The sequence below is a fragment of the Callionymus lyra genome, chromosome 13 (genome assembly GCF_982586985.1).
Source record: "Callionymus lyra chromosome 13, fCalLyr1.hap1.1, whole genome shotgun sequence".
Classification (NCBI taxonomy): domain Eukaryota; kingdom Metazoa; phylum Chordata; class Actinopteri; order Syngnathiformes; family Callionymidae; genus Callionymus; species Callionymus lyra.
Window position 1 is genome coordinate 14,247,573 of NC_141830.1, and position 241,872 is coordinate 14,489,444.

Sequence of the window (241,872 nt, forward strand, 5' to 3'; positions counted from 1 at the left end):
ACCAGTGTCAGCTGCGCCCACACACACACACACACACGTACTTTCCACGAGTACACATATGGGCAGTTGAGAGAATGCATGTTTTGACTGTAACGTGCCACTTTTGCACATGCACGAGGGGGCGTTAGGTCCTGGTCCAGTGCACAGACTTCTGTTGTTTATGTTGATTTGTTCTGTGATTCACACGAGCAGCCGCGACCTGAATGTTGTTTCATTCGTAAGAGCAGATTATTCTGTCTTTACCAACCAGAAAACGAAGTAAGTAAGTAAGTAATGGTTATTTGTAAAGCGCCTTTCTAGACCAGGGTCACAAAGAACTTTAACAATCAAAAACAATAAACAGTTAAATATATACTTTTAAAGGCCAAGACACATAAGACAAACACAGGAGTCCCAAAAAATTTGGAAAAAGCCTGAACAAATAAAATCCGGAAGCGTGTGCGTGGAACCATCAGTAGATTCTGATCCACAGACCTCAGAGCCTGAGCTGGGGTGTAAGGTTGGATCAGATCACTGATGTAAGGAGGAGCCTGACCATGAATAGATCTGAAAGTAAGAACTAAGGATCAGGGAAATGTGAGTTCTTCTACTAGAGCTTTGTATTAACTGCAGGCGAGACACGTTCTTGTTTAGACACGAAAATAAAATGTTACAATAGTCTTAACAAGAAGACACAAACGCATGGATTACAAGCTCCAGATCGTGTCCCAGATAGAGATTTTTCTCAGTTGAAGGAAACAGTTTCTGGTCGGTTTTATGCATTGTCGTACTAGAGACATGTCTTTGTCAAATACAACACCCACAAGCAAGATGGATTCCATTTGATACATGTATCATATATTTATTAAAAGAAAAATGTTTTACTGTCATTAAGTTGTCCTCACTGTCATGTTAGAAATGCAATCACAATATTCTTGTTTTCCAAAGTAAATTCGTTAAATCACCTCAGAACGATTAGCACTCTTGCCAACTAGCTAGGTTGCCAAGTATAGCATTACATTTCCTTTACTTAGTATTGAAAAACTAAATTCTCTGTTAAGCATTACAGGTGGTTATTTTACACCAGTTATTTATTGATTTGTTTTCATGTGAATAAGTAGAATAAAACAACGAGTTTAGGATTGTATCATAATCTTGCACATTTCGATTCATAATGATTTTATTAGAAACACAATATTAGTTGGAATTTTTCTCTTAATTGAACTTTAAAATGTTTCAATATAAACAGAACAGTAGGGATAGGTACCAATACTAAAAGTAGTGACCAGACAGAAAAACAACATATATTTGTGCCGTATTTAGTTTTTTGTCACATTTTTCTTCTATTTGGATTATTATTATAGCTCCATTTTCCCAAAGGCACCTTCCTAAGTGATCAATAAACTATGATGTTTCTATCTTCCTAAATCTAAACAACACCAATCCATAAGTGAAAGTAATTTCTAGCCTCAAATTGACACTTAATCAAACTGGGATTCTTCCTGACTCCCAGCAAGATCGTCTGTTTGATTACAACTTAAAGAAAATATAGATACTGCATTCCTGTGTGGAGTTGATATGTTCCCCCTGTGGTTGCGTTGGTAACTACAGGCTCTTTGATCTCCTTGTACGTTCTGTATTTCTGCTCTTGACAGGGTGTCTTTCCTCCTTTGATTTAACAGGGATACAGTAGGGAATACTCACAGCATTCTCATCAATAGTGGGAATACATGCTCTCTGAAGCTATTTTTAAACTGATTTTTCCTTTTGAAATAAATAACGTTTTTCATGGATATTCTTCAGCTCTACTCCAAGACTGGTTGACTTTGTCCTATTACTCTATTACTTAAGACCAAATAATAATCTTTAATATTAAAATGGAGGTCAGTCCGTCTGATCCTAATTGCTCAAGTAGACTCTTATTCGTGGACGTTTTTTTTTTCTTGTTTTATTTTGGTGACCCGTCCTGTCTGATGACCTTCATTGTCTGCACCTGGTGTGATTACCCATGACTTTAACACCTGGTCCTAAACTCCTCCCCCTTTTGTCTGTATGTCGTTTACAGGTTTTTGTCCATGACCGTCTTCAATTTTAAACTTTTCAGTTTATGGAATATTCCAAGCGCTCTTTGCAAGTGACATCTCTTGTTTTTTTTTTACCTGGAATCACCAGCATCCTTGGTTTCTATCATTTTCTAACTTTATGTGTTGGTGCATGTTTTTTAATTAAAATAAAATGGTCTTTAAACTAATTCTAGTGTCTTGTGCATGTGTGTGATTTGGAGGGAAGTTAAAACTAAATGACGATCATTTCAGCTCCTGATGGTAAATGTTGGACCGATAATGTACGTGTTCACCCAAAATTCCAATTTTAACTATTTTTGTACTCGCCAAAGATTAAGGATTGTTTTCAGAGTAATTGGTTCTTTTTAGTGGACACCTATAGCAGATCCAGCAGAGCTATATCATTTTCCCATAAGGAATGAATGGGACGAGGTCAAAGAAAGTTGCAAACATCTCCTGCTCTAGCTTACATTCACGTAGAAAAACCATTCAAACTTTAAAATGTAAATAAAAGTCCAAATTATCAATGTGGGATTTGACTCCTTTGTAGCCTTCATAGTTTTTTCGTCACAGGGAAAGGCGCACAGCCCACTCTTGCGACTTCCTGGTAGGGAACTGTCTAGTTTAGAGTTGTAAAATGAAAATATGTCCATTTTTAACGTAGCGTCTGGAGCTCAGTCGTCTTGAAGAAAAACACTTTAAAACATCCAAATAGCTCCATACTACTCGTCTGTAACGTCCATCTTGTATTGAAGCCTCGAAAATTAGGTGTCATGAAACAAATTGGTGTATTTAAGTTCCTCATGCAATACAAGATGGACGTTACTAAGATGAAGACAACTGAGCTCCAGTCGCTACATTAAAATGGATAAACATTGTTGTCTGTAACTCTAAAGAGGAACAGATTACTCTGAAAATAATCCCAACCCTTAGTCGACATGAGAGTGAGTAGAAAATTAGAGTTTATTTTTTCATGCACAGGCAACGCTGGGTAGTTCAGCTCGTAATTATAAATAAAATGACGTTTCAAGAGATTGATTGTTCGCATGAACGAGCCACACAAATGAAATGTGGTTATTGTAACTCCATGTGTCTTCACGCCTGATTGATCGCAGTGCGACTCATTAGCTGGATAACTTATGTAACCTTTGTTGTCCATCTGCTCCGGCGCCGTCCAACCTCTTCTGCTCGCGACTCAGGCTGCAGTCTGAGCGGCGTGACCGTGAAGGTGAAGACAGTCGAGCCAAGAAGCTTACGAGGTGCAGAGTCTCGGATCGATTGCCGATCGATCGTCTCTCGCGCCGACGAGAGCTTCATCGCCGCGAACCTATCAGTGTCTCTACTCACTCCCCATCTATCCATACTTCAATGATCAGATTAGGTGGGCGACCAGAAAGACCCCCCCCCCCCCCAGCCTGTCAGATCCCAGGATTTTTTTTTTTTTTATTGCAATTCCATTCAATAAGAATGTAGAGAAAATGAGAGATGGTGAGTCATGGATCCTTTAGAGGTCAACAACTTTCTTTCTCCTTAATGAGTATTCTGCTGAAAACTAGGTTTGACTTTCACAGAACAAATTGACAAAAAAATAAGACAATTTCACAATTAATGGACGGCATTTTTTATCGTATATCAAAACAAATCTATCTAAATACTAACGAGCGGATCCATGATGTGATCTTGTTGAAGATGGTGTAGGTGATGCTGAGGATGCCATTGAAGCGTCTCGCCAAAAAAGAACTCAAATCACAAGTGCTGGTCCGTTCATTTTGATCAGGATTAAGACGGACTGATATTTGAAGCGAAACGAGAGGCAGATTTTACTGCTGAGTCACCATCGCCGTCCCTCCCCCACGTCCTCCCCCTCCGCACCGCCTGGCTTCATCTCTCACCCATGTCCTCCTTTCCCTCACGCACCAAAAACCAACACTAGCTTCACTACTCTTTCGCCGTCCATCAGCACCTCGCGGGGCCTCCTTCCCTCTCGTGTCCTCCTGATACGTTTCGCATCTCTTTGTTCCTTTTTTTTGGTTTTTCTGCTCCGTCACTCTTTCCCAGCTTCACCCTCTCCTCCTCCCTCGCGTTCACACCTTCTCTGTGAAGTTTAATTAAGAGTGAAATCAGCCGGAGAGGCTGGTAATGCTGTGGCCGAGCTTCTTCTTCTAGTGTTTTACTTTCTGACCATCAGAGAGCAGACGAGCACTTGATACCCCCCCACCCTGACACCCCAGCACGCCTTCTGGCAAATACCAAACTGACTTCAAAGACTGAGAGTTAAATATTCTATTTAATCACCAGTGAAAGCGAAAATATAGCAAGTTTGACTTGCAACTCACAAATCAACATTAAACTAAACCAACGAAAAACCCTTCGGCTGTTTTTTATGTTTGGAGAGTGAATCTAAAGCAATTATTTCACCTAATTCCCTTCCTTGTTACGTCAGTGTTATTGCCATCATGTTATATATATATAAATATATATATCTATATATAATGTTTAGATATATATTAATCATTACAATTAGAAAAGCATAAAATCACATTTTAGATAAGTTATTTCTAAAATACATAATACTTAAAACATTAATATTATATTTAATATGTGTTTAGTTTTTAGAAGAGATACTTAAGATGAATCCATAAGAAAATGTAGGGTAAAAAAAAATTGATCAAGAGAAAATGTTTAATAATGATGAGCGTGTCATCATTATTATCAACTTGGATAACAAAGACATTATAAGAACTTTATTATTTATTATTTTTAGACATTATTAGAACTTGGATAACAAAGACTGCCGGAACATAAAAAAGGGTTTACAATTTTTCTAAATTTTCTTGAATAGAATTGAATATACATTTTATAAAATATAAATCTTTAAAGAACTGCAAACAAAAGAACTAAGTCAAATGTTTAAATTAACTTCAATTTGGAATTAAATATAATTAACAAAAAAATCAAGAAGGTTATTTAAAAATAAACTTATGTTATGTACATATGTCCTAAACATATGTATAGTCTATAGATTTGCTCTGACCTTATAAGAGGCCCTGGTTCTGCTCTCTGTCCAGGCGTTATTAGGAGCCATTTGTTTATCTCTGTGTGTTTTGGGAGGAAATTGGAGGGAGCCCACACAAACCGGAAGAGAGGAGGCAGCACGTCAGACTGCAAATATTAATCTATGACGTTCAATTATAAATTGTGTTCTAGTCTAGTTCAGGGGTAAGGAATTATAAATCCTAAGGGCCCGCCTTAGAAACTGTAACACTTGTCAGGGGCCATGGAAACCAAAGCAAAGAAGGGAGAACAATAAGGTACAACAACAATAAGGACAACAAAGAATAAAATAAATCAAATAACTTGTATATTAATAAACTAAAATTGTAATTTCAATGTATATTAGGCTCCACTGCCTTGGTGCTTGGTTTTGTTATTTTGTGTGTTATCTTATTTCATTAATTTATTCTGTACTGACACCACAAAAGAAAACCCTGTTCTGTTTATACTGGCAATACAAGTTTTGGATTCTGATATTATTTCATTTTATCTACTCTATGGAAATAGACCTGTCAACATGATCCCAAATCTTTATTGATTAATCTATTTTTTTAAGAAAAAATACAATTAAAAGAGAGTCTTGAATCCAAACTTTTCTAATTTATAAAAAGGGGGGAAAAAGTCTTGTGTTGAGTGAGGTATCAGGAATGTTTTCATAGCGTCAGTTCAGTAACTCAGACCTCATGAGGGCTACATTAATGGACCACTTATGGACCCCTGTTTGCACTGTGACCATGTCTGATCTAGTCCATTGTGAGTTCACCGTAAAGGTCTTTTATTTGATAGAATGCTTTTCAACCTGGGAACTTAACTCTTTTCTATTTCCTACCAACCCAGCCAAGATCATTGACTCATTTCCTAAACATCTAAAAAATATGAGCGAGCAGTCGTGCAGAGATTGATGAACCTTTACATGTTCTCACTGACGGTCCCTTCCTGCTCACACACCTCCCCCCCTCGGGCTCTCCTCTTTAAATGGATTTTTCATGCAAAGTTATCACGATCATTAATTTAGCAGGTTCGCTTCAGAGCAATTGAAGACACATTTGTTACGGCGCCGGGGAAGGGAAGCGAGGGAGAGAGGACGTTCCCACGCCGCCTCCTCCGAGGTCACGTATGAACTGTTGGATGAATATAACAATGTGTCTAGTGCTGTGTCTCAAATCGCATACTTCTCTTAGTATACTAGAAGTTAGTATGCATCAGGATAGTGTACATACTAACTAGTATGCAAATCTTCCACAGATAGTATGTCTCAAATCAAACACTGCGTCTACGCACTAACAGGAATTAAGGTGAAAGCTTCTTCTTCTACTACTATTTAACAATGGTTTCAACCAGCTGTTTGAACTCTATCGACACCTGCTGGCAGCACGTTTTGCAAGATGGGAAAAAGAACTAAAGAAAAAATATGAGAATCGAAATATTTGCGAGATATTTAAGCTGATATCAGCACGAAGACGTGTTATACTCCTGCTGCTGAAAACGCACCTGTAAGTATATGAATATTATTATTATTATTATATATATATATATGCATATATATATGACGTAACTTCCATTTAAAACGTCATTGGATGGAACCGTTTAGTAAACGGGTAGTTTAGTGTCCATCGAACCATACTCAGTTTTCTGGGCGTTTTAGTACGTCAATTTAGTGTGAATAATCGCACACTAAGAATTGAGACGCACTTACGCACTAAAAATACTAACTTTGAGTACGCTAGTATGCGATTTGAGACACAGTACAGGTTTCAAAGTTGGCTTCTATATCAATGTGGATGAATTGACAAAACACTCAGAAGAAGATATTGAAAAAATAAAATACATTTTCAAAACCCTTTTAATTAATACAAGTAAATATTTTTGCTCTAGCTTTGATGTACACTGTACATTTAAAAAAATGTTAGGCTTCTGTTTGTTAACGTAAATATATGCGACACATACTAATGTTTTTTAAGTATACGTTTAAATAGTCATTAAGTTTGACTTACAGAAAACCTAGAGCAAAGCAGGGCGACCACATTTTAGATTGTACAGTTAATTTGTTTTATTAGACGAACACTAACGCTTCCAAAACAACCAGCATCATCATCACTTTTGCTGCAGAGCTCCATCCTAATAATGTACACTCACTAGTGAAATATGCTCATTCATGCAAACAATTGACAGAAAGAAAACAAACATTGTTTATATCCAAAGTCCAGACTCCTCAACACTCCCTCTCTTTCCACACTGACAGATATCTATTAAAAGCCCAGTGCTGACGTCAAAAGTGGCCGCCATCTTTGAGGAGAACTGCACTGCTTCCCCCCATTGATGAAGAAGTGAGGAGCGCAGTGCCTTTGCAGCATCACTGGGAGAGAGAGAGAACAGAGAGAGAGACAGAGAAAGAGAGAGGCGGCGAGAGCTGGAGACATTTCCTCCCAAACTGACGGCAGGAGGACCACAACAGGCTCAGGTAAGACCAGGACCGTCTTTTTCCGGGAACTGCGCATTATATTATTATTATAGTCTTGATCGATTGATCCTTTTTTTTAACAGGTTCTTGTTAAGAATACTTGCGCTTTAGTGAAGATACAATCGTTTTTTTGTTGTGTGTGTGAGAGAAAGAAGGTGTTTGGAAATGACGCTCCTGAAGGGATGGATGAGATGTTGCGCTATAATGCGCATGTTGAATGTGGGCGTTCACTGCGCCTGAGCACCTTGAAGAGACGCTGGAGGTGAAACATGTTCTCGTCCAGCATCTGTTCGCAGACGCTTCGTTTTGCAAGATCAAGATAATCGACAGGAAAAGAGGGAGAAAAAAAATCTGACGCAAAAAAAAATCGAGATCGGATCGTAAAACTGCGCCACAGTGAAGTTGGTAAACATCAGGACGACACCCGTGAACGCATCATTTGTGCGCCTTTTTTTAAATGACTCAGATATATGGATGTGAAGCACAAAAGGCTCCACTATAGTTGCGTGGGTGGACCGGTGGAAACCCGCACTGTGACTCCCCCAAAACCCCCTCCCACCCTTCTAAACGTCCCCCCGACACGACCCCCGCTTGATCGATCAAAGATGGCGGTATTGATCAGGTGACGAAAGCGATCGCGATGAGAAATGTTATATATATATTTTTTAACTTTTTTGGCCAATAGTCATTTATCCAATTAATTTAATTACATTTCAGCAGCTAGTTTAATAATACGTTAAAATGTTCCTTTTTTAAAAATAATATATCTTTAGGCGAAATAAAACAAAAACTGCTTTGTTTGATTGAAGAGTATATTTGTTTGTGGTCATAGTGTTCGAATCGTTCCCTATTGTGTTTTTTTCGATGAATAATTAATGTCACGATTTGTTTTCTGCAAAAGAAAATAAATATTCAAGATTCAAAGCGTTTATTGTCATAGGTACTACGTACCATGAAATTCTTACTTTGTACCCCCAACAAAAGTGCACAGTAAAAATAATCATATATATATCTATATATATACATACATATATAAATAACTATATATACATTATATACATATTAAAGTGAAAACCGTTACTTTAACTCATCAGATTGATAATCAGAGAAACCAATCATTCCACTTTTTTTTACTTGTAAATAGAGGTAAATTTAAATGTTTTAAATGTATCACATTGGTACAAAGTTATTAAAACATGCGACATGAGGACAGAAAACTATTGAATATTCAGGTCGGCAGATGAACTTGACCTCATCAGACACGTTTACCATCTTCATCAATGCATGAATAATACGTCTAGAACGGTCAACTGGGGTTCGACTCCCAATCCGAGCCTGAACTCAAGTCTAGTACGAAGATCTACAGCAGTGAGGCGAGAAACATTCACCATCCATCGTATGGTTGGCGACTGAAGAAGTCGTACCTGGGGCTGATTCTGCAGCGACTGTGACGCAGACGAATATCGAGGCGTTCGTTTTCAAGGGAAGCACACGTGTCACGATCACCACCTCCTGATTGTGGCTCGATAATTTGATGTTACTATGTCGCACATATATTCAACACACTGCATTTCTGCTGCTCGTGTGGATGGATGGAGACACTTGGCTCGATCGGAGGTGTTGACGGCGTCAGGCCCACAGCTTCCTGCCACCGCGGTGACTCACGGCCACGTCACCCTGCGGGGCGATTGTTTCTGAGAAACACCCCGGTTACTCTTCCACCCACTTCATTGTACAGTCCTGGGTCTGAGCCAGAGCCTATATCTGATCGATGCTGGAGACTTGTGCGCAGTGCACGTCTCAATGCAGGTTCGAGTCCACGCAGCTGCTGCTCTGACGCCACCTGAGTCGACTCAATGGTTGTCTTTGTTACGATCGAACCTCACAGCATGGAGAGGAAGTTCTCCCAAAACTCTCAAGTCATCTTGTCATGTATTCCAACAGTTGATTGTTGGATTTGAAGTTCTGATAAACAAGAGGGATGTGTGACCTTCTTGAAGATGTTGTTTTTAATGGGATCTAGTAAAATCATGTTGACGGATCAGTTGTATATCATTGGTTCTGTTTTATATATATTGTATATATGTTTTTATGTATTCAGATATTATAACTATAATAGTCCTTTACACGTCAGGAAAGGCTCTTCATGTTCCTGGGAAACACTTTTGGCTCCATATCAAAGATAGTAGCTCATAAATGAGTCTTTAAATCAAATGAATTGGCTTCCATTAGTCCATGCATGGAACAGCAGTATCACGTTGATGCCAGGTTGAGATTAGATAAACATGCAGGCATTTACTTTTCATTTTAGAGTTTTAAGAGCAGAGGCTTAAATCTGACTCTTCTGACAATGCAAGTTAAGTTACAACACCTTGTTATTAATGCATTATTATGCCGTTTAAGGCAGTCTAGATGGGCAGAAGAAGGTTGCCGGTTTGCTTCCAGGTTGGGAGGGATCCCACTTGTGACCTTTATGAGTTTTTATGCTCTCTGTGTTGCGTGGGTTTACTCCGGGAACTCCGGTTTCCTCCCACAGTCCAAAAACATAAAGAGGTTGATTGGGAACTTGTACTTGGGGAAAATGTCCCTAGGTATGAGTGTGTGTGTGAATGGTTGTATGTCTTTGTCAGCGACCTGTCCAGGGTGTCCCCTGCCTCTCACCCGTATAATCTGGGATAGACTCCAGCCCCCCCTGGGACTCCATAAGGGATTGAATGTTAAAGTGAATGAATGAATAACTTTAGACAAAATTGTATAAAAGCACTTTATTTACATTGGGTTTTTTTCAACTTTATATGAACAGAAATACAATCAAAAAGACAAATGGAAAGAAGGAACAGGGAGTTATAAAATGAGGGCAACATTATTACAGTGGAAGGGCTGCATCTGGGGCCCAGAACTTGTCTGGTTTAAAGATAATCTAAGGCAGATTGATGTTGAATGAGGTTAGAAATATTCAAAGATGAAGTTCACTTCAATATCATGACCCCTGAAAATCTGTGTTTGTAGTTCCACCTCCAACATACGTTGATAAAGAAGTCTCTCACCGTGTGTCGCCGGTTCCTCACCTTTACTCCAACTACAGCTGCGAGCCTCAGAGGTCAGAAGCCAATGATGCCTTCAGGAAACCATACGTCCCAATCGATTGAAACGAGGCCATGGATGTGTTACGCGGGTGTTTGAGGACACGTTTACATCATGTTGTTGTGTGTTGTTGTAAAGTCAAACACACAAGGTTGAAAGTGAGAGGGGCTCATGTGCTTCTCCTTGTTACACAAACTCTGGATTCTTGTCAAACGTGAGTCCATAGTATTGAGCCAGAGTCACATTTTCAACTCGTTCATTAGTCGGTTTAGCCTTCTCTGCCATCTGTCCTCTCCTCCTCTCTCTCCCTTCTAACTGGGTCAGAACACAACTTTGATTAAGCAAATTTAGACGACCAAGAGGAAAGAAGGGAAACGGTTAAACACGCGGGCGGATTAAATACAATTTATGATAGACAAACATTGGCTTTGAGGCGTTTTTTTCCTGCATGTCATCAGTTTAAATGATGGATCTTGAAGCTAGAATATGAAGCTCAGAAGATGGCGCATAGATGAGGATTAGCACCCATTATTTTTTCCCAATCAACCTCGCCCGAAGACACTGGGATAGCCCCAGTAGCCCCATATGGGAATAAGCGGTAGAAAATGGATGGTTGGATAATTTTTTTCAATGTTCTCTTTAAAGAATTGTTGTCAATGAAAAAAAACGAATAAGAAAAAATACACACAAATAAAATATATATATATATATAATATAAAATATATCGCTAAACTTCTCCCCTGCGAGGACACATTTCTAAGAGAAAAAATGTTTCTTGAGTGAGGGGACAAGAGTGGGAGCTGAAGCTAATAACTCTGCTGAAGAAAGAGCTGAGCCAAGAGAAGTATCTGTGATGAGTTTCCCCGCTGGAGGCCGAGGCAGGATTGAGTGTTGGAGGCTGATGAAGACCGGGATGGTGCAGGTCCTCAGAGAGGTGCATTTGATGAGTGTTACATGCAGGTGGATTGTTTTCCTCCACAGCAGCAGACGCAAGATGAGACAAGAAATGATCCTTTTTCTTCTTCAAAAACCCGCCTCCACCGAACTGAAGCTTCCATTTCCTGGATAAAAGCATGCGTTGGACGTTTTATCCCTGCTTCAGCGAAGCTTAAAGGCGGCAATTAATCTGCCCGGGTCAACATGAATGAGAACCCCCCCTCGCTCTCTAGATCACGGCACATTGTGCGCTCAGGTGAACGACGTCCGTCATGTGCCAACAAGCCAGAGCGTGGACCCCCGAGATAGTCTCGATCCACGGGGCAGGAGTCTGTTGTCGCTGGGTAATTTATGGTGCTGCAGTGCAGCTGACGGAGGCCGTCGCCGCACGTTTGCTTCTGAGAGGGAAATATTCGGTGGTTTTCTGTACCGTGAGATTCGTCACGTATCACACTTGCACACGTGTGGCTCTACAACATGGCGAGGTCCGCGTGTGTGTATCAGCGCGTCTGGTGTGATTCATTATGTATCATCCATCTGTTCGCAGCCGCCAACCAAAATATTTGCTACTGTGCTGCGATATGAACGCTTTTGTTTTTCATCACCCCACGATGCTGTTTCATGATTGAATTAAACCATCATCTGAGACGCTTTACCGTCTCTAGTCTACATTATTATGACAAATGTTGTGTTGTTTGTGTGCGAGAAATTATAATTTAAACTTATTTGGTTCTATGTATGGTACGTTTGTTAACATTCTAGCATTATTGTCATTATTTTATATATTTAGAAATAATGTTTTCCGTCCTGTTGATTTTCTTTTTATTGTCAATCCATTATATCTTCTTTAAATTAGCAAAAGTAAATGTAATCTCCTAACATTTGGTATCATTTATTCATTCGCTGTTTCTATCAGCGGGGTCTCGAGGGTCAGTCCCTCACAGAACTCAGTAGAGTACAGGAACAATTTATAGAATTCTAAATCAATCAATCAATTAAATCTACTGCTAATGATTTTCAAATCCATGCAAACAAGGGGAGAACATTCACTTTATTTTCCTGCAACCTTTTCTGCAATTTTATTATTAATTAAATGTTATTTATTTAGTTTACTTTATCTTACTGGTAAACTTTATTATTAGCAACAACTCACTTTAAATGTATATATTTAAAAAGATTGTTTAAATGATGTAATCCCCACCATGATTTCCACGACAACATTTTGTTGTATTAAACCATATTACAATACTTAAGGTTTTTTGTCTTTCACACGTATAATAAAGTAAGTTTACTGTATAATAAAATATTTAGAGACGGTGTGATTAAGTTATGTGTTTTCTGGTATGGCATAATTGCTTTTTAATGATGTTGTTGTTTTTATGAGCGCTCTAATGTTTAAATGCTCCTGTGTGACTCCATCCGTTGTGTATTCGAGTGCGACTCAATTTCAGACATCGAGCAGTTGGGATTAGCAATGAACCTCTGGGATCATCGGCTGCTCTCCCCGTATTCACAATTACTTTCTACATGACGGACAGACGGAGGCATTATTGTTTGACGAGCTAAAACGTTGATTCTTTAGTTGTTCTTGAAGGGCTTTCTTTCTGAAAGACTGTTCAATTATGCATTACCTGACTTTATATACCACTTATCTGAATATAAATAATGGAAAAAACAAGGATAAAGCATGTTAATATGATATAAAGGATCTTTATTTGGAAATGGCTTCCCAATCAAATGTTTAGGGTGTTTAAAAAAAAAAAAAGAAATCTGAGAAATCTGTTTATTGACAGTAATTTAAAAAAAAAAAAAAAAAAAAAACAGGATTTTCTTTTTGTGTTCTTGTCGAAACCATAATTTATCTCAATGTATATCATAAAAAGAAAAAAATGGTTAAAACATGTCAATATGATCCATTCAAAATGTTTGTTTTGATGAGAAATAGTTTATTGCCAATGAAATAGCCTTGAAAATTAGAACATGTTTTACAGGAAGAACCGATACAATTTAAATTAAGAGTTAATGCTCATGTGTCGATCTGTCTACCTTTGTCCAGGTCTGTTTCTGTCGACAAAATAGTAGCATTAGTTTCAAGCTCAGTCTGTAACTACAACATCAGGACCACCATTTGTGCTAACTGATGGAAAATCGAGATTAGTCTTCTGCATATGCACTTTTGATGCAACCTTTCCAGTGTGTCCCCGGCAGACTTCGCTTTGCTGCGATGACAAACAGGTGATGAAAGCCAGTTTGATCTCATATACATCCACTCTGTGACCTGAGACAAAAGCTGCATTTGTTGATGTGAATTCAACATCTGAGCTCATCCATCCATCTCCCCCTGCAGCCAAAGCACACCCCCCCATCCCCCCCGACATGTCTGGCCTCTCAGCTGTCACATCCATGCAGCCACACAGTGGTTCGTAACAGCAGCGCGGGCGTAAACGCTGCTCGCGGCGCTCCTGTAGGTGTTACGATGATGAAGCATCCAGGGAGAGAGCAGAGGTGACCGTGAGCGCTGAAGGGCGTTGGCCCCTGTTTATACAGCATGCGTATGAATCGTCCTTCAACACAACACAGGTTGTTGTGTTTTTTTTAGGATGATTTACCGTAGAAAACCTTGCTTTTGTGTTGTCTACATATATAATGGTCTTGAAGGAGGCAGCCTAAGAGGAAGCATCAGCTCTCACCCTCCTGGTCTCTATCGCTCAGAGTGGACACACAGATCATCTTGTGGTTCTTCCTGACATGTGGCAGCCACACTTAGAGACTTAAGAGTCAGCCTGGATGTGGTTTTGGGGGGAGCGTGAATATGACTAGTGAGCAAATTAGATTTCACATGGTGGTGGTTCATGTCGTGGGGGCAGCAGCCACTGGAGCACAGAGGCCGCCAGTTGCCTCTATAGCTGCATCAAAATATTATATTTTAATATTTATTTTAATGTTTATGTTCTAGCAACAGTCTTCCACTTATGAAATTGAAACCATATTCTTAGAATTAGAAATAAGACGCCTGAACAAACTATTCTCCTCTTAAAATGTCTTTTTTTTTTAATACCAGAAGTTGCCGAAAGTTCAGTCGACTTATGATTTCCATTAATATGATACATTACACAAAACGGTTGACCAATGAAAGAAGACTTATAAATATCACATGATTAAAGCAAAAATGGCAAACAAAACAGAGAAAAATGTTATACCTATTCGTTTGTTGTTTTTCAGTTTCTCCCTAAAACGTAAGCTGAGTCGTAAACGTAAACGTCATCCCAGCTTTTTCTGTTTATCTGCTCATATTCCCCCTTCGTGTCTTGATCCATACTCCCCTCAGGGGTGAACAAGATCAATAAAGAACAATGTGATGGTTTGTAATGGTGGCTGGTGACGTTTGAGTTTCGTCGTCCTCACAGCTAACTGGGACGTGCTCTGAGTTAAACAATGAGGTGAGGTTTAGTTGATTTGAATGTTCAGAGTTGAAGATTATAAATGTATCCTGAAACCTCATAAGCTGTTTCCTTAACATTTTATTTATAATTTCAGAAAATCTAGCAAGTCTAGCTAGCCTGTATAGCTAGCTAGCTAGTATAGGACATGTATTTACCACTAGCTTAAATGCTACATTGAAACATCCAGTTGCTACAACAATGCGGGTCATTTCACCTAAAAGCGTACAATATAAAATGCTAATTTCCAAATGTTACCATCAGTATGTAAGTAAGTAAGTAATTTATATTTGTAGAGCGGTTTTCCAGACCAGGGTCACAAAGCAGATAAACGATAAAAACAATACACAATAAAATATATGCTTAAAAGATCAAGACGACACCGAGACAAACACAGGAGTCTCAGAAAATCATGGAACAACCTGTATGAATAAAAATGTAAAACAGATTTCATAAAAGTATCTGCGTAATTGTTCGTAGTCCTAGATTAGCAGTATCTTTCATGTCCCTTGTTGTGCTTGGAACATTTGGTTTAAAGATCTAGAAATTGCACGTATGTCAACGTCAAAATGAGTCTTAAGCTAAAGCTCTAAACTGACCGACAAGTGGTTATTTGATTTCCTTAAGTTTCTGCACTGAAGAAATCTGTTTTGAGACGAGAACAAGCTCATCTCATGAAAGACGTTTTGATGGACATTTGTTAAAATATGCAGTTTGAGCTGGTTTTCATCGAGACAAACGTTATCTGCGTTGTTGTTGATGTTATGTTCTGTCAGTATCAGTTTGGAGCTAAATGGTTTGCGTGAGATAGCTTGGCTAAGGGAGAAGTGAATCACTGAATCTGATGTTATTTTTAGAAACATGTAGAATATATTTGGTTTGTAAAAGATTTTTAATGAGGAAACTTTAATAAAGCATTTGTTTGAATGTGGAGACAAACTAGAGTCCACATTTAAGAATATACATGTTTTTGTTGTATGGCCAGATGTACTTGCTCACTACAACTACTCAAACAAAAAGTCTCTCCTTGGAACGAAAGTATTTTACTTGAACCAAATACTCAATGGTACTTATTAAGCCAGCAATGCTACAACTATTACTTAATCAATGGATGCATACAGTCAATGCTTTTAGAGTAACTTTAAGTATAAAATGTCGTCATCCTCTTATGTTGAGAGATCTCGACTCCATCCTCAGTCTGTGAACACTGGATGATTGTTAAGGTAATAAAAAAATAAAAATAAAAAGACATGAAATGTTCTCCACATGCATGTCAAAGTGCATCAGTGAATACATCATTAGTTAAGGAAAATATTCTAGTTCTTTTAGTACAAAAGTAGTTTTTACTACCAAAGTTCAAGATTTTATTTTATTCATCTCATTTCATTTTATCATTTATTTTTATTTGATCCATTCTACTCTGAACTGTGGAGAGCACACAAAAGTTAATAGGGAAGAATAAATCAAGATTGACTGAGTACAAACAGTGTTTCACAGAGGAGTGGGACAATGGTTACTATTGTAGCAGCCTTTTGGTTGAATACTTACATTGTACTCTACATTAGAAATAGCATAAGAAGTGCGACGGTTAGTTGTTTAAAAGTACACAGTGGGTGTAAAGCAGTACTGCCTTGCATTATTTACCTCTTATCAAAGGATGGGGTCTTGGGGGGTTGCAAGTAGTCACAGGCGTTCTTCTGCCCAGATCTAGCTCTTCTAGATAGACACAGAGGTATTATCAGACCAGGTTAGAGACTCAGCCTCTCCACAGTGACAGGGAAACGATAGACCAGCTCTTCACGCTCTCAATAATTGTCTTATACAGGAAGCCAAACATTTCCGTTGTGTCAGTTATGGACGGGGAAAGTGTTTCGCTGTATTCTGATAATGGCTTTAAACTGAGCGATAACCGTCCGGCTCACATACATCACATCGCACTTTTAAATGAAATCTACCGTTAATCATAGAGGAGCCGTCGCATCGGGTCGGCATCGTAAAAGTTCTCCTGCATGTGGAGGCAGGTTTATGGGTTCAGTGCAGGGGCTGATGCAGATTTTAATAAGTCAGGACGTGAGTCCTCGCCTTCCAGCTTGGCTGTTGTATTCTTTTATTGCCTCCCTGTTGACTCTGGGTCAAAAGGTCTCCTTGGTTACTGTTTCCTGCCGCTACTGTCAACACGGGTGTTGCCCGCCATGAGGAGGTGGTGGACAATTCAGAGGGAAAAGGAGATCGTCGCTGCAGAAGCAGATAAATCAAGGTGTGTTTGTTTATACCAGACAATGATGACGGATGGGTTTTCATAGATGTTTATTTCACGTGCCGGTGACGCGTCTTTGAAGCAACATACAGTAGAAGTCTAGGAAAATAATCGAAGAATAGAGCTTTATATCGGCTTTAGCAGCAAACATTGAATCATCATTCAACCTCCAGACACATTCATGTCCTCGGAGGGGGGCGGGGGGGCTGCAATTCACGGGTGACAGAGCAGCACATAACTCAAAGGTCATCGTTTGAGTCGCTGGAACGCAATATCCTCCTGGTCATTCAAATCTGTCTCGGCACGCTCAATTACTGCAAAATGGCCTGTTTTCTCTGCAGTAGTGCAACAATGCATTATCCCTCACCTCACATCACAGCCTTTAGATGTGAGCTGCTCTGATGGAGTTATATTTTGATTCGATAACAAGTCAAACACTGTGATTTACTGAAAGTGATGGTATCGTGCAAGAACCTTCACCTATCTCTGCTTCCAGTTTTGTAACTAGTCATCATGACAAGCTGCAAATACAAAGGTTATGAAAGAAAAAGGCTTCTTTTGAACATCTTTAGTAACTGTCTTTCTTTATCAACTCTTCTTGGAAGTATTAATGTTACACAGTTAAAATCACAGTAGAAAATAAAACATACCTTGATGCAATGATTCATGTGTCAAAGATGAGATGATTTCATGTTTTTCCAATTTACCATCTGGATCTATGATCCATCACTTTCAGAGCAACAGAAATCCAGAGATGATCCATCATAAAAAACATCAGGAAATATAAACTTGAATAAAGTAAACAACAAGAACTATTTTGGAGGGACGGCTGCAGGACTACAGAGTGAATCTTTGATTTCATAATCTCTCGTAAATCAGGAATAAGGTTTTTTTCTGGGGACATTGAAGAGTAATTGAGATTATTTTATAATCCACATTGGTCAAACACAAGGAAAAGTGTTGGCGTAAACGGTGACCCCATTATAATAATACCTGCATTAAGTTGACTTCTTGAAGCACATTCACAACAGAGGCTGCGTCAGAAGAAATGTCCCAGAAGTGTTTTAATGCCGAGGTCAGCTTCCTTGCAAAACGTGGAGCTGTTAATTGAGAAATAAAGTAGAAGGTCACGGCGGCCTGGAAGTATTAATTGATGGGGTTTGGTTACATAAACGACAGGGCCGGGCTGGATCTGCCTTCAGTGGCTTAGGAGTGGCGAGATGAAGCACTGCACCGTCTACATCCAGATTTATGTAACATGGCCGACGCTGTAGAAAAAAGACACAGAGCGAGAGTTGAAGGATGTTCATCACACTGATAGAGCTAAGAAAACCTCAAAATAATTCTTGCAGTAATGTTATTAAGTGCTTCATGGTTTGTGTTAATGTGCTTGTGTCATGTTGGTCTTTACAAGTTCGATCTGTGTGTGTGTGTGTGTGTGTGTGTGTGTGTGTGTGTGTGTGTGTGTGTGTGTGTGTGGGGGGGTGTGTGTGTGTGTGTGATGAAGCCTTACTAGTCAGAATCATTAGACAATACTATGACTTCTTGTGCAAAAGTACAGAGAAAAACTGAATAGTCACTTGACTTGATGTCCCTGAATGCATCGTTTTGAATAAAGAATTCAACGGTGAAGTCGTCCACTTAACCTGTAGTATCTGCTGAAGCATGGACTTCAAATTCAATAGTTGTATGTGGTGTCTACTGTCAGCGTTCTTCTGTCTTTTATGTAATAACTCAAAAGAAGAAACAACTTTTCAGCAAAATGTGGCTGATTTTCCAAATAACCATCTGGATCCACCAATTATTTGAAGATTCAACACTTCAAAGCTTGTGACATTATTCATATGCTTAGAAAAAGTATCAAATGATATCCAAGAAACAAATGTAGTGCAGTAATATTGGGTAATAATTAAACAAAATTAAAATCACAATATGTATTTAATTGTCAGTCTAAGCAGTCTTTCTGTGTTTTTCTAGTTATTGATTTATTTGAAGATCTATACCTTAAATTAAAATGTTTTTTTTAAAACACAATACAAAAGCCTTTTTACCTAAAATAATGAAGACCACCATGGACATGTGGTTTCTTGCACCACCTGTTTCTAGGAGGGAAAGAAAATGCACAAAAAAAACTTTTATAACATAACATTTATCAATATTGAAAACGTATTATATAGAATAGCACAATATGTTTAGGGTCTTAGAAATTTGATATTATTATAAGTATATATATTTTAAGTCCTGTTTATACATGTTGTATACAACATTTGAAATGTATTTAATTTTAAATGGTATTACGTAGCTCCTTAAGAACTCATAATCCAAGCATGTTTAGTAGGAACATTGTTTTTATAATAAGATGATTTATTACTCATGAGGTCAACATTGCAAAATGAATCATTTATAGGAAAATATAACAGAAAAAATACTTAATATCCCTGTTGAATGTTAATAAATGTTGACAGAATAATCGTGTTTATATTAATTAAAACATACATAACACCATAGGCTCTCACAGCTCCTTGGTCACACCTCAGAGTGTGACACATCACTTCTACACAACATGTCGGTGCTTCACATTCTCTTATCCTCGCTGACTTGATGCCTGTTTGAGTGAGTCAACTTGCTGAAGGCCTGACGATGACTGTGTGACGGATGTATTTGAAAAGATAAAGAGGAACTTAAATGAGCAAGTGGTGATGAAGCGACCGGTAGACAGCGTCGTGTGAGAGGATCTTTCTCAAATGTTTGATCTCCACGTCTCTCTCTTGCAGCTCATCCTCTAGGATCTTTTCTTCCCTGTTGGAGAGCATCTCCACCCCCCACATCCAGCAGCCATGGCAGATGACGCGGACATGCGCAATGAGCTGTCAGACATGCAGCAACGTGCCGACCAGCTGGCCGACGAGGTGAGACACATTGCACGTCGCGTATGTTGGGAACGGGCTGGTAAACAACCGCACACGTGTGTGTGTGTGTTACACAAGAGTCGACGCTTGTTCGTGAATAAATGAGCCTTTTTTATGTTCAAAACAAATCAAATGAGTCAGTGAAACACATTTGAGAGCTTTTCTGCATATAATTATTTATTTTTATTTCATCTTGTGATAGCTTTACATAGATTTCTATTAACATTCAATCATATCAAATTTTCTATGGATTTCATACAGCAGTGAAGAGATTGAAAAGTGCAAAAATAATAAAACGAGTTTCTTCTTATTTCGTATCCTTTTCACCGTTTAATTCTTTACTTGCGGTTATTAATGTTGTTGTTACAGTTCAATGATGCTTCTGTGTATGAAGGACGATAAATGACACAAGTATAAATAAATACATAAATGTATAAATACACAACTAAATGTATAAATAAATGTCAATATGTCAAAATGAGTAAATAACGGATTTTATTTTTGTTGAAGAACCATGCAAGCTTTCCTGTATATACATACATTTATTTATAGATTTTGGTGGTGTCGAAATAAATAAAAGACGAAATGTATAAATACATAAATAGATAAAAGACTAAATGTATAAATACATAAATAAATACATGTTGAAATACATAAATAATTAAATGTAAAAATAAATAAAAGACACAATATATAAATACATGAAAAAATTAAAGACAAAATGTATAAATATATAAATAAATACATGATGAAATGTTTAAATAATGAAATGTCAAAATAAATAAAAGTCAAAATGTATAAATATATATATTATATATATTATATATACATTATATATATAAATATATGTGAATATATGTAATTTATCGTCCTTCATATCTAAGCGACTCAAAGATAATAAAATCTTCTTCTCTGAAAGTTGGTGAAATTATGCTAAGTCGGCAGTTGCAGCTTGAAGTAGTTCTTCAATGCTTCAGCTAATCCTGTTATATAAAATAAAAGTGACAAGAAAACTTTCTAGTTGCTCACTTATTCTCATCATCAAAGTCAACTTTGGGATTTACTTGCATGTATTTGTCTAGAGAAGACATGTTTAGTTTGTTGGAACTTTGATGTAACACACTTTGTCCTCGTCCATGAAGGTCACAGTTGGTAAATAAATCCAATACATGTAGCTTTGAATAAATCCCCAAACATGGGGAAAGGCGGGAGGTTTAACAAAGTCTTGTGACGAACTGTACGCTGGAGAGGAAAACAAATGTGATAAGATGGACGACTACAGAAACACAAGAGGCACTACAGCAAGACAAATTATGTTACAACGAGATTGTGCATTAAAACCCATTTAAACTTGCTGAATTTATTATTATTAGTGTATTTTCCCACGTGATGTGTGAGACGTTTAGTTGATTTATATAATCCCAAAGATGAAAGGAGAAAGTGACAGTTTCTTCTCTTGTGTGACATGGTTAAGAATTAATCATTATATGATATACAACATATACATGTTTGTTAGTCATGTATTCATAATTCATTTTAAATGTATTACCTACATTTGTATACAGATGCGATATAGCGTAACAAAACTAATGTTTTTTCCAAAACCAGTAAAACCTTACAATGGCAATTTTAACACATTTTAATGTATTTAATTTAAATACATGATATATATTATGCATTAACAATATAGTTCTGAACTAAACACACAGCAAAGGTGGGCGATTCGAGAGACAATATTAACTATTTGGACTTGTTTTCCACGGGATTTCAGTTTTTTGACTCAGTGAGCCCCGAGCACATCAGCCCTCCGCTCACACATGTGACTCACGCTGCCACGGACCAGCAGAATATTAAACGCACACATGTGCTCACGCACAAAATGCACAAAATGGCGGCAACGGCGGCAGAACAACGGTCGGAGAGAGGGAGTGTTAGTGAAACGCGGCAAAGAAAAGGACTTTGAGATTCTCTTTGAGTCGTCTTGATTAAAGTCCTCCCCTCGACCATCGGACCCCTCGGCTCGCTGGATCACAGGGAGCTCAGCTGGAGAAGCTGTGTCATTGTGAGAAGGACGAGATATCACCGAGTGACGTCCACGAGCGCCTCGAGCCGCAAGCTGTGCCGCTCCTGCTGAATACTAACCAGCAGCTAATGACGAACACAGTTGTTAGGAGTCACTAGATATATTTAGTTTGTTGGTTGGTTTTAGTTTCTGGATTAAAAGAAGCTTTAATATATATATTTTGAATCAAAATGTATTTGTAAGGAAAATACATCTAAAGATAAATATAATCAAGAGTTATTAAACAATTTGTTAATCAATTTGACATGCATTTTATTATAAGATATTTGGACATGTGAAAAAAGGCTAAATAAATCTCATAAAATGTGTTAAGTAGAAGTGTGAAAATGGAAATATAATATAAAGGGGACATGTATTTATTTTGTGAAAAAGGAACAACTAAAAATTATAGTAAAAAATAACCCAAATAAAGATTGTAAAAAGAGAAGTTGACTTCCACATTCAAATATAAATGGAAATGGAAATGTATCACAAGATAACAAAAGAAGTGCCATTAAAATTGCATTTAGGTGTAATAACAAAAAGGTATTTTAGGGAATTTATGTAAAGATGTAATAATAATAATAGCAAGTGTCTCTCTAATGAGAGCCCTGTAGGTACCTGGAAAAGGGCAATTTCTGACATCGTCTTCATTATTTCAAGAGTGTTTTCTAAGTTAAATTTGCACCTGTCATTAGAATCTCAAATCATGTCGTGGTGAAACTAACAGTGTTTTTTTATCTTCCACAGTCACTGGAGAGCACTCGTCGTATGCTGCAGCTGGTAGAAGAGGTAAGACCGAGGCTTGTCAGACCTTCATTATTGTGTCACATTGTTTTATTGCTTGTTGTTTCATCACCGCTTGTTTGTTGATGATTTTATCAGGGTAACATTTAGAAAATCACAGAAACTTAAGTTAAATCTCTTAATATTTAGGAGCGACAGATGCACAATAGAAAAAAGAGAGCTTAGCTACAAATATAAATAATCATATAACAATACTCACAACCTAAAAATTGCTGTACATCCTGGCAGTAAGCATGAGGGATGGTACCACTGGTTCTGAAATAGCCAGAAAGAAAACTCCCTAAAAGGCTATAGCAATGCAAACATGCTAAAAGAAAAAAGGAAAAAAGGTCAAAAGTTATAGAAACTTTGGTTTAACTTATGACTCATAAACCATTGTTCTGGGCGCCTTTAAAGCACTGTTTCAAAAGAACTTGTTCTGCTTTGATAACTGAAAAATGTTAAATGCTTTTGCATCTCTCGAACTGGACCTGTATCTATTCTTGTTTGGAATGTCTTGGCATGATGGTGGAGTTTTGAAAACCTGGTAAAGTCTCTTAAGGAGAGAGCGACGGCTCCGTTGTTAGCTTCCTTTCATCTCGATTCCACGTAGCCAGTAGTATAGCGGTGATTTCAAACTGACAAGAAAATACGTCTACAACTCGCCAATAGAGAAGAGTGGCCTGCACAGGACGAGGAAACACGTGGATGCTGATAGACATCTATAACTTGAAAGCAGCGTAAATAGCATCTGAACTGCTTGTGGTTTTCATCAGCTTCAGATCTTAGTCAGTAAAAGGATTATTTAAAGAAAATATGGCTGACAGGACTTAAGCTATCTGTAGTCATTTGTGGGATCATGTTTTGATTATTCCCTGGAGCTTCCCCAGGGCCACATTCTGCCTGCCGGGAGTTCTCCTGCATGAAGGTTTTGCTGAATTACAGAATAATTTATAAACCCGGATGGCCAAATTGCTCCCCTCTCAGCTCTCAGCATCGATGCGGATTTCCTCCCGAAGTGCTGAGCGGGCAGGACGTGCGAGAGAGAGAGAGAGAGAGAGAGAGAGAGAGAGAGTGTGTGACGCTTTGCATGCCAGATTAGGAGTGTGTATTCTCACTCTCGCTATAATCTCATTTATTCCCGTCATGCCGAGCCAGGTGCCACTTCCAGCGTCGGCTTCGCTTCCCCATCGTCACAGGCCCGAACCCAACGTGTGGGTGACCAGTGATTGCAGTGGTCAGTGGGCAGCACCACGATAGACGAGGGGATTCATGATGTCATCTTGACACGCCTGCTCCACCTCAGTGTTCTGACCTTAATGGGACTTTGCTGTCAGCGTTTAATTTGTTGATCTCCTGTGAGCTGGTTCCACATTTCCTGCCCCAATGACCTTTGACCCGTCCGGTCGATACCAGCCTGCATGCTGATGTTGTGGGGAAATACATTTTTTTTAAAAAGTGTCAGGATCAAGGAGAGCGAAACCGAAGGCGATGAATGAGAAGCCTCAGAAACATTGAAATAATATTCACGCTCTAAACATATGATATATGATAGTTTATTACTGGCCTTGGATCATTTATTGTTCTCAAAGTCAGAGGTTGGCATTACTCCTTCAGTCCAGTGTCTGGCACGGAAACATCTTTACTCACACATGCAGTGATGAAAATATCATAATATGTTATATGTAGTGAAGTAAATTTGATAAACATACAATCTATTTCTAATCTTTCATTCTTTAAATCATGCTATTGTACACTATAATATTTATATTCTTCTTATCTTTATGTTTTAAATCAAGATATTTTACGCTATAATATATATTTTCTTCTTATTTTTATATTTTAAATCAACAATTATTTTGTGTTTGTTTCTTTAAATCATGCTATTGTACACCATAATATATCTTTTTCTTATTATCTTTATGTTTTCAATCAAGATATTTTATGCTATAATATATATTTTTTTCTTATCTTTGTATTTTAAATCAACAATTATTATGTGTTTGTTTCTTTAAATCATGCTATTGTACACTATAATATATATTTCTTCTTATCTTTATGTTTTAAATCAAGATATTTTACACTATAATATATATTTTCTTCTTATTTTTATATTTCAAATCAACAGTTATTATGTGTTTGTTTCTTTAAATCATGCTATTGTAAACTATAATATATATTTCTTCTTATCTTTATGTTTTAAATCAAGATATTTTACACTATAATATATATTTTCTTCTTATCTTTATATTTTTAAGCAACAATTATTATGTGTTTGTTTCTTTAAATCAAACTATTGTACACTGTGTTATATTTTTCAATTCAATTCAATTTTAAGTGTCTTATCATAACAAAGTTATCTCAAGACACTTTACAGTTGAGTTTCTTCTTATCTTTATATTATAAATCAACAAGAAACATGTGTTAGTCTCTTTAAATCAAGGTATTGTACACTACAGTATTTTTTGTTCCCAAAGCTCTGATGAGTCTGTACCTCATTACTGACCTCTATTTCCTTGTGTGCCCCCCCTCCTCCTCGGGGAACAGAGCAAAGATGCTGGCATCAGGACTCTGGTCATGCTGGACGAACAGGGAGGTAAGTCTACGTGACCCGAATAGAATCATGTTGCATTAAAGGTGATTGAAGACACAGAGCTATCGATACTAACCTACAGAACATCAGCACCAGTATTTAACCCTATTACACATTACGAGTGTCCATGTTTTTTTCATACGCTTTTTTTTTTCTCTGTGAAAGCTTTTTTTTTTTTTCTCCTTCTTCACTTTCTTCCACTTCAGTTGAACTTAAGCTTGAATTTGCCTTAAACTTCACCTTCTTCTCCTTTTCGGCTGATTTTGCATTTTCACTTACATTACTGCTTTTGTTTTATTTGCACAATGTTTGTTTGTTTTGTTTTTGTCACAAGATTACAGTGAAGAAAGTGGACGGTCATTAATACCATTTTCAAAACAAGCAAAACTTGTTGTCAAGTATGGATATATTCACATGGACAGAATGATTTCATTATAACAAAATCATATTTATTTGTACTATTTTTGTTATTAATTCACTGATATAGATTTAAATAATGACGATTTCAATGTGTTAACGTTGATATAATTATTTTTAGTATTAGTATTAGTAATAGTATTACTATTAATAGTAAGTCCATTTTGGCCCTCTAACAAGCAATTACAATTGCTTTTTAAATAACTTTTTTTTAATTGATTAATTGTTGTACAATTACAAGATTGTACAAGATGCTGACAGGCTCAAGGCCCCCTTTTCGCAGTGGTCAGTAGCTATCATCTTTTAGCGGGGTCTACACTTAAAGGCCAATAAGTGTTTTACAGAGAAGACTTGCTCTAGATTCTAAATAAAAGCTTTTTGAGAGTTTCAAAAGCACAAGGTCAGTGAACGCATCACGGAATTATAATTGTGCTGAAAAGTGAAATTCATTTGGAAAGATTTTAATGACTTCTGTTAAGAGCAGAATAGAAATGTATTACATTTTTGTCTTTGATTCTCTGGTCAGTGCTGTCCATGTAAATGTATCCAAGTGTTTAAAAGAGGTTAGAAAGGGTAGTTTTAACCACATGCTGGAGTTGCTTGTCGACCCACACAGATCTGGGATCAGTCTGTGACTCGTCATGAATTGGTCAAATCCAAACGATTGATTTTTAGCTGGTGAAGACAGATGTTCAGCCTGATCATTCTGGGCTTTGTAAAATCCCTGGTTGTGTTGTTATCGAGGTTGCAGGCTAAATTACATGGCCTTCAGCGGCACCAGGGTGTTCTGGGGATCCTGGGCTATTGGCTGGAGGACATTTAAAGAAGATCTTCTAGCTGAGCCGTAATTGGAGAACCAGTCTCACCCCTCAAGGGAACCGGTTCTCTTCATCCGACCATCAATTTGTTCACTTGTCAATAGTTTTCACTGCTGCTGTAGGGTCAACACAACCTAACCAATCGCTCAAGGTCAAGCCTGTTGACCTCTGATCTTCATCAAGTTGAAAATATTGGCTGCGTTTTTATGAACCAGGGATTTTACAAACGACAAGTCGATGACTCCATTTTTAACCGTTTCTCACTCTTTCATGCTCTTCCTGTGCTTCACACGACCAGGATTATAATTTTGGACGATATGAGAAAAATCCCACTTTAACCTCACACAAGTTAAACAGAGAATTCAAACGAATGTTGTCATCGATATAAGATTTTTATTTTTTTAAAGAAAAGAAAATCACGTAAAAATAAGTTGCACAGTAATCGTAAACGATGGTAGGGTTGATCAATTAATATATTTTTTAACTATAAATGTATTCTAGTCCTTTATTTTGGCGTCTATTTCACCATTAATATACACCATTATAGTTACAGTATACTTTAAACAATATGCTTGTGTTATAGTCCATTAATTCCTTTGTCAAAATTGAGTTAAATCTGTTACTGAGGAAAAAATAATAGTAATAATCAAAGCCAAGAAGTACTTTCAGATGAATAATGGGATGGAAAATTAATTTAAAATCCCTACGATAACAAGAAAATGAAGAAGCTCAAGACTATTAAAGAAATGAATGCTTCATGCTATAGAAATAATCGTCTTTAAGTTACATTTAAATTCTTAATATAACAAGAAAATGAAGAAAAAAAACAGTTGGCAAGCTATTTATTTCTATTACAATTGTGATGAACATGAATACGTTTTCTGCATCAATTAAAATTAACCATCAACTAATGGCTAAACATGTTGAAGCAATGCTAATGCTAAGCTAACATATTAACAACAAATTCAAGAGCAGAAATGCAGTTTATTTACCTCCTAAATTACATTTTTGGTCTGAAACGTATCTTTGTTGATGGATCAATGAAATTCATTCCACTACTGTCATCCCTTTGTCCCGACCAGAGCAACTCGATCGTGTCGAGGATGGCATGAACCATATCAACCAAGACATGAAGGAAGCCGAGAAAAATTTAAAAGATTTAGGGAAATGCTGTGGGCTTTTCATATGTCCATGTAACAAGTAGGTACTGACAACGTGCCTCCAAGGTTCCTACATATGTGGTGGCGTCCAGTTTTTCCTCTTTTTTTTTTTCTTTTTTTTTCGTTTCGGTTTTGGTTGAGTTTTCTCTTGTCACAGTGTCTGAAGTTGTTGTCTTCTCTCCTTTGTCCTCTCTTTATCTTTCTCTCTTCTCGTGCTCCGTGGTGGGGGATAAATGACTTTGTTTAATCAGAGCAACTGGAGCGCATCGAGGAGGGAATGGACCAAATCAATAAGGACATGAAGGATGCAGAAAAGAATTTGAACGATCTAGGGAAATTCTGTGGTCTTTGCTCCTGTCCATGTAACAAGTAGGTGCTGCTTGCCTGCCTGCCTGCCTGCCATTACTAAAAGATACAAATCGCTATCTGAGAAACAAACAAAAAAAAATGATGAACTGAGGAGGAAGTGACATCAGCTTACAGTCCGCTCTGCTCCAGGGTTAAATGCTCTTTTCCACATTCCCTAAAAAAGAACAGAGGAAGATGAATTAGCTCAACTTACAAACCATATTAGCTGAACGTTAGCGTGGTTAGAATAGCTACATGTTCAACAGTATCACATTTCAAATTACGTTTAATTTTCAAATGCTATAAATACATGCTTTGGGACATATCCTTTAAAAGTACCACTGACATTGAGTGTTTAGTTTTGTAAATATTATTTAAAAAAGATGCCTATATTAGCAGAGTTAGCCTAGTTTAGGAACAGTTTAGCCCATTAAAACACACACCGTAATTTAATGTTTACAAATGAGCTTATATAACAAGAAAAAGTAGGTACATTTAATTTGTTTATATTTGTATATAATTATATATATATATATTATTGTATGATTTAGTGCATTACAAATCTTCATACTTATGTCAGAGGAATAAGAGGAAAAGCTTTGACACTAGCATATGGTCCGTGTACACCATTCGACTTTTATTTTGAAAACAACAAAAAAGAAGGAAAATCAACCAGTCTATAAAAATAACTTTAAACATATTTAAAGTGTGTTTTTTCTGTATGATTCATATAAAGTATTTTTAAACATACTTAGATTTAATTTGCTGTTAATTTAATTTATGGTCAGTCTTTATTTAATCCAAGAATATATCTATCGTCTTTTAAAAATCAACTTCATCCCATAAGATTTTATGTTATTTCCTTATATTATAAAAAGAAAAAGGCAAAACCACATGGTTTTAAATGTCTTTATTCGTTAATGTTAATGTTAAACAGGTTAATCCCTGTTTTCAGAATAGGGTTGAATGGATGCCGTGTACACCGACCGCAATCGCTCTGTTCATCTTCTAGCAGCTCTTCTTCTACTCCAGCTCTCACTCCCACCAACACACTCCCGAATAATCAATGCTTTAATTCTTCAGAATTAACTTCTAAGGCACTGAAAGAGCAGGGCTTGAGCTTCTGGATCATCTTGGTACTCAGATCATGTCAATATTTGGACTTCTGCTGGACATTCGAGTGATCTCGGTCCCAAAATGCCTCTGGTCACTTCTCCTCTGCATGACCTCTACCGCCACTACGCCGCTCTAACATCCAGTAGACGCTCACCTCTGCAGGCGACCAGAGATTTTTGATTTTGTTTGACCCCCCTTTCTTGAGAATTAACCCCCTTTAACCACCGTCATCTTAGACTGAGACGCCAGTGACATGATGGCGAGCATGACCCTTGGAATGCTCATGCATGCATGACAGTGCAACTCATTAACGGCGATGCTACACATGACGACGCTCGGATCATGATGCTGCTGTTAACAACCTTGCTGTGGTCCTGATGATTTCTATGTGGAACTTTTTTCATGTCGGAATGTCTCTGGAAATACTGCGAGCCTCATCAAATACTACGTTCACGTGACACATGGAGGGAAAATATTCTGTGTTAATTTTTTAATTAATTATTTTACAACTATGATGAAACACCTGATTTGTCTTGGGGAAGAAAAGTACCATTTTAAATGAAAACTTTTTATTTCATTTTATTTTATAGAGTCCCCTGAAATATACTGTACCTTATATAGAATGTCAATATCCCAGAGATTTTATCTTCAGGAATTATACATAATACAAGTTAATTAGGACAGAAAATCTTTCCTTTGTTTCTATTAAAAATTGCATAACAATTTAAATGATTATTGCTTGAGCAAAAAGAGCAAACAAACTTTAAACTAAGTGATAAAACTGTTATTTGATGAATTCCTTAAACTTCCTTGTTTTTTGTTTCTTTTTTTTATTATTAATACATATTATGTTTGGTTATATCTTGTGTTTTTTCTTTTTACACAGCATTGATCATTTTAAAAAAAAGTCTGTCGAAGATATTTCAACTTTAAAAAATACAAATATAAAAGAAAGAAACTAAAAAAGGAAAACAAACAAATAATTCAATATTACAATTAACTGTTCAAAACAGTGTTCAAAAACAATTCAGTTAAAATATTTTGTAATCACAGTTAAAAACTCGCTAAGAAAAGACTTTCAACAAATAAAGTATTTGTTATAGAAACTGCCAATCAGGTAAAATCTTTATTTTTTTAATGTGACACCTCAAACAAAGCGCTGTGTAAACAATCATTGTTTTGTTAAACAATTCTTTAAACCAGTTGCTTGTTAATAGAACCTTTTACGAGAAGGTTTTAAGATGAGACAATATAAAGACATTCAAAAAAAACATTTTTCATTCAAAAGCTATTGAACGTTAAAGTACCACGAATGAGAAGTGAGGATTAGAAGTGACAGTCCTTTGACGACATGAGCTCTACAAAGGCTGCATGGTTCTCAGCAGCTCACGGCTGCTTTGTTTACTCCCCTGGTTGGTGCTGCAGCTTTTCTGCAGTGCCGCCTCTCCTGCAGAGCTCTGCTCACTGCATCTCAACCAAGCTAAGCGCCGGCTCCCGCAGGGAATTCTCCCTCATGTAGGTCAGCCACATCAGATAGCGACATGGGAGCCTGCTGGGAGGTTAACCCACAGTATAGATACATATATATATAAATATAAATAAACATTTGATGGGAAGGTGTCTCCTGTAGAAGTCTGCGCCTCCAAATGCTGCTGCTGCTGCTTTTGTTAATCTTGTCTCTGCGCTGCAGCTTGTCAGATCAATTCTTTATTCTTAAACCCAGCGGACAATGGCTGCCTGTGTCCTGCTGATAGAGAGTTTGATTGACGTTTATGAACCAACAACTCATTGAGGTTTACACATTAAAGTGATCTCTTGAGCAAACTGAAGAATGACCATGACACACATATAGGTACGAGTAGTTCTGTGTGGTACCACCATCATTTTCCACAACATACATGTTGAAATTTAAATCAATGATTTCAATCACACCCCCTTTGTTTATTCTAAGAGTCCCTTGGAGGTGGAGACTTTTGGGATTAATGAGGCGTAATGACAAACCTTGATATTATAGTAGATGTGATGAGTACAATAGAGGTCCAAGATCTATTTAAGACACTCTTAAATCAACACATTAGTTTACCTTTAAGGAGGGTCACTTATGATGATTTAAAAAATGTTGGGTTCTACCTGATATGTAAAATATAAGAAAACTTACATATGAATTTACAAAACATATCCAGGAAGCCTAAATTACATCCAAGTTTTAAATTAAACCTGTTATATACTTAATTTAGCACCAAAATAATTTATATTCAGTAATATCATGTTTGTTTGGCAAAGAAGCAGCTGGAATTAAATGTAAAGAAAAATGGACAAACTGTTCTTGTTTCAGATAGATTCAAGTGTAAGGATTAAAGTTACAATATCCTTAACCCTTGTGTTATGTCAGGGTCAAGGTGACCCAAAAGCCCGAAAACAAATGTTTGTGGTATCCCTTGTGTTGTCTCTGGGTCAAGGTGAACGACCTTAACAACTGCACATGAATTTCTGGAAGCCAAGGAGGTAGTTGACCTTGACCCAGAGACAACTTAAAGGTTTACTCTGATGGCCAATAATCTAATCTAATAAGACACTTATGATCAGCAACAATGTTTGTTAAGTTTGTATCATGCCGAACAACCTCCTGTGAACTAATCGTTTTATGAACATTAACAATTAAAGCAGCTATACACAAGATTGGAACTATGAGCTCCCTCCACTGTTGGAACAGAATAATCGCATTGTCATGAAAACCGAAGTGTCTCCAGCCCCGCTGCCAAAGTCCAAATGAGCATTTGTTTAAACTAACAAAAGAAGAGATAGAACTTGTGTCCCTTTTCTTCCCCAAGAAGTTTCAAAATATCCTCTCCTTACTTCAGCCATGATAGCAATAAATTAAACTGCCGCCTCCGAAATATAAAATAAAACAACACTGTAACACATAGAGTTGAGCGTTAGCTTAGCTTGAAATTCATTTGAGGAAAACATGGCTGTGTCCCAAATCGCGCATTTCTGCACTTACACTTGAGTGCACAAGTGCGTCCCAATGAGCAGTGTGCAAAAATGTAGTGTGCAGTGAGCACTAAATTGGTGCACTCAAATGGTCAGGAGATTAAGTGTGGATCGTAGATGAAGCTAATCGAAAGCTACGTCACTGACGACACGACTTTGTAGCGGATACCGGCGTAAATGTCTCGAGAAAACACTCATTTTACCACAAAACAAGACATTCTACAACAACACAAGAATAATAACACAATGAAAGAACTTAATAAATTGTTTCAATTGGCAAAAGTTCTGTCAATTCTCAGCCATAGTGTTCCAACTTCCAGTTGCAGTCAGCGTTAAAAAGTAGTAGAAGAAGAAGCTGTCGAGTCATTTCTTGTAAGTGTGTAGCGACAGTGTTTGATTTCAGACAGTACGAGCGCTATCTTAATGTGTACATTAAACCAGTGCACTCAGAGAAGTGCGTGATTTGGGACACAGCACATGACTTTGGGCGACTAAACCGGCCATGGCTGTTCGCTTTAAGATTTCTTTTTTGTTTGGAACAACAAAGCGGAAACATTATTCGGAATAGATTTCAGAATATCTTTGAACTAATAGGATGATGTCGCAAGATGACTTATGCTGTGTCTCAAATTGCATACTTGCGTACTCAAAGTTAGTATTTTTATTGCGTAAGTGCGTCTCAATTCTTAGTATGCGAAATTTAGTGCGCCATGCACACTAAATTGGAATACTAAAACACAGCCAAAACTGAGTATGGTTCGATTGACACTATCTACCCTAAACGGCCGCCATCTTAGTGACAGGTGTATTTTCAGCCAGTAGTAGAAGGATGACACGTCTTCGCTGCTGATACCAGCTTAAATATCTCGCGAATATTTCGATCCTCATATTTTTTCTTTATTTCTTCTTCCAAACTTGCAAAACGTGCTGCCAGCAGGTGTCGCTAGTGTTCCTACAGCTGGTTGCAATCATTGTTAAATAGAAGTAGAAGAAGAAGCTGTCGCGTCATTTCCAGTTAGTGCGTAGCGGCAGTGTTTGATTTGAGACATACTATCTGTTGAGAATTTGCGTACTAGTTAGTACGTACACTATCCTGATGCATACTAACTTCTAGTATACTAATAGAAGTGCGCGATTTGAGACACAGCACATGACTTTGGGCAACTAAACCGCCATGGCTGTTTGCTTTAAGATTCCTTTTGTTTAGAACAACAAAGCGGAAACATTATTCAAAATAGATCACAGAATATTTTTGAACTAATAGGATGATGTCGCAAGATGACTTAGTTCATATGCAATGCTCTCTTTCATGTTGAATTCTAGTGGAAAACATGCTAACGGTGTGTTTTCAAACAGCAGCTAAGCGCCCAGCACTGCCATGGAAACAGAAATAGGACAAAACGAACTATAAATAAAAAAAATAGGTAGGGGTATGAAGAACTCTTTCAAGGGGAGTGTGTGTTTACCACACTGGTGTGTCAGCAGAGACGGGAGAGAAACCTCGCCTCAGTCCATTTCTAATAATAACAGCAGAGTAGGAGGCTGAGCCATCACAGTGTCTCTCTTCAAGGTTACCCACCGTTGTTGTCCGGGTGTGGATCAGTGACGCTCCTGGAGGTGGTTAGACTTTTCCATTGTCTTACACCTGCATAAACAGACATGTTTCCCTTCCTAGAGAAGAGACGTTTAATAGACGCGCTCTGTTAACATACGGTGTTAGCGCAGCTGTCTTTGCGCATCAGCCGAGCGTCAGGAACCTCTGAACGTGTGATCTTCTCGGCTGATGTCGTTGTTTCTGGGGGAGAGGGGCTCCACGCTAGTTGTTTTTTTTAACTAGCTCTCTTGACTTCTTGCTTTTTTCTTTACTTTTATTCCTTTGCAGTTTGTTCTCCACACTATTCGTCCTCCTAACAATGTCCTGTTGTCGTCCGTCTGCCTCTTCTCTGTTCTCTGTTACTCAAGTGTGGGAGTGGGTTCACTCACCAGCGTTTAGAAGGACTGTTCTGTTGACATGCATGCCTCAGAGATGTCGCACACACAGCTTGCCTGACTCTATATGTTATATACCTAGACGATATAACATGTTTAGCGCAGATCCAAGCCTAGTCCACACCTGCTACGCTTTTGCTTGACTGACTCCAGCTCCCACTCGAACTCGTGACCACGTGCTGGATGCATGACCGACACCACCTCAGGTGCCGGGCTGGACGTGGGTCACAGGAGGTCGGCCTGGTGGAGGTGGATGACGGAGAGCTTTGGGGGAAACCGATGAATAACTGTTGTCCCAACCGTCACTGCCGGCGGACAGGATGAAGAGCGGAGCCAGCAAGGCTTGGGGGAACAACCAGGACGGCGTGGTGGCGAGCCAGCCCGCCCGCGTGGTGGACGAGCGCGAACAGATGGCCATCAGCGGAGGCTTCATCCGCAGGTACGTCTGGAACTTCAAAGGATGATTGAGGATGTGGCGTGGACTGGACTAGTGCACTTGGAAACTCTTCCCCTTTTTAAATCCCTCCTGGTAAAAGACACAAGTTAACCCAACACTTGTTGTAAACATCAGGAAGTTCACTGCATTTGGTCGGATATAAAAGAAAGACATTATAGATAAGGAGTCCCATTGAAACAGTTTTCAAAAGACAAACGTCCATGATTTTCTTGTGTATCCTCTCTTATACCCTCATGTGTCAAAGTCAAGGCCCCATTTGCAAATTCTTCCCTTCACTTCATTTTGTTTTGCCACCAGATCATTAATAAGGATCATAGATGTGAACATTTAAACTTCCAATAAGAACAAAACTGATGTCGAAAGAGTGTTTGTTGAAGGAGATAAGTTTTGTTTGGTCTGCCATAGACGGCTGAAATATTTTGGCTTGGTGTGATTGACATATTTGCTGTATATCATGACTCCTTGGGTAGTAAATAGAAAACAATAGTGGGCAACTCCATATTTTCAGGGGCCACCTTTTATATAGTGGCTCTTGTGAGGGACCACCAAGCAAAAGAAAAGGTCAAGTCATAAGATTAAGCTCAATGTGCTAAAAATAACGATTGTATTTTAAAAAAAATCTGATATAAAAGCAATTTTTTCTGTTTTTCATTTGTTGTAAAGGGCAATAAAGACTTAAGCAAAGAAGAGTCAAAAGCGGAGGACAAACATGCTTAAATTTAAACTTCATTGTCATATTTAGAGATTATATGAATAAATATAAATTAAATCCTTAATTCCTATGTGATCTATAACTCACAAGGTTCAGATATAAAGAGAGGGGGATGACAAAGAGTTGGGATCCATAAAGAAAGATGGATAAAACGTTATTGATCCCTCTGGAGTCCTCCTTCGGGAAATTGTTTAAATATAATATATATTTAGATTTTTAATATATATTTAGATTTTTTAATACTTCTAAGGAACATTTGCAGTTAATTGCAGTTTTTCGTGGGCTGTTAATCTCTAAACGTCTTTTGTAAATAAAAATGCTGGTTGAATTATACAAGGACGAGCGAGGGGTTGGTGCGAGCCGATTGAAGCGCCCTCGAGGGTTGTTAATAATAAGATGGTGGACGAGCTCTGACATAAGCAGCTTATTCGACAACTCCATTTTACATTTGCTTTCCCAGCTCTGAAGGTCACAAACACCAGAGGAAACGCTAAATTAAGTGGAAATTGAGGAACAAGTGATGAAGGTTAATAGATTGATGTGCTCTTGTGTTGCACGGATCATTTTATCACCAGCTCATTTTAATGAGAATATTTTCTTAGACAACATTCCTTCCTGCTGTGGCGTCACTGTGATGGACGGATGAGTCTGACCTCAACACCTTGGTTCCCTGTAATCTGGGAATTGATTATCAGCTGATAGATGTTCTCAGGCGACTAGGAAATCACCTCTGGAAAATTTTATTTCAAAAGACTAGAATGTTGTTGTGAAAAAACAGACATGTCATTTTCATCATAAATAAAGACATTTTAATTTTAATTTAACAAATCAATTCAAGAAAAACACATTTTTAAATGATATATGTATGGTAAAATAGATTTAAGAAAGTTATAAGACCACTTCAACATGAAATGATAATATTCTTCCGGTTGTTTAATTGAAATGTTTCTTTTCATTATTTTTCTATCATTTTAATTAAATCCCTAATTTATAATTTATCTGAATATTGTTTGATTTAAGAAGTGTCCTGTTGTGGTTCAATGAGAATATCATATTTTATGTGTGTGTGTGTGCAGGGTAACAGACGACGCCAGAGAAAATGAGATGGATGAGAACCTTGAGCAGGTCGGTGGAATCATTGGAAACCTGCGCCACATGGCCCTGGACATGGGCAACGAAATCGACACCCAGAACCGCCAGATCGACAGGATCATGGAGAAGGTGATCACACATGTTACACATGCCGGGTTTTCCTCTTCCAGCTCTTAGAATACTTTGTCACCCTTCCATTGCTTTGGCAACCCATCTAGTTCTCCATTAACTGATCTAGCTATCCATCAATTGCTCACCATCAACCCATCTAGTTCTCCATTAACTGATCTAGCTATCCATCAATTGCTAACCATCAACCCTTCTAGTTGTGTATCAACTGATCTAGCTACCTATCAATCGGTAACCCTTAACCTATCTAGTTGCCCATCAAACAAGCTAGCTATCCATCAATTTATAACCATCAACCCATCTAGCTACCCCTCAATTGCTAACCATCAACCCCATCTAGTAAACCATCAACGGAGCTAGCTATCCATCAATTGCTAACCATCAACCTAAATGATGTAGCTAACCATCAGTTGATCGACCTTATGACCAACCCATCTAGTTACCCATCAACTGATCTCGCGTACCAAATGATGTAGCTAACCATCAGTTTATCGACCTTATGACCAACCCATCTAGTTACCCATCAACTGATCTCGCGTACCAAATGATGTAGCTAACCATCAGTTGATCGACCTTATGACCAACCTATCTAGTTACCCTTCAACTGATCTCGCTAACCAAATGATGTAGCTAACCATCAGTTGATCGACCATATGACCAACCCATCTAGTTACCCATCAACTGATCTCGCTAACCAAATGATGTAGCTAACCATCAGTTTATCGACCTTATGACCAACCTATCTAGTTACCCATCAACTGATCTCGCTAACCAAATGATGTAGCTAACCATCAGTTGATCGACCTTATGACCAACCTATCTAGTTACCCATCAATTGATTAAGTGAACCACCAAATTATCTCGCTAACCCTTAACCAATCAAGCCAACCACCAACCTATCTAGTTACCCAGGTGATCTAGATAACCATCACCTAAACAATATAATCAGTAACTTATCTTGTCAGGTATCAATAGATCTAGCCAACCATCAACTAAGTTAACTACAGTCACGTTTTTGATACATAACAATTGAATTTCTGTGAAAGTTTCTTTTTCAAATGAATGAAGGTGTAACACGGCCTCCTCTGTCTCTCTCCAGGCTGATTCCAACAAGACAAGGATCGACGAGGCTAACCAGCGCGCCACAAAGATGCTGGGTAGTGGCTAAACGCTGTGACCACCGAGCTAGTCTCGTCTCGGCGTCCTGCGCCGCACGTCAACAGGCGCTGATATGCTTTCATCATATTGACCTTCTCGGTTTGCACACATGCACATATCACCCCCTCTCCCCCATTGTAAATGTTGTTCTGTGTCGTCTGTCGAGCTTTTTCAAGATGATTGTCCTCGTATACTGATGATTTCTTATACTCCGTATATCATAATTTCCAAAGGTTGTATATAGTGCTGAGTTGATGGCTCCCTTGCCCACCCGTGAAGTTTTTATTCTCTTTATCAAGATATACATATTTATATATATATATATATATCATATATTATTCAATATCATATATAATATATATATAAAAGTACACCGCTCTGGATGACAAGTATATAATAGGAATGCTATACAAGCTTTTGTTTTTATTTTCCTTTTCAGTATCGTCTTAGTAAAACTGTGTCTCTCCATTTAGGCAACTGTCATGCTTCTTATTTGAGTGTTGTCACGAGTGAAGGGCAGCAGACGGATGACAAGCAAACATTTACGAGGCGATGATTCGGGTGAACAGGATCGCAAAAAGCACTTACAATCAAAAGGCAGTCGTTGGTACATTTTACTTCATCGCAATCACACTGAGTTTCCTGTTTAGACAATGTGCAACTAGACTCTCTGTAGCTGTATTAGACATTGCATTCCCAGTGATGTGACTTGTGCGTTCTCTGCATGACAAATGGTAGATTTTAGTCTTCTAAATAAAACCTGTCTGAAAAATATATATAAAAAATGATAACATGGCAGTAGCAAATTGACAAAACCGCATGCTCAGTATTAGGACACAGTTGATCGTTCCATACTCCCGCATTTTGCAATAGTGCCACTCTCTTTCTGTCTCGATATATTTACCGACTGTGACCATCTTGTTGTAAAATAATGCAAAAACGGAACAAAAAAGTGATGCTTAAAAAAAGAGAGGACTCGGGTTGTATTGCAAAAAAAAAAAAATCTGTTTTCTAAATGATTATGCAGTTCAGTGATGACGACTTTGTGCTGAAAGACGAGGACTGGTTGTGTATTGTAACATAGGTTTTGGATGCTCGGAAAAAAATAAACGTTTGCAATGTAAAGCAAAGGCGCATATTTCTGAGAGACCTTACTTTTATAAGAAGACTGTACCTGTAAGTTTATTCTCCCTGTGTGGTTTGTTATTGGTAAGATACTGATCATGTTTAATTACGACACAAAAAAAATAACAAAAGGGTTCTTTTTTTTCCGCTTCTGTACTTTAGAGCTATGCACACCAAATCGCCAAACTGTCGAGTAGTTTAAGTTAAACCCCGAAAACCTGAATGACACGATAGGTTCAACTGTGAGATTGATGTCCTCAACGCATGTGATAATAAAACTCCCTCTCTGTATCCTGTCAGTGTGTGAAGTGGTGGACATTTTGTAGCTAGCTGAATTGATTAAAAGTAATAAATCCGAGTTGCACGCGTGTTTGTCTTTATTGCTGCTGTCAGTCATAGTCAGGAGATTTATTTTTTTTTTCGCCACAATTTTCGGAGCACATGAGATAATTCTAAAACGATTTGTCAAAATGATCCACCCATTAATGAATACTTTTAAATTAACTTTTATCTTCAACTCCCACGATAGTTTATCAGAATCAGATTTTCTTTTTGTTTTCTTTGACTAAGTCGTACAAACATGAAACGTTAAAAAATTATATCTTAAATCAGAAATGAAAAAACAATTTAACTACTTACATAGTACAGACAGTGTGGACGGTTACAATAACTTTGTGTTCATTATTCTAATTGATGAGAAACTGTTGTGGTCAGAGGTTCTAATCAGGGTGAGAAGGGTCAGCTGTGATCCGACCCGTTCGTCCCTTGATCCTGGAGACGTATAGGATATTAAAGAGATGTCAACCTACAGCCAGCAGTATACAACTGCAGTCTATTCTCATCCCTGGTGGTGGCGCTGGCGTACCACACGGAGATGGAGGAGGTGAGGATGGACTCGAAGCTGCACCAGTATCTCGGTCTGCAGACGGTGTTTCTTCAGCTGCCGCGGGAAGAGCATCCTTTGCTGGGCCTTCTTGATGAGGGGCTAGATGGTCTGATCCCACTTGAGGTCCTGGGTGACAGTGGTGCCCAGGGAAACGGGAGGAGTCCACGATGGAGAAGGGGATGGCAGGGTCAGACCTGAGGTCGACCTAAAGACGATCATCTCCGCCGTCTTCTGGGTTTCAGCTCCAGGTGGTTGCGGCTACACCAGGACCATAGCTGATCCACCTGTAGGCGGACTCCCAGTCCGGGATCAGTCCAATGAGGGGGGGTGTTGTCTGCAAACTTGATCAGATCGACAGACTGACGGCTGGAGGTGCAGCAGTGAGTGAACAGGGAGAAGGGCCAGGAACAAAGTACACATCCCTGAGAGGATCTGGTGTTGAGGGTCTGAGTGTCCGAGACAGTTGTCCCACACAAACATGCTGACTCTGGGCTGTGACGTCTAGATTTTACCCTTGTTTGTAGCAGAAGCTTAAAGGCTAACATGCCACACAGACAGGAAACAGTAACGGTAAACATTGCGAGAGCTTCCAGTCTAGTTTGTAAACTGGGAGCCCTCGTGATCCAAATGGAGGTACAGTATGTGATGTTTTTGAGTAGTGCCAACCATCAGTCGCCTTGAGGGTTAGTAGAAAATGAGTGGAATTATAATCTTGGGTGAATGATCACTTTCACTGAACATCAACTGCTCAAGCTAACCTGATATGGATCAATCCAAGAACAACACAATAAAGCTAACCTTAATCTCAACAATACAAGCCAAGTGTTTGCACAAACGTAATGACTCATTGAAGGTTTTTTTTTTAATTTTCTCTGGTCTGGCTGACTTTCGTTTCTTAGAGTTATGATGGTCACTCGCTTCTTTTGATACATTGGTTCTTGTCATAATATGATTTCCAACAGTTAATCCAATAATGCTATTGGCTGTGTTTCAACCTGACTTCAGTACACAAGTGATGGACAAACACCATTAAGAAGTCAAGAAATTCCTCGAAGTAACGCAGACAAGACACACCTGTAAAGTGAAAACCATGTCAGGTGACAATCTCTTGAATTTATCTGGAAAAAGAGAAAAGTCTACAAAGCAGTAGTTAGAAAAAAGGTTGCTACTAGAAAATAGACTATATGAGATGTTTTCAGGTATTTCAAATGTGTTTGTTGAGTCCATCATTCCACATGTATTCATTCATAGTTTGGCTTCAATCGAAATAGTCATGTAAATAAAATAAAAAAAACATATTTAATGAAAGGGTGTGTTCAAACTGTTGGCCTGTTCTGTATGCAAATCATCCACAGATCCACCTTGTCAATGCACTCTCTGGCTAACTATCTAACTATCAACTGATTTATGAATAAACCCAACCTCAACTGAACCACTTTACCAAAGGCAGATCAAGCTAACCACCATCTTAACAATCTTACAACAATTTGAACCTGTTAGAAACCACTTAAAAAACTAACCTACAACTGTTTAACTATCGCCAATGACCCGCTAACCAGCAACTATCTGACGCGGACACAATCTTATCAGGCTAACCAACTCATGCTATATATTTATATTGTGTTACGTTTACTTTGTATTTTCTCCAGATTCATTGAATTAAAAGGGCACAATAGTTAAACCTTTTTTTTATGTTAATGAATCTTAACCTAAATAAGTAAAGGGACAACAAAGCAAGTTGAAATACTTCAGTGGTGGACTACGGTCCTGAGAGTTCTTGGACTTGTGTGAGTGAGTTTGACTGTAGACACACTCTGAAGATAAATCTTGACCATCTGCAGACTGGACGGAGCTGAACTACTTCTGCCAAATCAACCATCTGCTGGTTCCTTTTGAAGATACCGTTCAAAATGTAGGGAATAATCACTTCTAGTTTTAGAATCTGGATCACTGTCCCTTAACACATTCACAAGGTGATATAGCTAATCGTTAACATTGTGCAACAATGCTAGCAAAATGCTGCGCTAGCTCGGCGGTTTAAACTTGATTTGCTGCACATAAAAAAGGGGGCGTTTTAGTAGTTTTATTTTTATTAAGCAGACAGAGCTGTGGTGACAATCACAGGTTATTATATTTTACTAGGTTAGCCAAAATTAAAATATCTTTTCAGCCTCCTTGATAAAATTGACCAGTAAAGACTGAAGGTTAATAGTTAGCATGTAACATGAAAATACTCGTGCTAAGCTAACAGTCCGAACATTCTGGTTCTACAAGAATTCTACACCGTTTGTGAGGCAAGTAAGAGGGAAATCTTTCTAAAGAATTGCTAAGAAATGTTGTACCCATTTAAAAAGAAACAAAACAAATCTTAGAGAGAACTTATGTGTTGCCTCACCAGGTTCCTGATATTTAAGAAATGTTATCAACAACAACAAAAATATTAGAATATATTCTGACACAATATTCCATTAAATTTTCTTCACAAAAGGTTAAATGTATTTCAGTCTCTTTTTAGTGTCGGACTAGAGTCGTGCACTGGAGAAGCAGTTTGTTATCTTTTAATAGATCAACGTCTGCCAGGTCCAGACGCTGGATTCATCAATAGTCCGTCCTGCTGTTGTAGATGACGCCGGGATTACAGGTAATGAGACGGTTTTCCTTAAAAGTAGATCATCTGGTGGCGGATTAAGTAGGTTTGAGAAAAGATGAAAGGCGAAGCGTGTGGTTGGGAATTAATTATTATATAGTTCACATATAGTCCATCATATTGAGACCTACTTTTTATATAACAAAGAACATCAAAAATTCTTAATTTAATGCCGTTGTTTTATTTTGAGCTGCAGAGTTAATACGAATATTTATTATTCTCAGAATATTATAATAAGATTTAATTAAACTTATCCCCAATGTATCCCTTTATAAGAAAAAGTTTCTAAAAACTATTTAAATGCATTATTAAAGCAGTAAAAATAAAAAAGGTCAGTGGTGTATATGTGCTAGTAAGACTGTGAAAGGCTCTTCTTCAGTTGCCGAAGTGACATCTTATTTCTCTTTTGTGAGTTAAACTACTTCAACTTACGTTGTTAAAAATGAACATATAAATAATGTCATTGATTTAGGAAAACATATCAAAATATGTTGAATCTGGTGAATTATTTACCTCTGTAATCATGTTCCAAAGAGGAACCTGAAGTTTAAGCGCAGAACTGCTCGGGCGCCAATAAAAGTCTCCTCCATCTCCTAGAGCTTCATCTATTATTCAACAGGAAAACCAAAATACACTCAGAGGGGACCTGGTGCCACAGAGCGCACTGTTGTTGTGCAAGTTTTTGACTCGCAGTAATGCATCCTGTCTCACCACAGATTCAAGAGCTGGTCGAGATCATCTGTGTACAGTATTCACCGTCTATCGTTAAACTGCTAAAAAAAATGCTCGATGTTGTGCATAAACTAGTGATGATGAATGCAAATAAAATGCAAATCTGCTGACTAACAGAATACAATGTTATACTCCATTGAACAACTCGATCTGTGTCTTGTTCGCCTGGTAAAGGAGTATTTTTAATGCAGAAAATAAAATAGCATCTGTTGCAAACCGCACCCTTGATATGTAGATTCAAATAAAATTAATAATGAAAATAAGGTGTAATAATTGTATATACGGTATAAAAAAATAGAGCAATAACTATTATAATATTAAAGGGATATATTTCAATATATGCAATGTTAAATTCAAATTATATTGGAAACATTTAAAAATCTGCTCCAAGACGGCCCAGTTAAAAAAATGTAAAAATTACAGTGTTTTAGAATTTCTATGTATTATTTTTGCAACAATATATATAAACTTCATCTTACTCCTTGAGTAAAACCAGTATTTAATATTTGAAGATATTTACAAATGTGTTGTTTGTTGGGGGCCAACACTGTATTTTGAATTGATTTAAATGAAATTCATTTCATTGAAAAACAAACAGCAGAGATGGTCATTCAGAAGGTGGATTAATGGATTTAATTGAAAATATTAAAAGAACTTGAACAAGAGTCTACTGTACACGTAATTAAAGGTAGCTACAGTACATGCTAATGCTAAGCTTAGCAGCTATGCTAAGCTATGCACACACCCATCAACAATTATATTTAATTTGATATTGATTTCTTGTATTGATTATTTTCAAGACTTCTAAATTGAATATTTATTACAGAAGTCAGCATAAGCTTCTATTCCAGTAGTAATAATGTCACTCGTCCAGTAGACTCTCCCGTGACGTGTTTGCTTTGTTGCGGTTCGATCTGAAAATGAAAACACACATGACCTTGTGTGTGTGAATCATTTTTTGTGGAAACAACAGCCACCGATGCGGCACTAGAGTTCAGTGGATGTTGACTTGTGAGGCGGATCATTAGGACTCGCACACAGCGGGACGTGGTGCTGGATATCCTTCCGCAGGCAAAACCATCCTGAAGCAGCATCTGCCTCCTCCTCCTCCTCACTCTCCTCATTTGTCATTCTACCCCTCTCCTCTTCCTCCTCCTCTTCCTCCTCCTCTTCCTCCTCTTCCTCCTCCTCTGCTGACTCTTGTCTGCAGCTTCTCTCTCGGTCGCCAGCACAGTCTAGCATTTGGGTTTTTGTTGCACTCAGCAGATTGAGGCTGCGACTTCACTCTCTGAATTATTCACTTTAATTGCACGGATACGCCTTAAGTTAACTGTCAAATACATTACTAGCTTTAATTTGTTTGGACAAACCTTTTGCTTGGTAACAACAAACACATTTTTGTTAATGTTATAAGAGTAAAGAAGAACTAATTATACAAGAAGTTTCATTTTAAAATCATAAATACTGTTTTTTCATCGTTTTATTGGTCAGTTAATCATGCAATAAGAGTAAGTAAAACATGACTATTTAGACAATTTTAGATAAAAGATTATGAGACAAATACAAAAGAGATAAGTCACATGTTTAAGGTTTATAATTCAAAGTCGAAACTACAATTAAAAAAAAGTATTAAATATGAATAAAACTGTGTTAAAGCTAAAGAAAAGTTATAATCAAAAAGTGAAATATAGAAACGACATCATTCATATAAGTAACTCAACAAACCTAACAAATATTTAAAGACATTTATTTCAGCTCTCACATAGTTTTTCAAGCATTTTAATAATCATCACTAGTCAAACTAAGCATGACTGGCACAGCAGGTGGCAGTAGTGTTTAGGAACTTGATCACACATTAGGAAGTAAAGAAAAAAAAAAGTTTAAAACATATATACGGATCCAAACTTACACGGCTCTGTTTATCTTTGTTCCATCATCATCATTTCCTGAGACAATTTCATAACATGTATGGTGAATAAAAACAACCAGGATAGAATGATAGTGAAGGCATTAATGTTATATTTTCACACATAATATATTCACCTTTTTCTTATTAGAACACATCTTTGTTTTGTTTTTTAATATAATGTGAAAAATGAAATATATTATAGACATAGATTATGGCGTCCTGTCCAGGGTGTCCCCTGCCTCTCGCCCTATGATACTGGGAAAGGCTCCATTCTCTAATTTTGGTTATTTTTATTTCCTGTAAATTCTCTTGACGCTGCAGCATTAACAGACAAGCTTTGTCTTTGAAGTACTGTGAAATGAAGCTGGGAAAACACCTTGAGCGGCAGGTCTGGGTCGAGGTGTGGGTCGAGGTGAGGGACACGACACCAGCATCTCTGCAGCCACAGCAGCAGTGGAGAGGAGGGTGCGGCTGCTGCTCTGCTCAGGGAAACACTGCAGCCTCCTGCACTGACTCACAACAGCAGCGACACTCGCTCTTCCAGCAGCTTTAACACACAAATGATCCTTGTGACACATCCCTGTCACATGTCGGGCAGTCATTGTGTGTGAGTGTGTGTGTGTGTGTGTGTGTGTGTGTGTGTGTGTGTGTGTGTGTGTGTGTGTGTGTGTGTGTGTGTGTGTGTGTGTGTGTGTGTGTGTGTGTGTGTGTGTGTGTGTGTGTGTGTGTGTGTGTGTGTGTGTGTGTGTGTGTGTGTGTGTGTGTGTTTGATCTCCAAGAAATGTTGTGTCAGTCACCGGTTCTCTTATGATTAAGATGTATTCAAGGAGCTCTGATGTTTTTTTTAATGTAGAATGACCACTCAAAGATCACGTGTCTTCCATTGTTGTGTTGTGGGCGTCTGTTGGCGCGACCTCAAAACACACCAGATGACCTCTACTGACAGACTACTGTTGGGTGGCGCAGGAGAGGAAACACTGACACCTGCTGGCAGTTACGTGAAAAGCAACTGCAATCGAGGACTTAATAGATTTATAAATGGTCAAACAGGGTTTCTTTTGTTTTGACAACGTATTTTAATGAATGTAAAAGCCCCTTGCTTTTTTTTCGTCATGCTAAGAAAACGGTAAAAATGAATAAAAAAGCGTAGATTTATTAATTTTTTTTACCAACATTAAGTATGTAAATTATATTTGTAAAGCGCCTTCCAGACCAGGGTCACAAAGCGCTTAAACAATCAAAACTCAATAAAATATATACTTAAAAGATTAAGGACAAATTATTACATTATATTTTTAAACCAAACTTTAAATATTATCGTACTTGTAATTGTGCCCTTGATACTTTTTTCTTCTTTTTTTAGTGTATATTAATTGTATGCAGATGTAAAATACAGTCAACCCTTAAATTAACAACCACAAAACACTTACGTTCTGGTTAATATAAAGACATGATTTCCCTAAATAAAGTCACAAACAGCAGGTATAAGTTAAAACCTTGCGGGAGCCAAGGTTTCAAGCAGAAGTTCACACAAATTTGATTTATTTTGCTCTTGATGATGAATTTAAACTTAATGTAATAGACACTTATCTAAAGTGAAGGGGATTGTAAACTGCTATATAAATTAACAATATTAAGAAAGATTTAGGCTGAAGGTGGGAACATATTAGGTTTTTATTTGTATTTAAATAATGTGAAATATACATGAAATATATATACATCATCTGACTTAAAAAAGAAAAGAATGCAAACGATGACCCAATTATTACGCAAGTCGTTTCTTTATTATTATTGACAGGTGCTTGAGTGCTACAACAAACTACACATATCCATTAAAAATGTTTAATCAGTGTGGATATGTTTTTGTCAATAAATACTATGTTTTTCAGTCACAATAAGGCAAGAAAATAAATAAATAATAATAATGACAGAAAATCTTTTTTCAATTAGTATCTGGATTAATGTTACTTGATCATGTTGCACAACATGACTCTCGTAGGCGCAGCTGCATTTATTGAATACAATCATTGATTGATTCTGGATCTTCTAGAGAGCGAGAGGATTTGACATTCAGGTAATCAAAGTAAAATTGATTGATTTCTGAAGGGTTTAAAAACCGTGTTAAGGGAAGTCTACAGTGTTTAAACGTCACTCGTTAAACTCAGACCCAGATGTGGTGGTTCTAGCTCAGTTATGTTTCAATGAGAACTTGACGCCGTGGTCTTGAAGTCGCTCGATCAGACGTGTGTTGCTGAAGGCTGCTCCCGGCGTGTAGACCCCTCCCCTGTCAAAGAAACTGTCACTCAACCGCCTTGATTGGAGACCAGAAAACAAAACTTGCAACAGACCTTTTAGGAAGCGAGTGAACTTCCTCTATCATGGTGACGGCAGCTTGAACCATCGCGGACGGCGTTGCCACGTAACCCGGTTCTGTTCCGAAAAACATATCCCAGAGTCAAGTAATCAAGTTTGATGGTCAGCAGATCCTACCTGCCCCGATGACTTGTGTGCAGATTTTGGCATCAGGTGGCCCCTGGGACGGGTCAGAACCCTCTTTGTACCCCTCACCGAAAAACGTCAAGCTGAAGCAGGAGTCTTCTATCTGAGGAGATGAAACCACACGCAGTATTTTGTAAACACTACAAGTATAACAATGTAATAAAAAACTATTTATGCAATTTTATAAAGTAAACAAAGTTTAATTCAATTTAATTTGAGAGCAGGTCAAGTCTTTTTCGAGGTAGAAAGTTGAGAATCTACAAAGGAATACAAGAGAAAGCCAGGTGGACCGGTCTTGATAAGTCTTCTAAAGGTGAGAAAGAAACTAAAAGTATCTATAATCCGATACTATTGCTATTTTACATCAATTTGAGCAACATGAGCTTGTTCTTCCAATCAACATCATGAAGGGTAGGAATGTAAACTAATCCATAAATCGAGAGCCTTGTCTCTTGGCTGAGCTCTTTCTTCACCACAACAGATCATGGCTCACAATGGTCTTAGATTTAAAGGATCCCCAGCCGATGAACAAGACATGTGAGTAGACTAACCTGCTTCATGGTCGGACCAGTTTTGCTGAATAAGCCAAAGGAGAAAAACCGAGGGAACTGTGGAAGGCAGATCGAACAAGTCACATGACAGGAAACTGAACAACCATAGGCTTTCATGACAGTTTATCGTCACCCAGATCAACCACTTCTCCTAATGGTGTAACCTCAGTTTGTAAACTCGTGCAATGGTTCATTCAAGTGGTCATATCCGGCCCCCTGGGGGAGTGAAAAACTGTGTTGCCACCCATCCACTTAAAATGTCTAAAATTAGAATTGGATCTCCAGATCTAATCTTAATCCCAAATATGGGATCCGGGGTCTTAAAGCCAGTTTACGGGATCATTGAAAATACCTGAGTGAGGATCCTCCTGCCCAGCCTGAACTTGACCAGGAACCAGAAGAGGAATCCGCCACAGAAGAACTTGAAAACTGAGAAGGGTCCCCCGACCCCTACGTAGGCTGTGTACTGGACCTGAGGAGGGAGATGGGGAAGCAGTTGGCAGTCAGGAAGTGAAAGTGGGAAGTTGAGGAGGCGATGAAGGAGAAGATAGGAGTGAGGGGGGCACAGATGAGATGTCAGGGGGGCAATGAGAAGCAGGGAGGAGACGATGAATCACTCCGGATGAATCATCATACTGTGTTTACTCTTGGCTGGAAGGTGGCGACAGTTTAAAGGACAGCATTTGATGAAGGTCTTGGATGACCTCAATAGAAGAGTGAAGTTAAACATCTTCAACACAAAACTATCTATTTGAAAATCTCCAACTACACATTCTCATTGCCTTGCGTGCAGTCGACACAACTTAACGCAGGTTTGTTATTTTCTGCCAAATAATTGAAAGCACTGAAGTGTAATTTTCTGCTGCAGGGTTTGAAGGCATAATGACACAAAATAAGAAAATTGGATTTGTTCAGGAACAATAATTCCAGCGATCAAAATATAATCTTTCCAAAGATTTATAGTTGAATACTGTAAGTTTATTTCAGTTGTTGCAGGACTGATTTTTCCCACTCAAACCATACGGTAGTACAACTACACCTGTTTAAAAATACTTGAAAATTACACTCATAATTTCCTTTAATTTTTCTTGATTTTATTTTTTACCACCCGGTGTTGGAGCACTCTGATTGGTTAGTGTCATTTTCCAACAGACATCGGCTCATTACCTGAATCCCAGTTAAGGTAGAAGCTGTGACTTGTGCATTTGGAGCATTGAATTTTGTGATTGCAAATAATACATTTGAGAACTTGTACCCTATTGATTTGTATTTTAAAGGAATTATTCTTGTAAAAACTATTATACTAAAACTAATTTTACACTTTGTAAAATGTGTGGTTTTTTTTTTCTGTGACTTAAAATCTGTCAATGAACCTTTTCCGACGAGTGATCACGTGACTTCTCAGCCATCTGCAACCGCTTTATTTTTTATACTTTTATTTTTTTTATCTTTCTGCCTTAAAGATTTTTAAGGTTCTTTTACCTTATTTTATAATAGTTACATTGTTTAAGATTACTTTTGAATAACTCAAACTGTATTGTTATGACTATATTTTTCTGTTTATTGCCTAAGATTGAAAATATATAGTTTTTCTCCATTCAGTTAATCAGTGTTAAGTGGATTTGGCTGTTCATAGGAAGTAAAGCCGAGTGGGATAATATTCAGGATTTCCTCTCTAGCCAGTCCAAAAGATTGCAGGCAGATTGTTGCATAAAATACATTGATGCGTGTTATGCTCATTTTTGAGTTTACAACAGTAGATGTTGAGAACTGTAAATATGTTTCTGGAAAACATTTGGAGATTAAATGTTTGGATCTTGAGGTAATTGTAACTTTACAAGTATATTTAAAAAAAAGTTTTTATTTGAATAACTCCATGAGGCTGTCATGTGCCATGACCTATATGTTACAAGGAAGATTTTTAACAATTCTACAGCCATACAATCAAAATAAAAACCTGGCAAATTATTATTCATTTCAGTCACAATGTTTGAGCAATTATTATTTCCTTTGGAGCAACACTTTCCCCCCACAATTTTGTTTTCTATAAGGCAAGAAAGGTGGTGTTCGACAAGATGCGTCTTACTGGAGAGAGGTGTTGCTCCTCGTGAAGAAACCGCTGCGTTCTCTTGACCACCGAGGGGTCGGAGCCCATGAATGGAATGGCGTACTGCTGAATCTCCTTGCTGAAAAACACCGAGCCCCTGTGTGGACAAACATTTCAGAGATGACGCCAGCGGCCTGAACCATCAGCACCGTAGAAACCTGTGAAAACTAATCTGGTCCGTTGATTGTCCTCTAAATCTGTCTCTGAATTGCTTGTGGCCTCCACAAAGATCACATCTCATTACAGTGAAAGTCTGAGAGGCTCTTCTAGCCTGAATCTGTATCTTTCATTTTCACACCATTTCAAAGACCTCCTGGTGTGTTATTTACAGATGTAATGTATGAAAAGGTATACGTCTCTCTGTGGTTTCAAGTATTGCATGATAAGATGCTCTGACTGTTGACCTCTCTTTTTGATACATAAGCTTCAGTTAGAATCAGTCAGTAACTCTGCACCTCTTTGTTACTTTGGCTCCGACGATGGGCAGCGGCTTATGTCCAAACTTCTTCCTCAACTTGAAGAGAGATCCAGCGTCTGCAAAGCCGTGTACAGCCGACTGCCAAGTGGCATCATGACCAGTTAAGCCCTGAAGGAGGAATACAGACACAGAAATTCAATTAGTCAACTTTTATCTTTCATCATCACAGTAGAATTCCCATGTATGCTAGCTTGATTATCATGTTGTTTAAGCTTCTTAGAACTTACTTTTCTCTTCTCTGGCGCACTCAGTGAGTATTTAATAGTTGCAAACAAGGTACTTAATGTTTGTTTTTGTTATAATATTCTGCTGCATTTAAATAAACACATTTGAAAAATGCATTTTGCCTAATATTGCCTAAGTGTTCTGACTAAGCAAGCAACTGTCATTGGGCTCTTTAGTGTATCCATTAATGACTCATATTTTCATTTTCATTTTTAAATCCACTTTATTTTTAAATACCCCCATTAGAACGGCAACATTACCTCAGGACCAGCGTTTATTGATAGGAAGCTCTCCACTGCAGTCAATGTTCCTGAAATCAAATGTAAAAACTGTAAAATGTGTGGCTCACAAACACTGTTCTGAACATTCTAAATGATAAAGATATATCTTTTTTAGTCCTTGTAATTTTTAGTTCATTGTTGGTGGTGATAGGATGCAATAATAAACACTTACATAATCATAAAAGATCAACTAATGTGTAAATTTACAGAAAGTACCTCGTAAATTGATCTTGGACCTCTATTGTACTCGTCAGTATGTCTCTGTTTGTACAAAACTCTCTTTATTGAAATATTTACCTTAGAAAATGTGATTAAGCCCCGCCAACTGAAAACCTTTTTTTTTTCTGGAGATTAAATCTTGTTTACAATAACAACACCCACTCTGCTGTGATTGGTCATCAGCACCTAGGATTTGTTACCGCATATCATCAATCCCGGAAGTTTCTACCTCCCAGGGACTCATTGTATAAACAAAGTGGACGTGATAACAACTGGCTTGAGGAGAAGTGAGGCCATTATTACGTCATAATGGACTCGCTTGCCAGGATTTCAGACGGGGTACTTTACTTTATAAAGTAATAAGTTGAAAACATCCTTATGTTGAGAGACTTACTTTATCTTAGAGATAAAAAAAAACTTAAACATTTGAAACATGCGAGTGAGTCAGTTGGGTTGTTACATTAGTTGTCCTTTAACACCAACAGGTTAATCAAATTACTGAAGAGTTTTATTTGTTTGTCGTTTGTAATTGAGTGCTTGCGAGTACGTCTTCATGATATGTATGTGATAAAATATACTCTACTGCTAAGATTTACTAATAAAACTAAAACGTAAGACCTGTTATAACTGTAAATAGATTTCTTTCCAACCTTTGAATTGCCTTTGTGTGTAGATGATCCCCAAGTCCGCAGGAATAGAGTCAAACCCACAGCTGCCGATCACATACACTCCTTTGTCCAATGCTTTGTTGTGGTATTCAAACTGCATACGCTCCAGAAACTAAAAAAAAAAAAAGGATGATTGAAAGTACGTACAGAGCCTCACAATTTACAGTCTTACCTGAGGCTCGCCACATATGTCTATGTAGTGAGCTCCATTCTCTACACATGCTTTGACCACAGGCTCACCATAAAACCTATACTGGAAACATAAAACCGTGTAATTAGAAAAAGGGGTTGACCATGAGATAAAAGAACTGCTTACAGGTCCAACACAGTTGAGGATCACCAGGCCTTGTTGACACATGGTGGCCAGAGACTCGTCAATGGAGACATCAGCTACTATGACTTCTACATCAGTCCGCAGCTCTGGCATGGCTGGTAATAGACATAAAAAGTACACAATTATTATCTCACAAGGATGCTGGGAATGTAATGTTTTGTCACTCATGCAATTGCTTCCTAGCAACACTTTTTTTTTGTATTATATGGTAAGTCGATCACCACTATATTCAATTAAACTCCATCACCAATGTCAAGGTTGTAGCTTAGGAAACTATTTTCAAACGTTTTTCCAAGCAGTAGTATCCTGTCACTGATATATTATTATATTATATATATTACGACAGTAAAAGAGTTGGTCAAGAGACATACACAGACTTCTGGCTGCTCGTTCCAGCACCTCCTGCAGGCGCTTTCTGCTTCTTCCAGCTACAGCCCATTTTAAGGTGACACCGCCGGAAACCTTGGCGTATCGAGCTACTTCCTCGACTACGAACTTGCCGGTGAACCCGGTGGCACCGAAAATAATAACATGGTAAGGTCTGCGGGATGGAACGGCGGCCATTATTGTTATTTTACGTTTGTTAGATAGTTACACGTACGTCACTTCCTACGATGATCCCGCCTTATTTTTTTTGGTCTTGCTTTCTGATTGGTTGTTGCGTGGCTGACGATGGAACGAACCACTTATAAAATAGTTGGAATGAAAGTAATTTGAGCGTAACTTTTTCTTAAATTACACTTAAATACAAAGTGGCATTCCTTTTTTATTTTTTTTACAACTTTCCAATCAGTATACATTAATATTACTATGAAGTAAACGCGAATAAAAGGCACACTTTTTAGATGGTATGTTCCTACATATAGGCAAAAAGGTGAAATAATAACAGTAATGATCCTCGGTGGCGGGAATTTGGAGAAGCCCGACTATTATGGGATACCAAACAACAAGTGTTTGGAAAATAATTAACAACGAATATTGATATACGTTTAAACGTTTATAAATACACTCCATTAATTCGCTAATTCAGACATAAATGTGTGTTTACGTATGGAAATACGTGTATTCACCCTATATTCCGTAAAACAAGATAAGCAAATGTACTAGTAGGTAAAACAAATAATTGGGAAATATATATATTTAATATTGACTATTAACTATGATTTTTAAATGGGGTCACTATGACCATTTTGTATTGGGATTATTTTTAAATTATTTGTTTTCTAACATGTAAAATTATTATATAAATGTATTTGCTCTTGTTTTTAGGTCGTTGGTATTTTATTCACTCACCATTGAGGGTTTTAACTGACATCTTTATGTTACACATTTCTCAGGATGATGCCTTCATTTTAACATTGTTTTTCCATCATGATAATGTTCTTTTATTGTACATCTGTTTACAAAATTATGTCTTTTTATCCAGTTTCTCACCAAATTCCCAGTTTTCAACGCAACCCTTTGGGAAATGTCTTTGTATCTCAGTGACTGAAATATTTAATTATACTTTTGATACTTTGAAGATGGGTATTCAACATTTTTATGGTGGAATATGTTTTATTTTATTCTATTTTTGTTGTCTTACCAGGAGGTAAATCCGGTCTCAGACTAGGGAGCAGTTGGAGAGCCCAGTTATAATAAATATATACTAAAATAATAATATATTGCTCATAAATAACCCACAAGAAAAAAAAGAAAGCAGAATAGCCCTTCAGAAAAGAAGAGGCAAACATTAGGTAGTCAAACTTTTTTTCTATTCCCTTGAACACAACAGAGAAATTAATAAATGCAGGCAGTGAAATGCAGAAAAGGTACAAAGGGACAAAATCAAAGGTAAGAGATGTGACTTAGAAAATACATCATACAAAACTATTCTTAGTAACAGTACAACAAAAATAGCACAACAGAAACATGCTGATCGCAACTTAAATCTGCTCAACTGGCAACAAAACTCAATTGTTTTTTTTGGTTTTAGATCTTAAACTTCGATTAAACATTTAGACCAGATGGAATATAGTGAAAGTAGATCACAGAGCTCAGGGAGATGAAGAAACTCAAACAAAAGAGTGAACATCTGTATTTGCTCTTTATGACGGTGGCTAGTTAGAAGAATGACTTCAGGTTAAGTAAATAAATATAAATAAATAATGAACCTTTGTAAGCCACTATGGTGGTTTTAAAAGTAGTTTGTAAACCAAGAAAGTACAAACATCTCTGCTGTAGATTGTTATTTAGAACATGGAGTCAAACTCTATGCTTGCTTGTCTTGAGTCAGTGTTGAAAGATTCATTATTGGTTCTTGTACTCACATTTTTTCGTAAGATGGTGATGTTGGGAAAGAGAAGCTCGATGTTTAAATTAGTCATTGATAGTTAATATAGAGACTGAAAAGTCATTCTGCTTTTCATCCTCAGCCCCTGGTGTGTTTTGAGTTTTACATTTTGGCCCCTTGCTCACTGAAGTTTGACTTCCCTGATTTATTATACCCTTTAATAATGCTAATAATAATGTTTACAATCTGGTTTTAGCATCAAATAGTGTCAGATTGGTTTTTTTGTTGTTGTAGTTTGTTTGGCATTTAGGGCTTGTTTGCTTGACTTAAATGAGATTTTCTTCCGTCAAGGACTGGACGGTTTTCTTAACCAGTCATGAGTGGATGCGTAATAGACATTTCATCATCACTTAACAGCACTATTCTGAGGTTGTTCTCTATTTTAAACATGTTTAGTTGCACACAAAATCTGACTCAACACAGATGCTCCTTGCACTCTCCACCCGTGAGTAGGAATGTGAAAGTATTCTAGTGCACTGAGGTATGATCCATAGTGGACATGTTGAATTTTTGAAGAAAGAAATGAAAATAAATCAACTATTTAACATTGAAGACTATTGTTGTCTGATGCAGACGCGTTACATATATCTATGGCATATCAATTTGTTTAATTCACAAGTACATTAAAGGCTGCAGAAACAATCACATTACTTATCATTTGACTCTTGTGGCAGACAAAATATACAAAAGTGGGAAACAGATAAATAGGTATAAATATAGTCGAGAGTTCAGATAAAACTTCAGTACAAGAGAATGAGAGGAAAGTCGACATGCACACGTCTTGTGCTCTTGCTCTTGAGCAGCCTGGACACGAATGTCAAGGCCTTGTGCGGCAGTTTCTGCCGGAGCAGCATCTAAATCATGACTCCAGAGGTCGGTCCTGTTAGCACTAAGTCCTGTAGGGCAGCAGGTGTCCGAGCCCTCCGAAGAACCGCCCAACGCTGTTGACGAAAAAGTCAATGTTTTGGGTGAAGTCAGTGCAAATGTTGGAGTACTTGTCCACCAGGGTGCAGTAGAGAGCGGTGCCCCCCACACTGATGATGACTGTGATGATGCAGAGAAGAAGAAGGATCAGGCAGGAATCCCCACCGACTTCATCTAGGAGAAGGAACCCAATTAATTTTACACCCTTGAGGCAATTCAATCCTCTTTGTTGCATCACAATTAGACACTGAGTTAAAATATAGATAACTGGGAAAATATCTTTACAAGGGATACAAATAATTATTAAAAATAAATCAACATTTTTTTAAGCAGTCAAGGTACAAATGTGTATTTTCTGTGTTGGATCTCCTTTACCAAACATTCCCATCAAATTCCCTTTTTTCCAACATTAGTTTTACTCTTTCAGAAAAATATTGGTAAACTTTTACTAACTATCCATTATATTATTTTTTTTTAAAACAACTATGGACTAAATTAGTAAATATTGGTTATTTTTGCAAATATTTTCTCAATTTATCTTGACAGCAATGTATAACCACAATAAGTACAAATTAAAATGAAAAAAGGAATAAAACATAAGAACATAAAGAGCTGTATTCATCTGCAGTAAAAAGGTCTGTATGTTGATCACAGACAGTACTTTGTCTTCCTCAGACTATTTCAAACTTCGCCCCATCAATTATTAAGTAATAAAAAGTAGAGAAAGTTGTATTTCACATCAGCAAGGGCCTCATATTTTTATGGACAGTGTACCTGTGAAGTGTTCTGTGCAGTCGTCCGGCTCACTGAAGTGAACTTTACGTTTGGAGGTGTCTTTCACGATGGTGCTGGGAGGAGGAAGTCCATCAAGAGATGCTCTCCTCCTCTTCAGAATAGAAACCAGGCCATCAGGGGATAAACTCTGGAAAAGAGAAGATGTTTTTTAATCAGCTGTACTCAATATATTTGTGATATGTATCTGTTTATTTATTTAAAAAATGATCTACGAGTGCTATTCACTTCACTATTAATTTTAAAATAAAGAATGTGGAGCTTAAAGATGTATTTGTTATTCTTCATTGTTCTCAGTGCTTGAAAGATACAACGTGTCCTTCCAGTGTCAGTGTGAGGCGTCATGCTGTGACGTAATATACACCACTGAGCTGCAGTGTTGCCCTTCACCACTAGAGGCAGAAGTCAGCCTCCAGATATAATGCATTGTTTTGCTCACGACTTCTTGTGTGCTGGTTTGCGGGGAAATCCAAGGGCTGTGCTGAATAAAAGGGGATGACGTTGAGTTAGTAATAGATTAATGGAAGGAAAACAAACCGCGATAGAAAAGAGTCCCACCCGTGTCCCACCCTGTCAAGCCTCCGCTGGATTATGTAACCGACACGGCTGTGACCTCATCGTGCCTTCAGTGTTAACGGCTTGTTTGGAGGAAGTCTGATTTCATTCCAACTATGAAGCAGAGTCTAAAATCCATATGAAAATATTTAGCTCTGAGGGTGTGGGTAAAGGTCTTGAAAGCTGAGGGGGGTTCATGGAAGGAGTCCTTACAATGGCAAGATGCTGAAAAATGAGTGTACGGTTGAGAATACCTGATGTGTTTGAGCCAACTTAACGCATAGATTAATCAAGAATGTCATATTTTGATTAATTCTGACATATTAACTAATGGCTTAAGGACCATCGTTGGACCAAATGTATGGAAAACACTGACATTTGTTTGTGCTGCATTAACTTATCACTAGGTGACTTGTTAAGTTAAGTAAAAAATAAATGTTGAGATATTAATTACTGAAGTTGTATTGCTCGTATATTTCACTTTCTTTAGTGGTGCTTTAAGTTAGGGCTTTTATTATTTTCTCCAAATAATAAATTACATTACTAATGTCTCTCAGCATTACTGTGAGTTTGTAGCTGTATAAAATTCTAAATAAAACACAAGTATTTTTTGTTCCAAACATGAGTAAGCATTTATTGAACACTTTAAATTTAAAGGGTTAGTTCAACCAAAATTCAAACTTAACTCATTTTCTACTCACCCTCATGTCGACCAATTTTCAGCTTCTTTAGTTATAGAGTTATAGACAAAAAAGTATGTTAATTTGTAAAGTGTGCACACAGTCTGCTGTCTACACTGAACCGCTTGCGATATTTACTCTCACTTCCACAAACGAGCGTTAAAAATAGACTTGTTTTATTTTTTACGGAACAATTCTTCTCATCGAGGCTTCAATACAAGATGGACGTTACAGACGAGCAGTATTGAGGTATACGGATATTTTTAAGTGTCTTTTTGGAGGATGTTGGGCCACTGACCCCAGTCGCTTATTAAACTTGATGTACATTTTTACCTATAACTCTAAAAAGGAACAGATTTCTCTGAAAATAATCCCAACCCATAGTCGACATGAGGGTGAGTAGAAAAATGAGTTTGCTATCACTTTAACTATCACCCCTGGACACGTATTCATCAAATGTGTGGCCAGTTAGCAAGTGTAATGTCCAGTCAAGTGTGGTGAAAGTATCAGTTCAGACACTTGAGTCGTGGATCATTCTCACCCCCTCTGTGGTTGACAGTTTGGCCAGATCCTTCTCTGAAGCCTGAGGGACTCCTGAAGGCCACTCCACCTTCACATCCTCCTCCTCAGGTGTCTCCTCACACACTTCTTCCTCTCCAACCTCATGTCCTTCTTCACATGTCTCCCCCTCGTCAACCGTCACTTCCTCCTCCTCCTCCTCTTCCTCCTGGTGCCCTGAGAGTGACAAACATTCTCATATGAACTTAAGTAGAGGATTTAGATGGTCTAGATCAGTGAACCATCTTTCTAGACCCTAAGATCTCAGATTATAGCCCTGGACTTTTGCACCATCTACCCTTTGATGCATGGTTTTAAACATTTAACAATTGTAAAAGCCCCAATCCATAGAATGTAAAAAGTATGTTTCTGGCTCCACTAGTGGCTGACTAATCTAACTGCAATGTCCTTACATTCTCCATTTCGCAGTTGGCAATCGTCAACATTTACATCGTTTACTGTATCATCCAGGTGACAATTGATTTAATAAGATGATAAAAAAGAACATAACACAACACGTAAATGCAAATAAAGTCATGTTAAGTGCTTGATTTTACAGTAGATAGCTGTATAGGGGCCCCATATGGCCCCTGACCCACATTTTGTCTCATAGGGTTAAGGCTTGGTTTACCTTTCTCCTGAAGCGATTGAAGTGTCTCTGCTTTTCTCTGAATGTCATCCAGTATTTTCTGCACAAGAGACAGTTGACAATGTCTTATTGTTTGACCAGTAAAACCAGCTGAAGGGTTTCCTTCTTACCTGTTGCTTGTCGAGACAAGGTCTTGGTGAGTCCACGTGGGTAAGGATGAAGTAGTTAAAAAAGAAGGTGGCACGATTAGTCGAAGAAGAGGCACAGAGAGGATGAAGATGAACTCATGCTGGGTGTGGTTTGACTTATGAAAAGCTTCAATATTCTCCCGGACATTGTTCCGAAAACCAGTTGCACCAGTGCCAAATGACTCTGGGCTACAATAACATACCAGACAAGTTGCAGCAAAGATGGGACACTAAAGGAAATTCAGGAAATCACAACCCCTTCCTGTCGGCCTCGTTTCATGTTTATGAAGAAATATTAAAAACATTCAGTAGAAGGGTTTCTTACCGATGGTGCGTCCTGCAGATCTGACTCAGGGTCTGGATGTGCTCCTCACTTTCATCTTCATCTGACGACAAACTGTTGTCGGTGTTTTTCTCTCTTCTCTGTTGCTCTGAGCAGAAAATAAAGATTTATTGTCGATCACTTCTACTTGACACCTTAGATTAAGTGTTTTTTTTTAGGTGGTTACCCCAGGTGTCCTGCAGGGCCGAGAGGTTGGAGAGGAGACGTTCATGGTACAGCTTCTCCAGCTGCAGCAACTTAATGGCCAACTGATCTGAAGTCAGTGAATTAAAGCACAACTTCTGTTGCTGGGAGGTTCTTTTAGCCTTTTAAATATGAATCTAAATTCTATCAAATTCTTGTAAAATCTATAGATAATGACCTGGGTCGGTGCACAGACATGAGAAGGATACAATTCTCCTGGAGTGAACATGCTTCGGCCATCTGTGGGGAAACAAAAGCTTTATGTGATTTTCTCCTTTATGAATTATTCTGCACAAGTTCACCTTTGGAATGTGGAAAATGAAAGAGCTCAAAGAGCAAGATATCTCGTGCTGAGATTCAACCTGTCAAGTCACATGCTAGTACTTTTCAGGGGATTAGGCAGTGGTAGACTTTTCCCATCATGCACTTATACTCATGTGAAAAGCAAAAGTTATAAAAGTACAATTAGGTGGAGAATTATCATAATTTTTATTAAATGTCATACAAAGAAGGCCTTTTGTATCCAATGATATTAAGTAAGTAAGTCATTTGTATTTATATAGCGCTTTCCCAGACCAGGTTTCACAAAGCGCTGAAACAATCAAAACAATACTCAATAAAATATATACCTTAAAGGTCAAGATAATACTGAGAACACAACAGGAGTTCCAGAAAATCAAGGAAAAGTGAAATGGCATTAAAAAATTAATTGGTTTTACCACACAAGTCCATGTTTAATTTATAAAACCAACATTTAAAATGTTAATTTGCATTATAATCATGATATGAAGGTTGAAAATAAAGAATTAAAAAGTAAATATTTCAAACGATATTTATTTTTATGTACAAACAAATATAAATAAAGATGTTATCTTCTTTTTTATATTACAATAATGTTGCATTATTGTTATAGATATATTTCAATCCTGCCAATGATTTAAAAAGAAATTCAGGCACTTTAACTAAAAGCTTCAAATCTTGTATTTATTTTGAAGTTTATTTACACTACTTGCAACAGAGTTGGGTTTCAAATTAAAAGCCCATGTGGTTGAGAAATGTACGTATGGTCAATGGATCCACCATGAAGATTTTGTATTTATATCAAGACTTAAAAATGAAGGATCTTGTGATTCACACATTATTGCAACAGCTGCTCTGTTAGCCACACAAATGTCTAGTTACAGCTCCCAGAAGGACTTTTAGGATGTGTTCTGGAGGTGAAGCATCTGTTTAATAAACAGTTCAGCTTTGAATTTATTTGTCGTGGCCGAGAGTGTAAAATCGGGTCAGTGAGAAGAAATGTCAGAGCAGATGAAAGCACAGATGTACACACACAACACACAAGGTTGGTGATGGCTAAATAAAGACTAATATGCGCTCTGGACCAGGCAGAGAGAAAAATATTTGTGTTACACTTATCTAACACACACCTGGTGGAGAGATTGTGGCAGCAGTGTGTAGTCAGTGTTTTCTCCGAGAGCCTGAAGGGACGCCAGCAGCTCTGGGCCGAGGGGCGTCGATCCATCCGTAGAGACATTTCCTAGAAACAAACAACAGAAACACTATTGGGACGCTCCCAGGAATATCAAGAGAGAATTCTATGAACTTTAGGGGGAACAAAGGTGATATCATTATAATGGAGCAGACCAATACATCTGATTTAGCCACAAATGAAAACACCTGATCTGTGGTCTCTAATCTTAAATAACTGATGTTCAATAATTCAGCAAAGTGTTCAATTATGTAATGAAAAAAAAAAAATAATCCAAGTGTAAACAACTGACCTTGGTGTCTGTAACAGACACCTTTGTCACAAAGAAGAATTTATATTAGATTAGATAAGATTAGATCAGATTAACATGACACTGTTTGGTGGTAGGTTGTGACAAAACAGAACAATTAAATTTCTGTTTTTGTTCTCCAGAAATTTTAAATGAAAGTAACATTTTTAACACACTAATCATCGATATTCATTCAACTTCCAGTGGGACAAATATAAATATACAATTATTATCTCTTTTTATTCTACTACTACTACTACTAATAATAATCTAATTATATGATAAATAATAATAAATCACTCTAATAATGATCTAATCTAAAAATCTAATTTCCCAAAGGAGATCTCCAGAGGGATTAATAAAGTCTACCTTTCTCTCTATATTCCACGCTCTCTTGGAAAACTGACTTTGATTACATTTTCAGAAACAAATGTTACAATATTAGTCAACATTAGCAACGTAATTATTACAAGCATGATCTTATTACCATCTCTGTAACCCCAGATTTAAAGCGCAAAAAATTAAAAAATTGAATTACATTTTGTTTTTTTTGTCATTCAACTGTATTTGTCAAACAGTATTAAATGCACCATAACTGTTCCTACATTCTTGAACACACCACACTTACACGTGTCAACCCAATGCAGTGAAAGTATATTTGAGGTAACAAAATAAAAAAAAGGCTTTTCACATTTTAATTACCATATTTCAGCATTTTTTTTTGTATCTTGTTTTATCACCATCTTTTCAGTTACACCTAGTCTTGTTTTTTCCTCCTATGATAATGGCGTAATTCTTTCTGCATCCACCATGGTGTCGAGGGAGACTACAGTGACAAAAAGGAGACGATGGCAGGCCACAACCCCCCACAAGTGTTTTAGGGAATTTATATTATTAATCTTGTCCTTAATGAAATCTTGAAAGAATTGTAAATGATCTAAATGAAACTAAAGCAACGTTTTTTTACAGAAACACATGTCCTTTTTGGGATTTTCTTCCTGACAAAATGATTAAACCCTTAAAGATAAATACTCTTAAGAACAAGAGACACACTTGAGTTTATTTTTTTCTAAGGACTGTGAGACTGAGCTGCTCAACGAAGTCAAGAGAGGTGGTAGTTTCTCCTCATAAAAGAATATGTTGAGAGACACAATCGGGAACATCATCGGCTAATTTAAGTCTAAAGGCACAGTGGGAACGCTACCTGGGCGCAGTAGAAAAAAGGGTTCTGTCCACGAGGGAGGTGCTCAGGTTGCAGGCCAGACAATTAAATTCAAACTGCTATGGCAGAACTCCCCTGTGCACCCCACGGCTGAAGAACATGCAGAGTTGACTCTAGTATGCCAACAAAAAAAACACAAAGGTTTTGGGATACTGTTGTCATGATGAGACGAAAGGTTTTAGGCCTACGGAGCAATGACGTCTGGGGGTGAAAGAAAAGAACACCTTGTCTTCAGTTAATCGTGGCGAGGGTTTAGTAATTTTTGCTTCTGTTTCGCTTCTTCAGACACAGGGAATCTTCAGTGAGTGTCATTAGCTAAACTCAGCACCAAGAGATCTTGGGTGCAAAGGAGAGTGAACCTTCAAGAAGGACAATAATCACAAGAATCTACCATAGCTTGAACGCAGAAGAATGGCTGGAGGATTCTGTTATTGCCAGATTTATATCCCCAAAAACAACAAGACCAAGAATGTCAATAACCGGAGGCTTTTGCTTGTGACAAATGGGCTGATACACCTGTAGATTGCTGTAAGAAACTTGTGTCAAGCTATGTTTTATGTCTTAAGGATGTTGCCAAAGTATGTTGTGCTACAGAAGTATGCAAGGGGTTAAATCATTTTGTGAATAATGTGATCATTGCAAAGGTATATTACAAAGAATGCTGTTGTCCTAAAGCACTACTAAGATATTGATGTTGATTAATATAAAGACATTATTTCAGTCAATCCTCCAAAAGAAGGAACTTAGACTAACAATTAATGACTAGTCGTTTAGCTAGTTTATAGTTGACCATCATAGGAACTTCACCCACAAGAAAAGCCACAATACAGAATCACTGCAGAATTACGATCTAGACAAATCTCGTCGAGGCAGCATGTGACCAAATGAAAGCAAAAGCAGGTGAGAAGTCTTACCAGAGACACCGTTGACCTCGCCGTTCTGTGTCGCTCCTTCACCAGGACCTTTCGGCGCCGTGGTGTTCTTGTTACCCATTACCTCCGTCACTTTGGCAGGTGGCTCAGAAGGTTGTTCTTTTCGTTGAGTTTTTAAATCTCCTCTCGCGAAAAAACGCTTGTGAATGAACTTGTAGGAGGTCCTGCTCTCATGTGATTTAATCCTGCGCCGACTCTCCAGCGAGCGGTCGGGGTTGAATAATGTCCAGCGCCGGCTCAGATTAATCTCTCCTCTCGTGCATGAATGTGTCAATGCACCGGTGTGTGGCGTCAAGGCGGTCTGTCGGGAATACCATGGAATTGCTCTTCAAAAAAAAACCTGTATCAGGTCCGCCTGCACGTCAACGTTCCTTAAATCAGACAAAACCAGAGAAAGAGAGAGAAGTCAGACGCCGAGCACTGACAGTGGAGGGGCAGTTATGTCATGGGCTGAATGAGCTGTCTTTGTGTCCAACTATGTATGTCTGCCCAGCCAGGCATGGCGGAGTGCTCTGGTCTGAACAACTCCTGCTATAAGTGTGAGGACGGAGACACTGGAGACTTGTATCAGAGAGCTTCTAAATTTAGCATTAGAGACACATTTAAATGTGATTATAAATATATTCTTGAGTCAAGGATTTAGAAGCAAAAAAGAAGATTCTCTTCAAGGTCTTACGTAGCCGTATTCTTTTGGAGTTTCAATCGTTTTGGTCCTCAAAATATATGATTGTTTTCTACTTCCCAATGTCATTCATTTACTTCATTTATTTTCTTCCCTTAGCAGGGTCGCTGCAAAAACAAGCGGCGCACAATCACGCCTACAGACAATTTGACGAACTCAATTAACCTCTGTTTGATTTGGACTGTGGGAGGAAACCGGAGTGCACGGAGTAAACCCACACAAAAACGACACATAGAAACTCCACACAGAGGTGGCAGTCATTGTATTCAGCAGAATTTGAAAGGCTTAGTTGGTTCATAATAACGTAACAAATCCAATTTCCAGATTACATTTTGTTGACCAAATAAAAAAACGTAATCCTCAGATTAAATGGATCCTTTAAAACGCGAGACTTCGCTTTAGTCTAATGACATTGAATTTCGACTCGCGATAGTATTAACTTTAAGTGGATCTCGTCCCTGCTAACCTGGGTCATTTCTGTCACCCTGTCACAGTTTATCTGCCGGCATATTATCATCTCATGAATAAACAAGCGACGTGAGGACACGAAGACTGTTATGTTCTCCATTATAGTCATGGACCAGAGTTGAGGACAAAACTGCTGGGAGCGAAGGGTGACTCATGAGCAGCGAAGAAAAGGGCGGCAGAATAATCATATATGTGAAGACACATATAGAACACAGCTGCATACTTATTAATGAATATTAATTATCCAATCTTTGTGCAGCAAGGGAGTCACCAGGGCAACCAAGCACCTAAAGGAAACCTATTTTAGTTTTATTTTGTGATGAGTATCTTAGGAATTGAATCTTGGGGTCAACGATCTAAACAGATGAGAGGAGGTAAAGAGGATAAAACAGATGGAGAAGTCAGATGGTCAGATTAGGAAAAGTCATTTAACCAAGTAATTTAATGTGGAATGTAAGAGTTTTTCAATGCCAGTATTGTAGTACTTATTGAAAGTCCACACCAAACAGTGTTGTACTCTAACCATAAAGATCACAGAATTGACCATAAGAAAACGCCTCACAATACTCTAGTTGACACTTGATCACGCGAGAATCGCAACAAAAAGACGAACTTTCACCTCAACCAGAATGTGTCCGGGTGACAACGCCACTGATTGGCTGAACCATGTCACATGTTTAAACTTAGTACTTATCAGTACTTTTCAACTTTTTCCCTCAACAGATATCTAATTATAATCCCTGCTATTCACTTGAAGGATTGTACTGCGTTGTACAGTCACTTGTTAAACGTTTTTAGTCAAACACATTTCAGCGAATCAACGGCATCGCTACATGTGGCCCCGAACGGTTGGTTGGCTTGAAAGTCAAGTGCATCCGATATGACGTATGGATATTGTGTCGCTGGACATGACGTATTGTTTTAGCCTAAAATGAGAACTTGCTTTAAAACCTGATCTGGTTTGTTTTACTTTTGGCCTGTACGAATAAAAGAGGTCATGAAAACATCAGTGTCATGTTTCCCTTTCTGGGGCTTTTATTTTGTACAGTCCTTTTCCTGTGTTTCGTTGCTATCTTGACAGTTTGTGAGGGCGATGCTTGGCAAGATCCACGGCTGTCGACCATCAATCAGTGGATCTGCATAAAGATTCTGCTCCGGGCCTGAGTCGCTGTCAGCAAGTTTTCTCTGGACCATCGGTAAAGCTCTCAGTTGTTCACCTAGTGAACCAACTTTCCGTCTTGGACACTAACCTGCTGACTGTTTTTTTCCTGTCAGCAATTGTTTTTCTTTTGGTGAGTTCTGGATTACAGTTTTGCGTTTTGTAGTGGATCTTGCACTTTGCAGGCACCCTTGCCTTGTTTTCTTGGACTTCTGCTTTTTAAGTGAGAACGTTTTGTGTGTTGCATTGTGTTTTTGTGTGATTATTTAACTGTATTTTGTGAACTTCCTGCCTGGTAACTTATTATCCTCCGCTTCTGGGTCGCCTTGTTAGCTAAACCGTTGCAGTAAGCAAAAAAAATGTAAGAAAATATATATATATATATATATATATATATAAATAAAACTTTATTGATCCCTCTGGAGGTCTCCTTCGGGAATTTTTGTAAGTAAGTTAGCTTTATTGTAAAGAAGACGGGCGTAGTTCTACCCAAGCGTGTGTGAAGAGCTGAAGAAACTTGCCATGGCTTCCCTTGTAGAAACGATCTCATTGTTTGCCATTAACTCCAATTGCATTTCCCTTTTCTTTTCTAAATGTTTTTAATAAAACAACATATATCACTGAGGAACATTATATTAAAATATTATAGCTTTTGAAGAATAATAAACAGATTTTATAAGTGAACTAGTTGTTGTCTGCAAGTTATTCGTTGGGACTTACAATTTAAAGTTGTGTTAACAGTTAACAATGTTAAATAACTTTTTTTTTTTATTATCTTTGTCATATTCATTTGCTGATAACAATGATGTCATTATGTTTATATTGGCACCAATAAATCAATTCATGTTTATTAAGCATTTCCAAACAAGGAATTCAACTTTATTATTCCCTCCCTTTCTGATATTAAGGTTAAGGGTACCATTTATTATAATAATAATAAAAAGTAAACCAATATTTAAGACAAGTATGAATCTATATTAGATTCCTATTTATAGCCGGTTCAATAAATATATATATTTTTTATCATTAACTGTTTCATGAGGTTCATGAATATTTAAATAAAGGACAGAAGAAGAGACATGTGACTAGAGAGGATGATCAACACAGGGTCAGGTGGAGGAGGAGACTGACTCTGGCAATGCTTGATGGGAAACGCCGAAAAGTGTTTCAGATTTTGTTTTTAAATCTCAAAGACGTCCTAAAACAGAAATAGCACCTATTCTCACACTACTGTATGTCCGTTTTTACATAAAAAATAAATCAAAAAAATCCAGGCAGGCATTTGAATTTAAAGTTTAGTGCTTTTGAGATCAAATAAATCATGCTTTGGTTATTCATTTTGTAAACTTGTAACCGCTGGAATTAAAGCCATGTTTGCTGATGGTTCTCATATATTTGAATTACACAGTTATACCTCTACTCTATGTAAACGATAAGTAAACAAATTACATTTTAAAATTGGGCAATTCCATCTGCATAAATCCTCTCCAGCTGGAATATTGAATATATAAATGAATAAATCAAATGTATTATTTAGCGTGTGTGTCAGAGGTGATGCAGGACGTGGGCGACCCTCATGGAGACGTGCGACGTGCGCGCGACAGATCGGATGCGATACAATGGCTCCTTTTTTGACATGAAATGTATAAAACGGATCGGAATGAAATGAGAACATCATCTGTGACTATGAAGTAAGGGAGCACCTGCAACATCACGTGACATCCTCCTCTATATCTCGCTATGATATAACAAGTTATGACAGCATCGATCTAAGATGTTACTCACCCTTGTTCATCGCCTCCTATCTTCCTCTGGCAGGTGATTTCTCTGCTTCTCCTCTCGGTACTTCTTGTTTACGGTCTTATCCGGGTATTTTTTTACAGCCGCCCCTCATCCCTAACATCAGCCCCTACGGTACTCGCGCACGCTTATTTCGCTGCCGTTGACGAGGACTCCATCTGCTGGTAGGATGGAGTTAGTGCAGCTTGCCATGTCAGAGGTTGCGTAAGAGTAGGTTGGCTCACGTGACCACGGTAAGCAGCTCAACATGGATTACAAGAGAAGAGCATCATTTACCTTTTGTTACATCATGACCACACATCCGGTCTCCATTGCATAGAACAAGGATATTTAGATGCCATAACATTATGACCACTGGCTTCAGTATCTTCATGTCTGACTCAATAAAAATGAATTGACAATGTAAAGATCATTCTACCTAACGTGTCTTTTTAAATCTTCAATTAAGTTTTCCTGTCAGAAATATGTCCAAAAATAGTAATCTAAAATACTTATTTTAAACAAGACACTGGAATTTTGTGTGGCAACAAAAATTACAAATAAATATAGAAAAAAAATAATATAAAAATAAAGGAAAACAAAATGCATTCAATTTAATTAAACAATATTTATGAAGTTGAAAATGACAGTTGATCAACTATATTGTGATCACGGTTACAATTAGGTTGATTAAAAATTAATCTGAACAATTTTGGTTGATCTCTTGATCTTAAAGTATACGTTTGTAACTGTATTTTAGAGATTTTTTTTTCTTCACAACCAATAAATTCTAATTTTATTGAAAAAATAAGCATAGTGTCATGGGAACTAATTGTTTTTATTTTAATGAATACAATTTTATTATTAATGTTGCGTTCCTTTATTTTATTTAAAAAATAAATGTTTGAAAGGAAATTGTTTGAGTGTATACAGACTACAGTTTTGTACAATGACCTAAACGTTTCTGATACTTAAACAGGTTCCGAATGATAACTCCCTAATCTTCTGACTTTGTTGCTTCCATTTACAGTTCTAACATATAAGCGAAACCTTAAGTGATTTCTGTTAACAAAAGTATAATCTCCATAAGGTAACGACTAACAACGAGGGTCTCCGTAACAAATGCACATCTGTGGGATTAAAAAGCATTGATCCAACCTCGTCCATTGATTCATCCTCTTTCATTTGTCCAACAACTTCAGAATCTCCTTAGACCTGACGACCCATTTTAATGAAATCAGTCGCCCATTACACTGAAAGTAGACTCCACACCGTTTTCATTTCTCCACAGTCATTTACTAATGTGTTTCTGTGAAGCCAGTTTATTGATTGACTGTCAAACAACCTCCAAATTAAGTCAAACCCTCCATTGTTCTTCTACAGTTACTTTAATGACACAACATTGAATCGTCTCAATATTCTCCTATGTTAACAAAAACATTATGTACAATCACAGCACTAAATGCTCAGTAGTTATAACAGTCATGATGTGTCTTTTTGAACACAATATTCAAGATACACTGTTTGCCGCGGACAAATAATTGCAATAATTCGAACAGGTTGTTCACCGTCAAGTGTCAAATGATCACAGAAGTGCAGAAAGAAACATTTATAGAAGCTGCTTTAAAGCTTAATTCAGTCTCTTGAACATGTGTGTTAAACTAATTTAGACTATAATTGCCTTCACAAAATGAAAACCAGCAGTAAAGTGAGAACAAAATAGCATCTTGTTATGACAGCGAAGAGAAAGGTAGGCGACGAAGGCACCAGGAGTCGTTTGTTGTAAAGTGGAAACACAATTCAGATTCTGATCAACACAACTTACAAAAAAACATCTTGAACAAGTTATTTTTTTAAACGTGTACAATTTATTATTTCCTCTGGTACACAGGGTCATCTTGAAATAAAAAATGCACACTCAATAATTTAAAGAATGGTAGAAAAGAAAATCTATTTTCAGATGAAAAGGTAGCTTAACACCCAGTGTCGTTACACAAACACAGGGTCAGACTGACGCTCCACCTTCCTGACTTGTTATCACAGGACAGCAATGAAAGCATCTGTTTAAATCGATTTACAGTGAAGACGAAGAAATGCATATTTTCCACACTAATATAGTCCACAACAATTCAAGTTGAGTTCAGTTATATCAGAGTGTTTGTTGTCTCTTGTCATCAATACAGAAGTTGTGATGATTCCCGACACACAACGAGCTGTGGCGACCTCACTGGCTTCCAGACGCACCTCTGTGTCCACTGTGGAAATCTGTACGACTGTTGAGAAGATACAAACACAAACAATGTTAGAACTTTTACATGATATTCATAGTTGAAAGTAGTGCATTAATGTCACTATTAAAATTCTTTCTTCAGGGGTTTTAATGTTACAGATGATTTCAGAGTATTCAGTGATACCTATAATATCGTATGATAATAAAATGTATATTGAAACTAAAATGTAACACAATATTGTTGTAACTAGGGGTGTTAAAAAAAATATTGATTTGGTGATACAATATTCTTTTCCACAATACTGCATCCATAATTCGACAGCACTGTCATATTTTATGTGTTGCCATAGTTTGTTCATGGCTTATAGTTAAATAATGTGCATTAAAAATAAAATAATTCTATTTTTTTATCATTTATATTCAAATATTCACGTTCCTTTATTTTTGCATTGCAATTAAACTTCCAGTTGCTAGATTGCAGTAGTCAGTACATCCTCTACAGCTAAATAAACACCTCTGAGATCTTGGCGATGACTGAGGCGAGAGGATATGTTTTGATTTCAAAGCAAATGAAAGCACACACACTTTTATATAATTAAATGAGTTACACTGAAGGCCTGGGGGTTCTATTAAGCTAAGTTATCTTAGGTTTTCCTAATTCATTAAAACACTCCCATCAAATTCCTTACTGGAAGTGTACGTACGTATAATTGTTGTTATCTATAATCTCTGTTTGTCAGCTTAAACGCTGGTGTCTTTAAAGGTCATTAGCATGGAACGCTTCTACTATGAGCTCACTATCTGGTGGGCCACGGAAAATGACTTGGCGAACCATATTTAAGTTTCAAAAGTTCAGCTGTTATTCCTTTTAGTGTTTGTTTGATGCAATTTTTAAGCATCCAATGTTTACCCAGTTAATAACATAATGGATCAAGTATGACGCAACACTGGATTAAATATCCACTTCAGTTAAAATCCATGTGTTTGTTGTCACAGATAGAAAAACTACATTTAGATCTGATGATTTGAAAACAACTGATATGGCCACTTGTGTGATTGACATCCCTGGTCTATGCCACACATCATCTGAAGAAACCTGACATAGAAAGAATCACACAAACAATATCCTACATGGACACACTACACGACCAAACAGAAAACATGCATTATCACGATATAATTCTTATTATCTAAAGTTTTTATTAAACACCATTTCTTAAATCGCTGAAATAATGAACAATAGCGTTTCGTTAAACTAATAAGTTCTGCCCCCTAGCGACACATTTCAGTATTACATAATAAGTGTTTGTTTCTTTTACAAATATGAATAAAATGTACAATATTTAATCTAATTTATTTATTTATTGATTTGATATTAATACGCTTACATAATATGAAATTTAAAAATATATCATATTATATTAAACAATAACTCTTTAAGTTATTATATGTTTCAAGGCAACTCTAAAATCAAGAGTCATCATACAAATCACATAAGAATAGTCAAACTCACAGTCTTGGGTTCACATTGAAAGCTCCACGTCTCTCGTCAGGTTGTAGTATTCTGACGTCTTCGGCCGACAGCCCCCCGAACACGTCGGCCTGACGCTGAAGTGTTCGTCCTGCTCACGACACAAGCACAGATTTGTAAACATAAATATGTGCTTCTCATGTGTGACTCTGCTTCCCTCTGGAATACCATCCTTCTTAAAATGATCCAGGATGTTTAAAGGAAGAGGCCAGACAAGGGAGTATAACAAGACACGTCGGGGAGTGAAGCCAATTATAAATCATTTAAAAAAAAAAAGATGGGGAACATCCTCCTAATACAATATGTTGTTGAATCTAATTTGTTATCTGTAGATTTAGCGTACAGGATCTGTTTTTTTTGTTCTGCTGCATGGCATTGACCCAATTCCCCACATGTGGTCATTAAAATTTTATCAAAGATGCAGTCTGGAGGAGGCTGGGGGTGCACGGTGAAGGGGTCCCAGGGGAGAAGACCTCCCACCACGGGGACATAACGTCATCGCATTCAGCAGCTTTTGCTTTCAAGTGCACCTCCCAGTGTACGCAGGAGGGAATTTATTATTTAACCATGCGTACCCGAGGTCATAGAAACATCTCTGGCTATTGTATATAATCCATAAAACCTTCAGGCACCTGCTCCCCCTAATGTCATCTACAGACCAACCTTGTTATGATAAACACTGATAACACGGTAATGACATTAGCAGTAACTTGTTGTTGTAGTTATGTGTGTGTGAAGCTTGTTTATGCTCACAAAGAGATGGTTTAAACGCTATCGACCAACGAATATTTTTCCTGTTCGGGTTCAGTTTGAGGACGTGGCTTCAGAATATGCTTCTCTTTTTAATGCTGCGGCTTTAGTGAAGATATTAATAATTTAAAATGACGCATTGAATATTAACAAACAACCTGGTGTTGCCTACAGGTAAAACCAACAATTAGAGGAAATATGAAATGTTAAAAATATGGAAGTGAGAATGATATTTACACTGTTAAAGTTCAGTTTTGGGGCATGGGTGTCTTACATTTGAATGTTTTTTTTTTCATTTGTTATTGTTTACAGGTTGGAGCTACAGCATCACAGCAAGAGGGTTACAAGTTCAAATCCAGCTTTAGGCAACTTGTGTTTTTGTGTGTTGTGCTTGTCGTATGAGTCATCTCTTCCCATAATCCAAAAACATAAAGCAGTTAATTGATGACTTCTTATTGTCCATTCATATGAGTCTGACAATATGACTGACAAAGTGTCATGTGATGTACTGGTTATCTGTCATGAAAATAAATTAATGAATGCCTTTGAAATACAGAATTAATGACAATTAAAACACAATTAAAATTGTATTTGTTTGATTAAAAATGTATAGATGATTCTTTTTAGAAGAGTAAACGAGAGGGAAAGTAATAAATACACATTACAAAAACAAAGTTTGGTAAAGGAATTAATGCCCAAATAGTCTAAGATTACATTCTTATTGCCCAGTAGATATTTAAGATAACAAATGTTAGTAAACTTGTGCAAAAGAACAAAATAAAATACAAATCATCTCCTCTATGTCCCTGATGAAATTAAATCATGATTTTATGTTTGACTTTCTTCTCCTGCTGTGCTGACATGTGTACATACAGATGTTGATCTCTTTGTTAGCAGATGTTGATTAAGTTATGAACCCTTTGAAGTCACCGTCATTAAAACGACACACATTTGCAAGCACCTGCTTTTTTCTGCGCCCGCTGCACTTCGTCTATCTCGTACAACGTTATCTCGTAGGCTTCTGGGATGTCGGGATCCACGCTGTAAGATCGGAGACCACTTCCTGAGCGACGTAGGGACGGAGGTGTGTCATTGGAGAGACGACGCTGGTGAGTACCTGTGTGAGGAGAAACCAAGATTATTCTTTTTTTTAAATACAGACTCATCTGACTATTTGTTAATGTTCCTTTAACTTTCAGGGAGCGTTCAGGAATTTTGCAGGCCTAGTCAGGCTCATATATTAGAGATACGATCACGTGCACACTGAGGCTTTTAATGTCAGTAAGGAAGCCACACATGACTGCAGTCTACAGATGTGAGTCATTAATATGAATGTCACATTAAAATCTTATGTGGCCAGGTCGCGCTGAAAAAACACTGAAGAATGGATTGTGGGGAGTCGTGTACTGTGATACTATTTTCTGCTTTAAAACAAGACATTTTGACCAATTTAAACATTTAAATCTCAACTGAGACTTAATTAAATAATTTTAGATCATTAAACACACTTCAATGTTGTATTATGTTGGTGTGGAAAATGTTATAAGACAATAACAGGCCAGTGACTTCAAACAGTAAATCTCACGGCCATCTTATTTATTATTTATTAATGAAATATTTATTTATTCCATTAATTTATTATGACAACTAGTACTGAGAAAAGTAATTCCCTTGCCAAGTACTTCATGTTACAAGACTCTATATAATACTGCCTTAAAACAAAATCAATAAAACACTTATAGATGATTAAATTCATTGTGTTTGCTCACTGCAATACTACGATCTGGTCTGTTGTATTCTTGAGACTTCAGAGTTTAAATGATTAAAACTAAAAACTTGCATAATAATTGTCTAATAAAAAATTACTACACAATTGTTTCATTTTTGGGGGATTTCATAGATGCACCACCTCATGTAAGTTATTGTTTTAAAATTTTGTAGGATGAAAAAAGAAAAATATTTACCTGTGTCGCCTCTACTTCGAGATGATCGGCTCCGAGTAGAACTTCCAGGTGAGCCACTTCTGTCGCTCACAGAATCTCTGAGAGAAGCGCCGCTGCCTGTGGCCTCGCTGTCACGAAACATGCTGCTGTAGCCACTGCTCATGGTGCTGTTTCTGTGAGAGAAGTGCAGCGAAGTTTTGCCCATCGCCGGCGGCAAATCCCCGCTCAACACACTGGTGGTGTCACTGGCATGTCCACTCATGTGTGTCGGTGTGCGGGGAGATGTGAGCTGGCTGTACGGTGAGGGAACTGCAAAGGTTTGGTCGGATCCACCCAACGTTGGACTGGCCGCCTTTTCCTTAAAAAAATCCGAAATAAGGCCGTTGGCAAATCCCTGGATGGCAGATTTTGTGGATGAAGATGTGGAACTCTGGCTTGGTGTTCTACTGAGAGAATGATGGGAACGAGGAGGAGATGAAGAGAGACATGTGGATGACCGCTCGATTGTTCTGCTGTCAGGAGAAAGACTGGCACTTCTGTTAATGGACTGTTGCACTCTCCTGTGAGGAAGACTGAGGTTTTTAATGCTGGGTGCTGATAGACGTCGGACTTTGGGCCCTGCCATCTTTAGTTTGCCCACTGCAGACAGTTTGGAATGACCATGTTTGGAAGATGAACTTTCAGCGTTGGCGTATTTATGGTGGTTCCGACTGTCCTTTTTGGGACTCCTGCTTGCCCTTTGTAAAGTACAATCTCCCTCACTGCCCCCTTTATGACCTCTCTCACAAATCCATTCTAGGCTTCCCTTTGACCTCCCCCTTTCCATTGCTGGGAAGTCTTTTGGGATTCTCCCAAGCGAGTTGGTATTGCTAACCAGCTGCGATAGTTTAGTATTAAAAAGCCTGCTGCAGTCTTCCTTAGGGGACATGGGCCTCCCAGACATCAGATCATGTTTCATGCTTATTCCAGAGATATCACACAGTGAGCCAACGCCCTTTCTGGGCAGGCTGCTTGTTTCTTGTCTGTATTCTCTTTTGTATTTGACAGCTGAGGAGTTCTGTAGATGGTAGGTCATCTGGGAATGCTGCCTGCAATGTTGGCTCTCTAGCGGTGCACCTGAGGTACAATGGCTAGATGAAGCCATGCCTCTTGGGTCTCTGTGGTCTTCTGCCATGTGACCCCCCTGCAAGTGTTCCTGGCAGTTAGTATTTTGCAAGCCTCTTGGCAAGCTACCTGTCTTTAAGGAAGGGTAGCCTGTTTCTTGGCAACCATGTGAAACACCAATTAACACGTTGTTCCCAACGCGTCTGCAAGAAAAATCCTCCGCCAAAGGGCCCCTCTGAATTTTATTGGAATCAACATCTCTGTCTCTAGACTGACTTCTATCCCTTGTATTATGAGGGCTTTCCCAACTCTCTTTCTCTTGTGCCGTTTCGTCACAAAAAGCTGAGTCTTCCAAAATCAGTGTGTCACATAGGTTTTGGCCAAACGCTGAGTTAGAAGTCTTTTTACAGGATTTTCTGTTATACATATGTGATGCTGAAGCCTCATTTCTCTGTAATACCCTGTTGTCCTCTGGACTGTTGACAATACTTCCCCTGGGATCTGACCTTAACTGGACTCCTGTTGAAGGGGCAGACGCATTGTCATTTTCCACCAAATCACAAGGCATATCAGAATGAATAAGCATCGGATTTATGAATGATGGCAAAAGGGTTTTTTCCCTCTTGCCCTGATGAGAATTCGGGGACTTTTCAGCCACTGTTTCAGTGGTGCTGGTAGAGTTTGTGGTTGTGTGAGACATTTCTGTTACTGAAGAATCATCAGTGATATTACTGATAATTCTGATCGGCTGAGAGCTGCTCTGGCCTTCCAGATGGACAGGTGACTGAGCATTATCTCTGATGCAGATGATGTTTCCACCTGTCCTGCTGGCATTGACCGCTCCACTAATGGTCACCTCTTCCACCATGGAGTAGACTAGTTCATCTTGGCCTTTCAGATCCAGCGGCTGCTGAACCGTTACAGTAATGGTTGCCTTCACTTCCTTCACATTTTCTTTGGGTCTCTTTGGCAACTCATCCCCAATTATAACACTGGTAGCTAGAGGTTGAGAGGCAGAGCATGAGAATGGTGGAGAAATTGGTGAACTTTTACCAACTGGTGAGGCTCTCTCGTCGGATCTGAACCACTCATTTAGTTCTTGATATTTTTGCTTCCGATTTGGCGAATGGGATGAATTAGCTCTCGATGCATTTGTAGGGAAATCTGGAGCATTTCTGTTTGGAGGCTCTGCATGGGTAGACAAGGGTTGATTCATCACCTCTTCACTGGAGCTAGTTGCACTACACTCCTCACAATCATAAAGACCTGAATCCTCTCTCTGGAAACTGTCCCCAGGGATGGTACCATCTGTCTGTGACTCACCAGCACAGGGCTGACTGCAGCTAGACCTTTGGTTTACCAACCTCTGGGGTGCGTCTAAAGAATCACTAGCTTTCTGTTTTAAAGGTTCACTTGGAGTTTGTGATTTTGCAGAGTGGTTGTTACAGGGAGCTACTTTAGCTAATTCCACAGTTGCCTCTTTACCATCGATACAACCAAGGCGCTCTTGGAGCTCAGCAAATGTGTCACATTTAAGACAGTCCCTCTCAGTTGGCTTGGGCTCGGCTTTTGATTGGTCAACCTGAGTTTGAAGAATATCCTCTTTCTTCCGTTCAACCTGTAGTTTGGGGATTCTAAGAAGTTCTTGGAGCAAAGCTGTGAACTCTGGGTCATCCATGTCGGCTTTACTTGGGTGCAATGAGGGTATAATGGGTACAAATTTAGGTTGTGTTGTTCTTGGGGGCGCTTTGTTGTTGATTAATCCTTTAGAGTCAATTTGGATAACTGTGTCACAGGACTGGTCACTGCTCGAGTGCTCATCAAGTTCACCACGCAGGCGGAATTTACAGACGTCCACATCGACCTCATCTGTGGAGTGGAACGCCCTCAGGGAAAAGGCCTGAGGCCCTCGCTTTTCTCGAGTCAAACTTCGCCCACGGGGGGAGCATGAGCTGGACGGCTGGTGATAAAAATATATTTAATTCGATAATTTGAACAGATAAAGGTTGTTATTTTATAGTCTGTTACCTTAGTTCTTTTCTGCACCCGGCGGATGCGAGAGGCCAGATGAATGATGGAAAACGTGTCTTGTAGGTGTTCTAGTGAATTGGTGACCTGTGCAATCACCGTTGTATGGCAACTGGCACTACCCAAGGAGTCACGAAGCAGCATACTTAACTTACTGGACCTGCACAAAGAGGAACATCATGAGTATTATTTGCATCTGAGTTAATAATGTTATATTCAAATGTAGCTCAATTGGACAGGGTTGGTCAATCCTGAAGTTGATTGCATGGTATTTATAAAAATAGACACTATACCATACACACTATTCAATATTTTACTGAGGCAAAACAATCATTAGCCACTCATAATCATCTCCCAAACCTGTGTTGCACAATGCTTCACAAACCTCCACACTGAACCGCATTCACAAGATACTTTACATTAAAGATAACCAGTGTAATAGCCAGAGTAGGGCAGGCATCCCCCTTTAGTCACTTGGAATTGTAAGAAATTGGAGATAACAAACTCATACTCACTTTTTGGGTATGGTTCGGTGACCACTGAGTAGGGACAACACAATTGGTCCCAACTCCGAATGAGGAGGTTTATTTTTGTAATATCCAGTCAATCCACCCATGCCAGTGCAAACGTCAATAATGGTCAGCTTCGTAGGCCCACGTGAACCTAATGGGAAAAGCAGTGCAGGAACAAGTTTGTTATAAACCCATGAATACTGGTTGGCCTGTCAAGACAAATATAGTCAGTAGTAGATTCTGTTAACCTTTCATAGATAGATACTGGTTTTACCTTTTCCGATCGTGCTGCTCTCGGTCCGTGGAGGATGGACATGGAGAGTGAAGAACATTATGGAAGTGTGGGACAAAAAAGTTGTGAAGTCATTGTGTCGTCGCGCTGCAATCGCCGCGTCGAGAAGGGAGGCAGCCCGTTCAGCATTGGGGGCTTTAACCCGGTTGTGATGGCGGATCTATAAGATGGTTAAATGGGTTTGATTTTAGTCTCAAGCAGAAAGGTAATCTGCTCGCCTGTATTATGTGTTATCACACCAGGTAAGCAAAAATATGTATTTCCAGCACTAAGATTAAAATGTTACTTTGGTCAATATGTATAATTGTTTACATATAGCAGAAACAGAAAGGCTTAAACTATTATTCATCGCTCAGATAGAACTCTGGCTGCTGAAGATTTTCATCCTGGAAGGTATGGAAAACCCCCAGTATCTTACAACCTACTTTTTGGAACCCACTACAGATGTCATACAGACAAATAACCATTTTTAAACTTAAAGTTTTCCCAAATATTAAAACTTCACTCATTTTCTACTCACCCTCATGACGACTAAGGGTTAGGATTATTTTCAGAGTAATTTTTTCCTTGTTAGAGTTATAGGCAAAAATGTACAATATACCCATTTAAATGAAGCGTCTGGCACCCAGTGGACGAAGTTCCTCCAAAAAAACACACTTAAAAACATCCAAATACCTCCATACTGCTCGTCCATCATATATTGAAGCCTCGATGAGAAGAATTACACCGGAAAGAATTACGTTTTTGTTTCTGGCAGACGTTACTAATGACAGCAATGTAAACCAGAAGTACCCTGGAAGTACTCCAGGCAAGATGTATGGAGTGGTATGGATGTTTTTAAGTACCTTTTTGGAGGAAAGGTGGGCGCCAGTTGCTTATTAAAATGTTAACTTGTATATAACTATAAAAAGGAACAGATTACTCAGAAAACAACCCCAACCCTTAATTGACATGAGGGTGAGTAGAAAATGAGTGAAGTTTGTATTCTGGGTGAACTAACCCTTTGAATAATTAAGACTTGTTTGTGCCGAGACACAAAGCCAAAGTTTGACTTCATCCAATTCCCATACCTGCATTCCAGAGTCGTCTTGTAGTTTGGCATGAGTGGGGCTTCCTTGAAAGCTACTTGAGGAAGGAACTATTTCACCCAATAGGTCCCTCAAAGTGTCCTCTTCTCCGCAGCATAGCTCGATGGCTGATACCGACACGCTCAGGTCCGTCCAGGTCTTTTCTCTCCGTCGCTCCACCGCAGCATACAGCCAAGAAATAGCAGTTGGGATTAAACCAAGTTTCTGGAGGCTCTCATCGCTGCCCACCATGCTGGTCCAAGAGCCTGAGGAGGAAAATTGGTTTCAGTGATGGATTGGATTGGATTGGAAAGCGACTAATGAAACAAGAATTACATCACGACTGTACACACCCCATAGCAACAAGCTAACAAACAAATCATGTGCAAGTTCTGGCTTCCCAAATAGAACGTAAATACTTCATGATATAATTATTTTAATGGGTTTTGGACTTGAAATTGGAACACATATGTCTGTGTAGGTTCTGGTTATCCAGAGAGTTCCAAAGCAAGGTAACTGGATAGAGGACAAAAACTGTACTCAGTCCAGTTGCCTCACTTTGGGACTCTCTCTTTTCTGCATAGGAGTTAGGTGTCTCGATTATTCAGATCTAACGAACATTCATTGATTTTCACAGTGTTTTAACAACATTTAACAACAGCGTTATTGTATAGCTATTTTATATCATATTCCGTATTCCACCGTGACAGCAACTTGAGTACAGTGTCTGAGGTCTCTGCACTGAATGCTCTTGTTTCAATTATTCATGAGGCGACTTCATCATTCATCTCTAGGGTAAAGATCTTCCGTGGCGAGAGAGAAACAAGTTGCTGCCGGCAACACTCTTCACGAATGCGTACGACTGTCTGCCGCCTTCAGACCCTGTATGTGTCGTCCGAGGTCTGCGTGCATCGTTGAGGATTTAAAATTACTTTTTTGGTTGGCTCACAAAGACCAAAGAAATCTCCCAATTTATATTTAATAACGAAGCCTTGTAGAATAAAAATATCCAATTCTCTTCAATCGTGGGATTGATGCCTGCTCATGCGCCCCACATCGCTCTTCACTTTAAGGGTACATATCACTCTCCCCGGCCTTATCCAAACTCTAATTGAATGAGAAATGAAAAGAATTCGTTTACCCCAATTAAAGGCCATGTTTCCCGCCGCTATCCAGACAGAGCAGTATTTGCCTGGAGGAGATTGATATCCCCTGGCCACGGGCCACATGTATTCGGTATCGGCCCACTAATTCAATCAGATTTACAGAGAGTGGCGTCATGTGAAAGAGCCGCTCCAAGGAGACCCCGTCCTAACCCTGAGAGGGAGGGAGGGAGTGTGTGTGTTAGGGGTGAGGAACTATTAAAACCCCCCCTATTCCAGTGCTTCTAAGTGCAGCTCCCATCTCTCTAATAGCAACATATTATGGTCCATTTTGTTTCAGTGCCGCCTGCTTTGTGTATTTGCCGTTGTCGCACATAATGAATTTTTTTTTTTCTCAAGGATGAATGGTTAAGGAAAAAGAAAGGAGGATAGTCCAGAATATAGATGAGATGAAAGCATTTGTTAAGAGGAGGGAAGATGGGAGGTTTGGGGGTTCAGCATGTAAGCTTCACTTCAAGTCAGTGACGAAACACTCACCCACATCAGCGCAGCCCAGACCCAGAACACAAGCATCTGTGCCGCTCAGCACACAGCGGATGACGTCAGCCAAGACGCCGGCACACACCTCAGTCTGGTCAGTGGAACACGGCAGAAAAAAAAAACATCCCATGATTCATATCTGCACTGAAAACCAATCAATGAAAAAAGACAGAAGCGTCTGCCAGGAGAAGGGCTGCATACTGATTCTGCAGATCCTTTTAGCTTCAGCCTGTAATTGATGGATTCTTAGGCTGAAGTGGGTTTCAAGACCAGATCGGCTTTCAGGTCATCAGACATATATGACATTCATATGTGCAGTCAGTTGTAGGTTTAGGATTAAATGGTGCACACACCATAATATAGAGAAATACCATTTTCATTAAGTAGCATTGAAATAACATGCATTTAGTTTTACTGTTCTTGACATTTAATATACAATTTTAATCATAAGCAACAATATAAACGTTTTTTTTTCAATTGTGTTAAGTATAAAGATACAGTTTTTTGTTTTTTTACTATTGTTCATGAAAAGTAGAAAGAAGAGGCCATCCTTATTTCTAAATATACTTAATTGGTTTATATACACTAATTCAATATATTATATTATTTGACTAAATATGTTTTTTCCCCAATAATTATTATTTTAATTTAACAAATATAATACACTTTATCAGTTTGCTAGTACAACATGTTATACAACATTTTAATATAACCAAGATGAAAAGAAAGCGTCATTAAATATCATATGATATGAAATTAAATAATCTTAAAAAAAATGAAACCTTTGTGTTTCCTGGAGAAAAAAAAGGATTTAAAATATACAAAATCTCATAATATAGCTTTTTTGCTGGAATTCAATTTATTAATCCTCTTAAATTTAAATCTATTTCTTTATGTCTAAGATTTTTAATACATGACTTTTAAAAATGTGTTTCATTAAAAATAAATCATGTTTTAACATTATTTACACGCAAAACAAGTATTGGAATGATACATATTTTAAATTAAAGATAAAAAAAAAGAAATACAACCAAAACACTTTTTTAATGTTTTAATCAATTATTAATTGAAATTAAGAATGGCTTTCAAGAGACTTTTGTGTCGTGAAGTAATAGGAATGTCTAATAGTCCTTGTAAAAATAAGTTTGAAAATCCGAACCTGGTTGGTCTCCTGCGAGTAAGCAGCATCAAAGCTGAAGCTCTTGAGCAGACTCCTGCCTTCCCTGCCGAGTGTCATCGTGCTCAGGTGAAGGCTCTGACTTCCGGGCTCCATCACGATGACTCTTTTTTTAGAAGAGTCAATCCTGAGAACCGGCGGGTGTCCTGGAGCTTCTAAGAATGTGGGGTTGACCCTCAACACGACTCTCACCTGAATGACAGACAATAAAACAATTATTTCGGTGCCCAAAATATCTTGTTTCTGAGCAGATCATTGATTTCCTGTCGTCATGGTGACCAGGAATGTTTTTACAAGGTTAAAAAGGGAGAGTTCTGCCTCATAAGACATCAAGGATATTGCTCACACTCCACTTCCTCCACGGACATTTTAGGAATAACAACAAGGCGACATTGCTTCATAATGTGGAAGGACATCATGTACTTAAGAGTTTTCTATTGATTACTTTTCCGCTCCCCTTTGCCAAGAATCTGTAAATCAAGTTCTGAAGAACTCTTCAGACGAGCTGACCGACGATTTTGAAGCCATAGAATATTATCTTTTGTCCCTGTGGTATCCATCAAATGCCAAAGTTACGGTCAAGACCTGCATTGATACCTGACTGCCCCTCTGGGAGGTGTAGATGGAACCGGATCGACGTGTAGCTTTTTTGGACCTTGTTAAAAATGAACAAATCACCCACTGAGGACACGGATATAAAAGTATACAACACAACCACTGTGCACTTCTCTGACATCAATAATTGAATATGAGAAGGGAAGCCTCACTGGGAGACACCAGAGACCTGAACTGACTATTTTTATAAACGTGCTTTTATAAAAATAACATCACATTAAAGATGCAGTGGCTTCGACATCCCAGCTTTTGGGAAAAATCTGCAGCTACCAACTTAAACACGACCTGATGAGTAAAGTTACCACCTTTTGACAGAAAGTATCAACAAAATCATATCGACAAAGATATATTGAAGATAGTCGTCTGTTGCACTTTGTCTTGTTTTTTTATTGTGTTATTATAAGTACATTTACAACTTTATTGACAGTACGAGGTCACGAGAGCAAAGGTCCAACTGATTGGAAAAGCCCCCGATAAATTTTAAGATTAACCAATGGGCTGCTTTCTTTGTTATTATGTTCGCCAAATTGAGTAGAAGCTGTACAAGATATCATTGGATCAGCCATCTGCCAATAAGAACAGCTGATTTGCTGTTTCAAAGGCGAGACCGTCCGTCGTCATGGAGGGATGTGTTGATACACATTTGGCAAATGCATGAGACTCTCTCTTCTTTTATCACTTATTTCTCGCCTGTAAAATCCTGTCAACATCGATGTTGCAAAGTAACAGGGATACATTAGAAGCCAAATCCTATTTTAGCAACGCGATGTGGGACATGGCCAACCTCTTTCCATGCGAGTCATTTGACTTAAATTATTTCTATTTTATGTGGCAAAAAATACTGCATTTGGTGAAAGCATTTGGTGTGGACCTGTGGCTACAAGGGGAACCATTGAGTATTTACGTGGCCCCTATAAGCTCAAAGTGAAAATACAAAATGATTTGATTTATAACTATTTTTTTTATCTATAGTTTTAGTTTCCTTTTCTTTCAGAAAATTGTAATTCAAACATAATTTTAGAATGTTGGGATATAATCACAGTTGTTGAAGTTCTTACTAACAGTATTTTTAATTTTTAATTTCTAAAAACATTACTTTTATTAAACTATGTATACTTCATATCTCAGACTACAAGCAGGTCCCTAATTTCCTCTTATTCAGGTGTTTTTTTACGCAGTATTATAGATCAATATTTATTTTATACAGTATTACAGTATTTCACAAGTCGCTAGCAAAACAAACTGTCTGCTAACAGCCCGTTGTGCTACAGAGAAAGTGCCAAATTCTTCAAATAGTTCAGGGATCCAGATGGTAATTCTAGGACCTTTATTTTTCATTGTCCCATTATAAACTTGTCATGATCATTTTCATTAAAGCGGATCATCTGTTTTTGGGTTATTTGTATAGACAAAACAAAAACCTTTGTTCTGTACAGGAGGCCATGATGCTTCTGATCTCATAAGAGACGGTTTGCTGGCTCTAACATCAGGCTCTAACACTCTGATGTTCTGCAGCAGCTCGATGTTCGACATGTCATTCATGCATTAATGGAATGAACTTCTGTAGAGGAAGCTGCTGCAGGGCCTTAAATTCTGTTTGATCTCCTCGCTGACAGACATTTTTTGGTGGTAAGCATTATTCTACGGAAGAGGCAACATGTGAAGCCATCAAGTCTATTAGACTGTAAATCTTTAATAGCCCGGTTGACTAACGGGGGGTCGTCTCTGATACAAGCCAAGTCACAACATCTGCTGACGATGACATCATCATCAAGGTCTCCTGACCTTTTATTTCTCCGCTTGTCATCATTTTCCACATCGTGTAAGAAGTTGCTGCGTCTGAATTATTCAGCGTGGTCTTTAAAAACGCAGAAACGTTTCCTCTCCCATCATATTCCTGTGGCAGAGCTGAGTGGTGGGCAGCTGCTGGATGAGGCAAACGTCCATGTGAGCCTCATGTGTAACCCAAGACCAGCCCGAGAGTCCATCTTTGAGACGTGAGGAGGGAGAGCCGGCGCATTGATTCAACCTCCCTGAGGAGGTGAAGTGGTAGCCAGAGATGGACACATTAGCAGCGTATAATATTGTATCATGCGCTTGGGGTGATACGAGATCTCCTCAAAATTGACAGCAATGTCTCACAATGTAATAAAAGCGTAAAAAATCTTTCAAGGTTGAAGGTAGGATAGAATCTTTTTTAGGTTTCTAAAGCTTGTGAAGCATCTTTAGGATGATCTTCAGTTCTGAATTCACCCTCAGGAAACCAAGCTTCTCTCTCTTGTGCTTGACTCCGTCGTCAAACGAATCGATGTTTTATAATTCTGCCCAACAATGGTGTCAGAGGTAGGTTGGTCACATTGAAGGGTAACTGATGTGAAACCCAACTTTCAAATGTTGCAGTCATCGTCTCCAAGATGCAGTAAGTTTTGAAGTTATTGCTTTATAAAGTTCTACCCCGTCTGTAATCTCAGCGAACAAGAGGTTACAAGAGCGGAGTCCATTATGAGGTAATAATGGCTTCACTTCTCTTCCAGCCAGCTGTGATCACTCCCCGCTTTGTTTATACAACGAGTCCGTTGAAGGTTGAGACCTTGGGGATTGATGGTGCTGCAACAAAAACCTATATGCTAGGGTGTGGGAGTGGAAAACGATATTTTATCTCCAGAATAATTGAGCAATTTCGGGCGGGGCTAAAGCATTTCAATATTTCAATTATAATTTGTTTTGTTTTGTACAAACACGCATACCGATAGAGGTCCAAGATCAATTGAATCAACACTTGATGTTCTTTAAGGTAGGGGTGGGCGTTTCAATTCCTTAAGGGGCCACATTATTTACATAAAGGGAAGGAGACAAAATGAAAAAAATAAAAATAAAATGTAAGCAAGGATAGAAATTTATGTGATGACAATATAGAGGTAAAAATTAATATTTTATTGTTCATTAAATGTAATATATATTTCAGTGTAAACCATGAACTAACTGTATATAATATAAAATAACATAAATAACTGAAATGAAAAAATAAACTGCAAAAGCAATTTTTATCAAAACTGTTTTCTCACTACATTTTAAGAGGGTATGAAATACATTTAGTAGTAAACTAGTGACAGAGAGTACACTGAGATATTTTGAAGGTTAAACCAGTGTATTCACGCTTTCATTATCTCCAGCTCAGTCCATCACATCTACTGATAGTTGCAAATGAGATTCACACGTTGTAATTCGTGTTAGCATATTTTTTAACCTCAATTTATCAACTAGCTGTTGCCATGGTCCGTGTCGCTGCTTCCCGCGATGGATTAGAGCCACGTCAGCTCAAAGCTTCTCTGCTGAGATTTTTCTTCTCTGGCAAATGGTGTCAGAGGTGGGATGGCCACTGTAAAAACTGCTCAGGAGGTGCCAGAGAAAGCGCCAGTATAAATGGTTTACTTTATAGTACACTAGCTAATCTTTATACTGACAGCCAGATCAGCAAAAATGGGGTGTATTTCATGATAAATATTTGTCTTCCTTATATCAAACCCCAAATACCTTGAAATGTGATAAATATATTTACAGTTAATGCAACTAACGATCAGTAACTGTCTGTGACTTTTAAATTAAATGATTTAAAATAGTGTAAGTATGAATTTTGAAGCAGCAAAGTCGGGTCAGTATGAGTAAATTGAGGCTCAGCAGTCTACCTTGCTAATATCCGGAGAGTCTCTGGTTCTAGTAGCAGCTTGGATCAGGCAGGGGGGAACCGGCGGAGGGTTTTTCTGGATGATCTCCCTGAAACAAGTGGGAAAATGAGCTGGAGCCGCTTCAGATGCCTGGCCTTTTTTCCTCGTCAGATTGAGCTTCTCCGCTGCCCTGTGGAGACGGAAGTAGGAAGATTGTGAGATTATCCCTCTCTTTTTTTCCACAGATTGAAAGGCAGATGGAATTTTACCTTGCTAAGAAAGACATGGCAGCAGTGTTGGCAATGTTCACAACTCTGGAGATGTGAGGAATCTTGGAGTTTGTTTGCACCACACCAGCACCGACGCCACCCATCACAGAGTCTTCTGCAGCCTGCCACACAAGAAAAAGAAGTTTGGATGTGTTACTATTCCACCCACTTCAGAGTGGCACCGATATTATGAGAGAGAATTATAGCATTAATGCTGGTCTAAATAGGACATCAAGACAGAGTGCTTGCTGGGTCTAGCACACTCCATTAGCCATGATGTGGAATCATTCTGATCAATGCAGAGAGTGAAGGCTGAATACAAATCAGTATGACTCAGGAGATGAAGAAGGTTGTCAGCATAATAACACACAACAACGACTCACTATCAATCTTTCCTTGAAAATCACCAGTTAGGTGTCAGATTTGGGTCAGGAAATCCCATAATACCGCTGTCAGACAACCAAGTTGATGTTAAAGTCTCCAAGGTGGGAGTAGAAAAGATTCTGTCAAACCTCTAAATCAGTTTTGAAGCTTAACAGCGAATGAAGGAAAATATGTGTTAGCTTAAGACTGAACTAGATCACATGTGTCAAACTCAACGTGATCAAAATAGATGAATGTTCATGTTGATATTGCGACTCAAACTGATGCCAGTATTTAAGATGAACGAAGATTAGAGATTATCAACTAATCAACTCTACAGATACTTCCAATAACACTTAAACGTGTTGAACTGGTGGAAGGAAGGACATTTGATGGGAGTGAAGGAAGACAAAGACAGAGATAATAAGTATACCAATATCGAGCTTTGTAAAAAGAAAAGACATCGAAATCAGACTTCAGTCTTCATATTAAATGCAGTTTGGTAAGTATACATTTTGGCCGTTAGATTGAGTCTGACATCACTGATCTAGATAGTCTAAAGTTCCAGAAGCTTCATTCAATCAGAGATGGCCGGCTTGGAACTAGAAACAGGTCGAGTAAATGACAGTTTTCAGCTGCGTTAACACCTGTCAAACTCAAGGGATGAAATACTGTCATTTTTGCTCGTAATCTAAGTAGATTAATGTTCTTGTTGATATCAAGACCTATAAAGATGCCAGTGTTTAAAATGAGATAATTAAGAGAGATTATCTATGTCGACAAATATACAGAGACTTCCAAAACACAACACTACACAAAACAAATCTTATTTTACCATTACTAGAAATGCTTTGAAGCAGGTTAAGGTTTCCTTTGTAATTGGAGAGTTCCTGTTCAGCATCATAAAATATCTCAACATATAATAAGATATAAATACAAGATGAAGAGGATGTTCTAAAGCAGCTGAAGTTGATTCATTCCAGTTTTATTACACTAATGGTGCAAAATCATTTTCCCTCTCTAAAAATAACTGCCAAGTGCCGACAACAGTTCCAGAAGATCTTTGTAATAGTTGGACAGGAAGCAAATACAGAGAGCCAAAACAATTTACAGGCAGTTTTATTCCTCCCTTCCTGTTGGCGAGCATCTGCTTTGTTTCATTCTCCCCAGACTTTTTCTAATACTGTATTTTATTATCTTGTATTGGCTTATCTTTTTTTCTTTTTATTGCTGTGGTCTCCACCACATCCAGGTACTGGGATTAACCCGAATGAAGTGTGCTCACAGTACACACAAGAAGATTTCAACCTGTATTAATCTGGATATCTTGATATCTGAAAGGGACTATTTCGACTCTATAACTATGTTTTGAAAGGACTTAATTTCATCCTTTTTGACTTACTTCCTTTTATATTTTATCTGTTCAATTCTTCTAGTGCATTTTACCCAAATATTTAATACTAGAAATATTGCGTGTATTTGTTGATTTAAACTTTAAATATCGAAAAAGCTTTCCCTGTTGTGTAGTTGCGGCTTCCATTGCGATATTCCATGCCGATATTGCTGTGTTTGGTTTTACTGGGATGCTTCACTAAGAATGATGTCAATTCTTCTGTCATTTCTGAGTTTGTTTGTGTGTTTTAAAACTAAAGCTGTTTCTTACAGCAACCAATTCTAATCTAAAGGTTGAGGTTGAAACAAAGTGCCTAAACATTTAGAACATTTTTGTAAAATAGTACTGTCTTACGTACAGTATTTTAGCTTTGGTAGCTTGTTTTATATCTTACCGTATTTCAACATTTTAATTGTCTCAATTTACAATCTCTAGACAATTAAGGGGATTGTTTTGCAAATGTCATCTGGACAGATAACAGCAGTGCTGCTAGCATTTTAAGATATTTAAACTTTAAATATCGAAAAAGCTTTCCCTGTTGTGTAGTTGCGGCTTCCATCGCGATATTGCCTCCCCCTGGCCGCGCTCTTAAATATGACCACACCCCCTATTGATCACAAGTGCATTTGGACATGCGGGTTTTTATGACAAGGGTAAATCACGACCCGATTTCATTCCATTAGCAAAAGCACATTTAAACAGCGTCCTCTACGGTGGAGCGTCTCTGATTGGCCGCCATTAATCATCGTCCACTGACACCTGCACCCGTAAGGAGACACTTTAGCGCAAGCGCTCATCAAAACAGGGGGGTGCAAACTCAGGAAAGAGTGAGAGTGAGGGGGTACCTGGTGGTGATGGTTGATGGTCACAGGTTTAGAGGACACCAACTGCAGCTGCTCCTCCACCCATCGGTCCATCTCAGGCTTGGTCACCCTTCGTCTGAGAGTTTGAGGGGTTCTCTGGGGCGTCTTTGGGCTCTGGGGCGCACTTTTAGAATTGTAAGGGCTGTGAGTCCGACCGTGAGGTGCGTGCACCGTCTCTCGCGGAGCTTTGTCTCCATGTTTTGCAGGGATGTGGTTCGAATCGAAAGGGCCGGGCGACTGACCCCTGCTCAGGGCCACGTGCACGGCTTCCCGTTTGAGCTTGTTCAAGTTGGTTCCACACGCACCACAGTCGCCTTGTTCCCTGGACTCTGAGTTGAACCTGGTGTGTACTCGGAGGTTGTCATGAAGGTATGCCGATAGGTCACTGGAGTCCTACAGATAGGCGGAAAAAAAAGGAATTCAATATTTAAAAACCAACAGCAGTGATGTCAATCCTGTTTATATCATCAGCTCAACGTCTTGAGAACTTTATTTACCTAAAGTGAATGAGATATTTCCCCAAATACACGTTGAAGACATGACCACAAAGCAGCTTTAGCAATTACATTTTCAATGTGGAAGATCTGGGCACTTAGCAAAATAATCATTGACTCATCAGTATTGATTGTTACTACTGCCATCATCTGGCAGAGTGATGAAGAAACGACAGTGGATGTCGATACATTACTTGGGTTTATGTACAAATCCAGTAATCTGGAACTGCTTTTCACAACATTTCCATTAATGTAAAGCATGTCTAACATTGATTCTCCCTGTGGCTGTTGGTTTATTTACAATCCAAGAGTATGGACAGAGTAGAAAAAAGGGGAAAACTTATAAGACTTGTTATATAGTTTATGTGGTTTCCAACGTGATGATTTTGATGATGCTTCTGTCCTACATCCCATATCTTCCAGTCGATCTATATTCTGACTCCCTACTCATAGTCATAAACTTAGGGCTATGGTAAAGGTACATGATCGCTGATAATAGTTTGTGTCCGACTTGGAGGAGACCACGGGGCAGACGCAAAAAACTTTGGACAAACTATGTGTCCTGGTTTGCCTGTGAAGGCCTCAGTGTACTCCAATATCTGAGAAGAAGGAAGTCTGGGCTTCTTTATTCCAGTTGCTGTCCCTGCGACCTGACCTACAATAAGTGGTTTAGATGTTATTTAATTGTTTTATTAGAATAAAATTAGAATGATCCGTAAAACAACTATTTTTTTAAAAGTCTTCTGATTGGTCATTTTTTGAAGAACAGAATAAAAATGTTTTGGTTTTGTTTTTTACAAATTGACAGATCTTAGTTTACTTGAATTGGTGTTCATTATATTTGGTCAACATTCAGGAGCATTAGCTTAGCTTGTTGTGTTGACCCTACATAAACGCATGATCAAAAATCTTAAGCTCTGTTTTGTGTTACTGGGATCCTTCTCTAAGAATGATTTAAATGATTCTGTCATTTCTGAGTGTGTTTTAAAACTAAAGCTGTTTCTTACTGCGACCAATTCTAATCTTAAGGTTGAGGTTGAAACAAAGTGCCTATGCTTTAAAGTTCAGAACATATTTGTTAAATAATACTGTCTTACATACAGTATTTTATCTTTGTTAGCTTGTTTTACATCTTACCGTATTTAAACATTTTAAATGTCTAAATGTACAATCTCTAGACAATTAAGGGGAAACCAGATGTTTGATGTTTTAATGTTGCTGTCAACTTTTTTTTTGCTATTGACAGTCAACATTTCTGAAATTGTTTTGCAAATGTCATCTGGACGAATAACAGCAGTGCTGCTTGCAGCTCTTGCAACATAAACCTTAAATCTTTCTGTACATGTCACCCAACTTACTGATTATTACAGTCTGAAATGTGTTTTATTTTGAAAAGAAATGGCCATATTTTCTTAAACGTAGCATACGTCTCATACCACCCCATGAGGGGTTATTACACATTAAAGTCTTCTGATTTGGCTTTAGGTTAAATGTATTTTCCATAAATCCAACATTTGTAGTGTAAAAAAGAAGGTGGGTCCCCTTGAATTAAAGTGATACCTTAAAACGCAAAGAATGGCCGACACAATGTTTAATTGTTGACGGTACAGTTTTTGGTAATTTTCCTTCAAAGGTGCATAATAAGTGCATAATCAATTGTCTTAGAAATGTCAGCGGCAATGATGACCTGTTGTAATGCTGTCTTCCAGATCTCTTGATGTGTCCCTAAATCCTCCCCTGAATTCCCCCATCATCCATTCAGTCCATTTGCAAGCTGCCAACACAAAGCCAGTGACCTACATCCCCCATGAGGCTCTCAACTGTTGCAAGTCACGCCAAAGCAACGGTGCTCAAGCATGGAAGGCTAAATTTAAATCACTCATATTTGTTTACTGCTGCTCTTTAAAAACGTGACTTAGCGCTCTGCCATTGATGGATGCTATTCATCCGTTTAAGAATGCTTCATCGGTGCTAAGCTAACCTTCTTAGAGACTTCCCGTATTATCTTAACAGCTTGCTCGATTTTAAGGAAGCCGTATTAGCACAATCGTTCTGTTTAAAATGCACCCGCCGATCAATATCCCTGCAACTAGTTTATCTGATTCCTGTCTGTAGCCGCAAGATACCATCTCTCTCTTGACTCTGCAGGTTTGTGGTCTTTCTTTAAAATCCCCGCCCGAGCCCTCCCACCGGTGAAGACCAAAAATAAATCGACTTTTCTCCACGGTGGACATGACACAGGGATGTCAGAATGAAATATTTATGCCCATTTGGAACCACTCACGTAAGAGCGGCATTAGTTCACGTGGTGGAATTAAGTGTTGCGTGATGGATGCGGACGGTGACAAACGTCCGAGAGGATTCCGGGAAAGGAGGTGAACGATGAATGATGTGCTTGCATGAGCATTAACGCACTTACCAGGCGCTTCACAAGTGTTGAATTAAGCACATATCAAAAGCCTGATTAACCTAAGTGATAATGTTGTCCGGGCGCCAACGTATTCACTGGTGTCAGTAGAAGCCCAAAAATATTCAAGTGCATGTGAGGGAGGAGAGTGAAAGACGTCAAGGACCTTTTTGAAGAACACTTTAAATTATTAGCGAGCAAGATAGAGGCGTCGAGAGGAGAGGGAATCAGAGGGTAGACAGAGATAAAGGGATTTCACTAAAAAATTGGGCTTTATAAGGCAGTCATTTTGCTCACAATGAAAGTGAATAGTTTTGGTATGAGATTTTGAAGAGAAGAGCAATATAATACCCTTGGTCGCTACTACAATAGTTTTTGTGGTTATTTTAGCCGTTAGAGTACCACTGTGGCTTCCTTTTGACATTTCTTTCTCATATTTTTGTGATAACACTAGCTGGTTAAATTAGACTGGGTCATCCACCCGATCACCATGTGACCACCCGACTGCTTTGTGACAGTTTGTCGGAGATGGTGTTTGCATTCATTTCCGTAATGGATCAAGCACTGAAAGGAGTGTTTTAGGTTTCCAGATTGAGAAAAAAAGGGAAAACAGAACTTTTTTCTCTTTAAACAAACGCACACGCAAAGTTTTTGTTTTCACAACATTGCAAATATATTGTTCTTACAATGTTGGGAGCAACAAACCTTCATTCTAACATAGTGTCGCTTCAAGTGTAATATCTTGTATTTCTGGATTTTAAAACTAAACTGGCGGGGGGGTGGGGGCACCAGAGGTCAATCGTGTGGAGTCTTAGGGGTAAGTGTGGGGTCTTAAAGCAATATTTTTTACGCTTTTGACACTTTGATTTATATTGTTTTGTTTAATTTTGTATGGGTTTATTATTAGTTTCACAGGAATTTTTCTAAATGTATATGTTTTCTTATTTGTTTAATGTGTTCCGAACGATTTAATGAAAGCTATTTAAATAATTTGATTGAAACAATTAATGTGATTATACTTATACATAAACCATCTGACGACAGGGTGTCATTTAGCAAATAAACTCATTTTTATTGCGTCATGGACGATAAAGAAACACTGCTTGAGACAGCATTCATACATTTATTTAAAATGTACTTAATTTGATAGAAATAATTATAGGTTCGTCATTTAATACGATTTTTTTTTTCAATAAAAGGCGTCAAATTGTTAATTAAAAATGAACATGTACACATGCTGGTAAGTAGAATGTCAAAGAATGCAACTTTTATTTTGATATACTACATATTATTGTATAATAACATTTAAAGAAATAAAAAAAAAAAAAGGTTAACACTTTGAGTGCAGATATGTGGGCTTTTTAATACATGGGGAGATTATCCATTGTCTTGGTAAACATGACTTAAACGTCTATAATTATATTTACAACAATCATTTAAACAACAGCAATTCCCCAAAAAATCGATAGCTTTGATCCCAGCATACACATCTTGACACATTTGCAAGAGAAAGTAAGTAAGTAAGTAATTTTTCTTTGTATAGCGCTTTTCCAGACCAGGATCACAAAGCGCTTAAACAATCAAAACAATATTCAATAGTAGTAGAAGTATATACTTTAAAGATCAAGATAAAACTGATAACACAACAGGAGTTCCAGAAAATCAAGGAAAAGCCTGAACAAATAAAAACGAGCTCATGAACACAACAATTTTATAAACTGACTCCTATATGTACATATGTGCAGTGAAGTTGTTGGGAATTATTCCTTTTTAAATTAAACTTGCCATTGTGTATTAAAGCAAAAATGATATTAAACTTATTTAATTGGTTATTGTAATACTGTGATTTATTTATATACATTATACAAGTATTTGAAATTAGTTTAATTTACCATAACTTTATTTTTCCATTTTTCTCATTGTGAAATAGAGTCCATGATGTATTGTCTTCACACTGACCTTGCTGGAGAAGTGATGGTGGACCGCCAGACTCAGGGCTTGTTTCTTCAGAGCTACGAGGGTGGCTGAGCAGTTCTCACAGCAAGTAACTTTCCTCTCGGACCTGCCAGGATGGACGCTCCCCCGACACAAGGTACCGAAGGACATGATGCGGTCTCCGATGGACCCGGACAGAGACTTGTAGGACGGGACGTCAGCTCTGTGGCACATACTAGTCCGGAGCGGGTCGTCCCTGGAGCCCTCGGGTGCGGGACGCTCCCTCGGATGAAAGCTTTCTTCTTTATTTCTGAGAGAAAACTCGCTTGGATGCTGCACTTGCGATGTCTATGAAATAAAACCACCTTTTAAATGGAGGTTCTTTTTGAAAGCATCGAAGCTTCAGATTCTAATCGACACTGACAACTGTAACCACACCCAAATGTTTCCTCCGTGATAACCAACTACAACTTGTTATTTTTCAAAAGTGATTCTATCAGACAAAGAGAAATCATAATGAGATAATAATGAAAACATCTTTCTTACCCAGTTTCTCGTCGAGGCAGTGAGACTCTCTCCTCTGCGCGTCAGAGATGACATGACAACTTGTTAATATTTAAAATGGTATCCGAACAAAGGCGGGAGAGACTTTTTTAATTTCCAAAACATCTCCGGTAAGGTTGAGCGAAGCGACTTCTTCCATGAGCGAGCGAGGAGAGGAATAAAACAAATGTGGTCCAAGGCTGAGGGAGAGAGTCATAGATGGAGAGGCGACAGCGGCGCAGTGAGCGCACAACACGCTCCTCACTTCTTTGGGTGTTTTTCACACGCATCTCCACGAGGGGGCGCTAAAAAGTATTATTCGAATTCTAAATATGTGATTAAAACATTTTTTAACGACTGAATATAACTGGCACATTTAAATGTTATCAGAAATATGTGATTTGCTTATTTAATTTAAGAGAACAGTATAGAATCAATTGTAATTTAATTTTTCAAAGCCACTCTGTTTGTTTTGGGGTTGTCTTTTTTTTACAAAGAGTGTATAATAATAATGTTTTTTTAATAGATTTCTGGATCTATTTTCTGTTGTATGTAAGAAATAATAATGAACCTAAATTATTGAACCACAAAATCCAGGAAACCATCCAACTTCATATCATGACAGGTTTTTGGGTAATTATTTTAAGTATAATTTTCCACAATTGCTTAATCCGTGTGTTATCTCAGGTCAAGGTGACCTAGAAAACAAACGTGATGTCTGGGGACAATGTCCTTTTGTAATTTGTCCTTTTTTAAAAAGCATAATGATGTTAATAAGGGCAACTATAAGGTCAAAACCAAAAAACTTTCCTGACTTACTGTATGTTTCAAATATTGAAGTCTTCCTTTCCAAAATTCAGTCCCTCATTGTGACAATGTTTTAAGTTATTACTTTATAAAGTCCCCCCCCCTCCTGAAATCTCGGGGAACAAGAATTCTATGTTGTTTTTAAAACACTTTTCTGATTTAGATTTAAATGTAGTGACTGTAGATTATCTTCAGAATAATCTGTTCCTTTTAAGAGTTATAGGCAAAAGTCCATTTTAATGTAGTGACTGGAGCTCAGGTGTTGTTGTCGTCATCTTCGTCCAACATGAAACACAACATCCAAATACCTCTGTGGTGCTCCATCTTGTATTGAAGCCCCGACATGAGGAATTGTTCCGGAAAAACTTCAATAAGTCTGACAATGTACGTATGTTTAGGGGAAGTTATCAGTCTCTCGGCTCCAGTCTCAGTTTCAGTGCGCATGCCCAAGGTATAAGGTGGCGGCCTAGCAGTGTCTGCTAAAATCAAGCTAAAAGTTTTTTCGAGAGTCACAGACGAGCACTACAAAGGTATTTGGATGTTTTTAAGTGTTTTTTTGGGCGAAGATGACGAAACCTGAGCTTCAGTCACTACATTAAAATGAACTTGTGTTTTTGCCTATAACTCTTAAAAGGAACAGATTACTCTGAAAATAATCCCAACCTTTAGTCGACAAAAACCTCCCACAGTCCAAAAACATACAGAGGTTGATTGAGAACTTTGGGAAATTGTCCATAGGTATGAGAACGTGGGAATGGTTGTCTGTCTTTGTGTGCCCTGCGACAGACTGGCATCCTGTCCAGGGTTTCCCCTGCCTCTCGCCCTATGATACTGGGACAGTCTCCCCCGCGACCCCGACTGATAAAGTGGTATAATCAGTTTTATCTTGGCCTTTAAAGTATATACTTTATTGAATATTGTTTTGATTGTTTAAGCGCTTTGTGACCCTGGTCTGGAAAAGCGCTATACAAAGAAAAATGACTTACTTACTTATTTACAATAAATGAATGAATGAATAACCCTTTAAGTTTAGAACTTTTTAAACATTGTGGTAAAGCAGTATGGCGAACATTAAAATCGTTTTTTTTATTTGATGTTTAAAACTATGTATGTGATAATAATCATTCAAAAATGTTATTTCAAAACCTCTCGTTCGCCGAGAGTTCAGACGGGGGAGAACTTTAATTAACATCATTATGCTTTTAAGAAAAGGAAAAAGTACAAAAGTACATTTTTTATCTATAATTCGATAAAGTAAGAAACCGTGAACCATTTTTAGTACCAGAACGTATTGAATTTCCCTGAATGGATGTCAAGAATCCGAGATCTGTTCATTATTATATTTTATTTCCCTTTTTTTTATTACGAAAAGGAGCGTAAAGATTAAAGCAGATGGTATTTGGCGCGACAATAGGAAATAAATTGCGCTCTCTTCAGTATAATTACGGTAGCTCGCTAGCTCCTCCCCTACGTAACTAACGCTGCGCAGCTCTCTGGCCGGCGAGCATCGACCGAAGGCGGCGTCAACAAGCGCAGGAACCTCGCAGCCGAGAAACAAAGGCCGTCCGGTTATTTATCAAAAAATCTTTATTCGTCTAAAAAAAACAACAACCATCACCACGATGAGTTCCATCAACGTCAAGAAGCTGAAGGTGAACGAACTCAAGGACGAGCTGAAGAAGCGAGATCTCTCCGACAAGGGGCTGAAGGCCGACCTGATGGACCGCCTGCAGGCGGCCCTGGACGAGGAGGCCCTCGCCGGAGACGCCGTGCTCGACCAGGACGAAACCGAGCCGTTGGACCAGGAGGGGATGGGCGAGGAAGAAGAAGGCCCGGCGGAGGAAAGCATGGAGGCCAACAACGACGACGACGAGGAGGAGGAGGACGAGCCGGAGAACGGCGGGGGCGACGGTAATGGCGTGGACGAGGAGATGGCGGAGGGCGAAGAAGAAGAAGAAGAAGCCACTGAATATGAGGTTGACGGAGTAGTAAAGGAGGAAGAGGCCGAAGCAGAGGCGGAGGACGGTGAGCCCGAAGACGACGCGGCCGAGGGTGAGTTTTCTTTGGTGCTGAGAAACCGTCAGTGACAGACTGGGGTGTTGGTTTTATTTTGGATGCTAACCCCGGGAGGACGGCTAGGTTTGAATGAAGCGTCCATGTTGTAGCCAGATGGCGTGACCTCACAAAGCGTTAGCCTCTCCTCGACGTTACCCTAGACTTTCATCTCACTTGTAAAGCTTAACTCGTTTAGCGTTTTTTTCGCGCATATTTTACACCAAACGTGCTCGATTTATTTTATTTTTTAAATTTGCGTTTTTGTCAACTTAGCTAGCTAGCTAGCATGCTAACGAGCGTCGTTTCCTTTGTCTTGACGCGGCGCCACAAAAGCCGTTCGATGGGGTTGTTTAGCTCGACGGTTCCCATCGAGTTGCAACGTGTTCCGTCGCTTAAACGTGAAATTGGTGCGTTTGAGGTTAAAAATCTAGCGACTCGCGTCTGACCCAATTGGAAGCCATTTTGCTTCACCGCCCCCCACTCGGGGCACCAATGAGACAAAATGAACGACTGAGTCCAGGTGTACACAGTCGAACGATTTGCGAGGGAACGTGTTATAACATGGGAACTTTTGGAGCTCGCAACCCTCTATTTTTTTTGCTTAAAACATGTAGTGGCGTGTAACGATTAGTTTTCTACTCCGGTATGAAGTCGAGGTTTTATATTCTATAAATGCTTTCGTCATTCAATCTTGAAGTCAGTTGAGCGCCTTAGAAAATTCCTTTGCATGTCTTAAGTTGTTGTAAACAATGCTGAACTTTTGTCAATAAAGAATAAATGTACACAGTTTTAATATTTTCATATTAAGGGTTAAATCACATTATTTTTTTATTTTACTCCCTAGTAAATATTGCTTTTAATGTTAATTGGGACCAAGCTTGCTTCATAAATAGTATCTGGCCATTAAAGTTGTAACTGGATATTACTGTATTATTGTACATTTGTAACTATGAGGTGTTACCTCCGACACACATCATTGATCATCATGGTCGACTTGTAACTAATGAACGGGCTTCGTGGGCCAGAACCCCACTGCCAGTCCGACCTCTTTCTCGCAGCTAAAGGAGCACCTCATTCAATATCTTTGTTCTATTTTCAAAGGGGATGCGGACAAAGACACGAATGCTGATCAGAAGAATAAGAAGGGTGTTAAGAGACGCCGAGAGGAACATGGAAGGGGCTACTTTGAGTTTATTGAAGAGAACAAATACAGCTGGTAAGGATGGGACAGAGCAAAAGTGGCCTTCGGCAACCCTGAAGCGCCATGTATAGCTTTGTTGAACTGTATTGGCTTTAAGGGCCAATGCACACATACAATTTCTAATTAAAGAAAAACCCTCTTTTGCAATAATATCATGTATTAACCTAAGTCTTCACATAATTTGAGGGTCATTCCCAACACCTTAAACAACCTTACCATTTACCCTTTGCAGTGTAACATTGTTTGAAATTGACTTGCATTCTGTAGCAGAAGTGCATCTATCCAAGTCTCCTATTGCTCTTTTCAAATGTTCCCTATGACATTGTTTTTAAAAGACCAGTGAAGTGAAGCTGAATCAAGGATGCTCAGAAAATCCCCAGGAACATAGCAGATGATGTGCCAAGATTGAATGCCTCCAAAATAGTGTGGGTGGGGTGGTCCACTGCTGAAGGGTAGCACACCAGGTTTCGCTAACGTCCACTGAGGAAGTCGCTTCTGACCGCCCAACGCTTTACCTCGCTTATGGTTTATTTTCTAAATATTGTTTTTTATTTAATCACCGGTTGTAAGACATCAGAATTCTACCTCTGTCCTGTATATCATGTCCTGTGTGCGAGCGATCGTGGTGAGAGTGTGATGAGTATTTGACATGTTCTGTAGATGTGCAGTCATGCATGGTTCTGAGTGGAAGTGCATACATGTTTTAACCTGGTCAGTGTTTTTGTTTATTTTTGCGCTGTAAAGACCGGATTGTAGTCAATAGTTTTTTGTTTTGTTTTTTAAACGATGTTCAATTGCTGTTAAAATGACCTCATTCTCACGGGATAACTTTATTTTAGTTAATCTTCTTTTTCAGAGCAGAGTTGCCCCTAATGTATGCAGCAGAACTATAGTGGCTAAAATGTTGGCAAATCTGATCATAATATTTGTTTTTAGGATGTCTTTGTGTACTTGCCCACTTACAGAGGTATTCAATGTTAATACTGGTTAGTTGCCCATTGGATTTTGATACCATATCTTTAAATGTACAAATATTTTCAATTTTAGTGCAACTTTTATATCAAAAAAGAGTCATCTTGTTTATCATGGCCATTCAATGGTGTATGAACTTAATTTAACTTACAAATGATGCTACAGAGCTTTAGCTCAAGCTATGACCCGAGGACAACATGATGTTCTGTTAAACGACTGGGAATATTTTCCAAAGCATCTTTTTTTGCATAAGATTTGAAAGTCTGTTTGAAACGACAATGTAATCATTTTCAAGGACTGAGTATTTTTTTTTTTTACCAACATTGTCTGTGTTGCTGACCAATTAGTGCAAGTTGTCATTAGAAGGTGAGTCCTGCTGTTTTTTTGTCTTAAATCTAGGATGTGAAGAATCTCCAAAGGTAAGTCCTGACAGGTCCAAAATAATAAAATGGAAATAGTTTAATGGAAGTTTACCTCACACAAGCCTGTTCTACCTTCTTCCTATAAATCAAACTTAATCATCAAATTGACTGACTGTGGTCTTTTCTCAGGGCTTCTTTTAAGTCCCCTGCTCCTCCTCTGGAAGAAGAAGATGAAGAGTTTGATGACACTAAAGTCTGTCTTGACACATGTAAGTAGTGACAACAGACTGTTCTCTCCCGGTGTATTCTCTGGACACACCTTCAGCAAAAGATTGTTGATTTGTAAATAATCCAACAAACCTAACGTTGTCTTTCACTTTAGACAACTGCGACCTCAACTTTAAGGTGTCTCGTGACCGCTACAGTGCCTGTTCTCTCACAATGGAGAGCTTTGCTTACCTGTGGGCTGGCGGTAAGGCCACTTATGGTGTGAACGGAGGCAAAGCCTGCTACGAGATGAAGGTACAGAACAAGTCTAATGGGCATAATGTAGCATATTTAAGCTCCTGTCATAATATTTTTTCTCTTCTGTTTTTCTACAGGTCACAGAGAAGATTCCTGTGAAACATGTTTCTTCCAAGAGCATGGATATTCACGATGTGCAAGTTGGCTGGTCTCTGTCCACTGGCACGCTGCTGCTCGGTCAGTGCTTTTGCCACTTTCATACTTTTTACACCTGTAATATTCGATCAGGACATGAAATATACCAACGTTTTGCAAACCACATCACAGTAGCTGAATGATTGATTAGAGTTTTTATAGATCTTAATAAGTCTTGCATGTTAGACGCAGTATTTTTTAGTGATTTATTGCAAACTGTATCGTGGGATACTAAAACTAATTACATTTTTCATTTCCACTGCAGGTGAAGTTGAACATTCTTATGCCTACTCCGGCAAAGCAAAGAAGACGACCAACTGTGTGACTGAGGATTTTGGAGAAACCTTCGAAGAGAACGATGTCATCTGCTGCCTCATTGTAAGTCATATTTAACAAGTGGCTCACTGGTTGTGAAGATGTTGTGACTAATGAGATGTGATTTCTATGTCATCCAGGACTTCACAGGCGACGATGTGGTCATGTCCTTTTCCAAAAATGGTGGTGAGCCAACTGTCGGATTCACCTTCAACAAGGAATCCCTGAATGGGCAGGCTCTTTTCCCCCATGTCCTTTGCCACAACTGCGCTGTGGAGTTCAACTTTGGCCAGTTGGAGACGCCCCTCTTCCCCCAGGTTGAAGGCTACACCTTCATGGAACAGATTCCTCTGGACGAGCGTGTACGAGGACTCAAGGGGCCACAGGTCAAAGCCGATTGTGAGGTAGATGCACCGACGATTTAATAATGCAACCCTTTATAAGTATAAACTATCGCCAACACTTTGTTTTGTTTCCCCACAGATCATTGTTATGGTTGGCCTGCCTGGCGCTGGAAAGACTACATGGGTGACTAACCACGCTGAGGAGAACCCTGGCAAGTACTACATCCTGGGCAGCGACAGCATTGTGGAGAAGATGATGGTAAGTTCAGTTTAGGCTCAACTACATACTAGTTTTTATTAGGGGTTCACAGATCATCCTTTTTGTGGCCCATACCAATTGTTGCCAAAAGAATTCCCTATCAACTTGAACGCACAGTCGGTTTTTTTTATTGACACCAGAAAACCATAAAAAAAACACAGTTTACTGTATATAACAGCAACCTTTAAATTGAAAGATATGAAAAAACATTACTTATTTATTTGAATCATCCATCATTGCGTATTACTTGAAATATCCAGGGGAAAAAAACATTTGTTATTCAATGTTGAGGATGAAGTCAAAAAGGAGTTTAAAAGGCACAAATAAATTGGCCGGCCAATCAATAAGTTCAGCCTTTAGTTTTTATGGTTGTGAGGATATTTCTTCAGCCTGAAACCTGTTAACGTTACATTATGTTTTTGGCAGATTAACAGCCTAAAGCGTCAGTCGAAGGACATTTCCAAACTGAGTACGATTTCCCAGCGTGCTCCGCTGTTCCTTGGCAAGTTCATTGAGATTGCTGCTCGCAAGAAGAGAAACTACATCCTGGATCATGTAAGTTGGCTCTACCACTAATGGAAAACTGCTGTGAGCCTCATTTAAATGCCCTTTCTCCCCTGTCCAGACCAACTTGTCTGCACCGGGCCAGAAGAGGAAGATGTGTCTGTTTGCCGGCTACCAGCGCAAAGCTGTCGTGGTGATCCCCACTGATGACGACTACAAAGAGCGGGTCCAGAAGAAAGTGGAAAGTGATGGCAAGGAAGTGCCAGAGCATGCTGTTCTTAAAATGAAAGGTATTTTTACCGTCGCACAATCTTTATATAAATACTTGTTTTCTATTGTAGCTTGATGTGCTGTATTACAGTCAGAGACTCTGCATGCTTTTCGATTGTCGAATAGTTCGTATTTCATGTGTTCACTCTCCTGTAGGCTTCTATGCCCTGCCAGAAGAGGGCGAGAGCTTCAATGAGGTGGTTTTTACCGAACAAACAAAGGAAGAAGCTGCCAAACTGCTTGAGCAGTACAAAGAGGAAAGCAAAACTGCTCTCCCCGCTGAGAAAAAGCCCAACCAGGGCAGCATCACACCCAAGCGGGGAGGCATCCAGCGTGGAGGTCTGCAGCGAGGAGGTCCCCGTGGAGGAAAGAATTTCTTTAACCGCTGTGGTTTGATGGGGCCGAGGGGCGGAAATCGTGGAGGCTTCCCCAACAGAGGCAACTTCAGAGGAGGTATGATCTTCAATCCCACAACTGTACATTTTTAGAAACGTTTTAAACCATTTTGATGACAACCTGGGTTTGCCTGCAGGTCCCTCCCCTCGTGGTGGATTCAACCGTCCCCCTCGTGGCTTCATGCCTCCTCCGGCATTCAGAGGTGGATTTTCAAACCGCGGGGGTTTCGGGCGCGGAGGTCCCCTACCCAGTCTGGCAGGCTCCCCCAGGGGTGCACCGATGAGAGGCGGCATGATGCCCAGAGGTGGCCACATGAATCGCGGCGCTCCAATGAGCAGGGGGGGCAACATGGGCCGTGGAATGAACAGAGGCAGTCCAATCAACATGAGTCGGGGCGGCAACAGAGGAGGTCATCCAGGACAGGTGGGTCATGTAAACAATATCGAAGTCCAAGTCATGCTTGTAGGTAGCTTCAGTCTACACAGAAGAGAGAGCTCAGATGATTACAAGCAAGTTGTCTGCAGACATTTAGCTTCCATAGCAATGCATGTTTCTGCTGTTAACCAATGAGCTCTTTTTTAAATGTGTTCTATTTAAGTATAATAAACTAACACGTAAAGAATATTTTGATGTCAATTCGAATGGCTTAAGTGACACTTTTCCTTCTCCAGTTCCAGCAGAGAGGTGCCAACCGTGGCAACTTTGCAAACAAAAATGCCAACTTTGGCAACAGGAACAGTGGCAACTTCAACAGGAACGGCATGGACAAAGCTCAGGCCTTCAACCAGAGCTGGCAACAAGGGGTCAGTACTTGAGTTTATAATCTTTTTATAAGCGCGTGCGTGTGACTATTTCTGGACGTAAACGATTCTAACGAACATCTTTGCTCATGTGTCTGCAGTTCTGGAACCAGAAACCATGGAGTCAGCAGTATCAGCCTGGATATTACTAAGACTGCTTCTCATGGACTGGTGATCTTTTTTCAGGAGCACCAACGGCCACGGAACAGTTTTTGTTTTTATGATGCCAGTTTTTAAGAAATTCTAAAAAAAAAAATCACACCATCTGACAAAGACTTACGGAGTTCCAACATTCCACATACAAGAGCAGAGGGTGACCAGAGCGCCACCTGTATTTTATATCTACACTTCCATAATGTGGCGCATCCGTTTTTTTTCTTTTCCCGTTTTAAATGCTTTTAAAACAAACCTTTGGTAGGAAACAACATTTTCATCTCCTGGATTATTTTTAAGTGTATTTTCTTGCCTATTATAAATTGTAAATATTATTTCCTGCGTAGTTTGTTTAACCTTTTTATGACATGTTTCCACTTGCACTAACCCTCGGCTACTGGGCTAGAAGTGTGGTGGCTGTTATCTGTTTAGAGTCGGAGTCGCAGAAAATCTGTTTCTTTTATCTGTAAACTATAGACTTACAATAAACAACTCTGGCTTTTTTTTTTACATCCCATCCTGCCTTATGACTTTTGATTCACTTCAAAGGTGTGTAAAAGACCTTTGAACGGGCGCTTCACTTGGAACATCATTACTTAAGTACCCAATTGTCTCGTCTTTGATATGTGCTTTTATCGTCCACCTTTTATTGTTGTGTAAAGGGACATTTAAAGGATCCAAGTAAGCCATTTACCATACTTGTATTTAAATAATAGCTCAACTGGGGGCGTCATAGATCTTTTAACTGTATTCATGATCCGAGTTTACCACAATTTATTTCTGAAAGAAGCTGACGGTTATTAAAGGTTGCGCTCATTTTTATTGTAGCATCAAATGCCACATCAGACGTTGCTTGTTAAAGCACAAAAGCAGTCGACGACACGGGTCATTATCACCAGCTTTACAAAAAGGGCTTCGGTGTTGCATCACACTTAGGATTGTATATGGTTAAAACAGGAAGTTGAAGTGGGCCCGACAACAGAGGCGGCTCCTTCTGCTCATGTGGGACTCTGTTGATGTTTCAATCGGCTGATGAACCAGTTCATCTAGTTACAACCATGTCCATCAAACAAATGTATACGAGTGAAGTCGCGTCATGCACGAATGTCCTGAACAGATATATCCTGTGTTGTGATTGAGAATGTGTTAGTTTGCCCAAGTACTGCTTTGAAGCTCTGATATTCAAATGTTTTTTTTTTTTTGAAAGCTTTTACTTAACAGAAGAACCTGTACAAATGACACAAGCCCTATTTTTTATGTTGCAGGTTGTACTTCAGGTCTTTAATAATTTAATCATGCAAAAGAATGCTTTTGGGTTTTTTCTATTTGATAATCTTTGATATTTGAACTGTATCTTATTTTGTCTTGGTTGATGATTAAAGTTAAGATGATTAAAGATAGTCTATGGCCTTTTGTGCTTGAGAATCCTGGGCGTTAACATGAGGAACATTTACAATACATCAACAAACGGGTTTGAATGAAATTTCACTGGTGGGGGATTTTCAGTAAGGGAAGTGAAGAAGCCTTTAAAGTGGATCTTTGTTTCTCAAGCATTCCTGGAGACTTCTTCAATATGAGTCTGTTCTCGCTTGTTAACGAGGGTTCATTATACCATATCTATCCACAACATTACCACCTCCTAAATATGTCTTTTAAATTCAAACTCCAATTATTATAAAAATGTTATTAGTTTAAAGAATTGTAAATCTAACTCTTAAATGTATATGTACATTTTTTTTTAGACTCTTATGTAATAATATAAATAAAAATTTGTGAAATGTAATTGCCAAATGTGTATATATAATTGATGGATATCTGAGATATAACTTGTTAGGATAATTTTAATAATTATGGGACATTGAAATGGAAAATCTGTACAAATAATTTCCTTGTCTTGTTTGGGAAATGATAGCATTAAAGTGAAAATATCAAAATGTGGTGTTTTAAAAAATGTATCTTAACATACCATTTATTTGTTAACTTGTTGGTGAGTTTTGGAATTATGTTAAATTATTTTCATTGCATTTTTTAAATATATTTAAAGATGCATTCATCTTGTGTGGGTAAAAATAATTAAATCTACTGATGATTTAAATGGTATTTGGGCCCTAAATTAAACATCTAAAGACACTTTTATTCGTGCAGGCTTTGCCTTGATTCTCTGAGACTCCTGTGTTGGTCTCGGTGGTGTCTTGACCTTTTAAGCATATATTTTATTGGGTATTGTTTTAATTGTTTAAGTGCTTTGTGACCCTGGTCTAGAAAAGCACTCTATAAATATTACTTACTAAATCAATTTTAGAAATCATGATATAATCTCCCTTACCTTAAGTAGGCCTTTTTCCACGTACTATTTAGTCTTTAAGTCAATTGAGATGGTTTGATCTACTGTCAGTTCAGATACTTCAAATGGATCACTACACATAGAAGTAAATTAAACATTTTAATTGTTATCTCTAATGACTTGTATTTGCTTCTGGACTAAAAACCTTGGGTACGTGTCAGAGTAAGAATGACTGTTGGTCGAACACATTTTGAAAATACATGAATCACTTTAACATCATCAGTAGGAAGCTCGTTTGGGAGAGTATTAGTCACCATTATTAATGTGCAGAAGATAGTAACCTGACTCCACCTTGAACAAATCATGACCTCGAGAAATTAATTTTCACCGCATGAGTCGTTGATAAGATTTAGACCCGAATGCCTTTTGTGGAATTGAATGTCGAGTTTAAGTCGCATGTTTGACCAATCAGCCGAGCCTTTGTTGACAAACAATGCGACACCACCTGCGAGTGTGTGTGTGCGTGTGTGTGTCTGCTGTTGGGCCTCCTGATGTGAATCCACTTTCAGTCCAGACAGACAGCTGCTGGTCTTGTGTGTTTACCTCCATCACTGGCACATTAGTGAATGACAAGACCCCCTACTTGGAACCGCAAACAACATTATCCACATGGTTCCCTGATTACCAACGTCGGGCCGGGTCTGAGATGGGTAATGTGAATTGACCTCGGCTTTCTGTGTGTTTGGCGTCAATAAAGCATTACGAGGAAGTTCGACCGTCATTGTCGATGACAGCAGGCCCACGGCGTAGCAAGTGTTATCAGTCATTAGGCCACTTATTTGCTCTGCTACAATTTCCTCGCAGGACAAACAGAGGCCGACAGCTGCATGCGACTGCGATCATGAATTTGAATGAGGGTCTGGAGGGTGTGGCGACGCCTGCAGACGAAGAGCACGCAAACCCAGGGAGTGAAAGAAAAAATTATTTTATTTTGCAAACATAAATCTCATATTATGTACAGCTCGGAAGATATTACACACCAGACAGATGCGTAATGATTAAAACATTTAGAGTAAAAAAGAATATCAAAATATATATTCAAAAGTGCTCATGAGTGGAGACAAGCAGCAGCGCTGACCCTGGTATTGTCCATTTTAAATAGGAAGTACTAAAAGCTCACAACTATTATATATGCTTTGTTACAAAGAACCATTGTAGCAGCTTTTCATTTATACTATGGATACATTGTCCATGGTGCAGGAACACCTTTCCACGATCATGTTGGGAAACTCGGCCACTTCGATCTCCGTGTAGTCCCCCTTCTTCACCAGGTACATGATGGGGAGCGGGGCGCTCTCCGACACCGAGCACCTCCTCTCGCCGTAGCCGTAGTTGCGTTTGGGCTGCTTGCATCCTCCGGTGCACCTGAAGGCCTGGTACCCCGCGGGCTCGATGATCCAGTACTGGGTCCACGTCAGGGCACGGAAGTTCACAAAGTACTGTTCCCTGCAGCAGGTATCTTTGTTTTTGTTGAGATCGCAGTCCCCACGAGATCTGAAGAAGAAAAGGGGAAGGGTTAGATGACGTGATTCAGATACAAATAATAATCCAAATTAAGATTTTTTTTATAATGGTGTTGGAATGACGCGACCCCCATAAACGCATCACCCTCATAGCGAGACTACAGAACGACATATGTAGGATTTAATTGATCAAATTGAAACATTTCATTTGTTCGTCAAGAAATGGAAGTTACATGTGAGTTAACACTTTGCTCTACAGCACACGCTGCCTTCACTGTAGACACTATAAAGGTGAAAAAGTAAACTCGCGTCCTGGTGCCGTCCCGCCAAAAGTTAAATGCAAATGGCCGCCAGGTAGAAAACAAGCTAATTGTCACGTCGATACAAGATCCTGTCTATCAAAAAGATGGCACCCTTACCCGTATTCTTCGAGGTTGAGTGTGTAGAGAATGAGCTCCGGCTTCCCCAAGGTGTTGTCCGTCTGCTCCTGGGTGGTAAAGCGGACACTCCTGGCCATCTCTGCCGCGTAGCTGCCGGGTCTCTCGCCCTCGATCCACACCTCCAGGTGCATAGGTGTCTTCTGCGGGCTCTTGGACCAATAGTGCACGGCCTGGGTCACATCAAAGCTCTTCCAGCCGGTCTCGTGAATTGGGATCAACCTGTGAACACGATAAGAAATGCTTAATTAACTAACTATGACTAGATGGGTTAGACGAGTTAACTTTAACTCGATTGTCGCTTTTTTCTGCTGTCATTGTTTACTACTGTTTAGCAGTATAACGCGGAAGTGATACACCTTTCTGATTGGCTAATTGGGTCACTGTAAAAAACTTCTGATTGGTCATAACCAAGTCATGTGACCCGCAGCGGAAGCGTAAATAATTAATCATTTTAACTGCGAAATTATTATTTAAATAATAAATTTAAAATTTAAAATAAATAATAATAAAAGAAACATATTTTTGACTTAAAAATAAATCCATAATAAAAAATCACACCAACCGTGAATCGACGAGCGATGTTCGGTTGGATCCGTTGGGCAGCTCCTCCACCCAGTAGATGCTGACCCGGGCGTTGTTGGCCGGCCGGTGATGGTGCTTCCTCTCCAGGGTGTAGCGCTTGTGGAAGGATGCCAGCTGGTAGAGCTTCAGCTCGGCCATGGTCACCTCGCTGTTGTCCGGGATCCTCGCCTCCATGTCGAACACCATCCGGTGCCGAGTGGTGTCAGAGTACACGTACTCCCCAGAGATGTCTAAAAAAAATTTAAAAAAAGTTAGTTTGAATCCAAAAGTGGCTTTATGACAAGAATATATATTCAAATAATAATAATAATCTTACCAGCATTTCCCGGGATGCCCCTGAGAATCCCCGCCAGACTGGGCAGCGACCTGCGCCTCCTGCTGTGGTGCATCTTCAGCATCGACAAGTATTTATTCCTGATGTGAGCCGGAACCACCAGGTTTTCCAAATCCCGTTTATGAATGTTCGGAATCTCGTCCAAGCCTAGTTTGTGCAGAAGCGCGTCCTTCATATCCTGGTGCGTGAACGCGCTGGAGAGGCAAAGAGAAAAGGCGCTCAGGAGAAAAACTCTGAGGAAATCCATCATGTGTTGCAGGAGCAGCTCAGAGACGTGCAGTGTCCCCTGTGACACTCTGAGGGCCTCTTATATCGTCGCGTCCCCTCCCAGTCGTTCGCACTTAGTTGATGGGGGGCAGGGGCCCCCCTTTATCGCGACAAAGGTGCGACAATACTGCCATGTCCTAAACAGGATATCTAAGTGGCCATACTTCAAACAGAAACAATTAGACTCAAGTGCTATACTCTATTGTGTGGCTGTAATTTCACTGCAGTTTCAGCTTGATCTTGCATTTGATGTCAGGTCCCCAAAAGCCTTTATAGTCTGGATACATATAATTCACCCCCTTTTTTATTAGATATTTAAACATCTAGATAATCAAAACTATTTTTTAGTTCCCCCACATTTTATTGTGTTTATTATCATTTCTAGAAGTTAATTACTTTATTTAGTCATTATTTTCTCTGGACTCCTGCCACAGATGTGGCCCCAGACAGCCATCTCTTGACCCTTTGAACCTGCAGCGCTCCCACTCCTCACTAGCACCCTTGTCTACACACCCCACGCTTTGCCATGTACATTCCACTGGACAATGTCAGTCTGGCAACAGTCTGTCACAAAGTGGACTTAGTCCTGTCTGGGAAGAAATGATGGACTCCAGGATCAGAAGGGAGACTGACTTACAAAAAAACACCATTAGTCTCTCCATTTTTGGTTCAGGCGGGTTTCACCACGGGGGTATTGGAGGAAATGTAGTGAACCGAAGGGAGGGGATGAACAGAGGATTAGATGTTTATTCCGGGGGCCCCTGTCACCCATTCTTTGCCCTCTCCAGCAGATTAAAATTATTAGCCAAACAGACAGTTAATCCAGGGGCCGGGGGGCCGGCGTGGATGTGGATTGGGGCAGGCTCTTCACAAGTTGGTGATTATCTGATTCCATTGCGAGGATTTGCCTTGCCTTTTTTGTCACACAAACATTACAGGAGCAGAGCTCTCACTGGCTGCCCACAGGCCTGTGATTGTGTATTGGGCCGTGTTTGCTCAGAGATGTCAGACAGACTGAAGGAGCTCACAGGAAGAGCACATGACAGATGACTGCCAGACCTGCTCACTGTTGCTCGGCCAACAGAAGAATATATTGATCAGAATATCCATGCTGAAAACTAGATAATAAACATAAACAAAATTCTTGTAATTACATTAGGGTTTTTTTTGTGTCTCTTTATTTGTGGTTGTAAACCTTATACCAGCAGCAAATGTAATAATGGTGCAGTTGTTATTTTGTGTAAATTGTAATCTTATATAATGTACAATATGTTTTATATTAAATATATACATTTCACATAGTTTTCATGTTTGTATTATTCATGTTGTTTGTGCTGCCACTGCTTAAAATGTATTTACAATGTAAATTGATTTCAATTAAATTTTTATGATATTGAAATATATACATAAAAAATACACACGACCCAATATACTTGTTTGGTCTCTCAGGTAAACTCCTGAAAGGCACTTTACTACATAAAGAATTGAGAAGAATTGAATCAAGAATTTGAATATGTTAATTTTCTCTGTAGACTGAAAATAAATTTAGTGTGATTATTAAAAAGTCAAATTTAGTAGCTATTAGCTTTTATTCAAATTAAATGGTTTGAAATCAAATACAGATCAAAGACAACTTGATATAGATATCCAATGTGTTAAAGTAAATAGACTAATATTAATAAAGACATTAAATATTCTAATATAGAGAAAGGAATACTGTAGTAAAACATGTTTTTTAATGATCCATGTATTCTTATCGTATTTCTCAAGGAAAGCGTTAAATATTTAAAAAACATATTTCTTTCTGTCTGGGGTATTTAAGATTTTGAATTTAGAAATGAAAATCTACTATTTTTGTACGTTTTTTAAAATACTTTTATTTTGCACACATATATTGATATTTATTATATATAATCTTAGCTAATGTTCACTGTTCTATTGACTTAGTGCACATTCTTGGAATTACATTGTTCACTTAAACTGAAATCTTATAAAAACATTTGCACATTGACAGCAAAATTAAATTACTCTTAATTAAGAGAGGCATTTTATCAATTATATTTAATTAAATAGATTATAAACCCATTTTGCTTTCGATTCATTTTAAATCATGTAACGAGAAATTCATATTTTTTGTACAAATTTAAATCTGCAAAAGATTTTTTTATGTAAAATATATTATTTGCTACCAATTTGCACAGAAATGTGTTCTTTTCAAACATTGACAACAAAGACAAATCTCTAGCACAGACTGATCTAAGAAAGTCCTCAAGATTGTCTGGAATCATCAGAGCAGACATGTAGATTCACAGCATCTATTGTCCGGTCCAGTCAAAGGCCCATCCTACTGAAAGTATGTTCTCTTCGGCCCAGAATACATGAGTGCCCTCTTTCTACAAACATTACAACCCCTAATTCGGGAAATTAAGATGTCCTTTGTGTGATATTTCTCAGTCTTGCTTCCTTCCCATGTGAGCAGCCTCCTAGTTCAAAGCCACATCTGATGCCAGGAGGTGCCATTTCTTTTCAATCAAAGGCCAACAAGCGATCTCAATCAACATGTAAGGTGTTAATTAACATCCAAACATTTGCATTCAAAAGACGTCCAATTTATGGGCCATTGGCCTCCATTTGCCAAAACAGCAACTCCTCACTGGTGGCTGTTGAAGTTCCAGTGTTGCAATATCTCAGGGGGTTTCTTTGCCTATAAAGTTCCAGCATTTAACTCCCCCTCCCTTCTAGGAAGAGTCAATATTGAACTAATGTTGGTGGTCGGTCCTCGTCATTCACATGGATGTACCGATGGCATTACAAACCTCCTGACCCAACATTTGCTGCTTTATCTCAACATCAAATATTTGGAGAAATGGACCACACTAGTTTGCACATAAATGACCACGACTGGTTTCTTTTTGGAGTCTGCAGACGACCATGAGGGATCAATGCGTTTTTCAACAATCATCAACGATGTCTGACAAAGTGCCAGACCTGTGCAGGATCGACGCCATTGTTGCTCAATGGCACACAGTCCAGCAGTCTAATTGCATTTCACAGAGCCCATTAATGAGGCAGCAGCGGAGACAAATCGGATCAGACATGATTAAATACGTCTAACAATTAATATTTTCATTACGTAATCAACAATAGAGAAAGTCTCATTATTTGGAATTACACAGTTAAAACCCTAATCCTTTCCTTTGGGCCACATTTGATACTGTGGTGGTTCTGGCGGCACGTCTGGCCAAAATAAATATGGAATAAGGTAAAATGGCATGAATATACCATCTAAAATTAAACATAATAAATTAATAAATGAAATTCAGTCATCAACTATGCAATGAAATAATAAAACGTATAGTAAACTCTCATTTTGCTGTACATTATTTTGCTTTATATTGATATATATTTTTAAATGTTATGTTAAATCTAAATTCTATCTTTCTTATCATCAGACAGTGTCAGGTCTAAGGACTTCCGTGTTTGGAAGTTTTGACATTTTTCTTTTTTTATTGATTACATTAAAATAGATAATGCATACACATAAATCATTTTAGTACATAGCAAAAACTTGTTTTTAACCATTTTTATTGACTTTATTTTATTGTTTTACCACACCATGTTGCTCGTTGTCGGAGTTGTTTTATTTATTTTTAAACGTCCCTCCATGGCAGAACCAGAAAGTTTGTCTTGTGCTATTGTTGTAGGTAAACAGGATGTGTTTAGGTCAGAGCCATCTATTTTACAATAATAGAGTTAGTAACATTTGTATCCATATTTGTGTACAGTAATGCACTGGTGACTTTTCCAGAATATTCCCTGGTGATGCGTCATAACAAATTCAATCAATTGATCTTGAAAAATTAACTTAACCGGCATACTTTTATTTTGGAAGTTTGGAAACGTTACCATCTGACTTACTTTACAGATGTTTGCTAAAGGACTCAGACGGTAAAATATTGTTCTGACACTAGAGGGCGCAATTGTTGTATAAACGAACCAGGAAGTAACTCACCTTAGACGACGTTTATGAATGAATCGGTTTATTTATTTATATAAATATACCTGCACATTAATGTATCATTTTTAACACGCGGAAATTGTCATTAAAGTGATTATTATATTATAAACATAAATATAAAAGCTTGTTTTTGTGAATAGCCAACAACAAAATGTATGGGAAGGACAAATAAAAACCTTTATTTTTTTATTTGATTTACTTTAAAAGCGTTCTGAAGTTTGTTATATTCAACTGTTGACTATACCGTACAGAAAAGGACTCAATCAATATGTTTTATTAGGTTATTATAACATAAAACTCATTACAACTTTACTAAGATAAAGATGGGAAGCTTATTTTCTGATCACACCCATTAAGATGGTGCAGAGATGATTTATCCCAGAAATAAAATACAGATACCATTAAAATAGTTTATAATTAAATAGTATTATTATTATTATTATTATTATTATTATTATATATATATATAGTTCGTATGTTACTACCCAGTATTACTGAATACATCTAACATCATAAATCTCATTATAAAAATTAATAATAACTTATATATATATATAGATATATATATATGACATATATCCTCTCCTGTGCCAAAAGTCAAAAGAGTCTTCCTTCCCTAAAACCCCCAACTCCAGCACGACCACCATCCAACCCCCCTACCCCCTCCGCACAGCAGATGCTCCCAGACGCCATGATGATGATCTGGGATTTTGCTCGCACCAGCAACCAGACATTGTGATCTCGGAGGAGATGCTTCGTTCCCTTCGTCATGCTCGCTATGCGCATGCGTAGTAACTTTCATGAATTTCTGTACGATGACGTCCCATAGACGTATCTAAGTCGGCGTTTCTAGTTTCTGAAAGTTCAAAGACTAAACATTGTTGTAAAGAGAAAAGTGTCCTTTAATCGTAATAGATAGGATTGGCGTTTAAATACCGATGTCCCACAATCCATTGCGCAGTCACGTCGGACACTCTTTTCCCGTGAAACGTCTCTGGGAAGCGAGCTGCTGGTAGCTTGACGGTGCAAAGACAGAGAGGCGAGCGACCGGCGGGGGAGGCACAGGACAGGACAGGGGAGCGAAGGCTGGGTCCCGGATTTGGAATAAACGAGACAAGACAACCAAAGGCTCTCCCTCTCGGCGTGTGACCAAGACACCAAAACTTTGAAGGTTATAAAACCAGACGAAAATTCAAGGGGAACTTTCCAAAACGAAGCTTTGAAACTAAACGTTTAGTTTTTGCTTCCGTAGAATGGGATTTAGAGAACATTTGTGCCGTCGTTGAGTTGCGAGAACCGGGACCGATCCTCCGTTGGATGTGAAAGAAAAGAACCAAGAAGGCGACACGCGAGGATTGGATTTTGACTTTCTTTGTATGGTACTCGCAGGCGAGCTAGCGAGCTAAGCTAGCAGGCTTGCTAACTAAGCCTGTGTCGCCCTTCCATTCCTGGAGCAGAGGAGGGGCGGCTTTGTAGCATTGCAGATCTGCATTTTTTCGGGGTCGTTGCAAGAATGAGGGATCGAAGAAATACCCCAACAAGACGACACTAGGATCCACTAGACCCCTCGTGACTTGTTTTTAACATTACTATCAGCCCCTCAAGAGGCGATTGGAAAAAATCCACAACACAAGGTCAGGATTTTTGCACATCTAACCCGGCCCCGGGTCTTAAAGTGTTTTTAATGTTGACTAGTTCCTAAAATGGGCTTCATGTCCTACCCTCCTCCTAGATGCTGGATGTCGGGGGAACGACCATGAACACTTACATGAATTAAGACTTGGTTAAAGTTTTATTATTGTTTTGTTTTTTTTAGTCAATAGTTGGATAAGTTCTACAAAGGGTTGCTTTTTTTAAACAGAACCCAGGGGGGGTGTCTGCTCGATCCCAGATCCCCCATTACATCGAAGATACCCACATAAGGAATAAACCATGTCGGGAGAGGTGCGTTTGAAGAAACTTGAGAAGCTGGTTCTGGACGGTCCGGTCCAGTCCACTGGCCAGTGTCTGAGCGTGGAGACCCTGCTGGACATCCTGGTGTGTCTCTACGATGAGTGCAACAACTCTCCTCTCAGGAGGGAGAAGAACATCCTGGAGTTTTTGGAGTGGGGTGAGTAAACTTAACTTTGTTTAAAAAGTCCTCCATGTCTTTTTTGGTAAGACGACATAGTCCAGTAATGTTAGCTGGTGCAGAGATCCTCCCTTTAACATTACATTCCTTTTATAGTAGTAGTGAGGCTCAGTTGGCCTCCTCACACCAACCCTTCCTAAAGTCGTCATCCAAGAGTGTCAATACATAGGAAAATAGTTTCGAAATGTCACCACAGTTTTTTTTTTTTTTTTTTTTTTTACCAAGGGTGTAGTCTTTAATGTTTATTCTCTGTAACTAACTTTTAACCATCTGAGAAATGAATATAACCAGTTACATTTTCTGGAACTCCTGTTGTGTTATCAGTTTTATCTTGCCCGTTAAAGTATATACTTTATTGAATATTGTTTTGATGGTTTAAGCGCTTTGTGACCCTGGTCTGGAAAAGCGCTATATAAATAAAAATTACTTACAGTAGTAACATGTCAGTAACATTTCAGCACCAATGGCATACAAATAGTTTTAAGCATCAATTATGGTATCAGTTTTGACATCTCATTTCAATAAATCTATTGTCATTTCCTTCAATGACTTAATCTAGTGAAGGGGGTTCATGATCTCTGGGAATGACAGCAATACAACAGCACATCAAACAAACACCGTACTGAAGGAAATACCTATTTGGTGGTTTTGCTATGGCAATAAAAATGATTCTAATTCTGAAAACAAAACATGAGCAACATCATGGAGCATGAAAGAAGAAGTCTAAAAGTAGCATCCGTCTGAAGTCGTGTGGCAGCATGCTGTCGTTGGACCAGGTTTCTCGTTGAGAGCTCAGGTCTTTGTCGGGAAGTGTTCGCTGATCTGCTAGCATTTAGCTTCCGTAGCAAGTCAACCCTCCTGCGTGCAATACTTCCTTTTGCCTTTAATGTGTCTTTGATGTTCTCTTTTATCTACATGCTTCACTGCACGAGCCCATTTCCAGCCGAGCCCATTTAAAGTTTAGTTCGGAGCTCAGGAGGAGTCGTTGTGTCCAAACTGACTTTTTCAAATTGAAGATGTTGGTTGGATTACTTTAAATCTTTATAAACTCCTCCAGCAGGGTCTATTTAACATAAACAAAGTCTTATATGAGTCCTTAAGTATGAATTCTTCAAGTCACGTATGTTGCTAGTCTTGGATAGTTATTTAGTCACATTATTCATATTTATTTTCTTCCCAAATGTTGTTATTGAGGAATTACTGGACTAACCTTTCTGTTTGCCAATGCCACTTCAAGTTTAAAGATTGAATCTTTTAAAGGCACATCCCATTCCATGGGTATCCATCATAGGGGAATATCCTTTAATAATACTCTAAAGTGATTTCATTCAATGACTCAATGGAACAAAATGACACAGATATTCGTCAGGAAGAATGTTTGGTGGTCTGCTAGCATTTCACTTCTTTAGCAAGTCTTGCCTCTCTTTAGTCTCTGTGTGTGACTCTTCTTTTTTGGCTTTAACGTGGTCTTTGATGTCGTCTTTCATCTCCATGCTCAAGTGCACTGTGTCCTCAGGAGAGTCGGTTCGCTAACTTTAGCTTGTTATGTCTAAACTGACTGGTTACTCAAAATCTATATTTTCCAAATGATTAGATTCAAATAATCCATAATCATGCCTTGATTTGCGGTCAATCCAGGAGTTCAAACTTGTGAATTGCTCTGTGCCACCATCTTTTAAAGTCCCATTCCAAACAATATAAAACTAATGATCATATGGTATGGTATTTACCTTACCTTATTGTCTTTCCTTTTATGGTTTAAAAAATATTTTGCAAAACTTATTTTTTTTAATATAAGTAAATAAACAAAAATTAAATTAAAAATCTGTACATTTTAAGCTGTGTTGCACTCATGCTAACACCATAGTTTTGAATTGAGAAGTTTTCTCCTTTATTGATACATTTGAAATTTAATTCTCTCCCAGGTTTTATCTGTTTTCTGGAATAAAATTTTTTTTTATTACTGATACATTTTAATATTTTGACCATCTGGATCTCGCAGTAAACTTATTTCATTTTTAAAGTTGCTTACCTGGAAGTATTTACTTAAAATGTCAACCAAGGACAAACCTTGCCTCTGTGGTGGGAAAAAGGAGTACTTTGTAGATAAGCCATTTTCTGCTAAATTTAAAAAACATTTTTTTCTTCTGTCCTGACACATTGACGGCAAAAGCCCAAACTTAATTTGGTTTAGTTTTAAAATTGTATTTTCCTTCTCATAGTGTTGTAGTTTCCGTAATATTTATTTGTTTTAATGTGACAAAGCCAGATTATTTAGTCTTTTAGTCACAGTTAAGAGTCGACCAGATCAAGATAACCTGATAACAGTGCTGAAGAGATTACATTTAATGCATAACCAGCATCTATCCGGAGAGTCTTCCATCACGACCACTGGTTCATCTCTGGACCATATACTCGGACATCTGTCAAGCCTTTTCACTTGTGTTAGCTTTCACGACTACTTTGCAAACCACTTTGTTTGGGTGGTGCATGATAGCTTCTTGATAACTCGCTCTTATCGGTGGCCTGGTGGCAGTTGGGAATTATTGTGTAAGAGTAAATGTAAAAAATGTGCATCAAAGTAGGCAGGTGATGCCAAAGACTTGTTTACTACCTGGAATAATGAATGTAAAGATTGAAGGTAAAAAGAACATTGTTGCCAGACCCCCCACACACACACACACATACAGACTCGTACAAAAACAACTGTGGTGTGTGTGACATCGGGGGTTTGGTTTGTGCATGAAAGAGGAATGTGAACAACTCACCTTTTTTATCTGGCGTAGAGGCCCAGCTCGCTGCCGGAGCATGTCTGCTTTGCCCTGCGTGTCTTTTAAAGCCCTCAAAGTTTCACAGCAACTTCAGAGAAAGGCGATTGATCCAAAAAAATTCAAGCATTTTAAGGGATTTTCCCCCCCAAACGTTGACATGTAAATGTTAAGCGAAGCAGTCTTGTTAAGTTGAACTAGACACAGCGGTGGTTATTTAACTTGCATAGGGATTCTGTGTTTAAAAAAAATGGTAGGCCAGTAAATAATTTAAAGTTCTGAAAGTGGCTGGTATCTTTCAAACCTCCACTCTAGGTCCCTTTCTACTTGTTAATTTCCTTCATATTATATTCCATAGAGTGGGATATTTAGTCTCGACTGCTAGTCCCCGTAGAGAACCCAAGTCTTGCAGCTGGCTTTGCAACAATGCCCCTTACCTTGAATGCCAAGTGGTGATTCATGGCGACATTTTCCTGTATTGACAGTAAAAACAAGCAGGATGAGTTTGGCCAGACACAACATGAACTGTGAACCATGTTAATGTTTTACAGTCCGCTGATGTTTACTGTTGAGTACTCTCTTTGGTATCTGCTGTCCTAGGCTTGTCGTTCCTTGCCTACTTTTTTTTTTTTAAATGTTCTTAAAAAATTACAAGGAAGTCAGACCTAAAGCAAATATTTTCTTTGTAATATTTATCTTTATTTTAAAATGAGACTGAGTGACATCTCACTACCGCCTTCTATTTAAATAGCAACACTTCGCCACTTGTGTGAACTGAAGTCTATTAAAGGGAATTTGGATCAGATGAACATAGTTAGCACATAATCAGAGCAGAAGTCGGACATGAAGACATAAAACGGGTTCAAGATGAGGTTCTTAAAATGGGAAGGATTCTGTGATTTCCCAGACCAACATTGTGGTTGGTCAACACGACCTGTTATTTTAAAATAAATAACCAAAAAAGCATTTTCTCCAAAGAATGTACAGGACAGGGAGGACAAACATTTGTGTTGGGTGTTCTTTTCTCTCTTGTTTTGTGACCTCATTACAGCTGAAATGGAGACCCCTATATGACCTGCAGCCATGGGGAGAATGAACATGGGAAAGTACGCTGAATCCTGATTCCTCACAGTTACCGCAGAAGTTTCTGTGTCCTTGCTTAGGCTTTAAAAACGGCTGTAAATTATATCAGCGTTCTCCCCTTTGATCGAAGGTATTCATAAAATCGTGGTAATTAAACTTGTTGTGCACGACAAGAATACTTGTGTAGCACAGGGTCACATTTCTTTCTAGCAATGATTAGATGAATGAGCGTAGCCGTTTCATTCAGATTTAACTGGTGTTTAATGTGGAATTTAACCTCTTAGATATGTATTTTGAATGTGTGTTATTGTAGAGACTAGTACAGTTGGATATTAAACTGTAGCCGCACTACGCTTCTATACAGGAACAGACTTATTGTGTGTTTGTGCGCTTGCATCCTTTCACTGACAGATTTCCTGTTTTCCGTCTTTCCTGCCATAATTTCCTGCGTTGTGTTTTGACCTAGACCTTCTGTTTATTGTAGAAGGTAAAAGCTGCGGCATCAAAAGCTGCCGGCCATGCCAGCCAGCATTTGGCAAACGCAAGGGAAGCGGCCTGACCGTCCAGACCCAATGTTGGTCTGCAGCAACCAGCTGTGTAGCGGCAGCTGATGTGCTCCACCCTGGATGGCTTTCATTTGGCAGCAAACACTACCAACACTTACTGGGCTTTTCCCAGTTAGGTTATCGCCTCTTATAACTCTTACACCTGACAAAGAAAGAGGTGTCCGTGCACCCAGAGGAAACGGCGGCGAATAAAAAAAAAAAAGGGCTTTAAATTGAGCTCATAAGCTTTTCCGTCCCATCAAGCGAGCCCTGAACGCAACACTATCTCTTTGCTTCCCTGCGGGTCCTCATACATATGTAGGCATAGATATTTTCAGGGGAATTCACCTCACTCTTAAAATAGACTTTCTAGTTTGTGCTTTTAAATGAGTTGTGTAATTTTTTTTTTACTATTAATGGAGTCTGGCCCATTACGGAAATGTCCTCCTTGGATTTAAGCAGCAGCATTTATACAAGCAATTCTCATCTGTGTTGCTGAGCTTCACTACCTTGTTTTCCTTGAGATCCTCTGAGATAACAGACGCACCATTATTTTCCTTGACTGTTACTTCTGTTTCGTGGATAAGTTGAAGAAGAATCTTTCACCTATTTTCACCACGAACAAGGTCCTCACGCACAGAAGATGAGGCACTTTGGGAAAAGACTTATTCAACTGATCACACGATCACTTTAGGAATCATAGTATGGATTGGAGGTTTCAGATATGGCCGAAGTCCATCTTGATTCTTGATATACAAGCAGAGATGGTGAGAGGAAGCTGGAATAGTCGGGATGAGCCCAAGATGACAGCAAGGAAGCTAAAAGAAAATTCAAACTAGTAGATGGTACATTTCTGAATTCAGATCAACTTGATCACAGAGATGTTTTGGTTCAGATTTGATTTTAAAAGCTGGTTAAAGCCATTGAGATATTTGTGCCTACGATAATGCGCCTTTGAATTTGTCTCGTATCTATCTGACTGGAGTTAAAACTTAAGAATCGGAGGTCCTTTGACAGGACATCCTTAAAGCTGCTGGCTGTTCTGCCGTTTCCTGTCTGGCTTTCATTGGCATGGAGAACAGGAAGGAAGCACAAAGACTTTGTGAGCGAGTCCAAACCAAATGGACACATGATGTCATACCAGGAAGTAGGACAGCTGGATAACATTGTGTCATTGTGCGCGCTACCACTCACTCAAGTCTCTATATTTCTAATTGTGAGCGAGTCCAAGTACAAGTTCTTATCTTGCATGTATTTCCTCCCTGATAGTTTCTTTAAACACATTAAAGCTTCAAATAATTCCGTGCTACACATGCTTAAGCGCAGCTTCTCATCTGGATATTTGCAAGTTCACACCACAGCGCTGAATAAGAGTCCAGTAACCACCATTGGCTACTCTGTCATTTATCCAGTCCCTCTTTTTATGGGAGCCAACATAATCTATTTTTTAACTTCAAAGAGACCAATTCTGAAGCTTGTTTGGAAATTCTGTGACGCTTGGGGTACTCTATTGTTCAAAATATTTGTCAAGAATAATGGATGAAGTCACTTATATTGCAAGCTTTACTTTTGGAATTGTGCTATCTTATGACGTTACCTAATATGTTTTTTTTTATACCGCACTGAAGACCTGGCCTTTTCTTCTTTTCCATTAGCTTATTTGGTCAAGTTGGTAATGACCTCTTCTTCTAGTAGGAAAACGATGTGAATGTGATTCTACCTAAAGCATTAACCTCTTTTGGAAAGAATCACTCACCATAACATTATTTGTATTCTTTCAATACATGACACCTCTGGTCTTGGGTTCTAATTCTGTTTCTCTGAAAGGTTTACACTATGGTGGACTATTTTGTGAATCCCACCCGTTTTCCAAGTCTAAAACTAATTTAATGCAGAGAGAGATTGTGGCCTTTGGAATTTAAACATTACTTTAATTTCTTTTAGCCATGTCAAAAAATGATCTTTAGGTTTTGTTGATATTTATTTTTACTTTTTTAGTTTTTAGAAAAAGTATCCAATTATTGACTTTCCGATTTGGATTTTATTTGAGATTTTAATTTAAGCAAAATTAACTGCGAAGACTGAAGTAACCGTAAGCGGCCTCTTCATGTCAGCACACGTAACATCCGGCAGGTAAAGGCAAACAGAGGCTCAGAATTAAACCTGTGAATACAAGCAACTTACACTTGTAGTGACCTTGGATCATAGTAGAATCACACACACAGACATTTATAAGATGTATTTCCTCTTAATAGTGTCTTAAATGAAAACACTCCTCAGCTTAGCTTAAAGGGGGAAAAAAAGACCAAGCTGTATTCTTTGAAAGTTTCTAAATGAAAAGAGTGTGTTTTGGAACAACGTCTCAACACTGCGATTCATCACAGGCACAAGTTGAGCCGCCAGCTGGCCCGCTGTCTCGCTCGCATACTTCTGACACTTTACCAGTAAAGGAAATGTATCACTGCTAATGTTACTCAGCATGAAGTGAACAACAGCCATAATAAAACGGTCTCTGTGGTAACCATGTGCATTTGGAAATAAAACTCATTGCAGATGTTGCTGAATCATATGGGAACACGAACTTGTGCTTCACAGTTAGCAACCGCCCTGAACAACTGTGTGTTCTGTTTTATTTGCTTTAGTTAGTCAAACACTCAGGTGCACATTACATTTAGTTTTTAAATGAGTCTCAATTTAAATGTGACAACGAAAGAACCTTGACTAACGGCCTACACAAACAGTTTTTAACCCACGATGGTATTTTGCTGTAATAAACAAGAAAACAACGCATTTTCAATTTTATTTAGCACTTTAACACCTATGTAAATAATTACAAGATTTAAACTGTTTTTATCCCAAAATAATAATACTAATACCTTAAAGGGTAACTAATGGGTTGATTTAAATGTATATTAAATTGACCTTTGTCCTCTATTGTACAGGTGCATCAAATTTGCAATGAAATTCTTTGTGTTTCTGGAGATTAATTCATGTTCACCCCAACCACAGCCACTCTGCTGTGTTGGTCAGTATAGAGGTTTGTTATTGTGATTCATCAATCCCAGAGGTCTCTACCCCAAGGGACTCTTTGTATAAACAAAGCGGGTTGGATTAAAGTTGGCTGGAGGAAGGATGACGCCTGTTATTTGGTCATAATGGGCTTCACTCTCGTAACCTCTCTTTCGCCAAGATATCGGGCGAGCGATAACTTAATAAAGCATTAACTTAAACAGAGCATCCTTGTGATGTGGGACTTGTGAGCGAGTCAGGAAAGGTGGGTTTAATTGTATGCACATAGATATAAGGGTATACCATGGGATGTAAGCATTGTATAAATGTTAAAACTGAAACCATTGAAAAGATAATGAAATACTGGTATTAACTTTTTACTTACATTTGCTCATGGAAATAACCTTTTTTTTATTGATTTGATGGTGCACAGTTACAGTAGCATGGATCTCTACATGTTTGTTTATTATTATTGACAGTTCGATATATAAATATCCAAGTACAATGTAATTCATCTCATGTTTACATCCCAGAATTAAGAACCCCAGTGACTGGAGGTTTGCCACAGACACAATTTTGCTCCCACTCATCCGCTACCAGATCCTATTAATCTTGTTTATGCTCTCCTCCAGCTTTTCTTCATACCAATCTTTTAAGTGGAGGCCAATTACTAGAACTAACTTGAAACAAAAATATAATTTGATATGTTTTTACTGAAACTATCTATGTGTGGGAATGGATCTTCAGTTCACTGCACGGTCTAAACTCAATCCTCTATTCTTATAAAGTCCTCAGATACCCTGTCATGACACTGGTTTTATACCCCTACCCGCGGATGTTCTTTTTGGGACACTGATTTTTTTTCCTTGCCAAGTTCTTTTCCCTTTTCCTGGAAGTCTAATCTTGAACAAATTCAAGAATTATGCTCTAATGTGGTTGAAACTACTATGATTTGTCTCATACTTGACTCTTAACAGAAGCTCTTTTGGCTTGAGAAGGCCAAACATTGCCTTTTAATACAAACTATTGTTCCAGTCAGATCTTTGGACACTTTTTCCACATTTGTTGACCACATTCAGCTGTGTTAATGTTCTATTACATGTTGTCCTTCTTCAGTGAAGCTAAATCTGAATTTTTACTCAAGGGGTTAACTTATTTAACAAGATGAGGCAATAGTGCTTCAGAATTCATGAATTTAAACATTTATCGTAAAGGACAAAGTCAAACTAACAAAAAATGTTATGTTTCTTGAATAGTAAATTGAGCTTATTTAACGGGAGATAAGATTATAAACTGAATTTCTGTCTCTCTAATAAGTAATTATTGGAGGCTAGTTTTAGTGTTATGCTCCTCTGTGGTTCACCACTGACTGACACAAGTGACACCGGATTGACGGTGGTTGACATTAATGACGTGCTCGTGACAGAACAGCATCTAGAGCATAGTTTAATCACTATAATCCTAATCACTCATTTTAAGGTGCTTAAAATGAGTATATCCTGCATTATATTTCAAAGTGCCCCCTGGGCTAGAATTTGACACTTGTGAACCAGATAAACCTTTTTTAAATGGGGGGTATTTAATTATTAATATTCCCTGAAATTTAAACTGCCCTCTGATATGTTTGAAAATGCTTTTGCACAGTGGAATTGTGAATAACACATTGATGGTTTCTAACAAATTGATGTGGTGACACGGTGAAACAGTGGTCTATAATAGCTTGCACATCCAGTGGCTGCTGTGCTTTTGAGTGCAGGGCTCAGCTGCTTGTGTGTAGAAATCGCTGACTCAGACCACAGCCCCTCATAGTTGGGCTGCTTGTGGAATTTGTAGCGGAGGTGCAATGAAGGGGAGTGCAGCAGCTGTTTGGATGAGGCCAGGCTTGCCTCTTTGTCCACCAGCCCCCCATTCACGCTGCATGTCTGCTATCTGCCCCCCCCAACCCCTCTCTCTTCTGCCACCATTGTTTGCTTGTCACCTCCATTGACGGATTCATTCTGTTAAGCCTACTCATCATTCAGTTTGAATTCTCTATGCCTGTGTCTTGATAAATGATAACAAACATGTGAGCTTATTTCCCTACTTTATATCCAGATTTTCTTCGACTTCCTGTCTTTCACTGCTCCTCTCTTCTCCCCCCCTCCCATACTGGCGGATCTGAGCTTTGCCTGGTGACAGATATGGGTGTGTTGTGTGTGTCTGCAGGGCATGTAACAGTAATGCAGTGAAGGGTCCCTCTACTTGTCCTTTTTTGGATAAGTTTGCAAGAAGATACTCTGTGCGTGTGTGCAGAAGGGACTATTGCAGAGGTTGAGTGCAGTCAGACACTCCAGCATTGTCCTGGCATTGCAGCGCTGAGCAGGAACCCTAATAAATCTCCACTGCTGCATTCCTGATCTAAGTACTTGATTCTCCAGTTATGTCCTTGCCGTGTGCAAATGCAGTAAAATAAAAAAGTATTCTAACATTTAATATAGTCGCTGAACATTTATGCAATATGTGTTCGCTCATCATAGACGGCAGTGTAGAGGATTTTTTTTTCCGTGACATGTCCTCTTCTATCTTATGTAGTCAATGTAATTTGATATAGACTAAAGGTTCTCTTGAGGTCATTTTGTTCAGGTATAGTGTTACCAATTGAAAATGAAGAAAGCCGCCCACTAATCATTTGAAATTGCACCATTAAAAGACCATTACTTACTAAAAATGTCATTTCTAGTAATCCTAACATTTGTTTGGATTTTGTAGGCTGATGATTTGTTCATTAAATGAAGTGTTGCTTGTCGATCAGCGGCACCTCTTTCATGCACAGTGCTCAGAAGTTGATACAGGTGACAAGTCGACCTTAGCTTGTGTTGAAGTTGCAGAATTGGCGGTCACCTTATCTATTTTTAGACGCGTCCATGCATCCACGCTGAATTATTTCTTGTTGTTACCGTCCCTAGAGTTGAGCTGCATGGATTCATTGGTCTTAGATGGGTGGGCAGCACACCAGCACCATTCATCATTCATTGCAACTGGAGTCGCTGGATAATGTGTTGACACATTCACATCTTAACACGTGTGCACCAGTGTTGCTACTCATCTAATGTTGTATCACCTCGCAGAAAATGTGGTGGTTGTGGTGAAACTCTGATTTATTATATATGGTTCTAAAGAGGAACTTCATTGTTGGGTCTCTATTCAGGTTCCTGTGTGGTTTTGAGGCATCTTTCATCTTCGATTGTGCCAGCACTTCCCCCCCCGTCTCTGGTTGAAAGGAAATCCTGTGACCACAGTGATTGTCATCTCAATTGTTTTTTCTATTATTCACCACTATATATAGAGAAGAGCCTCGCACCGTTTCCTGTGACTGCTATAGGGTCACACGGCAGACACAACAAGCCCAAATAGTGATGACTAGTAAATATCATCGCCCCGATCTCCAATCCATTGATTTTTCTAAATCCATTTAATCGAATCCCAGATCTAATGGAGACCACAGTTACCTCTTCCTCACATCCTGTTGAATGATTACTCATTCTTGATTGTATTTAAGTGGAACACTACTGTGAGGACAGGATGTGACGTGATCAGAATGTGCTTGTAATGTGTGTGTAAAAAAAGAAGCTTAGCATTCATTTTTAATGACCTCATATTCAACTAGAACTGTAAACATAAGCCTTATACTGATTGGACTGGTTTCACAAAGGATCTTTTGGTAAAGTAAATATAACCTGACATTTCAGTAATCTTATACTGGAACTTTTAACTTAAATGTTCTTTGATTTTGTGTCTACACACCGGTGGAACGCAGCTCCAGAATCACTGAAATGAATTTGATGCTTCACTCACATGTTAAAAAATACCTTAACAACCAGAATAATTAAAATAATGGCTTTATTTTTAATACATACTAAATATGATACATATTCTGATGGGAGGGCTCGAGGGTTTAACTCGAACATCAGCACCAAAGTGTAATCTTCGACATTCTTTGGTCGACTATGGCCAGTGTTGCCACTTGGTTTAGACGGTGTGCACTGGTTCTTTTTCAAGTCAAAGGTGTTGTACATGGAAACACTATTGGGAAGTAATATATTACGCATACAAAGATTTGTAAGCACACATCTTTTTCAAGGGGTAGCACCAGTGTTAGCTAGGATTTTTTAAACCAAAATATGCCCAGACATCAGCATTAAAACCTGCTGTAGTCATTTGTATCCTCTAGTCCTTAGTCACCTGCTGCTGTCTAATGGCCAGAAGTTAAATTCAAATGGAAGAAATTGCTTTGAGTATTTGCATATTTATTGTAAATAAAAAAACAAATGCAATCATTTAATTTTCTACACATGAATTGAAATATAAACCTTAAAAGGACAATTATAAAAATAAATAAAACGTGATTAATACAGGGATGTTGAATATATCGAAACGGCATCAAGGAAAGAAAATATTGCTTTATTTGGGTGTATTGGTATTTTCTTAAAACCCTAGTCCTAGCAAATAAAAAAGTGTAGCAGCATGAAACATTTTGTAGCATACCTTAAACATGAATAACTGGTAAGCTCATGTGAATGTTAACAAAGGGATTCTATGTTGATTTAAAAGTAATTTTTAAATCAAAATTGTGAATTGATAATCTAGCAACGTTAAAGGAAGCTGACGTCAACAACCGCTCTAATTCTCACATTAAGGGTGAGTGTGTTTGATGACAGAGATTTGTACCCACAACTGGACTCTCTTGCTGTCGCTGTGGTTTATCAGTCCGTCAAGGAAACCAGCATCTCCTATCACCTCCTGGTCTCACACCCTCGTCAAAACAAGGCCTTGTCCCTCCTCGTCCCCTCATGTGTACTCCATCTTCTTATCATTAAGGTCATTAGTATCGTAAGTGTTATCTAGGGGTTTGCTACTGTCCACTGCGTTTCTAGCCACAGATCACATCATAAGATGCTGGGCTAACAGACGAAGCTAGAGTTAACTAATCTGGTGAATACCCTCACCTTTCCTCCATCTTAAGTAAAAACATTTGTTTTGTCAGCCATACTTGTGGGAAGATGCCAATTTCAAGAAGGCTTTTTGTGGAAAGCTTCCGCACTGACACCTTTTTTTTTTCTCTGGTGGTTATAATTAGTAAGCAGCTAGTCTTCTGACACAACAGGGATTGGTTGTGGCCTAGAAAGTCTTTTTTTAGTTTAAATTTGAGAAAAAAGATTAGAAAACACAATCTTTAATGCAGATACAAAAGTTTGTGCTGGACATAAACACAATTATTACTTTTTATGTTTAAGGTCTCAATGATGTGCAGCATAATTCCTTTGAACACCTTTAACGTTTTCATAATCCAGGATTTTCTTTTTCCCCTTCAGTGCTTGTCACTTTGAATCCATTCGTGTGATCTTCCTTACTAGCATGCCACCAGCGCTCCACAGCTAGAGGTCTTTCCTGGCCACGGCAGTGAGCTGTGCTTCTTCAAGAGAGGCTTGGGTTACCGCCTCATGACACTTCCTGCCAGAGGGAGAAGGCAGATGAGCACATCACACTGCTGAATAGAGAAGACCCGGGTCATCGCCAAATGTAAATGCACTGTTTGTTTTCAGTGGTGACAGCGGTGGGGGGAGGGTTTGTGTGTATATGTGTAAAGAACTTGACATCACACAAAGTTGTTTGCCTCTAGACCCTTTTCTTGACTTGCTTATGAAACTTTTTAATGATAAATCGAATCTTATGTTGTTCTTGCCTTTGTCCTCCTTTGCCCTTCATTTAACCTTCATGCTCTACCTAGTGACCCAGCTATTAAAGTTCTGCTTCTGTCTGAAGTGTGAAGAAAAATACAGGGCGGATGTTTTATTCCATTCAAGTGGTCCCATTTATAGTGTCCAGACCTCAACGGGAATGAAACCCCTTACATGGTACATTGTGGAGTGTTTCGTGGTAACAAACCCCCCTCATTTTCCACTGACTGGGAACATCCAGGGGGGGTGAAAGGAGGACAAGCCCAGAAAAGGCAGTAGGAAACAAGAAGTGATCTAATACCTGTCGGGTTGTTGTGACACGGTGGTTCTGAACCACAACCTCACTTTTTGTTTTAGTGACCGTTGACTTTCATTTGACTGAAGTGGACATATTATAAAGTGCCAGTGAATGTTGACATGCTGCGAAAGTACACGTGCATTCCTGTGGACTCGGATTTTTACACACATGGAAAATATTGTCTGGCACGCTGAACGTTCCCACAACATACACATGGTATCTGCTCCGGTTGATGTTGCCACCCAGTAGTGTTTTTCTTTCAAGTTGATATGGAGGCTCCCTAACTCTATAAAACTCACTTGTTCCTGGGATTAGACGGCAAGTGTTTCTCAAGCAGTTTTTCAGCTGCCTCCTTCTCAGGTGGTTAAAGTCTTTTCTCATTGTAGAATGTAAAATGTAATTATGTTTTGCAACATTTTAGTCTCAATAAAAGATTATTTTAGTTGAGTTTTACAAAGGCATTCATGTATTGTTCACATAACAAAGTGAATGAGAATTAAAATGTGCATTTCCAATAGTGACAAACATTATTTTTGATAATTCTTGAATTAATACAAACTCGACATAGCTTGCGCGAGATCTGAGCTATTTAAGTATTGGTTAATATGAAAATTACCTCAATCTTCCGCTTCTTGTGTTTTACACACATCCTTTCTTGACCTACTCTTTTGTTATTCTTTTTAGATTTTGCCTCATCACCCAACACTTGCTGATAAAGTGCTTGCCACATTTAACTTTATGGTTTTAAGACCACAACAAAATGTTTCCCCCTCGGTGCTCATTAGATTTTTGTTTACTTGATCTGCAGAAACGATGATCAAACCGTCATTTACAGCATTTTTTGCCTCGAGAAAACTTGAATGAGCTCCAATTGCGCTTGTGTCCAACCTTTTTAATTGTGTTCTCTTTCACCAGAGCAGACTAATATCCTGTTTATTAATCATGGTTATCTTTTTTCTTTACTCTGTATTCAGTCCATCGAACAAGCTGCAGTCATAAAGAAGCACCTGGAGCTCCTTCATAGAGAGTCTAATGAAAGAAACGAGGATCATGATCTTGGCTCATGATTGTTGAATCTTCTGTTTTCACAAGCTGATAATATCTGCACTTCTATACAATTATGCAATTATAGCTATGCAGGGTGGTTTATGGTTGACATGTTTTTTTATTTTATGTGTTTGACATGGTCCGTCAGAACGAAATTAGGTTTCACAAAATATGCTAGCTAAATGTTAAGTATACATTTTTGATGATAACAAGCACAAAAAATATTTTACGCTGCAGCCTTTTAGATTTAATTGTTTTCTTTGTGAAACGACTTTGAGTTACCAGAAAGGCGCTTTTATATAAAATGTACTATTATAATTATTCATTTTCAATTTCTTCTTTTAAGGTGAATGGTTGCATTTAGTAATAATTAATTTTAGTAAAGTAATAATAAAGTAATAATAATAACAAATATATATATATATATATATATATATATATATATATATATATATATATATACTGTATATATTTAATAATTTTGGATATTTGCATTTTTGTTATATTTTGTACAGTTGAGTTATAACACGATTATAACGTTTCCTCTAGTGTGTTAATTGTAATTTTAAAGGTTTTACTTTTCATGCAACACATGCATGCAGATATTATGTCTTATTTCTTAGGTGACTTTCATATATTTCATTCCATTCATGCATTTGTGATTATGTAATGATACAGAAGATTTTTTTGGTGTGTTTCGAGTTGCTGTAGTTTTGTTGCAGACTTCTTTAGTGCTTTTTTGCCCACTAATGAGCTGGAAAATTCATGCCAAAGTAAAATATTTAAAAGCATGTCGAAACAGATCTAGAAATTAACTAAAAAGATTCCTCTGTTGTATTTTCTACTTCTCTTTTTCTGATTCTGTCTTGGCATTATCATGTTACTTAATTGAATAGCCAAAACTTTGCATAGCAATTTAAAAAAACCCCTCCCTAAAACTTTGCCCTACTCAACATCTGTATAGTTCACATAATTGTAAGAAGAAACGTCCTCCTACCGTCTCTCGTATGCAGAATTTTTGTGCCGTTACCTCACTGTGGTTGTAAATATTCCTTGTGATGGTTTCCAGATGTCCCCCACTCTTCAGTTGGCATCATGGTGATGCCAATATAGAGGATGTACACTAAATATAATTGGACCCAACATCTGATTAGATCTCTGACTTAACTATACATCCATCACTATAATAAAAGGTTCCTTTAAGGTGAAACCAGTGCCAAAAAACAACTCCCCTGACTTACTCACATGTTTCCAAGAAACCGTAAGTCCTTCATCATGACGATGTTTTGAAGTTATTACTTTATAAAGTACTCCCCTGCCTGAAGTCTCTGGAACGAGAGGTTACGAGAGCGAAGCCCATTATGATGTTATACTGGTCTTCTCTCCTCCCCCATCCATTTGTAATCCCGCCTCCCTTTGTTTAAACAATGAGTCCCTTGGAGGTGGAGACTGTCAGGATTGATGAGGCTGCGTGAAAACCTTGATACTCGACTAAATTAAGTTTAAGTTTATGATGTAAATATTTGAATAAAAAAGATCTAGTTAAGAGACACGTATAGTTACACATTATTTATAATTTAAAGCCACCATTCTGGTGCGTTGAAGTGGTTATAAAAAGTTTTGGTTTGATAACAAGTGTCACTTGTGTATAATAACAGTCGTTAATCTTTTATATCAGGACTAGTTACGGAAGAGCCAGAAGATCAAGACAAACCTCTACTGTCTCTGCTCAACACTATCATACATAATTGCATCAACACTCCTTCTATTGTGTCATACAGGTGTGGTTTGGCCAGCGTAGAATTTGTTGGGTCATCACATAATTTATGCAAAATTATTGTAAATAAATTTAAAAGCTGATAAGGATACATGGTTTGAAAAGTAAAAAAAAAATAGGCAATTTAACCAACTCGTAACCAATTAATAAATATTACTTATAGTTGAGAAAAAGTGTATATATATATATATATTTTTTTTTTTGTTTTACTGTGATGACAATATTTAGTTTGTTGCTAGTTTAGAATTGTTGAACAAACAGTTCTCTCTACTTGCACCCTAAGGCAGCTTTCTTTATCAGGTCTCAATCTGTTCAATCTGGGTGATACTTTTTTTTTATGATTATGTGATCTTGTCTCCCTCTATGTCTGATACATTTGTTGCAGTATCTCTCTCGTTCTGCAAATGTCCTTAAAGTGACATGACAATGTCTTAACACGTAACACACCCTTTGAAATGCTACTTGATGATTAGAAATGAGAGTAACAATCAAATGAGTGGGGAAAATAGAATAAAGAAAATCCCAACAATAGAGCTGAAAAGCACAACAACTCAGACATTTTTGACATGCTTCTCACAGCCTGTTCTGTATGCTGAGCATATTTGTGGGTCAGCTGCTAATTTAAGGCACTTAAGCATTGCAAAAATCTCCTGTTGCTGTGCAGAGATGTGTTTGATAAGTGTGTCGCGTTTTGGGTTAAACCAGTCTGACTCTGTGGATTAGCTGGCGTCACTCATGTTTTTCCAGTTTCACTACATCATAAGGCCTGCTGAACACGTGCATCGCCAGGGTTTCATTCAGTGCGTCTGAAGAGGGAAGACTTTCCCGCACGGAGTATATGTCATTTTATTCCAGTCTCTTCGCATTTTGCCTCCACTTACTGAAAACAAAGAGCCTCAGTCATACTTAAGTTTGAGTAGTCACCTTTCCAAGGGTTCTTACCACACCTTGTCATGGCAACGGTTGCTATGTTTTTCCCCTTCCTGTATGTTTTGCTAGCAAGTTCTGAGGAATGACCCGGAGTGAAAGGTATTTGTTTCGTGTTGTAAATGTGACGCCGGAGCACCGTGTGATCCTAGGGTGCAGGTCATATTCACATTCCGGATGAGGGTAATTGTTGAAAATGCGTGCAGACTCTCGATTCCTGTTAGAAGGCTTCTTTAAAGTCCTTTCCAGCCACAATGCTTTACTTGTTGCCCCAAGTCTCAAGCATGTGTGTAAACGTGTGCTTCGTGTTTAAACAGGATGTCATGCAAGTCTGACAGGATACACAATTAACTATACATGACTTGTTTTAAATAGCGTTTCGTGTACTCCCAACTTCTATTTAAACTTGCTACATTAATTGAATAATGTGAGCACGTTTGGTCAAAATGATATAACATCGAATTGAGATTAAACCGATGTCAATCCATGCAATTGGATCAACAATAAAACTCTCCACGCGGGACTGAACACAGAATTACTTGCAGTGGTGACTTTGAATTAAATTTCCTCATTATTGGATTCCTTCAGTTCAAACCTTCCCAGCATTTTTCTCACATTCAATACTGTTTTTAAAATGACTTGTTAATTTCTTTAATGCCGTTAATCTGTTTGAACTCCAAGTTTTTTTCTGAGCGTCGCACAGCGTGAGATTAGAGAGCAGTGTAAAGAAGGTCACTTGATGTTGTGTGGTTTGACTCAACCATGTGCTGCTGGGAAGATATTTGTTGTACAATGGGTTTGGCATGGACAACACTGCTTAAGCCCCAATTTTGCCAGATGCCAGGATCAACTTCTGAATTTCGGGTGTACACACACATTTCTATGTGTCCACATCTGTGTGTGTGTGTGCGCACTTTGTTGTGGATGGGTCTGTGGTCTACTGGGTCCCAGATGAAAAACAATTCTTGTGGTTGTTTTTATGGTGCTCTTGAGCCAGATTCAGTGTTTTCTTCCCCAAATGTGAAATTGTTAATCTCTGTTGTTCTCCTGAAGTTTAACCAAAGTTTTCCCTTTTTTGTCCCGTATTAGTTAGTTGCTGTGGAGAAATCTGGAGCTGACTAAAAACTTAGGGATGCATCGATCCGACTTTTATGGTCCCGAGACTGATATTTGGGCTTCGAGTATCGGTCAATACCAATCCGATACCAGTGTTTAAATATTAACTTTATTCCCTACCGTGAAATAAAACTGCTGGTTCTTTTAATGCTTTGTCAACAAAATGAAAATAATAAAAAGTTAAATTATGAACTTTGTTTCCCTAATAACCTGAAGAAAACATAGGCGGTCTGTTAAGTTGACATGTTGGTGACGTCGGCGCAAAACTATCCATTTAAAAAATGTCTATTTTTAAAAATATCTATACAGTATTGTGAATAAAAATATATAAAATAGCGATAAATCGTTATCGTTAATCAATATTTTATCACACCCCTACTAAATAATAAACACTTTTGTAGGATAAACAAGTCAAATAAAAGCATTGTAAATTAAAGAAGCACTCATAATATAATCATATGTAAGAACAACATGATGTAAAAAAAAACAACAACAAACTAGTCTGAATCTAATTCACGGTATGCGATATGCGATATCGGTATGCGAGTCTGTATGAGGAACGTGAGAGCACATTCGTTCATTATAGCCGTTTTAAATGGAATTTTAATACAAGAAACACTCAATAATTTCATTAGTTTTGACAGCTACTGCCAGAATTAACACACTAACGGGAACGTTTGTTGTTGTTGACTTTTATGCGGTCAACTGGAAGATTCTCTTGTCTCTACAGAACAGCAAAGTTAACTTTCTTTTTTGTTACTTCGATCTGCTCATATTCTTTGTCGTGATGCGTTCTTTAGATGCTTAAAAGAAGTTAGGGGTGTTGATTATTGTAGTGCGATTTCTCCTCCAAACAACACGGGATGTCAGTACAACTATAGCTTAAATAAACTGCTCGGATCTGAGCTTTATCACCGATACCAGATCCGACTTCGAGAGGCTAAGATGCTAATATCGGGTTGGTGCGTCTCTGCTAACAACAATCGGAGAATCGATAGGATAAGTTAAACTTTAATTAGTTAAATGTACATAACCTTCCATTTCTATGATTCAAATCATGATCAGTGGTCAGTTGAACGGAGAGATTTGGTCTTGACGTGATTGTGGATTTTCCTAAAATATGAATCTAAGTGGAACAGCCATATCATTTCTTGTGTCTATTCAGTGTTGAGTTTGGCTTCAAAGCTCACTGGAGATACTGTAGTGACAATCGTAACACAACTGAATGAGTGAATGTTTCCTCTTTAGCTACTGGCACTTATTGATATGTCTGCTCCTGATAAAGCTGTCAATAGACACAGCCTGCAGGGGTCTAGCTCATGTGATCCAGTAGACTTGCATGTGTTGTTCTGTCGAGATTCCACCTTGTCGCAAAAAATAGTCTATTTTTGTCATTTTCAGTTCAGCGCTTTGTTGAGCTTCACATTTATTTAATTCAACATGGATTTAGCAGATCTCCTCTTTATCCTCCGAAGTGTGCCCATTCATGTCAAGACTAGTTGATGGCAAATAGAAAATATCAGGGAGTAAACCACATTCACTAGTATACAGTCCTTTCTTTATTTGTTGTACTATGTATCTAGTTGCATGTCAACATACTACATGCATACTAGACATAGACTAGACAGACATACTACTTAATTTCCCGAAGGAGATCTCCAGAGGGATTAATAAAGTCTTATCTAATCTATATATTTGACTACATCTATGTATTTCGTAGCTAACTTATTATGTTAAAAACACTACTATTTTTACACCTTGCTGCCTTCATTCAAAGGAACATACGATTTAACTTGCATATCTAATTTTTATACTGTCTTGTTGATAGTTATGACCTGTGATATACTGTAATTAAAAAGGTGACCTTTGCTATTTTTTCCAATTTGTTTTTCTTGGACCTTTGTCCACAAGTCTCTCACAATGGATATTACATACGAATGTCAAGATTTGATCAGAGTCGTTGACAGATCATAGGCCGAGTTAAAGATGTTATATATTATATTATATTATATTTCTTAATATATTTGTTTTCCACTTTTGTAGTTTAAACCATTACACTACGAAAAATCACCAATAAAACAGATATAAGTGAAATGTAAAATGAACAACAAGCTGTGTCTGTGTAATGACTTGGTATGTTTGTGTAGTAGGTGTGGTGTTCACTGTTCACCATCAGAATTTTTTTTTAAAGATGGCAAGTCAGCACGTATGTTTTAAAAGAGTTGAGTCATATGTTCCCACCCTATACAGTATAAATATCTGTAGATTATTGTGCTAACACTGACTACTCTACCTTCAGTGTGCTGAGAAGCAGGAAGTGGTTGAATCGCTCCACACAAATGAGGGAAATGTTGGCTTTGTTAGCTAAAGTTGGAACCTGTCTCAAAACATGGTTTTCAACCACCCATGTTTTTTTTTACCACATATTTAAAATCCCCTCAGTTTCACTTAATCTTTGTTTCTGGGTTCTGAAACTTTTTTTTTCTTTCTAACGTGGCCATTTATGTCATCTGAGTGGCCAGTTTGAAATGAGATTTATGTAAGTAAGTAAGTAATTTTTATTTATATAGCGCTTTTCCAGACCAGGGTCACAAAGCGCTTAAACAATCAAAACAATATTCAGTAAAGTATATACTTTAAAGGTCAAGATAAAACTGAGAATTTGTTTGTTATTATTACATTTATATTTCACTGTGTAAAGGTGTTTGATCAGAATAATTATATGTCACTGGATTGTGTTGTTTGTTAACATGTTCTGCTACAAAACAATTGTGTGCTATAAGCGTTCTGACTTTTTTTCTTTTATATCTTTATAGCAAAACCATTTACTTCTAAAGTGAAGCAGATGCGCCTGCACAAAGAAGACTTTGAGATCTTAAAAGTGATCGGCAGAGGAGCTTTCGGCGAGGTAATTATCATTTTATTTTTTAAATATTGCCTTTGTTTTTACTTTCTTTCTGCTGTACATTAGTGCAGCTCCTGTTCAACACTGTTAAGTTGGAGATGCCAATACAGTGTGGCTAATATTAATATCTCCTGTCACTTTTCTAAAACTTGGATCAGAGACTTTAATCCGGGTATAAGAAACCACCAGCACAAGTTTATAGATAGATGGATAAACTTGTGTCTGTTTACGTAGCTGTTCCTTTATCTATGCCTGTAGGCAGCTTTTAATACTTCAGTGACTGGGTTTCAGGTAATGAAGTCACACCCAGAGAATGTTGAAGGGACAAGTATCGTGATTCGATGCCAAATCTTTTGCATAGTTAAAGAAAAAATCTCGTCTCTCCTGGTTTAGAGAATCCTACACTGCATAGAATTGTTTTGACGATCAGATTCATAACTATTAACTAACAAAGTAGCCACCATTTCAATTGAAAAAAAAAAGAAAAAAAAGGCCGCTGCACAAACAAGTCCGTAAATTCTTTTAGAAGAGATTTCACTTAAGTTCCAGGGTGATTGATGGAAAAATATTCTGACACACCTGCTAGCATGTTGCTACAGTGTCGGCACAAAGATGTACTCACTCGAGCTCCTACAAGGAGTGCTGGTATGTGCATGGGTGAGTCATGTGTTTCTCTGTGTGTGTGTGTTTTCAGGCTCGTGTTCAGAAATGTGGTGTGACCCATCAGTGTAGTTTTCCTTTTAGTCAGGCACCACAAACTTCCCAAAACCACACTCCTGGATACTTCAGTCTCCAAGAAAATGTCCATATACTTTTTTTGAAATTGCATTTATATAAAGGTCACCAATGTAATAAGGAACTTGTGCAACTTTTAAACTTTACAGAGGAATATAAAAACAGACTGTTGATTCACTGTGCTGACTCAAAATGAAAATGTAGAAGAATAGGTCTATTTCAGGCATTAAAAATAAGTAAAGGGAAGAAAAAACATGATTAATTTGGGGATAAAATGCATTAATATCATCAAAAACGCATTTTGATTCTGTGCTTCAAAATGTGTTTTTTGCTTCTGTAAAAACAGACTGTTAGTTAATTGTTTAGTTAAAGCTTTACATAACATACATAATGATATTGATTTGACTAAAATATACATAATGAAAATGTATACATGTAGAAAGGGAAGAATAAAGTTATTATCATTATCATCTTTAATCCATACAGAACTAGAATAAACACACAGCTCAACTAAATAAAAGACACCGACACTAAAATTAAAACTAGATTGTTAAAGATCTAATTAATGACTAAACTCTATCATGGTTATCATCTTCACTATCATCATCGTCAGTAGGGCACAGATGATCGTTTCTTTCTGTGGGCATTGCTATCATCAAAACAGGACGGTCCTTCAACTAACCAAAAATGGGCCAAGTGGGATCACTGATGGAATTGGTTTATGGGCTTCTCTCCAGCTGACTATCATAAATAAGAGCCATGCACCATCTGAAATCAAAAGAGCAGTCCACAGTCAAGTTGTTTTCTTATGTTTTTGTCAGCAGGTGGTTTTATCCACTGCGGTAGTAGGCTGCCGAAAATTTAAATGTGTATTCACAAAAACCCCCAGTTGACATGATTGGCTGTCGTGGAGCTTATATTTAGCCTGAATGCAGCTGGGGATGCTGCAGATATAGATATCATCGCAGGCACAAAGGGCGAGGTACAGAAAAAACAAAAACAATTATGCGTTGCCAGGAACAGTTAGCTCTCCCTGTCCTCCTCTCGCCCTCCTCCTCTATTCTGGTGAGGGATCACTGGGGGAAATCCAAACACTGCAGGAATGTTATCATTGTATTGCATTAGCAACATTCCCTAGCTCATTTAATAGACTACAGACCCCTCTGTTGCATGGGCGCCTGTTTGTTTCACTTTGTTTCGCTGCTCTTAGTCAGGAAGTGCACTTACAAATTCCTCGCTGTTTATAGAGAGTTTCTTTTTTTTCCATTTTAGTCGTCTTTAAAAGCTTCTGGAAATTTAAGGGAGTTCAATAGATCTGTTGATTTCCACAAATATAATAATGGGCCTTCAGGAAGCAAGGACTTAATATTACATGTGCTTTGAGTTTAAGCTCAGAGGCATTTGTTTATGCTCCTCATGCTGTTATTTTGGATTCCAGCACGGGCTAAATAATTGTGGTCTAGTTTTACCCTCTAAACGTGCTAAGAATTAAAGCAATTTGAGATTAGTTTGTGTGAATCTGGAAAGCCGAATACCATGTTTATAGAAATCCTGATGGCTTATGCGTGCTCTGGGATTTGAAAACATTTTTGCTTCCTGTGCGTCATTAAATCTCTATTTCTTCACCTTTTCATTATCACAGGGTATTACTGACTTAAGGCAGCCTTTTTATATCATCATATAACAAACTATTTCCAATGATTTGCATTGAAATGTCACTATTTATTTTGGTTTATTCGTTATTTATTATCTTTTATTTTAGTTTCTTATCTCTTAATACAAAATGTGACTTTTAATTGAGTGGTCAAGTGCTATGGCTGGCTTTTTAACAGCTCATTTAACAGCTCGTTCATTTTGATTATATGGTTAGAAATCATGTTCAGGTGCAAGTCTGGAAAGAATCAGACGGAAGGAAATAGACAAATGACATTTGTGCATCTTCCAGTTCAGAGTTTAGTCAGTTGAACCATTTCCATGTTTGACTTTTTATTCAAATCATTATTGTTTTAATTATACTTATATTTAATATGGCTACTTACTATTATCAACACTGGTATTTTCTAGTTAAGGGATGTGTTGTTGTTGTTTTGAAGTTGTTACAGTCTCTGCTAAAATGCCTGTCATTGTCCAAATCTCTAAAAAAGTCTGATCCCCACAGGTTGCAGTCGTGAAGGTGAAAAACACAGACAAGGTTTTTGCCATGAAGATCCTCAACAAGTGGGAGATGCTGAAGCGAGCTGAAGTGAGTGTTTCTCTTTTTGAAGATTGTTTGCTCAGTATTTAAAAGGCGAAGCTCCCTTTGCGACACGTCTACAAGTTAAAAATGTAGCTTTCATCAACACTTGCAGAACATGTTACTGTGTGAGCTGCTGGTGTGTGTTTTTCTCATCCACCTCTTCCCGACAGTCTGACATTCCTTCTGCTCCCCTGGGTCTTCAGTCATCACGCCTCATACGTCACAGCCATAACTGCTCAGTGCGTTTGCTTTAAGGCAAACAATGTAGATGCGCGCACAATTATAAGCAGAGATTATAATAGGAAATGTACTGTATTAGGAAAGATCTGGTCGTTCTATGTTTGTATGAGGATGTAATGTGTATTCATTGAAGATATTTAATAACAATACCAGTATTTATTAAGTTTATGAACATGTCTAACTTTTCTGTATTTCCACAGACGGCTTGTTTTAGGGAAGAGCGAGACGTGCTTGTGAATGGGGACAGTCAGTGGATCACCACCTTACACTATGCGTTCCAGGACGACAATAACCTGGTGAGATGGCTTCTAATTTCATCCATTCACATGGTTTCTGTGCTGTCCAGTGTCTCCAGCTGTCCGACTCTCAGCAGCTGCACTTTCACGAAATATGTCTGTCTATATTTAGCATACAGTAACACTTCTAGGGAGGAGGACATCATTTCAATCAGGTCGACGGAATTGTTGACGGATTTTTGAACGTCACACATCTGTGTTGAAAAATAGCAGGGCAATTATGAGACGGCTTGAGTTTTTAACCCTTCCATTCATTGGCTGCTGTAGAACATTGTTCTCTATTTAACCTCAGAGTTTGTCCGCTCTCTGTGACCCTGAGTTCAAATGCCGGGACTGCTTGTCATTCCATTTGCCACATTCTCAGAGCAAATGCGTTTTCTCTGGACACTCCTAGACGCTTTAAAAATACACCAATCTATTTCACCACTTTTTGGAAAACCCCTCCAAAAAAAAAGATCAAATTTAGAACATTCTATAATAATTATTTTCAAAATTCCCTCAAAGAGATTGTCTGCTGTGTTCACTCCAATGTTATTGGTCAGTGTCGCTTGTTAAAAGCTATTCTTTTCAGGCTGCTGGTAACATAAAAGAAGAACTTTTTAGCTTATTTTCCTTTTCTCTTCAGTACCTGGTCATGGACTACTACGTGGGTGGTGACCTGCTTACGCTGCTTAGTAAATTTGAGGATCGACTTCCAGAGGATATGGCCAAATTCTACCTAGCTGAAATGGTTCTGGCCATTGACTCCATTCACCAGCTCCACTACGTCCACAGGTGAGAAGCTGATTTTTTTTTTAATTGTCGTCCGCCCATTGTTTGCCATAATAACACCGGTCTTGCAGTGTTGGTAATAGTGTGCAGCACTAGCGTGTCAATTCAGGCTTGGCTTTAACTTGTAATACTGCTGACTCCAGTTTCTCACTTTTGTTTGTGTCTGTCTATCATCATTTAACATTCCCAGATGAAGTCAAGCTCAAGCTTGTTGGAATTACTTGGATACACCTTATTGCATTTCTGTGTTCAGACAGGCTTTTTGGCCATAGACAAAGACTGTGCTGAGGGCCATTGATATGAAGTTGTTTTTCTTTCGGAGGTGAAATAATCGAGCCTTGGGTGTGCATTGAAAACACAATTAGGGACAGAACCTGGTCGTAAAAACGCATTATTGTTTTTTGATTCATTTTCCTGTCAATCTCTGAAAGATCTACATGTTTAAGTGACAATCATAGAATAGAAATGCATACCAATAAATACATTCTTCAAGATTTGGATTAGAGGACACATTTTTTAACATTCAAATACTTTTTGAAATACTAGTTTTAAAAGTCCAGTTTTTAATCTCTTAAATTGAAGGGATTCAGAGACATTTCTCATGCTGTGGACATTTTTAAACTCCCGCTTCGCTTTTTGCGGAAATTTAAAAGGTTTAGAGGTAATTTGGGGAACGTATTTATTAACTGTGAAGAGAACCCTTGAATTATGGGGGAGTTAAAAGCCTTTGGGTTCAATTGGCAGGTAATTTATTTACTCATTATCGTCATCATTAACCTCGGTTGCATAACCACGCGTGATGCCTCACTGTTTAAATAAGTTTAGTTAATTTCTGTATTCAGTATTCTAATGTGAATAGCTAATGGCTACGATACATGTTCTACTGAATTGAAAGGTTGGGCTCGAATATATGGCCGTGGTTTTGTGGGTGTCATGAAGAGGAGGAAATCAAAGGAGGTGTTTTGGGAGTGTCCTTAGTGTTTTAACAGATTCAAAAGACTCTTTCAGGGTTGTATATCTAGATATATTTATATAAGTCATATGTTGGAGTCCACCACTAATTACATGCAGTTATCTGTGGGGGCCGTGGGAGACAGCGGCGGTGACGCTGGAGATGGAGATGTGGATGGAAATATGAGGGACAGGAAGGAGGGAACGGAGCAGCTTCCCCTTCCAGTCACCCTCCATCGCTCTGGACAGTAATAATTGGGTGCAACAGTGGTGAGGGTGTGGTGCCGATACACGTTCCTGCGACCCCACCCCCCCTGACTAGTCCTTTTGCTCTCAACCATCCACCGACACTCGTACGCAACAAGCCGCTGGAAGATTTGCTGGCTCGCTTTAAAGAGGGTGGAGACATCAAGGCAGATCCCTTGAGGAGGGCGTGTGCTGCTGACTGAGTCTGTCTGATGAGTGTCTGCATTAGTGTGTGTCAGGGTGTGTGTTCGTCTCAGAGTGGGTGTGAAGAGTCAGCTATTTCCCCCGGTTGTCAGTTTAAATAAAGACAATGAACTACGGGGACAAACGGGATGTTAATGTTCAAACACAATAAATGCTCAGCCATGTTGTTTTAGAAATAAAATACTCCCTATATTTGAGATTACAGGATAAACACTATTTTATTCTCCATCCTTGATTGTGTTTGAATGTAATGGTGACAAAGCCCTGTGTACAACTGTGTACAAATATCTATTTTTATATAGGGTTACTATATTTTAATTTTGCTATATCCCCATATAGTTTTGGTCTAACCAATATCTGTAACTCTTTTACGATCCTAGGCCAACAAATTATAGTCTGTGCTCGTAGACTGACGTAAGGTTCTGTCAAAACATTGACACATTGGCTCATTACACAAACACTTTCTTGTTGTTTAGACAAAATTCTAAATCCTCCTATTGTGTTTGTTTCTCACTCTATTTGCGGTGTATTTTTTTTTTTATACGTGTGTTGACAAGTTGTTGACCTTGCTTCCATAATGACACGTTTAAAACGTGCATTTACATTTTTGTTGACACTAATGAATTTAAAAAAGAATCCTGATGAAAGATGAAGAGCTCGGAGCCCCCGGAGGTCAACCCTTCTGTCCTCCCAGGAGGGTCTTGTGTGTGCTGGTCAGAGGAGTGATGTGAAAGGAGGCTCTAAGTGTGTGTATGGGTGGGGGGTGCGGGGGTTAATGTTCATTTATTCAATGGTCAGTGATCTGTGTGGCCTCCCAGAGGGGCCTGACAACTGTTTCAATAGGCCGACTCAGCATGGCCTTGTGCTCGGAGCAGCACATCTGTCCACCCTGAGACTCGGATTCTGCATGACTTGAAAGCAAGAATACTGCTTTAAAGGAGAGTACACATGTGTTTACAATCGTTCATTAATACGGAATATTTATCCCTTGCAAGGTTGTGTCAATCACAGTAAGTGTATTGATATGTTTTCATATTGATCCCTCCGTCTTTCATTATTGATCGGAGCCAGGTGTCTCTGCATGGCTGGATGATCTTTGAGAGAATTGGACTCCCTCTGTGTGACACACCTAATTAACCATCTTTCAGAGACAAGCGCTCAGCAGTCGTCTTTCCTGACTTGATGGATGGACGAGAGCGTGTCCATGTGCTTAAAATAAAAAAAGCCTTTGAAGTGTGGGGATGCGAATTTCATGTGATTCCGTCACGCACGGTTCAGTTGATCATTTAACAATTGCTTGGCACAAGTCATGTGGTCTACATTTGCAGCTGCAGGGCTTTTTTATGTGCTCCTGTGTATGTTGTGAGGTGGGAACCAGATGGCCCTCACAGATGGATGCTGTGGTCTTAAGAAGAGATTACCTCCCTCTATTCCAGTCTCTGTGCGGCTCTTAAAGACCGCAGGAGCCCTGTGACACAGTAGCCCAGTTAGCCCGTCTGACCAACCTGCCGTCAGTGCAGCATCAGTATCTGCAGTCGTCATGGTCATCTCAATATGTATTCCGTGCCGTCCTCTTTCTGGCCGAACAACATGAATCATTGTCGAATTGAACATGCAAACACGTGGACATGTGGTGTAGGTGAGAGGCAAGCATCGCTGAAGACCATCCTGACGGGTGTATTTTGAAGAGTTATGTAGGCAAGATGTATCATGAGCTATTTAAAACGGCGAGAGCTGAGGCGGAGGAAGAGTGTGTCGTGGGCAGACCAGGGCTTTGCTAAATACTAAGTGGTTTATCATTAGCAGCAGCAGTGCTGACCTTCTGGACCTTCACCATGCACTCTGTCTGAGATTCACACAGGAGTCATCTCAGGCTGATTTTTTTTTTTTTCGGAAATATTATTTTGTGTGGGGGAAACGAACACAACTTGACATCCCTGCTCTAAAATGTCAGCGAAAAATATTAAACACACTTTGGAAAACTATAAAACGTATATTAGAAAAGAGGAAAGTCTTCTTAATTTTGTAAAAGTTACCAAACCTCAATATAAATTACACTCTTTCAAGAAACATCTTAAGACGTTTTTATTCGTGCAGGCTTTTCCTTGATTTTCTGGAACTCCTGTGTTGTTCTCAGTGTTATCTTGACCTTTACAGTATATACTTTATTGAATATTGTTTTGATTGTTTAAGCGCTTTGTGACCCTGGTCTGGAAAAGCGCAATATAGATACAAATTACTTACTTACCATTAATGAAGTATGAAGTCCAATATTGTGATCTCAATCCTCTTAGTCTTTGAGGTTGGAGCCTCAGGCCGCCAGTGAAATGAGACTGTGGTTTATGTGTTTATACCTTGTTGTAAAATGCAAAGAGCAAACCAACCTGTACATTTAAGTATGTGCACACGTTATCGGGTGTCCGGGGATGCATGTGGAATCTGGAAGTCATTTGGGAGCTGTGGATGTATTTATAGACTAAGAAGTAACCTACAATGAAAACATGATTGTCTACGATGTCTAGGTTGAACTTGTCTTTCATGCGTCGCCACAACTCATATAAACACCTATTAAGTTAAATCCCTGGTTTTATAGATCTTAGATTAAACGGCATCTGTGAAGTGGAGGGATTGCCGGGACCTCCGCGGCTCCGACTTCACGAGATGGAGCTTTGAAGAGATCTGTCGCCGACTCATCAGAGAGCCAAAGTCAATTTACCTTAACTTTAAAAAGACGAAACAGTGGCTGGAGTTTGAGATGTAATCGTTTGTCTTTATTAGGAAGCAGCAAAGAATATTGACATTCCTTCTGCTTTTGTAATTGGCTGCCTTCTTCACAGACACTTGACATTTGTCGTCCTCCAACAGTAATTGGCTATATATTAGAAACCTACGTCGAAAACCCATCAATGTGAAATCAGAGGGTTCAAGAGATGCGCTTTAAAGTTTTACACTTTTAGTAGTTTGCGTGGATTTAAACTGGTTTTGAGAGTCATCGGCATCACATTGCTGGTAACCAGTTAATGTGCGAGTCATGGTCTACCTGATATGCAACTTGAAAGGTGAACTTTCGTCATGGCTTTTTTTTCTGTACAATGCAGGGCATACATAACCTACTATCTCCTCTATTGTGACATTGAGCGTGTAATTGCAGTCTCTTGACCGGTGTTGTTGCTAGCATTGTGTGTTTTATGTGCCTTTAACTGAACGCTAAAGAGTTTTTCATGTCCCCTCCAGACCATTTGTGTTCAGTTGGGTCACGGTTCAGTGTGTGGATAAGAGGCCACAGACACAGGGCTCCGCTCAGCTGCCCTCAGGGGGGAACCACTGATCTGGACAGAAGGCGACAGGGACTATATTTATCCATGTGGTGGAATACAGTGATATAGACATTTAAAACAATACTCAGCTTTTACATCTACTTTACAAAGTTATCTTGGGCCATTTAGAATTTTTATTTTTATTTTGATCAATGTAAATATGTCTCCAATAATAAGCGAAAAAGCATTCTTGATAAGTTCGTTCTGTTGGTGAGTTAAGATGAAGAGTTTTCCTTTGACACCTCTTAAAACGCCTCCGAATTGTTAAAATTGATTTATTGATACACTGATGCAATAATCCAGAACCAAAAACTTAACTAAAAAAAAAAACCTCAAACATTTTCAGTATTTATAATTAAGTTACTTCACATTGTGGTGTGAAGTTTATTTTAATGTCAAAATATTATTACTTAAACTAACTTAAAACAATGTTTCTTTCAAATATTGTTTTTTTTGTATTTTACATTTTGTAATGGAATAATGCACTTCATAACGGGGACAGCCGGCTGCATGAATTCTACTCGAAGTCCTGAAAATGGCTCCTGGAACCAAACTTTCAACTGATGCCTAAGAAATGCATGATATTTAAGGTCACAGGCTATTTCCAAACAATTATCTGCCCTGCAGAAATGGTTACTTGTTTTCATTGTAGCCTCACAGATACAAATCCCAGTGTTAAATCGGTTTCCAATTCTTCAGACTTTAATTTCTTATAGTTATACGTTTTCAATTATGAGGATAAAATATTATTAACCCATATAAAACATATTAACACAAGTGTGGAGTTTTCCTGATTTACTTAAAGCAGACTATGTGTCCCGGAAGTGTTTGATCTGGTGGTGAAAAGAGATATTGTGACAAATTTGTTGAATGAGATGATCAAGAGAGTAAAATTTTCTTCCTGTATGTAATTGAATGTAATGATAATTGAGCTGAACCTTTGTGTAAAAGTGGATCGTGGGGGACCCGTGTGAACTTTGGATGCGTTATTATTGTTTTGTTTGAAAGAATACATTTTCCATTATCTAATGTTTTTCTTTAAAAAATGCCAGCTCAATTAACTGCCCTAGACTTGGTTCCGTCCAATAATCTCTTTATCTGTCCGTCTTCTTGCAGGGATATTAAGCCAGACAATATTCTGTTGGATATGAACGGCCACATCCGTCTGGCTGACTTTGGCTCCTGTCTCAAACTCATGGAAGATGGAACGGTGAGTTTTTACAATGTTGAAGCTGATGGCTCTTCTGGTCCAAAGCAAACATACCAGAGCTTTACTGGCCTCATTGTCAACCCCACAGGGGTCTCCCAGGACGAGCTTGAGGTTCAGTTGCTTGGCTGAGCTCAAGCATTTTATGATTCAGACAATTCTTAAAGAGAGAAAAACAAGTTCCCCCTCATGTGTTGCATAAAGGGAGACTTTACTGAGTGAAGTGGATGATCAAAGAAGCCGAGCAGTTTATCAGTTTATTCTGAGAACAAATGACCTTTTGAAGAATCCACTTCCACGCCTGGTGAACATTTCTGTATACGTGGCCTCAGATGGGACGTCTAGATTGAAACCATAAATCAAAAACAGTCGCTTTATAGTGTAAAACTGTTTACAAACGAAGAAAGAATAAATCAAAGCTTTTTTTTTTGTCAGCATCCTGAACGTTTAAATTAAACATTGATGGCTCGGCTTTGACCTTTGTAATGTCCTTGGCTCTGTTTCGTCTTCTCATCAGGTCCAGTCTTCTGTGGCGGTGGGAACCCCAGATTATATCTCCCCTGAGATCCTCCAGGCTATGGAGGACGGGAAGGGAAAGTATGGACCTGAGTGCGACTGGTGGTCCCTCGGAGTCTGCATGTATGAAATGCTGTACGGAGAAACCCCCTTCTATGCAGAGTCCTTGGTGGAGACTTATGGAAAAATCATGAACCACAAGGTGAGATTTGAAGAATTATGTTCTGTATGTAAATGTTTCCTAAATGACAAATACTTAAAATTTAAATAAATGATTTCATCTTTAGTATTTAGACAAAAATGCCTGAATTTTCTGCTGTAATTCTAAACATGTCGATCAATAATGCGTTCTTGTCATACAGGAGCGCTTCCAGTTTCCGCAGCAGATCGCAGATGTTTCAGAGGATGCAAAAGATCTGATTCGGCGGCTCATTTGCAGTCGTGAGCACAGACTGGGACAGAACGGTATTGAGGACTACAAGGAGCATCCCTTCTTCACGGGTACACTAGCTTGTCACTGATCTTGTGCTGTGTTTTATGAACTTACTGTCCACCAACATAATCTTGACCTTGCTCTGATATCGAAACCTTCAGGCATTGATTGGGACAACATCCGCACATGTGAAGCCCCGTACATCCCAGAGGTCAGCAGTCCCACGGACACATCCAACTTTGACGTGGACGACGACTGTCTTAAGAATTCGGTAAGTTGGCCATGTTGCCATAATAACTTTATTAATGATGATTTGGTTTTCAATGAAAATAAAAAAACATATTTTGTCTTTTATTCCAGGAGACCATGCCTCCTCCCTCACACACAACCTTCTCTGGCCATCATCTGCCCTTTGTTGGCTTTACTTACACCAGTAAATGGTAATAAATATTGTTTTTTATCTGACCATGTTTTCTTTTTTAGAAGCAAACATTACAGTTACTCTTGGTTATCTCTACATAATCATTGTTTAAAGCCCTTCCCTGCTTTATTAGTTGTCCACCTATTTCTCTTGATTTCTCTTCATGCATTATACTTTTTCCTACTTCCATGACTCGTCCTAAACTACTCTATCTTTCTTAGCTGCATCCTGTCCTCCTTTAAACACCACAGTCAATAAAACATTTTTTATTTTAATTTCTATTGTCAATTATGTTTTCTGATCATCAAGTATTTCAACTGTTCTTTCTGCTGTGCAGCACTATATCCGACCGAGGTTGCCTGCGTCAGCTGGTGGTACAGCCGGGGAAGACGGGGAGTGATCAGGTGGACGTGGATGTCCAGCGTAGCCTCGAGGACAGTCTCGCCACAGAAGCATACGAAAGAAGAATCCGTCGTTTAGAGCAGGAAAAATTGGAGCTGAGTCGTAAACTTCAAGGTGAGCCGCCTCATGTTTAAACATGTCCTAAAAAATATAAATACTAATACAGTTAATTCTTCTTTTGGTTTTCCAACACGTTTGCTCCACTGATTACTAAAAACATTTTTCCTTCACAGAGTCCACGCAGACGGTTCAAGCTCTGCAGCACACGACAGGAGAAATTCCCATCAGCCCAAACAAAGAAGTGGAGATCAAAAGCCTCAAGAGCGAGATCGATATTCTCAAGAAGCAGATCGCTGGTCAGATTTCTTGATTTACTTCTTTAACCATTAAGATTCTGGGCTTTTCGAGTGCATTGTTTATTATAAGTTTTTAACCATTTCTTTCTTTTTTTCTCTATAAAAGAGTCCGGCCATCTGGAGAAAAAGCTTGAGGATGTCTCGCTGGCTCGCAGGGATATGGAGGACTCATCCAAAGTTATTAAAAATTTGGAGAAACAAATAAGGGGCCTTACACAGGACAGGGATGACTTGCAGAAGGTATTTGACTGGAATCTAACATGAGTATGTCTAGTTGTGTAAATGGAGCAATTGTTTTATCGCCACAAGAAGATCTTTTATTAGCCTATAGTGACCTAATTATCAGTTTGCTGCTGTAACTGGATTTTTTTTTCATTTTGTGCTTAGAACCTTGTGGATACCAGCGAAAGAATGAAGTCTCAAACGAAAGATATTAAGGAAGCACACAGTCAGAGGAAACTGGCAATGCAAGAGTTTTCCGAACTCAACGAGAGACTCACAGATCTCAGGTACCTTCATATAAGCGTGTCTTGAATCTACTTTTCTTATTGTTGCTTCCTGCGTCTTATTCACGTTGCGTGTTCGTTAAAGGTCGGCCAAGCAACGTCTGACCCGCCAGTTACGAGACAAGGAAGAGGAGGTGGAGACTCAATCCCAGAAGGTTGAAGCTTTACGCCTGGAGGTGCGCAAAGCAGAGAGGGCTAAGAAAGAGGTAGAGTAGACTCCCTGTGGTTGCTAGCACACTCCCATCTTCTCACTTGTTGCATAGATCCACATCTGCTGCTCTCTGCGTGTGTACATGCTTTCTCACCTTCTAGTAATATTGGAAATGAGAGGAGTCGCTGTGGTTGTATTGGTGAGTGTAGATCGTATTCTTGCTTAATATTTTGTTGGATGTGTTTACAGGTGGAGGCTCAGTCAGAGGAGCATGCAGCAGAAGCTCAGAAAGAGAGGAAACTGAGGGAACGCAACGAGCAGTACAGCAGACAGCTGGAGGAAGAGTTGGAGGGGCTGAAGGTTTGTGAAACTTTTCCGGGACGTGTTCACCTTTCACGTCCGACTTGACCCAAATGTGTTCTACACTCAGGTGAAGCAGGCAGGGTCCTTTATCACACCAGCTTCTTCAGACCAGTCCCAGGAAATGGGTCGCTTGCGCAGCGACCTGGAGAAGAAGACGGTCCTGTTCGAGGAGGAGCTGGCCCATAGAGATGCCCAGCACAGCACTGAGCTGAAGACTTTACGCAAAGAGCTGCGTGATGCCGAGAGTCAGCACCTTGCCCTGCAGAAAGAAATCCTGGTCCTCAAAGACAAACTGGAGAAGACCAGAAGAGAAAGGTTCGTCCTCAGCTTTGCTTCAGCGCCTTTTTTGTTGCTGTATTTAGTAGGATCTTCTTGGTGATCTGCAGTCTGAATGTCTTGCACATTTCTTGTCTTTTCCAGTGAGGATTGCATGAGGTAATCATAGAAAAGTCCCTTTTTGTGGTCTCTTGTGATAAATAGTTCCCCCCTATACAGATGCAAAGAGTAGACCTTGACGTGTCTAATCATGTTTAGTGTTTGGATTGATTCGTGCATTGATTTGTTGTGCTGTAGGTGAAGTTTAAACCGGGCATAAATATTGATGAGAATTATCAGTGTTTAATGTCAAACAGAGTGAAACTCAAAAATCAAGGCATCAACTTTGACAACAAGTTATTTTAGTCCTTTTCATGCATTTCCCAAAACATTAAGATTGTAATTTACCAGAATTAAAAATATATACAATGTGTTTTTTGTGGATGATTTGAGTAAAAGTGAATATGAAGATTATTTCTGGTTCAAAAAACAAGTGCAATCAAAAAACGTTTGACATGGTCAAAGCTCTCACATTGTTTAATATCAATGTATTTATTGTTGCATGTTTTCCTTCAGCCAAAGTGAACGAGAAGAGTTTGAGACGGAGTCCAAACAGAAGTACGAGAGGGAGAGAGTGATGCTCACTGACGATAACAAGAAGTTGTCTAGTGAGCTCGATAAGGTAAGATTTATCATTACCATGCATGTGTGAAACCCCACAAAAGTCCCGAATTATCCACACTCTTCACGATGTGTAACTTGGAAACATACACAAAAAACCCCCACAATTCCCTATCCCCAGTTAACCTGAAGGCTGACCCAAACTCTTTCATTACATTGCTTCTTATGACCCCTCATTCTAGACAAAGCCAAAAAAGTTCAGTTTCCCTCATAAAAACACTCTGTAGCCTCCAACAAAGTTGGATGAAAGGCGCCTGGATTATGCTTTGTTGACTTTGGAAGAGGCTTCAGCTGGTTCAAAAAAAAAGTTAGAATCAACATTTCAAGTGAGGGAGTCATTGACATATGGAATTTAAGTTGTTCTCTGTTGTTATTACAGGCTGCAGCTAATACAACATTGAAAGACCTTCTTACTGAATCAGTTGATTCACTCACTTAAAAAAATACTTTTTAAAATGCTGAGCTGTCTGATGTTGATCGGTGAAGATATTTAAAGAGGTTTTTATGTTTAATTTAAATTATTAATGACAGCAAAAAAATGCCTCGGATTAATCCGTATTTTTCAACAAATCAAATGGTCATGTTTTTCAAATCAGATTTGAGCACAAAGTGTGCGGAAATTAGTTTGTAAATGAGCTCAGGGTCAGTCGCGATAAATGATTTTGGTTAACAATAATTGATCCTAAAAGGAATATGTCAACTAGACAGTCTTGTCTTTCAAGGGCTCTTTAAAAACCAATATGTCAAGAGTAACTTAACATTTTTTATTAGACAGTTTTTCACTCAATTTTTATCTTCTGTTTTTTTTTATCTCCATTAGCTCTAAATGTGTGTGACTTTCACTACTGACAAATCAGGTGTGAAAGGGCAAACAATGAGGCAGTTTAAGAATAAAGGATGATGATGAAGTTAAAAACTATTAAAAATGTTACATTTTTTTAATATTATGCAGCATAAAAACATTGTTTTTGGCTCCACCAAATATATTTTTAGAATGAATGGTAGCCTTGAGGACTGTCTCACAGCTGACCTTGGCTTTCTCATGAATAAATGATTTTATTATTTCTTCCACCAGATGACGAGCATGTTTGAGAAGTTGAGCAGCTCCAACCGGCAGCTGGAGGATGAAATGAGAGAGCTGGCTGACAAAAAGGAGAGTGTGGCTCACTGGGAGGCGCAGATCACAGAAATCATCCAATGGTGAGATTCATACACGGAAGTATTCTTTCCAATTCAGTCACTTTCAGTTGTCACCGGCGTGAGACCAGCCCTGACAGATGGATATATTTACTTTTTTCCTGACACAGTTATGTGTAGCGGCGTATTGAGTTCCTGCGCTGTCTAAGTGCTGCGTTTTTAACATACCTCAGGAGATCTTTGTGCTACTTGACCCTCCCTTCCGCTCAGATCGCTTCCCACTGCAGCTGACACCTCACCAGCTGCCCGGCTTCCCTCTGTCGGACAAGCCTGCAATCTTCACATAGCACACATGCACACACACATACACTTGGACCCTCAAGACACACAACTTTACACACATTCCAAACACTAACTTTTTAGGTTTGAATCCTTTGACAATCAAGTGGGATTACTGCCTCCTGGTGGCTGAGTTATGAAACTGTTTTCCTGTTACTGCGAGAATATGCATAACATAAGGCATAGGTAGCAGTTTCAACAATATAAAACGATTTAAAACGTTTATGCTTATGTCAGTTGAGTTTGGTAAGTTGATTGACTTATAACTGATATTTTTCAATACTCATTATTTACAGTAAATGTATTATTATGGTTACAATCATTTACTATTTCTAAATAAATGTAGAATAAGATTGTTTTTCGGGATCAGAGATGAACTGCAAAACACTTTTTACATTAAATTGTCTTTTAATTGCCACACCGAAATTTTAGCAAAATGATAGTTACTGACCCTTTTTCTCCTATTTGAAATAATATAACCAAAATGTTTCATATGTATTATATTATTTAAAACTATTATTCTACTAATATATTAAAATATATATATTTATTTCAAGATGTTTAGTGTCTGCAAATGCTGAGGACAGAGTAGGCACCAAGTTAGTGCGTCTGTCCTTTTCCAGATCAACAAACATGGTCGTCTGAGAGAAGTTCGCTTTTATCTCGTAGATCCTTTTGACTTTGTGTGAATGTTTTTGCATGTTTGTGCTAAATAATCAAAGTTTACTTATGGAGAAACTTTCCATAAATTCTCATTCGTGCTCTGAGGTGAGTTCCATGTTGGCTGTATTTGTTCATGGTGGTTGTTTTGTTACAAAAGTATTTGAAGTTTCCTAGTTTTCACGACAGTTCAAACAAGTGTGTTCATGTCGGTTTGCTCAAGGGTGAGTGATGAGAAGGATGCTCGAGGCTACCTGCAGGCTCTCGCAACCAAGATGACGGAGGAACTGGAGGGACTGAGGAACACAAGCCTGGGAGCCCGAGCCACGGTAACCCAGTCCCACAGAACTCTTTATTTGGTCCGGTGAATAAAAAAAAAGCTCACAAATGTCATCACTCCGTGCAGGACATGCCGTGGAAGATGCGGCGCTTCGCCAAGTTAGACATGTCGGCTCGGTTGGAGCTTCAGTCGGCCCTGGACGCTGAGATCAGGGCCAAGCAGAGCATTCAGGATGAACTGAACAAAGTCAAGGCCGACAACATCTCCACGGAATGGTATTGATAATAACATGCTGGTTTTTTTAAACAGACTTTTAAATGATTTCCATTGATTCTCTTTGACAGCAAAATGCAGGAAGTGGAGGTTAAAAACCAGGAACTCCTCGCTGAGATCGACAGGCTGAAAAAGGAGACGGAGGAGATGAAACTCCGCAGAGGTACAGAAAAAATGACACTTTCAAAAACACTGCTGACCATTTGTAAATAATGAAATTGGGAAGATTCCACATTTGTGTTTAAGAAGATCCACAACAAGATGTTTCATAACATGTTTCCCAAAATAATAAATATCAATCATCTATTAAATAAAGACACAAAATACACTGAGCATTATTGCTGCTACTACTCTGAGATTATATAGTTGGATAAATACTCCTCAAGGAGGTGAATAAAAATGAGGCAAAGCTGCAGCATGAGTGTGCGTCAGTACCCATGTTTTCACAATTGTGGATCATGCCTCATTGCTCTCAAGGTCATGTGAAACACAGGAGTGGTCCTGTGACTAATTTTTGTGTAATCACCCTTTGATGTTTGAGTAATTCCTGACCACAATTGTTTTTTTTTTCTTTTTCTTTTTTGCTTCTGTGTCCAAAGGTGTCAAGCACCAGGATTCCCAGAATTCCTTCCTGGCTTTTCTCAATGCGCCTACCTCAGCACTTGACCAGTTTGATGTAAGTAGTTCTCGGCTCTCCTGCAAAAACACATTTTTCTGTCACTGAGGCCGACGAGATTTTTACTGCCTGATGCTTCAGCGACACACGTGAAGCAGAAGATACTGCCGACTAACATCGAGTTAAGATCTATCGCTTGAGCTTCTCCATGAATTTTGTCTCTCTTTGGACTTGTCCAATTCCCTCATGGTCTTTTCAATGACATGTGTAATACAGTAATACGTTCTTGGTTTATGAGGGTCATACATTTAAGAAACGCAGAAAAATAATACATTTCTTTAACGTTTTGTGTGTCTGACTGTGTTGTCATTTGCATCAGCGTGGCAGTCACCACACAGCAACATGTCTATTTAATTCATTTTTGTTGTTTTGATTTGACTTTCTCTGTTTCTTTTCTTATTTTTCTTTTGTTTTTTTGCATTATCTCTTTTTGGTTATCACTTTGCTCTACTCTCGGCTTCATCAGGATTCTTATTCTTCCTCCTCATCCTCTTTAATTGAGTTTTGGGAAGACGTAAGTTCCTCAGAGTAGGCCAGAAACGTGTGTTTGTGTAATACAGAAGGGTTGATAGCGCTGTAGATGCAGATAGTTTAGATGTGTGTTTGAGGCTTAGCTCTAATGCTTATGTTCTACTTTTCATTTTAATTCAACAAATGAAACTGAATTTATTTGAAGAATTCAGGTTGACCCAATTCCATTTTGTGCTCCTAAATCAAGTTACCTTGTAGTAACACGTTAGCTATGTGAATGGCTTTTGGCTTAATAGAGCTAAATCTATTTTCCTGCCAAAAAAGCAACCCTGAGTGGTTCCTGTGCTCTTTCCTCTCCTACCTTTTCATCACTTTGTGTTTCTCCATGTCAGCCATTCCTTTTCACACTCTGTCCTTCACCTCCGTGTCCGTGTCGTACACACAGTAGATCTCTGTGATGAAAGTTTGTTTAACTGTGTCTCTACTGCGGCTCCTAACCTCTCATCTGTCTCTGCCACTCTGCCTCTCTTTCCTGACACTGAAGCGCTCGCCATCCGTCGGGCCGGGTAGCAAAGGCAGACGTGTAAGCACCATCACTGCGCTGTGTGAACGCTCTCACCGAGTCTTTGTAAATGTGACGTCTAGTCTTTCTCCCTTTTTGATGCTGCAAATTGTGTGCGTCTGCGTGTCGTTTTTTTTTTTTTTTCCAGTGAGCTTGTGGCTGCATGGTGGCAGGAATTTGCAGAGCAGCATATTTATTTGTGGGTGTTTAATCAAAGACACCCCCAAATACTTTTCTGGGTTGTGATGTTTCTGAGTTTGTGTTTTGTGAATTCCTTTTTCGCTAGCTAAGCTAATGAGGTGACTGACATTGCATGTTTTTTTTGTTTTTTTTTAATGTATGGGTTTGCATTCAGGCTGGGCGGTATGAGTTAGCATTTTTACCGCAGACCTGGTTGTGTTGCCCTGTGACTGCAACTACCCACCGCACATGACACTGATGGCAAACAGTAGTGTAGTCGGAACAATACTATCTTTGATGGCTCCAATTTAGTATTTTACTTAGCATATCCTTCTTTTTTTGAAAAGTATACTATTCAAAATGTGATTTTGTTTTATTTATTCTTCACATTATCTTGTTTAAAAAAAAAATAGAATCAAATCTACTTAATGATTGTCATTGAAGGTATTGGGGGGGCAGGAGGTTTACAGATTGTGTCTTAGTACTTCAGTTATGCAACTTTCCAACACTGTTTGAATTCAAAACTATTTGTTTAAAGTTGTTGCTGCTGATAAAGTGTTGGAAGCAAGTCAATATTTGACGTTCTAGTAACAACCAAAGTTTATTTATTTATTTATTGCCAATAAGTTGCCATTAGTCTCCTTGAACCTGTCCTTCGATTATAAAACTTCCAGTACAGTAGAACTAAAAAATCTTGTGAATGCGCTTAAACTCAACGTTTAGTTGGAACATTAGCAACAATAACTCTTCTGATACCGTCCAGCTCTGGTTTGCACACAATAGTGAATCTGAACTTTGACTCCAGATGGATGGATGGATGGATGTTGTGGGACTTTGCTCTGCATGCGCATTCACCAATTACAACTTTGTCCAAACTTCTACTCTACTCACGCTTCTGTCTTTCTCACCCAACTGACTCTCTGGTTGTCTCACGGCGCAGCTTTATTCCTCTCACCAGGTGGAGTCCTTAGATAACTTCACCCCTTCCAACACCCCGTCCCGGGAAGACGACCCCAAGTTCCACCTCAAGTCTCGGTCACGGTCGCCCTCAATGGCCAGTGACATGGAGCCCATAGAGGTAACGGAGCACCCGCTAAGTTGCATTCACCAATAATCTTTTTTTAACTTGATTTACTTTTCAAGTTTTACAAAAATCAATACTATAAAGAAAATAAAAAAACATTAAAAAATATTTATTAAGAAAAATATGTTGCATCTTAAAAATATAATCAAAGTTGTGTATGATACAGTTATATGCTGTAAATGATAACATTTGGTGTAATGATCTTCATTAACCATCTGACATCAAAACAATAAACACACTTACTGTTTCCTACTTCACTCAAGTCTTTTTATGGTTGTAGCTCTCTTTCTTTAATACTTATTATGACTTGTCTAACAGTGTTTGCTTCGTGTCTCACTTGTCTCAGTTTCTATCTCACTATTTTGACATTTTTATCATTTACCCGTTTCTCCTTTACACAAAGTAAACTAAAGCCTCACAGAAAACATTTCGACCTTGATAATGTCATTTTTGATTTTACTAGTTGGGAAGATTTTACAGAATGTTAGCAACTTAACTGGAAAAGATGTCATTTAAGGGGTTATTAAGCCCGACCAGGAGATTAATGAATGTGTGGCATGAACAAGCTATTTGTGTTTTGGGCAGGACTTCCTGTTAGACTCGAGTGCAGTCATGTGGAGCAAATGCTCATTAACTCCCCATGTACACCCAAGTTACCAAAAAGGCAAAGAAAAGATGATTAAAAAGAACCTTTTTTTTTTTTACAAATGCCTTTGAAGCATTACGAGAGTCTTGGTGTCACATGAGCATCAAACTGCTTCAGTGCAGGGGGTGAGAGACAGTTTTTAACCTAATGGAAGATAATAAAAAAAGAAACTGACACAACAAGAGTCTTGATCTTGTTATATAAATACATATAAACAAAGAAAATGGACAACGGGAAAGTGAAGGGAAAATTGACTAATTTGTGCTACACTATTCTGACACTAGGGGGTGGCAGAAACACTTTTGAAAATACTACAGACTGGGCCTTTATAAGTTTTATTTTTTTTCGCCAGTTAATGGATCATCCCCGATCAGTTCAGACCCCAACAATGCGATCCGGAGGCTATGGCAGCATTGGCCGCTCCTCACCTAAGGTAGGAACGTGTTTTCTGAGTAACGGTTGTTCCTTTTGTAATGGCGGAAAAAATTGGGATCATCCTGAAAGTCTATTTCCTCCCCGCAGCCCAAAGCTCATCAGTTTGTCGTCAAGTCTTTTCTAACACCCACCAAGTGTAACCAGTGCACCTCACTCATGGTGGGACTCATACGCCAGGGCTGCACCTGTGAAGGTAACCACGACAACCAGCTGTAATATTAATTTTGAATATGTTGTAATGTGTTTAGTGTCTTTTATTGCTGTGGTGCCAATATTAAAACAATCAGCATTATTTAATCATGCTTGTGTCCTTGTTTAGTGTGCAACTTTTCCTGCCACGTCACCTGTGCAGACAAGGCTCCGTCTGTATGTCCAGTCCCGCAGGATCAGACCAAGGGCCCTCTGGGTATCGACCCTCAGAGGGGGATCGGCACTGCCTATGAGGGGCACGTCAGGGTAAGAGTGCCAGTTAGGTTGTGTTTAAAGTTCACTATAGTTTGAGTAAATGACTAATTCAGTATGAGATGTATTATTTTGAAAGAAAGGTGGTATTATTTTATATTTATATTCCCTCAATTGTAAGTTAAAAACAGATTTTTTTCTTGTTAAGACACAAAGAACAAAGTGTTAAGCAATAAGTGAGTGATTGACGTACGCGTGGAAGAGCGCAATGGAAAGAACGCTAACAGACTTTGTTTATGTGGTAACCAAGCAAACATGTTCTACCAAGAAGCTGGTGTTTGATGTGTCCTGAAATAACCTCAGCAGCTGATGCTCCAGCACACAAGAACGTCCATGTTCCTCATCAGCTCTTTGTGTTGTAGGTCCCGAAACCAACCGGGGTGAAGAAAGGCTGGCAGAGAGCTTTGGCCGTCGTCTGCGACTTCAAACTCTTCCTGTATGAGCTCGGGGAAGGAAAGGCATCACCGCCGAGCGTCGTAGTGAGTCAAGTCATAGATATGAGGTAAGAAAACCACAAGTATGAGAAAGACCGGAGCTTGAATCACTGTAAAACCACCGGCTGGAAGGAAAATCTTTTGTTTCCAGCTCCCCATATTTCCTTTGATTGAACCAGAGTTAAAGTCACACCCTTGAGGTCATTTTCTTTGAAATAAGTGGCTGCTGTATATTTCACACGTTTCTTCTTGTGATTGATCTTTCAAAAATGTCCTCCCTCCATGAGTTATCATTTCCAGAGAGAGTAAGCGCTCCCTGTTTGTGGAGGTTCCCCCACGTCGTTGTTGAGATTCAGACCTTTAATCCGCCAGAAAGAGTCTGTGGACCTCGTAGACGTCGAACTTGAACCACATAACACGTTGTTTCTTAATCCAGGGACGAGGAATTTTCCGTCAGCTCCGTTCTGGCTTCTGATGTGATCCACGCCAACCGCAAAGACATCCCCTGCATATTCAGAGTAAGCTCTTCTGTTTCATTTCAAACCAGCCATTGTTAGAAAAAACACAGCTGTGTCCATCAGATACTTCAACTACCTCGACCCAGACTACATACAGCCGGTGCTTCTTTTCCCAGAACTACTTAACTCTTGTTAATAAGAAGACTACGATAATCTCTATACCATAATCTATAACTAAATATTTGGAACAAGTATCTGTTCCCATTTGTCTCGCTGTCGACCTGGATATTTTTTGAGGCTATGAAGTTACTTTGATCAATCGGTTGTTATCGTATTGTTCTACTTGTAAACAGTAATTGGTGCAAAATGAAAGTTGATATTAAAATGTATTTTTTTTTTTTTAGGTAAATAGGAATTTATAACTGACCAACTGCTAGATGAATATACTATTTTACAGAATCAACAGAAATAATTAGAAAAATATATATTTATATTTTCCCCATGTTTAAAATTCAGTGTAGGTGATGTTCTTGCCTCTAGACAGCCATTTTAGACCGCCTAGGATCATCTTTAATGGCCTCATTGTCTTTTGTTGCTTTTTAGTGTGACTCTTAGGTATGTGACAAAATATCTATACACCTAAAAATTGCGATATTTTCTTCACAATACCGTGTTGATATTCAACGCGATTGATCGATATTTAAAACAATATAGATGTATTTTGGCTTTTAAATCCTATTTTATTTGAAAGGATTTCATTGTACTTTTTAACCCAAATATATTATATAATATATTGTATCTTGATACTTATCTTATCTCCAGATTCTTGCCAACTACATACCTGAAGTGACTCATAATAACCTCCTCATGTGTGATGATAACAATTTCAACCAAAATTATAATCAAGTTTGATGTCGACCTACTGAGACCACGTCGTGCTAACAATCGCTCCTTCTCTCCGTAAAAAGGTGACTGCCTCCCAGCTCTCCCCCTCCAGCAGCAACAAGACCTCCATCCTCATCCTGGCCGACAGCGACCAGGAGAGGAACAAGTGGGTGGGTCTGCTCAACGAGCTCCACCGCATCCTCAAGAAGAACAAGCTGAAGGATCGATTCGTCTTCGTTCCCAAAGAAGCCTACGACAGCACACTGCCGCTCATCAAGACCACGCAGTCCGCCGGCATCATCGGTGAGAGACTCGCCGTACAGAACTAGTGAGATGACCGGCTAACCAAATTAAAACATTTAAAATGTCTTCCCTCAGACCACGAGCGGGTCGCCCTGGGCAACGAGGAAGGTCTCTATGTGGTCCATGTCACCAAAGATGGTACCTACAGTCCAGTTCAATCTTGTTCGGCTGTTTTTCTCCAAACTCACTGTTTCGTCGCCCCCTCCTCAGAAATCATCCGGGTCGGCGACAACAAGAAGGTGCATCACATCGACTTGATCTCCCAGGAGCAGCTGCTGGCCGTCATCTCGGGCAGGAACCGCAACGTCCGTCTGTACCCCACCCAGGCCCTGGACGGCCGAGAGATCGACTGTTTAAAAGTGTCCGAAACCAAGGGCTGTCAGACTCTGGTCTCGGGACCGGTCCGAAACGGCTCGCTCACGTGTCTCTGCGTCGCCATGAAGAAACAGATTATTTGTTTTGAGGTCAGTTTCAAGATGATGCGTTTACTAGCACAGTCCAGCAGGTGTCGCTTTTATTCACCTTCTTCTTTGAACAGGTGAATAAAAGTAAGAGCCGTCACCGTCGGCTCCGGGAGATCCAGGCCCCGGGAACGGTCCAGTGGATGGGTCTGCTTAATGAGCGCCTCTATGTGGGCTATCAATGTGGCTTCACCCGCTACAGGTACACTTTTGTTTGACTTCTTTCATCCTTGAGTCATTTCTTACCTGGCCGAACAGATGGAAAATAAATTCTAAAATGTTTATTGTATTGATCGTTTTGATTTGTAAAAAGATTAGATTATCTCTGAACTAACATTAGTGACAATAGTTTAATTGAAAGAGAAATATTTGCAAACATCTGTACATTAATTTTAAATTTAAAAAAAACTTTTTTTTACCACAGACTTAATTGAAATATAAACCATAAAAGAACCATGAAAAAAAATATATATGATTTGATATCTGTAGGTGGGTTTAGGGATATTATAATGCTCTGCGTCTGTGCTTTGAGATAACTCTGCAGCTGTAAGTCCATGTAATGTAATGAACTAATTGTCTATATCGGGCATTAATCTAAAGACTGTTTTTTCAGTGTCCATGGCGACGTGTCTCCAGTCAGTCTGCTACACCAGGACGACCACACGCTGGCCTTCATCCACCAGAATAACCTGGACGCCCTCTGTGCCGTGGAGATCTCCAGCAAGGAGCTGCTGCTCTGCTTCAGTCTGATCGGGGTCTACGTCGACTCTCAGGGCCGCCGGTCCCGGCAGCAGGAGCTCATGTGGCCCGCTACGCCCAACGCCGCCTGTAAGACGTCTTGTCCCCTACGTTCAAGGTTGATGAAGAATGAAGAGATGCAGACTGTAAACTCTGTTTTGTACGTCAGGCTACAACGCCCCCTACCTGTCGGTGTACAGCGAGAACGCAGTCGATGTGTTTGACGTCAACACTATGGAGTGGATCCAAACCATTCCTCTGAAAAAGGTTTGTCTTTGTAATCTCTGGCTCCCTCTAGTGGACATGTGAAGTGTGGCTGAATTATTATTGTCGTATGTCAACAGATGCGTCCACTGAACGTCGACGGCTCGCTGAACCTTCTGGGTCTGGAAACCGTGCGACTGATCTACTTCAGAAACAAGATGGCGGGTAAGACTCGTTGGTTTTTGATCATTTTAAGATTCAGAGCCGCGAGCGAGTCGGTGGATCCGTGTGACGGATCCTCGTGACTCCTGCATCCTGGCGTGTAAATATTCAACGGTTGGCGACGACTGACGCGACCCGCGGCTGTGTTGTGATCTCGCAGAGGGTGATGAGCTGGTCGTCCCGGAGACGTCAGACAACAGCAGGAAGCAGATGGTGCGCAACATTAACAACAAGAGACGCTTCTCCTTCAGAGTTCCAGAAGAGGAGCGACTGCAGCAGAGGAGGTACTGTTGTACTCGAGTGCACCTCCCTCACTTCATACACCAGCAGGTGTTCAACACTCAAGTCTGCGTGACTCCTCGTATCAATATGATGCTAACCGCACGAGCAGCCAAACAGAGTTAACCTGCACAAGTGTCAAGAGTTACAGACTTCTGAGTAAATGAACAGAACTCGACGATCTTCATCCGAACCATAGTTCTACACAGGGCTGAGTTTTATGAGAGGGATCAGGACAGGGGGCAGTGATTGAGTTTCATATGAAAGTATTTCAGTGTCATTTTAATATAGAATGGTAGGATTTTAACATTTCAAATGTTGAAACTTTGAATTTTCTTTATTGAAATGTTGTTGTTTTCTTTGCATTTAAATTGTTTTTAATAATTGAATTCCAAATCTTTTTAAAATTAATAGAGTTTGACATTTAATTTCCAATAATACGAAAGCAAAACTTAATTTAATGTTTTTTCTTCATAGCATTTTTGAATTCAATTAAAATGTTGGTATAACAGTGGCACTGGGCAATACCATACTATTACTTAATCAAACTTTTAGCCAATTATGTTTTCACTATTATTTATTATGTTATTATTATTAACATTTTTACTTACAGAGTTTTCAAAGTATTGAATTAGATGTCAAATGTTAAATTTTTGATTTATTCTAATGAGAATTTCGTTTTCAATTGTTAGTTTTTTTTAATATTCAATTTAATTCACTTTAAAAATAAATATTTTCAATCATTTATATTTCATAGAAACGACAAATTCACACTTTCAATATAGAAATATTTCAATGTAATTATATTTTATAACAGATTAAACGCTTAAAACGTAAAATCTTTGTATTCAAATGTTTTTGTTTCAGCCTTTTTAAATGTTAAATTTAAGCCAATATCCAATACTCTGATAGAACTGATGTACTTTTTTCAGTTGTACTTCTATTATAAAGTTCAAAATGGTTTGTCTCTGCAGAGAAATGCTGCGAGATCCAGAAATGCGGAACAAGTTGATCTCCAACCCGACCAACTTCAACCACATCGCTCACATGGGACCAGGAGACGGGATCCAGATCCTCAAAGACCTCCCCATGGTGAGTCAGCCTCCCACCCCCAGTGCATGTTTGTACTGTGTGTGCTGAAGCCAGACTGTTCATGTTCAGGAGAACCGCGCAGGCTTCAGCGGCTCCGTCAGCATCCCCTCCATCACTAAGAACCGGGGCGAGCCGGGTCGCTCCATGAGCGCCAGCAGTGGACTGGGCATCCGTACAGGTACCAGTCGCCGTGTAGTCGTCGTCGTCATCCACGTCGCTGACCTCTCCTCCCTCGCAGGCTCCTCCTCTCAGAACGGCAGCGCCCTCCGCAGGGAGCTGTCGGGCGGCAGCTACGGATCCAAGCGCCAAACCATGACCTCGCCCTCCGAGAGCTCCTTGTCCTCCGGCGGCGGCATGGACTGCGGCGACGCTCCGCTGTCCCAGTTCGACAGAGAGGTGAGTCCATCGCCCGATAGAACCGCATCTCAAGTCAAACCAGACACCACCAAACCGAGACCCGACGGAACATTGAACCCTAGAACCCGTCTGTGTGTGTCGGTAGTCACCCCCATCAGCCACCTACACCCGACCTCCGCGCGCAGGTCGCTCACCTCATCCCACCGGTCCGACCCCGCTAGCCCAGTGATGTCATAGCAGCGCACGACTTTAGCGGTTAGCTTTTAGCCCAAAAAAAAAAAAAATGGCCGTGGTAGTTTTGTTGAGCAACTCAGGACCCTTCAGCTCCACCCCGAAACCCCTTCATCCTTCCTCTGGCTCCTCATCCTCGCCCACGAGTCCAGACCTGGTCCACTCCATTGCGCTCCATTTGGCCCCCCCACCCCATGTCTCCCGACCTCCCCCCTCCCTCCACTCGGCATGTTGTCTGTGGCGCTGAGTGTGAACTCTCCTCTGCAGTGGCAGGCCGTCTCGCCATCGGAGAAGACCCCCGATCTGAAAAGGGCTTTAAGGACCCTGCTTAGTAAGATGAAGGTAAACGGCTACGACACACAAGAGACCCGTCAATGTTGACATGTTTGTTTACACACGCCGCTACGACACGCACGCAAAAATAAAGCCCCCCCGTCCCCCCGCCACCCCACTACCGTCGACGAGGACTCGATCCAGATTTGAGTTGTGAAGGCCCCCCGCCCCACAGAGCATGAGCGCTTCATCCACGACTGCCATGTTTCCTGTCACAACATGTGCCATGTACCGGGGCAGAACCATGTACCGGGGCAGAACCTCCCAGTCCAGCTGCCCCGGATACATCCACCGCGGGAACAACCCGGTTCAAATGTCTGTAGCTGCATGTCTGCATCACCGTGAGAGGCATCGGTGCCACAGGCAAGAACCTCGGGCCCACACGGGTCCAGAGCTGTGTGTGTGTCTGAGTGTAGGTGTGTGCGTCGGTAACACATCACCTCAGTGCTTCTCATCTCTGCTTCACGGTGGGTCCGGCATGTCTCACTGCAGTCGTGAGGACGACGGCTTCATCACTGTTGTTCACGATCGTCTGGACAGATTATTTTTCATCTTAAGAACTACACGTCCACCTGTAGGTGAAGACAGTGTTAGCATTGAAGCTAACAATGGCACAGTGTTGACACGTTTTGCTAACATGTCACTTAATCAAACTAGAGCGTGACGGAAACTAAATTAAATCTCAGTGCGCCCTCTGGTGGACTCTAGTAGAAGCGCTACAACAGGTGTGTCATGTGACCACTGGGTTGATGAACGCGCTCTTCAGTTGACTTTCAATGAAAACTTTTATTCTAGACTTGAGATGAAACTTTACTCTGTCCAGACACTTTTATGAGTTATTACACACATGAATCGCACACACAAACACCTATGGAACACACACATGAATCGCAAACCTGTCTCACACACACACACACACAAAGAGAAAACATACACACACATTCGCACACCAACACATAAAGCACAAACACATCAGTGGAACAAACGCATATGCACACATATGTGCAAAAACACACACTTCTATTAAACATGCACACTCGCATCTACGAAAAAACTCGTACACGCATCTACAAAACACACACACACCTCTAATACACACTTAGAATTAGACACACCTGCATAGGCGGACGCACACGTTTTCACATTTGATGTCAAACACTTGTTCTCTCCACCGCCTGCTCTACGTCGCCACCTACATGTTGAAGTGTGAAGTCTCTTCCAGACTCGAGCGTCGTTTTCTTGTCGTCGACTGTTTTGCCTCAATCCGATTGTGACCATGTGTGTGTGTGTGTCTCCCCCCCCACAGGACTCGGACTCCCCCCGTCACTCCACTGCCTCCAACAGCTCCACCTTCAGCAGCCCCCCCAGCCCCGCCTCCCCCCACAAGACCAAGTCTCTGTCCCTGGAAAGCACAGACCGGATGGGCTGGGATACATGAGTCCCGTCTCCCCCTCTCTCCCCCCTCTGTCCCCCCTCCATAGCACAGTCTCCGCCACACTTATATCACCTCACTGCCCTCAGAACTGCACCTCCTGCCCACTGCTGCCCCCTGCTGAACATTCTTCCCACTGCGCCTTCGGTGGCGGAAACACAGGCGTCATCTTGGTGCAGGTCTGGGGACGAGAGACGCTGGAGGGTGTGTGTGCATGTGTGCTTCATAGGAATAAGAGTACCCCCCCCCCCCCCCCACACACACACACACACACACACATGACACCCGCAAAAAAAAAGAGGATTATTAGTGAAAAGATTTCTACTTGTACATAGGAGCCTCTGGGTTTTAGGGGACGATATCTTAATTTATTTATCAGTCTTAGTTAATGAGGGAGGCTTTTCTTTCTCCGCCCCCCCCCCCGCCCCCCCCTCGCGGTTTAACTCTTTGCTTTCATGGTTCGGGGGTCACGCGCTGAGAAAAGTTTAAAATGTATAAAAAAAAAAAAAGATTTTCAGGTGCAGTGACTTTATAAGATTTTCAGCAAAAAGCTATCGTCCGTCAGTCGGAGCAACAGCGCCCTCTAGATGTTTGCTGTACAACCAAACCCCCCCCCCCCCTCCCCCCCTTACCACCACCACAATAATGTAAATACTTTGAAAGTAGAGTAATATATGACGCTATGAACTCCCACGCAGACAGATGTGCTCCTTCGAGTGAGTTTGGGGTTTGTTTCTATTATTATTCACAAGAAGCCATTTTGAACCACTTCAGTTTGATCTTAGTTCTTTTTTTTTTTTAATGTACGACACACGCTTTTAGTTGGTGCACTCGTTTGCATCGCAGTGAGCAGCGTGGACGGACACTACTGCCGTGAACACTTCTGTCACATGTTTTTACACACTGAGTTTTCATGCTAATGCCTTTAACCCTCCCGTGTCTCCCACATCGGCTCCGGATCCTTCCGACGGTGCCGGTTGTAACCAAAAAAAACAAAAAAAAACAAACACTAAAAGAGGGAAACTGTCTCGCAGCTGTTCAGGCGACGAGAGGCTGAATGTAAATCACTGAGGTGGAATATTTTTCAATCCATGTCGCGTTTTTACCTTCGCCGAAATCAACGTGTGTATTCCATGAAGCACTAGGACGACACTACAGACGAATTTAAAGTCCATGTCAGTTTTTGCTCGCTCTACGTAGAATCTAAGTGGGGTTTTATCGTGGCTAAACCTGGTCAACATACTCGTGAATCCATGCCTGGTTTTGCTATTGCTCAGCTGATGCCAAACACTAAGATTAATCCAGTTAATATTAAAATGTTTTACTCTTGCTACCATCTGACACTACATCGTATTTTTATGTTTGCTCCTTTAACACTACAAACCTACAGACGATTGCATCCGTTTCTAGTTTTACTGCTGCTCCGCTATTATCCAACACTAAGACTTTTGGTTTAAAATTCATATCTGGTTTAACTTCAAAGAAAGTTCAATAAATCCGTACCTGATTATGCAGTTTTCCAAACTGTAAACTTGAATTTGGTGAATGCTTTTAATTTCCTTTAAATATTCCACATCCGGTTTTACTATCCGTGTCAGGTTTTACTTTAACTAGTGAATCCGGTTTGTATTTTGAATCCAAACATTTTTTTTAATTGCAATAAAACTGTACAATTAACAAGTCTGATCCATGCCAGGTTTTCCTTTCACTAAGCTTAAAACCATGTCTAAAACTCGCCTTAAACCCGGACTTTGGTATGGTTTGTGCTGCAGAATATTCCGGTTCGAAAGGGAAATGACTTTTCATTCCTGCCGAGCTCTACAAAGAACCCATTCCGAGTGTTTCTACTTCCTCAAATATTTCTCAAATATTCCATTTGGTGCGAGGGCGGAGCAGGTCGTGATTCCGAAACTGTGCGAGCGAGCGAGTCCTGGAGCGCGAGCGTGTTGAAGAAACTCAGGAAACGGCGAGTGAGAGCGAGGGGTGGAAACGGGTCGAAGCTCCAGGAGCGAAAAAGAAAAAACGCTCGTCAAACTCAAGAAAAAAAAAAAAAAAAAGCCTTTTTTGTTTGCATTTCAGTCGTTCTCTCGGAACCTTCCGTCATATCATATCCACTTTTGATTTCTTTGTAATAATTTGTACAGTTTTGCATGTTCTAGATGTAATCTTTTGTTTTTCGGTTTGTTGTTTTACTTGCTTTTCTCTTTTTTTTTTTAACGGTTTGGGTGTTTTCCGAGGATAACCCACTACAGGTGATGTAGATTCTTTTTGCACAAGAATATTTAAGGTGTAAGGTCAAAACAAAACCATGTAATGAAACTGGCTGCCGTGTGAGCAGATATTAACCCGATGTATTTCAATAAAGCGGAGGGCTGTTAAGACCCACGTGTGTCTGCTCATTTTATATAAAACTTTATTTAAAAAAAACAGCAAACAACATGGACCATCTGTAGGGGGGTCAGGTGGAGGGGGGGGTCTGTACATGAGGATGTTCTATGGACTGTAAGGCAGAAGTCTGGACGGTTTTAAATAAAGATTGTTCGACTTCAGGAACCGCGTCGCAACATTTCCCAGAAGCCTCTTTAAAGGGAAGGGAGCGTGTCCAATCAGGCGGCGTCCTCCTCCATCACGCGGTGGATCCCGTTGCCCGGCGTGGTGAGGACGGCGGCGGCGCTGAGGTCTCTGGTGCTGCCGTGACGCGACGGGCTCTCCAGCCTCAGCGTGGATCCGTGGCGCGACAGCGAGTCCAGGCGGCTGGTGCTGCAGTGCCGGGACTGGGCCTGGTCCTTGAGGCGCGGCAGGCTGCCGTACGGGAGGAGGTCGTCCGTCGGGCGGAAGGTGGACGCCGCGTATCTGACGGAGGGAGGAGACGCGTGATGATGATGTCATCGGTTTGAAAAATCCATCTCTGGTTTTGCAAGACTCACCGTCCGTCCTTGCAGCGCTGCAGGCTGCCGTGGAAGCTGCTGCTCTTGGACCGGTGGCTGCGCACCGAGCTGGCCCGGCTGGTGCTGCCGCTGGGGGGCTCGTCCAGCATGGCCAGGTGGGTGGAGGAGGCGTGGGTGGAGGTGCCCTGGGTGGACGTGCCCCTGGACTTCCTGACGATGGGCGTGTTGGGGTCCCGGAGCAGGAGCTGCGCGAAGTCCGGCTCCTGGAGGACCTGCCGGCTCTCGTTGACCGCCCCGCTGCAGGGGGAGGAGAGAGAGGAGGGGTGGGGGAGGGACAGATGCAGGAGGGAGGAGGGGAGGGAGAGGGGGAAGGTGGAGGGGAGGAGGGAGATGGAGGGAGGAGGGGGACAGCAGGTGGGAGACGGGGTTAGTGCTCTAGTGTGGAGAGAGGGGGCGCAGAGGAGGCTGGTTCAAGTCCTGTTCAGTCACACTGGCCCCATAGTGAGGCAATGATGAAGCTTCATGAAGCACTGTCATTATTCTGAGAGCTCACTAGGTGGCGCCATCAGTTAGAACGTGATTCGAGGTTTCAATTGATCTGTTAAATTCATAGACTATACAGGAGAGTGACATCTAGTGGACTCTGAAAATAATGACACCGTTTCATGAAGCTTCGTCGGCACATCACGAGTCTGAGGGGAACACACAAAACACAAGTGCAAACAAATCACACACACACATGTAGACACATACAGACATGAACAAAACATACAAGCAAAAAACAAACCATACACACACACACACACGAAAGAAACGCAAGCTCAAACACACACATACAGACACACACTTGTATGCTGACACAAACATACATACAGACAGAGACACACACTTGTATGCTGACACAAACATGCATACAGGCAGACACACACACACTTGTATACTGACACACAAACACAGACACACACTTGTATGCTCGCACACACACACACGGTGAACGTACTCTTTGCGTCTCTTGCCGTGGAAGAAGCTCGCCCACTCGAAGCACGTCTTCTTGCTGCCGACCCAGAACACCGAGGGGATCCCAACGATCAGCATCATCAGATACTTGATCAGGAACAAGGCCAGGTCTGGACGACTGCTGCTCTCCACCTGCGCACACACACACACACACACAGAGGGATACACACAAGTCAGTGTGCGTTCATGTGGGCGGAAGAGACACTGAATCCAAACACATGAGAGTCTCTCGCCCACTTGTGGCCTCCAGCAAGAGTGCGTTCTGTGTGGAGTTGATGGAGCTGTATTGACTTCACTTGTGTGTACTGTTGTGTGTTTTCAAAATGCATGTGTGGCCACACATTTTGAGTGCGTGTGTGTGTGTGTAGGAAGGAACAAGCCTGAGGACACACTTCTATATAGAGACGCACTTTTATATGCAGCCATCGTTTTTAATATCCTGTGTAGGTGTGTGTGTGTGTAGGTGTGTGTGTGTAGGTGTGCGTGCAAGTGTATGTGCGTGTGTAGGTTTGACACATATCTATGTAAAGAGAGAAACACTTTTCTATGCAGCAACCTTTTCATCTTGATCTTGTGTGTGTGTGAGTTTGAACCAGTGTAGGTGTGTGTGTGTGTGTTGGTCTGCATGTGCAGGTATGTGCAAATGTTTGTGTGTAGGTATGTGCATGTGAGTATGTGCGCATGTAGTTGTGTGCATGGGTGCGTCCTGGTGTGCATGTTCTACTGTGTTAGTTTGCATGTGCAGGTATGTGCAAGCTAGTGTGTGCGCATGTGTGTGTGTAGGTGTGTGCATGTGTGCATGTTTTAATGTGCTGGTCTGCATGTTTAGGTGTGTGTAGATGTGTAGGTGTGTGCATATGTGTGTATGTTGGGTGCATGTTCAGGTGTGTGCAAACTAGTGTGTGTGTATGTGTGTGTGTGTGTGTGTGTGCGCTTGTGTGCTTGTTTTAATGTGTTGGTGTGCCTGTGCAGGTGTGCGCACGTGTACATGCTCGTGTGTGTAGATGTGTGCGTGTGTGGTAAGTGAACTACACAACAGAGAGTGAGGTAGTGAGGAGGAGTGAAGATGAAGACGACAGATGTAACAACGGTGTCGACATCAGCGTCTCCTCCTCCAGTGCAGCAGAGCAGACAGGAAGTGACAGGAAGTGACACGAGCACAGATGTGTGACTTCACCAGAGACTGTTAGTCACGTGGAAAGACATCAGCCTGCAGAGGGCGCTGTTGCGTACCTGGTAGGGGCAGGGGATGTGGTAGTCCCGGCACCTCTCCTGCACCCAGGTGGTCTCCCAGGTGGCTCTGTGGCTGTTCTCGTACAGGTAGCAGGCCAGCACGGTCAGCAGGGGGACCAGGTAGAGCACGGAGAACACCCCGATGCGGATCATGAACTTCACCAGCTTCTCTTGGTTCTCCTTCTCCAGCGGGATCTCCATGCGGACCCTGTTCAGGGCCGCGATCCCGGCCAGCAGCAGCGCCACCCCCACCTGCGGGGTCACGAAGACGGGTCAGAGGAGGCGGCCCGGCGTAGAAGAAGAGGGTCTATCTAACGAAGCGGGTCCTCACCACCACGTCCACCCCGAGCGGCGCCAGCAGGAACCAGCGCAGCGCCGCCATGTTGTAGAGCCCCACGAAGCACACGCCGCTCACGCCGTCGCCCTCGATCTTGTTCATGGCCAGCAGAGACACGGTGAGGACCCCCGGGATGCCCCAGGCGCAGGCGTGGAACAGCAGCGCCTTCTTCTCGATGGCCTCGCTGCCCCACTTGGGCACGGCGGCCAGGAACCAGGTGATGGTCAGGATGACCCACCAGACGCTGCCCGCCATCATGAAGAAGTACAGCACCATGAAGAGGAGCGTGCAGGCCTGTGGGGGGCGGAGCCGTCAGTGAACGCATCACGGAGCCGTCAGTGAACGCATCACGAGGTCGCTTCACACGATTCAACAGCAATTGATGTGAAATGACTTTGTGTTGAGGTGGAAGCTCAACATTACGAGGTCAGTGAAGGCATCGCCAACGTTTATTTCAGCCTTTAAATCACTTTTTATATCCTTTAATATATTTATTAACTATATAATAAAATTACTTTTTTTTTTTACAATGAATATTGTAGTGTTGTAGTGTTTGTTTACTTTTGTGTTGCAATTAAACTGCAAACAGATCAGTCGTCAACTTATTTATAGCGAAAGGAAATCCTGCAAGAACCCGGGGATGACTGAGGACGAGAGGATACAGTCCACTCCAGGAGCTTTTAAAGCTGTTGTTTGGAGATATTTTGAGTCAAGTACTCAGACAATACTACAAATATATACATGTTCCGACACCGAAATATACTGTATTGTTGCCCCTGTATCGTGAAATGTATTGTATCGCCAAATTATTTCCAATACATACTCCTAATATATCAGCCAAAACACTTTCTAAATCTACATAAAACTTCAAACCAACCCAAATCTAAGCCTTAAAAACCATCCATAGATTTTGGATTTGTACCATGTACGTAAACAATGTAACGTAGCCTCCTTGGCAGAGGTATTTATGATCCCTGCTCACCTTGTTGTGGGAGCCCTGAGTCACGGTGGACGCCCTGAACCTGCCTGGAGCGGCGGCGTTACAGGAGACCCTGTCCTCCAGCAGGAAGCCGAGGAAGAAGACCAGCGACACCATCATGTAGCAGACAGCGTAGAAGATGATGGGGCGCTCGGGGTAGCGGAAGCGGGACACGTCGATGAGGAAGGTGAGGAAGGTGAAGAGCGTGGCGGACAGGCAGACGATGGACACCACGCCGATGAAGTAGCGGGCGAAGCTCAGCTCCTCGCGGGTGAAGTACATGTTGGGACACGGGGGCGAGCAGTCCCGCACACCCATGAAGGAGTAGCCCAGCTCCGGGTCCACCTTCAGTTCTCGGGGACACCAGAAGCCGTAGTCGCGCTGGACGGCGACCGGAGACTCGGTGGTGTCCGAGGTGGACAGGAGGTCCACGGGACGAGGGTACGGCTCGTCACAGTCGGGAAACCTGGAAGAGAGACGAGAAGATTTAAGTTATTTCATTCACATTAGTCAAGTTAGCATTAGCAACAAAAGTGTTCTGTGTTGAATACACATTTGTCAACTTAGCATGAGCAACACATTTTTTCTGTGTTGAATACATATTTGTCAAGTTAGCATTAGCAACGAATGTGTTTTTTGTTGATTACATATTTGTCAAGTTAGCATTAGCAACAAACGTGTTCGGTCTTGATTATTTTGCTCACTTAACTTTGTCAATTAGATACGTTTGTTTTATTTGCATTATCTCCTTATTATCTCTTTTCAAATATAAATAAAGTAAACTTTGAGACACTCATATGTCTCTCATGTGACTCTACATTAACTCTTTGAGCAACAATAATCCTGATTATTTCTCAGACCACAATTGTCGGGAGCACCGACTGTAATCTGGACGTAACGTCCTGCACTGGAGAGAGACAAGCTCTTCTTGACCTGTTGCACTCCATCTCCTCCGGCCAGCTGACCCCGAACATGTCCATGAGCTTGTAGCAGTCGCTCCGGGCCTGCAGACAGAGGCGTCGACACGGCAGCGTCACGCGGCCATACTCCGAGCACACGGGAGCGTAGAGCGCGCACAGGAACATGCGCAGGTCCGGCGAGCACTGCAGGTTCACCATGGGGTGGAAGGGCTGCAGACACACAACAAGAGGGTGAACGGCCGGACATGCTGACAGCGACAGATTGTTGGTCAATCTTAAAAAAATGTGGGCCAGTTTGTGTGTGTGTGTGAGGGAGGGAGGGGTGGACGACGACAAAGAGAGCAATGGAGCAGAACATCTGACAGTTTCTGGAGATGAGTTTAAAAAACAACACTGGCCCCATTCCTCATAATCCCTCCTCGCTGCTTCACTGCAACCTCCAGGACACACACACACACACACACACACACACACACACACACACACACTCGGTCACAACACACTCGCACACTGTCAGACATGGCTGACGGGGTCTTTGTGTGGCGGGACAGGACCACGCTGTGACCGACTGACACTCACACACACACACACACACACACACGTCCTCGCACACAGAAAAGCCAGCGGAAGTATATTATTTAGATGCTAACACACGGGCACAACAAAGCACTCACACACACACACACACACACAAAGTTTGCCAGGAGGAGTTGGTGAGCGCAGGAAGCATGTGCGGGTGTGTTAATATGCAAATGCCTGCAGAAGGAGTGCGCAGGGATACACAAATGTGTGCGATTTACATACACCTTTTGTGCGACAGAAAGTCTCCAGCCTCACCCCGAGAGAAACCCTCCCTCCCCCCCCAAATTTAGAGTCAGAGAGGGTGATGGGGGGTCAACATTCTGAGTGTTTGTTCGGCAGAGATTGAATTGACGCTCTGGGTCGTTGATGGAGGGATGGTCGTGGGTGAGATTCAGGAACAAAGACGAATGTGAATTTAGAGTCTGATTAACTTAAGTAACCGGGCGGCCATGTAGCAGCTGCGTGGGTTTTTATCATTAACACATGAAGTTTGTTTCATATCCTACAATTGTTTCGTCAACGGACAATAAAAAAAAAAGATATAAAATTATGATTATCAATTTCAATAATGGAATAAAAAATGAAAATACATTAAATGGGAACTAAAGGTGTTCTTCGTTGAAATTGAAATATATATTTAGAGACATAATAATAAAGTAGAAACAAGTATCAAATCATTGTATTTAATATACAAGAAAATAAACGATGAAGAAAGTATCACAAAGATTAGAATTAAAGTAGGAAAATGAATTATAATTAAATAAATATACATTTTTTTTAAACAAAAGGAACATTTAAAAAGTGTAAATTAATACATTTCACAAAGAAATATATTAAATTATACTTTATGAATCTAAAAATAATCATATTTATTACCATTCTATAACTTTCTCTATTAACATTCTAGCACTACTAAATAAGACGAATGTCCATGTTCTAGAACTCATCTTTATGTGAGTTATTCATTTTAAACAGATTAAATCCAAATATAAGACAGTAAAAAGTATGAATAAAGAGCATAAAATAAATGATTAAAGGCACATTTGGTACTGAATAAGAACTTACAACTAAAACACAATTTTGTCCAGAGTGATGTTAATAAAAGAAATATAATAAAACCATTACTTCAGTCTCACTGAGCTCACACTCCTCCTCCTCCTCACTTTCTCTGAAGTGCAGTAAATCAGTTTATGTACGTTTATGCCTGTCATAAGTGGATCAATCAACCAGTGATCGAATCAATTCTGCGCAAACGGAGTCATCACGTTTCATTGAGCATCACTTTACCATGACATCATTCTGAATGTGAGTCACTATGAACCCGACTGACCGCGATGCATCAAATATTAATTGCGCGGAACAAAGAAGATGCTTTTTTTATTTGTTAAATTTCAACATGATTAGATTTAGTCACATGACAAACTAATATTTTCGGCCCAATTCACAAGAACCACAATGTCTACAAACTGGTTTCAACTGGTTAAGGGATGCGGAATGCGGCGAGAGAGAAAAAATGTTTTCAAATACTAAATAAATCATTTTAGTTTTCTATTATGTTACACAATTCCTGGTAATTCATGGAAATAATTGTAACACATGTTGATGAACGACTTTCTGATACAACACAATGTGCAATTATTTGAAGTGGTTTAGAGCAGGAAAATTATATTAAAAGTAAAAGTATTTTGCTTAGTATTAAAAATCAAATAAACTTTATCGACACATTGTATTTCTGTCGTTTAGATTAGTGTTAAAAACCTGAATAATAAACCAGAGCTTCAAAATACAAGAAAAAAATGTTTAAATTGATGCAGAATTAAAACAATATTTACCTTAAAACACATAGGGTGTTCTCTCATCTTAATACATTTAAATATTATAAAAATGTAATATATCTCAGGGAAATGATGAAACTGAATGTTTCCAAATCATTGCCTCTCTGTAAAATATGTGGGACACTCCGGGTTCTAGTCCTGCATGTTTTTTTGGAGCTGGTGCATTAGTGACCAACTCAAACATGATCTAACGCAGCTAAAGTGAACCCTCATCACGGCTCTCCTGCTGCTTCGATGGCCGCGGGTCAGCGATCTGCTCCACAGAACACACTGTGCCGAGCCACGAAGGCGGAGAAGCTTTGAGGAGAACGGTTGAATAAATATAAAGCCGAGGCGAGTGGCGTTGATCTACTTACAATAAACTGCTACTTCCTATTCATCGTGTTGCTATTTATCTATTTTTACACTCCATCATCCATCCATCTCCCATCCTCCACCCACTTCAGCCGGTTTTATGACGGCGGCGTCTTCCTGTGAGCCGCTGCCTGGACGGAACATATGGACGAGCGGCAGCAGCCCAAACAAACAAGCGTCATCTTGGCCGCCGTCGGGGGTTTAAGTGTTAATGGCTACACTGGAAACATCTGCCGAACCACTGGTCCACATTTCTCCTGCGGCAGCACCGAGTGCCTCCACTAATGATTCAGGCTGGAGGCGGAAAACTCTAGACTGTCATTCGATCTCTGTGCCACCGTCATTACATATTCATGGGATTGTGTTAGCGATGATCGACCAGGAGCTGTCGCCGATGACGGATACTCATGATCGGATCCTCAAAGCGATCACTGAAATGTTAAAATACATCATGATACCAAGAGTTCCCTGGAAAGCTACGTTATTCCGACAGAAAAAAATTGATCTTCAGATTTTCAGTGTCACCCTGATGCTGCTCAGGATGGACAGCCAACAAGAGACGAGGCTAACATGAAGCGCCGCGGAAGCTGAACGTAATAATAATAATATTTATGGTAATTGACGACAAGACAATGACTCGCCTCATGAAAAATGTATGGAGCTGTGACTGCTCACGCCTTTGCAGCTTAGGAAGTCTCACTGGGTATGATTTAAACATTCATGTATTTGATCGGAAAACAAAACGCTCAAGTTGTTTTGCCGACGTTACCGGTTCGATGGCTCGAAACCTTCTACACATACTTTCTGAAATTAAACAGTTTTAACACAACTTTGGCTTCACTACAAAGGCTTCCAATCCAATTAAGAGTTAAACGTTTTACTTTCAAACCCCGTCTTGGCTGCGATTAGATTTAAGACGGAGACCTTTCCATCAAGTCACCTTGAATGCATGTAGTCTGCACAAAGAGATAAGCTAACACTGCGCCTCCTCACGAACACAGACACCTATAGCTGATGTGTGTGTGTACATAAATATTTAATTTAAAAGAAACGCACTATAGAATTTAATTATTTGGACACGATGTTTTACACAGGCTGAAAAAAAAAGTTTGGATTTTTTTTTTCATATTAGTCAAAGCGCTGTCCTCAACTTTAATGAGCCTCATACATGTAAAAATATATATTTAATGTAAGTATAATAATGAATTATATGTTTAGTTCTCTCAAATACAATGAAATTCAATAGGGCAAGAGATGTTCTTGTTTCAAGCATTCAATGATTTTTCTTTGTCATTCCATACACTGAAAATGAAGCGACATGTGTGACAAAGGAGGATTACACAATAACAAAAAAAATTGCAATAATTATAACAACGTAACTATGTTTGTAAACTTCTTGAAAGGAGTTAAAAAATTCAATAAAAATAATATTAACCGCTTATTGTAAATTTTAAACAGCTATAAGAAAATGAAGGAACGGGACGAGCGTGTGAGAATTGACGCGCAGATCCTTGTTAAAGAATGTCAAGCTACGAAGCTTCAGAAGAAGGAATAAACATGAATATTCATTTAACAATGAAACTAATTAAACATTTTAAAAATGCTAGTCTACCTCCATCTTACTTGGTTTTCTCCAAGTTCACACTAAACAGTGAACATCCAAACATTGAAGGTTTTTAATGCTCAAACAAAAAACTAATGTATATGAAAAAGATCAAATGTTAACTTTAGATAAAACTTTTAACAGTGCTTGACATAAATAATCCATCAACCAGTAGCTTCACATCTGACTTGACACCAGTTCGAGCAGGAATCATCACAGTTATCGTGTTGTGGACATAAATCCACCTCATTAACATATATGTATAATTTTTGGGTTACAACCCCATGACGTCCCTTTGAAAAAAGCCGGTGACCTCGGTTTCACCTCCCTGCAGATTTAGGGATGATACAGTGTTTTTGAATGAGATCAAGATGGATGTGATATTTATTATGAACCCCCCCGCCCCCCGCTAATCTAAGGCGGGGGTCCAAACGTGGCTGAAGACCTCCCTAATTGCACAAGTAATTACTTTTTAATGAACGCTTCGCGGCGGCTGCTAAAACGCTTGACTGATGAATTGCTGACAAAGAAGCTGGTGACGAACCTCCAGGTCACCTCTCTTCCCAGCATCCCCCCTGTTTCTTATCCCCCCCCCCGTGTACGTTTTTTTTTTCATCCTTTCACTTCTCCAACTACCGCAATTCCGTGAATTTTCCGGCTTAGCGTCATGGCGACGAGTGATGCATCGGAGGAGGAGGAGCGCGAGGGAGGAGAGCGGGGTTCGAGGGGGTCAGGGTGCAGGGCGGAGAGGACCACCTCCGGGGAGGCAAGAAAAGCCTCCATACTCTTTGTTAACCGCACAATTGGGAGCGTTTCCCGGGTAACGGGTGAGCCCTGCGTGGGGGGAGGGGGAGGACAAAAGATAGGGGAGGGGGGCGGCTCTGAGGGCGAAGGAGGAGAGGGATGGTCCGCGGAGTCAGCCGTGTCATTCAGGACTTAAAAAAAAAAAAAAAAAGTTTGAAAACCTAACGTTTGTGTCACACAAACACACAAAGCTGTTGTTGTGTCGTGGTGGACTCGCTTCTCTGGATGTTCCTCTCTTTCACTTTGCAGCCAATAAACACGGTGTCGGACATTAAATAAAACAAGGGGCTCCTTTCTCCCCACGGGTCACGCCGGTTTGAGATTTAGTCTGGAGTTGTGTGTCTGCGTCAGTGTGTGTTTAAGTGCGATACATCTTCACTAGTCGACAACAATACTAGCGTTCGGAACCTCTCGGCAGACAGCCGTGTGTGTGTGTGTGTGTGTGCCAGCCTCGGGTGGAGTACACGGGTCATTGTGACGCTCGTAACATGACACACGCTGGCCCGGAACCGGCTGCAAACTTGAGACTTCGAGGCCGATCCGGAGCTGAAACCGGAGCGAGTGGGAGCGAGTCGGTTGATAACGTCTTTGTGCAACAGACAAAAACGGGACACGCACTAACATGGAGACACAAGTGGACCTAAACAGGGTTCCTCGTTGGGTCACTTGATGGGGTTTTTATCCAACATCTCTGCAGGAAATGATTTACTGTCGCCGTGTACACGACGACCCGGTTATCAAACTAACCACATCAGCATCTTCAGACGGAGCGACTGGCCCGAGCTTAAAGATACGTCCCTGAACTCATTACCATCACAGTCACATGACCTCCTCCATTTCCTTTCTCCTCCTCACAATACTATTGTCCGCCGAACGACATGAGTAATGGAAAAGTGGATCAGATTTTAACCTGACCTTAGAAAAATCAAAGCAATTTGTCTGAGAAGGACAAAAAACAAGACGATTCCATGTTTACGTCTTTTAATAAAAGTGTCTTTGTGTCCGATCCAAAATATAATTACTATTAAAACCGACAAAATTAGGACATTATTAAAGTCATTCTAATGATACTAAACTCAATATTTGTGAAAATAAAAATATGAATAGCTTTATTTAAGATTCAAAATGCTAACGAAAAGTCCTTTAGATTCCAGCATGTGATGCAATTTTACAAATCAACCCACTACATGTTGTGGCTATTACAAAGACACTGTTACTGTATTACCTGAATGACGCCCAGATAGAAAAAAGACGACATAATTCAAATCAGCCATGAAAAAAATTGTTGAAATACACTTTTTATTATAATGTTAAATGAAGGAAAGTGTTGTAATTTATACAGTCCATGGCACTAGTTTTATTCTGAGCAAGATTTGTCTTTGTTTATTTTAAAGATTAGAATCAAAATTGTGTTGATTTCCAATTAAATAACAAAGAAATGGTTTCTAATATGAAAGTAAGAATATGTTTAAAACAGGAAAACAAATGTTTTGAAATAAATTCATGTCAGAAATGGACTTTATTTGACCTATTATTGGTTGCTGAATGCGAAATAAATTGCTTTATTTAATTTGCAAGTCATAAGTATTTGAATAAGGGTTGCTTTCCCAACTTTCTTACTGTAAAGTATAGAAAGGTTTCAGGATTAGTAATCAGTCATGCCTGAATTTGTACCCGAATAGCTTGAAAACCATCAAGACCATATCAGGCTAATTTGTGCCTTTAAGACTAAGAGAAAAAGTGTGAAAAGGCTGAACTTATGAAACCAATGGCATCATTGATCCTGGTGTCATCTACTGTTGATGCTGAGATGATCCCACGCCAGGCTTCATTCAGGCCCTCGCTACAGTAGCTCTCAAGAAGAAGATCCAGCCACTCCTCTCATAGCAAAGTCACTTGAATCCTCCACGCCCCAGTATATGGAAGAGTATCATTGTGGTCTAGAAGTAGCCAATTCCCAGCCCCGAGGCCTCTGGCCCACTTCAACCGAGAGGTCATTTAGCGGTCAGGGATGAAATCTGACGCAGAATGAGTCCAAGGATAAGGAATCCCTGCGTTTGACGACCACTTAGTCGAATTGCTCAGACAGACGTTTGTCGTGAAGAACGAGTATGATAAGCTTGAATTCTCCTTTCACCGTGATTTGTCACGTTAGAAACCTCGAGATGCTAATGAAGAAAATGTTCACCCGTTGACAGAGACGGGGGAAGAAAGGCCTGAATGGGAAAAAGTCGCGACACGACACTTCAAGGACTTTGGTTGAGAACTGCAGGCTTTGGTAGGCGTCCAACTTCCAGCTCTCCACGGTGCGGGGCATTCATCATCATTACGGTGGCTATTCACTCACTTTAATTCCCTTTAAAATCAACTGTCAATTCTCATTTGGGCGCCCTCGGCATCTTATAAGCCCGAATTCTCCCATGAACCGGATCGGGGTGGTTTAGTCGGAAAAACAAGAATCAGACAGAAGCGTAGTCTGCGCGACTTGGACCCGGTGAGGTTCCTTTAATCCAAACGAGCCCTAAAAGAGACTTAATTGTGAATCCATGACCAATCAAAGTGAAGACCGGCTAAACCACTTTCTTTTCAGCATGAGCACACACACACACAAACACACACGTACACACATGTACACACTGCCATATATACGCGGAGCGTTGAATGTAGATAAAACTAGCATCAGGGATGGACCACGCAGCCATGGAGGCAGTCCAGGGGGGAACCACATATACAGCACTGACACACTGTGTGTTGACACCTTTTCTTCAGGACTTACTTCAACCTTTAAGCCCCCCCGAGCAACAGTATTAAAGCCAGCAAAGTCTAGGCACCACAAGCAGCATAATATTAAATCAGTGGCCATAATGTGTGCATTCGTGCATATACATATATTAGTGACCCGCTAGGAAACAGCCCCAGGTGTGCAGACACAGTTTTACAAATCAGACTGAAATCTCTTTTGCATATTTTGCTCTTATGCTGACCTAACCGTTTGTTAACAATGGTACTTTTAAAAGAGAATGTTAAAGCGATATATCTGTCCATACAACCTTCACATGTACAAACACACCTCAACAAAACAACTGTGTGACCTATAATTATCTCTGTTCCTTATCTTAACTTAAACATTAGTATCTTGTGTGTCGATATCACCATGAATATTTTTCTACTTTACTTTCGAGAAACTACCCAAAGGGGCCCACATCAAACGATGCAGGATTTGGCCCCCTATACCTCATATTTTTACACTACATTACCCCACTTATTTAATTGATATTCTGCTGTGAGTCTGCTGTGATCCAAAATCCAATATCATTTTTGTTCCATGACATCCAATTAGCTGACAAAAACAAAACACTGTCTTTTTAAAAGAAGTGTATTTTGTATTTTCCAGTGAAGAGGGTGAAGAACTCAATCACAAGTGGACTAAATTACTATAAATCCAAGTTGCGGGCCAAAGAAAATGTGTATAAACCAAACTGTATGTGACAGGAAGAATGAGTTTGATTGCAGGATTCACAATTTGGATCCATCATGATTATCTCAATTTTTACTTCTCCCATTAAAATCATTTTCCTTGTCAAATTCACCCTTATCGGGAATCTCTGTATTCAAGATTCAAAGCGTTTATTGTCATAGGTACTACGTACCATGAAATCCTTCCTTTGTACCCCCAACAAAAGTGCACAGTATAAACATATATCTATATATATACATACATATATAAATAAATATACATACACATGTATACAGTAATTGTTAATTTAGACAATCATTGTTCCTTATTCTATAAGCCCTCGTGCCAAATGTGGACTTCTGCTGATACAGAGTCTCCTTGTTTAAGGTTTTAATGACTCAAAACCAGGTTAGTTCTTAGGTAATGAATAAGCTTAAGAAAGACGTCCACATCTTGTGGTTCAAGAAAAAAAAAAGAAAAAAACTACTAGATACTCAAAAGCTAAAACTATTGTGCCTAAGAGAAAATACTCAACAAAAAAAACCAGAGCGTCAAAACAAGTAATAGAGACACTTCACGAACATCGATTCATAATGAAGATATTTAAAAACAACACGACAGAGAGACCCAGATAACAGTGAATATCTGAGCGATGAGAGGGAGGAAGGCTGAGCATCATGTTCAAAGATGAATCCAAGTGTGTGATGTCGTTTGAAGCGATGCTCTCAAGAGTCAGTCGAGTAGATTCACAAGTTACATAACCCTGGATTTTCTCGGCACGCACTATTCTCTCTCTCTCTCCCTCTCTCTCTCCCTCCGTCCATCTGACAGCTCTCACTCCAGGGTGTGTCCGAGCGTCGAGGTGGAGCCGCGCAGATGGCCGGTCGGAATCTAACACTCCATGCCCCGCCAGCCGGGACGAGGTCAAAGAGCGACGACTGAAACTGGAGCTGGCACAAGCATGAGAGTCAAATGGTGGAGTTAAATTTAGCCGGGCATCTACACACACACACACACACAAACACACACACACACATGCTAACGGAGCATCGGCCTAATGTTTTGATGCAGATCACACACTAATTGCTGGATAGATTGAAGCTTGAAGCCGGATAAGCGAGAATAAAAGACTGGATTAGGTTAACGAGGAGATGCATCTGCTGCGTGAATGTGTGTAAAGAGGATAAAACCTCTGTAACACACGGAGATGGAAACCTTTCAATTTGTCGAGCGATCGAAACATCAAAACATTGAATTAACACCAGCTTTGGTTGATCTGAAAATAAATCATTACGCAGCAAAAAGGTTGGAAATACACACTGGAGAAGGTCCAGGCGGAAATGTATGTTTTCATTAAAAGTTGATTGCGTTTGTTAAAATTTATATTTAAAATATATTCTATTAGTCAGTAAAATATTTGGATAATAAATGCATTTCATATTTTATACAGAATATATTCACTAAATTACTTGGTGAAAACTATTTACAAATTAACTTAACAGGTTTACTTTGAACAATATTGTTATTATTATTCAGTAGTCGCTGTTCTATGTGGCTCATTAGAAATTGAAACATTACGTCTTAAAAATACATTTAGTTGTTAATTCATTCATTCATTCATTTTCTGTGCCACTTGTTCCCGTATGGGGGTCGCGAGGGGCTGGAGCCGATCCCAGTTTCTCTGGGGTGTGAGGCGGGGGACACATTTAGTTGTTTATCATTATTATAATTACATATCTAGATAATATTAAGATTATTATAAGTTTCTAACAAAAACATTGTTTTCCCCTTTTTCTTTTCTTATCCATTTATTTTTATGGCTTTTTTAATGGCAGTCAAAGTATCTTAAATCACATAACAAGGTTTTATATAATTACTTGTTTTACAAATTTTCCCTTGTGTATGTGTTTTCCTAAAACAAAGGTTGTTTTATTACCAATGTAAATTTGTAACCTAATAAATTTATATTTCAGTTATTTAAATGAACCACTTCTTCCAAATCAACTGTTCGTCTAATACATTGACATGTGGAGGGCCGGGTACATGTATCAACAGGATGTGCTAAATTAAACTGGTATTTTGCTGGAATATTATCTATTGGATTCTTTCCCCTGCTCTGACACTTGGCAGTTATCTAGACATCTCTGGCCGCGACATTTTGTGTGCTGGTAAGGCGTGGCTGCATGGCAGCAAATCTGTAAAACCTTTTTTTATTTATAATACATTTAAAAAAAAAGGTATTTTCCTAGTTTTTGCTTAAGGTCTAATGTAATTTTGCTTCCTTCGTGCAACAAAGATCCTGTATGCAAAGCCGCCTTCAGTTTACAGGAGGCTTTTCACTATACATTCAATACGCTTTGTTTGAAAATCTATCATAAATAAGGTGTGTTATGTTCCATTGTAGTACGATTCTACCTTCATTATGCAGGGTCAGATCAAATACATCGATAAATTATCTAACAAGTATTTAATTTTGTAAAATAATAATGAATTGAGAAATGGTAACAGTACTGGAACAAGGTAGCAGCCAGTTGTCGAACCTGGTTCTGTGGTTTTCCTCAAACCAGACAACAATGAACCCGACACCTTCTCAACAATCAACATCCTCCTAAACCTGCCCTTCATGTTTTCTTTGAACAAACAACCAATTCAGTCAAACCATGGAATCAGTCGTTGTGAAAGAAAACAAGGATTTATCACTAAAATATATACGATTCTATGATGAGGCTTTTTAAGATAAAGTTATATCAACAACAATTATGGTTCTGTTGTCTTTGTTATTTTGATAAAGAACATAATACTGGCACAGATTCAGCATCACTGGATGTAAATAGAGAATGTGTTTGTTTAGTTCAACAATATTCGAAAAGTTATTATGTTAAAAGTTATTAAGAATTGTTCTCTTTGAATTTAGGAAAGTAAACCTCATCCAAAAAAACCTTCCCACAAGAATACAGCTGTTCCAGGTAACCAGGGTCATTTTGGATGAAGGGAAGAAGGAAAAAAAAAACACAGCCCAGCTGGGATTTTGTGTTGCTCAGAAAGCGTGAACAACAAAGTAATGCGAGCTGGATTGCTCAAAGGCACAAAATGTGCCTATCAAGGTAAAAATCACATTCAAGCTGGCACTCGTTCGTAAATTAATGGATTATATTAAATCACAATGAATACATTCAAACAAGTCGATATCAGTTTAAAAGTAAGACAAGTAAAAGATTGCAATTGAGATGACAAACAATTATAATGCATATCAACAATAAAAGTCATTAAGATTTGAAGACTTGTTTACTAAAAAATGGAACCTTATGTCATGCGATCTAATAAGGCTAATTCTCCCAAAAAATGTTTTTATAAAAAAATAATTATACATATATATATATGCATGTATAAACCACATATACAGTATTACCAGAAATAGTTTGATGTTTTATTAAAAACAAATGTTCTAAATAAAACATTAGCTGATTAAATCTGGATTTTTTTGGGGGGGGATTTGGACAATTTGGGGAATTTTTTTTAAATTTCATAAGAACATTGCTACTTCAAATGTGCGTGTATTTATTTAAATTTACTACTTTAACCAACAATCATTTTAAAGCTAGTTTTGTTGTTGTTTTGCATATTTCCTTTGTTTTGCTGGAATGTGTATTATTGTGAAAGAACAAGTTTATTTATTTGATTAATTCTGGTTAAAAAAAATTATAAACTGAACTCAAATCCATAGATTTTCAAAATTGTACACCATTTGTAATACGTTTCCTTTTACTTATACCACAAACGTGAATATCAAATTAATAAAAGATTGAAAAAACAGAGGGCATTATTATTGTATAATTATTAATAACACAACGGTGCTCCACCCTCCTATAGCAACAGCATGAATCCACGCATCATTCACACGAGAGTGTCGTACCTCCATGGCGAGAGCCGCCGTCTGCTGGTCGTAGTGGTTCAGCACGTTGGGCATGAAGGTGGAATTGTAGGAAAGATCTTGACACATACGCAGCGTGATGGGCTCGCACGTGAACAGGCTGTGGCTGCCAGCCGCCGCGTCCATCGGAATGGCGACGCACACCGCCAACATGGACACCGACAACGCCCAGAGGAAATCCATGACGAGGCTGTGGAGGGTATGGAGGAGGCAAAACGTATCCGGTGGAATCACACGGGGGTCTTTACGCCCGTCTTCTCGTCCAGATCACAACGTGGCTGCATGAGGGTCGTCGTGTAATCCAACATGGTTGAAGAAGAGGTCATCGACCCGGAGATGTACCGACGTCTCGCCTTCTTTTCACGTGACGACACGACGTGAATGGATCTGAAACGGAATGAAAATAATACAATAAATACATTATGTTATCAGACATATTAATATCAGTCATATAAGGGAAAAAATCACCATTTTATTTAGGCTTTTTTCCACAAAATATGAGCCTTGGATACAGAAACAAGGATTAGAAATGTGGAATAATGTATATATGTGTATATTTACAAACATTAAATATAGTTTATACAAATATCTAGTTTCCTCCCACTCTGTGCATTTTTAATAGATGACAATTTTTAGTTGTCTGTTCTTTAGTACCAAGCGTCCTCCCCTCCAGGGTGTCCCTCTTGCTATACATAAACACATTTACAACAACTGAACCTCTGGTGCGTCAAGGACACTTGATGTCAGGAAAATGTATTTTTTTTTTTATTTTAGTTTATTTATCGATGACATATGACGTCATAGTCCTCAGCCAAGCTAATATTATTGAGTAATTGTGTTTAAATGACGTTTAAATGGCGGAAACGGCTCCATTAGGACTAATTGAGAGCAAACACCCCAAAAACAAAACCATCGTTGTCAACGTATCGAAAACCGCACCTCGAAGACAAGAATATTTGTTTTAAAAAACGTCTCCATCTTTAAATCGATATTAGCTTCTCTGTTAGCATTACGAGCATAAAAAACACGTTTAATTATCCGCCGCCAAAAAAAAAAAGTGTAATGAAACCAGGCTTCTTTATAATGGTGGAAACAGTAGAAATATAATGTTTTTTTTTATTTATTCGTAAAGCTTCGGGCGAAGACAAAAGATGACGGTTGGTGTTGACGGTGACTACCGGGAGCACCGGAGCTCAACGTAGCCTCGCACCGGTGCCCGGAACCACCGCACAGATCCAGGGGCTGCACCGGCGGTGCCTCCGCTCACAGGTGACGAATATTGGGGGAGAATGAAGGAGAGTTTTTACCTTTGATCCGGCTCCGAGGTTTTCACGTGTAGACCCTTCGAGACCGTGGAGTTAACAATGAGAGAGTGAGAGAGTGTCCCCCCCTCAGCCAGCGGCGTCTCCTCCTGTCCTGTCCCTCCGCCCCCCCTCCCTTCTCCTCCCTCCGCGCGCGCCCCGGTCGTCAATGACAACCTGCTTCAAAATGGCTTCCAGTCGAACGTGTCAACATAAGAGCCTTGTAAACCCGTCTATTTTGTTTAGACATTTTAAATAAACAATACGTTTTAAAACATTTCACAAAACTGTTGACGAGTAGATTGTATGCTAAAAAAAAAAGTGTAATTCATGTTTTGTTTTGTAAGTAAGACATTTTTATTTGTATAGCGCTTTTCCAGACCAGGGTCACAAAGCGCTTAAACAATCAAAACAATATTCAATAAAGTATATATTTTAAAGATCAAGATAAAACTGATAACACAACAGGAGTTCCAGAAAATCAAGGAAAAGCTTGAAAAAATAGAAACGTCTTAAGATGTTTCTTGAAGGATAGAATAGAATAGAAAGGCTTTATTCATCCCCAGAGGGGAAACACACTTTCACAACAGCGCAGTTGGAAGAAAATAAAGTGCAAGGAGAATCATTCAGGAGTCAGTAGATCATCAAACACAAAGAGAGAGGAAGATCGTTCCAAAGCTTAACAGCAACAGCCTGGAAGGATTTCTCTCCTCTGGTCGAGAACCGTGTTCAGGAACCATCAGTAGATTCTGATCCACAGACCTCAGAGCCCGAGCTGGGGTGTAAGGCTGGATCAGATCAGTGATGTAAGGAGGAGCCTGACCATGCTCTGAAAGTAAGAACCAAAATTTTTCTCAAATCAAATCTTTATTTTTTAAGGTAAGGTAAGGTGAGGTAGAACTGTATTGATCCCTCATGAGGTCTCCTTCGGGAAATTGTTTTTTTTCCAAATTATCCACAGCAAATACAGCAATTTTTCATTAAAAAAATAAAAATAAGAACAATAACAAAGAGAAATAAAGAAAAAGAACAAGATGATACAATCTAAGTTTCTGGAACTCCTTTTGTGTTATCAGTTTTATCTTGATCTTTAAAGTATATACTTTATTGAATATTGTTTTGATTGTTTAAATAATACTATACAAATAAAAATTACTTACTTACTTACTTTTATTTTTACAGCTGCAAAAAGGTTATTTCTCTTCTTCTGATTTCTTCTTTCATATTTTTTATTTTCTCTGTGTAACATACCATTTACACTGTTGAGCTGTACTGGTTGTTTTATGTAAAAAAAACAACAAAGGAATAACTTTAAAAAAAACAAAACAAAAAAACCCCCGTATAATTCACTCTAAATAGATGGATTGATTAAAAGAAAAAAATTCTGTACAGATTAAAAAACATTTCAAACGGTGGATCGTTTTTATTTTTAAACTGTGCACTACCGAATGAAACACAGTTTAAACTGGTTGTAACCACCAATTTTACCATGAATACATTTAATTATTATATTTTTAACGTCTATATTATATTATTATATATATTTACTTAGATAATTACGTCTGATTATTTTTTTTTTGACGTTTACGCCGAAGGAACGAAGAGTCCGTTTCCGGTTAACTACTAGTAAGCGTGGGTAACTTGACGAACGTGACTGTTTCTTCACAGCAGGTTTTCAGTCCTCGAAGCGCGCGACCGCTCAAGCGTGCGCGAGCCGCTGTTGCATGACAATAGAAGAGAAGTTAAAAAAAATGTGAAGGTGCCATTTTTAACTTTACCAAAGAGTAAATAAGAACGAGTGTCATGATCTAAAACGTTATTGCACATTTGTTATCATCTGGTGACGTCAGAGCCCAAGGGCGCATCAACAGTTACTATGGAAACAAGTCGACGCTGCACAAAGAGAAAAAGCTAAACGGACTCATGAGGGATCCACAACTTGACAAGACACGGTGAGCAATTCAAGACTCAACAGGTCTCTGTTCTGAGCTGTCGAGCTGCAAAAACCCCAAAGCAAATACATTCTTTTTAGTGTTTTTTTAGTTAAACGAAAAGATGCCATTTGCGACTAAATCATCTCCAAACCGCACAAAGATGCAAACCAAACTGAGTGCATGGACCCCCTTAAATCACCCAGCCTCCAACAACAAGGTGACATCTACTACTATTAATATATGTTTATATATTCGTTACATTATACTTTCTAACAAGTAAATGTTAAAGTAATGCGTTTTCTGCCAACATTAGATTTTTGAAGAAAGAAGAAGTCTCGTGTCAAAGTGGGTGAGTTGATATAACCGTGAATGTGTTAAATCATTAGTCAATCCTCGTGGGATCAGTTTGACAGGTGGTCCGACTGCCAGAGGAAGCAGGTTCTGCAGGATTTTCTGCCGATGTGTTCAAAACAGCAGCTGCGGTTCTTGAGTTCGAATCTGACCCGACAGCTCCCTCTGCAGGCCGCAGACTTTACCTGCACCCTTCCAAGAATCCTCAGCCTGTACGTTTTCTCTTTCCTGGACCCAAGGAGCCTCAGCAGGTGTGCTCAGGTGAGACAAAGTGAGACAAAGTTATCCCAAATGTTTATTATTCTTAAGACATTCTTATTTGTGCAGGCTTTCCCATGATTTTATGTGTCTTGGCCTGTTATAGTATATAGTTTTAACTGTGTATTGATTTTTTTTAATTGTTAAATCACTTGAACCTGGTCTAGAAAGGCGCTTTACAAATTTACTTTACTTTTACTTACTTTACTAACTTTATTTTTGTATCAAACATTAAAACGTAATAAGTATGATGATGTTCTGTTCTATGTTAATCTTTGTATCCTTTGTCTTTGTTATTTTTTTTTAATCTATGTTCTTTATCTTTAGACTTAGATTATATCATCTTGTTCTTTATCTTTATTTCTCTTTGTTCTTGTTCTTATTTTGATTATTTTTTATGAAAATTGCTGTATTTGCTGTGGATAATTTGGAAAAAAAAAAAATATATCAATAAAGTTCTACCTTAACCTTAACCTTAAGTAATTACGATGTTAAGTCCATGGACATCAAATTAAACAAATGCATCAAAACATTTAAGACAAATCGAGGAAATATATGTGATTAAATAAGTAAGTAAGTAAGTAAGTAATATATATTTATATAGCGCTTTTCGAGACCAGGGTCACAAAGCGCGGTTTAATAAATAAATGAGTAAAAAAAAAAACGTTAAAGTTTTCACACGTACTGTTTTTATTTGCGTGTGTGTTTGCAGGTGAGCTGGCACTGGAGGAGTATCGTGGACCTGGACCAGCTGTGGAGACCCAAGAGTCTGAAGCTGGGCTGGAGCATCAACTTCACTCCCACACTGGCCGAGAACTCAGCCTGGAAGAGACTTTACATCCAGAGAGTCCTAGAGCTGCGACTTCGCTCAAAAGTGGTATTCATAACATAAAGAAAATTCTATATAAGCTTGGGGGCCACTCTTTGAATTTGGACTTCATTTGGAACCACAGAGGGACCGGCAGCAGCAGAACCAGACCGTTTACCGTGGACCCATAAGCGCGGGGGATGATGTTGACCTCACGGAACCTCCTGCTTCCTTCAGTCCTCCATCACCAGCATCAGTACCACAGAAGAAGCAAAAAACACCACCACCATGGAAAGCTTCTGACCCACGACCCAAGGACACGTTTCGGTACAACTACCTGGACAACATGGACCCGCTTGAACAAGGGTGAGACACGTTATATAAAATCAATATTCACAAGAAAAAAAAACGTCAAATAAATGCACGAATATTTGTAAATACATGTATTTTTCATTCTTGAATTATAATTATTTTTATTTCAACTTTAATTTCTATCATGAGAAAACGAGCCGCAATACTTCTTCTCAGGCATTTGAAAAGCAGAGTTTCCTGTGCAACAGCGACACCATGCGACCGGGAGAAAAACAACGTGTCAGAAAAAAACTACAAATTAAGAAAAGCAAAATCGATGGTGAGTGACTCATTTAAAAAAAAAAAAATGGTGAAATGCTGTCTCAGAGTCTTTTGAAAGTATTTCCACCTGCGGTGGTGATGACTTGTGCAACAACGGTCACACATTAGTCTTAAAGAGGGAAGTGTAGGCGGGTTGAGATACATGTTGGTTTACATGTTAAGATACATGTCAAGATACATGGTTTTTATAAATGTAATGTTAGAGAAATGGCTCATATGGATCTTATTCCCAAATCTTCACATGCAGTATTGCAAATTGTAGTGAATAGCTTTTTCTAGTGCGGTGGTTTCCATGGTAACCGGATCCATTTGAATCCCAGATGTTCCTCACCTCAAACCCCAGACGTCCAAACTCTCCTCTACGAACCGGAGTCAATGACAAACCTGTCGTCACGAAGACATCCCAGCTTTGTACTACAGAAAACGCAGGGATTCGACCGGGTCCAGTGAGGTCACCGGTACCGAGACTGAGTAAAGCAACACTCAGGGCAGTCCAGCGGTCCCACATGAGCACTCCCAGTATGATGATCTCATCTAAAATCCATATACTTGTTAAAAAAACTGCACTAAATCACTTTTTGATTGGGTTTTACAAGTGATGTTCCAGATCAGAAATATAGAGGTACAGTTTAAGTTAAGTATTCTGAGGTGAACGGAGAAGACGAGGACCATCATTGAGGAGAGTGATAGGAGGGATGATCCAGAAACGTAAATGTGGAGGAGAAAGTAGATCATTTGCAGCTTTTGTTAGCAAGCAGAGCTGCCTCAGGCCTGACTGTGATGCAAGACCAATGAAAGATAATCGAGTAATAATGTTGTAGATTTAATGCACTTCTTGAATTATTAACATTTCCTTGCAGGAAATTATGTTTTCTTAAATTCATGACTGGGAAATACAGGGACAGAAAGTTTCCTCTCAGGGTTAGATTCCAATCTTTAACCTTCTTGCTGAAACAACAGTGCATTTATTTATAATTTGAGTCATTATTAAAAAACAATTACACATGAAAAAGGTTCGATTTTAAAGTGGTTTGTGTTCCTTATCGTTGCAGGTTCTTCTCTGTCCCAGGCCTGGAAGCCACCAGTTTGGCAATCGAAGGTCGATTGAAGACGTCGGCAACTGAACCACATTCTAATGTGCAAACATATGATCAATTTAATACAATAAATTAGACAGAATTTGGAACGTAATCTTCAAAATATAGTAATTTAAAAAGTGTTACACATGGTTAAATTATACCTATAGACTACTGTTATCCACTGAACAATTGGTCTAACCTATAATGTTTAATTAACATATGTATTTGGGCCATATACTACACAGCTAAACCCCATTTTATGTGTTTTTTGGGGTTAGTCAATACATTTGTATCTTTCGAGGCTGAAAAGCCTTGAAAGCCTGTCCATGTAAATACATTTAAACCGGTGTTCAAAATTCAATATTGAGTAAAGCAGGCAAGAGTTAAAACTATAGAACAATTTAATTTTACCACATTTCAGTTTGCCTTATTGCTGCAGAGCCTATATTTTGCCACTAGGGGGAAGATTTGTCCCTCGATGGTTTGAGTTCTTTTGCCTAAATCCAGGTGAATAAAAAACCTAGAAGAACAAATCTAAGAGAAAGGTCACTCACAATGGTAAAAAACATGTAGCCTCTCTTCTAATAAATGTTTATTACAAAAACACAAATTAAGAAAGAAGTCACTTAAAAACACAGACACACGTTCATTCAGATTGTTGTCACAAACATATTAAATAAAACATTTGGAGTGGCTGTGATGGGTGCTTCAGTGTCGGTGCTGAATTTGACTTGACTTTGCTTTGAACTGGTGTGGTCTTGTGTTCACAGTGGGTTTATTTAGACTGAAAAAAACAAAAAAAAAAACTACACACAAATTAATTTCCTCAACATTTGACCAGTCGATCCCTCATCCAAAATTTCAGCCCTTTAATTTTTGACATCACTCAAGTTGAAGGTTGCAAAAATACAATGACAACTGTATAAAATAGCTAATTTGGACTTGATTAAAGAAGTCACTGATGCACACATAAAAAACAGACAAAAGGTTAAAGACGTTTTGAGTCCCGCTCTGCTCACACAAAGCTCTGTTAAATAAGGCTGATGGGTTTTTGGGCTGATTGTGCTTTTACAGTAGACGTGTAACTTTGCTAATGTTGGAGGGAATGACTATGTCAAAACACACACGTATGAACGCAGTCTTTTTTTTAAATAATGTAAACATATACATCTTACTGAGGTTATACCATTGATCCTCTTCATATTTTTAGATTTTGGGGGGAAAAAAGCATTACTGGAGCATCGTCCGGATGTTTTTTGGGGTGGACTCGTCGTTTAGATGCTTTGTGGTGAATCTGTGGAAGAGAGAAAGTTACATTTTAATATTAACTTCCACTCGTTATAAGTTTAGTTCACAACATATGCTTAAGTTTTACCAACCGATTGACGTTTTAAAACGATAAACTACAAAAAATGAATTCAAACAACTTGAAAAAAACGATTTTATTTGTTTGAGTTTCTTTCTGTAAACGTTTGTTCAGTGAAATTAATTTGTCCTACGCTCATGAACTCACCACAGCTATGTTATCTAAGTCTTCACGTGGCTAATATTCAGCATGAATGGAAAGAAAATCTGATAATTCACTTCGACAACAAGATCGTAAAGTTATGAAGGAAGTCTTGAATGAACTCACTTGAGAGCGTTGAGGAGTCCTTCTACGTTGTCAGCCGGCTGATCCTTCAGGACTTTAATGCAACCTTTCATCTGCGGACGGAACAGAGGAAAACACTGTTGCTCCGATTGTTCTGCTTCTGCACACGTGTGGAACTCACATCAATCTTGGAGGACTTGTTGAAGGCACCGTTAGGGTGGACGTGGTCGTAAAGGATGATGACCCCGACCATGACCCTCATGCAGAAAAGGACAGTGTCCTCACTGCTGAAGCGACTCGAGTATTCCCTGAAGGAGACGAAAGGAAAATTGAATTCTAATGAAGTCTCGATTGTGTTGGCTTCGCAGAACTCACGGTGTCTCAAGCATCACTTTGCAGATGCTCGCCATGGTGCTTAGACAGTCTGTCGTGTTCTCCAGCGGAAGAGTTTTGTTCTGCAGAGTCATGAACAAATCAAGAACCATTGAATAAACCTGAGTCACAAATACACCTGGACAGCTTCGATCCTGATCTTCCTCACCTCCGTCACGAAGTTTGTCGTTGTGTTACTGAGCGTCTTCAGCATGGGCGTGGCCTCGGCGTAAAACAGAGACATCCGATTGGCCATCTCGTTGTTTACTTCATTTTCAATATCCAACTGTCAAGGAACAAAAAGTCATCCTGGCTTTAGGCGACGTCACTGTGACAAGTCTCTCTACAGAGCGTCACCCACGTTCATGTTGTTTATTCGGTTCCGACTGATGGTCCTCCTGTAGTAGCTGAAGTCGTTCTGGATGGCGGGAATTCTCATCTGAAGGGAGATCAGCACCGTAAGAAAGATCGCCGGATCAAACTCGTGTCAGAGCACTGACCTTGAGCTCGTCGAATCGTAGCGTGAAGTGGAGGATCTCGGCGAACTGTTTGGCCAAGGCCTGTTCCCTCTCCAGGTGCTGAGTCGGCGCGTACGGGGGACATGTCAGGGTCTCCAGCAGACTCCGGAGAGCCTCCTCTGTAATCATTGAACAATCTCTGAGGAAAATGTCTCTTGAACTTCGCTTGAATAAACGATCGTACCGAGCCTGAGGGAGAAACTGTAGAACCTCTTGAGTTTGATGACGAGCGGGCAGACGGAGTTCCAGGCCTGCTCCTGCAGCTGATGATCACCGGGGTTCTGAATGGCCTAAAACGAAGCAGCACATTTTAAATCTGTAAAGACGGAAAAATAACAGGCCACGGTTGGAGATTGTGTTTGGAATACTCACATCTCTTATTTCCTGCCCAGCACCTTTGTACGCCTGCAGACCAGAGAGAATGTTCTCGGAGTCCTGAAGGACCGAGTTCACCTGGTTCCACACCTCGCGCTCTCCTTCTGTCGGTTGTGCATCTTCAATAACAAACATGGTGCGTCAAAACAAAAATAATACATCAGTTTAAAAAGATTTCAAAAAAATCTTTATCAACTGAAAATAAGAAAAAAAGACAATGGATGAAAATGAATGAGTAGGAAAATGCATGGAAATTTATCTTTTTGACATTTTCCTTTTATCCTAACGGACATTACGAGCAAATTTGTAACAGACTTCTTACATTTTTCCTCTTGTTCATAATAGCTTTGTTTTTCAGAGAAAATCTTGACTTTCAGGTTCCTGCTTGATTTTACTGTTTTTCTTTGTTGAACAAAGACTTTAAATCAGATGAGGACGACACTATAGACAATATATATTATATCCAGTGATCAGTCGTCCTCAGATAAAAGATTAAGACAAACTAAAACTTATAGTACACTAAAAATATATACAAATAGTGAACAGTTTGTAATTAAATTGTTACAACATCCATTTGATCTCCATTAGGGTTATTTACAGATGAAAAGCTGCAAGGAACCTTTAAATATATTAACAATGAAATCTTGTTACATTGACAGATGAAACATGAGCTGGAGTGGAAGATCATGCAGGAGGTCAGTAATAAGAAGGAGAGAGCAGAGGTCAAGGGTCAGCTTCATTTTTTAACTCAAACTGACATGAGAAACGTAATTCGTTTGAGAAGCATTTCAAGTAGTAAAACTTCGAAAGATTGACATTATATTCTTAGGCCAATTAAAATGAATCAACACAGTTATAACAAATTGGTATTTTTTGATAAATAATAGTTTCTTTTTTAAATTCTTCATCAATAACTGCAAATCTGTATGACCTACAGATGACCCCAATTCAAAAGCTAACCCTTGACCTGCACGACAAAGAAAGGGTTAAGTTAAACAAAAAGGTTTCGGGGTGGGCGAGGGGTGGCTCAGCAGACAGATGTGTATCAGCTATTCTCACTTTCAAAGTCAAGGAAAAAGTTTGGCCCCTGCTCAAGCTCAGTGCAAGTGAGCACTTTTAAGAGATTCCCCATTTGGTTTCTGGAAGAGAAAAACAGACGAGAAGGAGAGATGGAGAGTAAACGTCTGATGTGAAAAGTATTTCTATGAGAGGAGGAAGACAGGAAAGAAAGAGAGCAAAAAGTCAGAAAAGCAGATCCCTGGTGATGGTGAGAAACCTGCCTCGGAAAATGCATCATCTACCCCCATCTACTAATCTCTCTCTTGCCGCACTCGTTCCAGACTTACTTTCAAAGTCCAGGAAAAAGTGTGGATAGTTCTCTATTTCCCTTGTTAGGACTTTTAGCAGGTTACCCATTCCAGCAAACCTGATGGTCAAAATAAAGTGGTGAAGCACAAGAAACAACAAGTTTATTAAAAAAAAACAAAAAAAACATGAGATGATTTCACTAGACCATTTTGTAAACAGAATGTCACAATATCATTTGTTAATTAAATACATTTGTTATTGCAGTTGAATAGGATTCAATTATGAGTCCAAAACCATTGGTCCTACATTTCCTATGTTTGCATTAATTCAAGTATTGAAATCCTTCCTACAATAAAAAAAAAAATGTCAACAGTCAAGGGGGTTTTGCTAAACAAAATGTAAAAAGTTATCAACCATGTAATAGGAGGTATGATTGGGATGTCCTTTAATTCTTCTATCATGATAGTCGCTGTGTTCGTCCTCTTTTAAAACATTCGCTCACAACTGCTGACATTGATCTTGTCTTAAATGCTGGCATCTCTTAAGTTAAATAAAGTGCTATGTAAATAAAATTATAATTATTATCATTAGGTTCATCTTATAAAAATGACGTCGCTGGTCCAATTTGGCCCCTGGGCCTCTAGTCTTACACATGTTCTGTTAAGTATACATTTTAAGACGATCCCTGGATTGGCCACTGACGAAGAAGTTATACTGAATGGATGCAAATATACATGATAAAATGTGCCAGTCAGTAATAAACTATGTACTGTTTTAAAGTATGCATTTAGGTAAATCCATGAGAATTTTAAAGGTTAATTTTTTTAAATAAAATTCAAAAATACCTAGAATTACCTGAAAGAGTAACTGAGTTGTTGCTATTGTTTACACTTTTTACATTAAATAATTCAATGCACAATTTGTACTGGAATGAATCTCTCTGCTGTTTCGGTTTCAAACACTGTAACATGCCAAGTTTATATATTATTGTATAAAGTATTGTCTTCAGGTAAAAGGTTGCACCTGAGAATCCTCTTTTACCTGCACAGTCTAACACAAGATACTGCATGTTGAGTAAAAAAAAAAAAAGACAGTCAGTGTGCAGCACAGGGCTATAACTACTAAGTTTCATATTCCAGTCTGACACTTAATTTATAACAACATTCACAGCCGGATCCAGTGAGTCGTAGTTGAACATTCTTTTGATGAGGAATCAAACCGTCCAGGACTTAAGTGGTAGTGTGAAGCTGCGACAAAAGAGACACTGTGCTGCAACATGCACATGATGATCACACTGCGTTTCTCTGCACAGCCTCCAGCTCGCCGCAGATTATTTCCAAACTTGCCGCTCGATCCCACATCCAGCGTACATTCCTGCATCAACTGCACTTTCAAATCACAAATACTAGACGTCGAAAAAGATGCACATATTGAAGATCACCAATCGCGTGAAGTTCTGTTGACGACATGCGAGATTGAACCAGCAGGGGGCAGTACTGCGAAGCGTTTACTTCTATGGTAGCGTGACGTCATGTTGACACACGTGGACTCTTCTTCTGCATGGTTTCTACAGACAATCCCTAACCTGCGGCTACGACAGACAAGCTTGTCCAGGTCGTACTCCATGTAGCTCCCCGGGGTGCAAATAGTGCTAGACTAGCCATGATACTTAGACGGTACTAGAACCACTGGCCGTAACATTTTCTATTATGTAAAAATGTAATGTATTTAATCCAATCAAAACATGATCATATACGGCCTTAAACTATCGTACACTCCCCCACAGATGCTAGCTTTAGATCAAGCAAACCTTCAGCATGAACACCGATAATATAAAGAGAATTTCCTTGTGTCGTTGCCAACAGACATGATTTTCATATCCCAAAAAAAAGAACTAAATGAAAAACTGAAGCAATCTTCTCAAATAGACAAAAAAATGAATAAAGTACTTTACCGCAGACAAAACAAAAGGACATTTTCCAAACCATGTGTTATCATTATAGATGACTGGGTATATAACAACTTTAAAATGCTTAGCAGATGATTTACAGAAAAGGGTTCCACAACAAGATAGAGCCATGTGTTTATAAATTCAACAGAGGACTTGCATGTCGTCCATCTTGAGCCCTGAGGTGATCAGAGTAACTCCAGTTGCTGAATGTTACATTTCTTGTTTGTGTTTCAAACGCAAAGAGAAAACAGATCCACAAGTCTCCACCCAGAATGCATGAAATAACAATACATAACAACAATCTAATAATACGCTCAACAACTGATCCACAAGTCCTTATTTATTATTAGAAATATAGTATCATAATTTATATAGTAGTTTTTACTACTGAACCATGGCACATTTTCTTATTATTCAATTTAAGACAAACTTCTTCTATTCTCAGAGGGAAGGGAAGGATGACTGGGAATTTCCATTCTGCTCAATTCCTCTTTCAAATTCACACATCAATATTTCTGTAATGGATACAATGAAAACGGTGCTTTTTCTCGCAAGTGTTTGCCATCTTTACTGAAGTGAAACTAAGATTCGTGTGGTTGTGTTGCTGAAGTAGTAGAAAGAACCTTCTGTAGAATCAATGTTCTTCGGTGTAGACATTCTTCATGCTTCTTAAAAACTGCAACACAGCACAACGGTCTCACCGTAGTTTGTGCGTTGTAAGAAAACTGTAGTGTGTGACATCACAACGAGTAGTGCTAAAATGGCCTTCAAAGCTGCCTCGAAGTTCTGAAAGAACCTCTGCTACGACTGGAAAAAAACATGCTAATTATTAAAAAAAAAAGACCTGTGTCTAAACTGTCTTGTATTAAACCTTAACAGAAATCACAACTTTAAAGGGATTGTGCCTTAAAAAAGATGATAATGAAGGGATCTAATCATTTTCTAAAACTGTGAAAGATGGAATATACATGTACTGTGTGGTACTGTCTCAATTGTGTGGCAGTTAGAGGCGGGAAAAAATAAGTCACTGGTTTATTTTCATTTGCAGTCGGGTGATCCATAAGGGTATCTTTTACGTAAATAAGTCGTTATGGAATGTCAAATTAGAAAAGTGATGTAAGTGATGGTGCACAGTAAAAAAAACAACATGCATTGTTGTTTTAATTTGGATACGAAGGAAGTCAAAAGTAGAATTGTTGCTCTGGTTGAGATAATGAAAAAATATATAATTGTTTCAAAAATGATTTAATTTCTTGAATGAGCATAACAACTGACTAAGTAAAAGTTTGGACTATTTTTATTGCTTTTGTGCTTCAACTGATTCCACACCATCACTTAGTTTGTGGTTTTTCTTGCAACTTGAGTGAAATGACGCATGTTTACCTTCTCTGGTGCAGGAGCTCGGCTCGATGTCTATATCATCCGCTTTCTCTTTTGTCTCTGCAACACAAAAGGGGATCGAGTCGGTGAACCATGATAGTTTTGTAAACGTCAGACAGAAGTCAATGCACCTAACCTTACTTAACCTTTGTCACACTTCTAGATCCTTACCAAGTAAAAAAAACAACAACAAAAGTCTGACCATGATGCAAAGAGAATAGACTGTGCTTAAAATAAATATTTTGTCTTTGTTTTAAAACATGTTTTGGTGCAATATCTCACCAACGCACAATAATATTGATCCAAGTGATCTCTAGGTTCATGTTTTACTCGTATCTTTTTTATCTTGTACATGACCTATATCATAGTCGCACAAACAGGGATGAGATGGAAAATACTGAGACTACTGAGTGAATTATTAATTTGTGTTACTGTCGTGGAAGAGTCTGCAGCATGGAAACAAATATGCCATTTGATATACACGCACTGAGGATGAATTGTACCACACTTCACGAGCTAAAGAAATAGTGTTAATCACTATAGTAGATCAAGATTCAGCATTTACCACCAGTTAAAGGATAATGACTGTGTCAGATTATCCAACCAAGTCCAAATCAGAAAACAAAAAACTTTTGTTTACACAATCATGCGTATGACGGATTAATTGTCCTAATGTTACAGTGTAAACCTGTAGGGTTTATTTTAGGGTCAATAAGTAACAAAAGGCCAACAATCTGAAAGAGAAGTCATCACAATCCTAAAATGTACAACTTTTTTTTTTATGAATCACACCCAGTATTTTTCTTTCAGGGTGCAAGACGAAAGAAAATGTACTCGATGGATTGATGCCTGGAGAGATTTGGGTGGTGGCTGTCGTACAGAGACCTTTGGCACTCCTCATGGAGGTGCAAGGAAGTGTAGCAAGTAGATTTACTTCCACATCATGCACCATACACGCACTCATGCATGCAAACACATAGAAAGCACATGCAGACCAAACATTGCAAGGGGTTGAAGCAACTTATTTTTCATTTTCCATTTCTCCTTCCCTTTTAAATGGAACTGAAATTCTTCTCACACCACCACTCTCTCTCTGCTTCCTCTTTCCATCGCAAAAACAGACAGATCTTCCGGCCTGCGTGACAGACTGACAGAGATGCCAGACAGGAACCTTGTTTACAAACTTAACAGAATTCAGTCACAAATTTAGAAGTTGAATAGTATCTAAAACTAAAATGTAGGACCTTATTAAGAGCACCTGTTCTTAAACAAAACAGAAAACGGGACCAGTCAATGGACAGGAGATGGAAATTTCCACGCGGCTCTAAAACAAAACCCATTTGTTGTAAAGTGGTTTCATTAGGTGTGATAAGAAAGTAGGTGAGCCACAGGTCCTGTCATTCAACCACCATAAACGTCTAATGACATAAGATCCATGATCATCTGAAACTTGAGGTGACATTAAACAGGAGTTTCTTTCCATTTCATTTGAAAAACAAAAAAAGAAGGTGAAATATAACTTCTCAGTCGTATGACATGACTTGATAAAGCTCTCTCACAGTGGGGTTTGAACAAAGAGTACAGTAAAATGTGACTCATCAGACTCAAAAAAACACGCAGAGAACAGTTGTAACAGAGGAAGTGCATCAATATGACAGAAATACATCCCAAAAGTGACGGACAAAAACACTTAGTTCTCTTTGTTACCGTTTATAAAAAGGGGAAGGTGAGTTTTGAAAGCTGCTGTCACTTCTCCTTGAAAGAGAAAATAGAGCAAAATAAGGAGATAAGACAGACAAGTGTCTCAATAGCTGATGCAATGGTGCAATAAACGAACACCATCACCGTTTAGAGAATCAGCTACACATGAAAAAATGGCTGCACAAAAAGTTTTAATGTTTCCACACAATAATCAATACACATATGTGTAAGTTAGAAAGTCAGCTTCACACCCAACTACATTCACTAAGCCATTTGCAACAAAGTCATGGTATCAGAAACCAACGACTGGAACAAATCCGGTATGCCACGACAGAAGTGGACTAATGCAGTGATACAACTTTGCTCCGGTGTCTCGTGTCCAGCAGTGATGTAAAGCGACAGCGCAAGTCAGAGAGAATTTGTCAAACCACGGCGAGATGATGTCGAATGAGAAGAAATGGAGTCAAGGTCGACACACTGCACTGTCGGCCCAATAGTTTCTTGAAGGTGTGAAGAATCAACAACTGCACTTCACTACTTTTATCCACGGCACAATCATTTTTACAGATGCCACCCAGGCACAAAAAAATAATTATCATTAATTCATAATAATAATCATATAATAATTACCATTCACAACAAAAGCGCTACCATTGATCCTTGGCGTCATACTCACATTAGCTCTCCAATCAAATAACATAAAAATAACTTCAGAATGTTTTCTACGTTTCAATTTGGTCTCGTCTCTGCCGTCGTCAAGTTTTCGTATTTGTCGGCACGGCAACAAGGATTATATTCTTTCAGCAAAACACCAAACCTACAGCTTCCTCATTCACTGCTTTATACATTTTCTTAGAACATTCGGCATTGTACCCAAATACTATGCTTTGAGGGTCCCAAAGTACAGTGATCTTTTGCCAACTTGCAAAAAATAAAGTGCCAGTAAATACCAATGCAGATTTGCAACCAACACATTCGTTTTTTCAGGCCTTTCGGTGACCTTGACCCCTGAGATAGATAGAACACAAGGGTTAACATTTAACACATTCTCACACTACATAATTTCAATTATGAAATGATTCATGATTGTGATAGGTAGACAAGCTATGATTTATAACATTTATTTCATATGGCGATCATGGTTAAAGACAGGTTTATAGGCAGAGCCAGGAGGATTTATTATTCTCCAGAACCTGTGCATGTGCTGGCCCGGATCAGAGCTGTGAGTTGGAAAAGGCTGCTTTATACACTCGATCATTTTTTTTTAAAGGAAGAGATATTCAAGCTACATCAACAATATACCTAAATGTTAAATAGTATATCTGAAGGATTCAAATTTACTTGAAGTAACGCCAGAATATATCATTTAGTAATTTTCTGAGGACTAAACTAATTTCCCAGGTATGTTATGACACACTGGGGTGCAATGACAGAAGCGTTCAATCTTGTCGCATGAAGACCAAATGATTGAGTCAGAAGGGAAGCCTGGCAGTAAAGGGTGGGGGAGGAACACGCACATCTGTATTAGAAGCATCCCTGTGGTTTCACGCAACCTTTAAAGGGGTCACACAAGGGTTACTACTCAACAAGGTACTCAATAGGCAGTAATGCTTGGTGTGCACGTGTGTCACAACTCTGGAAGCATCAAGCTATTCTGCATAGCAACAGCTGATGAAAGATAAGAGCTTTGACACAACCCAGTGAGCTTTAAGAGACCATAAATATTTAGCCATTATGCAGCGTTAAAACTCTTGTGTTCACTGCAGCGTCACACAAGATCGTGATATTCCAAGTGAGATCAAACAACTAAATGCACCATCAGTTCACTCTCAATTTTAGATCCATGCACAGCAATTGCTTATGAAGGTAAAAAGAGTAGCCAAACAATCTACAACCGGATTCAACAAACTTTGCATTTATTTTAAGAAATAAGTTATATACTGACAACTGCAGACCAGTTTGAGCAAAAAAACTGATGCCAAAAAAACACTCACACACACAGTTGGCCATGATGTTTACTTATTTAACTGTGCCATGCACTCCACCCCCCTCAATGAAGATGCCACCGTCAGTAGTCCATTGTCAACCGTGGAACTTGCAAACGGGTTGAGCCTGATATGCAACTTCTGGAGTCTAAATTTACCATTCTGATAAAGAAAGAACGGATGATTTGCATTTAATCGTTTCATATATTCCCAAGGTATAGTCCACCTAGCGTAAAGATGCATTTATAAAACATTAACTTTACAAGAGTACATGTTTATTATTTAATGTGTGTATCTTAATTTACTTTGGTTAATGGTGGTGAAAGGGAAAATAAAAATAAATACCAGCGTCCTGACATCTGTACAAAGATGCTAATTAAATATCCAACTAAGTAAGTAAGTCATTTTTATTTGAATAGCGCTTTTCCAGACCAGTGTCACAAAGCGCTTAAACAATCAGAACAATATTCAATAAAGTACAATATATACTTTAAAGGTAAAGATAAAACTGATAACACAACAGGAGTTCCAGAAAATCAAGGAAAAGCCTGAACAAAAACTACTAACTAACTATAGAATTATTCGTACTTCCAATGTTCACAACTAGTACTTTTATTTTCCCACCAAAGATCTATCTCATAGTACTGGTTTGTGGAAGTAATGTTCTAAGAAAAATTAGAGTATAACAGTGTGACCTAATTCAGTCAAATTTCATTTGGCTCAATTTTTGGTCATGTTTGTCATGGTGTAATAATTTAATAACATTTGTCTAAACTAGTATAGTTTGGATTTTTTAGTGATGAAATTACCTCTTGTTAAACGTGCCTCCAACAACAAACAAAAGCAGCCTGATGCATAAATTCACACCAATGTGAGATGTGGAAAAAACTCTACTTCCTGTTCTTTCTCACACACACACACACACGAAAAGAGAAAGGGTCAAGAATCTTGCCACTTATGCAAAAACATCATGATTGGCCTTGGCTTCGGCATCCATTCCTGAAATTGCTGCACTGTTTTGACGGGCCAGGGAAACAACACTTCAAATTGGGTTAGGGGGACTGTGTCTCCCTCAGGCTTCCCTCTCCGGAGCAAATGTGACAGCAGGGCGTGTTGGGGGGGTGGGCGGTGGGTTGAGTTGAGTGTGAAGTGAGGTTGGCAGCGTTATGTCCTAATATGGACACGGACTAGGGGGGTGAGGGGGTGCTGGAGGAAGAGCATGGCTCTGGCGTAGAAAGGGGAAACCTGCACCAACACAATGGCAGTCTCGCGTCGCTCACGTCCCACACACCGTTCCACTGCACATTCCTGCACTTTTTTTCCACCATCATCGTCAGGTTATTACGTATATTTTATCAAAAAGGTCAACAAAAACAGATTATTGAAAAAAAAAAGAAAAAGATTTAGATTAATATACCTTTAAAAAAAATATATATCTACACGCATGGGCATTAAAAAAAATATTTAAAATTTTGAGGAAATTATTTGCTTTAGGTAAATTTTTTCCTTAAATGAAGAATGTAATGTAGGTAAGTAAGTAATAGTTATTTACAAAGTGTATTTTTAAAAAGAAAAGAACAGCTAGTATTGGTAAATAGAAAGCTTGATTTTAGTTCCCTCTCACATTTACTTACTATATAAAGAAAAAAGGATAAAAAAAAATAAAGAAATATTATATGTATAACTATTAAAGCAGGCAGTATTCGCTAATATTTTTGGCTTCACCAGAAAGCTCCAGTTACAGACATTGCAACCTGAAAAAAAAATCCAATTTCCTGATGTTACAAATTAACGTCCGATTAATTGATTTATTTCCTGGTCCCACATTACCCTCTGAGGTCACAGTCCAGCCCAGAGAACACAGTGTTACTACTAAATTAAAATAGCATTAATGCATTTCCAGTGGAAAGATGAAAACTGTCACTGACACAGTAAACATTTGGGTCAATGCTAAGAAGGCTGCTAGCATAAATAAAAAAGCACCAAGGGAACAACGAGGCCAGGAAGATGCATAAACGCCTGACATCACAGAGAAAGAAAAGGAGGGATTGGTATTTCAGGGAAGAAGCATAGACAGACGGCCGGCTATGATTTCGCTGTGATGCAGTCGGACTTTAGGCGAAGAAATTCCTCCTACGTCTCTTCTCAATGACAACTCTGTTCTGCCAAACCCGGCATATCAACCCAACTGCAGATACAAAGGGAACCATGTCTGTGTGACTGGGGCTTGTGTGAAGCTACTGTTAGTGGGTATGTGAGAACATCATGAAATCTAAACCACAACAAGACTCCGCCTTTCCTGGGTGGAGGCCATGATGATATGCTAAGTGAGAAAAAAAATCCTCCTCTGTGGAAAAAGAATGAAATAATAAATGCAAGTATGTAATAACACACACTTCACAAGAATAAAAGATACTTACGTCCATTTTAAATACAAAGTTTTTCTGAATTCCAAGTTCTAAACATATTCAGTGTAAAGCGACATCAAGGGGGATTTTTTAATAACTTTATACATAACAGGAGTGTGAACACCCTGATTTTCATATATTTATTGTACATGTATAGATACTTACAGATTTAAAAAATAATTAACAGGGTTTGCTTTGGAGTCCACTCATTAATTTACAGTAAAAATCTGGTCTGTGTTGTGGTTTTACCTCCTGCATTGTTTAACAAGGATGAAATGAAGTGTGCTAATGGGATTTGGGACACACTTGGAAGGGATGTTAGTCTATATATTTTAATGAATTAATCACACAAACCGTTTCAACACTTATTAAAGCATCTTCGGTTTGAAATACAATACACTTATTGTTTCAAATGCCAACTTTTCAAACAGACAATTTAAGAAGTGCTATACGCATTATGAACTGAACCTACATTTTCAAAACATTAAGCAAGTGCATTTCCTCAGTTTGACCTCCATACGAGTTCCTCGACAAAGAAACACGCCGAGTTTATTGTTCACTGTAAAAGAGAGAAAGTAACAATACATGCTGAAGTGGTAAAGACTTTCCTACCAAAAACAAAGCTATTTTTGGCTTGAATGTTGGCTTTGTTACAAGAAATGTTTTTTTAAAAGTGGTCGAAACTTGACGTTCCCGGACTCTCAGGATTCACTTGAAATACAAAGGCTACTCTGAAATGCAGAAGTCAAAAAACACTTGTTTGCTCAGTCATCCTCCATCTTCGGAGTGTTGCTCTCTTGCATTACAATATTTTTACTCCATTTCCTTCCCCCTGGTTTCTAAACCATAAGATCACAGATCCATGGTGGGAACATTTTTACCTTTAGAGAAGCAGAGTGACTTGTTGACAATTGAAATGTTAAAAGGATTTTTTTGTAAGACATTTATAAAACAAAAAGACCAACCACCAAATGTCCCAACAAACTTATTGGACACAAATGCAGCACACACTTATGAGGTAACAGGAATGGCTTTTACTAGACACAAATCCAAACGTTATCTAAATCGCAATATGGCAGAGGGCAATATCCAAATTGTTGGATTAGAAGGACAGAGATAGATCGACCTAGAAATGATAGTCTCGAGATGTTTCGGATGAAGCTTCCATACACGGATCTCACTGACATGCACATTTGTTTTATCAAAACGTGTGTGTTTGTTGTCATTTTATTAATCTAATTGTTGTATAGAAAAAGGGTGAGAACAGAATAGGTGATCACTGTTTAATCCCACTAACAGACAGATTGATCATAATCCAAAGCATTTATTTCCATTGTAACATAGGACTCTTTTTGTGACGACAAGGCAGAAAGATATACTCTTACTATTAGGATAGTAGAGGTAACTTACATAAATATCTAACAAAGCAGCTCATGTAGCCTTCAATCTGATGTCTTGAACCACTATAAAGCAACACGGATCATCTGAATGAGCACACGGGCCTGGTTCCTGACAGCTGCCTCCTAGTACACCCTAATATGTGTGCGATTTCAGACCGTTAGCACTTGAACAACAAACAGCTGTACGGATTTTGGCACCTGCTAGCATCACAACGTGGACCTGTGGGTTGAAATAAATTTCTTCCACATCCAATGATATATCTGCACATCAACCAAATGGGATATGTAGGCACACGTTAAATTTAGAACAGCTGTCACTCCTGTAACAGGAGATTTTTAACTCACTTCATTATTTATCAAAGCGCTAATGAGATAAGATACCGTCATGGTTTTCATAGACAACAGACTTTAAAAGCAAAATTCTTTACAGTTGAGTTGCTTGATGTATTGAAAATATATCTAAATAAAACATAATTTCTACAAATAACTCTAGATATTGAACAAACCTATTATATTGATTTATAAGTTAAATGTTGCTGGGAAATATTCGTGCTTAAGTGCACATTTGTATTTAATGCAATTATGAATGTCTAACTCCATTTGTGAATGAAATTAGCAAAAGGCGGGAACTGCTGCTACCATTATGACAATAATAAACTTTTCTAAAAGACACAAACACCTCAGAGGCTTGTTATTAGACCCTATTTAGGCCATGATTAATTGATATGAAGAGCTGTTAGAGTATAAATAAATAGTAAATTCAAAGACCTCTTGATTTTATCGGACCATCAGAAAGAACATTATTTTAGATGGACATGATCATCACAAAAATAAAATGTTATGGTAGGTAATCACTGTTTAATCCCACTAACAGACAGACTGGCCAGCCTAATCTAATCTTATTTAATCTTCTTTTCAATAGAATAGGTTATTACTATTAGTAATTCCTTAATTTCTAGTCTTTTGAAAAAAATTGATATGCGGCATTTTTTTTTTAAATGTGTATTTTAAAAAGGTGACCCCTTTGGGATGCACAAATGTATTATCATACCTCCAAAAAAGGCGCATTTCACATGATTTTTACTCAACACAGTTGAAAATCAAATCAACACCACAACCTTCTTGAAAATGACATTTGTTCACAATCAGACCGCAAGAGTGCCAAGCTTCTTCTTCTTATCTAGACACTAATACAATATTGAACGACAACTACCACATTTTGATAGATGAGAGTTGGCTAGCCTCTTTGATTGTATGCCGTTTGTTTTTAGCAATAAGACTCCAGAACAACAAGAACATGTAATCTGTTTATAACCAACACTTTCTGAACATTCAATCATTACTGCATTCAAAACCTGTATTTCAAACAGGCAGATGCCAACAAAAACAACCTCCTTGGCTCAGATAATCAGACATGATTATTCAACTGGTAAAAATGTGGATTGTTGTTATTGATGCAATGTAAACATTAGCTCTCACACAAAGTTAAACAAGATGACAAAGATAAAACCATTCGGCTGAATCCTGATGGTATTGAAATACTAAATTAAAAAAAGTATAGCAAAAAAAATTGGGTTTCAAAAAAAGTTTTGTCTCTAGAATGTCGCTAGCGGGGAATTCTTTTGAGCTAATTCCCCTTAACAAAAAAACAAGAACTTGTGATCACACTCACACTATTGAATTGAGAAAAAAAGTTTTACCACCAAGTATCAAGTGTGGTGGAAGAATTTAAAAGTTATTTTGCTTTTTTTTTCAGATTTAGTGACCTCAAAAAGACATCTGCAAAAGAAAATAAATTATGTGTAATACCTACACATTTAATTATCCGAATAATAAGTTACACAGAAGCAGCGTAAAAACACAACAAACCTGTGTGACATTGTTCTGATTCAACGATGGTTTACCAATATTATTAATAACATCACAACCTTACCACTAACAAAGAAATTCAGTCTAAGGTGTGTTTTATAATATTTCAGGTCACCTGTTTACAACAATAAAAAAACAGCTTTTCTCAGACATCCTAATGATGACTGCAAAACTTCTTCACTTTGCTTCGTACACTACACAGTAAATGCCAGGATGCAGAAAGACATTCCAAACACATTAACCCAAAAGGGATCAGGTTCATCCAGAACAGCTATTGTCACACATGCCGAAGTCAGAGAATTCTGCTAACATTCCACAAGTGCTGCAATACCATCAGAAACTGCTCTGTTGCCGTGCAGCTGTTGCTATACGTTCACGACACACAAAAGGTGTGCCATTGTAGTGAAATAGGACAACATTGACATTATTTCAAATCAGATAAGAAGCCATCCATGCAAACTAAACAACATAAGCTATTTTAACTTATCCTTGTGTAAATCAAGGATCAATGATAGCATAACCTATTATTGTTACAATCTAGATAATTAAACTATTAAAGCAACCAAAACATTTATCGTGACGTGAGAACAACCTGGGAAAAAAACAGGATTTTATAATCTATAGTTTGGATTCAAATGTAATGAAGAATGTGTGCAGACTCCAGTGTTTGTCCCGGTCTTGACCCTTTAAACACATATTTTATTGAGTATTATTTTTGATTGTTTAAGCGGTTTGTGACCCTGGTCTTGAAAAGCGCTCTACAAATATAAATGTCTTACTTACTTACTAAAACAATGCCCTGTGGGGTAGAATGCAAAACCAGGAGAAACAGCTGTTGCTGTCAGGCATTTACAACATTCTCACACCCTAAAGGCACTTTAACTGCACCAGAGTGATGACTTCTATACGTTTTGTTTTGTTTTCTCACAGAGAAGCTATAAAATGGAAATATCTTCTTCACATGGATCTGTGAGCGAGGAAGCTTGTATGGAGCCGTTCACTCCATCAAACGAGTCAATGTTTTTGGTTGATGGAACGACTTTCAGTTTTAAAATAATTCGAGAAATGAAATTACAAATCCATTTGGACTTTTGCTAACTTTACTTGTTAGCTTCAGCGTCGGTTGGCTAGCAGAGCGATAGAAAAATGACCATAAATCCCATAAAATAAAGACGCTCAGAGTTAAGTAGACGCCGGTGGCTTTTACCACTTTTAAATTTAAACTTAAACAGGAATAAAAGTCAATGTAACGGATCTAAAACAGCTATGAGTGAGCTAAAGTTAGCTAGCGGGTTAGCGCATCATCCCCCGGCGTTACCCTCCATGTGAAGCGGTTTGACAGTGAACAGTCCACCGTGTCCAGGTGACGCTATTTTTTTTATTTTTAATCGCATACCATTACTTTAAAAAAAGAAACTCTATCCATTACATATAACTCACCGGTTTTATCTTCGCGAGAAGGACTTTCACAGCCACAGCAATGGAAGTTTTTTTGGTCCGCGCTCTACTTTCCGCGACCCTGGCAGCCACAACACTCCTTCCTGAGCGAGGGGAAAGTCGTGAAAATATAAGTTAAGCCCCGCCCACCGGCAAGTTGATTGGTCGATTTTAGGGACAGTGCGCGGTGAACCAATTAAATCGCTCTTTGGTTCTTCGGCGTCCAATAGGATGCGACCATCTAGCTCTCCCTATACAGTAGCTTGCAAAGATTTTCTGCTTGAAAAACTCAGTCATTGATGCGAACAGTGTGATGCACAAGCGACGCTTATTCCTTTGTTTGTGTGCAGTTATTCGTACTAATCTTCAACCTTCATATTATTCATCTATGAATCCTGAAAGTAGGTGTTAGGAATTCATTACCACAAACCAGGGGGGCAAGTCTAAATACATACATGTAATTGTATCAGAAAGAGTAACAAATCCACAGACTCAATAGATGAACAATGAAAACAAATCTCTTTTTATGAAGGATAACACATGGTTAGGAAAATGCTTTCTGGACAAGTTTGTGGAAAAGTGGTACACTTTCTTTCAAACATTAATGATCTAATACAAATAATGGACTTGAATTGAATCAAAACTAGAATATTATGAATCCACATGGCTAAAAAATACGTTTTAAAAAACAAGTAATAAAGCAGAAATATCTTGGTTATAATACGGTGACAAACATTATCTGGATTTTGATGGAAGATTTGTAAAAAATATTGGGGCTCTTAAAGGTGATTACACACAACATAGATTCAAACATCCGACATGTAGTAACTAGCCTGAATAGAATGTCAAATGCATGTTTGTGCTGCACAGAATGAAGGTTTGCACAGTCAGCCCTCAGGGCTGCAATGTAAACCATCAGACCATCCACACACTCAAAGCTTCTAAAAATGTCAAGACTTTGCACAAAAAAACAAAACACACACACATTTTCCCATCAAGGCCAAGAGCTGTGCAGCCCATCCAGGCCTGAAGGCTTAAACCTTGAGTTAGAGGTTAGAAGCTTCTTCTGTGAAGAACAGTCAAGGGTATGCTCAGGGTAAACACACCTCCACAAGACTGTTTGGCCTGGCCAGGTCAGATGATGGGGGTCAGAGTACACCCACGCCTCTCGCTGCCACAACTGCTGGTTGTCATAGAGTCGGGTTTCCTTTCCAGGAAGTTTACACACACCCACACATCAAGACTTGATGATTATTTAAGGTGTTTTTCTACATTTGAAGAAGATATATTATCATAGAACTCCATTAGAAAATGTGTTATCCATTTGTATTTGATTTTCATGTATTTTGTCCATATGCAAATGTGTTTACTAGCAAATAAACTTGGTGATTGTAACCAATAAAAAGTGATTTTATGGCCTTTTATTATTTTATTTTATTGTTTTCCTGTCAGTGCTTCAAAGTGTTTTGACCTTTCAAAGTGCAAAAAAATACAGAGGTTGATTAGGAACTTAGGGAAATTCTCCTTATGTATGGTTGTGTATGTATTATTATTGTACTATTGTTTGTTGTTAAAATAATTTTTATTTATTTATTTTTAAACTCGTAGGTTAACTGTCCAAACGCGACCCCTGCTGGTGACTAACTGTATTGTTTCGCTACTAATAAGTACAGTAGATGAAAAGATGTTTAATTTACATGTCTACGTTGGTAGATCTTCAGGAATTGTAAACTATTATTTAAAATGTACTAATCTACTTTACAGCAGAACACAATACTCGCGTTTTTGATAAAAATAAGAAAGGAAAGTTCTCATTCTATTAGGGTTTTTACAATAAAACATCATAAGAGAATGTTTAGAAATAATGTGACTTTACTCTTCCAACACAACAAATAACAATTAAACCGGGAATATTCCACATACGTGACATTCTTTAAAATGGAATAATTGAGGTTCATCTCATTTTCATATATATAACGTGATGATACGTAGGGAAACTTTGAGCTATTGCTAAGTTAATAAATAATTGACGTCAACATTTTTATGTTCATCTGTAGTTCTCTCTCCCACATGCAGTTAAGTAACAAACCACTAGATGACACCAACACACCAATGCCTAACAGGATTTAAAACAGTTACATTAAATAAGATTTCCAAACAACAACGAAAACTATAATAGAAGATATCTATTTTGAAATGTTTGAAACTACAATACTTAACTTAAAAAAGCAACATATTTATGACATTCTTGAAGAAATTGGACGGATGGTTGTGCTTAAATACACAGCAAATTTCTGAAAATAGAAACATGAACAAAACAATTTTGATAAAAGATTTATCACATTGTCTGGGACACGGTGTTTAATTTGGATTAGAAAGAAGGCAATTCACCTTTTACCAGATCTATGAAACTGTATCTACAAACCTTTTGAGTTTATTTAGATATGAATTATAAATAGCTGAATAGCAAGGTCACTTAAAACTATTGGCTGGTAATTGTAACAGACATAAATAGAGTTGTCTCCAGGTGAAAACAAAGCATCATTTGTGTTGCCATTCTCTTTGGAGAGAGCCGAGCCTCTGTGTCCATATCTGGCCAGAGTCCAGCATGCTGTTGTCGCCCGGGGCGTCATGGCCTTGTTTCTCACATCTCTCGCTCCTCTGCTTGACATTATATAATAGCGGACGTATAAATATTTGATTGCAGTGTTCATCATAATCCTTTCCCTTGTGTTCACAGCCTGTCGAACATAGGCCGGGGAGGGTGATGTGTCAGCGCGTCCTCTTGTAGGTCAGAACATTACAAAAACAAGAAGAGTAAATGTCAACCGGGCTTTTGAAATTGTTCTCGTTTCCCCTTTAGAGCTGCTTCGCTGAGACAACTTCATTACAGCTTCTAAATGTTAGATGAGATATGAACCACGAACCTTGTGTGGCAGGCTAAAAACGGCTCACACTTTCCTCAGGTCTGCTAACACTAGTCTAAACTGCTGTGTGTATTTCCAGTGGCCTCAATTTGTAAATGTGACCACAGCAGAGGAGGCATCATCGTACGAGTCAATCTTATCGAGCCTCATATTTGGGGGAAAAAAAGCCCCCGGTCTTGCCAAAGGCCACAGTGTTTGTTTCAATACTGCTGGTTACACTTTGTCACCATTAGAAAGGTTCCACGTCTGCAGGCAGTCGTCCCAAATGTTTAGGAAGTGCAGTAACATCATCATACCCACAGCTATTTGTGGGATGATGCAGACCATGTTTTTGCTGCTTTGTTACACCCATGGGTCTCGCTGAGCTGTCAGACTAATTGGCTTCTGCTCTCAAACTGAAGTTTGCAGTAAAGACACACACACAGGGACACAGATCCAGAAAGTAAACAGCTTCTCTCATAGCTTTGATCCAGAAAGGTGCCACAATTTGATATGTTTTGGACCTTTTTCTGGACTTTTTATTGAATGATCTCAGTCTCTCCTTCCACTTGATCGAAGTAAAGGTCCTTCTTCACCTTCTTTCTAGATTCCCCAATAGGGTCATAACAAAAATCACCCTCTATATTCATGCATATCCTCTTATCTGCTTACATGAACCTCATTGGCTAAAGCTTTCTGCTTTAACCTGACGTCTTCATTATGAGCCTTCCCTCTAGTATACTTATGTACTACGTTATGTACCTCAAACATTTAAAGCATACAAACTGATTTATTTCCCTAAAGGTATTTGAGATGGAAACTAATGAATGGGTCGCATTAATCTTAATTTTCATGTTGCATGCTTTTAATTTAAGTGCTGTGAATATAAATAATTTAAACACACATATTCAAAAGTCAAATTAATTTGTTTAACCTTGACCTAGAGACAAAAAAAGGAACACATTTGTTTTCAGGCCTTTGGGTTACCATGACCCTGAGATAGATGGAAAGAGATACTTTTGTGCTTCTAAAAAGCATTATTCCTGATGTTAATATCATTTACATACAGCTCCGTATCTCTGTTTTACTGATACCCTTTCAGGAGCCAAGGTCACAAACAGGTAGGTTCCCACATAATTTGATATGATGTTTATCCTTTTACTATTTATGTTTGTAGGTCACATGTCTTCCATAATGTGATTGTCTTAGTAATGGCTTGGTCTAGATGATTAAGAAAAATAATTGAATTGTTTTGTTTAAAATGACGTGTATGGAATAAAAACAATATGTCCATAAGAAGCGATCGGCTGTGGAAGATTCATGAAGCAGTGTCATATTTTAGAGCTCGGTAGAGGGCGCCATCAGTTGAAAAGGATCTGAGGTTTTTAGCTGTTGAAATAATATATTATACAGGAGAGAGTGACATTTAGTAGAATCTTAAAAAAGACTCCATAAAGTTTAATTAAACCATCACTATATAGTGTTTTATTTGTATTACCTTATTAAGTCATACTGTGTAGTCACAAGAGAGATAGAACTTATTTTGAAACTGCTAAATGTTAACGAAACCCTGCAGCTCAAGGATTACAAATAATATTTAATAGATAATACATAATGCTGTGTTTCTGAAACACAGCTAAAAATGGCTTTAAAATTTGAAAATCAAAACCAAACAATTAATATTTTAAATTATATATCTGCTTATTTCTTGCGATTCCTAGCGTCAAACTAATCCACATGGTGGCGCTGTAGCAGCAGTCAAACGATCATTAGGGGCTGTCTTATATGTTCCAGGGTTAAGATTATTTAGCAACCAGTTTCAGGACAGAAATCCAGTTGAGAATCTTTAGCACACTCCATTTATTTTAAAATGCTGTCTGGACTTGACTGAAGCCTTTTTTTTTACAATGAAACTGTCAGATTATACAGACTCTCTTTATGCTCGTATTAGGATAAATCATTCAGATCCCGTTTACCTCGACGGAGTCTCGTGTAGCCTTAATATCATACAAGCCTACAGACCAAGATAAAGCCACGGCTGCTTGGTAACCTGTCCACGCCGCTGCTGGGCATTGTGGGAAAACAGAGATAACTCCTCAGATGATCTGAATGTATAGAGGGGGATACAGGGAATAATCTGTCTCTGTAGTCGAAAAGCAGTGGTTCCCATAAATTCTCCGTAAGCATCTGTGTTTTGCTGTCATGTGTTTAGGGTGTCCCGTGCCTCTCGCCCTAACTAGCTGGGCTAAGCTGCACCCCGCCCCCCCATTTAGTCCCAGAGGGGGAGACAAAAGTTGGCTTGAGGTTGAGTTATCAGCATAACTATGGATACAAATGGATTCTCCACCACTCTTAGATCTCCTGACGATGTTGCTAACATTTTCAGGTCACAGATGCGTTACCGTGTAAACGACCTCTTGCGATATTCTTTCATGTGTCTAAATTTAATTCAGTGCTGGTGGCGCAGCAGGATCTCAGCCGCTCCCTCAGCATGAAAGGACCAAAACACAAACTGCCTTTTTCCTTGTATGCAGATGCTGCCACTTCATACCTGAGACCTCAGCACTGGTGATATTTCATCGGGGTGTGTGTACTCTGCAGATAACGTCGCCCTGTTAACACCGTCTGTTTGTCTCTCCTGGAGGAAGAGAAATAGTGTTGGGAGAGCAGCAACCCTGTGAGGGATGGAGGGGAATTCAACTCCTTCTCTGCGATTCTCATCTCATTATCTCATATATAGGCGCTTGGCCGACGAAGAGAAGAAAAAGTAACTCTGCTGAGTAAATTATCGATGCTCACTGAAATATACATGAAAGTCTTTGCTCCTGCTGGTGAATTATGTAATCCAGAGCTCCGTGAATCAAGTGCTCCCAATCCCTGTCGGAGCAGTGTTGCATAACTCTTAAGATGCGAGTCAAAGAGCATAAGGAATCATCATTACTTCGGCTGGAAAAAGGACTCCTCTCTTTTCAACTCTGGCAGCTGTTACTATGGAAAACAAAAAGACGTTCTCCTCTCTGTTGTTTTTTTCCCCCTCGGCACTTGTGCGAGATGAGTCTGATGTTGTTGATGGCTTCGCTGCAAGGAATGAGAAACAATGTGAAGAAAAATATGAATGTAGGAAAACAATTTAAACTTGGGTATAATGGTTGGTAGGTAGGTAGGTATTTGGGGAAGGTAGGTAGGTATTTAGGTAGGTAGGTAGGTAGGTATTTAGGTAGGTAGGTAGGTAGGTAGGTAGGTATTTAGGTAGGTAGGTAGGTAGGTATTTAGGTAGGTAGGTAGGTAGGTAGGTAGATAGGTAGGTAGGTATTTAGGTAGGTAGGTAGGTATTTAGGTAGGTAGGTAGGTAGGTATTTAGGTAGGTAGGTAGGTGGGTAGGTAGATAGGTAGGTAGGTATTTAGGTAGGTAGGTAGGTAGGTAGGTTGGTAGGTATTTAGGTAGGTAGGTAGGTATGTATTTAGGTAGGTGGGTAGGTAGGTAGGTTGGTAGGTATTTAGGTAGGTAGGTAGGTAGGTATTTAGGTAGGTAGGTAGGTAGGTAGGTAGGTTGGTAGGTATTTAGGTAGGTAGGTAGATAGGTATTTAGGTAGGTGGGTAGGTAGATAGGTAGGTAGGCAGGCAGGCAGGCAGGCAGGCAGGCAGGCAGGCAGGCAGGTAGACAGAAAATCCCATTTTAAACATTTTGGGAACAATTATTTGTATTCACATAGTCCGACTGATATTGGGTTTTGCAGTGTTTTTTCCAGATTTTTAGAGACGTTGATTTTTGGCAATTTCTTTTTACTTTTCATAATTTAGAAAATTACATTTTTTACTTTATTTGAGACTGAATTTCACATTTTCAACATTTGGGCAAAAAAATGTATTTTACATTTTAGAGTTGGGATTTTTGGGCAATCTTTCAATGTTTTGGAATTTAAAACTTTAGCTTTATTTTTTAACAGGAAATCACATTGTGGAAACATTATTTTTGCTCACATGGTCCACCAGACATTGAACTTAAGGCATTATTTCAAATTTTTAGGGATTTTCTGTAATAAAATAAGGTCATTTCTTCAGTTTTTTCAGACTTCAGAAAATAACACTTTCAACATTCGGGCAACTTTTATTTATGTTCACACGGTCCATCAATATTGAACTTATAGACACAGGCAGGTCATCCGGTTTATCCAGTTCCATCTTCCTTTTTAATCTCCCTCAAGCCCCTTCATTGATGCATCAGATACAGTTATAGTGGAAAAGCTTCTATTGATCCATCCGTCTTTTTTCATTAAGTTATTCTGATTGGATCAGCCGCTCTGATGAGTAATTAGACAGCTCCTCTTAAAGGTTAATCCATCAGTGGATTTTCTTTTCTTCCCTCGTGTCACCGGTTAATTCCAAGACAACAACGCCAGGAGTAATCTGGCTCATCATGTGGACGAGTGTGTCCTGGAGGTGAACGAGGGATGAGAAATTAAACGTAACAACGAGATCGTAAACTCAACCGAAACAATATCATAGTGAACGTGCGACCAGTGCTCACAACCGTTCAATGAAAAAGGAATTAAAACATGTATTTATTGACATGAAACGCAGACAAACATATGGTCTGATCCTGCATCTTTTCAACTTAAGAACAAGGCGAGTCTTAACCGAGGAGACATGTTGTGAGTGCAGTTCTTCTCACGGATGATTGTTTCGCCTCTTCATGCATGAAAACACTGCTGGCTATCAAATGCCAACATGCATCTGCATTTGCACATAAAAACTCTGCGTCCTGCTCTTCCATCACGCGTTAATGCCTTTTGTCTCGGGCTCCCTCGACGGTGTGAATCCACTCAGGTATATTCATCGCTCCCCGTCTTGCTTTTTCCCCTCACGCTGCCGAATTAACCGAATTAGGCAAATTATTATTCCGGCTCTGCTCTGAAAGCGCCGCGAGTCCCCGGCTCTCACATCAGACACGCTCCTTGAACTTCAATCAATGTGGCTTCCATTTTTAGACGCTTCCTCTTATCAAGCGCTTGCTTGCACCACCTGACTCTACCAGCTATCTGTAGATACCTGCCCCTACCTACACCCCCCTCCCCCATCCTCCCCTCATCCCCTCATCCCTCCCCTCCTCAGTGCAGGGAAAGCCTGAGGAGGAGAATCCCTTTTATATGAAGTGCAGAGCTGTAACCTCCTGGCTGACAGGCTGAAGAGGTGAAAATGAGCAGAGAAGATGGAGAAAAAAGGGAGGTTCTGAGCTTCCCTTTCCTCTCCTCCCGACTTTTCTCTCACATCTCCTGTCGTCCTCGCTCTGGCTCAGGCTTCGCTCTCTAATTGGTATGCAGAGCCAGGCCTGCTGTGTTCTGCAGTGTGGGTTTGTGAACGCCGCTGTATGTCAGGGAGGAATCGCACTGCAGTGGCGGCCGGGGTAAGCACACACACATGCACACACACACACACACACACACACACACACTCACACACACACTTACATAAATACTCACGCTGCTGCAACAGGAAAACCCCTTTTTCACACCGACCGTCACGACTTTATCGTGAGGGAAATATACACTATTTTCATTGCAGTTCTATGATCAGGTTGAAGTAGATATGACAGCGAATATATAACTATATTCTAGTCTCATTTCAAGAGACACACACTATGTGAATAAAAGGACATTTGATTTGATTTTCTGGAACTCCTGTTATGTTATCAGTTTTATCTTGATCTTTAAAGTATATACTTTATTGAATATTGCTTTGATTGTTTAAGCGCTTTGTGACCTTGGTCTGGAAAAGCGCTAAACAAATAAAAATGACGTACTTACTTACTTACATCCCGTTGTTGCTGTGGCTGGTGGTCGATATGTTCAAAACCGCCATGAAACTGGAGCTTTTGTGTTAAGTTAATTTTACATTTATGAATCCTTTCATTTGTATCTTTATTAAAAGACAACATTTTTTAATCAACTAAGTACCAAATACTTGTTAAGCGATTGTATGATTTACAAACTTGAAATTAGTCTGTGAAATTGTGCTTTTATGCCGTGACTTCCGCTAAAAAGTATTGAGAATTGCATAATGTCTCAGTGTCATTTGAAATATAAATCTTTTTAGTAATATGTTAGAAGAGAATTGTCTGAAAAAGTGTCACTTGGAATTAGCAGGCAACATGTTTTTACGTTGATTATTGGCCTTTTTTTTTTTAAACTTTTCGTAATAACAAAAGGAGCATTTTCATGACGTTTATATTTTTTTAGACTTCAGAAAATCACATTGTCAGCATATTGGCAACATTTATTTGTGTTCACATGGTCGGCCTAATATTTAACTTTGGTTTTGTGGCTTTTTTTCCCATTTTTAGAGACGTCGATTTTTTTCAACGTTTTGTAATGAAAAAATATGGAATTTGCCCGTTTTTTGAGACTTCACATTTTCAACATTTAGGAAAAAATTGTATTCACCTGTTTTACCTGACATTGAACTCTGGTTTTGCAGCATTATTTCCATTATGTCATAAGATAATTGTCTGTAAAAGTCTCACATGGAATAAGTAGATAACATGTTTTCTACTTTAAAATTTTAATTCATTTGAATCCTATCTTTTATAAAACACATGATTCATGATCGTGCAACAGAATAAGAATATAACTTGTGATTCTTACATCCTCTGGCTTATATACGAAAACATCTGATCTTTACTTAAAGTGTTGACTGCAGGAGCCAAGGTCTTAAGCAGGCAAGTTACCACAAAATCTGATGATTCATATCTTCCAGTGCCTTTAGACCTTAACCTCGCGTTCTCATAACCTTTAGTTAGAGAAACTTGAAAAATGAAGGTTAAAGCAATTTCTAACTGAAGCTATACCAGCTAAGTTAGCTAGCCAAGCTAGCTAGCTGCCGTCATTCTATTATGGGATTGTTTACCACCCTGAAACACTTTGTCAATTCTTAAATATTATAATCTCAATTCTTGCTTCACCACTGAAATAACACAGCCATCATTTTTTATATCTAACAAAGGAGGACATTTTATGAACTGGCCAAAGGAGTCACAAATAGGTTTGCGCTTGTAAAGATTATGAATCTCCTCCATGAAAAAATATAATAAAAAGTACAAAAGAGATATTAAAATGGATTAATAGAAGCATTTCTTTAAAAAAAGAAAAGTGTGATAAATGTGGCACACATCATCTGAATGTATTTAGAAATTCCTGGACCATTTAAAAAAAAAAGTAAAAACGGCTTTTACAGAATAGATTTGACTAAGTTGCTAAGTCCCACTGAGAAGAGGTTTGATTTATCACATGCAGCCTCCAGGACTGGTCACTTGAGGACAGGACGCCTTGCTGGATGATCCAGTACCGTAGCAGCCTCCGCAACGGCTTATTCAATCAGGCGTGTCCAGGCTTCATTAAGTGAAGTAGCTCAAGTAAGACGCTGATCTACAGTCGTGGGCATTACATAATTTCTATGCCTTGGCAAATAAGCCTCTGGAAATTAGCTCCTCATTTAACCACATCCACGCACACAGTATATCAGGGAGTGCAGCTGTTATATATCGGGACTGGTGATGATTTATTTTTATGTTATTATAATCTCCTCCTCCTGAGAAGTGTCCACTTCCATCACCATGTTTTCAAATGTCTACCTGCCTAATAATTCAGTTTTATTTTTCACAAAATGAATCTTATCATTTTGAATAACACAATCTATATAAACAATGAAGAAAGAATTAAAAGACATAATAAATATTCATAAAAAACATAATGAACTAATCAGCTTGTAGTTGACACTAAAATTTGAATTGTTTGGTCATCTTCTCCACCGCCTAAACACGGGTGTTGCTCTTTTTTTTCCCATCGACGTCTGTGAAGCTCCAGCACTGCAGCAGCAGGAGGAAAGTGGGCCAGCAACGTGCCTCCACCAGCGTTGATGGATTTTCTCTCCTGATGCCGGTTGAACCCAATTACAATTGAAGCAATAAATCCTTAGCAATGCAATTTCCCCTCCAGACAAGATCTGCCGGGCTTCCCTCTTCTCCTCCTACACTCGCCGTCCACCTCTAGCTTTATCCCTTTCCTCCTCCTATTTTCTCCTTCTTTTTTTTGTTGTTGCTCTCTCTAAACTTCATCGTTTTCTCTATGACGCCGTCGTCTCCCTCTCTTTTAGCAACACTCTCCTGTCTGACCTTGATCTCTCCTTTGTGTCTGAAAAAGAACATTTTCTCTTTCGTCTCTCCTCCTGTCAACACAAACACCTTCACATTTTCTCTCTCGAACATTTTCTTGTGATTTGAAACATTCCTGCAGCCACTTCCTCAAACTAGTACTTTTCTTCAGGTTTAAGATGCAACAAATTGGTTTAAAATAACATTGTGAACGATGAAGTTCTCATTTAGAATTGAAGGTTAACCTCATGTTCTATTTTGCTTATATTAGGACAAGTGCAGCTTTAGACAAAATCCTTTCTTGAGAAATAGTTTTTTGGCGATAAAAATGTTTTTGTTGAGTTTAGGGTGTAAAACTAAATCACAGAAGGGTCTAATAGCAATCTAGCTCTTGGTTTAAAATCCAATTATTAATTGAACTGAGGGAGGAAATGGGGGTTCCTAGAGATGACCCATTAAGCAGAGAGAAAGCAGGTTCACAGTGAAAGTTACTTTATAAAAAATGAAATTAGTTAGTCGACGAAAAGCAAGAGTCAAAGCTCGACTGCCTCGGTCGAAACACCTTGTGCGAGTAAAAACTTCTAACGGTGAGAAGTCTTAAGCCGTTGCTACATAATCAGGTCAGAACCTCGGGCTTGAGGCGGCGTGAAGACTCCTGACCTCAGCTTGTGTGCGAGAAGAAAAGGCAAAAAAAAACAATTAGACGTAGAAGTGTTCAGGTCCCATCAGGTAATGTTGTTTGCCGTCGGCCCAGAGCTTAAAATAGATCTTTTGCAAACATGCAGCAGCACATTTAGACGTTAACAAAATGATGCCGTCGCTCAGACGCCAACTTCTGTAGACGATTCTCACTTGACCTCTGTTCGGAATCGTATTTGTATTGTTATTTTGACAGTTAATGATTTCCAGCATCTGTGATGTAAAAAAATATATATAAGAAAATTGAGAAATAATATTAATTCATTCATTCATTGACAACCGCTTTATCCTGGGGTCGGGGTTGCGGGCAGACTGGAGTCTATCCCAGAGTCATATGGCGAGAGGCAGGGGACACCCTGGACAGGACGCCAGTCCGTCGCAAGAAATAATATTGTCAATGTTATATATTTATCTACATACATACATACATACATACACACATATATATACAGTATATGTATATATATATATATATATATATATATATATATATATATATATATATATATATATATATAATATACAGTATATATATATATATATAAACATATGTGTCTAAACATTCCTAAAGTTACCGCGGTCAAAAATTAACCTCCGTCCTTGTAAAAAAAAAAAAAAAAAATCCCAAACTTTCAGTTACATAATTCGACTGATGTTCGCTCGTTAGATCCGTTTAGATCTGGAGGAGAAACTCTGCAACAGCCCTCCTCCTCGTCCGCTCTAGATACGCCTCTGAATATTTAATCAAGCCTCTTTTGAATGTCTATTTTTGGTCGGGCTTGGCTCAATAATTCAAAGACCACTTCTCCTGTTCTCAGCTGAGCTCCGTGCACCGACGTAACACTCGCGAATGTACAGTCGAGGAGCCGCCCCCAAAATATCAGGTCTGGTGACCTACGTTCAGATGATAGGACGACTAATCGATTATTCAGATCATAGGACGATTATTCAGCTCTCACCTCATCAAACACGTGAAACTAGAAAAGCACTCAGAAGGTGCATACCTCAGCCAAGCAGCTCATTTCACTTGCAAAACAAAACATATCACCATTAAAACGACTATCACGGTTCCATATAAAATAGGGATACTTTGTACCGTAATGGCACCAATTCTGACGAACACAGATGTCACTAGACTAGCTAGAAATATATATTCCTTTTCTTAATTTCCCCATTGTTTTTTTTTCCCAAATTTCGGACTAAAAGACAAACCTTCCGAGTGTACTTTAAATAAACATAATCATATCACAGTCATGGATTGGCAGCACCCGCTCCCGTGTCACATCCCAACTAGCCTGTCACAGCCCCTCATGCATAACGTCTATCATCCACACTATTAGGTCCCAAAATAATACTGACAGAACAAAACCGAGACAACGATTGACACGAGTTACAAGTTGTAGAAATGGCTCTTCTATTTTGCCAAAGCAAACAAAGAAACACGCAAAAAAAGAAAAACTGTTTTGAGACAAAGTGGTTTGAAATATTGTCCTAAAGGCATAAAAAAAAAACCCCACCCTGACTAGTTTGTAACCTCCAACCATATTCCCTAATCTGCTAGCAATCTTATTCAGTAAACAACACATTTACACATCTTGGAACCAGAGTAGCAAAATAAAATATATTGTACACTGTGCTTTTGGACATAGATGGATACATGAGCTGCAGGAGTCTGTGACAAATCCTTCAAAACCTGCCCGGATCTAGATGGTATTCAGGAAAAAAAATATCAACAATATTTAGTCATTGATTGTGGAGTTGCCGGAAGGATCTCACCGTGCTCTCTAAATAATCCTAAAGACGTTAAAATGAAAGATAAATGTATTTATGATAGACAAGAAGTTAAAGTATAATATGAACTGTAATTGAATATTTGGGGTTTCAAAACCTAACTGGAGCAAATGTTTAGTTAGTTTCACTTTGACTGCTCTTTTTTAAAAGTGGGGTTGAATTCCCATCAGGATCCGTTCCCGATTCAAAACCTGTCATGCCGTATATTTTCCGCACCTGAACCTTCCATGTATGTAGGAATTGCATTAAGGTGTGTGTGTTGATGTGTGTGTTCATTCATTATAGAGACAGATGGCTCAGGTTTGTGAGCTCGGTTCATATCGGCACGACTGCTCTGCTCTCTGCGTGTGTGTTCTGTTCTGGGTGTGTACCACGCTGTGTGTGTGTAGACTGCGCCAAAGAGTGTGTCTCTGCAGAGACTTGGATCTGCGCTGTGGCCGCGGACGGTGTTCTAGACTGTGGCGGAGACTACAAGGGGTAAATCGAGGTGAAAGTGCAACAAGGAACACGCTGGAGAGGATGAATCCTCAGGTATAGTTTTGTACTACTTTAGTTCCCCACACCGCCAGGAGTTGTTCTGATCTGAAGAGGGGTATGAAGGAATTAGAACTTGAATTTGTTACATTTGTCAGATGGTCTCTAAACCTATTGAGATGTTTATTGTGTCTAGTGATATTTTTTATTAACTCTCTGTTTTACCCTGGATACAATAATCCAGGCCAATACTAATACAATAATTAATCTTGTTTCATTATACCAAAAATAGGTTTGGAAAAAATATATTTATTATCTTTATTTACGGTATAGTATGATCATGATTGTATTTTCTCCCTCTGATTTGCTTGAGTTCACCCCACGCACTTTCTTCCCAAAAACATACAGAGTTTGAACTCAAAATTGTCTGCTTGTAGTAGTGTCTGTTTAAATGGTTGTGAGTCCCTGTGTGCCTTGCCACAGACCGGCAATCTATTCGGGGTCCCCCCCCTAAATTTGTGAAATGTACATGTCATCTAAAACCAGGGACTTATTTCTATAAACGTGTTTCTTTCTACAGAAAAAATGTTTGAATTTATGGTTTAGTAGCTTCGTCTAACAATCCCGCCGTCTTGTTTACAGTGATATGGAAGAGTGGCTGCGATCTCGCTACAAAATGTTTTTATACTTAATTTTAATGAAGTAAATGGTGGTAAAAAGCAAAAATGTCATGTCACAGGATCCCAGGAGGTTAAATATGTCTCTTGGTAGATCTCTGGGCGTGGTTTTAGTATAAATGGGAGTCAAGGCTAAACCTGGTCTTGGATGAGTACCGGTAATAGAAATCAAAGATAAACTGATGACACTTTCCCCGACATTTTCTACAATCATTGGTCTAATTTTGAACAGCCATGACTCATTTAATAAAACTTTTTACTAGTAATTATAAAGATGTTCTTCTCTATTTTTGTAAAAAAAAAAAAAAAGGAAACTTTAAATTTGGCAATTACACACTGGAGATTTTAAAACATTGTAGTTTCACTTTCCTGACACACAGGGTCGCCAGAAACAACATTTAAAACCTACATATTGGCACATTTAGGTATAAAGAAATGACAGAATGAAACGCAAACTGCAAAATGAACCGAAGGGCGTGTGATGAAGACGTAAATAATTCAGTTATTTGAAACAGGAAATTGAAAGTGAATTTGAAGGATATGTCTGCGCTGGAGCTCTTATCAATCAGTTAGAAAACACACTCAGGCAGCTGATGAATAGAAGAGAGAGAACAGTCACGTTAAAATTTTAATTGCTAAGTTGTTATATCAAAAATCGCTCTAAAACTTCATCTTCATCTCTCTGGTTGTACTACAGTGAGCATCTGCCCAGAGATATTGTTACATGTGGGGGCATTCACAAAGCAATTAGCCCACTAAAGTGCACCTGCCTGTGTCTCCCATGCTGCTCAGGATGGATCCTTTATGGTTCACTAAAATGATTCCCTTCCTCCCTCTTTTCTCCTGCGCCATCCCTGCGTCATTCATCATGCTTTTAAGCAAGAGAAACTGAAGTGCCTGCACACTAAACTCCAAGATGAGAGGATCTATTATATGTTGAGAGAGGCCAAAATGGAATCATTGCACTGCAAGATAGAAACCGAGTTATCCGGTCGTGTCATTTACATTTTTACGCTCACACTATATACTACTTTATATCCCTATCAAACATGCATATGTTAATATAGCTGGAAATGATGTAGCGCGGTGCTGAAGTGGTCCATTCAATTCCATTAGTTATTGGATGACTTTAATAGTTGAAACGATAATGCTAATCTAATCCATTGAATCAAAAAATAAACATATTTAAAACCACTTTAGCTGTCCTAGCAACCAGACAAATAGGACCAGTCGGATATGATTAAGCAACATTGGTCAACCAGATAGAGGTTCAGAGGAGATTTGGGTTGAAAAAGAAGGCGGTTTATCAATCAATATTTCCAGAAATATAGCTATTATTGAACTTAAATCGAATTTTTAATTAATATTTCCTTCTTTATATTCGTTCTTTATATCAGTTCTCTTAAATAGATCTTGGACCTCTATTGTATCGTCAGTATGTGTCCGTTTGTACAAAACTCTCTTTTAATTAAAATAGAAAATATTCTTAATTTTCCAACATACCAAAAACACTTAGTTTTTCTGTAGATTAAATCTTGTTTGGCATAATCCATTCTGCGTTGATTGGTCAACCATCGAGGGTTCTCACCGTCTGTCATCCATCCCTTCTGGAAGTCACTACCTTCAAGGTACTTGTTGTTTAAACAAAGCAGGGTGTGATTAGGGCTGGCTGGAGGAGGAGGGAAGCCTTTATTATGTCACAATTGGCTTCGCTCTCGTAACCTCTCGTTCGCCGAGATTTCAGACCAAAGAGAACTTTATAAAGTAATAACTTCAAAACATGGTCATGTTGGGGAACTTACTGCATCCTGGAGAGGAAGACTTCAACATTTGAAACATGTGAGTAAGTCAGGAGAGTTGGGTTTTCACATTAATTGCCCTTTAATTTTATTTAATTGAACTTTATGTAACAATTATATTTCACTTTAATACATTGTAATGTATTTTTTTCTTTCTAATTCTGATGATGATTGAAGTCAGGAACTCAATCTTAAAATGTTCTCTTAATTTATTCCTTTTTTAAAAGTTATTATTTGGCACCTTCTTCAAGTCTCTACTTGTATACAATCTGTAAATGAAAGCTACAAATGGAGCTCTACTGTAAGTTGGCAAATCAATGGCACCATTAAAAAGGAGCGATAAGTGCAATTATGTTGGCTCCTCAATGCCGGGCAACCCTCATTAAAAAATTATTTGATACTCTTAATATTTCATATTTTTACTTAATAATACCCCTATGAGTACTTCAAATTGTCTCGAAAATTTAAATTCCTTATTAGATATAAATGACCGGAGATACATTATTTATTAAGTTCATCTTCTGTATGGAAATATGCAATTAGCGAAAGGCTGCCATGAACTTTGAATACATTACACTCAGCATTTTTTATTGTATTATATCCAGCAACACTTTGAAGGATTTATTTTATAAAATAATAATGATAATAATATGACATTTTTTTGTGTCTTACAGACGAGTTCGAAATTGTATTGAATTAAAATCCTCATAAAATGTTATCTATTAAACTAGATTATTTGAGAATGAACGTAATGTAACGTTTTTTAATGGGCAATTAATGTGTTGATTTAAGTATCTCCGAAATAATTCGTTGACCTCTATTGTTCTCATCAGTATGTGTCTGTTTGTACATTTGAAATATTTAAATAAGAAAATGTGCCCCGCCCACTGAAAACACTTGACAATCACACCCACTCTGCTGTGATTATCAACCATTAGGGTCTGTCACACAGCGTCATCATACCCGAAAGTCTTCACCTCTAAGGCACTTGTTGTATAAACAAAGAAGCAGGGCATGCTTCGCAGCAGCAAGAGGAGCGAAGCCCATTATTACATCATAATGGACATAGCCCTTGTAACCTCTTGTTCGCCGAGATTTCCGACGATTTGATCACCCCCCCCCCCCTCCCTGGGACCCTGGCCAGTGAGTGGCTTTTTAACTACTTTGGCAACCTAAACCCCAGAGATGGAGCACCCCAAGGGAATGAGGGAATCCCTCGGAGGGGCACTTTCCAGCCCCCCTTCCAAGGCATAAAAAAAAGGTGGATACCCTGAGCTGCCATTTGGGGCAAACGCACAAACAACAGTCGGGATCCGTCTCCCAACCTTAGGGAGACCTTTGGATCAATAAGTACTGCTACTACTGCTCAGTGCCTTTTCCTCAGTTGCAACTCCAGAGTGGAGTCGGTGTGTGTGGAGGTGAGTCCGACTATATATAGTCGGAACCTCTCAAACTCATGCACAAGCTCAGAGAGGCGACATTCCATGTCAGATAGAAGTAACTTCTGGAGCCGCGGCTCGCCGCCCAGCCTAGGCCTGCCGCCCAGCTCACAATGATCAAACACCTTGTGCCTGGCCGGGCCCCATGGGTGTAGGCCCGGCCACCAGATGCTCTCAATCGACCCGCACCCAGGCAAAGAAAACTGAAGATGGGTTTTTGAGCTACTCTTTGTCTGGTTCTTCCCGCCAGACATGTTTGCCTTGGGTGACCCTAATAAATGAAATGATGAATCACTTCTGTTAAAGAACTTGTTGTATATATATGTATGTGTCAGAAGTTTTGAACTTCATTTATTTCCATGTAACTTGTTCTTTTCTGCGAACTGCAGATATAATTTGTGATTATCATCATTTACTCTGCTCTGTCTATTAAACACAGGAGAAGTCGTTACACAAATGAAATTGGAGCTGTTTTTTATATTGTCCTCATTCCTCACAGCAGACAGAACATGGCCCAGATGCCGATTTCAATTCTGCTTCTTTGTTTTGCAGTAACGCATCATGAAATAGAAATACAGTTGCTTCAGGTTGTCAGCAGGTATTAAATTGCAATTGGCTTGCATATATATAATATATATATATATATATATATATATATATATATATATCTAGTAATGTGGATTCATAAAGGATTTCCGTCTTGTATCTGCAGCTACCTGATGAAAGACTAACAACTACAAGAACACAACGTAGGTGCGTCACACTTCAAAATGCTGTTGTCATGGTGTCGGCTCTAAATGGCGTAGGGGTTATTGAGCCAGACTCTAAAAGTCTGCAGCAGTAAATAGATGCTTTTCATTCACACCATCACACGCCGACGCACGCACACAGTAATCCTCCCGGACAACCTGTTCCATTTAATTCTGCACTTTTGGCTGCTGGCCCCCGGCTTCCAGACCGACGAGGACCTGAAAAACGGCGACAGAGAGAAGTTAAAAAAGACGAGGCTGCCTCCGAGTGTTTGTGCTCAGCAATGTCCTGAGTGCTCTGGAATGTTTGTGAAAGCAGCTTTATTGATGATCTGTTTATTGTCATTCCTTGACAAAACCTGCACACATGTATGCTCCAGCACCTGTAGATGTTGATGAGAAGAGATGGTGTGTGTGACTCTATTTAAAATTAACATTTCTGTTCCACTATTAGTGATCTCAGTCTGTGAGTTTAGTGGAAAACCACTTAATCAAACGATGAAAGCTTTGTAAAAGGAAACGTGGGGAAGAGCTTAACGCTTTAGGAAGATACAAGTGAAGAGGAGGTGGGTCAGGGAATTAAGGGCAGCTGTCAGTCCCACACTGACGAATGACACGTCGCATTTGGACCATAAACTTCTCACAGGCACCCTGATTTTTACTCCATGGAGTCCTTTTTTTTTACTGGTCTGTCGCTGTTTTTTTGTTATTGGATTCTGTGTTTCATTTTAATTAATGGCCCTTTTATAGTGTTTTAAAATATAAGCTTTAAATTCAAATGCTTGGCAATAACGGAAAGTGACTGAGGGGGCGAGTAAATCTGTGAGCAAAGCGGCGTGTGAATCAGAGGCGACTGGCGAGCTACTGAAGTTAAATTCTCCACACAGAATGGCATTGCTGTGAGACGTCACCCACTGAGTCTCTCTGTGGAAACATGCAGACCTGCTGCTTTTCTGCAAGATGTATTATTGCCCATTGTGGAAAGAAGGACGGAATGGATTTTCATAGGCTGGGTTTCCGATCTATGTTTCTGCAAATTAAAATCAATGCTTCATTTTAAAAATAATTCCATTGTTTTCATTAACAGTCATATTGGACATCAGTGTACAACACGTTTCAAAATCCAGAGTCGCCAGATGTCGGCAGGCACTTCTTCAGAGCCATATTTGAGTCTAGTGGTCGTTATAGAGACTTAGAGTTCAGATCCTGATTCAGAGAGGGACTTGATGGGCTGGTCATAATGCCCTCAATTGTGGTCCTGCTCTCTATCGTGACGTTTTCAATGTCAAAAGCTTGTTATTGTTGGTCACAAAATGTCTGGAGGTCCTTGAGGACACAAACAACTGACTGGACTTAAACTAAAGACCAAGACACTGCAAAGAAAGAGACCAAATGCTTCCAAGACCAAGATATTACCAAGAATAAGACCTCCAAGACAAAGATACTATCAAGACAAAGACTTAAGACACCACCAAAAGACTATTATTACAAAGACCCAGACATTGCCAAAACCAGAACCAAGATGCTATCAAGACAAATACCAAAATACACCCAAGACCAATACGTAACCAAGAGTAAGATCATAACATTTCCAGGAAATGAACCAAGTGGTAGTGTCTTGATCGGAGTAAGAAGGGATGTTACAATCAGGTTGGATGCTGTGGATCATCGATACCGATCAGCCATGAGAGCCGATCACTGATACATATTAGATAGACAGGCTTAAAAATCAGGGTACATTCAAATAAATACTGTAAGTTACTTAATCAAAAATCTAAGCAAAAAAAAAAAGTTTACCTTTCCTGTAATTCATGTTTATATATATTGAAACAAAATAAACCAATATATACTTTAAAAAACATCAATATGGTCCAAAAGACTTAATGAGTATTACAAATGGTATATTTTTAATAAAAAGGGTGGATTTCTTGCTTTTTTAGTCATCAGTCTAATCCTAACATAGCTGAACTGAGACAGCAGTCGGAGAACCCCGGTGTCTTAAACCCCTGAGAAAGGAAGGTCATCTAGTCAGATGAACTCAATCATTTTTTGGGTTATTTGCCTCACCTGACTGTTAACCTCGTATGTGTGTTAACTGACGTCTAAATGTTCTGCTTCGGCTGTTCTCGTATTAATGCCTTTAAGTGTATTTCCTTTGAGGTATTTTTTGTTTTGCAAGACACGCACTTTTCTTCACACTCACACCCAGTTTAAAACATGTTTGTTGTGGTTTTGTCGAGCCCAGATGAGCCCAGAGTGAACATTTTTGTTATTGATTGTGATGAAAGGACCAATACATTGCTAATACTAACATCATGACACTACCAGGAAGAAAACGAAGACACTACCAATCCCAAGAAATGACAAAGACACAATGAAGATCAATACATAAAAAAGACCACTTCTAACACTGAAAAGTGTCGAGACAAAGACAAAGGAAAGAAGTAACAAAGTTAATAATAACTATGACTGAGTCATATAAACAACTTGTATCTTCTGGAGATCCACAGCCTTGAGTCCACTTCTACTGTCTCATGTTGGGTACTTTTTTGTAGTTGAAAACAGAGATAAATATACGCTCCAAAAACAGCAGCATAATCTATGAGGTCACCTAAAATATAATACTAGCTAAAAACATCATATGAAGATCACGTTTTATTGTTGTTTAAAATGTATAATAGATATACAGACGTGTCTCCAAAATTAGAGTTGAGATGAGTTCACTGCAGAATCAGTCAGAGTAGCTGCAGCAGGATTACGTAAGGCTTCTACTGCCAAACTTTTACTTCAAAGAAACTTTTGTGGTGTTTTTCTCAGAGTGAGGCAATCTTGCTGAAAAATTAAGGATCCTGTACTCAAAAAGAAATCCGTCAAGATAACAAAGAGCAGCGAAAATATGCTATGTATTACCTGAGCTAAGATGACAATATATATAAAGTCAGAGAACAGAACGTTTACAAACCACACAACCAGATCTCAGTCTGTCACATGTGAGAGCAGAAGACTATTTAGAATCACTCAGAAAACATTAAAAGCTGCTCTTCCAGACACACATGGAAGCTGAAGGATAAAAGAAAATCAGCAGCACTAGCAACTTCTGCAGCTTTTTGAAGAAATGTCAACATGACTTTGAATGTACGACAGAATTGGCCATGACGCTTTTCTCCCAAATATCAAAGCTTAAGTCAGACTAATTGATGGTTTCTCAGCCTTGTCAGATGTTATAATGCATGAATATGAGTCACACAAGCGGCCAAAACCTCTTAGTATTCTTGGTAAAGAGAACAAACACGTTATTTTTTTAATACTCTTTTATATTTAACTGTCTTTAACAACTTCAGTTTGAGTGTCATTGGAAGTCTCTGGATGATTGTTGACATTCATTATCTCTGTTCCTTATCTTATATGAATCACTGGGATCTTCAAAGGTCAACATAGAAACATGAACATTAAGTGTGAGGATGCTTTCGAAAATGGTTCCCCAGGCTCTAAATGCCATTGAGCGGTTCTACTTCTCCAATCAGATCCACTTTTTTCCCAATAAAAAGTTCAAGTTTCAATCATTAATAGAAAGGCTTCATTATTTAAATATAGGTTTAGATTGGTTCAGAAGTTCTTTGCACACCAAGCTCTCTTTCTGTGTTTCTATTACCTGATCATGTCTCAACATCTGTACATCTCTTCCCAGCCAGTCGCAGCAAGAGGCCGTTCACACCGAGTCTGGTTCTGCTCTAGGTTTCTGCCTGTGAAAATGTACAATTTGCTGGGACCTGTTTTTTTTATAGTCTCTTTCACAGTGTTATTAAAAAAGTGTCTAGAAATAACTCTTATGATTTGACACTTCAATTGAATAGAATTAAATATTCCTATGGCGATTAATGAGCCGAACATTTAAAGCACAATTTAACTTGTGAGAGGTTGTCAGCAACATAAGGTTCTTTTTTATAACCACTGCAATTTTCTCCACCTACACCCTTCATCTCAAGCACTCCATTGAAGTCGGAACCGGAATGAACGGAACATGACAGACTGGTGATGGGAAGAGAAAAATGGCGCTGAGAGGAAGGCTTTCTTTAGCGATTAGAATAAGACACTCCATTGTGAGATGCTTTAACAAGTTGAGTCGTAAGTGTGGATTTTTTTGGCGCTCTTGCTGATTCCAGTGGCTGTTTGATGTAAAAGAGGTCACGAACCGCAGCAGAATGTAATAGCGGTCACTCAATCTCAGTGTTGCTCAGCTGTGCACCGCACACACAAACTAAGACGGGAAGTCAGCAATGAAAAATAAATGCTGCCGCAGCCTCGGGGCTTGAATAGAAACACAGAATGAGATGGTAGATTAGCTCTGATAGCCCGTGTTCTATTATAACGCTGCTCTTTTTTAATCTTTTGGCAAACATCCGCTCCATGTTTGCTTCTGCATATTGATTACCTTCGGAAGGGAAGTGTCTGTAACAGTAACGCTTCATAAATAGAACAGGAAAAATGTGCTCAGATATCGCTGTGTTTATATGAATAAAACCTATTTTTCTTCATGAAACTACACAAAAAATATCCTAATGTTGTGCCCAATAGAAGGATTAGATCACAGGGAAATATCAATTTCTTCCGATGCCGGTGTGTTAACATTCTGGACGTGAAGTGAATCAATCAGGCAAACAAACCTGCCTAATCTGCTCTAAGACGAGGCACAAATTGGTTCCATGTCTTGGACCGAAGCACGGAAAACAATAACAGACATTGCCTCCAACACTTAGAAGGCTGAGGATGTTTGCTTTACGAGTAAATATTTGCAACACAAAACAAGTGAGCTTCAGCTGACAATTCTGAAGGAAGCTTTATGAAATGTATTCATTAAAACATAATGTTAAAAATAAAATTGAGCACATTGTAAAAGCTAAAACATTTGTGTATAGACTAAAAGCTTTCAGTCCAGCGCCTTATACTACTTATTTATAGGTTTGTATAGGTCAAAGGCCTCCAGGAGGCGCACTTACAGGAAGTGAAATAACCAGGTGTAAGCGATAATGTGCTGAGGAAGACGGTAGTAGAGGTGGCGGTAAAACACCAACAGCTGAATAATACTTTGATTTTGTTTTGTTAAGTTGCATTTTATTGAACTCGATCATTGAGTCGATGGTGAGATATTAGAGACGGCAGCGTAAAGAACTGACTCCATTAAAAAAAAGACAACAAAAGTGTTCAGAGCATTTAAAAGCAGATGGCCGGAACTTTTCCGGTACAATGTTTTATTTCCGACAATCAAAAACCTTTTTGAAAAGTATTTCTTGTGACGCAAGTTCAAAATAAGACACAATTCATCAGTGGTGAATTGCAATGTTTTGGGTGACTTTGGAACGGCAACAATAAACGACTTTCCGGGTTTTTACAGCAGCTTACTGTGCTCACACGAATCATTAAACACAATGATTTTGTTAGATCTTGATTTGTCCTCTTGTCCTGAGATTTTGTGATGTAATTGACAGGTTGTTGTCTCATAGAATTAAAATGATTTTCATTGATATTATATAATACAATAAACAATATGGGACATTCAATCGTTCAATTTATGTGCCGCGTAATCCCTTATGGGGGGTTGGGGGGGTGGGGGGGGACTGGAGCCTATCCCAGTTTCATTGGGCAGGAGGCCAGGGAGACGCTGGAAAGGACGCCAGTCTGTCACAGGTCACACAAAGACATACAACCATTCACACACACTCATACCTACTGTCAATCTTCCCAATCAACCTCTGTATTTTTTTTAATTTGGGAGGAAACAGGAGTTCCCGGAGTAAACCATCACAACACAGGGAGACCATACAAACTCCACACAGAAAGGTAATATAATATAGCTTCTCACTACAAGAGTTCAGCTTGATTTGTTTTGTCTGATCCGACGGCTGCAGATGTTTCCCGCGAGCACTTGACCGCCTGTAATCCGCCTCAGACACAAACACGAGTCTGCGATCAGCATTAAGCTTGATTTGGTATCTTCATCTCTTAATCTCCCGACTCTGCTGATTGAAATACCCAGAAATAAAAGCCAACCTCCGTCTGACTGGACGAGAGCTCTTTCCCAGACAAGTCCCACCAAAAATAGCCGCCATCGATTTGACCCTTTTAATGATGCGTACAGTTTATTCTTGGAGGACGGGCGGCGGCGGCGACCGCGGGCACATCAGCAGCGGGTGGCACTTTTATAGTTGATGTAACTGACTTAGCTAATGAGATCATGGTTTGAACACGTTCTCATTGGTGCTCGGATTCTTGTTGTTCAACTCGACCTAGCAACATCTAAAGAAGAAATACTGCAAATGACACCGACGCGAAAAAATCTATAATTACGGCTCCATTGTGCTGCCACGGTTGCGGTGTCTGTTTCTCTTTTATATCAGAGCTCCTTCTGCACTAAAGGTTTCAGTATAAGCAGGTTTTCCTTGAGGCTACGGTGTCGATAACACTTGGCTAGTTGAGGCTGGCCTATGGAGGGCGCTGGGGATGTCTTTTTTATTTATTTAAATCTTTTTAAAAAATTAATAAAAAAATATTTTCCTTTTTAGTTGTAAAATAATCATAGTTTGTGGAACTATTCACTCCGATAAACTATATATTGCATTGATTCATGTTCTGGTTATAATCTTGCTTTGTGTTCTTCATATCAGCTCTTGTATCCATCAGTGTCATTTTTCTGTAACTCCCCCAATCGTACATCATTGCAAATGTAACCAGGAACATCATTTGTGCCAATTACCATCGTCTCTGATTATGATTTTAGATTATGGTGCTGGAAATAGCACCACCGATACTTGCATAATGTGCACGATCAAAAAAGTTGCTGAGTCGCTTTTGAGGACGTGGATTTCATCGACTCAAACCCCGCTTCATGATCTTTGATTTTACGATTTTTTTCCTTCATTTTATTATATTTGAAGTGTCTTTGTGTGTTTTTGTGATGAAGTGTTTTTGATGATCTGATGCAGAGGAAATAGTGTTGTTAGTTCTCATTTAGTAGTAAAAAAAGATTTGGTTTATTCTGTATGATGTATGTCACAGTATAATTAAAATGTCTTTTCCACTTTTGATCTGAACAAGAAGCATAACAATTCATTATTATAAGTCTAAGACTACTCTTTGACTGTTTCTTTTATTGGTAAAAGCAGTCGCCAGTTTCATTACGCACAAAAGCAGTCATGTTTACTCTGTTTTGCTTAGCATTTTGTTCATGAAGAAATGGGATTGGAAAGTTTCTTCAATTTAGTTTAAGTGAAGACTTGTATATTAACTTTGGGACAGAGCGGTGCGTATTTTATTTGGACATTAGCTTGATACATTGCAGCTGCCAGGATATGGGACAAGGGTAATTCTTCACATTACAAAAGCTAAAATGTTTGCTCCCTGCAGCATATTTGAATAAATTAAATCCAATCATTTCATCTCATTCAATTTCGACTGTTTTTCCCCGTGTAACACCCTTGAGGAGCTGTAGCCTGTCTCAGCTGCTGAGGACGCAGGGCGAGGGACACTCAGGTCGCTCAGAAGAAACACAGAGATAAACAACCATTTATTTACACACTTACAAACAACTTAAAGTGCTAAATCAACCTCTCGAAGATTTTTGTCTGTGGGAGAAAACCAGGTTCCCTGAAGGATTAACCCAATGACTTTCTTTATATTCATATATGTGTTTCAATTTGACCTTGTTCTGTATGTCAGTTATATAAATAATATTATAATTTATAATCAACTGAAATCAAACAATTTTCAACTATAATCCAACAATTTTCAACTATAATCAAATCATTTTTAACTGTAATCAAACAATTTTCAACTATAATCCAAACAATTTCAACTACAATCAAATCATTTTCAACTATAATCAAACTATTTTCAACTATAATCAAAAAATGTTCAACTATAATCAAATCATTTTTAACTGTAATCAAACAATTTTCAACTATAATCCCAAAATTTTCAACTACAATCAAATCATTCTCAACTATAATCAAACTATTTTCAACTATAATCAAACTATTTTCAACTGTAATCAAATCATTTTCAAATATAATCAAACAGTTTTCAACTATAATCCAACAATTTTCAACTATAATCAAATCATTTTCAACTATAATCCAAAAATGTTCAACTATAATCAAATCATTTTTAACTGTAATCAAACAATTTTCAACTATAATCCAAACAATTTCAACTACAATCAAATCATTTTCAACTATAATCAAACAATTTTCAACTATAATCCAAAAATGTTCAACTATAATCAAATCATTTTTAACTGTAATCAAACAATTTTCAACTATAATCCCAACATTTTCAACTACAATCAAATCATTCTCAACTATAATCAAACTATTTTCAACTATAATCAAACTATTTTCAACTGTAATCAAATCATTTTCAAATATAATCAAACAGTTTTCAACTATAATCCAACAATTTTCAACTATAATCAAATCATTTTCAACTATAATCCAAAAATGTTCAACTATAATCAAATCCTTTTTAACTGTAATCAAACAATTTTCAACTATAATCCAAACAATTTAAACTACAATCAAATCATTTTCAACTATAATCAAACAATTTTCAACTATAATCCAAAAATTTTCAACTATAATCAAATCATTTTTAACTGTAATCAAACAATTTTCAACTATAATCCCAAAATTTTCAACTACAATCAAATCATTCTCAACTATAATCAAACAATTTTCAACTATAATCAAACTATTTTCAACTGTAATCAAATCATTTTCAAATATAATCAAACAGTTTTCAACTATAATCCAACAATTTTCAAATGTTATCAAACAATTTTCAACTATAATCCAACAATTTTCAAATGTTATCAAACAATTTTCAAATGTAATCAAACTATTTTCAACTATAATCAAACAATTTTCATTTATAATCAAACTATTTTCAACTATAATCAAACTATTTTCAACTATAATCAACAATTTTCATTTATAACCAAACACTTTTCAACTGTAATCAAACAATTATGAATTATAACTGAACAATTTTTAAATTCTAATCCAACAATTTAACTGTAATCAAACCATTTTCAATTTTAATCAAACCATTTTTTTTATGTAATCAAACCATTTTTAAATATAATCGAACAATTTTTGTACAACTTTTCTATTTTACTAAAACGGAATATTTACCTCTTACTCTAATTTATGATATTAAGTTTATTTATTTTTAATATAGATAGATTGATAGATAAACTTTATTGATCCCTCTGGATTACATAATTAATCATTTAATAATGTCCTCTCAGCATTTATGCATGTCATGTGATCACTAATTATGTCACGTTACATTATGTACGGTGAGGAAACACAAACTCAGACACAGGTTCCCTTAAGTTTCCTTTTCTTCTATTCTCTAAGATCATCAGGGTATTTATATTTGGTTCTGCACTTGACATTTCATGTTTGGAATGTGCAAAATTTGTCAGTAAACTTTTGGAAGTTTAAAGAATAAGAAGGCGAGAGTGAGATAATGGAGAACACGAGAGTTACTATATCAGGTACTAGTTTGCTGGTATGGTGACCTTGACTGGTTCAAGTATTTGTTGAATGTCATGTAATTGTACTTGATAATAGCACAACATGTCAACATAAACCTTTTCAAAAGACAAACTAATTCTTTCATGTTTGAAAATGTTGTAGAAACTGTATGAAAACAACATTCCATATCCGTTAACATTCCAAATTAAATTCCATAATGTTTAGTTTTCATTCAACAGAGATTTAAAATAATAGTTTTTAACACTCCTGGTCCTTTTTGTTGTGAGCTGTTTTCTTACCACAGTTGTCTTGTGTGAAAGAATGTTCTTCCAGTATGACCATTAATAAGATATGAACATCCTCCTCTTTCTGTTCTGATTCTTCTTTCGTTTGATTGAATACCTCACGTCTCAGGACCCGCTCCATCAATGACCTCCTCTCATGACAAATGACTCCCTTGTCGGGTCAGGTTGCCGAGTCACGACCGAGTCGTTACTACCTCACAATTTTCCAACTCTTTTTGAATGGTGGAAGTCTAAAACTTCATGGACTTCTTTTGACTAGATATACTGTATGTATCATTGACATTTGACCTTCAAAGTCAGTCATCTTTTTTGTTCTTCACGCTTCTTAGTTTTCTGGATTAAGCTTCAAGGTCCATTATTTAACACTGAAAGATCAAAAACTATTTATTGAACAGGTGGTACAGAGGCAAAGATTACAGAACAGAGATCGCCCTCTGGTGGCCTTTGAAAATTAGGACAGAGTTTCATGAAACCTCATCACTTCTACGTACAATTTATATTAATCTTCAAGGAGATTATGACTGATATTGATCCAGAGCTACTTATATTAGAAAAGATCAGACCCATACAAGTACAACCCCAACAAATACCCCAAGAAAATGTGTCAAATGTTGCACCTTTTTCCCATCTGTCTGTCGTAGCTAGTGCTGTGTTCTAAGGGGGTTGTATGTTGACCTTGAGACACCGATCAGAGAATGTGTGTCTGTGATGAGAAAAAGTGTGGACTCTCTGGGAGCAGTGCTGGAGAAAAAGGCTCTTATCCAGGTCAACCCTTGACACCCTCTGCATGTCCCTATGGCGCTCTAGGTACAATTTCGGTCCCCCCTACAATATCGGTCCCCCCACTTCCTACGGGATGCATCAAACGCTGCATATGCGAACGTCTCTTTAAAATATTTTTTATGGGTTAAAGAAACGTCAACAGACCGTTTACATGATACTTTTTACCACATAAAACATTTATATTGACAAAAAGATGATCTTCGTCAACATAATCACTTTCTCTTCTTTAATTTCCTGGTCTGACGATACATGTGACTTTGACACTAACGGAAGTGTACGCAATACATGTGACGAAGCCTCTGATTGGCTGAAGCTGTTTTACTAATAATAACACACAACTGTACAATGCAATACAAACATTCGAGTTCCGAAATAATTCGCTTCTGTACATTTAATAGTTGATTTAAATCGGGGAAAAAAATCGAAATCGAATGAAAACTAAATAATTACTGAGGTGTTTAGGGGAATATTCTAACGCTTTTGTTATTTGAAAAGCGAATTATTTCTGAACTTGAATGTTTGTATAGAATTGTACAGTTGCGCATTATCATTATTTCAAAGGCTTCGGTCAATCAGCGGCTTCGTCACATGTAGCGGATACTTCCGTTAGTCTCAAAGTCACATGTATCGTCAGACCAGGAAATGAAAGAACGGAAAGTGATTATGTTGACGAAGATCGTCTTTTTGTCAATATAAATGTTTTATGTGGTAAAAAGTATCATGTAAACGGTCTGTTGACTTTTCTTTAACCCATAAAAAATATTTTTAAGAGACGTTCGCATATGCAGCGTGTGACGTCATCACGTAGGAAGTGGGGGGAACGATATTGTAGGGGGGACAGAAATTGTACCTACAGCGGCTCAGAAGAGCAACAGGCTCCTCTCCATGCACTGCGGAACGGAACGTTTTAAGACATCCTCTGTTCTTCCTGCCATAAGATGCTACAGAAGATCTCTCTCATGCAGTTTTACTTTGTGTTGGCAACTTTTGAATTATGTATTCATATATTTGTATATGCTTTGTATGTATTTAATTTATTAATGCATATATTTGATTGTTTTGTATGTATTTATTTACAGATGTTTGTAAGGATGGATGCGTTATTGCTGCTGGACAACAGAATTCCTCCTTTCGGGGATCAATAAAGTATCTATCAATCCATCTGTGTCTGAATAAGGTTGCATATTGGACGTTAAGTAGAGATAGAGGGACTCTGGAATGCTGCAGAGGTTCTTTGATTGGTCATCAAAATAAGAGAATTTTATTGTCAGTGTTAAAAACACAATACAGATTTTTTTTGTGGTGTCAGTAAAAAAAAAAAAAATGAAACAAGATAACATACAAAATAAGCAATAGAAAAACAGAACCTTTGTCCTTGAGAATACAGTTTTGAATCATTCGTCTGATTCAATGCTGTGTTTCTATAAAGATCACAACAGAGACGGTACCATTGGAGGAGCTGAGACATATATTTTCTGCACATTTATTCTGTATTTTAGTTTGAAAAACTCCTCTGTTACGTTTGAAAGCCACTGAAACAGTTCAAAATGTATATGCAGCAATTGCGCAACAGAGAAAGTGGCTGCAATTCCAAGATGTTTCATCTTGAATCTCACAGAAGTTTTAAAGTTTAGAGGGTACATCTTTGATCTTGTCTGGCGCACCTCTACTGTATTCTCTTTGTTCTTATCGTCCGAACCGATCAAACAGAATTCTCCTTCATCTGCTACTTTGTAACCTGCATCTTCACTCGTGTAAATCCTCACTGATTTGAAGGGGATTCCCACCAAATGTGAACTCAGGACACACCAGTCTAATCCTTTTGTCGTCAGGCGGTTGACTGCAGTTGATTCTCTCCCTGCAGGTTCACTGCCCTCCTGTTCAATCTTGTAGCTTCGCTTCTAGGTGTTTTCTGCTGAGATCAGCAGCATTAAATCTCTCTAAATCCTGACAGAAGTTATTACTTCCTCTGTTAGGATCAACGCTACAACTTTTTTTTTTTTTTACATTGAAAGCTCTAAAGTGCCAGGATTTCACATTTCATAAACCCAGACTTCCTTTTTATGGAACAATTGCTGCTAGGACCAAACTATTCCACTGACTAAGCGTTTCAATTGTCTTGCAGCAGAAGATTAAACTCACTTGCACCTGTTTTAAAATGTTCCACAGAAAACCTCAAATATTTCACAACAGACAGCATGATTGTTAGGCAGAAACAGTTTATCCTTAAATCCTATTCTGCAAACTTATACCAAAATGGGGTCAGGAATTATGTCGTCATCATTATGAAATATTGATCAGTTCTACTATATCGATCCGCATGGCCGAACTAATTGGTTAATCATCAAATTCGCTGGAGAAAAAAAACGCCCCTCGGGGTCCACAGAGAACCTTGGTTTGATTATTGGACACAGAATCTATATATTGTATCGGATTTAAATATTCAAAACTTGAAT

General features: G+C 38.9%; 10 protein-coding genes across 14 annotated transcripts; 4 read left to right on the forward strand and 6 right to left on the reverse strand.

The window, feature by feature from the left end:
• The first annotated feature begins 7,429 nt into the window (after positions 1–7,429).
• snap25a (synaptosome associated protein 25a) lies at positions 7,430–39,497 on the forward strand. Of its 2 annotated transcripts, none has more exons than XM_087806186.1 (8): positions 7,430–7,557; positions 20,049–20,183; positions 22,996–23,037; positions 25,579–25,627; positions 27,942–28,059; positions 34,786–34,905; positions 36,712–36,856; positions 37,956–39,497. In XM_087806186.1, exons 2-8 carry the CDS (start codon positions 20,112–20,114, stop codon positions 38,022–38,024), a joined length of 615 nt encoding a protein of 204 aa, XP_087662312.1. In that variant the 5' UTR covers positions 7,430–7,557; positions 20,049–20,111; the 3' UTR covers positions 38,025–39,497. The 2 variants fall into 2 exon arrangements, with proteins under 2 accessions (XP_087662312.1, XP_087662311.1); XM_087806185.1 differs by lacking the exon at positions 27,942–28,059 and adding an exon at positions 28,271–28,388 and having other exon boundaries at positions 7,449–7,557.
• Positions 39,498–47,075: 7,578 nt separating this feature from the next.
• On the reverse strand, positions 47,076–53,245 carry sccpdhb (saccharopine dehydrogenase b). The gene is made up of 12 exons (XM_087806137.1): positions 53,047–53,245; positions 52,658–52,770; positions 52,514–52,594; positions 52,324–52,453; positions 51,434–51,483; positions 50,926–51,056; positions 50,450–50,567; positions 48,716–48,835; positions 48,364–48,420; positions 47,804–47,915; positions 47,662–47,743; positions 47,076–47,597 (listed from the first exon to the last, which is right to left on the reverse strand). The coding sequence occupies exons 1-12, from the start codon at positions 53,237–53,239 to the stop codon at positions 47,501–47,503; spliced, it is 1,284 nt and encodes a 427-aa protein (XP_087662263.1). The 5' UTR covers positions 53,240–53,245; the 3' UTR covers positions 47,076–47,500.
• Positions 53,246–54,407: 1,162 nt separating this feature from the next.
• Positions 54,408–67,921, reverse strand: cnstb (consortin, connexin sorting protein b). The gene is made up of 11 exons (XM_087806228.1): positions 67,849–67,921; positions 63,737–64,125; positions 61,250–61,359; positions 60,029–60,059; positions 59,803–59,889; positions 59,619–59,724; positions 59,276–59,297; positions 59,148–59,205; positions 58,500–58,693; positions 56,706–56,853; positions 54,408–56,105 (listed from the first exon to the last, which is right to left on the reverse strand). Exons 2-11 carry the CDS (start codon positions 63,813–63,815, stop codon positions 55,897–55,899), a joined length of 1,044 nt encoding a protein of 347 aa, XP_087662354.1. The 5' UTR covers positions 63,816–64,125; positions 67,849–67,921; the 3' UTR covers positions 54,408–55,896.
• A 2,145-nt stretch (positions 67,922–70,066) lies between these two features.
• Positions 70,067–94,827, reverse strand: kif26bb (kinesin family member 26Bb). Its single transcript, XM_087806394.1, has 15 exons — positions 94,670–94,827; positions 94,148–94,471; positions 89,270–89,680; positions 86,669–86,790; positions 86,421–86,589; positions 82,102–82,311; positions 80,940–81,033; positions 79,303–79,565; positions 78,215–78,392; positions 77,944–78,091; positions 77,429–77,588; positions 74,318–77,360; positions 73,315–73,470; positions 71,586–71,694; positions 70,067–70,115 (listed from the first exon to the last, which is right to left on the reverse strand). The coding sequence occupies exons 1-15, from the start codon at positions 94,721–94,723 to the stop codon at positions 70,067–70,069; spliced, it is 5,490 nt and encodes a 1,829-aa protein (XP_087662520.1). The 5' UTR covers positions 94,724–94,827.
• Positions 94,828–96,978: 2,151 nt separating this feature from the next.
• hnrnpub (heterogeneous nuclear ribonucleoprotein Ub) lies at positions 96,979–105,164 on the forward strand. Its single transcript, XM_087805121.1, has 14 exons — positions 96,979–97,525; positions 98,630–98,744; positions 100,253–100,332; positions 100,446–100,585; positions 100,666–100,765; positions 100,989–101,101; positions 101,179–101,442; positions 101,522–101,641; positions 102,068–102,196; positions 102,267–102,435; positions 102,572–102,868; positions 102,948–103,234; positions 103,483–103,614; positions 103,713–105,164. The coding sequence occupies exons 1-14, from the start codon at positions 97,096–97,098 to the stop codon at positions 103,761–103,763; spliced, it is 2,427 nt and encodes an 808-aa protein (XP_087661247.1). The 5' UTR covers positions 96,979–97,095; the 3' UTR covers positions 103,764–105,164.
• A 1,950-nt stretch (positions 105,165–107,114) lies between these two features.
• lft1 (lefty1) lies at positions 107,115–109,177 on the reverse strand. Its single transcript, XM_087805792.1, has 4 exons — positions 108,910–109,177; positions 108,574–108,823; positions 107,991–108,230; positions 107,115–107,602 (listed from the first exon to the last, which is right to left on the reverse strand). Exons 1-4 carry the CDS (start codon positions 109,175–109,177, stop codon positions 107,278–107,280), a joined length of 1,083 nt encoding a protein of 360 aa, XP_087661918.1. The 3' UTR covers positions 107,115–107,277.
• A 5,019-nt stretch (positions 109,178–114,196) lies between these two features.
• On the forward strand, positions 114,197–166,159 carry cdc42bpab (CDC42 binding protein kinase alpha (DMPK-like) b). 2 transcript variants are annotated; one of them, XM_087805640.1, is made up of 44 exons: positions 114,197–115,322; positions 136,447–136,538; positions 139,429–139,512; positions 139,947–140,042; positions 140,668–140,816; positions 146,648–146,741; positions 147,256–147,456; positions 147,617–147,755; positions 147,849–147,958; positions 148,048–148,127; positions 148,446–148,624; positions 148,744–148,866; positions 148,973–149,106; positions 149,254–149,375; positions 149,458–149,578; positions 149,773–149,883; positions 149,954–150,201; positions 150,307–150,321; positions 150,778–150,883; positions 151,958–152,082; positions 153,242–153,347; positions 153,425–153,573; positions 153,643–153,734; positions 154,171–154,247; positions 154,714–154,761; positions 155,263–155,301; positions 156,419–156,538; positions 157,543–157,623; positions 157,713–157,818; positions 157,945–158,081; positions 158,450–158,589; positions 158,958–159,039; positions 159,948–160,167; positions 160,243–160,305; positions 160,378–160,631; positions 160,706–160,830; positions 161,242–161,456; positions 161,536–161,633; positions 161,711–161,795; positions 161,953–162,076; positions 163,046–163,163; positions 163,218–163,335; positions 163,402–163,559; positions 165,391–166,159. In XM_087805640.1, the coding sequence occupies exons 1-44, from the start codon at positions 115,145–115,147 to the stop codon at positions 165,520–165,522; spliced, it is 5,394 nt and encodes a 1,797-aa protein (XP_087661766.1). In that variant the 5' UTR covers positions 114,197–115,144; the 3' UTR covers positions 165,523–166,159. The 2 variants fall into 2 exon arrangements, with proteins under 2 accessions (XP_087661766.1, XP_087661765.1); XM_087805639.1 differs by lacking the exons at positions 150,307–150,321; positions 154,714–154,761 and adding an exon at positions 164,019–164,093 and having other exon boundaries at positions 114,198–115,322.
• Positions 166,160–166,227: 68 nt separating this feature from the next.
• Positions 166,228–186,873, reverse strand: fzd3a (frizzled class receptor 3a). Its single transcript, XM_087805644.1, has 9 exons — positions 186,764–186,873; positions 185,439–185,843; positions 172,904–173,100; positions 171,974–172,436; positions 170,986–171,285; positions 170,655–170,906; positions 169,405–169,553; positions 168,444–168,701; positions 166,228–168,369 (listed from the first exon to the last, which is right to left on the reverse strand). The coding sequence occupies exons 2-9, from the start codon at positions 185,637–185,639 to the stop codon at positions 168,123–168,125; spliced, it is 2,067 nt and encodes a 688-aa protein (XP_087661770.1). The 5' UTR covers positions 185,640–185,843; positions 186,764–186,873; the 3' UTR covers positions 166,228–168,122.
• Positions 186,874–188,428: 1,555 nt separating this feature from the next.
• fbxo16 (F-box protein 16) lies at positions 188,429–192,297 on the forward strand. Of its 2 annotated transcripts, XM_087805484.1 has the most exons (9): positions 188,429–188,709; positions 188,790–188,908; positions 189,005–189,040; positions 189,097–189,303; positions 190,013–190,177; positions 190,254–190,474; positions 190,637–190,739; positions 191,062–191,260; positions 191,794–192,297. In XM_087805484.1, exons 2-9 carry the CDS (start codon positions 188,813–188,815, stop codon positions 191,847–191,849), a joined length of 1,083 nt encoding a protein of 360 aa, XP_087661610.1. In that variant the 5' UTR covers positions 188,429–188,709; positions 188,790–188,812; the 3' UTR covers positions 191,850–192,297. The 2 variants fall into 2 exon arrangements, with proteins under 2 accessions (XP_087661610.1, XP_087661611.1); XM_087805485.1 differs by lacking the exon at positions 191,062–191,260.
• A 102-nt stretch (positions 192,298–192,399) lies between these two features.
• Positions 192,400–210,222, reverse strand: fam49a (family with sequence similarity 49 member A). Of its 2 annotated transcripts, none has more exons than XM_087805486.1 (12): positions 210,119–210,222; positions 199,319–199,375; positions 195,736–195,815; positions 194,674–194,795; positions 194,486–194,591; positions 194,284–194,420; positions 194,145–194,222; positions 193,953–194,069; positions 193,787–193,866; positions 193,593–193,719; positions 193,454–193,524; positions 192,400–193,114 (listed from the first exon to the last, which is right to left on the reverse strand). In XM_087805486.1, exons 3-12 carry the CDS (start codon positions 195,806–195,808, stop codon positions 193,051–193,053), a joined length of 975 nt encoding a protein of 324 aa, XP_087661612.1. In that variant the 5' UTR covers positions 195,809–195,815; positions 199,319–199,375; positions 210,119–210,222; the 3' UTR covers positions 192,400–193,050. The 2 variants fall into 2 exon arrangements, with proteins under 2 accessions (XP_087661612.1, XP_087661613.1); XM_087805487.1 differs by lacking the exon at positions 195,736–195,815 and adding an exon at positions 196,023–196,102.
• Between the last annotated feature and the right edge of the window lie 31,650 nt (positions 210,223–241,872).

Excerpts from the sequence above, each read along its gene's own strand:
- hnrnpub (XM_087805121.1), top strand. The coding sequence starts at position 97,096 with ATGAGTTCCATCAACGTCAAGAAGCTGAAGGTGAACGAACTCAAGGAC. Across the intron at positions 98,745-100,252 it reads GAAGAGAACAAATACAGCTG|GGCTTCTTTTAAGTCCCCTG; the intron begins GTAAGGATGGGA and ends GTCTTTTCTCAG. Across the intron at positions 100,586-100,665 it reads AAGCCTGCTACGAGATGAAG|GTCACAGAGAAGATTCCTGT; the intron begins GTACAGAACAAG and ends GTTTTTCTACAG.
- sccpdhb (XM_087806137.1), bottom strand. The coding sequence starts at position 53,239 with ATGGCCGCCGTTCCATCCCGCAGACCTTACCATGTTATTATTTTCGGT. Across the intron at positions 52,454-52,513 it reads ACATATGTGGCGAGCCTCAG|TTTCTGGAGCGTATGCAGTT; the intron begins GTAAGACTGTAA and ends TTTTTTTTTTAG. Across the intron at positions 51,484-52,323 it reads CACACAAAGGCAATTCAAAG|GAACATTGACTGCAGTGGAG; the intron begins GTTGGAAAGAAA and ends ATTTGATTTCAG.
- cnstb (XM_087806228.1), bottom strand. The coding sequence starts at position 63,815 with ATGGGTAACAAGAACACCACGGCGCCGAAAGGTCCTGGTGAAGGAGCG. Across the intron at positions 59,890-60,028 it reads ATGTTCACTCCAGGAGAATT|ATCAGTTGGCCATTAAGTTG; the intron begins GTATCCTTCTCA and ends CACTGACTTCAG. Across the intron at positions 58,694-59,147 it reads TCAATCGCTTCAGGAGAAAG|GGCACCAGGAGGAAGAGGAG; the intron begins GTAAACCAAGCC and ends TGTCACTCTCAG.
- snap25a (XM_087806186.1), top strand. The coding sequence starts at position 20,112 with ATGGCAGATGACGCGGACATGCGCAATGAGCTGTCAGACATGCAGCAA. Across the intron at positions 23,038-25,578 it reads TGCTGCAGCTGGTAGAAGAG|AGCAAAGATGCTGGCATCAG; the intron begins GTAAGACCGAGG and ends CTCGGGGAACAG. Across the intron at positions 36,857-37,955 it reads TCGACAGGATCATGGAGAAG|GCTGATTCCAACAAGACAAG; the intron begins GTGATCACACAT and ends GTCTCTCTCCAG.
- kif26bb (XM_087806394.1), bottom strand. The coding sequence starts at position 94,723 with ATGTCATCTCTGACGCGCAGAGGAGAGAGTCTCACTGCCTCGACGAGA. Across the intron at positions 82,312-86,420 it reads ACTCTCCGGATATTAGCAAG|GTGAGAGTCGTGTTGAGGGT; the intron begins GTAGACTGCTGA and ends TCTGTCATTCAG. Across the intron at positions 73,471-74,317 it reads TCGAAGTAGAGGCGACACAG|GTACTCACCAGCGTCGTCTC; the intron begins GTAAATATTTTT and ends CTCCTCACACAG.
- fzd3a (XM_087805644.1), bottom strand. The coding sequence starts at position 185,639 with ATGGATTTCCTCTGGGCGTTGTCGGTGTCCATGTTGGCGGTGTGCGTC. Across the intron at positions 172,437-172,903 it reads GAGGAGATGGAGTGCAACAG|GTTTCCCGACTGTGACGAGC; the intron begins GTCAAGAAGAGC and ends TCTCTCTTCCAG. Across the intron at positions 168,702-169,404 it reads CACGGCAAGAGACGCAAAGA|CGGGGCGGTCAACGAGAGCC; the intron begins GTACGTTCACCG and ends CTCCCCCTGCAG.
- lft1 (XM_087805792.1), bottom strand. The coding sequence starts at position 109,177 with ATGATGGATTTCCTCAGAGTTTTTCTCCTGAGCGCCTTTTCTCTTTGC. Across the intron at positions 108,231-108,573 it reads ACATCGCTCGTCGATTCACG|GTTGATCCCAATTCACGAGA; the intron begins GTTGGTGTGATT and ends TCGTGTTCACAG. Across the intron at positions 107,603-107,990 it reads CTCAACCTCGAAGAATACGG|ATCTCGTGGGGACTGCGATC; the intron begins GTAAGGGTGCCA and ends TTTCTTCTTCAG.
- cdc42bpab (XM_087805639.1), top strand. The coding sequence starts at position 115,145 with ATGTCGGGAGAGGTGCGTTTGAAGAAACTTGAGAAGCTGGTTCTGGAC. Across the intron at positions 148,625-148,743 it reads GCTGAGTCGTAAACTTCAAG|AGTCCACGCAGACGGTTCAA; the intron begins GTGAGCCGCCTC and ends TTTCCTTCACAG. Across the intron at positions 163,560-164,018 it reads TGTCCCAGTTCGACAGAGAG|TGGCAGGCCGTCTCGCCATC; the intron begins GTGAGTCCATCG and ends TCTCCTCTGCAG.
- fbxo16 (XM_087805484.1), top strand. The coding sequence starts at position 188,813 with ATGCCATTTGCGACTAAATCATCTCCAAACCGCACAAAGATGCAAACC. Across the intron at positions 190,475-190,636 it reads ATGGACCCGCTTGAACAAGG|GCATTTGAAAAGCAGAGTTT; the intron begins GTGAGACACGTT and ends ACTTCTTCTCAG. Across the intron at positions 190,740-191,061 it reads TAAGAAAAGCAAAATCGATG|ATGTTCCTCACCTCAAACCC; the intron begins GTGAGTGACTCA and ends TTTGAATCCCAG.
- fam49a (XM_087805486.1), bottom strand. The coding sequence starts at position 195,808 with ATGGGGAATCTCTTAAAAGTGCTCACTTGCACTGAGCTTGAGCAGGGG. Across the intron at positions 194,592-194,673 it reads CTGGGCAGGAAATAAGAGAT|GCCATTCAGAACCCCGGTGA; the intron begins GTGAGTATTCCA and ends GCTTCGTTTTAG. Across the intron at positions 194,421-194,485 it reads CAGTTTCTCCCTCAGGCTCG|AGGAGGCTCTCCGGAGTCTG; the intron begins GTACGATCGTTT and ends CAATGATTACAG.